General features: G+C 42.6%; 2 protein-coding genes and 1 pseudogene across 3 annotated transcripts; all 3 read left to right on the forward strand.

The window, feature by feature from the left end:
- Positions 1–26,091: 26,091 nt before the first annotated feature.
- Positions 26,092–178,892, forward strand: NTF4 (neurotrophin 4). The gene is made up of 2 exons (XM_089681800.1): positions 26,092–26,480; positions 174,800–178,892. The coding sequence occupies exon 2, from the start codon at positions 174,821–174,823 to the stop codon at positions 175,526–175,528; it is 708 nt and encodes a 235-aa protein (XP_089537926.1). The 5' UTR covers positions 26,092–26,480; positions 174,800–174,820; the 3' UTR covers positions 175,529–178,892.
- On the forward strand, positions 101,338–102,332 carry LOC149458715 (uncharacterized; annotated as a pseudogene).
- Positions 178,893–232,529: 53,637 nt separating the features above from the next.
- SAXO3 (stabilizer of axonemal microtubules 3) lies at positions 232,530–244,129 on the forward strand. 2 transcript variants are annotated; one of them, XM_089681798.1, is made up of 5 exons: positions 232,530–232,704; positions 238,744–238,944; positions 240,401–240,553; positions 241,292–241,419; positions 243,657–244,129. In XM_089681798.1, the coding sequence occupies exons 1-5, from the start codon at positions 232,609–232,611 to the stop codon at positions 244,063–244,065; spliced, it is 987 nt and encodes a 328-aa protein (XP_089537924.1). In that variant the 5' UTR covers positions 232,530–232,608; the 3' UTR covers positions 244,066–244,129. The 2 variants fall into 2 exon arrangements, with proteins under 2 accessions (XP_089537924.1, XP_089537925.1); XM_089681799.1 differs by lacking the exon at positions 240,401–240,553.
- Positions 244,130–255,522: the final 11,393 nt, after the last annotated feature.

Below are 255,522 nucleotides of genomic sequence, written 5' to 3' on the forward strand. Positions count from 1 at the left end.
GGTTCTCATCAATGTATTCCCTCAGTACTCCTGATTCTGCTTCGGACAAGGGAAAGATACGGCCGAAAGAGATTTCAGATCCGGGTAGGAGGTCTATGGGGCAGTCGTAGGAACGGTGCGGAGGGAGAACGTCAGCTCCTCGCTTACTAAAGACGTCTAAGAAGTCATGGTAGGCCGGGGGAATAACCTGGGAAAGATCGGTGTCACCATCCAAGCACCGGGGGACCACGGATCCTGTGACGTGGCAGTGGCTTAAACAGTAGGGTGAGCAAAATTGAACTGTTCCCTTTTCCCAGTCAATCTGGGGGTTATGGGCCCTAAGCCAAGGGAGGCCCAGAATGACTGGAAAAAGGGGGGATGCGATGGCATCCAAACGGAGGAACTCCTGGTGATGGTCTGCCATTGTGGTGAAAATGGGTGGTGTCTCCTGGTCCACCACCCCTGATTTTATACGAGACCCATCTGCCAAGAAGATGTTGAACCCCCTTTCTTTGGTCTGGAGAGGGATCTTTTGCCGGTGGGCAAAAGTCAGATCGATGAAGCAACTACAGGCTCCTGAGTCAACGATTGCGGTCACCGACAATGTTCCTCCGGGGAGCTGTAAAGACACAGGAATGGCCAGGTAACTCGACAGATCATCCCTTCCTGCGGGTAGAGAAAAAGAAACGGGCGTGGACTTACTCATTTTAGCAGGACAGGAGCGCACCTGATGACCAGCTTCCCCGCAGTACAGACATAGGTTCTGTGATAGTCTCCTTTGACGTTCCTCGACCGATAAGTGAGAACGGGCCAATCCCAGCTGCATGGGTTCCGGGTTGTCCCCTGTTTCCGTGCTTCGCGGATGGTTCCCTGGGGTTGGAGCTGTATCCCTGGAAGGAATCCATGCCACCCTTTGACCCTGACTGCTCCTTTCCAGCCGACGTTCCCTTAGTCTACGGTCGATTTGAATGGCCAACTCAATCAGTTTTTCCAGGGAGTCAGGTAGGCCTACTCGCGCTAGTTCGTCCTTGAGAGGCTCAGACAGCCCGATGCGGAACTGATGGCATAAGGCCGCATCGTTCCATCTGGTGTCGCCCATGCAACGCCTAAAATCGGACGCGTATTCTTCGGCTGTCCGGCGGCCCTGCCGCAGGGAGTATAGGGTCGCTTCAGCGGAAGCAGCTCGCTGAGGGTCGTCATACAAGACGGCCATGGCCCGAAAGAATTCGGTCACGGATTCAAGATGGGGGTCGTGCTTCTCCATCAGACGGTGAGCCCAATCCTGGGGCTCATCCTGAAGGAGGGAGACTATAAACCCCACCTTGACGGTCTCAGTGGTGAACGTGCGGGGTTGTAAGTCAAAGTATAGGGTGCAGGCGTTCCGGAAGGCCCGGAAGCGGCTCCGATCACCACGGAATCGTTCCGGCAGAGGAACGCGGGGTTCAGGAGCTGGGGATGTGGCAACCGCTCCGGATACCGGGTTAGCGGGAGGTCCTGCAGGTGGAGGACTCTGAGCAGGGGGAGTCAGGGGGGCTATTGACTCCATGCGGTCCTCCAGTCGGGCGCAGCGACTGTGGAAGTTCTGAAAAGCCTGGGTCAAGGTGGCCAGGTGCTGACAAATATCCTCTAGGGACGCCGGTCCACTTCCTGGCTCTGTCATGGCCGCAAGGTACTGTTATGATCCGCCAGGTGGTGCCTCAGGCTGCCAACTGACAGACCTACTCCGAGCGTGGGGTCTAAGCCCGGGCTGTGCTTTCACCAGAGCCCCTGATGGTGGGGATGGACTTGAAACAGTCCCGGACCAGGTCACGACCTCCGAGCAGGCCCGCCAGTGGCTGAGGAGGCCCTTGGGGACAGGTACCGGGAGAGCCAGATATGAAGAGGATGGCGGCCCCAGCAGGGTAGTAACGGATTGTGGGCCCGTGGGGATAAGCGGGGTACAGAATCGGTAGGCGAGAGTAGTCGGGTCACACGCAGGGTCAGCAGGGAAGTCAAATCGTAGAATGGTCAGGGTAATCCGGGTCAAACGCAGGAGCAGGCAGAATAGTCAGAACAATCCGGGTCAAAACGCAGGAACAGGCAGAGTAGTCAGGACAATCCGGGTCAAACGCAGGAGCAGGCAGAATAGTCAGGGTCAATCAGGGTCACAGGATAGTAGCAGGAACTCAGGATCACAGAAGACCTTGCGGCAATCTGTGACAGTGCAGGGCATCTTTAAATAGTGCGCCCTGCACTGTCATTGGCCGACTAGGACGCGCCCCCGGCTGTCATTGGACGCCTGAGGCGCGCCCGCGGCTCCTACTGCGCATGCGCGGCGTCCTGTCATCTGCGGCTCGCCGGGACCTAGTGCCCGTGTCCCGGCGCGAGCCGCCGCCACTGCGCATGCGCGAGGGACGGAGCCGCGATCGCGGACCCTGGAGCCGTGGTCCCTGACAATAGGATATTTCAGAGCAAATACTGAGTGAATCAGAAGATGGATGACATATTCAGTGAAGGTAGGAAATAAGCAAAAAGGACATGTAAAGAAGGTTTTGACCAGAGTTCTGCTTTAATTCAACAAGCTGAAGTTAGAAGCTGATTGGCTACCATGCACAGCTGCACCAGATTTGTATTGCATCAGTTTTAGTAAATCTCCCCCTATGAGTTACCAGTTCACTGCCCTATTTCAGATGTTGCCTGGTTCTGCCATTTGATAACATCAAGCATAGAAATGACTCATGCAATATAGTATTTGTAAGCATGAACACCCCTTTTGACTTCATGATACATTACTTTAGTGCAACATGAGGAAGTGACAAGCTTCTCTGAGTCATTTTCCAGGCTGAGCATCCCATGGACCTGGTAACAGCATATTTACAGTCATGGCCGAAATTGTTGGCACCCTTGATATTTTTCCTGAAAATCAAGTATTTCACACAAAAAAGGTATTGCATTAACACATGTTTTGCTATACACATGTTTATTCCCTTTGTATGTATTGGAACAAATATAAAACAGAGGCAGAAAAGCAAATATGACATAATGTCACACAAAACCCCAAAAATGGGCTGGACAAAAGTATTGGCACCCTTAACTTAATATTTGGTTGCACACCCTTTGGAAAACATAACTGAAATCAGTCGCTTCCTATAACCATCAATAAGCTTCTGACACCTCTCACCCGGAATTTTGGACCACTCTTCCTTTGCAAACAGCTCCAGGTCTCTCTTATTGGAAGGACACCTTTTCCCAACAGCAATTTTAAGATCTCTCCACAGGTGTTCAATGGGATTTAGATCTGGGCTCATTGCTGGCCACTTCAGAACTCTCCAGCGCTTCTTTGCCATCCATTTCTGAGTGCTTTTTGACGTATGTTTGGGGTCATTGTCCTGCTGGAAGACCCAGGATCTTGGACGCAAACCCAGCTTTCTGACACTGGGCCCTACAGTGCGACCCAAAATCCTTTGGTAATCCTCAGATTTCATGATGCCTTGCACACAGTCAAGGCACCCAGTGCCAGAGGCAGCAAAACAACCCCAAAACATCATTGAACCTCCACCATATTTTACCGTAGGTACTGTGTTTTGTTCTTTGTAGGCCTCATTCCGTTTTCGGTAAACAGTAGAATGATGTGCTTTACCGAAAAGCTCTATCTTGGTCTCATCTGTCCACAAGACGTTTTCCCAGAAGGCTTTTGGCTTACTCAAGTACATTTTGGCAAACTGTAGTCTTGCTTTTTTATGTCTCTGTGTCAGCAGTGGGGTCCTCCTGGGTCTCCTGCCATAGCGTTTCATTTCATTTAAATGTCGACGGATAGTTCGCGCTGACACTGATGCTCCCTGAGCCTGCAGGACAGCTTGAATGTCTTTGGAACATGTTTGGGGCTGCTTATCCACCATCCGGACTATTCTGCGTTGCAATCTTTCATCAATTTTCCTCATCCGTCCACGACCAGGGAGATTAGCTACAGTGCCATGGGTTGCAAACTTCTTGATAATGTTGCGCACTGTGGACAAAGGCAAATCTAGTTCTCTGGAGATGGACTTGTAACCTTGAGATTGTTGATATTTTGCCACAATTTTGGTTCTCAGGTCCTCAGACAGTTCTCGTCTCCTCTTTCTGTTGTCCATGCTTAGTGTGGCACAGACAGACACACAATGCAAAGGTTAAGTGAACGTCTCTCCTTTTTATCTGCTTTCAGGTGTGATTTCTATATTGCCCACACCTGTTACTTGCCCCAGGTGAGTTTACAGGAGCATCACATGCTTGTAACATTCTTATTTATCCGCAGTTGTGAAAGGGTGCCAATACTTTTGTCCAGCCCATTTTTGGAGGTTTGTGTGACATTATGTCGAATTTGCTTTCTTTCCTCCCTTTTTTTGTTTTGTCCCAATACACACAAAGGGAATAAACATGTGTATAGCAAAACATGTGTTAATGCAATACGTTTCGTGAGAAATACATGATTTCCTGGAGAAATATCAAGGGTGCCAACAATTTCGGCCATGACTGTATGAGGCTTAATACTGGTCAATGGCTTTAGAGGGCAGAAGTATGTGCAGGCAAATCGGCCCACGTTCAGGCATCTGTGCTGGTCAGTGCATCCCTAAATCATGAACTACTGCTTGCACTGGAAAACCATTTTGCTTATGGAACGGAGCAAGAAGGTGGACTGCAGCCACATATAAGGCAAGCTTATCAGGTGAAAAACAAAAGTGATTGGACATGGTATTTTAAAGATTCTAATAGTTATATCGTTCCCAAACTGCAGTTTGTGAGGATGCCTCTCTTATATGGACCTTGCCTAGGTGGTGTGGGTTCACCCAAGGTGCAGAGTCTAAATAATAGCTGGTCTTCATCAGAGCTTCTGTTGGTGGAGATGGGCTGGAAACCCTAACGGTTCCTGGTTGTCATTGCTGCAAACTGGCACCAGGTAGCTGCTTTCATTAGCACCCCACCAAGGGGTTACTGAAACAGAATTGTGTAGAAAACTGTTCATAATGCAGAAGTTGGGTCCAGGCAGAGGTCGTGACAGGTGGCAAACGTGAGAGTAGGCAGGTGCAGGCAGGCAGCAGGTAAGAGAGTCATCAGGTCCAGGCAGGAGTCATGGCAGCCAGCAGGTAAGAGAGTCATCAGGTCCAGGCAGTAGTAATGGCAGGCAGCAGGCAAGAGAGTCATCAGGTCCAGGTTGGAGTCATGGCAGGCAGCAGGTAAGAGAGTCATTAGGTCCAGGCAGTAGTCATGGCAGGCAGCAGGCAAGAGAGTCATCAGGTCCAGGCTGGAGTCATGGCAGGCAGCAGGCAAAAGAGTCAAATTATGCAGTCCAGAGACCGTGCCCCCTTAAATTAGTGGTTGGTGTCTGTGTCCCCTTACATTGATGGTCTGGGCAGGCAGCAGACAAGAGAGTAGGCAAGTCAATCTGGGTTGACAACAAACAGGAAACTGGCAGGTAAATATTATAACTCTTAGCTCTGCAGTAAGACACATGACTTCCATTTCAAGGAATGGAGCTTTAATGCCCTTGTGGTCAAAGGACACGTGCCCTGCTGGGAACTCTGGAACTCCTGAGGCAGTGGATGTCCTGGTAATCCTGGAAATCCCAGCAGGGGTGATGTAAACAATCCTAGAAGACCTGGCAGGTATCATGCAATGAACTATGAAAGAACCAGAGAGATCCTGCCAGTACTGTAACAGCTCCATTGACATTACGAAAAATAAGGTATCCCCTTAGGGAAAATGTATTATGAAAAAGGGCTTACAGTTAGCAGTCTGCAGGGTTCACATTTCAGAACATTGTTTTGGCCAGTGCAGTTAGATAGATAACTGAATGAGACAGTCAGGAAAGATGACTGAGCTCACATGGATGTCATTGAGGGATTTTGGCACCTGGTAACGTTAAGCTGAGGAACTAATGGTAAAGCCATATGGCGGCCCTGACAGTGATGAAGTGTCCGTGTGCTGAAGTCACCTCTCACAGGCCTGTAACAGAGGCGTCAGCTTTGTATGACCTCTGAACATATCAGGCAGCACCAGCTACCAACAAAAATAAACTGCGCAACACTCCAAAAAATCCTGTATCAAAATGAATTGAGGCCAGCTCTCTCCTCAGTGTTGAATTTTTCAATCAAATCAAAACTTGTGTGATGCTTCTTAGCTAACCATAGATCTTTAGAGAATACATAAAACAATCGCATAAGCTCCTGTTCCTTGTTCTGCACTGTGTCTCTGTGTGAGGGCGGCCATCTTGTAGAGGCAAGGCTTTGCTTCCTTGTGTCAGAACTGCCCCTGAAGACTGTTGATCTCATAGCTCATCAAGGATTATTCAGAAATCAGCAAAATACGTTCACAAGGCCCAGATCCACAGAATGCAATTAGAAAAAGCATTCAAGAGGCACTGGGACTTTGATGTGAGTTTATACAAAGTAGTGAGAGGGTAAAAACATTCGGAGAGCTCACTGGCTCAGGTTAGGCTGCTCACAACAGACAAGGCTGCCCTCCTGTGGATACCCCAGCAGGTCACCAGAAAAAACATGCATACATGGAAGGAGCACCAGACCAAAAGATTCCAAATTCATTTATTGGTATTGTGCTAAAAAAGGAAAAGGAACTACCCCTTCATCAGGACTACAACAAAAATCAAGCAAAAATCATGAGTCTAACAATCATAGATCATCATGGATAACATAAACAACAAAGGACAAAGGGTGAAAATGCCTAGTGCATTAGCTATGACACTTTGTTTAGGGTGAAAGATCAAAATATACTGAAAAACCTATAAAAATGATAGTGTATTACAAACTCAGAGTCAGATGTCAACCCCTGAACCTTGAATGACGTATACAGTTGACGCGTTTCAGGGAACAGGCCCCCTTCCTCAGAGCAGTGTGATCCTCTTACCTCTGTCCCCTCCTCCTCCCCTCCCCCCTTTTTTTGAAAGGGGTTGGTATTATGCCAGGTCATTTGGATTTAAAGAGGGAGAGGAGAGAGTCATACCAGCTCTAGCTCTGAGGAAGGAGGCCCGACCCCTGAAACGTGTCAAATGTATATGTCGTCCATTCCAGCCTACAGGGTTCGAGGGTTGGCATCTCGTTCCAAGTTTGTGCTATCATTTTTGTGGGTTTGTGAGTATATTTTAATCTTTCACCCTAAATAAAGTGCCATAGCTAATGCACTAGGCCTTTGCGCCCTTTCTCCTTTATAAGTTATGCAGTTAAAAAGAATCTCAGATCTGAAGAGGGCTGCAATGCTGCTATCATCCAGTCTGGGTTGCACAGTAGCCAGAATAATTTAGGAGCTCTGTGGCTGGTTTCTTCATAGTTTTTTTAGCGCCAAGGTGTCAAGTTTTCATTGTCTTCAATCATGGATAACATGCATATTCATATGTGTGCATATAAATGCATCCAAAATTACATATACACATACAGTACAAGTATATGGATGATTTTATCTGTCACATTTATATTTACATTTTGTCATGTTGTGTTGTAGCCCTGATGAAGGGGAAGTTCCTTTGACCCCCGAAATTAGTTGGATATATTTTAGCAAAATACCAATAAATTAATTTGGACTCTTTCATCTTTTGGTCATATTTACACAGTTAGTCTGGCTGAAAAAAGACAAAAGTCCATCCAATTCAACCATTAAAAAAAAAAGTTATAATCCTATACCCTGCAGGGGAAAAAAAATCCTTCCTGATCCCCCGAGAGGCAATCTGATATGCCCTCGATCAACTTTACCTATAAATGTTAGTATCCAGTTATATTCTGTATATCTAAGAAAGAATCCACTGAGCTGGCCAGAACCATCTCTTGAGGGAGTCTATTCCACATTTTCACAGCTCTTACTGTGAAGAAACCTTTCCGTGTTTGGAGATTAAATTGCTTTTCCTCCAGACGTAAAGAGTGCCCCCTTATCCTCTGTGATGACCTCAGGGTGAATAGCTATACACTGAGTTCACTATATGAACCACTGATGTATTTATACATGTTGATCATATCCCCCTTAATCTCCTCTTCTCAAGAGAGAATAAATTCAGTTCCTCTAATCTTTCCTCATAGCTGAGCTCCTCCATGCCTCGTATCAGTTTGGTTGCCCTTCTCTGTACTTTCTCCAGTTCCCCAATGTTCTTTTTGTGAATTGGTGCCCAAAACTTAACTGCATATTCCAGATGAGGTCTTACTAATGATTTATACAGGGGTACAGTAATCTGGTGCACCTTTCATGTATGCATTCTCCAGACAAACACACTCAACAGTGTAGGGCACCCACGGCTGCTGTGAGAAACCATGGGGCCCATACAGAGCCCCCCAAAAAACCTAGTTTACTATGCTTTGGTTATGAATGAACAGTGGGTGATTGGTACCGAGCACCCATTGTGTTCATCCAGGAAAGAAAGGGGCTGGTAAAATGTGACATATTTACCAGACCCTTCCCCTACTCTCCATCCTGAAGGATCCTATTGTGTGCTTGCAGTTGCTGGTAGGAAGGAGAGGAGGATAGCAGGCAGCACTGCAGGGGGTGGGGGCACACAGGGGGCCTGAGCACCATAGGGAAATGTATGGTGCACAGGGAGGGTGATAAGATGAGACAGGGGGCAATTACTAGAACCAATCCTCTGTATGGCTCTCTCTGCAGTAGCTGAAAGCCAGTGGGAGAGAGAGGAGAAGAAGCCAGCTTTCACCCTGCCGATCACCCTCCCTGCCCACATGCAATTCACCCAACTGCCTGGGCCCCCCTGCTGGCCTGGGCCCCATACAGGAGGACTGGTGATACCCCTTTTTCTACGGCCCTGAGGGCACCCCTGGAAGTGTGGCAAAATGAGGTGGAGTTTGGTCAGTAGTGGCACCTGTGGAAACTGTTTAATTAGCTGGCAGCTGATGGTTGGCTTCTTGTGGATGTCCATTGGTAATGGGTCCTCCACTCGTCACCCAGAGGACCTATATTAGAGAAAAGATCTGTGACATTGCACGGACAGTAGATTCAACATCAACAAGATCACCCCACCCTCTCTCCTTTTGTTGTGGCTTATATTACATAGTTTCAATCTCTTCATCAAAGAAAGGGGCAGTTTATTTCATTTCTCTTCATTCAATTGGCTATCTGAAGCTGTAGTGGCTGAGCTACGCTCGTGTTTAAACTAATAGCACTTGTACAATTATATATAATCAGCGTTATGTTGGGTTGGGCCAGGAGGTGCATACTTTTCACTACCAGGAGGCATAGACATGGCTGGACTCCAGGCAGCACTGGTTGAACATCAGATTAGTATGGTACACTTTATGTCAGCTCTCTAGTCCTGCTCTTAGCTTGGTTTGTATACATCACTTATAGCGTGTTTCTTTTTTTACATATAAACCTGCTGAGGTATTGGGGTTGTCTTTGTCTGTTTTATAGTTGTGATCTAGCTGGGAACTCTTACGGTCTTTTTTTTTTTTTTTTTTTTAAACAATGAGATTAAGAAACAATTCACACTGTATATACTATATAAAGTTCATGTGTCTGTCATTACCCAGAATCCTCCACTGTAGTAACTTATACTGAGATTTATCAAGCAAGGTACTGACAGAATGAGGCCCATTTCTGGTGGAAGTTAGTCTGCCCCTCATTTAGGAATATACTTTTGGCAGGCTTTTGCTGTATTTGCAGCCTCTGCCATCATGTTCAGACAGCTGCGACTATTATATACAGATCTGCGGCAGGTTTTCTTAGGGCACAGAAATAAGAAGGTACCAGGAGCATGTTTAATCATGGAGCACTGCTACTTGTAAACAGCAGAGGGAGGAATGGATGAACCAAGCTGAGAGTTCATAGTAAATATGTCTCATGGCTTGCATTGTTTCCAGTCAACCCACATAGAAGAAAAATATATTTGAAATATATTTTAAAAATCTTCTTCCCAAATATATTGACATATGTTTGAAATACTACAAATTTGGTCATATACAATATACTTAAAAATAATGAAATACATTTATGAGCAAACTGTTGGCGCTATATAAACCCTGTATAACAATACAAAAAAAATTATATATATATATATATATATATATTATACTGCATGTTGTTATGAATTTTTTACATAGTACAAAATATATGAAAAACATTTTTTTAAATATATTTTTTTTAAATATATTCTTCAGATTTTTTTTAACATATAAAAAAGCCATTGTAACATATATTTTTACATATATGTGTAAATGCATTCCAAAATTGTAGAATACATAAACTATTTTTAAAGACATACAGTATATGTGAAAATGTATTTTTAAATATATTTTTAATATATTTTGTAATAAAAACACATTTTAACATGATATATATATATATATATAGATAGATTTATTGAAATATATTTGAACTATATTGAATACGACCAAAATTGTAGTATTTCAAATATATTTGGGAAGAATATTTTTAAAATATTTTTAAAATATATTTTACTTCCATGTGGGAACCTCCTTTGCAAAAAAATCTTTTTTTGACATCAAGTTTCCTACCTGTCACTCTCATCCTACTTCTTCACCATATAGTGACACTCTGAGCCTAGATTCACACATATGCGTTTTAAAATCGGTTAATTTTTCAGTGGAATTACGGCATGCGATTTTGTTTAAATTGCAAAGCGTTTTCAATGCAAATTTACAGCTACATTTTGAATCTGCATAGATTTTTCAATCTCTCTCATCTTACTATGCAAAACCACATATGAATCGCATTGCTATGTAAGGAATCAACTCCAATTATCACTACACTCTTTGGGCTGCAAATTCACAATGCATCGCACCAAACTTGCACGGGACCCTTTTGACAAACACTGCCAAAACAGCATCGCATATACAGTATGGATCGCATGTATGTGAACCAACTCCATAGGAACACTTGTCATCTCTCCTGTCATGCAAATATCTGCCCTTGAAAAGCATCACAAATCACATATGTGTGAACCAGGGCTTAGTCAGCATTAGCAAACACCTAGCAAAATCAGACATTCGTAAAGATGAACTCCGGGAAATTACCTTTTTTTTTTTAAAACTTACATTGGTACAGCTTGGTTACATCTGATTTTTCATCTCTAACATCCAGAGGGACACCGGGATGCAGAAATTCACTGTAGTAGCCTGTGCTATATAAGTCAGCTGCTCAGGCAAATTTTTGTCTATATACTGAATACAGGGGGTTGAATGCTCAACATCTTTCAGCACCATTCAAACTTCTTGTATTATTTCAGTAATACAAAGTTTTCTCTGATTGGATGAGACAGAGAACGTGATATCATCTGCTCCTCCTCTCCACCTCGTCCAATCAGAAGATTCCTTGTATTCACTGAAAAAAATACAAGACATTCTCTGAATGACATAGCTGCTGATCTAGTGACCCCTTGTGTTCAGTATGCAGATGACAAGTGGCTCAAGTAGCACCTGGAAGAGACCAGCACTGACGCAATGCAGCGTGGACTACTACAGTGAATTTCTGCATCCCCAGCAGCCCTCCAAATGAGAGATATAAGGATTTAGATGTAAACTATCTGAACCAATGGCACTTGTTTATGAATTTGGAGTTCAGCTTTAAGGTATATGTTACTTGAGCAGTACATCAATAAAACATTTAACATGTCAATGGTAAAAGAAATTTCCAGTATTTTTCAATCTGCAGTTTTCATTAAAATAATACTTGGAAATCAGAGTATTTTATTTAAAAAATTAAACTTATTTTAGTTTAGGCAGGATGTTTGTGTTAGCCAGAGGCTTGCTAGAAGCCTGGGATGAGTCAGCCTGGGAGTGAGGCAGTGAGGTTACCTCAGGCAAGCTGGGAGGCTCTACAGGTCAGGGCTTCTGGAGCCCTCCCACCCTTCTATAAACTTCTGGAACTTTATAGAAGAGGGGAAGAGGAGGGGAGGAGGCCTGGATTTGCATGTTTGAGGGAACCTGGCCAATCCCCAGGGAGGAGGCCTGGTATGGTGGCTAGAACAGCCCTTAAACATGGGAGAGCCTGAACAGTAGTCGTCCGATGGAAGGAAGGTGCTGCTGTGTGGATCCTGGGAGGAGGCCCCAGCAGAGGGGGCCTATCGACAGGCTGAAGCTTGAGAAAAGAATCTCCACTGTCCCACTGTCTGCTAGGAAGGACAACCTGTCAGCAGGGAAGGATTCAGCCCAGTGTACGGCCTGAAAGCAGCTGCAACCATTTATGTTACAGGACGGGACAGTGTGAGTACTTCTACACCCCCTGGGCCAAAGAAGGGAGAGGGTGGTCAGGTATAATACCCAACTAGTTCTCACTGGGACTACTTCACTGTAGATCTTGGAATCCCTTGCCCAGGGATACCCTCAGGACAGCCGGGTGGATGAGTAGATTTTCATCTGGGGTCTGAGGAGGTACACCAAAGGGGACTCAGTGCTCCTTACCAAGACTGTCACTCTTTGCTGTGAATTTGTCCTCAACGTTGTACAGTTCCTTGGGCTTCCCATATACCTCTAGACCCTATCCAATTTTGACCAGTTCATCAGAAAGTCCAAGAATTTTGGGACAGTCGAAGAATTTTGAACATTGTTGCATAGGGGTTTATTTACTAAAAATGGGGAGAGTAAAATCTAGTGCAACTCTGCATAGAAAATAATCGGCTTCCAGGTTTTTATTGCCAAGGTCCAGGTTTTTATTGCCAAAGCCTAATTAAACAAGCTGAAGTTAAAAGCTGATTGGCTACCATGCACAGCAGCACCAGCCTCTGAGTGCACCAGTTTTAGAAAATATGCCCCACAGTGTCTACTTCCCACAGGATGTGGGTCACTTTGCATCTAGCAGAGTGACAGCCGGATGCTGTGTGCTGGAACACATTGCACTCTTGCTCCGTCACTTTCACCAATGATTTTTATGATTATTTTCCTATCTCTGGTACCAAGAATTTGTGGTTTATTTTCTCTCACTATCCAGCTGAATCTAACTATCCAGGGTTAATTTTATCCCACTGACACCAGGGATTTGGGGTTTATTTCATATTGCAGCCAACAATTACCACTTATTTTATCCTACTGGCACCAACAATGGGGTTTATTTGTTGCCACTAACGCCAAGGATGGCCACTTTTTTATCCCAAGGACATCAATGATGTCCACTTCTTTTATTCTGCGGACTCCAAGGATGCGCACTTCTTTTATTCTGCTGACTCCAAGGATGCGCACTTCTTTTATTCTGCTGACTCCGAGGATGCGCACTTCTTTTATTCTGCGGACTCCAAGGATGCGCACTTCTTTTATTCTGCTGACTCCGAGGATGCGCACTTCTTTTATTCTGCGGACTCCAAGGATGCGCACTTCTTTTATTCTGCGGACTCCAAGGATGTGCACTTTTTTTATTCTGCTGACTCCGAGGATGCGCACTTCTTTTATTCTGCGGACTTCAAGGATGTGCACTTCTTTTATTCTGCTGACTCCGAGGATGCGCACTTCTTTTATTCTGCTGACTCCAAGGATGTGCACTTCATTTATTCTGCGGACTCCGAGGATGCGCACTTCTTTTATTCTGCTGACTCCAAGGATGCGCACCTCTTTTATTCTGCTGACTCCAAGGATGTGCACTTCTTTTATTCTGCTGACTCCACGGATGTGCATTTTTTTTATTCTGCGGACTCCAAGGATGTGCACTTCTTTTATTCTGCGGACTCCAAGGATGTGCACTTTTTTTATTCTGCGGACTCCAAGGATGTGCACTTCTTTTATTCTGCGGACTCCAAGGATGTGCACTTCTTTTATTCTGCTGACTCCAAGGAGTGGTGCTTTTCCACCTATTTTATACCACTGACACCAACAATGGGGCTTATTTTATACCACTGATACCAAGAAATATTATTTACTTTATCACACTGATACCAAAGATTCACTTTTTGACTCACAGTTATTTTATCCCACTGACATGAAGAATTGGTACTTATTTTAATACCCCACCAACACTAAGCACTGGCACTTTTTTCCCACTGATTCTGAAGATTGGGCTTATTTTCTCCCACTTGTATCAATGATGAGATTTATTTTATCCCACTAACACCAAATTTGGGACACATTTTCACCAGCAACATGGATTATATTTCTGTTGACACTAATGGGGTAATTTTTACTTCCACTAACATCAGTGACCAGACTTGTTTTATTCCACTTTCTTTTCATCGATGCCATACAATATCCCAAATGCTGTGAAGTTCCCTCCACTTCATTGGCCACACTCACATTTGGCCATGTCACCACGTGTCTTTTGGCAGCTGTGTACTTGCATTGCTATTTATTACAAAGACCATAATTACTTGTGGTCATTAAACAGCAAAACTATGTTACGCATAATTAGGAATTTGGCCATTTAGTATGGCCCTTAAGGTAGGATTAAACTGTCCACTCAATTCAGCCAATTTTAGAGTTGATTACAGTATCTTCATGGATACATTACACCCACAACAGACATCCTGGCACCAGGTAGATCTTGGCACAGTGCAGGAATAAGTGGTAATAGAAAACTGACCCCCAACCTTAACCTGACCCTTAGGGTGCATATCCACCCCCAAATTTGTGAGTAGAGGAGCATTAAGGCAATGTATTCATTTTAAATGGACTGTCAATGTGCCTTAATGCATGAAAAAATTGCATTTGTATTATTTATGGCAGCACAGTGAACCACAACATATGTAAATAATGCACAGAAATATGTGAATCCAACCTAAACTCCAATCCCTACATGAGCACCTGACCAGTACTAAGTGATGCAGGTCAGTACTAAGCAAGGCAGATTTCAGAGGTCAGTGCTAGGTACTATAGAGTTCAGAGGTCACTGCTAGGTAATGTAGAGTTCAGAGGTCAGTGCTAAGTGAGGCAGAGTTCAGAGGTCAGTCAGTGCTAAGTGATGTAGAGTTCAGAGGTCAGTGCTAAGTGATGTAGAGTTCATAGGTCAGTACTAAGTGATGTAGAGTTCAGAGGTCAGTGCTAAGTGAGGCAGCGTTCAGAGGTCAGTGCTAAGTGAGGCAGAGTTCAGAAGTCAGTGCTAAGTGATGTAGAGTTCAGAGGTCAGTGCTAAGTGATGTAGAGCTCAGAGGTCATTGCTAAGTGATATAGAGTTCAGAGGTCAGTGCTAAGTGAGGCAGAGTTCAGAGGTCAGTCAGTGCTAAGTGATGTAGAGTTCAGAGGTCAGTGCTAAGTGATGTAGAGTTCAGAGGTCAGTGCTAAGTGAGGCAGCGTTCAGAGGTCAGTGCTAAGTGAGGCAGAGTTCAGAGATCAGTGCTAAGTGATGTAGAGGTCAAAGGTCAGTGCTAAGTGAGGCAGAGTTCAGAGGTCAGTGCTAAGTGAGGCAGAGTTCTGAGGTCAGTGCTAAGTGATGTAGACTTCAGAGGTCAGTGCTAAGTGATGTAGAGTTCAGAGGTCAGCGCTAAGTGAGGCAGAGTTCAGAGGTCAGTGCTAAGTGATGTAGAGCTCAGAGGTCATTGCTAAGTGATATAGAGTTCAGAGGTCAGTGCTAAGTGATGTGGAGTTCAGAGGTCAGTGTTAACTGAGGCAGAGTTCAGAGGTCAGTGCTAAGTAATGTAGAGTTCTGAGGTCAGTGCTAAGTGAGGCAGAGTTCAGAGGTCAGTGCTAAGTGATGTAGATTTCAGAGGTCAGTGCTAAGTGATGTAGAGTTCAGAGGTCATTGCTAAGTGAGGCAGAGTTCAGAGGTCAGTGCTAAGTGATGTGGAGTTCAGAGGTCAGTGCTAAGTGAGGCAGAGTTCAGAGGTCAGTGCTAAGTGATGTAAAGTTCAGAGGTCAGTGCTAAGTGATGTAGAGTTCATAGGTCAGTGCTAAGTGATGTAGAGTTCAGAGGTCAGTGCTAAGTGATGTTGAGTTCAGAGGTCAGTGCTAAGCGATGTTGAGTTCAGAGGTCAGTGCTAAGCGATGTAGAGTTCAGAAGTCATTGCTAAGTGAGGCAGAGTTCAGAGGTCAGTGCTAAGTGATGTAGAGTTCAGAGGTCAGTGATAAGTGATGTAGAGTTCAGAGGTCAGTGCTAAGTGAGGCAGAGTTCAGAGGTCAGTGCTAAGTGATGTAGAGTTCAGAGATCAGTGCTAAGTGATGTAGAGGTCAAAGGTCAGTGCTAAGTGAGGCAGAGTTCAGAGGTCAGTGCTAAGTGAGGCAGAGTTCTGAGGTCAGTGCTAAGTGATGTAGACTTCAGAGGTCAGTGCTAAGTGATGTAGAGTTCAGAGGTCAGCGCTAAGTGAGGCAGAGTTCAGAGGTCAGTGCTAAGTGATGTAGAGCTCAGAGGTCATTGCTAAGTGATATAGAGTTCAGAGGTCAGTGCTAAGTGAGGCAGAGTTCAGAGGTCAGTCAGTGCTAAGTGATGTAGAGTTCAGAGGTCAGTGCTAAGTGATGTAGAGTTCATAGTTCAGTGCTAAGTGATGTAGAGTTCAGAGGTCAGTGCTAAGTGAGGCAGCGTTCAGAGGTCAGTGCTAAGTGAGGCAGAGTTCAGAGATCAGTGCTAAGTGATGTAGAGGTCAAAGGTCAGTGCTAAGTGAGGCAGAGTTCTGAGGTCAGTGCTAAGTGATGTAGAGTTCAGAGGTCAGTGTTAACTGAGGCAGAGTTCAGAGGTCAGTGCTAAGTAATGTAGAGTTCTGAGGTCAGTGCTAAGTGATGTAGAGTTCAGAGGTCAGTGCTAAGTAAGGCAGAGTTCAGAGGTCAGTGCTAAGTGATGTAGATTTCAGAGGTCAGTGCTAAGTGATGTAGAGTTCAGAGGTCATTGCTAAGTGAGGCAGAGTTCAGAGGTCAGTGCTAAGTGATGTGGAGTTCAGAGGTCAGTGCTAAGTGAGGCAGAGTTCAGAGGTCAGTGCTAAGTGATGTAAAGTTCAGAGGTCAGTGCTAAGTGATGTAGAGTTCATAGGTCAGTGCTAAGTGATGTAGAGTTCAGAGGTCAGTGCTAAGCGATGTTGAGTTCAGAGGTCAGTGCTAAGCGATGTTGAGTTCAGAGGTCAGTGCTAAGCGATGTAGAGTTCAGAGGTCATTGCTAAGTGAGGCAGAGTTCAGAGGTCAGTGCTAAGTGATGTAGAGTTCAGAGGTCAGTGATAAGTGATGTAGAGTTCAGAGGTCAGTGCTAAGTGAGGCAGAGTTCAGAGGTCAGTGCTAAGTGATGTAGAGTTAATAGGTCAGTGCTAAGTGATGTAGAGTTCAAAGGTCAGTGCTAAGTGAGGCAGAAATTAAGGGTCAGTAGTGACACAGAGTGCAGTAGTAAGTGACCCTCTATCTAAACTCTGTACTGCTTGCAATGTCTTCTCTTCCTCCCTGGACTCTTCACAGTACTCGGGGCACTGAAGCGCTGACTCTCATCCCTCTTATCCAATTGCTTGGCGCAGTAGGTGGAGCTAAATTACAACTACGCAGTCTTGCTGACTGGAGCAGGGAATAGGAGTAGGGGAGAAGAGCTGAAGCTGTAGTACACTGAGTACTGTGAAGAGTCCCAGGCACAAGAGTACGCTAACCCTCTTTCTGTGTCTCCCCTGCAGCTGTGTTTGTTACAGGCAGCTACAGAGGAAATGTTGTTTGTTTATGCCAGGGAGGGGGCTGGTAAAGGACAGCACAGGAAGTAGGGGGCAGAGCTATGATTGGCTTGTATCCCGGCTCCCACTGCCACGGTGCCCCTTAGCATCCACCCCCTCACTGTATAAAGCCAATCATTGTCATTCACAGCCCAGCCTCCCTACTCCCTGTGCCAGTCTTTACTACCGGCTCCTTTTCCCACAATAATCAAACATTGTTTCTTCTGTATCTGCCTGTGACAAGCACAGCTGCAGAGGAGAAAATCTAATTAGTGGAGCCAAGTGCTGGAATGGCTCTGCGATTCAGCATGGATTGGCAGGACAGCGTACTTAATTCAAATCTCTTATGGTTCAGCCCAATCCAGGGCAGTTGAGAGGAATTTACACGGGGTGAGTAGGGTGTGACCAGGCCTGTGTCCTGTACGCATGCCTATAACTGCATCCTATCAGATGCAGTCATGAGGTGGGGGCACTTTTGTGTGCTTACTCTCACGCCTACTCTGTGTGTCCATTTACACACAGAGCGTGGCTCGGCCCCACCCTCTGCTCTCTCCTCACTAGCTGTGAGTGACAGCAACAGGAGCCCCATCTCTGAGCCAATGAGGAGGGAGAGAGCGGAGAGTTCTCTCTGAGCTCTTGCGCGCATCGCTAGATTGAGATTGGGCTCAGGTGAGTATGGGGGGGGGGGGGGAAAGGGTGCTGAGGGGAGCTGCATATAGAAGGTTTTTTACCTTAATCAGATAAAGTTTTCTTAATGTACTAATATCTGCAGATGCCTGCAGGTTACATTCAGGTAACTAGTGTATTATTGTCCAGAATGGAATTACCTTTTGAATGACTACAGATGTGGTAGGATTCAGATGACTATATTACCCAGGAGATGGAATGCACCTAAGTCACCTTCTATTATAGGTGTGTTAGGTCTTAAATGCTAGTGATTAATTGATACATGTTTTTTATTCTTGTTGTAACATGATCAGCTCAGGAGTTATGATAGTATCAGGACCTGGATCACCTGCTGGTGGCACTGTGCTTCCCAGAGCAGAAAGTTGTAGTTCAGGTGTCCACCAGCAGGTGTCTCCAAGCAGCCAGCAGATCCCAGTAATCAGTTTCCACCCAATATTGGCTGCTGAGAGGGTATTTAGGCCCTCCCCTATTAGTGGAAAAAAGAAAAGAAAAATAGGAAAAAGTGCTACCACCCATCCAAATCAGCATTAGCAGAGCTCACAGGTAACCGATATGCAGTCCCACAGCTTTATCAATTATCCATAGAAGTGATCCGCACCACAGTTGTTGCTCTTTAAAATCTTGTTTTATTATAGAACCCACAGTGTACAAATTACAATACAATAAGTTGATGCATTTCAGCCTACACAGCTTTAGTCATAACTAATCATACTAAATGAAACCACAAAATAAATAATGGCAAATACACTGGCTCCACCCATCAATCATCTCATTGAGACAGCTGATATGATATTCACAGAGCCTATGCATAAGCCACCATTACCAACAAACATACTTCTAAACACAAAAAGAAATATGAATAAAAATAAATCAATAATAAAATAATAGAATGTATGACTAAATACTGTATGTTTGTACCCAAAGCGGGAAGATGCAAAAAATGTATACATATATATATATATATATATATATATATATATATATATATATATATACATACACACACAGTATAATATATATGTACAAAGAAAGTTATAGGCAGAGAGGAGGGGAATTCAGTGTAAATGTTGATCTAAATCCCATCTCAGGTTTAACTCTTGAGGGGCTCTCGTTCTCAACTTGAACATCCACCATGCCTCCTTTCCCAAAAGTCTTCTCTCTCTGTCACCTCCCCTTGGCAAATAAGATAGCCTTCTATTCCAGTGAACCTGAAAGAAGAGAGCTCACCATGGTTACAATCTCTAAAGTGATACATTAAAAACATGTTTAACATTTCAATTGAGTCACAATAGTGTCCAATCCTAGCTCTTAGTGTTCGTGTGTTACAGCCAACATACTGCAAGTTACATGAGATTCAAGTGATCACGTAGAACATACTACACCAGTTACTGCAGAAGAGAAAGATTTGCCTGACATAGGAGGACGGCAGTATCTGCAGGTCTTCACATTGCAGGGATAACTACCCGGATATGATAGCCAGGTGGACTAGCATTTTCTGGAAGAGGAAAAAAAGGCTGGTTGACAAAAAATTGTCTAGGGTGGGTGCTTGTCGACTAGAGAAACGACAATTAATTGATTCATGTTCTTATTCTTGATGTAACATTATCAGCTCAGGAGTTATGATACTGTCAGGACCTGGATCACCTGCTGGTAGCACTGTGCTTCCGAGAGTGGAAGGTTGTAGTTCAGGTATCTAGCAGGAGGTGTTTCCCAGCAGCCAGCACATCCCAGTAATCAGTTTCCACCTAATGGTGGTACTGGGAGGGTATTTAGGTCCACAACTACTAGTGCCCATCACACTCTAGTGATTTTCTGCTGCTAGATTCTGTTTGCCATTGATCCTGATCTTGCTCCTGCCCAGTACCCTGCTGCCATGTACCTCCTCACCCTTGTTCCTGATCCCACTTTTGTTTTCCTCTTCTCATTGCCTGCACCTCCAGTTTTCTCCTGCTTTTCTGTGTTCCCCATTTTGTATATATTGTATAGTTAGAGGTTAGTTAGGCTTTCTGTTTGTTAGGTTGATTTTTTTTTTTAACAGAGGAGTTAGGTTTATTAGTTATGTATTCTATCACTGGGTTTCTGGTCATTTATATTTTATGTTTGCTGTGTGCTGGTGTTTGGATGGATTTTGGTTTACTTTAAATAAATCTTGCTTAAAGCATACACTGTTTTCTACAGGATAAACTATTTTATGATAGGTTCATAAACCTGCCTAATAGGTTGTCAGGTTGGATAGCAGATATCAGTTAATGTACGAGGTGGTATCAAAGAGTTTCCAGACTAGTTTTATAACACACCAACAGATGGCAGCACAAGGCTGCAAGCACAGGGAGCACCGACATTCATAACTCAGTGTGCCAAAAGACATTGTCCTGTGTACATTGGGAGCTGTGAAACTGGTGCTATTCTAATCACGTACGTTACCATGTCTGCTATTTCATCATGGACAGCAAGTTAGAACAAAGAGAAATGTGAAATTCTGCGTACAACTTGGCAAATCTGCCACAGTAATGCTTGACATGATTCGGCAAGTTTACAGCAATGCTGCAATGAGCCATTCAAAGTGTTTTGAGTGGCATGCATGCTTCAAGAGCAGAAGAATATCACTGGAAGATGACAAGAGATCAGGAAGACCTTCAACAGGCTCAACCCCTGAAAATGTTAAAATGTCGAAACCATTCGGCAACTTGTGCATGATGATCATCGGAGAACATTCCACAACATTGCTGCAATTGTCGGAGTGCCATATGGAACAGTCCAGGCAATCCTCATGTGTGATTTGAACATGTGCCATGTTGCTGCCAAGTTGGTCCTTAGGCTGCAATGATTTCACTTCTGCACCCAGCGTACTCACCAGATTTGCTTCCCGTGGACTTCACCCTCTACCCAATGATGAAGATCCAGCTCAAAGGTCACCGTTTTGACAACATTGCGGAGATCCAGTGGGAATAACAAAAGGTGCTTGACACGCTTCGAAAAGAAGACTTCCAGGACACATTACAGAAAAGGCAAGAATGGTTGGCGCGCTGTATTGATGTGCAACGGGACTGTTTTGAAGGTAATAGTGTGTAAAGTTAGGTTCACACTAATGCGGTGCGGTACATCGCATGTGATTCACACAGGAACCACACCACATTCCTGTTCAAAACACATGTGATTTGTGTGAGGTGCGATTGGAGCCATACATTTTTTATGGCTCAAATCACACCAGACCCGCACCAAAAAAGGTGCAGAACCCTATTTTGGGTCCACACTAGAATCGGATCGCATGGGTATTCACACCTATGCGATCTGATTCCGCACATCACACCGCCTTTTGCAGACCAATTTTGGTTTGTTTTTAACTTAACATACACACCGCATCAGTTCACATGAACGGGGTGTGATTCTGATGTGGTGTAGAATTCGCACAGAAAACGCTGCAAATTCCATATTGCATCAGTGTGGACCCAGGCTAAAGGTAGATAAATAAAGTACTTTCTTGTAAACAGAGCAAGTCTCGAAACTTTTTGATACCACCTTGTAATTACTTAAGCCTGTTTTCCACACCCTTTCCAAATCCAATAAAAGTGGATCTGTTTGTTTTTAACTCTGTATAACTTGTATAAACAGAATGTGATGGGATATGCCATAAGTCTCATTAGCAGATCTTTTTTCACTATTCTAATAACATTTCTGCAGCATTGTCAGTGGCAATTCCTGAGCTTACCTAAAAATCTTCTGAAGTGAAATGTTTATTCAAGTTAGAAGTTGTCTATTGGAATAGAATTCAAAATGTTTTTGGCTGGGTGCATGATGTTACTACAGACAAAAGATTTGAATTTAAACAGAATAAGAATACAACTGCAGTTCTGAGTGTTTTGGTGATCATCACACAGTTTCTCTTGCCCTAGTCCCCCAGCTCTGCTGATCCTCTGCCACTCAGTTCTCTCTTTCTGATACCCACTCACCTTCCCATGTTGCACATGACATGTGCAGTCTGCTAGTTGCTCCACTCCAGTCCAGACCCTGCTCACCTTCCTTCTGCTCCACGCTGCAAACCTCATAGTTACATAGTTAGTCTGGCTGAAAAAAGACAAAAGTCCATCTAGTTCAAATATTAAAAAAAAAAAAGTTATAATGCTACACCTACAGTTGATCCAGAGGAAGACAAACAAAAAACAGCAACACATGATCCAATTTGCTCCTGCAGGGGAACAAATTCCTTCCTGATCCCCCGAGAGGCAATTGGATATTCCCTGGATCAACTTTACCTATAAATGTTAGTATCCAGTTATATTCTGTGTATTCAAGAAAGAATCCAGGCCTTTTTTAAAGCAATCCACCGAGCTGGCCAAAACCAACTCCTGAGGGAGTCTATTCCACATTTTCACAGCTCTCACTATGAAGAAACCTTTCCGTGTTTGGAGATTAAATTGCTTTTCCTCCAGACGTAAAGAGTGCCCCCTTGTCCTCTGTGATGACCTCAGGATGAATAGCTCTACACTGAGTTCACTATATGAACCACTGATGTATTTATACATGTTGATCATATCCCCCCTTATGTATTATACATGTTGATCATATCCCCCCTTATGTATTATACATGGAGATCATATCCCCCCTTAATCTCCTCTTCTCAAGAGAGAATAAATTCAGTTCCTCTAATCTTTCCTCATAGCTGATCTCCTCCATGCCTCTTATCAGTTTGGTTGCCCTTCTCTGTACTTTCTCCAGTTCCTCAATGTTCTTTTTGTGAATTGGTGCCCAAAACTGAACTGCATATTCCAGATGAGGTCTTACTAATGATTTGTACAGGGGTAAAATAATATCTCTCTCTCTGGAGTCTATACCTCTTTTAATACAAGAGAGGATTTTGCTCGCTTTAGAAACTGCAGCTTGGCATTGCATTCCATTATTAAGCTTGTGATCTACCAGAACCCCCAGATCTTTCTCCACCATTGATGTCTGCACCAGATACTTTCAGAATATATACACATGAACTGGAAGTGACTGCTGATGACTTTCCAGCTTGTTTGTGTATTTCCCAATCCATCCTTGCATACCTTGCAATACCTTCAAAGCAAAGTGAAGCTAATGCTGAATAAAAGCTCCTCAGAAGCTGCAGGTGCTGTTAGCGAGCCTTGTCATAGACTTCTGTGGAGGCTTTGGAGATGCTTTGAAGCACCAAGAAAGCAACATGAGGTATCATTTTAAAAGCAAAACAAACACAACAGTGTGAACAGGACTGTAAAGAAACCATTTTAACTGAGAGGTGCTTGGATTGGCATTCAGAGTGCTTTAAAAAGCATATCAAATACCACATGTTGAAGCAAGTGTAAACAAGTTAATTTTTTTTACAGGCTTTTAAGGTTTGAATGACTTTTATTTTTAGGTTTTGTTTAGCATGTTTTTCAGGCACTCCTATTAGGATCTTTTGGGGCCAAAATGCATGACTGTCCCAAAAAAAGCTCATGTACTTTTTTGAATGATGAGTTTCAAGAGTCACTATGTAAAGGTGTGAAGGGGCACATTGAATATAAGGAAAATTCTGTTGTTGAGTGTTGAAGTCCTTCAGGTAAAGTGTCAGATCACTCAGGTGTGAACAGGACCATAAAAGCCCAACTATGGGAAATAGATCAAATCTACCCTTGCAGTGGGACCCACTCTGCACTGCAAGGGATACAACGATTTTTATGTCTAGGAGTAGAGGATATATCTGTATTACATTTCCTCTCTTTCATTCTGGGAGGCTCTGGTGCTCTACTCCTCATCCTGGAGGCCTGCTTTGTGAGCGGTCCCTAGGTGTCATCATGTAGATTGTAGGGCTGTTATCCCTTAATAGAGGCAGGCATGTAACAGTGGTCAGGAGAATGTTAAAGAGGAGGCTTTTTATGGGGTTGATGGAATAGGTGAATGGACCCTGCCAGAGTGAGGCTTAAGGTTCACACTATTGCAAAACACGCTGCTGTTTAAAAATGCATGGGGCTGCCATTCTTACTTAATGGCAAGCCCACACATCTGAAACTACAGCACGGAAATCGCAGGGAAATCACAGGGTATAATAGCACCATGCGATTTCCCAGCTGCTGCAGTTTCCAAAATAGTGCATGCACTTTTTTTTGTGGGAAATGCAGGCATGGCAGCCCATTCATATGAATGGGCTGCTGTGCCATTGCAAACATGGGGTGCAAACCACCATTGTGTGGACCAGGCTTAATACTTTATTTATGCACCCTTAGCCCTGGTTCACTTCAGGTGCGACATAAGATTTACAAATCGCACCTGAAGTCGCATCTAATGTATTTCTATGGCACTGTCTTAATCAGTACGATTTAAAGTAGCGTGATTTCAAAAATAGTTCCTGCGCTACTTTTTTCCGATTTCATTGCAACTTGCATTGACTCCTGTTAACTGATGTTGCAAGCCACAGTGAAATCAGGAGGTACAAATCACACTGATCTGCAACTTTGAAATTGCGTTACTTCAAGTACAGTGATTTCAAAGTTTCATTCAGTGAGAACCAGAGCTTAAAACTAAACTGGCCAAACACTATATAATGTAATTATACAATCTCTGTAAACCCTCTTCTAACATTAGCCCTGGATCACACTGAATGCAACTTTGAAATCGCACTACTTCACTTGACGTAACATGATTTCAAAGCTGCAGATCAGTGCGATTCGTACCTCTGATTTCACTGTGGCTTGTGACTTCATTTAACAGGAGTCAATGCAAGTTGCAATGAAATCAGAAAAAAGTAGCGCAGGAAATATTTTTGAAATTGCGCTACTTCAAATTGTACTGATTAAGACAGTGCCATAGAAATACATTAGATGCAAATTCAGGTGCGATGTAAGCCCTCGTTCACATCAAGCCCGACTTTGAAATCGTGCGACTTACAGTGAAGTCACATGATTTCAAAGTCGGGGGACATGCCGATTTCAAGTGCGATTTGCAAGACATCTGACACAGATGTCTATGCAAATCGCACGAAAGTGCGGATCCGAACAAGCCGGAACTGCACCGATTTGACCACTGTAATTGTGGACAATAGGGTGTGACTTGGCATACGATTTGCAAGTCGCCTGGCATGCAAATTGCATGCCTAATCGCACCCGATGTGACTGGGGGCTAAATCTTATGTTGCACTGGCTTGAACCAGAGCTTAATAAAACTATGTAACCTGAGAAGAAATCTAAACAATCCAATTGGTGTCAAATCAGGCAGGTCCCTGTACTGTGTAGTTGGTAGTAGATCTATAGGAAATTGTACAATCGGATTGTTGAGTGTATGGTCAGCCTTAGCATTTAGCCCTTACACCCTGGTCACACCGATCCCAACTGAAATCGCATGATTTGGATGACATGCCGAGGTGCGATTTGCAAGACATCTGCCACAGATGTCTATGCAAATCGCACCAAAAGTAGTGCATATACTACTTTAGAAATCTGTACGGCTCCAACCAAGTCAGAACCGCACTGATATAACCGCTGTAATTGCAGACAATAGGGCCGACTTGCCATGCGATTTGCAAGTCATATGGAATGCAAATCGCATGCCAGTCGCACCCAGCGTGACCAGGGACTTACAGTGCAGTGGGGACATACAAGGGTATTTTTTGTTTTGTTTTGCCCCGGGTTGGGATTTAAAGTCACACGTTTAGAAGTGGTAAGACGCAATGTCAGAAAGCGAGGACAGCAAAATCCTCCATGCTGTACAGGAAGGAGCACCTTGTAGATGATTTGTAAAACTACAAAAAAGACAATAAACTGGGCTGGTGAGAAAGAGGAAGCCTCTCCTCCCCTCCGATCCCCAGCACAGCCTGACCTGGAACTCCCAGGCAGGACTGCACACAAGTCCCAGGCAGGGACCTCTGAGCTGAGCTAGACCCACCCAGGTATTTTGCCCACTGGCCTGGGTGTTATTATCAGGGTGAAATTATCTCCAGAAAGGGGAGTGGAGAGGCAGACACGTCATCAGAAGACAATCTGTGTGTGTGAGTGAGTGGAGTGTGTCTCTGCCTCCTGCTGGGACCTCTCCTGTGTGTGGAGCAGAAGGCTCAGTCCCTGGGAGGGAGGGAGCTCAGTGCTGGGACCTCTCCTGGAGGAGATCGGCAAGAATGACTGCTCTGTCCTGCCTGCCCACACCACCTCTGCCTGCACGGATTGTCAGCAAGGTGTCCTGAGAGGGAGAGAGAGAGGTCACCCCACCGGCCCTGATCTGTCCCATCTCATCCCTGGATTACCAGAAAGAGAAGCCACTGAGATCTCCTCTCCGATCACATGTGTGCTGGAGGACCCGACTGTCTACTCTCTGCTGGAGCAAGGTAAGAAGTGAGAGCTCTGCAAACTTGGTCTACACTTCAGTGGTTCAGAAATAACAACTATGTGTATAACAAACAATAAATATGTGTATAACAAATAATAAATATGTGTATAATAAACAATAAATAAGTATGTGTATAACAAATAATATGGGAATAACAATAAATATGTGTATAACAAATAATACAAAAGTATGTGTATAACAATTAGTATGTGTATAACAAACAATAAATATGTGTATAACAAATAATATGGGAATAACAATAAGTATATGTATAACAAATAATACAAAAGTATGTGTATAACAAACAATAAATATAACAAATAATATGGGAATAACAAATAATAAATATGTGGATAACAAATAATAAAAAAGTATGTGCATAACAAACAATAAATATAACAAATAATATAGGTATAACAAGTATGTGTATAACAAATAATATGGGTATATAAATAATAAATATGTGTATAACAAATAATAAATAGCTATGTGTATAACAAATAATAAGCATGAGTATAACAAATAATGAATAAGTATGTGTATAACAAATAATACATATGTGTATAACAAACAGTAAAAAAGTATGTATATAACAATGATAAATATATGTCTTAGTAATATGTTGTTTATAACAAATACATGTAACAAATACATATGTGTATAATATATAATACTTATGTGCATGATAAATAGATACGCGTATGATAATAAATACATATGTGTACAATAAATACATATGTGTATAATAAATAATTCTGTGTATAATAAATACATACATGCATAGCAGAGGAATTCCAGCATTCTGGATCTGATCTCCATCCTCCCATCTCTTCTTCCATGCCTGTTCTTCATTCTGAGTGGCTGCCTGGCATTTTGGTGGCCATCCAGTGACTTTACTTGTTGTTCAGTTTTGTACAGATGAAAACTTGTCACTTGATATACACTGAAATGCTTTGGTTGTGAATTTGATTGCGTTTTGATTGATCCTATTATGAATCTGCGTGGTGGAAAAAGAGATGTTGTCAAAAAGTTCATATGTTCCAACTATCAGTCGAAAATCAATTTCCTTGTATGTGGCATCTTGATCAATTAGGTTGTTGACTATAGTTATTCCTATCAGGAGATATCAATTAGAAGAGAAAATTGATCATTTATTGAAGTGAGTATGGCCATCATTAGACTGATGACACTTGCTAGAAGTTCTTGTATCGATTATGCCCTATTTTGTTACAGCATTTTGTTAGCCAGTGATTTTCAATGGGACCACTAATTGTATTATGGTTGATACTGAACGATCAAGATTCATCAGCATTTTGGCTCATTGTCAAAATTGGCAGCTACAGTAGCTCCTAAAAGTTTTCTATGAAAAATTTGTAGAAATGTTTAGCACAACCCAATGATGTAGAAAATTGCCAGCGACTCCAACACTAGTTACAAATTGCTGGTAATCACTGAAGTTAGCAATTTGTAGCAACAATTTATTGTATGTGAAAAAATTGCCCGTGTGTCATCAGCCATAGGCGCATAGTGACATGTTTGGTTATAGGGACATTGAGGTGTATTGGTTAGAGGATAAAAAATCGGCAGGATCATATTTATTTTCCAGCATACGGAGAAGAGTCTTGGAGTGTAAATGATGAGATAGGATTGGGAGAAGAGAAAGTAGTGGCGTTCGATCTAGGAAATACTTCCATGGATTTTCAAAGAATGAAGGATTTGTTATACTCCATAAATTGCAGGTGATTGAGTAAAAAGTATTTGACAGTGACTGTGCAAATCTGTGTTTGATAAAAACGAGAGATCTAGTTTTTCAGATCCTTTGTGATTCTGGTGATTTTCCCAATCAGTAGTGGAATCTCACTCCTTCCGCTGCAGGAGAAGGTGTCCGAGTCCACTTGTTGCATTCTCCTTAATGTAAAAGGCAGAGTGACTCCTTCCTAATGGCTGCAGCAGGTGGTGGTAGGTCCAGTGAAGTCAGGTGCTGAGTCCCTGAGAGACCTAAGCAGTGGGTGATCTGACCTCCCATCATGTGATCCTTAACTGCTCGTTGGCAGTAGATGAGCTTAACAAAGTGTGCAATCAACATACATTTCTGGATGTAATGTACTGCTATTTTGAAGGACCTCTTCAATAGTAAAATGACAAAATACAGTACTTTTTTTCCAAAAAAAAGTGGAAGCAAAATAGTGAGATTGGGCCCTTCTGAACTCAGTAAATGTTATGTTCAAGCATTTGCCTGCTGTAGACATTGTGTCATAACATATCCCAGTAAATAAGTCCTCAATTTGAATATCTGCCACAAAGACTGAGAACAATTTTTAATTGCCCCTTTCTACGTTTTTTTTTTTTAAACTGTAACAAAATCGGCACTGCTTCTTGTAGCAAATTATTCCAGAATGGTTTTCCTTTCCATAGATACGCCTTATTACATTAGTATAGAGTCTTCTTAACTTCATTCCACTGTTTTCATAAGCTAAGCGGCTGAACAGAAAAAAAAATGACTTTGAAATGATTTTACCATTACGTACATTAATGTACTCTGTACAAAAACAGAGTCTATCCCCTTATTTATGTTGTACTTCTTTTCTGGATTGTAAGAAATGCAAAGGATTAGACGAAAGAGAAATAAATGGAAGTGCTATGAACGTCACAGCAGCTTTGGAAAGGATATGCTAAACATTTGTTTTATCTGAACTCTATTTGAAAAAAATACCCTGTTATATATCACATAGGGGAATGTACGGAAATGAAAGAGATTTACTGGTTATGAGCCGGTTGATATTCTTCTGCCTTGTAAAACCCAAGACAAATGTCTCGTGGTGTCAGAAATATCCTGCCCATTGCCTATATGGCTTACTGTGTTATGTAAACAGAGTTGTAGGAGAGGTTATATGAGGCAAAGCAGAGAACATCGAACTGCTCCAGCACTTCTATGTGAAGCATCTGACAATGGTTCCCGCATGTTTGATTTAATAGGACAATGTATTGGAGAAGAGAGTTCATAAAACATGTTGACAGGAGAATGACAGGACCTTCACTTGGTGGTTTTTCCATAGATATAATTGTTGATGACAGGCTAAGCCAAAGGAAGCATGTGGTTTTGTAGACACCAGGCAGGAACTTGAATTTGTCGAATTGTCATTCAATTTGCTTATGATAAGGTCAGCTCCCTCTGTTAGAAAAGGAGTCTGTTGTAGAAAATTGTCCCTATTCTGTAAGAATTTCTTTTTTCATTTGGATAGAGTACAGAAGGGTTAGACACATTGCGGGTTTTTCTTTAAACACCAGGACACACTAGTGATTGTGCTGATGATGACTACCTGATGGATGTTGCTGGCTGAAATACTGCAGTATTTCCATTGCTAGTGAGGAAGTAATAGAGCATCACATTCCTGGTGCAGCCAGTAAGAGACCTCATAGGAGAATGTAAGTTGAATTTTATCACTTCTGATGCTGAGTCACTAGTGTGATATAGGATGAAGGATTTGTAAAAATGGTAATCGTAAAGTTTTTGTACTTCACCATGGGTTCTATCTACAGAACCCAAATAGATTGGTAGATTGCCATGCTTGCTCAAATCCCAGTGTTCAATAGGGTGAACTGAGAAATTACTTTTTGGGGTTTTTTTCTTTTTTTTTCTTTTTATCTTGACAATCCTGGGGTTACAATTTAAAAGACTGCAGAACTCCGGTTTGCACTATTTATACCTAAAATGAACATATAAGATTCCCAGTTTGTGTATAATCAGTCTGGCCTTTTTGTGCCTATAAGGGCTATCCACAAATGCAGATTACACACAGGCATGGCTAGCCATTTCTCTGTGTGTATCACAAATGTTTTATGAAGCAAACACTTCTCTTCCAGCATGGTAAGCTCTGTCTATTGCTTTCACCTGCACTTGCACTAGACTGAGAGACCCAGGGATTGTGAGATATGTCGTTTCTTCACAGAAAGTGTCAGTTCTCAGACTACAGACAGAGGTCATGCAATAACCTGTGCAGTGCCATGCTGCATGCCTCATGTTTCAAACAAACTGAAATTTCTGATGTTGGAATGTGAACATTTACGCTATTATAGACTTGTACGTACAGACCAACAATTAACACCATGAAACTACATGTCTACTGCATGAATATGAAGTTATTCTGACCAATGGAATACATTTATGCTCATAGGATTGCATTTAGGAGCATTTGAGTGCGTAAATTATGCTGGTGAACTCCTCTTTAAACACAGCTTTGGTGCTTTTTTTGACTCTTAAGGGCTCATGTACACTGTAGCTGATAAACTGATGTGAAGGAGCTGTTCAGCATTTTTTTCAGCAGCCCCTGAATTCTTCCTAATGTTTTCCTATGTGTCCAAACATCGTCGTTTACAGTCGTTTAAAGGTAGTTGAGTTTACAGTCATTTTTTTGAATGCACCAAACTTGCGTTCAGGAGTAAAATTTACCAGCGTTTCAAACGCCAAACGCTTTTAAACGTGTGTAAATGCTTGAAACACGGTTAACCGCGTTTAGAAGCATTTGCGTTTAGAAGCATTTTTTAACTGTTCCATGTCCAGATGCTGTCCAGAGCCTTTTTCCATCATCAGAAATGCATGCAAAGCGTTTTCCATGTATTCAAATGGACCTAGTACACCAGCGCAGTCCATTCCAGGTTTCGTGTGAAGGAAAAAATGGTAGAATGTGCTGCATTATGCTCATGATGGGATCCATAGTGAATACAACCAGAAAAGACAGGTCATCTCAACACATACTGCTCTCTCTGCTTCTGCTCTCTCTATTCCTCTCAGCTTGAGGTGATTGTAGCCGTATTAGTTCAGTTGCGACAGGAACAATTGAGTACTGTCCGTGATACTTTTTTATTTGCACTAACATACAATTTTGAGGACAAGCTTTTGCGGAATGTCCCCTTCTTCAGGTCTAAGCAGTACTCCCTGAAGAAAGGGACATTCCCTGAAAGCTTGTCCTCAAAATTGTATGTTAGTGCAAATAAAAAAAGTATCACGGACAGTACTCATTTGTTTCTATTCCTCTCAAAATGTCTAAAGTAGTTAATGTTTTACTGTTTTTCAGTGCATTGTGGGCATTTGGGAAGGTCTCCTGAGGTTATCTTTTAAAAACACACATAAACTCGCATAAACGTGGTATGCAAACATGGCTAAACTGACGTTTTTTTAACCTACGTTTTCCAGCAGTCAGTTTCCATCGTTCAGAAGAGTTTTACAAACGCCCCGTGTATATGAGCCCTAATACTTCTTCTAAAACAGTGATCTAAATGCCTGTAAAAGCAGTAGTTTTTATGCCTCTGCGCATGAGGCCTAATTTAAATAGCATAGAACATTTACATTTAGTATTTATTAATGTGTCCTGCTTAGCAAGTCGTAACCTGGAAAAGTCAACTCCCATCCTGCAGCAGGAGCTCCCTATGTTGTGGTGTATACAATGGTGGTTTCATTCAGCATACTGTAATGGAGGAGTGGGCACAGACACACCGTTTTTGGGGTGTCAGTTACTGGATGGCAAAAACTTCTCTATCTCTCTTTGTAAAAAAAATTATTAAAAGTTATTTGTATTCAGTGGTGACATCAGATCTTTGTAAAACCTTCATCATGCATTTCTGGAAGACAGGAGCCGTTTTTTTGTAATATGTCAGAGATCAGTCTTGCATAATAGTGATTATACAAAGTATTCCAGCTTAGAAGTACACTTTGGCTATTTCATGTTCTTTCATTCATAAAACCATGTGGAGATTCCAACAAGGGTGTGTGATTAGACTGCAGCAAGACGTCCTCTGTTCATTTTTCATGCCAGCTGTTTTGCATTTGGGAAAGCCGAGAGTGATCTCGCAGGTTATTGGGCAGGCTGGTTTACAGCAGAGGCTGGGATCTGTAACAACATGATGAATCAGAGACTTGATACATTCCGGAGCTTTTCTACCCCTCCAGTAGTCTCTAGACTAGTAAAATTCAGTCTGTCTTTCAGCACCCCGAAGCAATGAGTAAAATCAGTGAATTGATAATGTTATCCATGTGCTCAAATCAGAAGGCTAGTGAATCTCAAAGATGGAAATTTAAGGTCCCTTTGACAGTCAAGTTGAGTCTCTGATCTGTTGCGGTTGAAGCAGATGCAGGGGATTTCAGTTCTTTTATACCCTTTTGTGTAGGGGGTTTGCTGCCCCATTGGTTTCAGTGAACTTTGCAGGCTGTGTTGGGAAACATCACTCATTTTCCAGCAGTGCAACAAAACTCAACAAGAATCTTTCCATTGTATTCTATAGGGCTTGTTGCAGCTGCTTGGGGCATCTGGTGGATTTTTTATGCCCATGAATGCAGCTGCATGTTATTTTACCACTTAAGGATCGCCCGCCCGCAATGTACCGCGGACGGGCAGCCCGTACAGGCACAGCAACACACCTGTACGCTGCTGGCCTCTTCTGGGTACAGGGAGCGCATGTGTGTCTCCGCCCGACAACTCCCACTATGATTGTACACAACAGGAGTTTGTCAGCAGGTCCCTGCCAATGATTCATGGCCCTGCTGATCAGCTGTGTCCAGTCACAGCCCAGAGCCCTGTGTTGACAATCAACACAGGGCTCTGTACAGAGGGAACGATTTTTTTGTTTCTTCTCCCTGCAAAGCATGTTTGCTTTTTGTATTTAACACCACTATAAGTTAACATGGTAACTGGAAAGGATGGTACTTATGCCATGGCAAAAATTATACCCCATTTCACATTCAGCAGGCAGTACCACCACCAAGCGTGATCCATTCAAGAAAATGGGGCCAGGCTGCCACTGTGTGAAATGCACATGGTTGAAGCACAGTGCTGCAGGCTTTTGAGAGTTAAAACAGGTATGCAGGAGGCTACATATTGCCTCCCAGCTGCTTATCAACTGCCCCCTGAAAAGCGGTCCACTGCAGATCACATTTCAAAAGGCAGCGCAAGTGTCAATGAGCCCTTAGTGTCATTGTTTCATTTCAACCACAAAATGGTTTGTGAAGGATCTCTCAGGATCTGGTGTCAACAGTTGGATGGAGGTAGATAGTCAACAGGCAGATAAATGTCATGATGAAGACTAAAGTTGCTCAGCGGGTATTGTAGTTCATGTCCACTAGATCAGTTTAAATGCAAGAAGCAGTGAGGATGTGCAAGTATACAACAAACAATTACAACCAGACAAGTTTACTTTTTTGCCAGTTTGGAGAAGTTAAAAATAGATGATTGATTAGCATCGCTTACTGCTTTTTGCCAGTTTGATGATTCATAATTTGGACCACCAGTAATCAAGCACTGTAATAGGGTCATGATATTTCAGTTTTAGATAGATACTGATGGAATCTAGTGTTGAGTTCTCTGCACCTGAGTTCACCAGTTCCATCCACACAGTGAGCGCACCCTTAAGGGTGTTAAGTTCTTAAGCTGGCCATACACGGTTAGAAATTTGTTAGAACATTTTTGTGAAGATTTAGAAAAAACATTTGTCAGAACATTCTTTCTTGCTTGCATTGAGTCAACTACTGTTGTTTGAAATCCCTTCAAATTTCATGTAGATCTGTGGTTTGATTGGAATCCTAGACCTATTAAACAGGTGTATTTACAATATGTATGATTTTTTTCAAACGAAAACCACGTTCACAGTTATATTTTAATTCATTTGAAATAAAATGTCCATCCTGCACCTTTGAAATTTCTTGTCACTACAGTTGAAAACACATAATGATTTGACCCCACTAACCATTAGAAAATTTGAATGAACATTCTGTAGATAAAAAATTGTAATTGACATTCTACTGGTGTATGGCCAATTTGACTTTTTACAGATGGTTCTCTGCTGCTTTTGCTAGTATGGAGACCAGGGTGTGCTGTTTGTGTACTGTCCCTCTTATTTTAAGATCTGCAAAGTTTCTAGTGTGTAGATTCTGGTTAGCCAGGACAAGAGTAAAGACTGCAACTGGGATATATAACAACTACAAATTACTGTAACGTTACAGACCACGTGACCTAAAGTTGCCTGCATGTATTGCTATGTGTGGGTATTGCCCAATGATCTTGTTGCACTTGGCCAAGAGATTTGGTAATATGGTCTCTTCTTATTTATGATGTCCTTCCTTTTTGCTTGTTACTGTTGCTTGTGTAAACTTGTCTTCCAGGATTGCTCCCTGTTAAAGTGATTGTAAAGTTAAATGTTTTTTAAATAACAGTTATACTTACCTGTGGTATTGCACAGAGCGTCCCCGATCCTCCCCTTCTTGGGTCCTCTGCCGGCGCTCTCAGCTTTTCTTCTTCTCCACGTGCCACCAATGGCAGCTGTTTTCTATGGTGGCACACGTGCGGGCTCAATCCCAAGCCTGGTTGTGTGAGTCCCCACCCCCCGTTCCCTCCTCTCTGGATTTGATTGACAGCAGCAGAAGCCAATTGCTCCCACCGCTGCCTCCATGTCCAGTGCGGAGAGAGAGAGTAAGTGCTGTCCTGCACAGTGCTGGATCGAGATCGGGCTCATATAAGTATTTAGGTGGGGCTAAAGGGAACTGAGCAGGGCTTGAAAAAGCCGCTCGCCCGTTCGCCAAATGCGAGGAGAAATTCTTGTGTGGCGACCAGCGAGCACAGATGATGGATGGAGCGGCTGCACCTGCGCTCCAAGCCTCATTGTCAAGCCGGTTTCCAACTTCCGGTTTCCGGATTCTTCGGCACCGCCATTACACTGGCAGCGCCGCTGAGGGGACAGGTGCAGGAGAGGTCCGCTCTCCGCTGAGAGGAGACACCCTCTCCACCGCCATGGGGGACTCGAGGAGAGGTCCACTCTTCCCCCCCATGGGGGACACGAGGAGAGGCCTGCTCTCCACCGCCTTGGGGGATCACTGTAGAGAAACCACTGCACTGCCCTCACACAGATCTCAGTGGCCTTAGTATACTGCAGTATGCCTCTGAGCATAGGGCTACAAAATAAACTGTAAGACACTTGTTATTTACTGTTCCAAAACACATTAATTTTCTTTGTATATGTTTCTGCTAAAATACGACTGGACTTGAAAAACTGCAATAATAACTGAAAATATGTGCTCACTAACAAAAATCATATCGTCATATTAAAAAGTCTCTTTTTAAAGATGCAGGAGATAAACAAAAAAATACAAAATGTTCACCACAGGTTTAAAGCTGTAAAACCTAATATTTTGATTGCATCCTATTGCTATTAAGCTATTGCTGCTATGTTTACATTGACATAATAAAGCTATGTTATAATTACAGTTTTTTATATTTTGAACTCTTTATTCTAAAGAAAAATGTAATTTCATAAGCTTTAAGGGGGCGTGGTTGGGGGCAGGACTGGTGGCGGGGTTGGGGGGGACTGTCTGGGGGGGGGGCGGGTGACGGGACGGGGGTGAGGTTGGAGGCAGACCTGGGCATGGTTGGGTGGGGCAACTGGTGGAGAGTAAGGTTTGTGCCTGGCTAGTAGGTCTAAACTTTTAAGCCCTGCCTTAAAGTGTCACTAAACCCACATCATAAAAAACTATCAGTCAATGCTGTATTACCTGCTGTTCTTACTCACTCAGTCACTATGGAATTTGTTTACTGTATTCTGCAAAAAACTTGGTTGATCCTGCTAGTCTCTATCTCCCCCTTCTGTCCAAGTCCCCAATGTAGTTGGAGATTTTGCAGAGCAGAGTTGATAGCTCTGCACATGCTCAGTTTGCAATGAGTGAGCATTTCCTCCCTATTACATCAGAGTAGTCCATGTGACTGTAGTGTCACAGATGTGGGCGTATACACAGTGGTAAATGACAGCCCACTTCCTCCCTCCTCCTCCATGCCCACAACCAGCTAAACAGAATGGGGGTGGGATATTACATGTAGATTGATGGAGGCTTCAACTCCCTCTTATTCTAAGATTCAAGCTGGAGGGACATGACACAGCCTATGACTGGCAGAAATCCGAACATGTGACCAGCAGCAGAGGACTAGAATCTTCTCCTGCTTATGTTGCCCTGCAGACAGGCTGGGAAAGAGCTGGGTCATGTGATAGCTGTATATCGCTTAAGAAAAAGGTACTTAGATTTTTTTAAAATTAAAACAATTACAGTGCCATCATTCATATACAGCAATAGAATGGACAATGAAAATAAATGACGTGTTTAGTATCACTTTAATGCAGAGAATGCATTTAGGTAAAAAAAAAAAAACTTACGCCTCTACATCCAGTTTAAAGTACATGGCATTTACTGTATGTGTGTCGGATGACTCCTCTCCACTGGGACTTGACATTCACGCATTTGCTGACGCTGTGTTGTGGTTGGCTGCCTGCTTTTGACAGGTTTTCCCAAAAATAAAGTGATCAACTGCATTTGTTTGAACATTGCAGTCAACAGAGTATCGATTTTACAGACATCTGCACTCCCAATCTCCCTGGGATTGCACAGCTGTCAAAAGGAGGAAGCCAATGACAAGGCAGGATTTGTGGTTGCACAGTCACTGCAGAGTCTCAGGCAGGAGCACTTATGACAATACCCATCAAATGTCTTGTTTTAAAGATTAACTTTGGGGAAAATTCACTTTAGCTCCTTTGGAAGACATGTCCTTTTATCCTCTTTAATTTTGTTTTAGGTATTTGTCAATTTGGTCCCAAGTACTTCAAACTTATACTGAATTTTCTAAGTTTTTCTTTTTTTGGGAGTTCATGAAGCAGTAGCCTGTAAAAACCATTAGTGCGGATGTATTTTTACTTTGCACTGCAAACACTAGGAGTAAACTGGTGCTTAACTTAATATAAATCTCACAGCTTTTGATGGTTAAGAGGTTATAAGGCTTTCTTTAGAAGCTGTCGCATGGGAGATCTCAGCACATGGCTGTCCTTTGTAGCCGACCATCTGTTTTTGTTTTCGTTTTCCTTTCTTTCATAGGTTTCTTGTATGTTTGTCTTGAGCTTATTCTGCTTTGTTTTTTTAATGGCTCATTTGCTATTGGGATGACTGAGTATTTTATTGCTAACAGGAGTTGGCTTGCAATGGCTTCCACCTCCTGGCTGCTGTTTGAGAGTTGAGTTTAAACTGTGGTGTGAGTGAAGCATTTTTATTTTAAAATTAAGTATAACTTACGAAAAAGCAATTTTAACTTCCTCTTTAGCAGACACCCTTCCATTGCTCCCCCTTGTTGCTCCTATGCAGACGCTGAAAATCTGAAAGTCAGTATTTGCATATGGCTAGGGATGATTCCCACATGACAGTGTTTGGAAAAAGGAATTGGCCACTAAGAGCTCCATTGTGAGAGATGGGGGACTTCATAACGTGTTGGATGGTTATTTTTAGAGTGTTATGATGAAAGCACTGTTGAGGTACTTTGGGATAAGAGGGCGCTTGCTATACAGTACTGCTGTTTTCTGTTATATTCTAATGGGTTTGTTGCTTTGATCCCTTGTAGAGCACACCAAGACCCCAGAAGCCCAGTTCTCTCTAAAATCCAGAATACTTGCCTGCTGTCCTGGTTATTGGCTGTGGCATGCACCTTACAATCTTTGGGTTTGTAATGCTGCCTTCAAAATGATAGACTAGTTAAAGCTGCTTGTATGCATTCTCTAACCTCTTGCAGAATCCTGGAAATAGAGGGAAATTTAGCTTCTGAATTTAAATTTGGAACCACCTCCTATAGGTCATTGAATCCACATATCATACTTCTCGACTTATAGTGAAGTTCAAATGTGTCAAGAATGAGCAAAGGTAAACCAGAACTTAAGATCTGGAGTCTACGGAGGACTTTAAGTGTGTAACTTTTGCAAGCTATTTTCTTTTCATTCTTTTAGGGCTTATTTGCATTTGTGAGCATGTTAATGCATGAGTGTTATGTTGCATGTTAACGTATTGCATTAGGCAGTCCATTTTCTTAAATTGATACTAAAGGTTCACATTTTCATTTCAAATAACAAGACTTTTATAATTATCTGCTCTGTGCAATGGTTTTGCAAACTGTAACCCCAATCCTGTTCTTCTCAGGTCCCCTGCTGGTGCTTCTTGCTCATCCCCTCTGCTGCTTTTTCTGGGGGCATAGGTCACACAGATCTTAGCTTGGCCCCGCCCCCAGCTCTCTCCTCACTGGCTATGTTTGACAGTAGTGGGAGCCAATGGCTCCCACTGCTGTGTCTCAGCCAATGAGGAGGGAGAGACCCAGGAGAGCCACTGCTCTCGTGCACATCACTGGATTAAGATCAGGCTCAGATAAGTATTGTGTGTGGGGGGGCTGAGGGGGGAAACTATACACTGAGCATTTTTTACTTTCATACATAGCCTTTAGTACCTTCAGCCTTCAGAACCTTTTTAAATGCTCTGCGTTATGCTCCAAAATGCTCAAATGGGATGCATATACCATTTTTAGCAGTGTAGCGCAACACAGTGCACTCCACCATGATTTGTGGTGCGGTGCAATACAGGTGCATTACAGAAAATATAAAGTGTACTATTCAAAATGAAGTCCAAAGGCATAACTTTAAGCATATCAGACCATGCCACTGCCCTGGAGCCCAGAAGCAAAGGGGGCCCATAACAGGCTACACAGAGATTTATGGAAGTAGTAATAGCATTTGGCAAATACATTTCAATGAATGAATGTATAAAGTTTTGGAACCTTCATACAAATGCTATAAACCAAATAGTGTTCTTTATTGCCAAGGAAAATGCCTTCCAAATGAGGATTAGAAAGCACCATCACATAGTTATATTACAAGTGAAGTCTGTAGATTTCAGTAGAGAACTGTGGTTTTGGATGAATAATGAACTGATTTAAATTTTAACTTGCAAGTATATTACTTGCAAATGGCCTAGGATTCTGTGGCCAACTGAGAACATCTTTAATTTGGCATGGCAATGAAATGATCAGCAAATTGAATATCTGTGTTTACTTCTTCACTCACTGTGAGAAGGGAAAAGTTAAATATTACCTGCCTTACCCATCCTCAAATGGTGTAAAGTAGGCTATTAGATGATATAAAATAAACAACCCAGACTAATCAAGTAAGAAAAGGCTTAAAGTCTATATGTACAAGTAACCCTAGATCTCCTTTATCTATAGATTGTGTTACTGAAAGACTTGGGTTGAGATGCCATGTTACCTGATCTGCCCTACAATCTTTTTTCTTCTCCTTTTTGTCGGCATTTCTCTGATTTTTCGCAAACTCAGGTCTTACAGTCTCCAACATCAAAGGACGAAAGAGCGTAAAGTGCCTTCTCCTTCTCCCTCGCTACATAGTAAACTATTTTGCTCCCGTCTTTATCCCCCTCTTGCCCCCCTTGTGTTTGAATAGCAGTAGGAAAGTCGATCTCACTCCTGTTACAGCATTATTAAGTTTTCATGTGAAAGATGAAACGCCCTCTATTTTACTCTTTGGTGATAGCAGAATAGGCAAGAGAAAGAAAAGAGATAGAGGGGGGGAAAATCTCTATTCATCCCGCACTCCAGTTTGATGTCGGTGTAGCAGCCTGCAGGTACACTGCTATAAGGCTTATATTTAATTCCTAACTGTACGTGACCAGCTCTCTGCTCTTATTGCCTGTAGCTCAGTGTTTGAAGATACTTTTCTTGCTTCATGTTTTGAAGAGGTCTTCAAACTACGGAATCAACCAAAGAGAATTCCATTTGTCATTCAACCTATCTGGTGGGATGCATCTACATGGTGACCTGTGGACCAGGAAGACAAGAGAGCCTTCCTAGAGATCAGGAACATTACAATACAAGGTACTGTCCCAATGAAGACTAAGGTTTATTGAATAAGACCATGGATGCATTTTGAGCATTTAACTTTCTTCTAAATTGCTGATCATTTATAGCCAACCTAGAATCCCTACAGCCAAATAGTCATGGAATTAAGAAGCCATTTTAAAACATTTTTAGCCTTTTTTTATTCTTCCATAAACATTTGTATCCTGGTTGCCTATTGCTGTCTTCTGGCAAATCTATCCATATTATTAATAACTAAATTTACCCAGATCTAATATTTAATTTATGTGTGGACACCAGTGGCCGAGGACTCCAGAGTATCTTGTAGCAGACATGAAGTGAGTTTTGGTTCTCCAAATATATTTGCCACAAAATAAAATAAAGTGAGGATTTGGTCCTCAGTGATTCCAAAATTGGCCAAAGAGGATGGGTGTTCCTAGGGGTCTATATTGCAATCATGGTGCTCAATAAATTAATGAAACTGGTAAACAAGACAAAAACTGGCATCCCTCTAAAACTGAAATATCTTCTCCTTTAAATTCTTAATGCTTGCAGTTTAAAAAAACCCCCAAAAGACAGGGCTGTATCTTGAACATTTTCTGCTATTGTGTACTTGTTTTTTTTCTGAGATGATTTTATAAGGGGCAAGGTGTGTGGGTGTAAAATCACAAAGCTTTTTAACTAGAGATATGCATTTGAAAAAAATGATGGCACAATTTAATGTGTGCTTTTTATAAATGTTTCCTATTGTTTATGCAGTACACTGTTTTTGCATTTGTCCAGTTTGTAACGTATTGTGTTTCCAAGGGCAGCCACAGTGTGTTTATTGCAAACATAAAGGCTCATGTATTTGCATGCCTTCTGCTGTTTTAGAAGTAACTTGTTTAACATCTATTAATTTGTTCACCTGTTCTTTTCAATAGAGACAAAGAATTCTCTGCATGGAGGTGCAGAGCAGTGGCTCAGTTTGTTCTCCTTACGTAACATCCACTAGAGTTTAGTACATAAAGAGTTGCTTCTTGTATATTGCCTTTTTTTTTTGGAATTTTGCTATCCACCTGCTAGAGTTTCAGACCGTTTTTTTGAGACGTTTTACTGGGGCCATCGCACTCTGGAAATTACACTAGCCTGGGCTATTCAAACCACACATACAGTATGATAAAGCAAAGATTGTTTTCAGTGAAGACAACAAAGGAAAATATAGATCCAGTTATTTAGACAGCTTATTTAATATGCATATTTCCTCTCTTCCTGTTGATATTCAACTTATTCAGTCCCATTGGTCAGTAAAGCCAACCACTACCTTAATATATCATTAAGTAGGCTCAGAAGAGACAATCAAACTAAATCTGTACAAGATTACATCAAGATTTATGTATAGCTTCACCTTCCTAAATCACTCAATGTACTGCCATGACGTGGTTTCTCACCAAAGGTTTACGGTATTTTATCATATGGTTGCTTTGAGTTTCCAAGCTTTTTGATGGGTTTACTTTAAACGCCACCTATTAATAAAATTCACACTTGAGTTAACTCATAGGGTCTGTTTTATATGTGTTTTGTTGGAATATTTGATAGGCAGCACATTCAAGATGCTATTTGCACTTACTATGGCCTCAAAGGATTATTACACATATCTTGTCCTGAGAGCCTTTTTCAAACTAATAACGTGGAGTTAGTAAAGATTACTTCAAAATAATTATCCTGCAAATATACCTTTCTTAAATAAACAGTATGGTAGTTACATATCTAATTTGTTCACCTGATGTTTGTCATGGTTCACTGAGATATGTAGTCCACTAGTCGCATTCTCTTATACTGCTGATGCTCAAAGGGCATATGTGTGAGCAGATTGTCGAGTTTTTTTTCCTCCTTGAGTGAGGGTTGAAGTTTGATTTTTATTCTAGCCACTTTCATCATATTCTACAGCCTCAAAACTCTCCTAGGTCCATTTTTAGCTATCTTGGCAGTCCTTTCTACCTGGAGGAATCAACCACCTTAACTAGGTTTTCCTTGTGGATTATGGACATTTATAAACCAGTATATGTCTGCTTCCTGAGATTGTACAGCTGCTAAAAAACAAAAAATTGTTGTGCTTTTTAGTTACTGATCAGTGAATTCTCAATCAGTGAGTAAGTGAATGATTCGGGACATTTCTTGTTATGTAAAGGAAAGGTTTAAACTTCAGCAGCCAGTTCTAATACTGTAGATAATAACAGCAGTAGTGGTCTTAGTACGTAATACATGGGTGTATATACAACATAGTATAAATTGAAATTACTTTTGAATTATTTTTCGGCATGAATTATATGTAATTTGTGTATCAATAGTTTTTTTTTTTGATATGTTGAAAAGTTTACTGACTTGTACCTTAAAAAGGAGTTCTAAGATTGATGTATGTTTTTTTATTTAGAGGATAATGGTATGTTCCAAAAATAACTGGGCCAAGATTAGGCAGATAGATTGTGAGATGTTGTGCTTTGTTATTTGAACATAAGTTATCAGCCTGATATTTCACTGACTATATGGCCCATTCACATGATTTGCATTGGGATGTGCTGGCAAACCTTTACTAGCGCAGTCCCAACACTAAGGCAAGGCAGATCGCCTTGTTTTCTGTGTGGTGTACACTAAGCAAAAGTACTGAAAGCATCACACTGCCTTTTTTCTGCTACCTCCACATTCATTTCCATGGAGAGCTGAACACATGGAGACCTCAAGTTGTCCTGCGAAGTAAGGCTGTCCCCATAGAAATGCATGGTCCCACAGTGTCCATATGCAGGATGAAGAAGGTCCAGTGGAGATAATTTCAGAAGAAAGGCAAGAAAGGGAAGCACAGAAAATGTTGCTTAAATGGGGACAGAGATAAATATTGAACTGGGTGTGCTGCACACTGAAGGGTGGGCATCCCTATAGGACAATTTGGATAAAGGGTACATTATCCTTTAAGTATCCACTATTGAGTTTGTATATTATCTTACAGCAAACCTTCAAGCTTCAACATTATTACATTCTTAGTCTCTCTCCTCTAAATTACGGAAAGCTGAACTATCCAGCCTCTTGAGCGTTTTGTTTCCCATACCTATTCTGTTTACTGTGTGCAGGCTGGGAAGTTTTTCCTTTTCTGCTTTCAGATGGTAAATTTCAGCCTTTGTTACAATGAAAGGAGCTGCAAGGAGATGACAGTGAGGCATCATGAAAGCATTCTACACAGTGGGAGCATTGCATTTCTGGGACTAGGTGTCCCCATTTCTACAAGGCACAAATGCTTGGAGATGCCTGGTCCACACAGGCGCCTGATTCACTGGGGAACTCTACTGCAGGTGCCAAGTTTGTTTAGTCCAAAGCCCTTGTTATCTTCTCTTTTTAACTGATGGAGGCTGGGTTACAGCATTTCATTTATCAGTGTGTCTTTTAGTTGAGGAACGCCTGATCGCTGTGCAAATTGAACCGTAAGGAATTTTATCTAAGGTAAAAGTGGTATTACCTAGTCTATTCGCGTACAAGCCTAACAAATACCGCCTCATGATTAAAACATGTTCGTCCTCTAGCAAGCAGATAAAACAATAGGAACACAAAGAACAGACAAACCTTTTCCATTTTCTTGACCAGGATTCAGCTGTGTGCCTTTGAGACACTGATGATGGCAATCTTATAATCTCAAATTTGTTTGGATAATAAAAACATTAGTTTTGAATTTCATGTTGCTAACATCCATTAATAAGCATTAATATGTCCTTCTGAGGATGTCTGCTGTACGTACACAATCCTGTTTTCTAATCAGTCGCACAGACAACCCTCAGGGGCAAAGTTGGTTGACTATCATCTGATATCTGTGAGTGGCAACAGATGGTTAGATGTATACATAGGCAACAGATGGTTAGATGTATACATATTCTTTACATGTATCTAAAGGCCAAACTTTTTTTACGTTTTTGCTGGTGTGGTAGGAGGTTATATCCCCTATCATTTTTTTATTGCTGTGTACCCAATGGGGGAAACTACTCTATTCCTGTGCCGAAACTGAAAGTGACGGGGAACCAAAAATTTGAGTTGCCACCACAACTTTTAGTCAGAGCTCTCTAATAATTAACATGTTTATAGAATACCACCTGATGTATCTATTGGCCAAGGTATGGATGCAAGTGCACAATTGGTGATTGCTTCACTCCCTATGTAAGCTACTGTTGTCACTTTTGAGTGCACATGAAAATGATTTGTGCATTATCCCCAATCCCCAGCACATAATGATTGTACCAATTACATCAGCATGCACATATGCTTGGAAATGTATTTACATTATCCAGGAGCCATTATTGTTATCATCAGACTGAGAGAAACAGTTTACAATGGTCTTGTAATAGACGAAGGTCATTTTTGTTTCCATAACAGCAAATTTTTGGGTTTTGCAGAGTTCATTTGCAGGGAAATGCTGACTATCTCCCTAGGTCATATAACCAAGAACATTGGGGTCCACTTTCTATTCTAATTTGTGGATGGTGTCAGCTGGGATGCACTCCCAGCCCGCTCCTTCTGTCATGCTGCATCTTTTTAGATGTGTCTGAATCTTCAGTATGGTTTCCCTTCACATGGACCTGTCAGGAGTGCCTTGTAGGATGCCAGCTCAGGTGCATGCCTGCCAGTTCTAAGCTGGAAGGTGACTGAATTGAAATAGGCTAAAACAATACAAAATAGTAAGATGTTCGGACACTGGTGGTCCTTGTTCATTGACAAATAAAGTAGTTTAGTAGTTGGAAAAGGAAAGCTGACATTTGCATGTGATTCAAATCCTATATCTTTAGATCTACTGATCCTTAAGAAATGTAGTTTTCACTGAACGTAACCAACCACGTGTTTCTTTTTTTTTTGTTTTTTTTATTGCCTTAGTGTAGTTAAGGCCCAGTCAGCTCAGACTCCAATCTCAAACTAACAGGAACCAAGGGACATATACTTCTATTCACAACTGAAATTGCTATACGAATGTCCTATAATTCTTCAGGTGCATTGCCTTCCTAGGTCTTGCATCTTGCCTGGCTTGGACTGAATACATAGCTTCCTAATTGCTTTCTTTTGTTTTTTTTTTAAATCTGTTATAGTATTGCAAAATCACGGTTTACTATAGAAAACACCAAGATATTTATAAAAGAACGTGTTGTAAACAAAAAAATATGATTGAATATATTTTAACTTACAGATCACAATAAATGTCTTGTGGGAGCTGTTAAGATGCTGCAGTGCAATATGCATTCTGAGTATTCAAAAAATAAGACTTCTGAAAGCTGCATTTTTATCAGGTACCAGAATATCAGAGTTTGGATTGTGACTAGCCAGGAGGAAATGAGTTTTAAAGTGTAATAGCTTCAAGAAAAAAATATTTATATACAGTATATGCGCATTTGCTATTGAGGTATTCAGCAGATCTGAGCGCTGCATTTTGCATGAATTCATCCTAAATGGATCACTGTGAAAGGTTCGGCATTGTATCTTTGGTGTTAAGATGCATGCTGCTGTATGTATGTTGTGAAGACGATTTCCTGAAAAATATACATTTCATTCACATGTTTATCTGCGTTTTACTTTGAATAAGCACCTATCAGCCTGCCCTTTGCATTCCCCTAGGAAATTGGTCTTTTATGTGGTCTTTATGTTGCATAGTGTCTGCCAGAGTATGTTTTTTTATTTTTTACTATTGGACACCATCGTGGCTTAATGCAGTATTAAACCCCAAAAAAATAAAACCTAATCTCCCTAGCGGTATGATTATTTCTGATTTTTGGTGCTGAAAGCGGTACCATTATTTTGCATGGTAATATGTAGTTTTTTTATTGTAGGCCTGTATTTTTTAGGAATAACTCACTGAAATCTGTCCGAACAAGAGTCTAGTAAACACTCCGGATATGATAAAACTTGAAACACAAAATCATAAATTATAATTTAATAAATAATCATAAAAAATAATAATGTAATAATACATTTAATTCAATAATATAATCAAACCAAAAACACTGAAATTTGAAATATAGCGCCAAGTTCGCACATCACTGAGCAAAAGTCGCAAAATCGTTTTCAGTGTCTGATGCCGAATTTCCCCATGAATCATTATCACTCAATTCTGCAAGTGGTTCTGATTTACTATCGCTGTTCTCTAGCCGGTCCAAAACCGCTTTTGACCTAAAAGGACGCTTTTTGGACGCCATGGACTTTTCTAAGTTTCCAGGCAGAAAGAACAGTCAAAATGCAGGCAGGGCACAGGACAAAGCACCAGGGACAAAATGTATGTGAAATGCTTTGAAACAGCAATGTTTTGCTATGTAATATTCGTTTACAAAAAAATGACAGTTTTTAACATTTTTAAATTTGCCGCCGGTTCCGGCCCCCGTACGTCCCGACGTCACAGGGACCGAAACACGGAAGCCGGATGCTGGCATCGGCTGGAGGAGACGGCCGGGGACGCTGCAGGAGGGATATCGCGGGAGCGAAGGACAAGGTAAGTGCTGCAGGGAATCCCTGACCAACGCCGCATGGTGAGCCCGAGTGTAGCTCGGGGTTACCGCTTTTGGTACTGAAATTTCACCCCGAGCTACACTCGGGAATACCGCCAGGGAGGTTAATATGTCGCAACATACCAATTCTTAAATGTGCTGGCTGTATTATTTTCCTTTCCTTTTTTAGGCTTTCTTTATTTTCAACTCATGATACAGTCAGTAATTCTGTTATTGTTTTAATTCTTTATACAAACCAAGCTGCCCAGCAAAAGTCACAGGGTTGAGACAAACCATTAACATTGACACGGTTTGTCCAAAGGTGTTTCTGTTGTTCCTCCATCCAGAATGGAGACACCCTTATTGCCAGTACACACAAAATGAAAATCAGACAAATATGTCCGTAAAAGGAATGATCGTGCGATTATCTGTAGTGCATCTCTATCGTGCTTTTGACAGCCGATTCTGACTGTCGGATGAAAAAAAACAAAGGTTCAAGATGTAAAATTATACTTGCTCATTAACATAACGTCCGATTTTCATTCAATGTGTACAGTAATTGCATGGAAATAATTAAATAGAAAATACTGCACATGAGAAGCAAAAAACAACCCATAAAAAGTCAACAAAAATAAAAATTGCACACAAGAAAGAACTTTCATTTTCTGGATCATTAAAGAGCTACAAACAGTGAACAGTAGCATATTTTTTCCGTGATAAAAAGCTGCATTTGCCTTTGTTATTTGAGAATTTTTGTCCAAGTTAATATCATTCTTGGTTACATCATGAGACGCACCTTTGTGGAAAATCAGATGAATGCAGCCACCAGGTTTACGGATTGGTAAGCTGCAATATATTACTCTTCTTTTTTTTGGTGGTGGGGGGAATACTGGTTTAATATACAGTATATAGCAGCCCAGCTTTCACTCTATTTGTAGAAGAAGCAAGAGTCCTCACAGCAGTTAAAATTTCAAACTCTATGTAGTGTTTCCAACAACAATTGAAGAGTCAGCTTTTGATCAAACAATTTAGGCAGTATTTTCACAAGTAAAAAAACAAAACAAAACAACAAAAAATGAATTTGTTTAGGAACACCTACTGTAGACTGTTAAACTGCCTCTCTAATATGAGAATGGACTTCTGTCCAAATCACAAAACAATAGATTTACAAGGCTGCCAGCTAATTGAGCTCTCTCTCCAAGTATCTTCCACAAGTACCAAGAGACCTATGTGAACAGCCAGGATCAACTAAAAGGACAGTCACAGCGCTTGCATAACAGTTTTCAGGAAACCCAGTTTTGAACATACACACTTTTACTGCCAAACTGGTTTTCCAAGTGTGTCTCTCACAGTAATTAATATTTTCAGACATTACTTTATTGACTGGATGAAACAAGAGTGAGATTAATGTTCATACATTAATCAGGAAAATTGCAGGATCCCATAAAACTAGCCTTATCTCAGAGACATCAAAAAATTCCAACTGTCATTTGTCTCTTCCTCCCAACCATCCTTCCACCACAGGAAGAGGGAAAGAAAATTACTCGATTCCCCTATTACCACAGTCATTATTGACGGGGTAATTGCTCCTGCAGCACTACTGTATTCTGTCGGTGGGGAGCCTTCCCTGACAGCAGAACACAATGATCACTGCTGGTGGCTATGGCAGCTGGTAGCGTTTGCATGAAAAAAATCAGACAGGCTGGTTGTACTTAAGTCGCTTGATGGACCAACTTCAGTACAACCAGCCTGCTCATAAATGGATCGAATCTTAGCCGGTCCATGCTGAACCAGCCGAGATTCGATCCATCTATGGACGGCTTTAGAGATATAACAATTGACAATGATTATCTGTTTATGTACTTATGTCATGATGCTATAGCCCCTCTTTCAGTCCTCTTTTCATTTTAAGTTTCTTTCTGTCTTCTTAGCTGGGGTTTTGCTTTCATCCATCCTTGCTGTCCTAACCAATATAAAGACATTGTACAGTCCTAACCAATATAAAGAAATTGTACAGTCCTTTCAATATTTTTAGATAAACGTGTAAAACAGACCAGCTTGATGTAAAAAAGTGTTAAAATGTAAAACCCTTGTATAATGTTTAATTATATACTGTATGAGCATTTGTTCAGCCATGCCTGGTCATTACAGCCTCTGGTTCCTTCTTTCCAGTGTCACACAACAGTTTTGCATTACTGCTCCTTCTCATAAAGTTTATGAGTCAGCTGACTCATGGAAAACAATGCACTCCCTAAGGGACTAGCATTTAATCTCCCTTTAGTGATTAATCTAAAAAGCCTAGAATATGCAGAATATCCCCTGAATGCACTTTACCAGCACATGCCTTTTTTGATTCTTGCAGTGAACCACAGGACTACAAATATGCATGGATGAGGAATAGACATGTAAGCAGTTAGGCTTTGTTTTACTATTGCATTTCAGGTCAGATGATTAACCTGGTATTTGGACATAAGCTGGAGTTTTTAGTAACTATAAGGGCTAGATTACACTTGCTTTGATTTTAATGCACATTAAAGCGCCTGCTGCTTCCACATACTGTACATTTTTCATGCTTATGTGATGATTTTTGAAGCTTTATTGAAGCTTGGCAAATACCCTGTGTGTGTTGATTTTCTATTTGCTTTAAAGGGTCTCAGTAGTAACCCCAGTTTAGCAATATCCCCATTTAGCAGATCCCTAGCTCATCAGTACCCTCGTTCAACAGATCCTTCACTCAGTAGCACCCTTGTTTAGCAGATCCCCCACTCAGTAGTACCCCAGCTTTGCTTACACCCCAGTCTGTAGTACCCCCAGCTCTGCTGATTCTCTGGTTTGCTGATCCTCCTCTCTCTCTGGTCCCCCCAGTGACATCTGCTAGTTTCTCCATCTCCAGACCCCCAGCTTTGCTGGTTCTCCACCATTCAGTTCTCTCTCACTCCAGTCCCCACTGTGTGTAACATCTGCTAGTTTCTCACGCTCCGGTCCCCCAGCTCCGCTGTTTCTTCTCCACTCAGTTTTGTCTTTGTGGTCCCCACTCACCTTCCTGTTGCCAAACTTTCCCAAATTGTGCTATCTTCTAGTTGCTCTACTGGACTCCAGACCCCACTCACCTTCCTGTTGCTCCACGCTGCACACCCAATGTGATGGCTTCCATAATATATACACGTGAACCAGAAGTGACTGCTGATTACATCTTTCCAGTTTACTTGTTGGTTTCCCAGTGCATCCTGGGATATCTCATACCTCCAATACCTCCAAAACAAAGTAAAGCTAACTGAATAAATGCTACTCAAATGCTGCAGGTGCTGTTGGGGAGCATTGTCATAGACATCTATGGGGGCTTTGGAGATGCATTGAAGCACCAAGAAAGCGACATGGTGTATAATTTTTGAAGCAAAATAAACAGTGGGAACAGCACTGTAAGCTTACCATTTTATTTATATTACATCAACAATCTTGTCTCCAAATATCACCCAAACTGTCCTCTCCGCTCTTCACAAGACCTCCTGCTCTCTAGCCCCCTTGTCTCCTCCTCCCATGCTCATCTCCAGGACTTTTTCAGAGCTTCCCCCATCCTCTGGAACTCTCTATCTCAATTTATCGGACTATCGCCTACTCAGCTCACTTTTAGGCGATCTCTGAAAACCTATCTCTTCAAGGAAGCCTATCCTGCCCTCAGCTAATAATGGAATCTTCTACTCTTCCAACAAGTCCATCCCCCACAGTTACTACCTTTTGTACCACTAGCCCCTCCCTCCTAGATTGTAAGCTCCAAGGAGCAGGGCCCTTCTTTCCCTCTTGTATTAAACTGTATTGTTGCTCTATTGTCTCCCATTATATTGTAAAGCGCTGAGCAAACTGTTGGCGCTATATAAATCCTGTATAATAATAATAATAGTGAGAAGTGCTGTGATTGACATTCAGTGTGCTTTATAATGGCCTTCCAAATACAACATTATGAAGCCAATGTAAACAAGGAGTCAAAAGGCCATGATTTGCGAGTAAAAAAGTTGCTGTGCTAATTTTTTTATTGGTAAAAAATTATTGGATATTTTAGTAGTTTTTTAATCTAACCTTATAATGGTGTCTCACTCACTGATATTAACATGCACTTATTCAATTAATAAAAATTGGCACTTTTTGACATCTTAGATGAATATTTAAATTGAACACAAGTGCATATTTGACAAACTGCTAAAAAAAATCATAATATTCGTATTACATTGTCACAGAAGTTAAAATGCTTCATAAAATATAAAATTATTTTCAACACAAAAAAGAATTCACTTATGTAATAATGGGTTTTTTTTTCAGGTATGAGACTATTATGCATTTCACAGATTAGCATTCACATTTTCAGGCACAGTAACCCCAAAGTATATTTGTTTCCTTGAGATCTCCAATGTCTAAAAGGTGGTAGAGGAGGGTCCTTTACCACTCTATTGTTGTATGTGGTTCACCTACCTGGTGGAGGATTGTCCTCCCTTCACATTTAAACCCTTCTGCTCAACCACACAAGTCTATCTTTGGGTCAGGGACGGACTGACCATTCGAGCACTCAGGCACTGCCCGAGGGCCCGGGGCCAGTAAGGGGCCCCATGAGATGCCCCTTTCATAGGCTTTTTTGGGTGTGGTTTTTGAGTGTTGATGAGGACACAGGGGCCCCATGATTTCCTATTGCCCGGGGGCCCCATGAGTTGTCAGTCCGCCCCTGCTCTGCGTACATTGAAACGGGATGGTTGACAAGAGATATATGATGTTCTTTGACGTAATGGAAAGCAGTATACTTCCGGGTCACTGTGTCTAAAGAAGTGAGCATTGATCCTAGAAGTGAGCATTGATCCATGAAATGTGTAAAACACTCATATCTACCATTTGTATAAAACCTCCATCATTACATATGAGATTATGAATGATAGCTCTCACCAAAAACTGTAAAATAGTAGGGATTGGAGGATAACTATCCATTATGTGTGACTGTCAATTATATCCATGTCTAATCTTTCTGTGTTGCCAGTGATTTTAGATTTCATGCCAACTTTTTTACGTTTGTGATAATAAAATACGAATATTATACTTTTCTAGCAGTTTGTGAAATATGCATATGTGCTCAATTTTAATTTTGATCTAAGGTGTCTGAAAAAGTCTAAATTTCGATTCATTTGGTGAATTGCACACTCATTTTTTTTATTTGGAACTTGAGCTTTAGGTAATCTGTGCTTGTAGTGTAGTGAAAGGTTCTCCTGTCCATGTGTGGGTAGCCTAACATTATGATGAGGATGATGTTAGCCATCTGTTGAAATGTGAGGCTTTTCCCATATCCTTGTATATCTGAGAAGCTATGTACCAGCAAGATCCTGTCTCTGAATCCATAAGCTGCCTCTTGCTTAGCCTTGTATATTTACCTTCGGTAATGAGGTGTGATAGTATGAACACCGAGACTCCCTGATTTACCCAACCATGTAGGATTATGCTTTAAAGGCAATGCAAATAGTAAAGATATACAAAGTGTAGTAACCCATAGCAACTATAAATATTAGCTTGACTCATATGGCTATAGTAAATATGAAGCATATCTTTGTCTCTAACATAAATGGAAAACTGTTAGTAAAGCACAAGCACTCATAATTCAGGTTCTACAAACTACACAAAAAAACAGGCACAAATCAGCCTCCTTACAGAGCTTACGGAAGCTCTCCTCCCCTGGCCAGCCCCAACCGAGCCTCCCCAGCTACCCCCTACAGCCCGCAGCCAAGCCCCGCTGGCCAGTTTGGGAGCCCAGAGTCGGTGCAGTAGGCGCTGTCCAGCCTGACCCGTCCAATAAACAGAGAGTACCTGGAGCAGACGTTCAGCTTGGGATGGGGGTCAGGAGGAGGCAGAGAAGAGGGAGAGCGGTAGGGGGGCCGAGTTGCTGCACCATGGGCCTCCGGGTTGTACAAAGTTGCCGGACAGCCCCTGCTAATGAGGATATTCCATCATGTCTGGTCAGATTTGTGACTGCAGACACACCTGTCTATTTGTGAGAGGGTCAAGAAATAATGTCATGAATTGTCTAAAAGTGAACTTGTTTTGAAACATCTTTAAAGCAAACCTTTGTACAGCTACAATCTTCAAAATGCTTTGGCTGCTCCCCAGAGCCCACAAATGTTTCCAAACCATTTCTGGGTTTCCAGGAGAGACTGCAATGAAGATCCCTTTAACACCCCCTCTTTTAGAAAGGAAGCCTTGACTGCTGGAAGCATGGCATCACCGTGGGTGTTAACCTAACACAGGGATGTTAAGTGGCTCTGTTAGGATGGCGACAAAGACCTAAAGGGTGAAGCGGTGAAGCATGAACTCTAGAAAATGCCTATGCTGAGGCACGCTCCACTGATCTGAGGAGATTCAGCTTTCACAAGAGTTGCTCACCCACCCGCCTGTTGTGATGTTTTGTTACAGCTTTATTGGTGGTTTTGACCTTGCCAGCAATTGATGTTCCTTTAACCACTTGCCCTCCTGAGGATTTACCCCCCTTCCTGACCAGGGCATTTTTTGCGTTACGGCGCTTTAACTGATGATTGCGCGGTCATGTAATGCTGCACCCAAATTAAATTTACGTCTTTTTTTCCCACGAATTGAGCTTTCTTTCGGGGGTATTTGATCAGCTGTGCGTTTTTATTTTTTGCGCTATAAAAAAAAAGACTGCCAATTTTGAGAAAAAAACTATATTTTTGACTTTTACTATTAAACATGTCCAGTAAAAAAAATGTTGAAATCTAATTTCGTCATGAATTTAGGCCAAAATGTATTCTGCTACATGTCTTTGCTAAAACAAATTCCAATACGTGTAAATTAATTGGTTTACTTGAAAGTTAATTAATTGGTTTTAGAAAAGCGCCACACTCTCAAATTCTATACAGCAGCAACTCTATCTCCAAAAAATATTTTTGGGATAAATCAAATCAAACATAAGAGTGCACTAAAAAACATATAAAAAAAAGTATCCATAAATCAATATGTGAAAGTCCAATATATATAGTACTCGTGTGAAAAATATGTAACACCGAGAGCAATCCACCACCAAATAAATAGAATGCACTCACCAGAGCTAAGTGCTGATCAAATTATAGACCAGCCTTGGCGCTTTTGCTCTGGGAGCGAAGAAAACAGCAACCTCCAGACTTTAGGTGCAATATTCTGCAGTGATAAATTCCAGCTGGAAGACACCCCTCTGTAGTATAGGCAGGTAATAAGGAGGAACACTCTGCAGCCACTCTCCCATGAGTGGGCAATCACCACAGTTCCATGTACATCGGGACCACATTCAGAAATAAAGAAGAATATAATGGTGCAGCTTGTCTTTACAATATCTGTTTATTAAAAAGTTAAAAAGCCACTCACAAATAAGGTGTCTAGCCGACACCAGCATCGATCACATAGGCAGGAAAGAAAGCCGAAGCTCCGCTCAATTCAGCTGTCTCCCGACAATCGCAGGGAGCATCCTGATGTCAGCATCCGACTAGCCACGCCCTACGCGTTTCGTCACCACAACGTCCTCACGGGGTGGTACCACATGGTGACGAAACGCGTAGGGCGTGGCTAGTCGGATGCTGACATCAGGACGCTCCCTGCGATTGTCGGGAGACAGCTGAATTGAGCGGAGCTTCTGATTTATGAACACTTTTTAATATGTTTTTTAGCACACTCTTATGTTTGATTTGATTTACTTGAAAGTTATAGTGTTTACAAATGGCGGTATAGATACTGGAATTTTTAATTTTTTTTTTCTAGTAATGGCAGCGATCAGCGACTTATAGTGGGACTGCAGGTCTGCGGTGAACATTCGGACACTGGGGGGAACTGACTTGGTGTCACTGACATCCCCAGTGACACCAATACAGTGATCAGTGCTAAAAAAAAGCACTGACACTGTACTAATGGCACTGGGCAGGAAGGGGTTAACATGAGGAGCGCTCAAACGGTTAACTGTGTGCAGGAGTGTTTTACTTATATGTTGGGCTGTGTCAGTGTGCTTCACTGCAAGCACACTGCTTTGGATGGCTGTGCTGTGCACAGCCATCCAAAGCAGTGTGCCCGAGCTGACAGGAAGGAGAACTGTTAATAAACAAAACAGTCCTCCTCCCTGTTGGAGATGCTCAGTAATCACTGGGCGCCAGTGGGTAATAACCCGGCGGGACTCGGTGATTGACAGCTGCAGCCGCGAATGGCGGCACATGCCCCCTATCCGGAAATGCAAAATCACGTATATATACATGCTTTTGCGCACCCCTTTCCGCCCTGTAGCAGTATATCTGCTATAGGGTGGCAGGAAAACGGTTTATGGGTTATGCCTTCAAGTTAAATTTTGGGTCAGTCTAATGCCGGTCTGACGCTGATGGTAAGGACAGGCCTCTTAGATTATGTCAGTTTTTGGTTTACGTGTGCTCACAGTATAACTGTAGGTGCCATTGGTTATTTGTTATATTCAAAGTTCAATAAAGCTGTGGCCTTGCATGTTTGCTATCTTAATCGGCCGCTGTGTCTTTTTGGGAGGGCAATGTATTGGTTTATTAGTTGGACATGAATGAGCCTATATTTCTCAGCAGGCATGCTGGTCTGTCTGTGAATAATTGAGCTTTGCATTGCATTGCAGGTAGGGTTTGTGCTGTACCTGGTTTCAACTTTCTGGAAAGACCAAGTTTCCATAGGACCGATCATAGTCATTTATTGTAATTGTTGTCTGCAGTAGTGATGCGCTTGGGTTTGGTCCAAACCCCGAACGTAGCTGTCATTGCTGAGCCAATGAGCCACTGGCATGAGATCTTTCATTAGGTAAAAAAAACCTGCATGAAGTTATCTGTTGCCATACACATAACAATGTGATCAAAAAGTTCTTTACAGACAATATGATTGGATCTATGAATTATAATAAAGATATATATTGTATCATTGATCAATTTCTGTTTGGTCTGAACACAATATCCAATTGTAGGAAAGCAGATATTTTGACCGGATCGTTAAGTGTATAGCTCATCAAATGATCTTTTAAAAATTCCAATCATGTTTCAAATCAGACAGTAAATCTGTCAACAATACGGGTCTATATAAAATTGTTCCATGTATGGCCACCATTGGATAGAAGCTGACATTCTAGACTACCTATTAGTTTTGGGACAGTGATGTCACTTGCAGTGAAGCTGTGAAAAGATTCAGCTTTACTCCCCTGAAACACTGTAGTGTTCTGACGCGTTAAAACGTAAGTGTCGTAGTTTACCATAATAAAGTGTCTCTTCCCATCTCAGTGCTGCAGTGCATTGCATTTTGCAAAGTACAACATATCCGTCTTCTTTTGCATTTTAATATATTGGTGGGCTTATAGGTGTCAATAGCAATACATCAAAACATGCATTTTCATGAGCTGGCAACAGGAATCAAAAACTTCATCCACTTCAAGTTCTAAATTCCAAAACACATTAAAGACATATGTCAATGAACATCCAATCGCATTTCAACCAACAAAGGAAATGCATACTGACGCATGACAACACACCTACCTAATGGTTCAAAAGCATACACCTCTATGCACATTATTATTATTATACAGGATTTATATAGCGCCAACAGTTTTCTCAGCGCGTTACAACATAACGGGAGACAATACAGCAGCAATACAGTTCAATACAAGAGGGTTAGGAGGGCCTCATCCTTGGAGCTTACAATCTAAGAGACTGAAATGGGCTTGCAGTACCTGTTTACACCAGAACAAGGTGCAGAAAACTCCCGTTCTGTGTGTTTCCTCACCACATTCAAAACGCACTGCAGTTGCAATCTGCAGTTGCTGTCAATGTTTGGTTAACAACACCCAAAATGCAGGTCACAAATGCAGTGTGTTTGCCTGCACCAGATTGCTTGATATAGACGTACCATGCGATCTGTTTTCAGCACATTGTTTAAAGTAGTGCATCCACTACTTTTGTTGCAGTCCAGTGCAGTTTTCCCCATTCAAAATGAATGGGCTCAAAACGCACTGCATTACACCCCATGCAAATTGTACCAGAGTGCGCTGCAGTTTCCTGTTTGATTCCTGGTGTGAACCGGCTCTTTTTTAAAATTTGTTTATACGTAATTGCAGTGTTTTATTGCACAAATTGTCTTTAGTCATTTTGTTGGTTACAGGCTATAGATTGTGATTTATGCATAAAAGAAAGGTCACATCCATACTTGTAATTCTTTCTATAAAATGGCTTTGATTTAAGATGTTTTACATGTCTGCTTGCCTTACTTCCTTCACACTGTAAGATATGATAACAATGTTCATGTTAAGTAATGTGCTCTGCAGTATACTGTATGGCAGTAGTGGACAAATTTAAAGGAATACTTCAAACAAGTTTTTAGGGGTCTATCTCTGGCAAACAAATGTCCCTGGCAATGTTCCTTGGCAGGTGTCCTGGGTCCTGATGCTGAGACCATGCTCATTCTTCTTCTTCTATATGTAAATTGTGCAGCTGCTTGGTTCTATCCCCACCCGCTGGCCCACATGTCACTTGTTAGACCTGTAGAACTGAGCTGAGAAGGAGTTTCAGACCTCCCTTGTCTGTGTGCTACAGGTCCAGCTGATAGCAGGCAGAAATAGAAGTTGGCAGCTGCTCATTTACATACAGGAGAAAAAAACATGGGCGGTTGTGGCATCAGGTCTTGCACTCAAAAGAGAACAGCAGATGCAGTACAATGCCAACGTTCAGTGAGTACAATTTAAGAAGGGTCGGAGAAATTATGTTGGAGGTGGTCTTATCATGGGGGTGGGGTTGGTGCAGTATTGAGGTAAGGGATAATTTTTGCTTTTTTGCACTCATTACGTACTTTTGAACTGTGTATTTATTGCATTACACCTGCTTTCTGTGTGTTAATTACCCCTGTCCCTGGCACTCTTTGCATTACTTACTCCTGACCCTTGCACTTTGTGCCCTATGTAAGCTTGACCTAGGGCAGAGTAACTTCAAGTTTTATATTTTTGGGTGGAGCCTAGCACTGACGTCATCACGCCCGCTAGTGTTATACACGCTTGTTTACATTATTGTGCTCGTGAGCAGTAGTGTATTTAGATTTTATGCTGCCCTAGGCAACACAAAAATGTTGCACCCCTCTCCCCAATGAGAGAGTGAGAGAGTTCAATAAGTGTGTATGTATATATTATTCTCTCTCTCTCCCTCCCTCTCCTTTTCTTTCTCTCTCTCTCTTCCTCTCCCTTTCTCTTTCTCCACCCCCTCTCTCTCTTTATCCCTCTCTCTCTTCCTCCCTCTCTCTCTTTTTCCCCTCTCTCTTTCTCCCCCTCTCTTCCCTCTCTTTCTCCCTCTCTCTCTTTCTCCCTCTCTTTCTTCTCTCTCTTCCTCCCTCTCTCTCCCCCCTCTCTCTCTTTTTCCCCTCTCTTTTTCTCCCCTCTCTCTTCCCTCTCTCTCTTTCTCCCTCTCTCTCTCTCTTCCTCCCTCACTCTCTTCCCTCTCCTTCTCTCTCTTCCCTTTCTCTCTCCTTTCTCTTTCTCTTCCCTTACTCTCTCTCTCTTCCCTCTCCCCCCCTTCCTCAGATTGTATGGGACTGCACACACCTTCCTCCCCCCCTCTCCAAGGGCTGCTGATCTTCGGGCAACAGGAATGGGGGGGGGAGGTGTGTACAGTCCCATACGCTGCTCAAAATGTCCCTTCTTCTGGGGGGGGGGGCCCTAAAAATTGCCGCCCTATGCAAACGCCTTGCTCGCAATTTCAAAACTGGTCCATCAGATGTTCTCTGCAGTCTAAACCTGGCTATGCACACAAGCTTGCAAGCTAAATAAAAGAAATCTAACAGATTCTTCCATCCATTCTTAACAGCATACGTGGATGAATCTTTCCTGACAGCCACCCGCTTCTGTCAAAATACCTGAACAGTGTAAAAAAATTATACAAAAAAAGAATATGCGAACAGTGATGTCAAGGAGGATGTAAAAAAGGCGTTTGGTGGGTTTTTTTCTGCCTCTAAATTCCCCTCTATTTTAGCCTATGTGTCCATGCACACGTAGGTGTTTACAGGGCTATTAAAAGAGGAGCGTTTAGCAGCAAAAAAAACCAAAACATCACCAGCACATTCAGGAGGGGAGCATTTGAGCAGAAAAAATGCTCAAAGCGCCTAAACGCTAGGTGCAATTAGCACTTGAGCATTCATTCATTCCAATGGCTACAATAAATGAATATTCTGACGAATGGAATGAATGAACTCTAAAGTGCTTGACATGCCTAAATGCATTTGCAAACCACAGCTTTAGGCGTGTTTTTTAGGCTGCTTTTTCTACCCTTGGAGCAAAGGCGTCCAAAAAACAAGGCCTGTGTGCAAGAGGCATATGACTTCCGAGAGGCTGTAGTCCCACCCAGAAATCTTCAGAAAGCCACATTGAATTCAGTAATAAGAAAAATCTATGAGATTCAAATTTGGTAAATTTGCACAATTTCTGGCATAAACACATTTGCAGTGGTACCTGGATAGTTTATTAATAAAAGCTGCTTGAGTTTGCTTGTTGACTAGACTTTTGTTTTAAGATATACCATTCATTAAAATTCATTTCATTGAATCTGAAGACAACCTACAGTATTTGTATTGCCAAATCTCATTATTTTGAGTAAAAGTAGGTCTTTTTTGTTCTAGAATTAAAAACTGCTGTTCTCCAGATCTCAGTCTAGACGATCCAGGTTGCATGGTCTTTGCATGCCAATTACACTGTTCAACAGGTAAAAAGTTTTGGGCATAAAATTAGCTAATCTTACATAATTTTGGGGTGCTGAAAACGAAAATGACCCTAAAAAATGTTGATTGGCTCTAGTTTCCATGATATATTCACCCATCTAATGACGTAAGCCATTCAAAATTATGATGCAACTTCAGCTGCATATTGCGCAATTGATACTGGTGACCAATAGAAAAATGCATGTATACTGAGATGATGCAATATTAGCCTTTAATTGCATCACTTCACTGCATAAAAGCTGCAGTATCTGTAGCTGATTGTAGTTCGACAGCGTCTTTACATTTCGTTTTATGCTTATATAGGCTACTCAGTAATGCCTCGAACTTGTGTGAATAAAGCAGATAATTTCTGCTATATCTGCGGTGAAATAACTTTTATCTCACAAAAAAGGAGGATAACAGGAATGATTAAGAAAGCCTACAACTTGTATTTTGGCTGCAAGATAGGAGACCAGGACAAGAGCTGGGCACCACATATATGCTGCAATTCTTGTGGGACGGCACTGGAGCAATGGTTGAATGGAAAAAAGGCATCTATGCCTTTCGCTGTGCCAATGATTTGGAGAGAGCCAACAGATCATGTTAGTAATTGTTACTTTTGTATGGTGTCTCCAATTGTAAAAGGGCTAAATAAGAAGAAAAAGTTATCTGTGCACTATCCAAATATTCCATCGGCAATACGTCCAGTTCCTCATGGAGAGGGGCTACCAATTCCTAAAGCACCAGAATCCTTCGTGGTTGAGTCAAGTGAGGAAGAACCTGAAGCGTGTAGTCATGTGCAGTTGTAAGAGATAGCCCTTTCCTCGAATACAAGAGAAAAGCCAAGAGAAGCAAAACCGACACAAACTGAAGACAAAACTAGTGAGAATCCTAAGTATTAAAATGATTCAACTTAGCTTATGGCTATAATTTTTCTTGGTAATCCTATGCAATATATTATGCCATTTAGGCTTTGTTATGTAGTCAATATCACTTGCTTTATATTTGTGGAAAGACATCTATCTATATAATTATTGTGCATTATGTAGTCATTACGCCTATAGTAGAAAACTTTCCGTTTACAGAAAAACTAGAGCCAATTGACAAATTTCATTGTTATATTTGAACTCAGAATGTGAAATTCATTAAGAAATGGATCCTTTTGTTTCCAAAACTGGCAAAAAATAAAAATTTGTTGAACAGTGTTATTACTGCAGAGTCTATAGATTTAATTCAGCAGCATCTTAAGCGGATAAAAACGGCTCCCCCCTAGTACATCGATAAATGCAAACTATAAAAACTAACCATTATGTTGTAGTAGTTAGTCACATTCAACTCAACTTGTTCTGTAATATTGAAACTTTAAGGCCTCATGCACATAGACATCTAGAGTCTCAAAATGCTCAACCTTAAAATTCCTATTTCTTTCCTGCATCCCTGACACCGCAGGTGGGGTGTACAGCCAGCCATACAAGTGAATGGCTGTATTCTACCATACATATGTTAATGCTGATGCTCTTTGTAGCTTTGTTTCAATCTTCAGTGTTGTTTAATATATACCACTTAAATTGTTGGTTATGATACATTTTTAGCCAATTTGGGCTCCTTCACTACAGCCATTATAATAATTGAGTATTTAATGTTATTATCAACACAAGATAGCATGAAATAAGAGTTGTTAAATGAGATGTAGAGTACTTTGCGTGTATTTTATTTATTCAGTATGTCCGGGCTTAAAACTGTTTAATGATATTTTTAAATGTTTTAGTCTGGCATATTTGAATGGTTGCATACAAATATTTCCTATAGTATTTTTCTAGGCAACAGGTGGAGCTCTGGACTCAAGTCCTTTTTAGGTTTGCCAGGCTAATCATAATTGCTTTGCTGACAAAAAAACATGTTTATAAAGCTCAGTAGCTCAAGCTATGATTGTACACACAGCTGAAAGAAGCAGATATTGACTTACCCCCTTGGACATCCTTTCTAAGCATTTTACATCTTACTGAACTCTGTGCTGTCTCTCTTTTTTTTCTTGGAGAAACCAGTTAAGATGACAAAATCTATATATAACGGGTCAAACAGATTTGACCATAAACATTCACTAATCTGAATTGGCAAATCCAGCCATTCCCTATGAAGATGTACACTGCTGTTTTGTATAAAGGTGCCCATAGAGCACAATCTCTCCTATGGTCGTTTTAAGCTGGATTGGATGACTAAACAATTTGTATGGTGTACCTGCTGACAATGCTGGCCAAGGTGTTAATAACGTTGAAAAGGGTTGAAAAAACAAATTAGATAACTACTGTATTCCCCCTAATAAGCTAGCTACCTCCCCTGCTTTGTTCTATATGCCTAAATATGACCAGTTGCACAGCTGGAGAATGCTTATGGTGGCCTTTGGTCTACAATTTTCAGATTCACATATTTGCCAATATGTTCTTTAGCATTTTCCATCTGCAAAATTTGCCAGCCAACTTTATAAACAGAGAAATGCTACTAGCAAATGCAAAAGAAGCCAGGCAAGTGATTGTGCCTGTATTCACCCAGAGTCCATTGCTTAATGTCTTGCTGAGAAAGGATTGTTGGCAAGCACATCTGCTTGTCCTTGTATGAGTAAGGATCTCTAGGACCCCCTGTCCTAAATTTCTCCCTAACCAATTGACCAGAGGAAGCTGCGCACACTATGCAAACACTTGGAAATAGTTGGCCCCTGTTCGCCCACAGATTTTCAAAAGACATTCAGTTCTGGTTGTCAACCTGTAGAAAACCTGTACACAGCCCAGTTATAAATTGTGCTTCAATCCATAATGGCAGCTGCAACTTTTAGGTCTTGTATGACACCTCAAGATTTTACATAGATGGGCACATATGTATCTTTTCCAAGGAGAATGATCTATGAAACATCTGTCATTGAACATTGCCTGGATATGTTGGGGTTCTCTTCCAAACCTGCCTAACAGATGTACTGAAACAATTGTTCATCTTCCTTTATTCCCCATTCACACTAGGAGTGGAGCATAGGACAGCCCAGTTACTTGAATGGGCTGCCCTATGCACGATAAGTGCGCCAAAGAAGCTCGTGAACCAAATTTTAGCACTGAGGCCCATTTTGTCACTCAATAAGCGTGCCAAAATTGCACTGCTTTTGAGGTGTGATTAAGAAATAAGGGCACCGCAAGTGCATTGCTTGTTTTGTTGTATTTTTTAAAACACGGGCAGGAACGCGTGATTCTGCCCATGTTTTCAGAGCGATCAAGTGTGAATGCAGCCTTATGGGAGCAGGAATAACTTATGCCAGATCTTGAAGATTTTTCCCAGTTTGTCCAAAACCCTTTATATATTCCATTAATATTCACAATGATTGTGAGCACTTTTTATTGCTCATTTGTTAAAGCGTATTTAATATAAAACATAAAAATTTTATATATTGCAGCTTACCAGTCTTTAGATATAGTGGCTATATAGTTTGGATAGTTATCCATTTGCTAAGTGGTAGTAAAGTCTGTTTTTTTACTTAATAAGGCTTACCTTTAATAAGGCATATTTACATATTGTAAAGCGCTGAGAAAACTGTTGGCGCTATATAAATCCTGTATAATAATAATAAGGCTTACCTGTAGGTACTGTAAATATCTCCAAAACGTGCACTGTTTAGAAGATATTTACTTGTAAAGCAGCACCAGCTCATGAGCTGTGAAGGAACGGCATGCCTGTGCCGCTCCTTCAGAGCTGTGTGTCGTAAAAAGTTAGTCCCGTGAGCATGCGTGGCAGTGACGTCATTGCGGCTCGGCCATTCAAGCTGCTGGAGCCCATGAAGCCGGAAGGACTGGGTGAAGATGGAAGCCCTGTCAGCGGTGACATTGCACTGCTGGAGGGCTTCGTTTTAAGGTTTCACATAATGTTCTAGTATGCGATTCATACTAGCACATTATGACATTGCCTTGCAGGGGAAACGTTTCTTTTTTTAAAATTACAAGGTTTCCTACCATTTTAAACTACTAAACCAATCACCCTCCATGTAATGAAGATGACAAATGTAGACAAGTTCAAAGTCCAGCCTGGGTGGTAACCATGGCTCCTTCCAAAGATAGGATGGTGAAGTGAGCGGAGCCTCTTTAGAATAGGAAGTGTTATTTGCATAATCACTAGGTAAAAATAAAGGAAACTAACACCTAATCTAATGACTTGTAAGCTGCAATATATTGGAATTTTATGTTCTTGGGTTTAGATACACTTCATCTCCTACCAGTCTAGCTGGCACAATTGATGGTTAAACATATTACTGTCCAATAAGAACGTATAATAATCATTACACAGGAGTTCCTCTTTTGTAAATCAGGTGCAGAATGTTGAAAAACTGCACTTAGCTGACAAGATGCTACAGAGTGAATTGGGCGCCAATTTCTGATCTATCTCGCAAACAACATGGTACTTCATAAACAAGGGACTGCTTCTTCTGTACAGTCCGGCAACTTTCCAGAAGTGAATTTTTTTCCTGGAAAAATACAGATTTGGAAAAGCAGCTGGTAGATAAGGCTGTCTTAGTGAATCTAGCATATCAGGTATATTTTCTGTATTATCTGCGGCGGGGAACATTTTATATCTGTGTGCTTATCCTGTGCACCGAGCATTGAATACAGGCCTGATTCCGTCACTCTGCATCTGCTCTCATTTTCTTCTCTCTTACTTCATTTGTCTTCTGCCTTTTGTCTAGATTCCTCCATTCACCTCTCTGGCTTGTCTCCTTCCCACATACCTCTGCTGTTGTGTGCCAGAATGGTTCCTTATCATACTTTCCATGTGGACATCTGTATTATTCTGCTATTGAGCAGACTTTGCTCTTCCAGTTCATATGCAGTTTGTGTTATTGTGTGTTTTCTCTATTAAATTGTTTACATCACTGCATTTGTTTTTAAAGGTTTATTTTACTGAAATTAATTCACACTTCTGCCCCTTTATGTTTTTTTATATTGTGCTGTAAGTTGTTTCATGCAGTTAGCTTAGTTTAGAGTGGAAATTCAAGTATATGCAAAAATAAAGTAATAATAGCTAAAAAATACAATAAAGAAAATATTATTTTTACAATGGCAAAGACCCCCTTGACACCTTAAGGCCTCATGCACACTGAGCATTAAAAACACTTCTTTTAAAGGCATTTGGCATTTTTTTTTCTGCTTCTAAACATTTTTATATGTTAGCCTATGTGTTCGTGCACACATAGGTCTTTAGAGGTGGAAAATAACCCCACTGCCGGTATGTCCAGGAGCAGCAGCGTTTTGGCAGAAAATACACTTGACGCCTGAGAACGTGTGTATAAATTATTATTCTGACCAATTAAATGAATTAACACCCAAGTGCTGGATGCATTTGCACACGTCACGTATTTTCTCTGCCAAATCGCTGCTGCCAGGAGGAAAGGCATTTAGGAGAGCTGGGCAAAAGTCCTGCGTGCATGGGGTCTTATAAACGGCCGGACAGGAGCAGTGCAGGGGGGGTGGCCATTTATAAATGTCATTCTCGCTCCCTGCTTGTGCGCTCTCCCTGGGAGCTCACAGCACCGCGATCCGGTGCCCGCTGTGTCTGGAGGATCATTGTATGTAAAGTAACAATAGCAAAAAATACAATAAAGAAAATATTACTTTTACAATGGCAAAGAACCCCTTAACCCCTTAAGGCCTCATGCACACTGAGCATTAAAAACACTTCTTAAGCCAGAGAGAAGGAGAAATCATTGCTTTTACAGCCTTTATGGGTGTAAAAGTAATCAGTGTAAAAAAAAAATCTTCACCCCCCACAAGTAGTACAGTGTCACTATGGTGACACTGTATTGCTAGGGTGACAGTATGTAAAAAAAAACCCCATAAATAATAATATAAAAAAATAAAATAAAAATGTAAAAAACATTAGAAAAATTATTATTTTTGGTTATAAACCAATTTGGGTTATTTGTTTTTTACTAAAAAGATAATTGAATAAATGTTGGCCAAGATTTATGAAGAAAGATTATTTATTTGCAAAATTTTATAGGAAAAACGCAGATATAAGTCCTCCATATATAGAAAAATGGGAAAGAGAAAGGGATGAAACGATACATGTTTTGATAATAAGCTAAGGTTATAATGAGTATGTTTGTATAACTTGTTTGTCTGAAAAATTAATAAATATTTAAATTAAAAAAAATAAGAAAAACACTTTTTTTTCAACATTTTTGGACATTTTCATTTATATAGCAAAAAAAATAAAAATCCCAGTGGTAAATAAATACCACCAAAATAAAGTTGTATCTGCTTCAAAAAAATGCTAAAGAATTCATATGGGTACAGTGTTGCATGACCGCGCAATTGTCATTCAAAGTGTGATCACATCGAAAGCTGAAAATTGGCCTGAACAGGAAGGGGGAGAAAGTGTCCAGACTTGAAGTGGTAAGGTAGTAAGTCATTGAAGTGATGTTAATATTGAGGCTGGATAGATTGGACGACACTAGATTAAAAAACAGGAGTGGCAGCAGTTTCAGGAGTGACTGGGCCCCTACTGCAGAGGACCCCTGTTTTCCTCTACAGTCAGTCCTTCTACGCTTCTAACATCAGAGTATTGTCTGTCATCTAATCCAGGGAAGGTTTGTGAAGGTAAGTAGAGCTGAGTCAGATTGGAAAGCAGTAAAATCTCACTATGAATCACCTATACTTGATCATGTTAAAGGTGATACCATGTTAACAAGTAAGTGGGAAAGTCACATCACTTGAGTCCATGCAGTATCACTACCTGGCAGAACTCAGCTTCAAGTTTGTGACCAGCACAGTGAACCAGAATGAAAGACAGAAGCTCTTGTCTAACGGCTGGGTTCCTAATGAGCAAAGCTTAATATTCACGTTGGATTAAAGAGAACCTTTAAAAATCCCCACTAAATTCTGTTTCTTTTTAAGCTTTTTAAGATAATGTAACCCCTTTGCAATTTTAGAATCCTTTATGTTAATAAAGCTGACTTTTAACCCTTTGACTGCATAGAATGTGTCCTACATGTCTTGGCAATCAAAGGGTTACAACTACCTCAGAGCTTCAATAGACATAAGCTTGTTTTTACAACAGCAGCATCTAATCTTCAATTTTGAAGTAATCCGAGTGGCTATAAAGCCACCTGATCATGTCTACACTTCCTGTAATTTTAATAGACCCCTGGTGTCTCCATAAAGACAACCTTTGATGCCCTATGTACTATTATATCAGATACATATACATACAAACTGTGTTATCAAACTTGCTGCGTTATCTGACATTAGATTATACTACAATAAATACGGCATATCAGTGCTTCCTGGGCATTTTAGCTGAGCAGGGAATAAAAATCTTAGCTCTCATGATGCAATATGAGAGTACCATGTTTTATTCTGTGATCCAATTGATTAAAGATTTAGAGTTGCAGTGACATGATCCAAAAGTGTAAATAGTGTATATTTAAGGTGAACCTGTAACCAGGTGCTCACTAAAGTACTAACATATTCTGAACAAGCACTTTGAAAAAAAAAATCTTTATTCATTTCTGCATCTATAACAGGGGTCCTCAAACTTTTTAAACGGGGCCAGTTCACTGTCCCTCAGCCCGTTGGAGGGCCGGACTATAGTTTTAAAAAAAAAACTATGAACAAATGCGGACACAGTACAGGAGATGACCAGAGATTGCGGACACAGTACATGAGATGACCAGAGACTGCGGACACAGTACATGAGATGACCAGAGACTGCAGACACAGTACAGGAGATGACCAGAGACTGCGGACACAGTACAGGGAATGGCCAGAGACTGCGGACACAGTACAGGAGATAACCAGAGACTGCGGACACAGTACAGGGAATGACCAGAGACTGCGGACATAGTACAGGAGATGACCAGAGACTGCGGACATAGTACAGGAGATGACCAGAGACTGCGGACACAGTACAGGGAATGACCAGAGACTGCGGACATAGTACAGGAGATGACCAGAGACTTCGGACATACAACGGTGGCGGGAATACTGGGCTGGCCGCTCCATAAGATGCACAGACATTTCCCCCCAAGTGTGTCTTATGGGGCGAAATATATGGTAAATGCAGGACTCCTTGTTGGGTCAGATCTGTGTACAATGTAAAGAGAGAGGGGGGGGGAGAAAGAGGAGGGGGGAGAGAGAGAGGAGGGGGGGGGGAGGAGGGTGAGAGAGAGAGGAGCAAGGAGAGAGAGAGGGGGGGGGGAGAGAGAGGAGGGGGGAGAGAGAGAGAGGAAGGGGGGGAGAGAGAGAGGAAGGGGGGAGAGAGAGGAGGGGGGAGGGAGAGAGGGGGGAAAGAGAGAGGGAGGAGATCGATAATCTGTTGCACTTATCTAGGGTCTGTGGCCATGATACCCAACATGCAGCGATGGAGTCTCCTCTCTTGCTCCCCCTCTTCGTGGTCAGCTCTAGGCTCTGCCTAGATCAGATCAGAATAGATGGCCGCCTGGCTGCAGAGAGGCCAGGTGAGTCGTGCGGGTTCATAAGCCGAGCCCACCTTCCCCTGTTCTAGAATTGCTGATCCTGCCCTCCTGCCTCCCGCCCGAGCCCTGCCGAGCTCTCCTGACCTGCCAAATCCTAGTCCCTTGCTTCGCGGCAGATACGCCCCTGCCCAGGGGGCCGGATAAATGTCCTCGGCGGGCCGCATGTGACCCGCGGGCCGTAGTTTGAGGACCCCTGATCTATAACATTGTGGAGAAATTTGTTTTCAAATTTCACAGCACAGACAATGAAATCTTAGCTTTTTTTTCTATATAGAGCAGCCTGCCAGCCCTTTGATGTAAACACCCTACAGCTATTTCTATACTGTTAGAAACTGACTTAGGGGCCTTTTCATGCAGGTGGTCTGTCCATTTTTTGACCCATGATTACATGGATTTGACCCATGATTACATGGATTTGACCCATGATTACATGGATCAAAACAGATAGCAGTATATCTCTTCGGGTGGCTGAATATAAGCAGACTTGCGTCATATCTGCCCACCTCTGGATCTGTTCAGGTCCATCAGACCAAACAGAATACGTTTGTGTTCTGATCTGCTTTTACTAACTGGTCCAAGTAACCAGTGAAGGTTATATGATCCACTGTACATACAAGCATACAACAGAGGAATTATCTTAATGAGTTGGATAGAGCCCCTCGGGTGCGACCCACTGTAGATAGAACCCCTCAGTTGTTGTCCACTGTGGGGCCCACCATCATGCTTCTGCCAGCATAAGTGAGATCTTGCTGTCATTCTCAGTACATGTACTGGGAATGCCAAAGATCTTGCTACCTGTTCATTCCTGAAGTGGGTATGAACAGTACAGGGTCAACACAGATGATGATTGGCTATAGGAAAACTGGTCAGTTAATGATTTGGCGAAAAGTGACTTTATATTCAAAACCTGAGAGTTGCTGGATCTCAGCACGAGAGCCACAGAACAGATTAAATAATACATCAATTAAATAATATTTTCATTGAGACATTTACCCTGTTGTTCGTTGGCTTCAGATTACTTTTCTTCACATTTGTCCTAATTAATTACACACCAGTTAAAATTATATTTTTTTTTGGTTAAATTATAATTTTTTTTTAAATAAAGTCATATGTATTACTAATAGAATTGCTACACATGACTAAATTACTGTGATAATAATTAGAAAAAAGAGGCAGCAAGGTTCTGGTCTCCAAGGAATTTCCTGTAAGCTGTGATACTTGCCCTGCAGTGGGAAGATGCAGGTTAGAGCTTGTCCCTATATTAAGCCGCACATACCATATTACAGCCCTGGGACTCCCACCCTTCTCCGCATTGCCTCAAGCTTTGAAGGGTCCTATACTATTACTAAGAAGAGCATAATAGACTAAAGACGTTAGTGACTTAGTCTTATTATAAACAGCATAGTGACCTCACTGGCAGGGAAGAGGTTAACAGGTTCTTGTTTTTCACTAGTGACATGTTTTTTTTTAATCCATAAGCAAACTTTGATCTTTGATGGATCGTTTAAAGCAAAACTCTAGCCACACAGGGTGGATAAATTATTTTTTTTTAAATCGGATTTATTTTATTTAAATCAGATTTTTTTATTTTTATCAAATTTATTTTAATAAAATGCTTTTGGATTAAAAATCTATCTAAAGATAGTTTTCTATTTAAGATACATTAATAATTTAGTTTATTTTTATTATTAATTTTATATTAAAACGGAGCTTAGTTATGTAGCATGAGACTGTATGTTCTGCAATATTTACATTTTATGGTAAACTCATTCAGTGAATCCAAGCTCTGCAATCTGAGAAAACATGCAGTGCTTTGATTCATTCACACAATTTCACAGTAACCATGAGAAAAAACATGAAATAAAAGAATTTGAGTAGCTCTCCAGCTATGTGTGATTACCTATTAACCTAAAATCGGATCTGATATCGTTGTTTTACTAACCTGACAGCTTATTATTCCAGAAAGGAAACCTTCATTTGGTTTGCAAATATTAAAGATTCTAACTACCAGCAAGAATGAGTCGGATTCCTTACATTTAAAGAGCACCTGTCATTTAGATCCATCATGGCAGCGTCTGTTAGCGGGCATCCACTCCCCTGCTGCCGCCACGTCCCTCACCTTGTTGTGTCACTGCCGCATCACCAGCCGTCCCATTAAAGTGAATGGTCAGTGAGTCAACATCGGGTCAGAGGAGGAGCTGCTGCAGGACAGAGATGACAGTTGACAGTTGCTCTTTAAAAATTATGATTGAAATCGAGCCTTTTCACTAGAGATTTAAATTGTGATTTAAATCAACTTGATTTAAAACAAATCCGCTCTGCCACAGACATTTATAAGAATTCAAGAGGAAAAAAACTAAGGTATTAAATGATCACCTATGGTCATTTTACTGTAGAATTCATTGATTTGTACCTGCTGGATCATACTAGCAGTGTCTGCAGTATTGTACAGAGATTCTGTTGTCTACCCTCCCCTTCCTCTCACCTTACCCATTCATAAAATGCCTTATATTCTGTACACAGTTTAAAAGGCATTCTGTGATAGGACAAGGGGAGAGGAAGGGTGGATAAATGACAGGATCCCCTCAGTGTGTGAAAGCCACAGATCTTGTCCATTTACAGAGTGCCTTGTATTATTTTCACAGAATACAAGGCGTTTTGTAAATGAACAAAGGGAAAGAAAATGGAGGATAAATGACAGGATCCCATTGCTGTGTAAGAGATGCAAGTCTCATAATGCCGCATGTAGTAATTAGTGGAAGTTTTGCATTCCAAAAATACACATACATCTTAAAGGGGCAATTAGTTATAACCTGACAATTTGTATATATATGTGCAATTTGAGTGTTTTTAATCTTTTTTTTTAAATTTAAGCTTTTTTATGGTAATGCGTAATGATGGTCTTTCTATAACCTTTTTTGAGCCAAATTAGAAAAGGGGTGATCCCATAACTGCAAAACTTAGCTTTTGGAGGATTTGGAGGATACTGATGAACTTTTTTACTAGATGAACTTTGCACATCGAGAGATTCTTGACTGGGAAGAGTTTCCCACCACTATTACATTAATATTTTGTTTGCATATTTTTAGCTATATTTGATGCATTTATAATTGTTTATCAATAGATGTTTCCACCACTACTTTCCAGCAAATGTTTTTAAGTTTGCATAGTAACTGATTGGGAGTGTAGTCTCCCTGGCGGTATTCCTGAGTGTAGCTCGGGGTAAAGTTTCAGCACCGCAAGCGGTAACCCCGAGCTACACTCAAGCTTACCATGCGTTGCTGCTCCGGGATCTGTTCTTCTCTTACCTTGTCCTGCGCTCCCGTGATGTCCCTCCTGCAGTGTCCCCTGTAATGTCCTCCGGCAGATGCCGGCATCTGTCTTCTGGGTTCCGTCCCCTGCGACGTCGGGATGTACGGGGTGGAACGGCGGGAAATTTGAAAATGACAAAAAGTGACATTCACTAAAATTACATAGTATAACATTACTGTATCAAACCATTTCACATACATATTGTCCCTAGTGCTTTGTCCTGTCCCTTGCCTGCATTTTTACTGTTCTTTCTGCCTGGAAACTGAGAAATGTCCATGGCGTCCAAAAAGTGTCCCTTTAGGTCAAAATCGGTTTTATACCAGCTAGAGAACAGCGATAGTAAATTAGAACCACTTGCAGAATTGAGTGGTAATGATTCGTGGGGAAATTCGGCATCAGCCACTGAAAACGATTTTGCAACTTTGCTCAGTGATGTGCGAACTTGCGCTATATTTCAAATTTCAGTGTTTTTTGGTTTGATTATATTATTGAATTAAATGTATTATTATCATATTACTATTTTTTATGATTCTTTATTAAATTATAATTTATGATTTCATGTTTCAAATTTTAACATACCCGCGATACTAGACTCTTGTTCGGACAGATTTCAGTGAGTTATTCCTAAAAATCACAGGCCTACAATAAAAAAAATACATATTTCCATGCAAAAAAATGTACCGCTTTGAGCACAGAAATATGGACATAATCAGAACGCTAGGGAGGTTAATTTAAGAGGTTTTTACCATTATTCTATATTCATATAGTAGCGTGGTGATGACCTATTCACTCTCTTGTTCTAGACACCATACATGCATGCATGGGTAAACACCAATGCCAGAAGCAGCAATGGTTACACAGGTACAGGGGCATACAGCCATCCATTTCTATGGGCTGCTGTACATTCCACCGGCAACGTCCCAGTGGGGAACATGCAGTGTTCTTTAAGTTTGGCATATGTTATGTCTGAAAACATCCATGTTGAAACAGCAGGTCTGTACTTTGTGCTACACATACCAATGTCTGACCACCAGTCACTTAAAGAATATACCAATTAAAGTAGAATATAGCCAAAATAGGATCACCGGACAACCTTGGACCCATAAACTCCCAAATAGTAGCAATTGTATTTGCCTAGGCTGGAAAATCTGTGACTCTGAAATTCAGTGGCGGCCAGTCACATGGTCAACTAAGTAGCCATATAACTGCATGATCTCTGCTAATGGGGAACATCAGCAAATCTAAACTCCAAGCTTACCCCTCGGGAATTAGATAACAAAATACATTTTGCAGCATGATTTTCCACCATGAGATCTCAGAAGTTTTTTCTCCACTCAGATACTGATTTTTCTCCACTCTAAAGATACCATTTATGATAATAAAGACAAACTTGCAACCAAAATGTACTTCACCTTGAATATAGTGGTGAAATGTAACAGCTCCAGGCAGTTGTTTTGTTGCTGTCCCCTATGAGTCCAGAGCCGATTGATGGTGCGCTCCCTAGGGGCGGGTACTTGACACCCTGGGCTCATGGGAATGGGGTTGAATTTTACACTGTCCTAAAGACAATGAGAGCTGGACTGCAGAGAGAATTTTGTTTCCATGAGTGGAGTTGGGCGGCTTACAAGCGACTCTGTTGCCTCCTGAAATAAAAAAAAGTCCTGAAAAGAAGACTATTCAGAGAGCATTCTGACTTTACGACAGTTGCAGTGTTTTTTGTTTGTTGACCCATTTACCTTATTTCTTGGATTTTCTCTCTAATCAGTTATTTCCCTTGCATTAATTGCTACAGTACAGCGTATCTAATGCAAAACATTGGTTATTGTTTGATATCGAGTCAGTTCTGTGCTGTCCTGCCTTGTACTAACAAGGGAAACATTCCTGGAACTGAGGTTTAAAGGAGAACTCTAGGCAGATATAAAAACATGAATTAACGCAGCTCTATAATGTATGTTTTTAATGCAAGCTGTATAAGTACCTGAATATACCTGGTATCAGCATCTTGCAGTCCCTGTGTAGCAGGGCAGGTGTGTGAGAGGAAGATGCAGTACAAGAAGCCAATCAGACAAGAGACATGCTGATAGGAAAAAAGTAGACTGATAGAGAGATGAGCTGTTCTGTCCGTGCTGCTTCTTCACTATCCAATCACAGGCTGTGCCAGGTTCAGGACAGCCTGGGCTCAGAGGAAATGGGTTGAATGATGCTCACCATCAAGCTGAAGACATCTAGCAGCAGGAATAAAATTCTCTGGTGGAAATCTCTAGATTCAATGTAAATATTGCAGCAAAAGCTGTTTTTTTTTAAATTTTATCTTTTACTGGGGTAATCATTTTATTCTTACATTTGGCTGGAGTTCTACTTTAAATCCTTCGTATGTTTTCTGGGCTGAGAATTTTGCATGTTACCGCTTTATACATTTTGTGTCCTCTCTTGCAGGGAAATCTGGACTGTATGATAATGTTTTACTCTGAACTTTGTGGATTGTCTTGTTACTTAATACTGTGCCTGGAAAATTAGGCTCATTCTAAAAAAAGATTTTGTGTATAGTGTCACCCCTGAGGGCAATGCTCTTGTCCATCTTGGTGCACTTAAAAAATTAAAATAGACATTTCACTTTAAGGCAACAAATAAATCTTTGCATGGAAAACCGCAGGTTTAAAACACGCATTATTTTTAGATATAGTTACGGGGAAGGGATAGGAGTCCTTAGAAAGCCCAACCACTGCACGTTATAGAGAGCACAACTAAACTGCTGCTTGTAGTAGTTTGAGAGCTTACCCCTGACTGCATATGGTAGCACTCCCCAGGAAACACATGCCTACAAAACACTGATACGAAAATAGCACTTTCAGTTTCTAAAATTGTGCTTGACCCCATGCACTTCTGAACCTCACTATTGACGAGTGAAGCTGTTTATCGCAAGAATGGATCGTTAGTGGGACACAGGGGGGTTGATTTTCGAAAACTGGAGAGTGCTAAATCTGGTGCAGCTCTGCAAGGAAACCAATCAGCTTCTAACTTCAGCTTGTTCAATTAAGCTTTGACAATGAAACCTGGAAGCTGATTGGCTATCTTGCACATGTAAGCCGTGTACCGGGGTGGGCTCCTCAGGATACAGTGAAGTCACGAAAGGAAAGCAACCCCAACACCAGCTTTTGCCACAACAGAATTTTACTTAGATGTGGCAAATAAACACAACCACAAATGCTGGAAACATACAATAAATTTACATACACCCAGCCCAAAGGCTGAGACCCTTGTGCTGCACAGCACAGCGCCTTCTGATGGATGAAGGTAGAAAATAGATAATTTACTTACTGGCGGGCACAACTAAGCTGCCACACCTTACCCGTTATTACCCTAAAAGAGCAGGAATCAGTGTATGGGTGTATGGTATGGGCTAGCCTGCGGTGCAGCACAACAGCTTACAATCTTACACAAATCTACAGTATTCCCCCTCCCATAACTGGTCCTGTAGCACGTGCCTGAGTATTCCTTCTGAGCAAAACGCCAGTCTGGCTTGAGTTTGTAGGATTTTATCAGCTCTCCAATGTGAAATGTCACTTTAAGTTGTGGAGTCCTTCCAATGATCAGGAACAACACTTGTGGCCTGACACAAACAGAGACCCTAACTAACTAACTATAGGCCTGGACTCAGTCTCAAGGCGCCAACACTGAAATGAGGTGCGTGCACGATCTTACCGACCGGGTCTGCTTTGTATCCGCTGGTGACTCTGAACAGAACAAATGTCTCTCCAACAAGCATGCGGTCTCGCCGTATATGTTGTTTAGTTCCTCTGCTCTCATCAGCATTCCTCGCAGCAATCTCATCAGCATTCCTGGCAGCAATCTCATCAGCTTCCTGGAAGCAATCTCATCAGCTTCACTTAGGTGCAGCTCTGGTTACGGAGGGATGCTTTCACACCTAGATGTCATCAGATTCTCAGCTCACAGGGCCCCTTATTCACCATGCTCCAAAAACATGGCTGCTCTCTCTGTGTGAAAAACTCCACCTCTTCATGAATATAGAAATATCTATGCAGTCTGAGGCTGTGTTAGAAAAACAGTGACATCTTGTGGCTAAACTGCAGAATGTCAGTCAAAACATTTAATTTACTCCACACAAGCAGTATTCAAACAATGAGAGCTGTTTCCCCATCTCACACACTGCTGCACCAGATTTTGCACTCTCTAGTTTTTGTAAATCAACCTCAGTGAGTTTAGGCACTGAAGCTGCTAATTGTATATTAGAGCCTTCAAGGCTTTGGGGCATCCAGGGTAGCTGGGAGCTTTGGGACATCCATGGTATATCTCTATAAAGGTACCGGTATTATATGGCTACCTGCACTCTTGGACTCTAGGCCAGTGTTTCTCAACCTTTTTTCAATCAAGACACCTTTTAAAATTCTGCATAATCTCCAGGCCGTTCCAAAATGTACATTCCAAAATGCAAGGAAATAAACGAATAGTTTTACATAATGCAGCAACATCTACACATTTATTTATTACAGGTACTTATATAGCACCGTCAATTTACGCAGTGCTTTACATATTCAGTGGATATAAAAAGTCTACACACCCCTGTTAAAATGTCAGGTTTCTCTGATGTAAAAAAAATTAGACAAAGATAAATAATTTCAGAACTTTTTCCACCTTTATTGTGACCTATAAACTGTACAACTCAATTGAAAAACAAACTGAAATCTTTCAGGGGGGGGAGTAAACACAAAAAACTAAAATAATGTGGTTGCATAAGTGTGCACACCCTCTTATGACTGGGGATGTAGCTGTGTTCAGAATTAAGCAATCACATTCAAAATCATGGTAAAAAGGAGTCAGTACACACCTGCCATCATTTAAAGTGCCTCTGATTAACCCCAAATAAAGTTCAGCTGTTCTAGTAGGTCTTTCCTGACATTTTCTTAGTCGCATCCTACAGCAAAAGCCATGATCCGCAGAGAGCTTCCAAAGCATCAGAGGGATCTCATTGTTTAAAGGTATCAGTCAAGAGAAGGGTACACAATAATTTCCAAGGCATTATATATACCATGGAACACAGTGAAGACAGTCATCATCAAGTGGATAAAATATGGTGCAATAGTGACATTACCAAGAACTGGACGTCCCTCCAAAATTGATGAAAAGACGAGAAGAAAACTGGTCTGGGAGGCTGCCAAGAGGCCTACAGCAACATTAAAGGAGCTGCAGGAATATCTGGCAAGTACTGCTGTGTGGTACATGTGACAACAATCTCCCGTATTCTTCATATGTCTGGGCTATGGGGTAGAGTGGCAAGATGTAAGCCTTTTCTTACGAAGAAAAACATCCAAGCCTGGCTAAATTTTGCAAAAACACATCTGAAATTCCCCAAAAGCATGTGGGAAAATGGGTTATGGTCTGATGAAACCAATGTTGCACTTTTTAGCCATAATTCCAAAAGATATGTTTGGTGCAAAAACAACATTGCACATCACCAAAAGAACACCATACCTACAGTGAAGCATGGTGGTGGCAGCATCATGCTTTGGGCTGTTTTTCTTCAGCTGGAACTGGGGCCTTAGTCAAGGTAGAGGAAACTATGAACAGTTATGGGCAGCACAGTGGCTAAATGGTTAGTACTTCCGCCTGGCAGCGCTAGGGTCTTTGGTTTGAATCCCAACCAAGGCACCACCTGCGTGGAGTTTGCATGTTCTCCCTGTGCCTATGTGGGTTTCTTCCGGGTACTCTGGTTTTCTCCCACACTCCAAACACATGCTGGTAGGTTAATTGGATCCTGTCTAAACCGGCCCTAGTATGTGCATGTATGAATGTTTGTTAGGGACCTTAGATTGTACATCCCTTAAGGGTTAGGGTCTGATGTGAATGTACAATAGAGATGTGAATGTACAATAGATATGTAAAGCGCTGTGTAAATTGACAGCGCTATAGAAGTACCTGAAATAATAGTTCCAAATACCAGTCAATATTGGCACAAAACCTTCAGGCTTCTAGAAAGCTGAACATGAAGAGGAACTTCTTTCAGCATGACAAAGACTCAAAGCATACATCCAAATCAACAAAGAAATGGCTTCACCAGAAGAAGATGAAAGTTTTAGAATGGCCCAGCCACAGCCCAGACCTGAATCCCATCGAAAATCTGTGGGGTGATCTGAAGAGGACTGTGCACAGGAGATGCTCTCGCAATCTAACAGATTTGGAGTGTTTTTGCAAGGAAGAGTGGGCAAATATTGCCAAGTCAAGATGTGCCATGCTAATAGACTCATACCCATACCTCATACTCATACTCATATACCTCTTCTTGCCTAGTGACATAAAGTGTTGAATTAAGAGGGTCAGTATTATATCCAGGCAAGAAACGTGCAGAATGAGAAGGCAGCAATGGGGTTTCCATGTTTCTTCCAGGAATGGTTTCTTTCAAGGTAACAGTCCTTCTAGCAATTAGAAATCAAAAGTCAATCAGTGTAGTTTAGGGTGTGATTGCCATCATCCTTATTTAAATAAAAAGATCATTTTTTCTTACATTTTTGTGGGATTTTTAGGGCAACCTTGAATCATATACAAAAGAGTCACTTGTTAAAAGTTTCACCTTTTTATTATAGCAAAAAATAGTTTTTGTTGTAACACATTAAAGTGCACCATAAAATAGTACATACTTGGCCAATATCAAGAACAATAGTTTATAGTAAATACTTTGTTATAAACTATTGTTCTTGATATTGGTCAAGTATCACTATTTTTTTGACGCACTTTAACCCCTTTGTGCCGGCGCCTCCCGACCCTTTAAGAGTTTCAGAAGGGTCCCAATCGCAAGGGGAGAGCAGGACCTTTCCATGAGTCGCGGACATATGTGCTGGGAGTGCGCAGGGAGCGTGCTCTCAGCACATTTGTATTTTCTAATGGCATGCAAATACGCAGCCGCTTGGCGTCAAGGCCCAGACGCCAAGAGGCCGAATATTTGTGTGTGCTCGGCGTCTAGGAGTTAACGTGTTACGACAAAAACTATTTTTTGCCAAAATAAAATGGTGAATCTTTTAACAAGTGACTCTTTTGTATACGATTCAAGGTTGCCTTAAAAATCCCACAAAAATGTAAGAAAAAATTCTCTTAGCAATTGGAAATCAGGTTTAATTTTGCCTCTGTACATATTATCCTTGCTTAGCATTAACGGGAAATCCAGCATGGAGAAAAAGATTGCAATCACTCATCATTTGGACAACAGTTTGGCTAGGTTGAAAGCCTTTTCCCAAAATATTGCTTAATAATAAGAATAATAATAGCTTTTATTTCAATTATAAAAGTTTTCAGCAGATCCTGAGGCTACTGGGTGCTCAGTTGAGACTCTCCATTGCGCGTTTGTGTTCAATACTTGTTTCTGCAAAAGTAATTTGAGATGGCTGATCCAGAGGGAGGTCTGCATGGAAATGATAGCCTTGAGAGCTAATGATAAATGGCCATAATTACGGTACAATTCATCAGTCAGTTTGAGTTGTATAACCTGAAATAATAAGCGGGCCAAGAATTGATATGCCAAATGTTAAGCAAAGCAGAAGCACATAAAAGTTTTGTAGTACGCATTCTCCACACCGCACCTAGTATGGTTTAAACTAGGGCTTTGTACCTCGTGATATACCGGAGTAATAAAAAGTGGCAGCTGTTTTTAAGATGTGTATAGAACAAAGTGTATCTAACATTACAATGTCTGTTCCTTAGACAAGTTATGTTCTAAGTCTATTTAAGTCTGAGATGAAAAAAGGATTTATTTGTTCTAGCTTTGTTAAAAAAAACACCCTTGTGTAGGCTTTGCATATATCAAGGGTTTTTAGCAAACTTTATTTCAGGTTCGTCCCTGCTTCTGTTATAAATAAATTACATTGATACTTTATCAGAATTAGAAAGGATGATGATGTAGAGAAGATAAGGGCAGTTCAGAGCTCATCAATCATTGTACCAAACCAGCCTCATGTCTGTTTCCTTTATTGATCTTTCATCTGCCTAACACAGACAGGGAGAGGATGCTTCTATGTTGGGAATCCAGAGTTTGTTAGCCAACAGATTCCTGCGCAGTGATGACAACTATTTTTAAGCTGTTACTCGGCTGGATAGAATTTTTGACTAAGGACACTTTCACAAGGCGGCCAGGGGCAGTAAAAACAGACAGTTGAGCTGAGGTCCACCGTGGGTCACCAACGCCAACTTTAATTCTAACCGCACAGTCAGGCAGTGCTGTACTCAAGCCGTGACCATGATGCTTTGGGACTGTTGCAGTTTTAACTTAACCTGCAGAATTTGACTGGCAGCACCACCTATCAAATTTGCCTCAATGAGAGCATTGGGAGTCACATATTTGGCTTGCTATTGTGGTGCATTGTTTTAAATACAAAAGCTGCACTAGGAGTAAACGTAAAAAAATAATCTATATTGCTTTTATCCGATGCTATACTACCTTTTTAAATGGTGGTAAGCACTGCTCCTGTAAATACTATATCACAGCTTGGTTTAACCCTGTAAATTCCAGGCAAACACTGTATGTTTGAATCCATGCACTAATTCCTGCCCACTTGTCAGATTTTGAAATGTGACTGTGTCCATGCAGGCGCTGCGTCTCCATCCACTTCTATGAGCTACCTGCACACATTTCCATGGTGGTTTCACAGGCAGCAGACAGTGGCTCTGATTTCCCCTCTGAATGAGCCCTTACATGAATATACATGCGTTCATCTACAACACCAATTCCAAAAAAGTTGGGATGCTGCGTAAAATCTACATAAAAACAATGCAATCATTTGCAAGTCTCATAAACCAATATTTTATTCATAATAGAAAATAGAAAACATATCAATGTTTAAACTTAGAAAATGTACCATTTTGAGAAACAAATAAAAGAGTTTTGAAATTAATAGCAGCAACAGGTCTCAATTAAACCAACACAAAACAGACTGGAACGTGAATGCAAATTTGTCTTGATTTATTAAACTTATCTGACTGTTTAGCTCGTAAATGCTTCTGTCTAGTGTACAGCTCTACATAGAAAACCATAGGATGCATTTAGATCCATATAAGAATGTTTGCTTTGCAGATCTGATTGGTTCATTTTTAATGCCAGAGTGCACAAGGCCTAAAGATCATCAAAGATCACACTTTGAAGTCAGTTTGAGTCCGTATCTAAAAGATTAGAAACACCTGCTGTATATTTACATAAAAAAGATGGCAAGCTAACAAGATCTGCTCTTATAGTAAAAATCTAGGATTTCAATGCCTGTGTTGTGAACTTTGAAAATTAGTTCCCACACAGTGCTTATAAATGCAGGGATGAATAAGGATTTGTTTTAAAGTAATTTTACTGCCTCTTCAAACTAAGCAGATTCTTTAGTGTGCATGATCTGGACTTCAAATAGAATGTAAATAGACCCTCACTTTACGTAGTAGCTGGAAATGTAAAAGAGAGCATAAAGAGATTTACAATAAAATTGTAAATGTGTGTTACTTGCTTAAAATGTGTGTCTAAAAAATACACTACAAACAAAAATAGCTTTCAGTATAATATAAAAAATAGATTTCATGGTAGTTTTATGTAACCAACATTTCTATGTAGTAATTTTCTGTGCAGTCATAAGTTCACACAACCATTGTCAGTAGCTATTCTATCATCATGTTGAGCCCTCCAACCTCCACCTCTCCCAAGATCAGCAGGAGAAGGGTTGGAAGCCTGGAAGAGGGTGAAAAAAGCTGAAATGCAATTTGTAATAACCTCTTCTCTGCTGCTGATATTGGTAGCAGTGGAGAAGAGAGTGTACATCATGATGATGGAGCAGACATTGGGTGCAGCTGTGTGACTGTACAGCAACCAGCTTCAATAATAAAGTTGGTTTCTGGATAAAACCACTGGGTATTATAACTAGAGATGAGCGAATCGAACATGACGAAGTGGAATTCGTTCTGAAGATTTGGAAAAATTCTATTCGCGACGAATCCGAAGATTAGCAAACTTCGGATGCACGAATCGAATTTTCCCAAAAATGGCGGCGACATGTGTGGCGACGGAGAAAATGGACAGAGAAGATGGGGCGGGGATCTCTGGGAAGGCGCGCAGACAAGGCGCGCTGACCCATAATGCATTCATGACATGTGATCGCATTAGCCAATCAGCAGCCAGCCAGCACTGTGTAATGGTGGAGCTATAAATCGCGGCCATCTTAGAATTCTCCATTAGCCTCCGGTCATTCAAGAGAGACAGACCTGTGTGTATTAAGGGACAGAGTTAGGGCCACAGAGACTTTAGGGCCACAGAATCGTTACTCAGGGACACAGAATCGTTACTCAGGGACACAGAATCGTTACTCAGGGACACAGAATCGTTACTTAGGGCCACAGCTATCAAAGAATCGAAAATTTAAAGTGACATACACCCTTTTTTTTTTTGGTGGCTGTCGTGCACAGTTGGTGCTGCAGTTTGCCGATTGTGCAAAATAAACTGACTTTCTGCTTCACAACCACTATTGTACGTTCAAAGAGTTAAATCCATTTACACGCCGGCTGGCGGTAATATTTTTTGGGTGATTAGTGCATTCCAGTGACACAAACGTACAGTTTCCAGCCAACGGCAAGCTGCAATTGACCGATTGTGTACAATAAACTGACTTTCTGCTTCACAACCACTATTGTACGTTCAAAGAGTTAGATCCATTTACACGCCGGGTGGCGGTAATATTTTTTGGGTGATTAGTGCATTCCAGTGACATAAACGTACAGTTTCCAGCCAACGGCAAGCTGCAATTGACCGATTGTGCTAAATAAACTGACTTTCTGCTTCACAACCACTATTGTACGTTCAAAGAGTTAAATCCATTTACACGCCGGCTGGCGGTAATATTTTTTGGGTGATTAATGCATTCCAGTGACAGAAACGTACAGTTTCCAGCCAACGGCAAGCTGCAATTGACCGATTGTGCTAAATAAACTGACTTTCTGCTTCACAACCACTATTGTACGTTCAAAGAGTTAAATCCATATACACGCCGGGTGGCGGTAATATTTTTTGGGTGATTAGTGCATTCCAGTGACATAAACGTACAGTTTCCAGCCAACGGCAAGCTGCAATTGACCGATTGTGCTAAATAAACTGACTTTCTGCTTCACAACCACTATTGTACGTTCAAAGAGTTAAATCCATTTACACGCCGGCTGGCGGTAATATTTTTTGGGTGATTAGTGCATTCCAGTGACACAAACGTACAGTTTCCATCCAACGGCAAGCTGCAATTGACCGATTGTGTACAATAAACTGACTTTCTGCTTCACAACCACTATTGTACGTTCAAAGAGTTAGATCCATTTACACGCCGGGTGGCGTTAATATTTTTTGGGTGATTAGTGCATTCCAGTGACATAAACGTACAGTTTCCAGCCAACGGCACGCTGCAATTGACCGATTGTGCTAAATAAACTGACTTTCTGCTTCACAACCACTATTGTACGTTCAAAGAGTTAGATCCATTTACACGCCGGCTGGCGGTAATATTTTTTGGGTGATTAGTGCATTCCAGTGACAGAAACGTACAGTGTCCAGCCAACGGCAAGCTGCAATTGACCGATTGTGTACAATAAACTGACTTTCTGCTTCACAACCACTATTGTACGTTCAAAGAGTTAGATCCATTTACACGCCGGGTGGCGGTAATATTTTTTGGGTGATTAGTGCATTCCAGTGACCTAAACGTACAGTTTCCAGCCAACGGCAAGCTGCAATTGACCGATTGTGCTAAATAAACTGACTTTCTGCTTCACAACCACTATTGTACGTTCAAAGAGTTAAATCCATATACACGCCGGGTGGCGGTAATATTTTTTGGGTGATTAGTGCATTCCAGTGACATAAACGTACAGTTTCCAGCCAACGGCAAGCTGCAATTGACCGATTGTGCTAAATAAACTGACTTTCTGCTTCACAACCACTATTGTACGTTCAAAGAGTTAGATCCATTTACACGCCGGGTGGCGGTAATATTTTTTGGGTGATTAGTGCATTCCAGTGACATAAACGTACAGTTTCCAGCCAACGGCAAGCTGCAATTGACCGATTGTGCTAAATAAACTGACTTTCTGCTTCACAACCACTATTGTACGTTCAAAGAGTTAAATCCATATACACGCCGGGTGGCGGTAATATTTTTTGGGTGATTAGTGCATTCCAGTGACCTAAACGTACAGTTTCCAGCCAATGGCAAGCTGCAATTGACCGATTGTGCTAAATAAACTGACTTTCTGCTTCACAACCACTATTGTACGTTCAAAGAGTTAAATCCATATACACGCCGGGTGGCGGTAATATTTTTTGGGTGATTAGTGCATTCCAGTGACAGAAACGTACAGTTTCCAGCCAACGGCAAGCTGCAATTGACCGATTGTGCTAAATAAACTGACTTTCTGCTTCACAACCACTATTGTACGTTCAAAGAGTTAAATCCATTTACACGCCGGCTGGCGGTAATATGTTTTGGGTGATTAGTGCATTCCAGTGACAGAAACGTACAGTTTCCAGCCAACGGCAAGCTGCAATTGACCGATTGTGTACAATAAACTGACTTTCTGCTTCACAACCACTATTGTACGTTCAAAGAGTTAAATCCATTTACACGCCGGGTGGCGGTAATATTTTTTGGGTGATTAGTGCATTCCAGTGACCTAAACGTACAGTTTCCAGCCAACGGCAAGCTGCAATTGACCGATTGTGCTAAATAAACTGACTTTCTGCTTCACAACCACTATTGTACGTTCAAAGAGTTAAATCCATATACACGCCGGGTGGCGGTAATATTTTTTGGGTGATTAGTGCATTCCAGTGACATAAACGTACAGTTTCCAGCCAACGGCAAGCTGCAATTGACCGATTGTGTACAATAAACTGACTTTCTGCTTCACAACCACTATTGTACGTTCAAAGAGTTAAATCCATTTACACGCCGGCTGGCGGTAATATTTTTTGGGTGATTAGTGCATTCCAGTGACCTAAACGTACAGTTTCCAGCCAACGGCAAGCTGCAATTGACCGATTGTGTACAATAAACTGACTTTCTGCTTCACAACCACTATTGTACGTTCAAAGAGTTAAATCCATATACACGCCGGGTGGCGGTAATATTTTTTGGGTGATTAGTGCATTCCAGTGACATAAACGTACAGTTTACAGCCAACGGCAAGCTGCAATTGACCGATTGTGCTAAATAAACTGACTTTCTGCTTCACAACCACTATTGTACGTTCAAAGAGTTAAATCCGGTTTTATTTTTGGGGTGCTTATTGAATTAAAGAGTATGTCAGACAACACGCAGAGGAGTGGCAGAAGAGGCAATGTTTCAGGAGCGAGCAGACGTGGCAGCAGAGGAAGGGGTCGAGGCAGCACTAGTCGCAGCCAGAGGCCAGTGCTCCCGGTGTCATCCAGCGGTCATGTCTCCACCGACAACCCTGCCGTCATCGATTGGTTGACTCGGTCGTCTTCCTCTTCCCAGGTCACCTCTGACACCTACAGCCAACGGTCGGTGGGTACGTCAGACACAACCGTTAGTTGGCATGGCCCGGGAGCAAGCCCACTGAAATCACGTGTCCTCGACCTGCCCCTGTCCTTTGGTGTTCCCTCACCAAGCGAAGTATCGCATGCTGTGGGCTCAGCCCCACTGTACAGTGAGGAAGAGCTAACAGAGGGCGGTCAGGAACGGGGGGAGACATCCGCCTCTTCAGCAGCCAGGCGAAGAAGTACTGGCGAGGAGAGTGGCTCGGTAGCCGGTCTAGAGACAGGTCTGTCTCCTGACCCACACGCAGCCGAGGGGGCTAGTAGTGACGCGGAGACCCTAATTGATGATGATGAGGCTGATCGCACTTGGCAGCCTCGTCGTCATCAGGCTATTGCTTCCGCATCATCAGGAGAAGAGGGTGCCAGCTTGCCAGCGAGCAAAACAGTCGGTGGGTTGCCCAGGAGGCAGCAGGGTCGCAGCAGTGTCAGTGGAGCCAAACGGCCACGGAGTAGAGCACCAGCTCCACTGCAGCCTACCACCATGGCCAGTAGTGGTGCCGGTGTGCACGGAGGAAGTAGCAGTCAGCCAGTGAGGAGTAGCGGGGGCAAAGTTTCCTACTCGGCGGTGTGGCAATTTTTCGTCAAGCCGCCCGAGGAAGTAAACGTAGCCGTATGTCGACTATGTGGCCAGAAAGTCAAGCGTGGCCAGGGGGCCAATGTTGGGACTACAGCGTTGCGTCAGCATATGCAGCGTCGCCATTCGGTGGCCTGGGAAAACCGTGATAAAGATACGGCGGTTCTGCCTGCCCCAGCCCCCGCTCCATCACCCGCTCCGTTACTTGCTCCGTCACCCGACGTCAATCGCCCTCTATCAGCCAGTCAAGGCTCCAACACCTCTGCTGAGGGGAGTTGTCGCTCGTTGGCATCTTCCGCTCGTTCAGATGCTCCTTCTCCTGCTACTCCTCTTCACGGATTCCGTCAGCAGTCTTTCTTGGAATCCGTTTCCAAGAGACAACAGTTTGCGAGCACGCACCCGACGGTGCAGAAGCTGAACGTCCTCCTGTCCAAGTTGCTGGTGCTGCAGTCCCTCCCTTTCCAAGTGGTGGACTCAGCACCTTTCCGAGAAATGATGGCTTGTGCCGAGCCGCGGTGGAGAGTGCCAAGCCGGCATTTCTTCTCCAAAAAGGCAGTGCCAGCCCTGCATTCACATGTAGAAGAGATGGTGGGCCAGTCTTTGAGCATGTCGGTCTCTGCCAAAGTGCACGGCAGCGCCGACGTGTGGAGCTGTAACTACGGTCAGGGACAGTACATGTCATTTACGGCCCACTGGGTGAACGTGGTGCCGGCACAGCCGCACCAGCAACTTGGACAGGTCACGCCGCTTTTTCCTCCACGTTTGCACGTCCTTGGTCCAGCAAAGATGTCCGCCTCTACCACCTCTTCTTCCGCCGTGTCCTCAGCCGCCACCCCCGTGCCAAGTCCCATTACCCGACCGGCATATCACATGTGCAGGGCGCAACGGTGTCACGCTGTGCTGCACCTGGTATGCCTTGGCGAACGTAGTCACACAGGGGAGGAACTTCTGAGTGTAATGAACAGAGAAATCGACAGATGGCTGTCTCCGCGCAAACTGAAAATCGGAACCATGTTGACCAACAACGGAAAGAACATGGTGTCTGCTCTGCGTCAAGGAAGGTTGTGCCATGCGCCATGCATTGCTCACGTGTTCAATCTGGTTGTCAAGCGGTTCCTAAAATTCACCATCCCACTGCAAGACATCCTTAAAATGTCACGTAAACTTTGCATGCATTTCAGCCATTCCTACACCGCAAAGCACACCCTCCTTGAGCTGCAGCGGCAGAACGGAATTCCACAGCATCGCCTGATCTGCGACGTTGCAACAAGGTGGAATTCAACCCTACATATGTTAGACCGCCTTTACGAACAGCGAAAGGCCATCACCGATTTCCTGATGTTACAAGCGGATAAAGGTACTCCCCTGTGTAACTTAGATGTCAGCCATTGGCAGCTCATGCGTGACACCTGCCGCTTGCTCAGTCCCTTTGAGGAGGCCACGCTATTTGTGAGTCGGCAGGACTATGGGATGAACGACGTCATTCCTCTGTTGCACGTCCTGGAACAAATGCTGTTAACAATGGCTGGTCAGGGTGCGGTAGGGCGCACAGATCTCAACGCCACATGACCCCTGTGGGGGCAGGACAGGAAAAAGAGGAGGAGGTAGAGGAGGACATTGGTGCTCAGGAATTATTGAGTGAAATGGGTGGTTTTTCCACTCAGCGGACAGGAGTGGAGGAGCAGGAGCATCTGGTAGAGGAGGAGGAGGAGACAGAGGACCCAGACGCACCGTGGCAGTATGCTGTGGAGATGGAGGCAGGGAGTCCCTCGCATTCCTTGGCACAAATGGCTCATAGCATGCTCGGTTGCTTGCGTAGCGACAGCCGAATAATAACCATCAGACAGAGGGATGACTTTTGGCTGTCCACCTTGTTGGACCCTCGCTACCGTTCAAAAATGGTGGCCTTTTTCACACCTGCTGAGAGGGAGGCCAAAATAAAGTACTATAAAAACCACCTATGTAGTCAGTTGGTCTCTGCCTTTCTGCGCCAACGTCCATCCTCAGACACTGTGGGCCCTGTGCGCTCGCGTTCCGCTGCCATGGCAGCAGGGGAGGGGTGGGGTGGTAGGAGCAGTGGCAGCTCCACCAGCAGCGGCTGCCTCAGTCTGCAGTCGATGATGAGTAGCTTTCTTCACCAGCGCAGTGAGGAAACTACTAACCAGCCGCAGCAGCAGCAGCATCAGGTGGACCTGGAGCAGGACCTCAAACAACAGGCTTGGGCCTACTTGGACAGCACCCTGCCAACCGAGGTAGACAATCCCCTTGACTACTGGGCAACGAAACTTGACCTTTGGCCCCAACTAGCTGAATTTGCCCTTGAAAGGCTGTCATGCCCGGCCAGTAGCGTGGCATCGGAGCGCGTGTTTAGTGCGGCAGGAGGTATTGTAACTCCGCGGAGGACACGACTGTCCACCCAAAGTGTGGAGAGACTCACGTTTGTGAAAATGAATCAGGCGTGGATTAGTCTGGATTTCAAACCACCAGTTCCTGACACAACTGACTAAATCCGCCATGAATCATGCCCCAAACATGTTATTAGGGACAAATGGAAGACCTCCACCTGATCCGTACATTTGTATATATATTTTATTGAGAGGCTGCTGGTCGGCCGACTCATGTTTTGCACATTTTTAATGACTTATACTCTGCAGGTCGGGCCCCTCATGAATTGGGGTTTTTAAATTATTTATACTTCGCTGGACGACTGTCACATGAATTGAACCTTTTTAATGACTTATACTCTGCTGGTCGGGCCCCTCATGAATTGGTGTTTTTAAATTATTTATACGTCGCTGGACGACTGTCACATGAATTTAAACTTTTTAATTATTTATAGTCGACCAGTTCCAGACCGATGGAATAGCAATTTTTTAAAATATTTATTTGACACGTGTTGTCCATCTCATCAATGAGGTGGACTGTTTATTTATTGGCCACGGTTTGGCCCCCTCCTGTTTCTTACATTGTTAACTTGTTGTATCGGTCACGGTTTGGCCACATGTTTGGTTGTCTTGTTAAGATTTTCTGTAATGTACACAGTTACGCTTGACTTGTCGACTTTCCACAATCTACTAAGGTATAGCATCGCATCAAAGTTTTTTTTTTTTTTTTTTGGTCTAAACCATTTCTTATAATGTCAATTTGTAGGATACGCCGCTGTAAGGCGACCTACTTTTTTGTCACTGTGTAGACATCTATTTATAGGCCGATGTTTGGCCAGAAAGATATATTTAGTAATAACCTAGCCGTTCAAGCCGCTCACTGAACACCTCGGGAATTGCTTTGTATATCTGTCGCCTTAGGGGCCGCTGTCTGGCGACATAATTTTTTGTCACTGTGTAGACATCTATTTATAGGCCGATGTTTGGCCACAAAAATATATTTAGTAATAACCTAGCCGTTCAGGCGGCTCCCTGAACACCTCGGGAATTGCTTTGTATATCTGTCGCCTTAGAGGCCGCTGTCTGAACAGCTCATGAATTGCTTTCTATATGTGTCGCCTTTGAGGCCGCTGGCTGGACAGCTGATGAATTGATTTGTATATATGTACTTATTGTCCGCTGTCCGGACAGCTCATGAATTACTTTTTATATATAGCCTTCCAAACCACTCTCAGAATAAGTCATGATATTCATGCTGTGTATAGCCTTATAGGCCAATGGTCAATCAAGTCATGATTGTTATAGTGTGTATAGCCTTATAGGCCGCTGTCTTTACAACTTTATAATTCCATGCAGTATATAGCCCTATCGGCCACTTTCTGGCATCCATTTGCTGTAGCCCCCATCACCACACTGTGCCACGGGCCCCTGTACCGCCTTCTCATACTGCTGCCAGATCCATCCTCTGCCATGTGCGTCTTTGTCGTCTGCTCACGCTGCTGGGTTCCAGTTTTAAACCTAGGCCTGTGTATGGCTTCCGAATACTGCTGCCTCCACCGCCACCCTGCGCCATGTGCCTCTGTTGTCTGCTCACGCTGCTGACAGCTTCCGCTTTTTAACCTAGGCCTGTGTATGGCTTCCGAAAACTGCTGCCTCCACCGCCACCCTGCGCCATGTGCCTCTGTCGTCTGCTCACGCTGCTGACGGCTTCCGCTTTTTAAACTAGTCCTGTGTATGTCTTCCGAATACTGCTGCCTCCACCGCCACCCTGCGCCATGTGCCACTTTCGGGTCTCCTCACACTGCTGCCAGGTCCATACTGATTCATGGCCCCCTGTACCGGCTCCTCATGAACGTGGTTCAGCGGGTTTGCATCACTTAACGGCAAATCGTTGACAAATGCTGGGACGTTCAGTGTTGTGCGCATTAAGCCAGACACCAAAGGGCAGCACAGACCTGTTATTACTCACTCAAGCATGGCTGAACAAAACCAGTCTCTACCACAAATTGGACCCAGACCTGCCCAGGGTCTCGTAACTAGATTGCACGGAGGAGTAGAGTCCGTTATCGGAATTAAATAGACAAAACGCCACACCAAAAAGAGTTTCCATTTCCAACACTTATTCCAGAAAGAGGAACAACCCGTTTCATATACGGCCCGTAGACGTTTCACGTCTGCCACATTCAGTCGATTTAAGACGCAAGCTCCACTTCCTGTGGTCTCTGACCGTCGATATACCTTTAGGTGTCAGCTTTGAAGCTATATTCCCTCCGGAGCACTGACACTGGTGCCCTTCCGTCAACATGCCTTTAAGTTTCAGTTTTCAACCATATTCCCCACAGAAGCCAAACTCTTGGGTATCCCAGAAGCTGCTCAGCGGGTCAGGGCAATAAAGCTCCCAATTCGCAGGTTGTTCCGTCTTATGGATGGAAGTACGACGGTATATGATCTTCTTCGCACCCACGGCATTACCTCATAAAATTTCTGCATTGCATCTGCAATCACAACGCTGACTTCCCGGATCGCCACTCAGCCATTGGACTCTTGATAGTCGTCTCCCCACACTGCTGCTGGGGGGACTTTTTAACCTAGGCCTGTGTATGGCCTTCAATTGAAGCTGCTTCCGCTCCGCCACTCTGCCATTGGACTCTTGATAGTCGTCTCCCCACGCTGCTGCTGGGGGGACTTTTTAACCTAGGCCTGTGTATGGCCTTCAATTGAAGCTGCTTCCGCTCCGCCACTCTGCCATTGGACTCTTGATAGTCGTCTCCCCACGCTGCTGCTGGGGGGACTTTTTAACATAGGCCTCTGTATGGCCTTTAATTGAAGCTGCTTACGCTCCGCCACTCTGCCATGGGCCTCTTGGGTATCCCAGAAGCTGCTCAGCGGGTCAGGGCAATAAAGCTCCCAATTCGCAGGTTGTTCCATCTTATGGATGGAAGTACGACGGTATATGATCTTCTTCGCACCCACGGCATCACCTCATAGAATCTCTGCATTGCATCTGCAATCACAACGCTGACTTCCCGGATCGCCACTCAGCCATTGGACTCTTGATAGTCGTCTCCCCACACTGCTGCTGGGGGGACTTTTTAACCTAGGCCTGTGTATGGCCTTCAATTGAAGCTGCTTCCGCTCCGCCACTCTGCCATTGGACTCTTGATAGTCGTCTCCCCACGCTGCTGCTGGGGGGACTTTTTAACCTAGGCCTGTGTATGGCCTTCAATTGAAGCTGCTTCTGCTCCGCCACTCTGCCATTGGACTCTTGATAGTCGTCTCCCCACACTGCTGCTGGGGGGACTTTTTAACATAGGCCTCTGTATGGCCTTCAATTTAAGCTGCTTACGCTTCGCCACTCTGCCATGGGCCCCTGTACCGCCTCCTCTTGCTGCTGCCAGGTCCAGAGTGTGTCATGGGTCCCTGTACGGCCTCCCATTGCTGCTGACTTCATCACCAGACTCTGCCATGTGCCACTTTCAGGTCTCCTTACACTGTTGGTGGGTTCCATTTTGTGATAGGGTGCTATATGGCCTTCCATTGCTGCTGCCTCCACCGCCACCCTGCGCCATGTGCCTCTGTTGTCTGCTCACGCTGCTGACGGCTTCCGCTTTTTAACCGAGGCCTGTGTTTGGCTTCCGAATACTGCTGCATCCACCGCCACCCTGCGCCATGTGTCTCTGTCGTCTGCTCACGCTGCTGACGGCTTCCGCTTTTTAACCTAGGTCTGTGTATGGCTTCAGAATAATGCTGCCTACACCGCCACCCTGCGCCATGTGCCTCTGTCGTCTGCTCACGCTGCTGCCAGGTCCATACTGATTCATGGCCCCCTGTACCGGCTCCTCATGAACGTGGTTCAGCGGGTTTGCATCACTTAACGGCAAATCGTTGACAAACGCTGGGACGTTCAGTGTTGTGCGCATTAAGCCAGACACCAAAGGGCAGCACAGACCTGTTATTACTCGCTCAAGCATGGCTGAACAAAACCAGTCTCTACCACAAATTGGACCCAGACCTGCCCAGGGTCTCGTAAGTAGATTGCACGGAGGAGTAGAGTTCGTTATTGGAATTAACTGTGAGGGACTGTGTATGGCCTTCAATTGAAGCTGCTTCTGCTCCGCCACTCTGCCATTGGACTCTTGATAGTCGTCTCCCCACGCTGCTGCTGGGGGGACTTTTTAACATAGGCCTCTGTATGGCCTTCAATTTTAGCTGCTTACGCTCCGCCACTCTGCCATGGGCCCCTGTACCGCCTCCTCATGCTGCTGCCAGGCCCGTAATCTGCCATGGGCCCCCGTACCGACTCCTCATGCTGCTGCCAGGCCCTTAATCTGTCATGGGCCCCTGTACCGCCTCCTCATGCTGCTGCCAGGTCCAGAGTGTGTCATGGGTCCCTGTACGGCCTCCTATTGCTGCTGTCTCCATCGCCACACTCTGCCATGTGCCACTTTCAGGTCTCCTCACACTGCTGGTGGGTTCTATTTTGTCATAGGGTGCTGTATGGCCTCCCATTGCTGCTGTCTCCATCGCCACACTCTGCCATGTGCCACTTTCAGGTCTTCTCACACTGCTGGTGGGTTCCATTTTGTCATAGGGTGCTGTATGGCCTCCCATTGCTGCTGCCTCCACCGCCACACTGTGGCTCCACACTCTGGTTTTGGCCCCGTGACTGCCCAAATGAGTGAAGTGTGCGGTGATTCTAAGATCGACGGCACTCATCTGCATGTCATACTGACTGACAGTATTATTTCTCTTCCCCAGCAGACTCCAAGGGCATTTAAATTAAAGGTACAGTGTTCTGCACTAATATAAAGGCTCTCTGAAGCCTAGAAACACCCTTTTTATAAGTTAAATTCGCAGCGAATATATTCGGCTCGAAGCGAATTTATTCGGCGAATTCGGCGAATCAGCCGAACCGAATTTTTGAATAATTCGCTCATCTCTAATTATAACCATGGATTGTGGTTCTGTTTTGCTATGAAGAGGGCATGAATGCTGAAATACTAATATATACTAATATACTCTACCCAACGTTTGCTTTTGTTTGGACACGGTAAAATGTTAGGGATATCCATAAACATTGAATAAAAAATTCTCATGATCTAGCGTAAAATGTCCAGAATGAGCAACCATTTTATCTCCAACCCACTGTTCTGAATGGACAGGAATAACACCTTATGTAACTATTATTATCCACCTCTGCTGTCTGTCCTCCTCCCTTGATGTCCTACTGTGTACTTCTTTTACTTGATGGTGGTCTCATCTCGCCTTCACACTAACTACATTATTAAAGCCTAACAAAAACTTTATTCTTGTTTTGGATAAAGTGAAAAAATATTACAACTTATTATCAGGATTATTGTTGTCTCAGGACCTGCTATGGACTTTTCTTATCACTTCCGGTTTAGTCATCAGTACAGTAAGTAAGGGAAGTCACTAACAAGGATTCAGAAAGCAGTTATAGACCTTTTTATATAGGGAAGGGTTAGAACCCTTACCAGTTGTCTCATGACCTTTTTTTGGCTGTGTAACAAAAGAAAAGCAAAAAAAAACCCTTGACCACTATATTTCAAATAAAAGCAAAGTTGTGGCTGGAGTGGAAAATGTGAGCACTGTTTTGCGCAACACAAGGAAAGAAGTTCACTCGGCCCTTACTATATAGAACATCTGTAATGAGAGCGACAACCTTTCTCTTTTTAGTTTTCAGATGAAGCATGAGATAGTACATCTTCCTTAACACTTAGGAAGACAAATCCTTATTTAATAACATGCTTTTTACCTGCTCCTATAGGTGTCTGGTGCCCTCAAGCTTGATTTAAGTGGTTTATTAGAGCAGAAAGAAGCAGTAAATAGAAAACAAGATAAAAGGCCACAAGTACCTCACAGGCAGGCATGACCTAAATAAGAGCAAGAATGACCTACGTAGACAGACACATAATTACTAAAGAGGGAAAGCAAGCAAACAGTCCAGTCAAGATTGCCCAGCCAAATTTATACACAATAAAGCTTTCCGGTAACCTGCACATTTCTAGAAAGTGTCATTCTAGAAGCAGGGCATTGACACTTGTTAGTGATATTTGTTGCCTATATGTTTCATTATGCTTGTACAGGCCTCTGAATGAGGGAGTCTTCAGTTGCACTTTGGAAACTGTGATCTCTGAAAACCTATCTCTTCAGGGAAGCCTATCCTGCCCTCAGCTAATAATGGAATCTTCTATTCCTCCTACCAGTCCAACCCCCACAGTTATTACCTTTTGTACCAACAAACCCTCCCTCTTAGATTGTAAGCTCCAAGGAGCAGGGCCCTCCTAACCCACTTGTATAGAACTGTATTGTTGCTGTATTGTCTCCCGTTAAATTGTAAAGCACTGCACTAACTGTTGGCGCCATATAAATCCTGTATAATAATAATAATAACTAGTGAATGTGAATCAATCGAAATCCACTTCAGAAGAAAGTTTTTTCTTGCATTGTAGTTTAGTTTAATTTATTTGTTGTTATGGTACTTCAGGTTGACACCATTTAGTTGTGTGATTTTCACTTTGTGATTTTTGGCATTATGGTGTCACCAGTGTAGGATATGGAGAATGCTGTCTAGAAAAAAGGAACCTGAAAGTTCAGGTCACGGTATAGTTCAAGCTATCCAAGGGTTCTTGGTGGGACTCAAAGCCCTTCCCCACTCCATAGCCTGTTTTTTTACAGTATTTCAAAGGCTTAATTACACATACTGCTATGACCTGTGTTTTTCCACACTGAAACAATGCAGGCCACTGCTCGGGCACATAGAAAATAATTGCTTTCTATGTACTCCAATTGCACAGCAATGCTAGTATTATGTGTAGTGCGTTATAGAAAAATGTAGACATGCTGGGCAGAGACCTAAATGGAGTATGCAAAAAAGAAACAAAAACAAAAAGGGAAACAGTGTGCTTCATAGCAAAACACAAGTCACTGCTGTTATGTTGTGGACACCAGCTTCATGGACCTTTTTTAAGTGGTTGTAAAGGCTCAAGGTTTTTTTACCTTCATGTATTCTATGCATGAAGGTACAAAAACCCTCTGAAAAAGATAAATATTCAGTGAGCTGCAGTTGTGTGGACGAAAATGCCTTGTTGATGTCAGAGGTCAGAAGAGAATGTGCATTCAACTTTAGCTGCGACATTCAGATGGTAGGGTCAGAAGTTGGTGTAAACAACATGAAAATAGCCTGCCTTGATTCAACGGTTCAGGCAGGTGGGGTGGTGTACATTTGTTGTAAGAGAGGGTGGTTCCTTTAGATTGAGGAGGGAGGGAGTTAAAAGGCCCAAGGAATAACTGTACTTACTCTGAAAGTACACAGATCCTTTAAGAGATTCAGACTGTATGTTAAAGTAAACCTAACACATAGCAGGGTAAAGTGAGTACATGTTGAAAACAATGCATAAGCATAGGTTGTATATGTCTGTACAAATTAATCAGAATCAAAATCATAAATAAATAGATGTTAAGGAGGAACTTTACTCTGACTTCAAAAAATTAAAAGTCAGCTAACTACAAATACCCAAGAGATATGTACCTTTCAGTCCAGTGCGGTCTTTCCCAGTCTTCCATTTTCCGTTGCTGCCATCTTGTATTTGGATGCCAGCTGTGACTTCCTGAGGTTTTACAGCCGCCTCCCCACTGCACATGCATGAGGCATGCCAACGTTGTGGGACTGGTCCTTCACCCTCCTGGGACATGTAACATGTCCTACAAGGCTGTTTACAGAGAAGAGGGTTGCCCAAATGGACGTCATTCTCACCTAGGCGAGAATTTAGGAACTGGGAGCAGGTAACTGTCAAAAAAAAGGTATCCACTACCTGAAAAAAAAAATAACATTGCAAATGTGTTAAAGGAAGAGGAGGATGAGTGGTACATTCACTTTTGAGTCCTTCTCTCCTTGGTGAGAATTTAGGAACTGGGAACAGGTACCTGTCAAAAAAAGGTACAAATGTGTTAAAGGCAGAGGAGGATGAGTGGCATATTCACTTTTGAGTGATTCTTACCTAGACAAGAATTTAGGAACTGGGAGCAGGTACCTGTTAAAAAAAAACTATCCACTACCTGAAAAAAAAAAACAATACAAATGTGTTAAAGGCAGAGGAGGAGGAAGAGGAGGATGAGTGGTACATTCACTCTTGAGCTTTTAATTGTTGCCAAATCTACATAAACCAACAACAAAACGGTACTTTAATAAAATTAGCAAACCATTAAACCCAGAAATTTTATTAGGGCATAACCAAGCATTCAATCATGTGGTTAAACGCAACATTACCAGTAAAGTATACATTTTAGGACCAAAATGTCCATCCACATTGCAGGAGACATTTTTCTTTTTGTCTCAGGCAGGGAAGAAAGAAGCTTGCATCCCCGGTTAGAGTACTTTCAGCAAGGTGATACAGTATATCAAGACCAAAATGCCAGCAAAAATGACAATGGGAAAAGAGGTCCAACAGCCCCATGTAGCCATATATTTAGATACTGGGGCCCTCCAGTGTTTTTTATATAATCAATCAGCCTTATATCTTCCAGCTGTGCCTTTCTTGACAACCCATCTGAAAAAATTGTCAGTCATCCATAACCTACATTATTCTATACCAAGAAAATCTTAGTTTTGGCATAACCATCAGACCATCATCAACTCTACTATCTCTACTTGTAATTCCCAACTGTCCCACCTTTTAAGGGTTTGCTGCTTCTTTGAAAGCAAATTCCTTTCTGCCTCTTTCCTCCTTAATTGTCCCTCCTTAGGTTTGTTCTTTTGGACCTCTATGGACCAATGCTATTTAACCACTAAGAATTTTGTTTTGTTTTTTTACAATGTATTTTATTTATTGCATTTAACATTTTCATTCAGTGTAACAGATCATTTTGGGCCATTTACTCTTCATGGTTAGTATAATTCAGGATTTATCCTAAACATACATACTTTGGACTAAAAGCCACCTCTCATTCTTATTTCAGAAAACGTTATGTCTTTACTCCTGTTCTTCTGACCCAGGCAAGGGAAGAGTTTAGATTGAATAATGTGGTTAAATTGAGAGCTTAAAAGTTGAGCTATTTGTTTAGGAACTAATCAGGTATCCAGTTTCATGTTCTAGCATGGGTCGTTAAAAAAATCACAACTCCAATCTAATTGGTTGCAGATATTGTATTGTATACATGGAATCGCATTAAAATTGTCCTATTTTGTAGCAACTTTTTTATACAAATATTTGCCATAGAAACAAACCTGACAATAACAACAGATATTAAAATTAATGCTTCAAATGACTTTTTTAAAGATTTTATTAAGTTTTGTTTACGTATACAGTAAAAAAACCATCAGTGTAAATAATCTTATAGGATGAAGAGGCATTCATTTTTTTAAAACAAGAAACCTAAAGGGGAAACAAGACTCCTTAGTAAAGGTTTAGGCCCCTTTAACACGGGTGGACCGACCGGGTCCACCTGTTTTCAGGCAAACCTGATCGGGCCATCCGTTATCCTCTATGGGGAGGAGGATCTAAATGGACATGTATCTGTTTACACCTGCCTGCATCTGATTCGCTAAAAACAGATGGATGAGGGATCTATTCCCCATTCGTTTATTGGATTAGATGACAGTCAGATGGAAACAGATAAGTATTCCACCGCCTCATAGAGAACAGCGGGCTGTGTCTGTGTCCGCTCTGCACAAGCAGAGCAGACACAGACCTGTCATCTGCTTGCTCAGTAGGGATCACCAGAGAGATACCCCTTCTGAGCAGGCGGCTCCGCTTGGCGTAGTTGGCCCATGTGAAAGAGCCCTTACAGTACTGCTGTCTTTACAGTATCTGGTTGAAATATGTATAGTCTATCCATGTTTATTGTTTTTGGGGGTTTTTTTGGCTGGTGGTGGACTTTTGATTTCCAAGCAAATCATATCGGTAGGCTGATTAACTTCAGATTATATTGGCCAGAGAGGGTGTGTGTATGCAAATATGGTAAGGGCATTAGACTGTAAGTTATCTGTATCAAAGACTGCTGAAATAAAATCATTTTCCAATAAACACAGCAAGCTGCAGCATATTTGTCTGTGAGAAGTCCTGCATTTGAAATGTCTGTGTACATTCATACACATTGGAAGGTTCTCTGTAGACTTTCTAAAGTGTTTTTGAAGTTCCCTTGTAGGGAGGGTTTTGATTGATCTAAACACCTTGTGACAGTTTAATCATACACAGTGGACAGCACACTTCCTTTCTGTTTGATTAAAACACATTCCACGAGTTAAGGAGGGAAAGCACTTTCTGCACTTTTCATGCATCTTGCTTTCTTTTTACTATGAAGAAATCCATGTTTTCTTTCAAAATCTGAAAATTTCTTTAGTTAATCTGCTAATTTTTTGACTGCTTTTATATTACTAAAACTTTTGTAGTTTAGTTTACAGTTATCTGTTAATGATAAATTTGCAATGGTTTATATGGGTTATTTCTTTGTTATTTTACTTTTTCAATATCAAAGGAATTTTTCAGCTTCACCGCTTGGACTTCCATCAATTTGTTATTTATTCATGCGTCAGCCCTGAGCCTACTATAGCACTCAGCTTTATTTGTTATTTTTCCATGCTATGGACAATAAAGTATTTACATATTCTCAATAAGTAGTAAAGCAGAAATACTAGTATTTCTGTTTCTTCTGACAAGTAGTAAAACAGCTTTAAAACTAACCATCTCTGACCTTTCTAACAGCACGTAGTGTAAACTAATTCATTCTCAAACATCACAACAAAGACACTGAAGTGGGGGTACAGTTAGTTTAGCTTAGAAACGCCTGCCGTATGTTAGAGAGTTGAAAGCACAACATACTTTGTGTTCATAAATATTTATTATTAGTCATTAAAGGGGAACTAGGCCCTCCTATCCTTTTCAGCCAAGGAAGCTGCCATCTTAGCCTCTGTTTTACCTTCAGCTGCCATGGTGCTGCACAGGTATGACAGCAGCCTCTTAATGGTTTGACAGTTTGGTTGACAGCATGGGCTAATGTGACAGTTATAATTTTTGGCATGCCTGGAATGTACTTGTTTTTTGAAACCGTTAAATTGATGGGTTTTGTTCTATGTAAACTTTCAAAAAATATTTTTAATAACTGATTAAATTGCAATTTGTAATTTTATGTGTGCATGTTTTCTTTTCAAAAGATTATTCTGTTTCAAGGTAGTAGCTAAAAAACACTTATCTTTTTGTGGTTGCCTTTGATATTCCTGGTCTGAAATTCTTTTCCTTGCTTTGGCCATTACTACCTATAGTAAGGATAATAAGAGAGGTTAAATGGCAGTCTTTGAGGTAAAGCAACTGCATGGCATAGTGAAGACTAACACAGAACAAGAAAACTGTCAAAATCTGAGAGAAGCTGTGTGACAGTGCGAGGCTCTGTCACTGTGGAAATGGGTTTGACAAGGACACAGGACTCTCAAAAAGTCAGTTTGAGAGGCTCCAGCAAATGTTCTGAAAGCAGAGAAAGCTATGTTTTAAGCTTTCCCTGGAATTGGTAAAGTCTGGATCAGGGCTGTAAGCTTGAAGACTCCAAAGAGTATTGGGTGGGACAGATTCTTCAGTCTTGTGTTCAGGTTTTTTAGAAGTTCTGCAGGGTGTGTGTCTGTCCAGGTGCACACACTTGTTATAAGGCAGATCTGAGCATAGCTCAAAAGTGGTGGAGGTGGAGGTGGAATAGCAGTAGCTATTGCTGCAAGCCTGAAGACAGAGCCCTGTCAGGAGAGCTGGAAGCTCTTGGTAGAGACTACAACCCTTGTGAGGGGGATTCTGAGCCCAGGGACTGGAAAAGTCTGACCAGCTACAAGAGTCTGGGAGACCAATAGAGGGTCTGGGAGGCTGAGGAGGAAGCTGCAGAGGCCAGTGAGTCCAAGAGGCTGGAGGAAGCAAGCTGAGGTACAGGGAAAACTCTGTCAAGAGGCCATGTGGGGCCTAAACAGCAAGGAGCTGTCACCTAGGCTGAGAGGGCCTGAATAGCCAGTGCAGAGGTACTTCTAACCAGAGAGCCAGGTGGCTAGGCATTTTCATTGTGTATTATTTTGAGTGAAGTTGAAACCCCCTTCATGGGATACCTTGTGTTGAAAGGACTTTTCAGTTACTGTTTAATAAAAGTGGACTACCAGGCCCTTAATTTTAGTTCCTGTCTGGCGTGAACTCACTAAAAATTGCATTTACCGCTGAGCTAAGCATCTCCCATATCACAAGTGGTGGAGGATGCGGGTCTCTGCTCCAGCAGTGAGTTTGACAAGGAACTGTTAGTGGGTGTGTGTGGAAGTGCAGCCAGGCATTGAGCATTCTGTGCAGGTGGTGCACATGTAAGAAGTTTGGGGTTTTTTTTATAGCTGTGAGCTGTATAACTGTGTGACTGCAATAATGGGCGATCAAAAAACAAGAAGTTCACATTAAACCAAGTTAAAGGGAAAGTGCGGGCTGTTGTCCAGTGTCCCTTGACCCTGGCTGTAGAGCAGGAAGTTGAGATAGCGCATCCAACTTCATACAGCCAATGCTGCCTACTGAGGAGGTTGAATACTGCCTGACAGAGTATGAAAGAGTTGCAAAATGGAGAGCCTGGCCTAGAGACAGGTGGCCAAAGTTGCTGCTCCAGAAACACTCCAGAAAGGGAAGTTAATCACCCTTAGCAACAGGAGACGTATCACCAGGAGGCCAAAGCATCAGTGAAGCAACAGCTCAGGAGAGCATGAGTAAGCATGAGGAATGCAGAATTGTGGATTATGTCCGCTTATGTGAAGTGGTCGGACCAGAAAAGGAGGGCACAACTGCCAGTATCCTGTATGAAGTGTAGCCGATTGTCTATGGAGTGTGAGTCTGCTGTTACCCCAAGCAAAAAGGATCCTGTGTTGTCTGCAGGAGGTGCCAGTGAGTCAAGAAAGGCTGCAGTGTCACCCTGTGATTGCATGGGGAGTCAGCCTATGGAGACATCACGGATGAGAGACATCGCACTCAAGTGAAGGCTATGACACCTGCTATAGGAACTGGTAAGACTGTTTCAGTTTGTGGGACTGATCCCAATAAAGCGGAAGTGTGTCCAGTCGGGAGATATGCAGTACAAATGGACATGGTCTCACTGCAGTGGGCTACCCGGAGTAGTGGAGAGGCACAGGGTGAAGCCCTACTGGCAGCAGAATTATAGACTAAAAAGGACATGGGAACTCTGTATGTGCCTGGTGAAATCCAGCAGAGGGCTGGGAGAGCTGTACTAAGGGAGACTAAAGCAATCCATTTACCATGTTCCCTAGTGAAAGAGACAGGTGCTGCAGAGTTGCCCAGGGAAACCTCCCTCTAGCCCACGGGGTTAGAGCGGAGGGTTTCTCGGGTCAGCTGTAGAGCTGTCCAATTTGGCAAGAGTGCCCATTAAAGACAGAGGGTGCTGTGAGGAGCAGCTCACAGGCTCTGGTGGGGAAAGGGGGATTGCACCACACAGTGAGAATGTTTGGGCGCAGCCCAACAACTGTTAGTATAACCCAGTTGGTAAATGGTTAAGTAAGCTTGTCAAAGCCAAAAATTAAAAACCAGATGTGTCGGTAGCATCACCAGAGAAGTTTGGTCAAACGCATGTATGGCTACCTGCTTTGGTTGATGATACATTATCTCAGTGTGATGTATATTAACAGTGTCAAGTGTGCTGTTGTGGCTAATGAATCCCAGGTTCCTGAAGTGCCACCTACAGCAGATGATGTGGTGCTATGGAGCACCCATGAAGGAAACCCCAAGGAACGGGTTGGTTGGTGCAAGGAAGTACTTGCAATACTAAACCAAGTAACTATGAGTTACAATGCTATGATGGGTAAGAAAGGGGTGGACATTGCACCTGCTATGCCCAATGAAGGGATCGCAAAGCGACCAGTGGTTGAGAGCAAATTGGCCCCTGCAATGGTTGATTCCCTCCAGTCTGAAGGACTGGTTAAAGATGCATGCATGGCAGTTGTGTTGTCCACAGTACAACAGCTAAAGAAGAGCGAGGGCAAAGGTGTCAGTAGAGGGCAAAGGTGTCAGTATAACAGGTTGCGACCTGCAGTGGCTCACCGATGCTGAGACTGAGGGGAAAAGTCTGAGACATACATCTGATAGCGCTCCGGGGGGAGCAGGCTGTGATAGTGGAGGTCTTTTCAAGTGTCTCTCAAGCCTTAATAAATGAGCCTCTTCATGTCGCTAGTAGGGGAGGGGTCCCTAAAATCCTCTGTTTAGAAATGGAGTGTGTAGAGTTAACAGATACCCTAATGGAAATGTTGGAGTTGATCAGAACATGTTTTCTGTACACCTGGGTGTCTCCACCGCAGACAGACAAACTGGTACTGCATAGTACCAATCAGTGGAGTCAAGTATTACAGGTGCTACTAAGCAATGTTAATCTAAGTTGGGTCTGGTTACTACAATGTTGGTTAATTGTGTGTAAAGTGGTCTTACAGTTCCCTGCGAGAGTGCTTCCAGCGACTGTTCTGTGCGGAAGGCGCTCAAGAGAATTGTTTGAGAAAGCAGAAATGACAGACATGTTAGAGGTTTCTCTGTTTGATGGTGTGATGGCGAGAATTCCTGCTGACGCGGTCTGAGGAGCGGCTGAGCAGTGGTTGGTACATGGCATGTATACTGTCTCACCCGCTAGACCTCATGAGAAGGAAGGGTCCAAAACAGATGCAGCAGTAGCAGAGCTGCTTTCTGTCACTCGCAAAAAGGTACAGGTTAAGGTACCCGGAGACACTGTGGGGGAAAGCACTGATGGTATTGGAAGTTGTGACCTCAAAATTTATGATATGTTACTGATTGGTACTTTTAACAATGGTTGGGTTGCTGTGGGTAACCAGAGAAAGGCTGTTGAACCTGGAAGACCTATGGTGAAGGGTAAAACAGGTACCAGGGAGGGCAGAGTTCCCCAAGGCAAGGAAATTAAGCCCAGGGACCCCAAGAGAAGAGGAAGAAGTCTGAGAATAAGGAACTGTAGGACCCCATTGAGATTCAGGGTAGGGCATGCCTGGAAGCACACTTGAAAAAAGGGTTGGGCCTACGTGGCTGATGGCCAGCACAGAGGTGTCCCAACTGCAATGGCAGCGCAGGTGTTCTGCCCTCCAGATCGAAACAAACAGTGTGAGGCTCTGTCACTGTGGAAATGGGTTTGAAAAGGACACAGGACTCAACAGTCAGTTTGAGAGGCTCCAGGAAATGTTTTGCGAGCAGACAAAGCTATGTTTTAAGCCTTCCCTGGATTTGGTAAGTCTGGATCGGGGCTGTAAGCTTGAAGGCTCCAAAGAGTATTGGGTGGGATGGAGTCTTCAGTCTTGTGTCCAAGTTTTTTAGAAGTTCTGCAGGGTGTGTGTGTGTCCAGGAGCACACACTCGTTATAAGGCAGATCTGAGCATAGCTCAAAAGTGGTGGAGGTGGAAAAGCAGTTGCTATTGCTGCAAGCCTGAAGACAGAGCTCTGTCTGTGGTGGAGACTACAGCCCTTGTGAGGGGGGTTTTGGGCCCAAGGACTGAAAAAGTCTGACCAGCTACAAGAGTCTGGGAGACCGTGAGGGTCTGGGTGGCTGAGGAAGCTGCTGAGGCACGTGAGTCCAAGGGGCTGGAGGGAATTCGTGAGTCTCTAGAGGAAGCAAGCTGAGGTACAGGGAAAACTCTGTAAAGAGGCCACGTGGGGCCTGAATAGCAAAGAGCTGTCACCTAGGCTGAGAGAGCCTTAATAGCCAGTGGTCTGGGAAACCAAGCCAAGCAGAGGTACTGCTAACCAAAGAGCCAGGTGGCTTGGCATTTTCATTGTGTTATTTTTAGTGAAGTTGAAACCCCCTGCGTGGGAAACCTTGTATTGAAAGGACTTTTCAGTTACTGTTTAATAAAAGTGGGCTACCAGGCCCTTAATTTTAGTTCCTGTCTGGCGTGAACTCACTAAAAAACACATCTACCGCTGAGCTAAGCATCTCCGATATCACAAGCTATTACACTTCATCAATATATACTGCAGATCTCATAGCAACTGTTGTCTGTATTTTTCTATGCTTTCAAGCAATGTCTTTGTCTCAAGCTTTTCCCCATTATTTATTGGAAGGTATTGTCCTAGAGAAAAGATTGCTATGAACAGCTCTGCCGTGTCTTACAAATGACTTATTCCAACCCTTGACCTTATCCAGAAGGTATTTCACCACTTCATCACCTTGTGAGGTTTCTGACATTTTTCAAGACTTGTTTTCTGATTAATTCTGCATTGTGGAGCCCTGTTTTTTCTCAGAAAAGCATGTTACATGTTACAGGAGAAGTATTTATGCAATGTGAGTGCAGAGTGTGAGGTGTACGATACTGGGTGTAAGCTAGTCTCCAGACTAACCTGAGAATTTGCCATGTAAATTGACACAAAGGAAACAGCCTAACTGCATCATATCTGCCCTTTTTATCCAGACTATGTTTTTTGCCCCAAACCTCAGTGACTTGTCACTCCCCGTGGAACCTGTATGGAGTCACTTCTAAATACATTTAAACTGAACCTGTACTAGCTGTAAAGTTGTTAAAGTGATTCCAAAGGTTAGTTTTTGTTTTTTTTGTTAATAACAAACATGTCATAATAACCTGCTCTGTGGAATGGTTTACATAGAGCAGCCCCAATCCCCTTCTTGGGTCCCCCACCAGTGCTCCTGGCTCCTTTCCCTTGAACAGTGCCCCCAATAGTAAACCGCTTGCTATGGGGGCACTGGTGCTTTTTGTGTCCATAAGACACCAATGGCTCCCGCTGCTGTCTCAGCCAATGAGGAGAGGTAGTTCAGCACAACCAAGGCTCCTGTGCACAATGCTGGGCCAAGAGAGAGCTCAGGTGAGTATAAGGGGAGCAGCACACAAAGTTTTTTACCTTCATGCATAGAATTCATGAAGGTAAAAAACCTTCAGTCTTTAAAGCCACTTTAAGTTGGCTAAGTAGTGAATAAGAAGCACTTATATACATATGCACATACTGTACTGCTTGCTTACACCTGTGCTACCCTAGGAGCCCCTGAACCTGGCACAATCTATTTGTCAGTGGCAATTCTTAAGGCTGCTATACACCCCTCAAATTTTGACCAATTTGAGCCGTGGTTGACCATGTCATTCAAGCATTATTTTTTTTATCACTGATCTAAATGCATCCCATTGTTTTTAATTCATCCATTTTTGGTGTATTCCTGTGCTGTTCTAGCCCAATAGATTTAATCTTGGGCATTTGGAGCTGGGAGTGCGAGAGCATAAGTAAATGATGGGCTGCACCAGATTGGATTTTGATCATAGTGGTGAATATGTTTGTTTGAAGTCTGCACAAGGAGTTAACAAGAAAATTGGACTGTGCGCTTATTCAAATGGACATCGTGTTTCAGTTACATATTACTTTGTAGCTTTCAAATAAGTGGGATAGAGACATTTCACATTTATAAACACTTTTTGGAGGATAGTTATTTACTTATGAACACAGTTTTATTGTGGTGTAGCGATATATACAATAAAGATTAGCCTTATATTTATGGTCGTATGACAGGAGACTGCAAAGAAAACCCATCGGTGGTCTGACTGGCAGAGGCACCCCTTATAACTTGGCTAAAGATAGGTCGAAGTCATCTGGTTTAATGAGCACCATTTTTTTTTATTTCACAAAAAAAATGTGTTTTGTAGTTTTTAAATTGACACTTTTTCAGTTCGGTGTGATAACACTGGTATCCGTGGGTACAAGTTCTATAGGGTTCATAGGATAATAGAACTATTCAAAAAATAAGATGGGGTCAAATACAATGCAATAAAGGATGATGATGTCACAAGTGTGGAGAAATGAATAAATATGTAAATTGTATGAAAGTCAAAATATACCTTTAAAAAAAATCTTAAAACGGAGCTCCAGTCTCCTGTAAAAAAATAAAAGCAGCTACAAAAACTGTAGCTGCTGACTTTTAAAATACAGCCACTCGCCTGTCTCATGATCCAGCAGTGTCCTCACCGGCTGTCCTCTGTCCCCGCTACCGGCATCTTAAGTGTGGGCACCCGGCTGTGACAGAGGTATACCGCTCAGGCAAACAATCCAGATCAATCCACAACAGGTGCAGGCTCTGGCTCGCCACCACACACGATGCAACAGGAAGAAGGGTCAGCCGTACGCTGGAGGATTGATAAATATAGTGTATTTTTATTGATCCATAGGACACACAAAACACCAAGACATGAATATAGGACCTGTTAACGCATTTCACACGATCTCGTTGTTAATCATAACAAAAAAAACAACAAAAGTGCTGTCTTATATAGGTATTTAGTTAATAAAGAACACCTGTCCTAATCAGCACTCCTGAATCCTGAGGATACGCCTACTAATACATTGTAACAAAACATATAAAACCATTGTATCAAAAACAATACAATGGTTTTATGTTTTGTTACAATGTATTAGTAGGTGTATCCTCAGGATTCAGGAGTGCTGATTTGGACAGGTGTTCTTTATTAACTAATACCTATGTAAGACAGCACTTTTGTTTTTTATTTGGTATGATTAACCTCCCTGGTGGTATTCCCGAGTGTAGCTCAGGGTTAATTATCAGTGCCAAAAGCGGTAACCCCGAGCTACACTCGGGAATACTGTGCAGCATTGCTTTGGGATTCCCTCGATCACTTACCTTGTCCTGCGCTCCCATGATGTGTCCCCTGCAGCGTCCCCGGCCGATGCCGGCATCAGTCTTCAGGGTTCCGGTCCCTGCGAGCATCGGGACGTACGGGGGACAGAACCGGCGGGAAATTTAAAATGTTAAAAAGTGACATTCACTCAATACACTAAAATCACATAGTAAAACATTACTGTTTCAAACCATTTCACATACATTTTGTCCCTAGTGCTTTGTCCTGTGCCCTGCCTGCATTTTTACTGTTCTTTCTGCCTGGAAACTGAGAAGTCCATGGCGTCGAAAAAGCGTCCTTTTATATCAAAAGCGGTTTTAGACCAGCTAGAATACAGCAATAGTAAATCAGAACCACTTGCAGAATTGAGTGATAATGATTCGTGGGGAAATTCATCATCAGACACTGAAAACGAATTTGCGACTGAGCTCAGTGATGTGCGAACTTGGCGCTATATTTCAAATTTCAGTGTTTTTGGTTTGATTATATTATTGAATTAAATGTATTATTATATTATTTTTTATGATTATTTATTATATTAATTTATGATTTCGTGTTTCAAATTTGATCCTACCCGGGATGTTTACTAGACTCTTGTTCGGACAGATTTCAGTGAGTAATTCCTAAAAAAAATTACAGGCCTACAATAAAAAAAGAACATATTTCCATGCAAGAAAAGTACCGCGATCAGCACAGAAATATTGACACAATCAGACCGTTAGGGAGGTTAAACAGGAGATTTTGTGAAACACGTTAACAGGTTCTGTATTCATGTCCTGGTGTTTCCTGTGTCCTATGGATCAATAAATATACACTATATTCATCAATCCTCTGGTGTGCGGTTGACCCTTCTTCCTGTTGCACCCGGCTGTGACAGCATCTGGCTTCACAGCCGGGTGCCCATTGGGTATGTGTTAGCAGCACTGCACATAGTGAATGGTCCCGCAGTCTTCTGGGACCTGTCACGTGTTCTTTGGTATCGGCAGAGAAAGATCCTTGGGAAGGACTTCTATCACTACAGTATGAGTCTGTTTGCACATCCCTGATTGGTGCTGTGCCTGTCACATGACTAAAAAAAAGAACAATTCAAATTAAATTATAAATATAAAAAAACTGTTCTTTAGCTCCCTATAAATCTTTATTGAACGTCAAATGTGTATTTTTTGTTTTGTGCATTAATATGGTGTAGGCAAAGTCGAACGTGATTGACACTAGCTTTTATTTTGTTGAAACAGCATCTGCATCTAGGGCTCCTTATTTTCCTTTACAGGTAATAGCAATTACATTTGATATATTTAATAAAGAATTATATTAAAAATAAGCTTTTTGGGAGTATCTTAGTGAATGTAATCAATCAGCATACTATATCCTACCTCCATAGTGTTTAGCAATATTAAGACATGGAAGAGGAAAGAGGAAGAAGTGTTTTTTACCACTGTGTATATGGCAACATGTGTGACTCTATAATCATGTGGGCTGCACTGAAAAAGGGGGAAATGATGAGGAACTGAAATTGAGCATGCTTAGTAGATGACAACCACTGATCTACACAATCCCAGGCTGCAATGGGGACACAGAGAAGATGGGAGGGACAGCTGAAGGCAGGATCAACCAAGTATATTTAACGCTTTATGTGTATGCATACTCTGTTATGTAGCTTGTAATGAGAGTTTTTCATACTCTGGTTTTAATGACGCTTTAACTGCAATGAAGGAAATATTATATAAAATATGGGTCATCCAAAAGAATGGTAACACGAATTATAGGAATGATTTGATTTATTTAGCTGTACAGTATACAGAGCGCTTAGTGGACATCAGTAAAATGAATATCAGCCTGAATGGGACTGGTATCTATTCCTGGCCACTAGGTGGGGTGTCTGCCGAGGAGTAGCATTGTATTCAAATATTCAAACTGATCCCCAATATTGGGAAAAGGCAACATCAAAGGTGCCAAAAGGGGAAAAAAGTAATTTTTCTGAAATTAAGACAAAGAAGTAAATAATCCTCATAGGTTATCGGTGCAATGCAGTGATTCCATCCAGTCTAGCTAGAATGCTAGGCGTAGGGTGGGAAGCTGCCATCGCCTAAGAACCCCATAGAAGACCCAGAATCGGGATCCCTTTGGCATCGACAGCAACCACCTGCTTCCTGCATGCATCATATCCCCCTGAGGATGCCACATGATCCTGTGGCGCAACGGGTAGGGGTAGGGCTTGATGTCGTCACGACACTCGCAATATACCAATCCACCAACAGTGTCATTGCAGATGTGTGGAGGGTATCTTTGTTTGCCTGTCTATGAGCATTGCTGGATATTTATGCACAATATATTTGGTGCACTATTTTGTTTTATATTTTTTCACCATGTATGCTGAGTGGAGGAGGAGAGATTAAGGAGAGTGGTGATCTGTGGAGGAAGATTCCTTTGCCAGGATACACCGGCCATTATATGTCCAATTCAAGGGACACATGCGTTCTGGTGTAGGATTAAATTGCATGAAGAGATGAAACATGAAATGTATTCAAGTTGAAAAAAATCACTATTTAGAGACTTTTTTTTTTTGTTTCATGACGCATATTCACTATTTCAGTCGATGTACATTTACACTATTTTTTTGTTTTATTAATATGTGTTTAACCCGTTCCCGCCCGACGTATAGCCAGATGCCGGGCAAGCAGCCTGTCCCTCCGGTTGGACGCCATATGGCATCTTTCAGGCATGCGCAGTTTGCCTCCCTGCAGAGCCGCGTAGCGGTGCGACCTGTCGCCGGCCGTGTACCTTGGACACGGCCGATGACAGATCTGTGTACCGGCCCCGTTGCCAGTACCATTTGACCTGTTGTGACCAATCACAGCAGGTCACATGACAGTTGTATACAATGAATGGCTTCCTTGTGTGTGGCTAGCTGTGAATGGTCAGAGCGATCATATGCACAGGCTGGGGCAATAACAGCCCAGCTGTGTCATGTGATTAGCTGTGGCCAAATCACAGTTAAACACAAAAAAAAACCCCTGAATGAATCGATTTCATTCAGGTAAATGCTTGCTTATAGCAAAGTAATTCTTTGCTATAAGCAAACTGTGTAAAATAAAAAAAAATACTGATCACTTCCCCAAAGTAGTACAATGTTACTATGGTAACATTATACTACTTTGGTCATGGTGAAATGTGAAAAATATCTTTAAAAGTAAGAGAAAAAAAATGTAATAAAAAAAAAAATTATCAATTTTTTTTTTTCATACTGTCACCAGTCAGTGTCCCTGATCACCGTCATGCCAGTTATATGATGATGCTGTACTGCACTGGTGATAGTATGTAAAAAAAAAATTGTGAAAATCATTTTTTTTATTTCTTAATTTCTGAAAAATTATGATAAAAAAATTACAACTTCAAAAAACTTACCATGCCTCTTATGAAGTACTGTCTACTTTGCAAAAAGGGGTCATTTGGGGGATACCTGTACTGTTCTGACATTCTTGGACCTCAAGAAATTAGATTGGCTGTCAGTACTTCAGGATTGATCAATTTTCAGATATATCCCATAGTTTGTGAACTCTATAACTTTCCTACAGACTAAATAATACATCCTAATTTGAGTTATTTTCACCAAAGACAGCAGAATACATTTTGGCCTAAATTTATGAAGAACAATTATTTATTTGTAAACTTTTATAACAGAAACAAAGAAAAACGTGTGTTTTTTTTCTAAATTTTTGGTCTTTTTTTGTTAATTTAGCAAAGAATAAAAACCCCAGCGGTAATTAAATACCACCAAAAGGAAGCTCTAGTTGTGTGAAGAAAATGATAAAATTTTAGTTTGGGTACAGTGTTGCATGACCGCGCAATTGTCATTCAAAGTGTGAAACCTGAAAACTGGCCTGGGCAGGAAGGGGGTAAAAGTGCTTGGTATGGAAGTGTAAGGAAGCATGGCACTTTTATCATTTGAAGCTGTTAGGAGCGTTTTAGTAGTGCTTAGCATTGTTTAAGAGTATTTAGCTTTTTTCCTGCTGGAAAAACGCTCCAAAAAACTCTACAAAAGCAATTTGTTTTCTGCTCCTAGATGCTGAAGCTCAAAAAATGCTAATAGCCTAAAGTAGTGTGCATGAACACACAGGATAACACTATTTAGTTTCTAGGAGCAGAAAAAAATATGCTTCCATTAGCTTAAAAATTGCTAGTGTGCATGGTGCCTTAACCTCCCTGGCGGTATGATTATTTCAGATTTTTGGTGCTGAAAGCGGTACCATTTTTTTGCATGGAAATATGTATTTTTTTTATTGTAGGCTGTAATTTTTAGGAAAAACTCACTGAAATCTGTCCGAACAAGAGTCTAGTAAATATCCCGGGTATGATAAAATTTGAAACACAAAATCATAAATTATAATTTAATAAATAATCATAAAAATAATATAAAAATAATAAAAAATTTAATTCAATAATATAATCAAACCAAAAACACTGAAATGTGAAATAGAGCGCCAAGTTCGCACATTGCTGAGCTCAGTCGCAAAATCGTTTTCAGTGTCTGATGACAAATTTCCCCCACGAATCATTATCACTCAATTCTGCAAGTGGTTCTGATTTACTATCGCTGTTCTCTAGCTGATCTAAACCGCTTTTGACCTAAAGGGACACTTTTTGGACGCCGTGGACATTTCTCAGTTTCCAGGCAGAAAGAACAGACAAAATGCAGGCAGGGCGCAGGACAAAGCACTAGGGACAATATGTATGTGAAATTGGTTGAGACAGCAATGTTTTACTATGTAAAATGTAAAAAAAAAAAAAAGACATTTTTTAAAATTTTTAAATTTCCCGCCGCCAGCAGCGGCGGCGGCGCCCGTACGTCCCGACGTCACAGGGACAGGACACAGAAGCCGGATGCCGGCATCGGCCGAAGGAGATGGCCGGGGACGCTGCAGGGGACACATCGTGGGAGCGCAGGGTAAGGTAAGTGAAGAACACTTGCCGGAGCAGTGCCGCAGGGTAAGCCCGAGTGTAGCTCGGGGTTACCGCTTTTGGTACTGAAATGTTACCCCGAGCTACACTCGGGAATACCGCCAAGGAGGTTAACGTGGTTGTAAACCTCAGACATGAAATATGAACAAAGCATATCCTTCTATAGTGTGTAATTTTCTCAATCCAGAGCACTAAGTGTGATTTCTGCCTCCTGCCTTTTTCCTCTAGTATGTGTATGAGTAACTTCTGACAAGTTTTCCTGACACCAAGAGTAAAAAAGGGGACAGGGCAGGGACCTCCAGCACACAGCCTGTGATTGACAGCCTAAGTTCTGTTCCTGTATGTTGTGTGAAAGGGTATGTCACTTACCCCAAATTAGCTCTCATAGCTCTTTTCACTCAGATCTGTGGAATGTAACTTCAGCTCCCCCCCCCTCCTCTTCCTGAAAGCTCACACAAGCATTATAAATTTTGCACTTTGGCTGTAGAGGAGAAGGGGCTGTAGCAGATAAACTGCTTATATAGGAGGATTTGTTTCATCTCTGTGTATCACCTGAAGCCAGTCACTTCACTGGGTATATGTAAGGGTTTGCAACCATTTAAAAAATATGGAAACGTTTCTGATTACCTTTTTTTACTTGTTTTAATTTCTGAAAAAATCCTACATAGAATTCCCTTTCTATGTAGTGTTATTCGGGGGCTTTTGGAGTTATGTTTACTGTAAAATACCCTGTTTGTATTGTGCAACCTTAGCAAATGGCGTGCACTGTGCTCCCTGTGCCTCCTGGGATATGCATGTCACATATACTAGAAGACATAGAGGTTGATTTACTAAAGGCAAATAGACTGTGCACTTTACAAAGTGCAGTTTCTCCAGAGCTTGGTAAATGAGCAGAAGCTCTGCTGACTTTCATCATCCAATCATGTGTAAGAAAAAAATGCTGTTTTATTTATTTATTTATTTTCCTTGCATGTGATTGGGTATTCTTTGCAAAGTGAAACTTCCGCTCATTTACTAAGCTCATGAGCAACTGCACTTTGCAGAGTGCAAGGTCTATTTGCCTTTAGTAAATGAACCCCATAGTCCTTCATTGATAAAGGTGGGGGGTGGTTGACCTAGCGGTGCATCATGTAGAGGCCTGCTGGCTGAACCCAGAAGAGCCGGCAGCCTTCCAATGACATCACAGAAAAACATGGCGGCATGGGACCCAAACAGCGGCTACTAAGAGGAGAATCTCAGCATGACAACGCTGGATCCACTGAAAACAATATTATTATTATACAGGATTTATATAGCGCCAACAGTTTGCTCAGCGCTTTACAATATAACGGGAGACAATACAGCAACAATACAGTTCAATACAAGAGGGATAGGGGGGCCTGATCCTTGGAGCTTACAATCTAGGAGACAGGAGACATTCAGGTAAAATGTTTCTGGGTGGGTGAGTATCCAAATTGTGGAGAACCCACAGGAGGTAAGCAGGGGTTAAAAATGGCAAGGAGGGAGGTCAAGACCTGCTTTAAGTATGTGGAAGGTACTAAAGGGTGCAAAACATGGCTACCTGAAGGAACCTGCAGTAGACATAGCAGGAAGTGAATGTTTTCGGTTGAGTGTGTGTCCCTTCCATAGGAGTCTAGCCAGCCTTGCACGTTACTTCTACATTCCTATACAACAGTGGTTCTCATGCTTCCTAATGCCGCGACCCTTTAATACAGTTCCTCATGTTGTGGTGACCCCCAACCATAAAATTATTTACCCAGTAATTATTATTCATGAAGTGTCGTTTTACCTCCAATACTGCTGCTTTCAGCACAGTAGCTGCTTTCAGCACAATAGCTGCTTTTAACAGAGTAGCTGCTTTCAACACAGTAGCTGCTCTTTACACATCAGAAATATGTGTTTTCCGATGGTCTTAGGCGACCCCTGTGAAAGGGTCGTTCGACCCCCAAAGGGGTCGCGACCCACAGGTTGAGAACCACTGCTATACAAGGATGGAAGCAAAATCCTTTTCCTGCAGGGCAAAGGAACTAGAAGACCTGGGATGGTGTCCCTTTCAAAGCTTGTGTGTATGAAGAGTTAGGAATAGTCACATCCCTAATTTTCTGGTGGCTGCCAGAATACCCAAACAGTGGCTGCATCTAATTGGAGACAGCCACTGTTCGGTCAACCATTTTCCAACTGGCTTCTCCGACTTTTCAGTAGGCAGGAGGGTGCTGACAGGGCCACCAGCAAAGCATTTCAATTCAAAAGGAACCGGCCGGCTTTAGGCTGCCTGAACCCCCCCTGAGGTGCTGCAGTCTACAGTTACAGCTATACATGAAAAGCTGCCTACATTTCAGATCCCTGCAGAACTTGCCTATGTGGTTTTACATGCTTTGCATACCAACATGTGCATACCAGGCATACGAAGAAAACTCTGAAATTTGTTTACCTCTGTGGGAGATCTGCACTCATGAAATTATTAATCAAGCTTTAAGAGCAATCCTGACCTCATAGAGATCCTGGATTATTCGTCTCTTTAGGCTCCATGCACACGGGGCGTTTAAAGGACGCTGGTAACATTAGCTGTGTAAAGTCACATTAAAAACGTGTGGTTTTTTTGTGTTTTTGTATTAGCGGTTTTGAATTTTTTGGGTTTTTTTTACCAAAAAAAAACCAATTTTATAGTCAAAAATATGCCCAAAAACGCTGGTTTGCCACAATTTAGCACGTTTTGTTGTGTTTTTCAGCATTAGAGTGTTTTTACAGCTAAAAAGCTAGTTCTGGAGTTTTTCTTCCAGCCAAAAAACGTTGATTACAGTCTGTCTGCATGGACACATAGGATAACATGCTGGGGAGTTTACTGGCTGTAGAAAAAAATGTCAAAAGCCAAAAACAGCCGCTGTAAAAACATCCAGTGTGCATGAGGACTAACCCTTTTTGATGCCTCATACCCCCTTCATTATTTATTGATGGGATGAATGCAACTCTCACCCAGTGACATTGTAAAATGTTATCAATAAACTAATTGTCATTTTGATTTTGTAATCTTTGTCCTGCAAGTGCACACGATTCTAAATCTTGATGATTTTGTTGTTTGTGTTAATTTCACACCATTACATTTAAGTAGAGGTTTGAAGATTTTATTGTCTTTTATACACTAATATCAATTTTAGTGTAAACTTCAAGCTGAGATACAGACAGTAATAAAAGACACAAATTAAAAGCCCAAGTCCAGGCATATAAAAATTTCACCTTACAGTGCAGCCCCCATCCTACAAGGGTTAACTACTTGTGAAGTCTAGGGGGTTACAGTGCAGGTTGTATTGCTGACCTGCCCCCCCCCCCCCCCACTCCAGACTGCTCTGGCTGACGCTCCGGTCTGTGGCCGCAGTCCTGACAACTTTAACCTGTATTGTACGTTGAGAAGACTGGAGTGTGACCACAATTAGAGGCAGCTATGGGGGGCCCTTTAGCAGCACTGGAGTGAGGAATAAGGTGTTTGCCTGATTCTTGTACCCAGGGGCGGACTGACCATTTGGAAACTCGGGTCAGTAGGGGGCCCCATGAGATGCCCCTGGTACCTTTTTCATAGGCTTTTTTGAGTTTGGGCAAGGACACAGGGGCCCCATGATCCCCTGTTGCCCAGGGGCCCCATGAGTTGTCAGTCCACCCCTGCTTGTACCCCAAAACATAGCAAGCATTTAACCCCTCCAGTGCAGGAGGCCTTGCTGCAAAGGTATATTCCTTTATATTCCTGGGCTTGAATGTAATTCTGTCTTTATTGATACATAATTAATTGTATTTTTAAATGCAAGTGGTGTGTGCTATCTGATTTTGACCTGATGTCAGCCAAATGCAGTTGCTGTACAGCAGAGCTCAGACTTGGGGAAGAAGAAACAACACAAGGAGCCAATTAGTTGTGCCGCAGTGCAATGAGCAAGCTGTTAGAGAGATGAGCTCTTTTTTTTCTGCTTTCACCCGGTACACACCAGTACTCAGTACTGACAGCTCTTGCACACACAGGTCCTGGCTAGGGGGTTCATGCCAGTCAGGGACTGTGGTGGTATTTGCTCCTTTTAGTTAAGTTGTCCCTTTTTAGATCCTCTATCAGCACAAGCTGTAAGTGTTAGGCCAGTGGTTCTTAACCTTGTTGGAGGTACTGACCCCCACCAGTTTCATATGCGCATTCACCGAACCCTTCTTAATTGGAAAAATAAAATATGATTTTTCAAATTCAAAACATAGGTATATATTTAGGTATATATTTATACATAGGTGCACAAAATGAACAAAACCATTAAGAACAAAGAACAAAACCATTAAAACATGATTTTCACACAAAAACAAAAACATAATAATGAATATTTACTGCACGAATCATATGAGTCAGGTGTGGGTCTTCACCTCCGCCGAACCCGCTAGACTGACTCACCGAACCCCTGGGGTTCGATCGAACCCAGGTTAAGAACCACTGTGTTAGGCTATGTTCACACTAGCTTTGTAGGCAGGCATTTGCAGGCGTTTGAGGGGAGTTTTCAACATTCCTCAAAATGCCTATGAAAATTATACACATGGCAGCACACAGTGCTGTTCACACTGAAGCCTTACCGTTGTGTCAGAATTGGCACCTCATGTCAAGTCAAGAGGAGTTGAAGCTTTTCAACACCTTTCTTTCAAGTCTGTGGTGACGCTCCCCAAACACCTGGCAGGCCTTTGTGGGGCATTTGCGAGACGTTTGCAAGGCATTAATACCATTAACTTCATTATAGGCATTTGTGGTGTGGTTTTAACGCTTGGAAAATGCCTATCAAAACACCTAAAAAATGCGCATAGGGTGTTTGGGGAGCATTTGAGGAGTGTTAAAAACGCTTCCCAAACACCTGTCTAATGCCTGTCAAACGCTATAGGGGCGTTTGCGAAGAGTTAGAAATTAGTCAAGTGTGAACGAGGCTCAGTTCACACTAGCGTTGAAAGCCAGCATTTGAGGGGTGTTAATGCTCCTCAAACGCCTATGAAAATGATACACATGGTAACACTCAGTGCTGTTCACACTGAAGTGTTAGCTTTGCATCACATCAAAATTGACGCCTCTTGTCCAGTCAGCAGGAGTTCAAGCCTTTCAACGCCTCCCATTCACGTCTATGGTGACGCTCCTCAAATGCCTAGCAGGTGTTTGCAGGGCGTTAATAACATCAAGCTCATTATAGGCATTTGTGGTGTGGTGTTAATGCTTGTAAAACGCCTCAAAACTGTGCATAGGGCATTTGGGGAGCGTTTTTAACACTTGTAAAGCACCCATACAAAGCTCATTAAACGCCTGCTTGTCTAACCCTATAGGGGCATTGGGAAGACGTCAAGTCTGAACAGGCCCTTAGTCTGCCCTGGCTCTTTGTTTACATGTGACAGCAGCAAGGCTGAAATCTCTCCAGAAACGGAAAAAGAATGACAGCAATCCACAGGAGAGTATAGTAATTAGAAATATCTATGTAGGTATACAGGTGATGAACAATAGAAAAATGAAATGTTTACTCATATCTGAGCACCTGTACAGGGTGATATAGGAGCTTGCAGAGAATATAGCTCTATGCAGGAAAGATCGCACTGTTTGCTCAGGGTGATCCAGGGGGTTCTACCCTATCCAGTCTGCAGATCTTGGCATGGTGTAAAAAAAAATGTGTTTAACCCCCAACAAAACTGGGAAGTGGTGTTAGCAGAGGCGCCCGTCGGTAAAGGATGTGCTTGGAAGCTGTATCTTCAGAAATGACAGTGCCTTGAAAGAGTATTATTATTATTATACAGCATTTATATAGCGCCAACAGTTTGCTCAGCGCTTTACAATATAACAGGAGACAATACAGCAACAATACAGATCAATACAAGAGCGTTAGGAGGGCCCTGCTCCTTGGAGCTTACAATCTAGGAGAATACATACCCCTTGAAATTTTCCACATTTTGTCATGTTACAACCAAAAACGTAAATGTATTTTATTGGGATTTTATGCAATAGACCAACACAAAGTGGCACATAATTATGAAGTGGAAGGAAAATGATAAATGGTTTTCAAAATATTTTACAAATATCTGAAAAATGTGGCATGCATTTGTATTCAGCCCTCCTGAGTCAATACTTTGTAGAACCACCTTTTGCTGCAATTACAGCTGCAAGTCTTTTTGGGGATGTCTGTACCAGCTTTGCACATCTAGAGAGTAAACTTTTTGCCCATTCTTCTTTGTAAAATAGCTCAAGCTTGGATGGACAGCGTCTATGAACAGCAATTTTCAAGTCTTGCCACAGATTCTCAATCGGATTTAGGTCTGCACTTTGACTGGGCCATTCTAACACATGAATATGCTTTGATCTAAACCATTCCATTGTAGCTCTATGTTTAGGGTCATTGTTCTGCTGGAAGGTGAACCTCTGCCCCAGTCTCAAGCAGACTCCAACAGGTTTTCTTCTAAGATTGCCCTGTATTTGGCTCCATCCATCTTCCCATCAACTCTGACCAGCTTCCCTGTCCCTGCTGAAGAAAAGCATCCCCACAGCATGATGCTGCCACCACCATGTTTCACGGTGGCGATGGTGTGTTCAGGGTGATGTGCAGTGTTAGTTTTCTGACACATGTAGCGTTTTGCTTTTAGGCTCAAAAGTTAAATTTTGGTCTCATCTGACCAGAGTACCTTCTTCCACATGTTTTCTGTGTCTCCCACATGGCTTCTCACGAACTGCAAATGGGACTTCTTATGGCTTTATTTCAACAATGGCTTTCTTCTTGCCACTCTTCCATAAAGGCCAGATTTGTGAAGTTAATGGTTGTCTTGTGGACAGATTGTCCCACCTGAGCTGTGGATCTCGGCAGCTCCTCCAGAGTTACCATGGGCCTCTTGGCTGCTTCTCTGATTAATGCTCTCCTTGCCCGGCCTGTCAGTTTAGGTAGAAGGCCAAGTCTTGGTAGGTTTGCAGTTGTGCCATACTCTTTCCATTTTCGGATGATGATTGAACAGTGCTCCGTGAGTTTGGATTTTTTTTAATAACCTAACCCTGCGTAAACTTCTCAACTGTATCCCTGACCTGTCTGGTGTGTTCCTTGGGCTTCATGATGCTGTTTGTTCACTAATGTTCTCCAGAAAACCTCTGAGGCTTCACAGAACAGCTGTATTTATACTGATATTAAATTACACACAGGTGGACTCGATTTACAAATTAAGGTGACTTCTGAAGGCAATTGGTTCCACTAGATTTTAGTTAGGGGTATCAGCGTAAAGGGAGTTGAATATAAATGCACACCACCCTTTTCAGATATTTATTTGTAAAAAATTTTGAAAACCATTCATCATTTTCCTTTCACTTCACAATTATGTGCCACTTTGTGTTAGTCTATCACATAAGATTCCAATAAAATACATGTTATGTTTTTGGTTGTAACATGACAAAATGTGGAAAATTTCAAGGGGTATGACAACTTTTTCAAGGCACTGTAGATGTTTTTTGATCATGGATCACACATAACACTGTCAGTGTGTTTTATGGCACAGAGATGGCCACGTCTTCAGGAAGGTGAAAGACTTTTAAGCAGCAGTGCCTCAAATCTCCCTCAGTTCAGGCTGTCAGTGTGTCATTCAATATGCTATGCTGTACATTTTGTATCCTGTACCACCTCATTCTCTACACCTTGTTGTATGATATATTCCACACCGCTTCATTCTGTGTACTGTGGTGTACATTCCCTATTCTGCAGCATCATTACAGGTCTAGCAGCTCTAGTGTGCATGTGTGTCTCTGTGTGCCAGAATTTGGGTGTCAGATGCTTGAACAGGGCTACAAGTTCAGTGCTTGCCATGGGCTCTATTTACCATAGACCCACCCCTGAGTGGGGTAGCTTGGGTGTAATAAAGCATATTTCTCTGCAGTTGGGTCATGGGAGTAATCTCACAGCCATGGTTCTTAGCAGGGTTTTTATCATTCCGGCTTCCAACCAAGCTCATTCAGGTCCCGGAGAGTGATAGACCCTCGGCCTCTCACACTCTGAAGATCAAATCTGTCTCCACCGCTCAGTAATTTGGTGTGAAAAAAGGGAAGGCAACTGTGCCAGTGGCTAATTCTTATTCCTGACTCCCGATTGCTGTAGTGAAGAATACAGACAAACACTATAGCTTTGTTGACTATCCTTACCCCCACTGGTGGGGAGATTGTGCATGTGTATATTAGCTTAGGATGGGTCTATTGTTGCTGCATCAGGGATTTGTTATGTTGCGGGGGGTAGTTTATTTTACCAGGTGGTCTATTGATGCTGCTGGGGGATTTATTGTTGCTGTTGTGGGATTTATTATTGCTGCTAAGGGATTTATTGATGCTACTATAGGAGGATGTAATGATGCTGTCACAGAATGTTTTGTTGCTTCTGGCAGATACACTGATTCTTCTCAGGGGATGTTTTGATGCTGCTGGAGGGGATGTATTAATGATGCCACGGGAATTATTGTTGCTTTTGGGGGACTTATTGTTGCTGCTGGCACATTTATTGATTCTACTGGGGGGATGTATTGATGCTGTTGGAGGAGATGTATTGATGTTGTTGGAGGGGATGTATTGATGCTGTTGGAGGGGATGTATTGATGCTGCTGGAGGGGATGTATTGATGCTGCTGGAGGGGATGTATTGATGCTGCTGGAGGGGATGTATTGATGCTGCTGGAGGGGATGTATTGATGCTGTTGGAGGAGATGTATTGATGCTGTTGGAGGGGATGTATTGATGCTGTTGGAGGGGATGTATTGATGCTGCTGAAGGGGGTGTATTCATGCTGCTGGAGGGGAAGTATTGATGCTCATGTAGGGGATGTATTGATGCTGCCATGGGATTTATCATTGCTTTTGGGGGACTTATTGTTCCTTCTGGCAGGATTATTGATGCTGCTGCGGGATTGTTTGTTGCAAGTGATAGAATTATTGTTACTGCTGGGGGATTTATTTATTATGTATGGCTCAATCTGATGCGTTTTATTATTTTTTGTCTTTTTGGTGTTATGAAAATGACACCTGCATTTAAGTTGAAAACCAACTATTTTGTAACACCTCCAAAAATTAGGCTATAACTTCCTATAAATATTCTTAATTTACTCAGTGTACATAATGCTTGCAGAAATCCCATTTACTACTTGATTAACTCACTATTTTCCCAAAGTTTTGCACAGAATTTGTGATAGAGTTTTAGACATACCCTGCAATGGGAGTTTCTTTATGGGAGAGATACCAAAAATGAGACCCTAGGACTAAAGAATAAACTGATGCAGAAGCTGTTTCTTTTCCTTATGAAAACACTGAGTGATCAGATGTTGCAGCAAAGGCAGATCACCCAACATAGTGTTCAGTTTGAGGAGGGGCAAGGAAAAAGCTGTAAAGTTTGCTAAAACTCTTGCAAAGTATATAGTTCATCTGAAAACAATTATTTATTTATGGCCCATTGATGGAGGCAAGAATAGTAAATAATTATACACAATAGTATTATACTGCTGCCTTTAGAAGGACATTGGCTAAACAAACTGGCATTCAGCCAGCCCATGGTGTAACTCCGCCTCCAACTGTCATGCCTACATTTTTTGGTAGTGTTCTAGGAGGCTGGAGTCTTTTTCTTCAGCTCTGCTGAGGAAATCCCTATATGTATTTTTCCTTTCTCTTCTATCAACACAATTTTCCATTGATACATTTTTCTGTTCATTTAAAATTTCTGAAATGCTAGTCTTCAGCAGGAGTCTGGAGTGGCTAATCCTTGGTGCTGCCTTGGAGGCCATATCCAAACCCCGCTGGATTGAGGTTTTCTGGTCCTGCATGTAATGTGACCCTTGAATACTGGACTATGCTTATGGTGCTTCCCAGACATCTTTGTACACTGTTAGAAGCAGAGTGTTTTGCAGATCCAGAGTCGTGGCTCATCTGCTGGTGTCTCTGAAGCCTCATTTGTCACTATGCCTAGGGAAGTGGTGAAGAATCCCGGTAAGCTGTCTTAAAACCCAACCCTGGTCTTATAGCATTTCTAAATAGTTTTTGTACTCCCCACAATTCCAAAATCCTTTGATAGCTCCAAAAACATTATCATTTTATATTTGACATTATCACTGCACCGGACAATTCATAGCTATTTATGTAAGGCTGGAGAAGGGTTTGTGTAGCTGCACCATATACAGTCAGGTCCTTAAATATTGGGACATGGACACAATTCTAATATTTTTGGCTCTATACACCACCACAATGGATTTGAAATGAAACAAGCAAGATGTGCTTTAACTGCAGACTGTCAGCTTTAATTTGAGGGTATGTACATCCAAATCAGGTGAACGGTGTAGGAATTACAACAGTTTGCATATGTGACTCCCACTTGTTAAGGGACCAAAAGTAATGGGACAGAATAATAATCATAAATCAAACTTTCACTTTTTAATACTTGGTTGCAAATCCTTTGCAGTCAAATACAGCCTGAAGTCTGGGACGCATAGACATCACCAGACGCTGGGTTTCATCCCTGGTGATGCTCTGCCAGGCCTCTACTGCAACTGTCTTCAGTTCCTGCTTGTTCTTGGGGCATTTTCCCTTCAGTTTTGTCTTCAGCAAGTGAAATGCATGCTCAATCGGATTCAGGTCAGGTGATTGACTTGGCCATTGCATAACATTCCACTTCTTTCCCTTAAAAAACTCTTTGGTTGCTTTTGCAGTATGCTTTGGGTCATTGTCCATCTGCACTGTGAAGCGGCGTCCAATGAGTTCTGAAGCATTTGGCTGAATATGAGCAGATAATATTGCCCGAAACACTTCAGAATTCATCCTGCTGCTTTTGTCAGCAGTCACATCATCAAGAAATACAAGAGAACCAGTTCCATTGGCAGCCATACATGCCCACGCCATGACACTACCACCACCATGCTTCACTGATGAGGTGGTATGCTTAGGATCATGAGCAGTTCCTTTCCTTCTCCATACTCTTCTCTTCCCATCACTCTGGTACAAGTTGATCTTGGTCTCATCTGTCCATAGGATGTTGTTCCAGAACTGTGAAGGCTTCTTTAGATGTCGTTTGGCAAACTCTAATCTGGCCTTCCTGTTTTTGAGGCTCACCAATGGTTTCCATCTTGTGGTGAACCCTCTGTATTCACTCTGGTGAAGTCTTCTCTTGATTGATGACTTTGACACACATACACCTACCTCCTGGAGAGTGTTCCTGATCTGGCCAACTGTTGTGAAGGGTGTTTTCTTCACCAGGGAAAGAATTCTTCGGTCATTCACCACAGTTGTTTTCCGTGGTCTTCTGGGTCTTTTGGTGTTGCTGAGCTCACCGGTGCGTTCCTTCTTTTTAAGAATGTTCCAAACAGTTGTTTTGGCCACACCTAATGTTTTTGCTATCTGTCTGATGGGTTTGTTTTGTTTTTTCAGCCTAATGATGGCTTGCTTCACTGATAGTGACAGCTCTTTGGATCTCATCTTGAGAGTTGACAGCAACAGATTCCAAATGCAAATAGCACACTTGAAATGAACTCTGGACCTTTTATCTGCTCATTGTAATTGGGCTAATGAGGGAATAACACACACCTGGCCATGGAACAGCTGAGAAGCCAATTGTCCCATTACTTTTGGTCCCTTAACAGGTGGGAGGCACATATGCAAACTGTTGTAATTCCTACACCGTTCACCTGATTTGGATGTAAATACCCTCAAATTAAAGCTGACAGTCTGCAGTTAAAGCACATCTTGTTCATTTCATTTCAAATCCATTGTGGTGGTGTATGGAGCCAAAAATGTTAGAATTGTGTCGATGTCCCAATATTTATGGACCTGACTGTAATTACCTCCTGATGTCTGCAACTGCAAGTCCTATGATACCCAGAAACCTCTCATCTTCTGAACTGGTGGCTAGGTTGTTGTCTTGATTTCCTGCTAGTGTTCTTATGCCAGGTTTCTAAGGAAGCCTACACAGGACTAGGGGCGGACTGACAACTCATGGGGTCCCCGGGCAATAGGGGATCATGGGGCCCCTGTGTCCTTGCCCAAACTCAAAAAAGCTTATGAAAAAGGTACCAGGGGCATCTCATGGGGCCCCCTACTGACCTCGGGCCCTGGGGCAGTGCCCAAGTTTCCAAATGGTCAGTCTGCCCCTGCACAGGACAATAAAAAGAGGTTGTGTTCCTTCAAGTGATGAAAATGCAACGCTGACCTTTCCTTTTTCAGTTTTTGATATAATAATTCCATGGATATGGCTGAAAGTACAAGTACCAGCATGCCTTATTTAGTTTCTTGCAATGCATGTCTGATCACACCATTGGTAATATAAGGGAATATGGGTTATTGCTATGGAGGACACAGAGATATCATTCTGCTCTAGTGAGAACCCTTGGAATGCATTGCATGTGTCAATCTTTTTAGATCTAAGTAAACTTCTGCACCTATTTGAAACAAAGTGGTGATGTCTGCACCTGGGTAAGCTTTTCCCATATGTATCTCTTTGTGATAAATGACATATTTAATATGAATCCCACCACGGAGGTCATGCTTTTTGTAACACTATCACTCTGTATTTTAAGGTCATGCACCCGGGTGGTGTTTATTTCCCTCCAGGTACATGCCTTTTACCTTTCATCAAGGCTTCAGCCCTGTGCTCGTGTTTCAAGAAAAATTTTATATGTGAAATTCAAGAAACTATGAAGCAGAACTGTTTGTTAGGATCAACGCTTATTATATTGAGATTCAACCCTGGTTTATAACAACATGACACTAAAAGGTTTACTCAGATTAAAGTAAAGCTTTCATTTTGCAAATACTATTTGCCTGGCTGTCATGCTGACATGCTGAGTTCACGATTTTGAGATAATGACTTTTGAAGAAAGCCCACTGTAACTTTTGGCTTTCAGAAAAATGATAGTTGTCCAAAGATTTTACAGTTCAGCAGTAGGGCAATTCTGGAAAGATACAAGCTGAGAAGTTATATTGCCTGCTACCACATTGCTATTGGTCCATCTTCTTTGAAAGTACTCTGGTGAGAGTAGTCATCACTTTCTCTATATCTTATTGGCGTCAGCAATGCAAGATTCTCACCAGAATTCCTTGCATTGCTACTAATAGCAAATTAAAAAAAAAACCAAAGGCATCACTCACAGTTCGCAATTTAGGATCATTTGCTATTCTGACTGCGATCCCAAGTCTTGTGGCAATCACAGCACAACGCACCATGTGCATTTGGGTGCCATTATCCTTCACTATTACCCCAAATGCAATGTGATCAGGGTTGCCATGTGTCCCTGAATTTACAGAGAGTTTGTGAAAATAGTCTGATTTTCAAATTATCCATAAATGGCCATTACGGACAGCAACTGCCTGTTAAAAAATATGGCCATGGGCCAGCTTCGGAACTGTGCATGCACAGTTCTGAAGCTGGATGGGCTCAGGGGGGCTGTTGGGGGCATGGTGATGTCATGGTACTGCTTGGTACCTTTTTTGAATCACAGCAGGACTGAAGGGGGAGCCAGGATTCTGGAGAGCCACCTGCTATCCGGACTGTGTAACTGGAGGACTCTGGAGAAGAGGACAAACAGAGGTGGTGATGAAGAGCCAATGGCGCTGAGCTGCATACACAAGACCTTGTCTAACTGCCTTGATGCACCCAAGCGAGCAATGGAGGAGGTCATGTCTGTGACAGCTTCCAGTCAGCCAGGCCACACAATGTCTGTGGTGGGGGGAGAGTCACTGACGTAAGGGGGGAGTGAGGTTCCTTCGTATATCACTAACCCCCCCCCTTACCTAATTGTATTCACTCTGCAGAAGGTGGTCTGTTGTCAGCAGAGCCCCCACCACATCCTGGATTTCCACCTCAGAGTTCCCCTTTACTTCAGAGTCTGCAGGATTCCCTCTTACTCAGTAAACATTTGTTTCTGTTGGTAAATTTTGTGTTTAAGAAAATTTCACTTCCGGAGGTTGGCAACCTTAGATGCAAATCTGCTGCCATTGTCATGCTATAGGATTGCACAGCAATTGCCTTCACAAATCACATGAGGTTGTCGCCCAAAAAAGGAGCAGGAGTTTCAAGTAGATGGGGCTGTCCTAAGCAACATGCAGAATCACATGAAAATCACAGCGTGAGAACCGTTCGATAATGTGAACGACGCTTTAGTCTTGCTCTTGTTTGCTGCATTCTGCATTATGAAATAAGTAAAAAAATTTAGAAAGGAAAGACTCCCTCTTGATAGTTATGGCTGAAAGTGTAACAGCTAATAGGGCTTATTCAAATCAGAGTAGTTTGTTGTGGCGCATTTAATGCACACGTTATCACACATTAATGTGCTCTGCATTAAGCAGTCCAATTTTTTAATGCAACACGATAGAACACCAATCACTCCTGCACCAGGTTTTACTCATGTACCATAATGCAGTATAATTCCAGTATATTAACCTACATTACAATGTACTGCAATGCAGCTGTGTTGGGAAGAAGCGTTGGAGTTCCATTCACAGAAAAAGTTAGCACAGCATACATATACATGTAAATGTGTGTTATCACAGCAGGATGGTGTGAATGGGACTTTACAGAAAAGATCCTCTTCCACACAAAGAACCAGTTTTCCTCCAATCCCATAGAGTACCCACATGTCTTTTACAGTGACCTGAAACTGATTAACGTCTACCAAACTTATTATATGGACCACTTATGTACCATATTCTCTAATAATTGCCTCTTCTGAAATAAATTCAGCTAGGTTAATTTTTCCTTATATGAGCACCCCTACTGTCCCTGTTTTTTAGTTTCCATTTTCTGCACTCTTTTTAGTGGCTGGGAATGATTTTATCATGTCTAGTGATGGGTTTCTGTGTGTTCCACTTTGGTTACAGTAGACTTACTACTACTTGTTTCTGTAAGGGTAAAAATTAGTTTTTTCACCTAGTATCTCAGGCTGTACTGTTACGGCAGAGAGCAGGTGCCCCATCGTGGTGAAGTCATGAGACTAATGATCCTACAGGGAAGTAGCAGTTGAGATGAAATCTGCCCATCTCTAGATATATGGAAGTCTTGGTGACAGACAGCTGTTGCTGAGCATGCTTGGTGACAGTTGACTAACATCCTGGAAAGAAATGTTTACTCACAAAATTTCGTAATTTAATTTCTAAAAAGCGTTTATCCTTGGAAGTGTTAATTTTACTTTCCTTGGGGTCAAAGCAGAAATTCCTGCTGTCATCGTCAGCCTGATGTGAAGGTGCTCTCTAATGTCACGGACCATTAAAGACACCACAGTCATTGACATCAGCTGACAGCATGGAGTATGGCCCCTTACACCAGGAGGTATTGTCAGAAATTACACAGTCTGTCAAAGGTTCTTCTTGTGTTCACAGCAAACTGAAAGGCATTTGATTCCTCCTGAAAAATATCCTGAAACGAAAATACCAACAGAATGAGTGAGCTTTGTTGGTAATTGTCTGCTGATATTTCATCAACTCTTTCTAAAAGTAATTACAGTTTTTTGAAGTTTATTATCAGTAGGAAGAAAGGAAATGTTAAATACTTTTATATTATAGTCTGATTTCCTTTTGGAAGATAAACGACTTTCCCATTAACTTTCTGTCCCTGTGGAGCTCAAACAAGCTCTTGGCCCTGGAAAGTAGCCTGGCAAAGTCTCTTGGCGCAGATGCCGAGTTCCAGCCGTGTTAGCTTTGTGAACAGAGATTTTAAGCACTATAATGGGATATGATTACAAATAAAATATGTGCCCAGTAATAATGATTCTAGTTTTGTGTTTTACACAATGAAACAAACACTTTCAAAATCGCTTTGGAGTGATTTATGAAGATGTTCCAAACGGAATCAGTTTCAAGTATCTTTCTTCAAGGGGTTTTTGAATAAACCTGTTGAACTAGAAGCGAACTACAAAAAGTGAGCTGGTTTTCAAAAGTTGGGAATACAATTGACAAATCTTTTAAAAATTCTAAGTGGCAGACTGGGACAAAATCATTTTGAGAATTGGGCTGTTTGCTCAAGGCATTTTCCAGTAGAACTTGTTGGAGGGATTGTGAATGATGGTGGAATCTCAAAATGCAAATCTAATGGAATTGGCAAACCTTGAACAAACAGGCTGATTCACAAAATGGAAGAGAATTAAATAAAAACTCTAAACTAACTACCGTATTTAAAACTTTTAGAAGTGGGCTTCCTTGTAAAATGTAAATGTAGGAGCAGAAATCAAGTGCAATCAAGGAATTGATGGAAACAGCCATTTGTGACAAATCAAAACAGGAAATATCAGTCAGAATACTTTTCCTTCATGTTTGAATATTTCTCTCTGCATATGATGTTTTTTTAACCTTGTTTCTTTTTTTTCATTGAACCCTTTCATGACCAGAGGTCATTGAACTCTTTCGTGACCTAGATGCCCTAGCCAAATTTAACAGTGTCAGCATGCATTGGTTAAGGTAGCTCTATGATTAATTTGCACACCTAAATAGTGTTTATATATTTGTAAGGACATTTAAGGCTTTTATTTGACATACTATTTTAATAAAAACTCTGCTCCGTGTTTTTATGTATTTTTTTAAATGCACAAAAATATTTTAAAAAATATTTCTCATCCATTGAGGAAAATGGAAATCCCTAAAAGAAAAGTATGGACTAAAAACATTTATACTCACCTAGGTGAATGCAGCATCGATCCAATGCTGCATCTGTTCCCTGCCTGCAGTGAGTACTGAGTGATCAAACAGCGATGATTGCTCAGTTCTCCCCCTCCGCCCAGTCATCAGTTCTCTGCTCTGCCCCTCCAGTGCTCACTGAAGCATTAGGCTGTGGAGGTGGCGGGAGGGCTGGCTCAGGCTCTCAGCAGATTGCTGATTGGCTAAGACAGCTGCCGGTCCAGGCTTCTGGATGGATCCCGACCATATGGATCTGCATATTTTCAGAACTTGGACAGTCTGAGTGACATCCTGTTGGCTAAAAATGGGTCACATGTGTGTAGAACGAACTGAGGAGGAGAGGGGACAGTGGCAAACAAAAAAGCAGATGAGTTTTGGATATCTCTGCCATGACAATGCCAGGTCAGAATGCAGTTCCTTGTTCTTATCATTGGGTTATTTAGCAATTGTTTGCTGTGTTGTCCACCCCTCAGTTCTACTACTTCCAGATATCCCAAAGGATTCCTGTGTCCCTCAGTAATTGAGAGACAATATTGAATTTTTCTACTAACCATAATGAGTCCATTGTGTGACACAAATTCCACACAGGTTTTTGGCTATAGCTCTTATTACTGCTTGCTATAAAGCTGACACATGCTTGTAGTAGGAGGGGCTGGCCCACAGTATTTTTTTTTTTTGCCATGTGGATTCCCCTTGGATCCCCTTTAATAAGTATATTAGAGGTTAAAGCTGAACTCCACCCTAAAAAGGAAGTTCAGCTTTATTTAATCCTCCCCACTTCCTCTAATATTTTTGGAACTTTTTGTGGGTGGGGTAGCGGGTACCTATTTAGAGCAGTTACCAGCTCCAAATTCTGCTCCGACCGCCTAGGTGATTATTGCGGAAGCTCGACTACCTTCTGGGACACATCACAGGTCCCAGGAGGCTGCGGGTCCATTCACAAAGCGCAGTGCAACTCATGCATGCGCAGTGGGAAGCAAGCTTTGAAGCCGCAGGGAGTCACAGCTGGATTCCCACATCCAAGATGGTGGTGCCGGGGACCCGAAGACTGGTGAAGAACCGACTTGGGTAAGTACTTTTAATTTTTTTTTTTTTTAACTGGCTAAAGAACCTCCTTGACAACAGGACATCCTATCTGTGTTAACCTACAACACCCATAATCCTAAGAGATACAGACAACTAGAACAAGCAAGCCAGAAACCATACAATACATACTTTGGCTTGCAGCCATCAAAGACTTTCTGTAAATCCCCAGCAGCAGCTTCAAATGATTACATGGAAAAAAAAGTGTGATTTTTTTTTTTTTTTTTTTACTTTTTATTCAGCAATGCAAATCTCAAACATACTGTAAATATCTAATCAATCATTCTGCTGTCACCAATCATCTACAGCACGCATCTGCTGCTCTGCTGATACCAGTATTCATTCAAGCTCAATGGAAAAAAAGATTAGAGTTTCTGAGCGTTGATGTCATGAAGTGGCAGCTTTTGATTCTCCTTACATAGGCCACTGGCCAATAAGTTGGTAATGCAGAGATTCAGTACTTCAGCCTTGAGAGCAGGTCAGCAACATCTGGCTATGCAACAATCTGCCATGACTTGGCCCGCAGCCTTTCATGAATTATTGGATGTAGAATTGAGTCCAGAGCCAGTATTACAAGATCTTCATATTCCATATGTGGAAATGTGCTGTGAGCTTGCTTAATGATCACGTGCAGGAAGAATATTGATCCCCATGTCTAACTTTTCTTTGTGTGTTTATGGAAAGGTATTATTCCTACCAAGATTATTTGATTACCCATATAAAACATTTGCAGCTGGGTTAACGGATCAGTGCTTAATAACTGAGGGCTTCTGATTGGTTTACCTGCAATACATACATTATATTGCCAAAAGTATTGGGACCCCTGCCCTTACACGCACATGAACTTTGATGGCATCCCAGTCTTAGTCCGTAGGATTCAATATTGAGTTGGCCCACTCTTTGCAGCTATAATGACTTCAACTCTTCTGGGAAGGCTGTCCACAAGGTTTAGGAGTGTGTCTATGGGAATGTTTGACCATTCTTCCAGAAGCGCATTTGTGAGGTCAGGCACTGATGTCGGATGAAAAGGCCTGGCTCGCAGTCTCTGCTCTAATTCATCCCAAAGGTGTTCTATCGGGTTGAGGCCAGGACTCTGTGCAGGCCAGTCAAATTCCTCCACCCCAAACTCGCTCACCATGTCTTTATGGACCTTGCTTTGTGCACTGGTGCGCAGGCATGTTGGAGCTGGAAGGGGCCATCCCCAAACTGTTCCCACAAAGTTAGGAACATTAAATTGTCCAAAGTGTCTTGGTATGCTAATGCCTTAAGAGTTCCCTTCACTGGAACTAAGAGGCCAAGCCCAACCCCTGAAAAACAAGCCCACACCATTATTCCCCCTCCACCAAACTTTACACTTGACACAATGCAGTCAAGCAAGTACCGTTCTCCTGGCAACCACAAAACCCAGACATTTCCATTGAATTGCCAGACAGTGAAGCATGATTCGTCACGCCAGACAACACCACTTCACTGCTCTAGAGTCCAGTGGTGGTGTGCTTTACACCACTGCATCCAACACTTTGTATTACAGTTGACGATGTAAGGCTTGGATGCAGCTGCTCGGCCATGGAAACCCATTCCATGAAGCTCAATGCACTGTTTTTGTGCTAATCTGAGGGCCACCTGAAGTTTGGAGGTCTTTACCTATTGGCTCGGCAGACAGTTGGTGACTTCTGCGCACTGTGCGTTTCAGCGTGCGCTGACCCCGCTTTGTCCTTTTACGTGGCCTACCACTTCATGGCTGAGTTGCTGTTGTTCCCAGCTGCTTCCACTTTGTTATAATACAACTAACATTTGACAGTTGATAGTAGCAAGGAAATTTCACAGATGAACTTATTGCACATGTAGCAATCTAGCACAGTACCATGCTTGAATTCACTGAGCTCCTGAGAGCAACCCATTCTTTCACAAATGTTTGTAGAAGCAGTTTGCATGCCTCAGTGCTGGATTTTATATACCTGTGGCCCGGGAGGTGATTGGAACACTTGAATACAATGATTTGGAGGGGTGTCCCAATACTTTTGGCAAAATAGTTTATGTAGGGTATAAATCACTAGGTGTGTAGTGTGAACTGCTGATGATTGGCCATGGATACCCATTAAAGAGGAGCCTCCCAAACTCCCATTAAATTAATCCATAATATGCCATTTACCTTTGAGGGACTTTTATCCATTAAAAACATACAAGGCCAGTGAATTCTACATTGGCTTTTTCTCCCCCAGTGCTCTGCTGTTGCATGTGCTGTCCCGTGTCAGGAGACAGCTGTCTTTTCCAGGATATTTCAGCCAGCCCCCTGATGATGCAGAGCCAAGTGAATGCTGGTGGTGTGTTGAAACCTCCTGGGATATGTGATGTCACTATCCCAGAAGACTGCAGGAATAGGCTTCACTTCATGGTGAAAATGGTGGCAGGGTTAGGTCAACCATAAAAAAAAAAGTTCAATAAAAATGTTATTTTAAAAAGGTGCACTTTTTCATGTTTGTGGAAGGGGACGATTTGGATGCTGGAAATGTTTTTCTCAAGTGAAAGTTCTCTCTAAGTAACATTGAGTAAAACCATATGTGAAAAAAATTACTGGATTCAGAGATATAAGCAGCTGAAGTTATCAGCAAATCTCAATTGTAAGCCCCTCTCACCTCTACAGCCTCCGTACTAATATCATAGGAAGCACCATTGACTAATAGTAAGGTTTGGGAGGGTGTGTGGCTAACCTCAGAATAGTAGAGCTTTAGTTACCTATTACTCTGTATCTATTGTTCATTTATGGCATGTTTTACTGATGGCAACCCCTTATTCATTTTTTTTTTCAACAAATGCTTTGTTTAAATTGCCCACGTTTGTGACTGGTTTACTTTAAAGTGGAAGTTCAGGCTATTACTAAGATTAAATCTGGCTCCACCCGCATTCTAAATCCAATTCTAACTACCATGTAAAAAAGAAGATGCTGTTCACAGAATGCTCCAGTATGATCACATGATCACCCCAGCAGGCGGCTTCCAGTTGGCTTAGTCAGTAATAGCCTGAACTTCTGGTTTAGAGATATGTTAAGAAGGGCATCAGCTAGTCATAGTATGTAGACCAGTGTTTCGCAACTTTTTTTCCGTTTTGGCACCCTTTAAACGTATGCAAAATCTTGCAGCACCCAAAGCTACAAAAACAGTCCCACTAGATTACAAAACCAGTACTGATCACTGCTGTCCTATCCAGAGTAAATCAATGTCTCCAGTCTTCCTGCGCACCTTGCTTCCTCTGCTATACATCATGCATTGAGATAAACTTGTTATGACAGCATAATTAACCTTGCAAGATTGAGCGTTCTAAACATTTCTTACCTTGAGGTTGACTACATTATAACTGTATTTCCAATTCAAGGTTTAAGGTAGTTAAGAGGAATGGTGTCTTATTTCCGTGTAACAAATTCTCAATAGAGGAAAGACGGGATCGTATGTCTTCTCTACAACTCTTTCAGATCCTCCTCACAGCTTTTCTGGCCTGCAAGTAAGCTGTCTTTCCTTTAAGATGATCTGGTCCCTATATCAAACACAGCTTCAGAGAATGCAGGGGTCAAAAGTATGTAACGGACAGAATGCAGGGGTTAGGAGTGTGTAACGTATACAGTGCAGGGGTCAGAAGTGTGTAATGTAGATAGTGCAGGGGTCTGAAGTAAAAGATATGTACAGAGTACAGGGGTCAGGAGTAAAAGTAACACACATCCCAGTGAACATAGTGCAGGGGTCAGGAGTGTATACCTCCTAGTTTGGTGCACAGCACCCCAAATAATTCCTTCCACCCTCTTTATTCATTCACCCACTTTGAGACATTTCAACAACACATATATACATGCACACATTCATATTTACATACATACAAAAAAACACATCTACTTACACACGCGTACACCCATATATCTACACTCATATACATTCATTCACATGCATATTACACATACGCACACATACATACACTGATGTGCATATGTACATACATACAGTACATATACACACGAGCCTACATCACATACATAGCTTTCTCACAAACCACAGATTAACTGTACCTGGCTGACCCAGGCATCTTCTCCACTTGGCCGACTTTCACTTTCAAATTCAGATTAGAAATAAACCTCCTAACAGTTAGCAGCCAATGTAAGGTTTGTGGTGGTGGAACCCAAACCGCCATGTGCAATGTGTTTACGCAGTACTGTATAGTAGAGGCTGGGAGGTAGGGCAGGTCAGAAGGCAGCCTCCCCCCACACCCTTGTGTATGGAGGTCTGGGCAGATAGCTATTGTAACAGGATGAGGCTCTGTCACTGTCAGAATATAAGGAAAATTGACGTAGGATTCACGTTTTAGGGTAAATGTGACTTCCCAGACCAGTGTTTCTGGACAGAGAAAGCTATGTATCTGGCTTTCACCGGATTCTGTAGTTCTGGATCGGAGAATTCAATCTTGTGTCCAGGTTTTGCTAGACTCCTACAACTTGGCTGAATACATTGGTGCACAGTGTCGTTATGTACTCAGGTCTGAGCAGAGCTCCCAGTTTGGAGACAGCTCCCAGTGAGAGGAGGGGGCAGAAGGTCCCATCAAGGGGTCAGAGGACCCAGCCAGAAGCCAAGCCAAGACAAAGGGTCTAGGAGTCAGGTCAGCTCCTATCAGCAGAATCCAAGTCCATAGACCAGAGGTGGAACGTGCAGCGGGGCACAGTGACTAAAGGCTAGAGAGCCAAGTATCCAAGAGAGCTGGACAACACAGTCTGAGAGAATGGTAAGAGGTACAGCATTGTACTGCAGTTGAAGCTGAGTGAGTTTATGAGCCAGGTGGCATGACATTGCATTCAGCTGAAGCTGGAAAAGATCCCCTGCATGGGAAAATTTGTGCTGGACGTTTGTTTTGCCTTCTACCATTTTTAAAAAAGTGGGCTATCAGGCCCTTAAAAATAGTTCCTGTCTGCCATGGACTCAGCCCTGGTTCCCACTATCCCGCAGGTTATGGGTGCAGCAATCGCACCTGTTCCCACAGTCGCATCCCTTTTCTCTTATGAGACGTGCGGGGGTGTTGTTTATTCTAAATGGCACCCCCCGTGCATCTCATCCTGCAGCACGATCACGGGTGTGGGAACCGCACGAGAAACCGCAAGGTCGAAAAGACCATGCGGTTCCCCTGCAGATGCGTTTTGGAAAAAGTGCCTACACCTTTTACTTACATGAAACGCAGGCACAGCAGCCCATGCAAATGAATGGGCAGCTGTGCCCACACAATGCGGGCCACACAGCCCACAGGCGTGACCAGTTAATCACAGGTGAAATGTTCTGCAGACATCTAGGAAAAAAATAATACATGCACACATTTTGTACCTGCAAAAAAATACACATTTATAATGTTTTTTTCTTAAAAGTGAACTTTTCCTTTAAAGGCACTCCCATTGAAGTCTATGGGGCCAAAAATGCCTGATAAAAAAAAAAAAGCTCATGTTCTTTTTAGAGCATAGAGCATTAGGCAACTGAGAGTACAAGTGTGAACAGGGACAGAAAGACTAGGATTCTGCATGTTGAGCGTAGTGAGGTGTAGGGAAACAAGCTGAAAAATGCACAAAAGTGAATGAGGCTTAAAGTGCAGCTGATATGAATGAAATGTTCCTATATTCTTATATGCTTTGTTTCTTCTTCAGATAATTTGTCATTTAAAGTGATGCTTTAAGTCTCTGTCAGCTACACTGTGAAATGGTTCCAAATGCATAAAAATCAATTATCTTTAAATCAAAGCTGTCATCTTTTTGTTTTTCTTCCCTGCAGTACAAACATGTTTCTTTGACAGGGGAAGTGTATCGCCTGTCAGTTTTGTGTCCTCCACCCAGAGTTCACACTTCCACCGCCATCATTTAATCTGGATAAAACGTATAACATAAACCTGTCACCTACACATTCTCACCAACACGAAGTTATTACCTTGTGTTATTATAGGCTATAATGCATTGATCTCCAGGCTGCATTTTATTACCATGGAATACAAAGCTGGCAATGCTACAAAGGAGGAAAAAAACAAGCTGACATTTTAAAGTATAATTTTTTGAAAATATTATGAAGGCTTTAGTGAGTGGTTAAATGTTGGCAATGTTAAAGATCTCTGCTAGGCACATCTAAATTGATAGCACAATAAAAGGATAAATGGACACATAAAAACACTGCAGCACTTACCGCTGAAGGGGCCGCTGAGAACGTACCTACGTCTCCCAATGTAGCACAGGCCCACGCACACTTCCAATTCAGGCTCAGTCTAGGGGCAGGGATGAATTATCGCACGGGCACTCCTGGGCATCCCCAGGTGCATGGGGGTCCCTGCCGTTCTCCCCTACCCCTCCACCCCCTCCATATGTGGACAGAGCAGGTGATCAGATCATGGGTGGGGGAAATAACTGGAACCAATCTTTTGTGGCTCTCACTGCAGCAGCTGAAAGCTGGCATCTCCTCCTCCCTCCCACCGCATTCAGCTTCTTCAGGGCGAGCCACAAAAGATCAGTTCTGGTTATTTTCCCCACCTACTGCACTGATCACTATCAGATTTCCCTATTTCAGTGTTTCTCAATCTTTTTTCAGTCAAGGCACCCTTTAAAATTATGGACAGTCCCAAGGCACCCTTTAAAATTATGGACAGTCCCAAGGCACCCCATTCTAAAATGTTAAAAACTATTCTAATAGCAGCAACATCCACACACATAGGACACCCAACATTAAAGGTGATTTATTCTTCCAAAGCAAATACACTTCTGCACACTGGTACTGACTAGTATTCTTGGGTTTCTCTTCTCCCTCAGCTTTTCTCCATTCTGAGCTAATGTGACCCCAGTGCTGACATAGAGTGGCAGGGGAGGGTCAAACTAGGATGTTGTGCAGGCAGCTGACATTCTCCTTATCAACTGATGATGTCATTGGTTGTCAGGACACCGTTGGCTAGAAGGTCGTAATGGTGCACAATGAAAACCTGTGTAACTAAAAGGCAGGCTTGATCCACCCGCTGGCTTGTATACACGTTTTGGCAATTTTTAGACATTTTGCCAAGGCACTCCTGAAGAAACCTTAAGGCACCCCAGGGTGCCTGGCCTGGGCACCCTGGTTGAGAAAGGCTGCCCTATTGCATGGGCTCCCCTGTGAGGAAATGTAAAAATCATTTTAAAAAATTGTAAAACTATGTCCCCTTGGGGCCGCTCGGACTGTGCTACCATTGACACTTGCCACCAGCCACGTTTTTTCAGAACAAAAAAAAACAAACATTTCACTGAAGAAGCAGTTCTGGGAAAAACGCATTGGAGGTAATTGATGTAATATCCATGTTTTCATCAACACTCAATGGACCAAATTGAGACCACTATAGACTTAGTGCCATATTTGTAGTGTTGGAATCGTATGATAATGATGATACCAATGTTGAGGGGTTGATGTTCAATATGAAATTATGTCTTAAAGCAGAGCTCCAGGCCCCCTCCCCCCAAATAATCGAGTCAGCAGTTACAAATACTGTAGCTGCTGACTTTTAATATAAGGATACTTACCTGTTCAGGCTTCCAGTGCTGTCCTTACCTGAGCCAATTCGTCGGGTGCAGGTTCCGACGTCAGGTGCAGGTGCCAGCATCTTCAATAAGGGTAACTGGATGTGAAGCCTTGAGGCTTCACAACTGGTTTCCAACTGCGCATGCGTGAAGCGTGCTGCGCTTTAATGGTCTCCTGGGACCTGTGATGCAGTGGCGCATCTGACCGGAAGTCAAAACCAGGTATCTGTCAAAACTAGGTACTTGCTCCCCCGTCCAACCCAGAAAGGGCCAAATGTGGCAGTGGAGGGAGGACAAATAAGCAGAACTACTTTTCTTGGGTGAAGTTTCGCTTTTGTATGGGTTACGCTTTTTAGATGAAGGGGTTGGTTACATCCCCTATTTGTTTTTAGAATTTTTATTGAATAAAAAAAGATTAATTATCTTTTAAGCTGTGTGTGATGCTTTTCTAAGAGACCACCCACCATAAAAATGCATTCTTTTAAATCCTGGGTTTCCCCTGATTTAGACATTTGCCCCCAGGGGCAGCAGCCCCAAGAGAATTGGAACCCTCCCTGGAGGGGATAGAGCACTCTGGCAAGGCTTTCTAAAAATTGTTATCCTCCCCAGCCACCTTCTGGGATGGACTGTAGCATGATAAATATTTACACTGATCATTTGAATCTTTCTGCCCTAACATCTGGGAACTTCTTTCAGATGCACATGGGAGGTATCAAACTCTCAGTTTGGGAAACCCTGAACAGACCAAAAAAGTAAATCGCTGCTCTACTCACTACAGTGAAGCCACAAACTAAATTTACCTAACAGCCTAACTAGTTAGGATACACCACATTAGCTCTTTGTAATGTATGCAGGAATACCAATTTTTCAGATATGTAGCATCTTACATTTGCCTTTCTTTCTTGTGCTTTGAGAGATGTCAACACTACTTTGTTGACATTCAGCTTTTCTCATTTACACTGTAACTGCAGACATGGACTAAGTTACCTGTTCTATCAAGATGTTTGATCCATCCATCCATCCATCCATCCATCCATGGTCTTCATTGTCACGGGCCATGAAGGATTTATTTACTGTATGGTAAATGTAGATCAAAAACTGTTACATGCCCCTGTATGCAAATATACCTACAGTGTAAGGCGCATAGTTAGTCTGGCTGAAAAAAGACAAATGTCCATCCAGTTCAACCATTAAAAAAAAAAAAAAGTTATAATCCTATACCCACAGTTGATCCAGAGGAAGGCAAAAAAACAGCAAAGCATGATCCAATTTGCTCCTGCAGGGAAAAAATTCCTTCCTGATCCCCCGAGAGGCAATCGGATATTCCCTGGATCAACTTTACCTATAAAGTTAGTATCCAGTTATATTCTGTGTATCATATCTTCAGACCAGGACAAAGAACAAGGAAGATATAGAAAATCTTCTAGATGGGAATTCTGCTTTAAAAAATTGGTTGTGTGGAAGTACATGTAATGGTGGAATGGCTGTATGAGCTAAACTCATGCAGGGCTGACTGCTTATGCTCCATGCACACTGCAGCTGATAAACTCATGTTTAGGAGCTTTTCTGTGTTTTTTTCCAGCAGCCCCTGAACTCTCCATAATGTTTTCCGATGTGTCCATGTACACTGTCGTTTACAGGAAGTTGTGTTTACAGTTGTTTTTTTGAACGCACCAAAGTTGCATTCAGGAGTAGATTTTATCAGCGTTTAAAACGCCAAATGCTTGTAAACGCAGCTAACCTCGTTTATAAGTGTTTGCGTTTGGAAAATTTTTTAACTTTTCCATTTCCAGATGCTGTCCAGAGCCTTTTTTTTCATCATGAAAAATGCATGCAAAACGTTTTCCCGGTACTCAGATGGACCTGGTACACCATAATTTGAGGTTTCGCATGAAAGAAAATATGTTGGACACTGCTGCAATAATTTCTGCACAGAAATGAGCTGGAACACATCCAAACACCACAAAAGAAAAGACAGCTAATCTCAACAAATACTGCTCTCTTCTTCTGCTCTCTCTATTTCTCTCAAAATGTCTGAAATAGTTATTTTTTACTGTTTTTCAGTGCATTCTGGTCATTTTGGAAGGTCTCCTGAGGTTATCTTTAAAAAACACAAACGCTCATAAACGCGGTATGCAAACACGGCTAAACAGACGTTTTTAACCTATGTTTTCCAGCAGTCAGTTTCCATCGTTCAGAAGTGTCCCGTGTACATGGAGCCTTAAAGCGTTTGCGTTTAAAAGCAGTTCCATATCCAGATGCTGTCCAGAGCCTTTTTTCATCATCAGAAATGCATGCAAAGCATTTTCCATGTATTCAAATGGCCCTAGTACACCAGCGCAGTCAGTTCCAGGTTTCGCATGAAGGAAAAAATGGTAGAACGTGCTGCATTATGCTCATGATGGGATCCTTAGTGAATACAACCAGAAAAGACAGGTCATCTCTACACATACTGCTCTCTCTGCTTCTGCTCTCTCTATTCCTCTCAAAATGTCTGAAATAGTTAATTACTATTTTTCAGTGCATTCTGGGCATTTGGGAAGGTCGCCTGAGGTTATTTTTTAAAAATGCTTCTAAACGCAAATGCTCATAAATGTGGTATGCAAACGTGGCTAAGCTGACATTTTTAAGCTACGTTTTCCAGCAGTCAGTTTCCATCATTCAGAAGAGTTTTCCAAATGCCCCGTGTACACAGTGTTGCCCCAAAAGACAGGTCCAAAATTGTACAGTGAGCTGAACATGCTTGGTAGACAGATTGATGGTGGCGATCAGGGATCTGTGGTGTGTCGGCCCAACATTGGATGATATATTTTGCTGTAGCTGCCTATTGTTTGCATTGTGCCCCAATTACCCCAACAACACAGGTGTTAGATTCTGTTCTACAACAGAGCCTAACACATTGTATTTGCCACATGTAAATATTTTGATCTCGCTGCGTAAGTAAATATTTGCACTGAATCAGCATGCTTTTTGAGGAACAGTCCTTGTTTTTCTCCTCCAGTTTGAAATCACCTGCTCTGACCATGGTTTAATAAGCATGAAAAACCTGGTTTGTTTGACAGCTTATAACTGTCTATTGTCCTGTGTGACTCAGTGTTGAATGTTATTCTGTCCTCAGTACGTCCTATTCATTGACTAGAGATCAGATCGGAGCAAGACCCTGTAGATTAGTATAGAGCAGGAAATCCGCCTTATGCTAGGCAGTACTCGGCTGTGCTCATGTCATTGAAGCACCTGCAAGGTAACTCCTGTCTATGTGAATTAGTTCAACAGCATCTGTCACTGAATAAGTAAAAGAGAATAAAGAAATCTCCCATTGTCTGACACTTGGCTATGATCTTTCAACAGATTTTGTTCCAAGGTTGTAAGGAGCATTTAATGCGTTGGGAGATGAAAAGAGAATTCTGTTTGCTCAGTTTACTGTTAGAGGTTTTTGCTGCCCCATGATAACAAGTGAATGAGAGGTGTGTAAATAGAGGTAAGGATCATTCAGACCAGAAAGCTTTTGCCTCGTACAAGTCTTTTAATGTAGAAGACGGCATGTAAACCCCAGGTCATCCGTGGTATACTGCAGTGGCTCCTGTGGCCCCTCAGTGCACTCTTGCCAGCCGCCTTAAAGTGTTACTAAACCCAGGACCCTGCATTCACTATATCTGGTCTCCCACAGTACACAGAACATGGAAAAGCAATTTTTTTAGTAAATATAAACTGCTAAATACCTTTTCTCATCAGCAGTTAGAGCAGTCTTGTGACTTCTATCAGTGTCCAGCTGAGCACTGGTTAAAGCTTGTAGGAGGAGTTCTCATTCTCCCTTGATTGTCCTGTGAGGCTGTAGGACCCCTGACTCTCTGTCTGGCCAGCGCTGATTGGCCCTGTGCTGATCACATGCAATCTCCCAAGAAAAAAACCCATCTAGCAATACACACCAAATTGAGCATGTGCACTTGCCCCCCAAGGTTATCTTCTATCAGCAGATGGATTGGGGACAGTAGAAGGGGAGGATCAGAAAAGACATGCATCCTTTTTACACAATGCAGAGGATTAACCCCTTAGTTCCACAGTGAGTATAACAAGCATGCTTTACTGCATATACAGATTGCTTTTTCTGTTGTGGGTTTAGTAACACTTCAGGCTGGCCAATACAATTGCAAAAAGGAAAAGGAAGAAAGAGCCTCTAAGTGCAGACTCATAGTAAAATGTATTCATAATAAAGTAGGCAGCTCATGTATAGAAAGTATGGAAAGAGCTCATCAGTAGAAAACACCACTAGGAGATCGCCGAATGTGGGGTAGAACTCAGTGATTACTGCTAGCGAATATAATAGCTGCTAGCAATAATGACATGCAAAATCCAACAGGCTGGTTGTACCCAAGTTGATCGATCAACTGGGCTACAATTACCATTACCATTACACCACCCCCAGCTTGAACCATTGATACAAGGCAGGATGGATCCATGCTTTCATGTTGTTTACGCCAAATTCTGACCCTACCATCTGAATTTCACAGCAACCAGTCTGCCCGTTCTCCTCTGACATCAACATGGCATTTTCGTCCACACAACTGCCGCTCACTGGATATTTTCTGTTTTCTGACCTCTGACATCAACAAGGCATTTTCGTCCACACAACTGCCGCTCACTGGATATTTTCTGTTTTCTGACCTCTGACATCAACAAGGCATTTTCGTCCACACAACTGCCGCTCACTAGATATTTTCTCTTTTTCGGACCATTCTCTGTAAAACCAAGAGACAGTTGTGAGTGAAAATCCCAGTAGATCAGCAGTTTTTTAAATACTCAGACCGTCCGTCTGGCACTAACAACCATGCCACATTCAAAGTCACTTAAATCCCCTTTCTTCCCCATTCTGATGCTTATTTGGAACTTCAGCAAGTCATCTTCACTACGTTTTGGATGCCTAAATGTATTGAGTTTCTGCCATGTGATTGGCTGTTTAGCAATTTGTGTTGCCAAGCAATTGAACAGGTGTATCTAATAAAGTGGCCAGTGAGTGTATTATATTTTTGTTAATATATACAGTGAATGTCATCACACAGCTTTATATCCCTTAAAGTGGTACTAAAGGTTTGGCTTTAAAAAAAAATAAATAAAGTGGTTTTGCCTCAATCCTCTTCTTTTCAGGTCCCCCGCCGGTGCTCCTGGCTCCTCTCCCTTGACCAGTGCCCCCAATAGCAAGCCGCTTGCGATGGGGGCACTGGGGTGTACTCGTTCTTGAGCTCGGCACTCTGCATTCATAAGACACATAGAACTGTGCCCCCCCCCCCGCTCTCTTCTCATTGGCTTGCTGGCTGCAATTGACAGCAGTGAAAGCCAATGGCTTCTGCTGCTGGTTCAGCCAATGAGGAAAGGGAGTCCTGGGACAGCCAAGACTTTTGTGGACATCATTGGACCGAGAGGAGGCTCAGGTAAGTATTAGGGGGGCTGCTGCACACAGAAGGTTTTTTACCTTCATGCATGAAGGTAAAAAACCTTCTGCCTTTACAGCCACTTTAATGCATTCAGAGCAGTGAAGTATTATTTCTGACTAATTGCTGCGGGATAAGGCATTGGGGGTCATTTACTAAAACTGCATGGTGTAAAATCTGGTGCAGTTCTGCATAGAAACCAATCAGCTTCCAGGTTTTATTGTCAAGGCTTAATGGAACAAGCTGATTGGCTGCCATGCACAGCTGGACCAGATTCTGAGCGTTCCAGTTTTAGTAAATCTCTCCCTTTTGTGTATATTGATCTTTTACTCTGTAAAGATTTTGGTAATTTTCTTAATGTTTGCAAGATTCTAAAATGATCTTTCATACAATATTTTCATCATCCTTATTTACCAAATATTTAATTTGGGATGTATCCATAGTATACTGAAAAAGATTTACCAAGCATGTTCCCTGCATATTTGTAGTGGCCTCTTATTTAGCAAGAGATATGTGATGCATTTTGTGTGTGTTTGTGACTGATGTGCCTGCAATGCTAGACAGCCAGATGTGATACTTGTACAAAGGTCAGAAACAGGTAGGCAAGGATTTGAGGTAGTTAACAATTTCTTGGAGACACATGTAATATTGCCACGGTGCACCTGTTTGATCAAGCTGAAATCACATTGTACATCTGTTTTATTGCTGCTGATTTGGCTTGCCCTGCTTTGTTGCAATATTTAAACATCTCCTCCAAATATTTTATTGAACGCTTTTTAAATGGAAAGACCGACAGTAGCTGCTAACTTCTTTACTGTCTCCTAGAATACATGGCGCTTCTTAAAAGATATAGACAGGTAAGGGTTGTATCTCCTGAGATCATTCAGGTATGAATGTGTCTTAAACAACAAATTAAATTCTTGCCTGTTCACAGCATAGTAGTAAAATTCAGCAGAGGTGGTGGATTACTGACTAAAATGCATCAACTGCTGGCAGCATGTGGTAAATATTTATATGTGATAATTTGTAACTGTAAAGAAATTAAAAATTAACCTCAAAGAGTGTGTAAAGAGAATACATACTAAACACCGTACATTACTTTTAAATAGTTTTTGGAACTGGTGTATGAAGGCTGCTGGAATGTTTACCACTTCCACATAAGTGAAACAATCAGTCATGGACAATTGCCTTTCTAACGTAATTTAATCAAAACAAGCCTACATATCCTTGTAATGTAGTGTTGAAGTATCATGTGCATGTCCCACCAGTCATGGCTTTTAGATTTACAGTTAACATGTGCTTCTCTAGGCAACACTTACAGCCTTACTCTGTAAAATATCTTTCAGTTATGTGAAATATGATTGACTAATACAGGTTATTGCACTTAAAGCAAATCTTTCAGGTTTATCACCATGCTTAAACACACCACATTTTTTTTTTTTTAAATGTATCTCATTTTATTTTGAGCTATATTGATTTTAACAAATTATGTTTTTAATTGTGTGTTTTATCTATATTGATATTGTGCTTATGTGCCTATAAAGTCCATGTTGAATATATTCCCCCAAAAAATTTGACTTTGGGACGTGGCACGGTTTACAACTTGGTGTGACCACAAAGCCACCCGGTGGTTGCCAACTTTCCAATATATGGTATCTCTGTATCAGGGTTCCCAACTAAATTTTATTTTCAAGACAGCAACTTGAAAAATTGTAGTTCAAGGATTTTACAGACTCACCACCATAGCTGCCTAAGGGTTCAGATACACCGGTGTAATTAAAATATTCATATCTATGCTGGATCTTGTCAGAAACATCTGGCATACAAAAGCATGAAATGGCTAATATGCTACTTGCGTTTATGCACTTTTAGCCAGATATACATCCATAAAGCGTGTAGAAGCATATAATTCTTCATGCACTCCATTTCATCCATTGTGGTTTAGTTTACTTGCATATACATTTACATGCGTTTTTGCATGTTTAACCGCTTTCCCGCCATCCTATAGCAGAAATACTGCTACACGGCAAAAGGGCTGCGCAAAATCAAGTGTGTGTGTATATATACATGATTTTTGCATTTACTGGCAGGTGTGCGTCACCCTACCCGGGCCACCATTGGCAGCCTCAGCTGTCGATCACCGGGTCCTGGCCTGTGATTCCTCAATGGCACCAGGCAATCGCCGAGTTTCACTGACAGGGCAGAGATCTGTATGTAAGCAATACAGATCTCTCCCCTGTCAGCTCCTTCACATTGCTTTGCAGTGCTCTACATAGCAAAGCCATAAAAAGCAATGTACTGCCACAATGAAACACACACACAGCACGCAGTAAAACAGCACACAGTTAACCCTTTGATCACCCCAGATGTTAACCACTTCCTGCCAAGTGTCATTAGTACAGTGTCAGTGCTTTTTATTAGGACTGATCACTGTATTGGTGTTGCTGGGGATGTCAGTGGCAGTTAGTCAGTATCCCCCCCCCCCCCCAGTATCAGAATACCCTCCGCAGTCCCTCTATAAGTCGCTGATCGTCACCATTACTAGCATAAAAAAAAAAAAGCCAATATCTATACCGCCATTTGTAGGCGCTATAACGTTCACGTAAACTAATTAATTTACACGTATTTGGATTTTTTTTTAGCAAAGACATTTGATTTTTACTTTTTTTTTACTGGACATGTTTAATAGCAAAAAGTCAAAAAAATTTTTTTTCTCAAAATTGTTGGTCTTTTTATGTTTATAGCGCAAAAATTAAAAACCGCAGAGGCAATAAAATACCACCTACTAAATCCTCTGGAGGGCAAGTGGTTAAAAGTACATAGGCATAAAATACGCATCCTGAATATAGGATTATGGCATTTGTACTGTTGAATGCTGCTTTAAAGTGTTTAACACCGCTATATACATGAACACATTGGCTATAGTAAATTGCGGATTGCGAATTGAGTGGATGCATTGGGGTTGATTTATTAAAGGCAAATACACTTCACTTTTGCAATGGAAATTTTCCCCAAAGCTTAGTGAAGGAGGTGAAGCTCTGCTGACTTTGATCATCCAGTCTCGTGCCAGCAAAAAATGCTGTTTTTTTTTTTCTTTAATTTTCTTTGCACGTGATTGGGTATTATTTGCAAAGTGACATTTCACCTAATTCACTAAGCTCTGGGGAACATTCCCTTGCAAAGTAAAACTTGCAAAAAGTATAGCCTATTGGCCTTTAGACCCCGATGTGTCCAAACAAAGTAAACCTGTGGGTGGATCAATAGACAAAGAAGTGGCAAGATATATCTTTTGTAGTGCAAAATTTGAATTGCTCTAGGTGACTGTGGTCAGGCAGTTTTTCATCATTTCCCTCAATCTAGCACTTCTAGGCAATGACAAGGCAAATGGCTTAAACAAAAGAAACCTGCTGGGTTTTTCTCACACACATGGTTTAGGTTAATGATGTATCATACTAAACATGAAAAAGAAGTGAGCCAGTGCTACAACAAAGCATAATTATATCAAGATCCTAGCTTCCTGCTGGTCCATGCTTTCTCCAGGCATACACACCCTGCAAGAGATCACAAACATAAGTGATTAGTTAACCTGTTTTCTGCCAACTCAAACTTTGCAAAGCTCATAAAGATTACAAAGATACAGCTATGAATGAATTTAATTTTTATTATTAATTTGTATTTCTATAACGCTTTTCTTCCCGGGCACCCAAAAGCAGCCATCTTGAGAACACACAGGGGTAGATTTACTAAAACTGGTGCACTCAGAATCTGGTGCAGTTGTGCATGGTAGCCAATCAGCTTCTAACTTGAACTTCTGTTCAATTAAGAGGGAGCTCCAGTCTCCTGTGAAAAAAATAAGTCAGCAGCTACAAAAACTATAGCTGCTGACTTTTAAAAATCAGACACTTATCTGTCCCTCAATCCAGCGTTGTACTCAGTGCAGCCGGGTTCACCAACCGTTCTCTGTCCCCAGCAGCATCTTAAGTGTGGGCATCCGGGTGTGACAGCTTGCTGCTTCACAGCCGGGTGCCTATTGCGCATGCGCAAGCATTGCTGCGCATTGTAAATGATCCCAAAGTCTTCTGTGACCTGTCACGTGTCCCAGAAGACTGCGGGGGGGGAGAGCTTCCGCTTCTGATCGCGTAGGCCAGGGGTCTCCAAACTATGGCCCTCCAGCTGTTAAAGTTCTACAAGTCCCATCATGCCTCTGGGAGTCTTGCCTGTGGCTGTCAGAGTCTTGCAAGGCCTCATGGGACCTGCAGTTCCACAACACCTGGAGGGCCATAGTTTGAAGACCCCCTGGAGGCAGTCGGAGCGTAAATGGGAGCGTGTACCTTTCAAAATTGGGTGCCCGCTGCTCCGGTTCCCAAAAAGTGCCAATCCTGGAAGCGAAGCTGATTGGTTTATATTCAGAGATGCACCAGATTTTGCACACTCCAGTTTTGGTAAATAACCCCTAAAATTGAGCATACCAGCATGTCTTTGGAGTGTGGAAGAAACTTATGCAAGTACAGGAAGAAAATGCAAACTCTTTACAGTGTCCTGGTTGAAATTCAAACCAATGACCCCAGTGCTGCAAGGCAGGTAGTCTAACCACTAAGCCACACTGCAAATAAGGTCTTCCAAAAAACTGTACCTTCATTATTGCTGTCTGTGTCTCCATTTTCTGTGATCACGGGATGCAAATAAGGGAGATTCTTCCCACATGGGACACGGGCAGCAGAAAAACCTGACAGATGTTCTAACCCTGTATGGCAGCCTTCCAACATACAGGACTTGTTTAGGTGTATTCCCGGTTAGGTAGGGTTAAGTAGTACATGTACAATTCTAAATATGAGTTGCCATGGTGCTGATGACACTGTGGAATGATGTCTTGTTTATAGATACTATACTATGAGGGAATGCTTGGTTCATTTGCCATTAAGGTACTTCACTGAAAGCCAATTGGTTGTTATGAGTTAAATGGTACGCTGGATTTTTTATATCAGTCTGGCTTAAGGCAACCAGATTCTGAGTTCTTAGGTAACCAGTCTGTAGTTCGTTTATTGTACTTGAATGGTTTTTGGATACTAGTTGTTAGTCCTGTGGATATACGTTTATGATTGCCCTGCCTATCTGTAAAAGGGAAACTATGGTTCCAATTTTATTTAAAAGAAAACTGCAAAATGCTGAAACCCACAGCAACCAATCATATTTTAGTTTACTGTGGCATGGTCAGTTAGATATTTTTTATCCTGATTGATCGTTAGGGGTGATTCATTCCATACATTATTGTTGCTTTTAGAGCTGCTTTCTTGTATAAGCCAGATGATGCTGACATCTCAAGAGCGTGCACAGTGACAGAATGTGAGAGGTCCTTGCATGCTCGAACATAAAATAAACTTACGGAGTAAGCAAATAGTTAACATTCACAGCAAGAGCCGAGCAAATGACAGACAGACCGGCCTGACTTAGAAGGACTGAGCCATGATGGGTACGACAGCTCACACTCAGCTCGCTGTGCCAGTAAAAACAGCTGGAGGCCCAGCTAGAAGAGGAGCCTGTCCCCGGAGGCAGCCGCTCCATGTCAGTGAGGCAGCAGCTGGGTGGCATGGCCCTTATCAGCCATATCAACGTTAGAATAGAGATGGGCGGGTTCCGATGTGCTCTTCTGTCCCCGTGTGAGGATTAACCTGAGCCGGAGGTGAAATTACAGAAGTCTATTTGATCTGTGCCGGAGGAACGTGCTCAGTTTCTTGGCTGGAGACCAAGCTGGTGTGGATGAAAGCAATGTGATCTCTTCCGAGTCTGTGAGCAAGCGTGTATCGGTTTCTTAATATCACAGGAGGGAGGATAATGTGAAACATACATGCTGTTTTCACCAAGTCTGATGGACTCCAGAGACCTTCGGAAACCACATCCGAAACATTTGTACGTACAGCCACGTGCCTCTTTTCCACACAGTGTAAATATTTCTTTGTAGAACTCCACCGTTAAAGTAATCTTAGGTCTAACTTAAGTCAGAATATAGTTTTAAAATCAAGAGCTGTTGGTTATTTATTATAGCAAACACTTTTTTTGCCTCCTTGAAGGCCAAGATCCAGCACAGACTTTTGCAGTGCCACCCTTTGTCTTTACGTCATGTTGCTTGGCAATGTATACAGAGGGGTATAGCTTTAGGCCATTATGGGGGAGGATTTTCATTTCAGGGTTTGACCGGGTTTAGACCCTTTTTAACTGTAATATTCCGTATCACGAAGACGTCTTTTACTGCATGTGTGAAAGAGAGAAATAGGCATGGAGGCCTATGAAAATAAGTATTTTCAGAGAGGCTGGTCAATTTTCTAAAACTATAACAGGATTAGTTCCTATTTAATTGTTTTGTAATAAATGCAGCTCTGATTAACCAAAAGTAGATCTCACCAGTAAGTTTAAATTTGCTTCTTTTGACCTTTGTCTCCAACTCTTTCCTTTGTTGTTGAAAAACAGAAACTCGAGATTTCACCCATTAAGGTGCTTAAGCAAAATTTGCTTGAAGAAAAGGTATAATTTGGGTATGGATATATTAGGATAGTTTATTGTTTTCACTTAGTGCTCTTTGTATTTGTGTTTTCCTTTAGTATGTTTGTTGTTTTGCAGTGCTGCTTTACAAAACCACAAAAAAAACACCCTATAATTGATTTTTGGGAAAGTTACAACCCCACACTGTCCTTTAACCCTCACCCCATTTTACCTAATCACTGGATTAAAAAAAAAACCTAGCAGCGCCTTTTACTTAAATTAGTGGTCCCAAATCATGCTAGGTCCAAAGTCTCTTATCTCACTTCAGAGTGGTCCTTAATTGGGTGCCCACATGCAGCCTGGATGATGTGGACATTTCCCATTGGCTGTCCAGGGGCAGGATCCTCTCTGGTTCTAGAGCAGTGGTTCCCAACCTCAGTTCTCAAGTATCCTCTACAGGCCGTGTTTTGGAAATTTCCCTGTGACAAATTATCTGTCATTAATACCAAGGCATTTACATTGATTTAAAGCACTTGTGCAAGGTGAAGGAAATCCAGAAAGCATTACCTGCCTGTGCTACAGTAGTAGGAGGGACTAATGTATCCCTTACTCAGATCTGGCAAAAATCTGCTGCAAAAAAGGTTTGATGTAATCACTCAAGAAAATTTCCGTTTCAACTCCTCCCATATTTATCATTCCTGCCTATAATTTTCTGGCGGCCCCACAGCAACATATGCCCAGTCCTAATGCAATTTGTTTTACATATTTTCGTATGTGCACCTTTTTAGACTTTTTAGTTGTAATTTAGTTTTAATTGTTTTTCCTTGTAAAACACTGTCCCAAATCAGGGCCATCAAAGAAGTGTAAACGGAGATCTAGAGGTGCTGCCACATGGAGGTGGTAGATGGCTAGCCTATGTAATGTGACCTCTTCCTGTTCTTTTCACACCTCCTCCTCCCCTTCTGCCTTCACCTCTTCTTCCTCACTATCAATCTCCTCTGAGTTCTACTCTTCCTATTCCTCCTCTTCCTATTACTATGTGATTATCGTTTGAGGAGAGGTTCTGGGGAGCTGGGGTTATTACATGGGGGGAAAAAAGTACTTACCGAATCACACACGATGAACAACTGGTGAAAGTCCCCTTCCTCCCAGTTTATGGCCTGGGTGGTCCCACATTTATTTTATTTGTATTTTTCCCATCAGGCTGTTCCTGCCCTGGTAAAACAAACACAGGCATGGACAACAATGCAAACTGGGTAAAAATAATGGCAGCTGAGAAAGGGGACCACTTTTTTATTTTTATTTTTTCTTCATAAGGCCATTCCTGCCCTGGTCAAGTAAACATGCGCCAGGGTGACAAGGCTTTATCTAAAAGGATCATATCCATGGACTAATTTAAGTTGACAAATGACAGGTCCCAGAAGACTATGGGACCATTCACAATGAAGCCGCAAGCTGTCACAGCCGGGTGCCCGCATTTAAGGTGCTGGTGCTGAGGAAAGAGGAAGGCCGGTGAACCCAGCTGGTGTAAACACACCGCTGGATTGTAGGACAGGTGAGTGGCTGTTTTTTAAATGTCATCAGCTACAGCTCTTGTAGCTGCTGACTTTTATTTTTTTTCACGTGAAACTAGAGCTCCGCTTTATGCAGATTGTTAAACCCCAAATAATAGAATAAAAGTAGCTAAGGTGTTGACAGTTGAAAAGCTAGCTATTAATTAGTTGTTGTGGACAGATATTGGTCCTTAAAAAATGTTTTGGGTTTACAGATCTGTGTACCACAGCACTGCAAGAATTCAAATATAGTTTGTTCAAGTAGATGTACACTCAACCACTAAAATCCCGTGAAAGCTTTAACATGATTATATCACTTGGAAAGCCTGTTTTTATTTTAACCCCTTAGTGCCTGAACTTCCCGGGCCTTGAAGAGGTTTTTGACACCGGGAGGCAGGGTTTAGGGTCATGTGACCGCCATGATTGACTGTCACAGCGGTCACATGATCAGAAAGCTCCCAATCTCTACTTTCCATGAGGTTTTAAATGTGCTGGAAAAACGCAGGGTGCACGGCCTTGGAATGTGTTTATTAAAGGCTCAGCCGCCAAAAAGCCACATTTGTGTGTACTGTCGGCGCCAAGGAGTTAACAACTGTTGATACTGGTCCTTGTTTGGGCACTTTGTGTTATAGAGTGACAAAGCTTTACTCCAGTCTCCCACAAGCTGTCTGGAAATCACCCAGTTACATGCTCTCCCAAAAAACTGTAAACCTTGGCATATTACACTGTTGTCATTGTTTAAAGAAGACCTTCCATGAAAATGGAAGGTCCGCTGTATGGAAAGTCTCCTACACTCAAAGGCAGTTTGACTTTGGGAGGTGGAGGGCTTTAAATGTTTTCATGAATGGTCCACTTAAAAAAAAGAAAAAAAAAAAGATTGTAAAATAATTGCAGCTAGCAGCAAATAGAAAAATTTCTCTGTGAAAAAGCACAAGTACCCTGTTGTCATTGTAGTGTATGTGGACAGGGGCAGGCTGTAAAAATAAAAGTATAGAAAAAACCTCTACTGCCTCCCCCCCCCCCCCTATATGTACCTTTTTATGGCGCCTGCATGCCTTTAACTTGCACGATTATGTGGAATAATGTGATTTTTCAGCTCCTAGTGACCACTTTTCTACTTAGCATGTCATGGTGGGATAAAACAGAACCATGAATAACATATAATATATTTGAACGTTGTACAGCCACTCTGTTTTGTTGTTGTTCAGCATGATGGTTTGGAGTGTGTGGATACAGAAAAGGCTGTTAAAAACCGTGGGGCCCCATATAATCAACCTGACAGCCCCCCCCCCCCCAAAAAAAAAAAAAAAAAATAAAACCCCACAGTTTACTATGCTTCAGCTGTGAATGAACACAGTGAGTGATTTGTATTGATCGCTCATTGTGTCAGGAGGAAAGAAAGGGGCTGGTGAATGTGACATATTTACTGAACCCTTCCCCCACTCCCTATCCTGACAGATCCTATTGTGTGCTTGTAGCTGCCGGTGGTAAGGAGAGGAGGGAAGCCGGAAGCACTGTGGCGGTCACAAAGGGGGGTCTGGGCAGCAGGGGGAAACGTATGGTGCACAGGGAAGGTGAAGGGTATTGGGGGGTGGGGGATTACTAGAACCGAGGGGAGCAATTACTGGAACCGATCCCCTGTATTGCTCTCTCTGCAGCAACTGAAAGCCAATAGGAAGGAGAGGAGAGGAAGCCGGCTTTCAGCTGCTGCAGAGAGAGCCATACAGGGGATCGGTTGCAGTAATTGCTTCTCCCCTCTGCACTGATCACCCTCCCTGCCCACATCAGATTCACCTAGCTCCCTGGGCCCCCCGGCTGCCTTGGGCCGCATACAGGAGGACCAGTGGTACCCCCTTGTCCACGGCCCTGGATACAGACACCGAACCATTGAGAACATCAGTTACTAAAGGAAGTAAAGCTAACCATACATGATATAAACTCCAAACAGTTCCTGAGGAACCAGACAAAATTTGCTCAGGGGGTGTCCTGCTGGACCCACTCCCTTAGACAAAAGTTAATCATTGGATCGTCTTTTGGTGAAGGAGGCTGCTGGAAAAATTGCACCTTGACAGTGGCTGCATCCAATCATTTGCAGCCCCTGTAAAAGTATTGTGACAGCCGACAAAGCTGGCTGTCAGAACACAATAGCTGCAACGGGAGATCCACTCTTATCCACACTGTATAGATGAGGGAATCCGTTCCTTTTTTGGTTTTGTTTTGTGTTCAGTCATAAACTATCAGTGTATGGCCAACTTAATTAGATGTTGTTTATTTGTACTTAGTGAGGTTGGAGGTCAGGATCTCTGCTTTGATATCAAAGGCCATGATTGTGATATACAACTGGTAAAGTGTGGGGAGCGTTGGTCTCCAGATAAGGCACTTGAGTATCTGCAGAGGAACAGAGCTTTTTGAAGGTCTGGCACAGGAAGCGAAGGACAGCCTGCAAACAGTGAGAAATCTCTCTTGGCAGTCTAGATATTAAAAACTAGCAGCTATTTTTAAACAAGGTATCTGTTTTTTATTATGTGATTTTGCAGTGTTTATCTTGTAGTTGTCTTCAGTAAGGATTGAACCCAAAAATTGACATCATTGTCTTCAACACATATATAGGTATTTCCTTTTGAACTGCTGTGCTGCAGCCTTAGGGATATTCTTCAAATGAAAAGAAAAAACTGTAAAGATCTTTAAAAAGCATGCTAAGAACTTTGAGCTCCAGGACTGCAGGCTGTTGGTAAATGCCTGATGGTAAGATGACATGGGATATAGTTTAACTCCTCTAACGAAGAGTAACTGCGTATATTACATATGCATGCTTTGCTTCCTGCTGTGGAGTGTACAATGGTTGTGCCTTGCTGCTCCTCATCATAAGGAGTTGGCTGACACCAAAGATAGGGTATTAAAAATATATAGGATGAAACCAGCCTATATCCCTGCGCTCAAGAAATGGTGAAAATATTGGTATACGAAAATAAAATAAGTTATTAAACCAGTAATTATTTAAACTACCATGGATGGTGGATCACTGTATCTTAAAGAGACACTTAACACTGGAATAAATTGAACTTTTCACATTATTTTATTTTATATTTTTTTTGGTGGAAGTTTTTTTTCTTTCTTTTATCCTTTTTATATCAATTGGACATTGTGTTTTACATAGCGCTGTTTATGTGTACTTTTTTTAGTCACTGTTTAAAGATAGGGTGTTACCTACCTATTTGGTTATGCAATATGCATTGGACGATCCGTCTTACCTCTAGTGGCTAACTAATACATCACTTTTTTTATGCAGAAATAAGTATGGAAAAGAAAGGATTTAAAAATTTGGCACATACAAAATTATGCTAAGATTAAAGTGATTGTAAAACTTTATTTTTTTTAATAATATAACAACCGTGTCTATACTTACATGCTCTGTGCAATGGTTTTGCACATAGCAGCCCCGATCCTCCTCTTCTCTGGTCCCCCACACCGAGTGCCCGGGAGTGAGTTCCCATGAGTGACCCCACAGAAAGCCGAGTGGGGTCACTCATGCAGATTCACTCCCGAGCCACCTTGTCTATGTCCGTTAACATAGACAGTGCGACTCGGCCCTGCCGCCCTCTCCCTCACAGAATTTGAGAACAGCGGAAGCCAATGGCTCCTGCCACTATCAATCTGCATGGCCAAGAGAATGAATTAGGGTAAAAAAACAAACTTTAGGCTTTAGAACCACTTTAAAGTGTTACTAAACCCCGGACCCTGCATTCCCTATATCTGATCTCCCACAGTAGACACAACATGGAAGTGCAGTTATTTTAGTAAATATAAACTGCTAAATGCCTTTTCTCATCAGCATTTAGAGCAGTCTTGTGACTTCAGCAGATCACTGGTTAAAGCTTGTAGGAGGAGTTTTCTTTCTGCTTTAGGAGGATGTGAAACCCCTGACCCTCTATCTGGACAGTGCTGATTGGCGCTGTGCTGATCACATGCACTCTCCAAAGGAAAAAAAAAACCTCTAGCAATACACACCAAACTGAGCATGTGTATGTGACTATGAATTCAGTTTGTATGAGGTGGTCATTTCAACAAGGGGAGGGGCAGAGAAGAAAGGATCAAACAGCCTTTTTAAACAATGCACAGAATTAACCCCTTAGGTTCCACAGTGAGTATACAAAGCATGCTTTACTGCATATACAAACTCATTTTACTGTTGTGGGTTTAGTAATACTTTAACACTGCCAAAGTACACTATATGAGCACACTTCATTTTAACCACTTGCCCTCCAGAGGATTTACCCCCCTTCCTGACCAGTCCATTTTTTTGCGGTATGGCGCTGTGTTACTTTAATGGATAATTGCACCTTCATGCAATGATGCACCCAAATGAAATTTTAAGACTATGCAGAGCCACACAAACCAGTGTGCAGGAGCTGACAGGGGAGAGATCCGTATTGTTTACATACAGGTCTCTCCCCTGTCGGCAATACTCGGAGATCGCTGGGTCCCGGCAGGGAATAAGTGGCCGGGACCCAGTGATTGACAGCCAAGGCTGCAAATGGCGGTGTGAGTAGGGTTCATGTGTGCCCCCTACCCAGAACTGCAAAATCATGTATATATACATGATTTTGCACACCCGTGCCACCCTGTAGCAGTTAGCTGTAGCGGTTAAAGTGCACCTTGGCATTTGGTACAGTTACACTTGGTGGGCTCTGATGTCCTTCATTATACTGCTTACAAGTCAAACACTAACCTGTCACTGCTCAGCTGAGTCTTGGCTGTGTGGTCAGCATCTGCAAAATCTTTAGCATCATGTCCTGCCTCTCCTAAGCATGCCCTTCTCAACTTCCACCCAGGGGCAGACTGACAACTCATGGGGCCCCAGGGCAATAGGGGATCATGGGGCCCCTGTGTCCTTACCCACACTCAAAAAAGCCTATAAAAAAAGGTACCAGGGGCAATTCATGGGGCCCCCTGCTTCCACCTACAACAATGGAAAGTTTGTGCCTTGCTTGTACCCGTGGAGTAGAAAGTCCCCATTAGAATGAGTGGAAATTGCAGCAACATAATAGTAGCGATATGCCTCTATGGTCACCACAGGTTGTTACATACACACAACAAAGGTGCATGACTGTGTCTATTGAAGCCCATTACAGTCTGCAGTCATCAAAAATCTCAAGGAGCCCATGTGAAGAGACATTAGTGCTTTGACGGTTGGACTGCTTCTTTGAAGGCTTGGTGGGCCCATAGGTCACATTAGCATTTTGCCATCTCGCGCTTACTGGATCTTAATACAGAAGTGCAGCATATTTCCCTTTGGACCATATTAGACGTGGATGGTGCTATTCCCCACAGTGTATTTACTGTTTATTTCTATAGACACTAAAATTTCACTGGTCCTTCTTCAGTATAGTTTTCTTGAAATATTACAAGTGTTACTTGTATAGAGGAGCCTTTCTCAACCGGGGTGCCACCTAAGGTCCTCAGGGGTGCCACAGCATCCTGGTTGAAAAAAGTTGTCATATCCGACCTAAGTCCCGCTCTGCTCTGAAACATCAACACAGCAGGAGCTCAGTCGGCACAGTGCAGTAAGGACCAGTGGCAGGGGGAGGCGGCTTTCTAAATCCTGAGCTCTCCACCTCCCCCTACAGGACAGTACCTGGCCAGCACCACCCACAGCTGTGTGGATCGCAATGGAAGACCAGTCCTGCTCTGTAGCTCTAGTGAGAGGAAAGCAGGGAGCAGAAGGGATCAAAAGGGAGGGTGGGGGTTGGCATGCAGAGGTTAGCAGAAAGAGTGGAGTACAAAGGTGTGCCAACAGAGGGTACAGAGGTGATAAAAGAGGGGGTTTGGGGTACAGAGGTGAACAGAAATAGAGGTTTGGGGTACAGAGGTGAACAGAAATCGAGGTTTGGGGTACAGAGGTGAGAGAGAAAAAAGGGGGTTTGGGGTACAGAGGTGAACAGAAATAGAGGTTTGGGGTACAGAGGTGATTAAAAAGGGGGTTTGGGGTACAGAGGTGAACAGAAATAGAGGTTTGGGGTACAGAGGTGATTAAAGAGGGGATTTGGGGTACAGAGGTGAACAGAAATATAGGTTTGGGGTACAGAGGTGAGAAAAAAGGGGGTTTGGGGTACAGAGGTGAAGAGAAATAGAGGTTTGGGGTACAGAGGTGATAAAAGAGGGGGTTTGTGGTACAGAGGTGAACAGAAATAGAGGTTTGGGGTACAGAGGTGAGCAGAGAGGGAGGCTGTGGTATGCCTTTCTGGTGCAAACTGGCCCTAGTCCCCAGCCCTTTTTTTTTTTAAATCACACCACACAGAAAACGCACTGCATTTGTTATTGCACAGGGGTACCATTAAGATTTAATGACCCACCTGTGTGTCTGCTAAAGAGCAGTGCATTTGTGTGCATGTCAGGAATGCATGTGTACCCCAACACGCAGTAATGTGAAACAAGCCTTAACTGGGGTGCCACGGGCCAATTATTTGCAAGGGCGCCCTGACTGGAAAATGGTTGAGAAACCCTGGTATAGAGTGGAGGTCTGGCCAGTGCTGGGGGCACAGAGCTTCACAGGTAAAGAATATGCATACATCCTTGCTTGTGCAGTCAGCTTGGCCCTGGTCCACACTGATGCAACTTGTCATACGTTTTGACCATTCAAATCACATGAGAAATCGCATCCAATGATCAGCAATGGAACTGTTCTATTTGGTGCAACTCCGACTTCATCAAAGCCACACCGATTTAAAAAGTAGCTACTGTACTACTTTTGCTAGGGGTGCACCGAAATTTCGGTGGCCGAAACGTTTCAGCTGAAAACACCCCTTCTGGCTGTTGGCCAAAATGGAAAAACTCCACCGATACAGGTGCCAAAAAACCCCGCCCTTCGCCGTCCGCCCGCCAGTTCTCAGCCTTACCTGAGAAACCATCGATCCTGGCTCTGGGCATAGAGATGAGTGAAGGAAAGGTGGCCGCCACTCCTCTCTATGCCCTTTGAGGACTGGAGCGATGTCACTTCCCGTTTTTTTTTTTTTTTTTTTTTAAAGCACCAGATCAATGCTTTTTTTTAATCTAACGCTTTACATTGTAGAGGAGAGATGTGGGGTCTTATTGACTCCATATCTCTCCATAAAGAGAACCTGTCACTAAGTATTTCTATCACAAGGGATGCATGCATTCCTTGTGATAGGAATGAAAGTGATTAAAACATTTTTAAAGGAACAGTCCAAAAAAAAAAACAACAACAAAAACAGTAATAAAAAAAAAGTTTAACCACTTGCCTACCAGGCACTTATACCCCCTTCTTGCCCAGGCCAATTTCCAGCTTTCAGCGCTGTCACACTTTGAATGACAATTGCGCGGTCATGCAACACTGTACCCATATGAAATTTTTATCATTTTTTTGAGACAGACAGAGCTTTCTTTTGGTGGTATTTAATCACCTCTGGGATTTTTATTTTTTCCTAAACAAACCAAAAACCACAGAAAATTTAAAGTTTTTTCTTAGTTTTTGTTATGCAATTTTGTAAATAAGTGAATTTTCTCCTTCACTGATGTGTGCTAATGAGGCTGCAGTGATGGGCACTGATAGGCTGCACTGATGGACACTGATAGGTGGCACTGATGGGCACTGATGAGGAGGCACTGGTAGGTTGCACTGATGAGCATTGACAGGCATCACTGATGGGCACTGAAAGGCAGCACTGATACATGACACTGATGGGCAGCACTGATAGGCGGCACTGACTGGCACTGATAGGCCGCACTGATAGGTGGCACTGATTGGCGGCACTGATAGGTGGCACTGATTGGCATTGATAGGTGGCCCTGACTGGCAGTGATGGGTGACATTGAAAGGCAGCTCAGATGGGCACTGATATGTGGCATTGATGTGCACTGATATGTGGCATTGATGTGGCACTGATGGGCACTGGCACGAGGCACTGATGAGCACTAAAGAAAGGCACTGATGGACACTGACAGGTGGCACTTCTGGAGCCACACTGATCATCAGGGCACACTGATCATCAGTGCCCTGATGATCAGTGTACATGTCCCCTCCGCAGAAAGCCGATTACCGGCTCTCCTCTCTTCTCGAGCTGTCAGCGTGACAGCTCAAGAGGAGAGAAATGCCGATAACTGGCATTTCCGTGTTTACATGTGATCAGCTGTGATTGGACACAGCTGATCACATGACCGAGCCGACCTCTTCGGCTCTTTCCGTGATCCGCTGTGTCCGAGGGACACAGCACACCGGCGATCGCCGCGCTGCGTGCTCCCTGAGCCGCGCATGCGCGGTGAGAATATCAGAACGAGAAACCACCTTGCACCCGTCATTGTACTATATGGCGGGCGGAAGGTGGTTAAAGTGCCCCCGTCCACCCACGTGGTGAACGCATACGTAGGCCATGCCCACATGTGTAAATGGTGTTCAAATCACACACGTGAGGCAACACCACGAACGTCAGAGCAAGAGCAATAATTCTCGCACTAGACCTCCTCTGTAACTTTACACTGCTAACCTGTAGACATTTTTAAAGCATCACCCATGGAGATTTGTAAGTACCGCAGTTTCACGCCATTCCACGAGCGTGCACAATTTTAAAGCGTGACATGTTGGGTATCTATTTACTCGCCGTAACATCCTCTTTCATATTTTACATATTTTACAAAGAAATTGGGGTATATATATTTTTTTGTTTTAATCGGAGTATTTTTTCCAAAAAATATATACTCATTTTTAAAAACTGCATTTCGGTTTTCGGACAAGTGCATTTTGGATTTTTGGTTTCAGTTTTGGCACCAGAATTTTCATTTTGTTGCACCATTAACTTTTGCTGATTTACAGGTGCGACTTCTACAGATGTCTTCAAGTTGCACCCAAAGTCGCATTGACATGTGACTTTGGAATCTTCGACTTCAAAGGAAGTCGCATGATTTCTAATTCACATGCAGTGTGAACGGGGGCGTACTCATTTTTTCTGCTACTTATTTTCTGCAGCAACTTGGGTAGAGAGTAATGCACTCCTGAAAAATAACATTTCTAAGTTTAGCTGCTGTGTACATTTCAAGATTTGTGTCATTTCTATTTATAATGTCTGCATTGATGTTCTCCCTATTGCTCTTCTTTGTAGTCACAACCCACTAACCAAGCTGCTAAACTATTTGGAGGGTAGTTGTTCTCCACACCAGGGGCGGACTGACCATTTGGAAACTCGAGCACTGCCCGAGGGCCCGGGGTCAGTAGGGGGCCCCATGAGATGCCCCTGGTACCTTTTTCATAGGCTTTTTTGGGCAAGGACACAGGGGCCCCATGATCCCCTATTGCCCGGGGGCCCCATGAGTCCACCCCTGCCCCACACTCTTATGTGACTGGGGAAGAACACTTTTCATTCAAGTCTCTGCTGATATATGCTCATCACTTTCCTGGTAAAGGAAAATTGACCGTGCATCAGTACTAGTTTATAAGACCGGTCTGTCAGATTAGAAACTATAGACTGTTTGCAGCCTCTAATTATATAAAACACCCATAATGTTGTTCTTTCTTTCTACTTTGCAGCGATACACAATGATTGTGCTTTACTACTCACAATACAAGCATATGAGTGCCAACTCCTTGAAAACAATGCACTCCCTATGAGGCTGACATCTCAGCAGTTGTTAGATAGAGAGACTGAATGAGAGTCAGATACAGAGTTCTCTTTTGTGGTTCTTCTACAAAACTTGTATATTTAATATAGAAAAATATAGAAGCACAAGCTCTTACAATTTAAAAGTCACATGAAAATTACTTTAAGGGAAACACTGGTATAATACCATGGAATATGTGCTTACTACAAACACACTACACTTTATACTCGAAGGTTTAATGAACACTGGCTTACAAAGGCTCCATTCACATCTGAGCGTAGCTTTTTTGCGCAAAATTTATGCGATTTTCTTTTTTTTTTTTTGCATGTTTCCATACAGCGTTTTTAGCTGTTTTTGAGCTTTGGTGTTTTTTTTTGTTAGCCAATAGAGAAAAATATCATCTGTTGCATCACTTGTTGCTAAGTTTTTTTAGTTTTACCGTCAGCTTTTAGGTTTTTTATTATTATTCATTTATTATTATTTTGTTTTTTGTTAGGGTAAGAGGTTAGAGTTAAGCTTAGTTTAGGGTTAGATTTAAGGGTTAGGGTTTGGGTTGGGGTTAGTATTTTATTAAATTAAAAAAAATTTTTTTACAGTATTTTATTTAATATTCTTATTATTTATTCATTTAGAGTACTTTATTATTTTCTTCTTATTTTTTTGTTAGGGTTAGGATGGTAATAATAATAAAAAATAAACACCTAAACCCGAACAAAAAATACATTATTAATAATACATGTAAAATAAATACACAAATAAATAAAATAATCATAAATAAATACTTGTAATAATTAATTATAATTAACCCATAACCTTAACCCCGTAAAACCTAAAGAAGTAATAAAATAATACCAATTTTTTTTATTATTATTGTATTTAGTATTGTATTTTTTGTTCAGTGTTTTTTTATTATTATTATTATTACTATTGTTATTAATAATAATAATTTATTAAGGTTAGAGGTTATTTATTTATTATTATTTTTATTTCAGGTACTTGTAGAACGCCGTCAATTTATGCAGTGCTTTACATATATATTGTACATTCACATCAGTCCCTAAGCCTCAAGGGGCATACAATCTAAAGTCCCCAACTCACACTCATACATATACATACTAGGCGGAAGTGCTAACCATTTAGCCACTGTGCTGCTTATCATTTTTTATTTGTGTATTTATTGTATTTATTTTACATTTATTTATTCATGTATTACTATTTGTTTAATTTTTCATTTGAGCAGAAAATCACACAAAACGTGCGATAGCGCGCAAAAACGCTTCAAGCGCACGTTTCTATTCTTTTTTATGGGAATAAAAGCGTGCCAAAAATGTGCAAATCTGCCCAATTTGAGCTGCAAAAGTAGCTCCAAAACTTTTTTGAGCTTCAGGCATTCTGCTTCAAGCGACTTGGAGTGGAGATGTGAACCATCTCCATAGAGTAATATTGATTTTTGCCCTGAGCGTTTTGGAGCTTAGAGCTTTGCACTACAAAACGCTCAGGTGTGAATAGGGCCAAAAAACACCAGTGCTCTTGGCAGTAAAAAAATTGCTAATTTTGAGCTTTTTTTTTTTGTGCCAGTGTTTAGGGGTCTTTAGTGTTTTTTTTTCTGCCAGAAAAACACTCTCAAAAGTGCAAAACAGAAGGGTTTTTTTCTGCCTCTAAACGCTGGGATTAAAAAAAAATACCTCTAGACTACTTAATGTGTATGGACACATAGGATAACATTAGTTGCTTTTACAGGCAAAATGCTAAACTCCTCTAAGAGCAGCTTTTTTTTTTTTTTTTTTAAGTCAGTGTGCATGGAACCTTAATCTTCAGTGCAGTACCTAAGTAGAATTCCCTCTGCTGAAATCAGACCAGTAAAAGATGGATTCTGATATCTTGCTGTGGATTACTACATTATAACTTTCAGCCATACACTTTCAAAGGGGGATGCAGGAAATCTCCCTCTTCGTGACATTGTATTTTGCCAGTGGCACCCTCTGATGTCAGAATGCGCTGATCAGCGGCTGCAGCCAATCGACCGAACCCTACTGAACTAGCTGAATTTCTAGCAGTGTAAGGCCAGTTTAAAGGAGAAACATAAAAAAAATTACACACATACATTTTTACTGCCATGCTGCAGCAACAAGTGATGCTGCAAGCTGTCCCCTGCCAGCTCTAAGCCCAAAAACTAAGTGATTGCATGACTGCTGATCGCTCAGTTCTCTGGTCTGCTCTTAGCAGAAATCATTGACTGTCAGTCACCACTCTGTGCTCTGCCCCTCCACTGCTCATTGGAGCACCGGGTAGGAGAGGGGGTGGGAGTGTCTGGCTCAGGCTTTCATCGGGTCACTGAGAGGCTGAGCCAGCTGCCTGTGTATTGTCCAGATACATACAGATTCTGGAGAAGCTCTGTGACTTCTGGGTCACAGGATAGCATAAGGAAGTGCACTCCTGTGACCCACATGTGAAGTATGGCCAAAAGAGCTTTGACCATACTTCCCTTCTACAGCTAGACAAAGAACTATATTTGCAATGCTAGGATTGTCGGTTCGAATCCCAACCTCAGCACTATCTGCCTGGAGTCTGCATGTTCTCCCTGTGCCTGTGTGGGTTTCCCCTGGGTACTCTGGTTTCCTCTCACACTTCGAAGACATGCTTGTAGGTTAATTGGCTCCCGTCTAAATTGGCCCTAGTATGTGTATGAATGTGAGTTAGGGACCTTAGATTGTAGGCTCCCAGAAGGCAAGAACTGATGTGAATGTATAATAAATATGTAAAGTGCTGTGTAAATTGATGGTGCTATATAAGTAGCTTTAATAAATAAAATAAAAATAAATATCGAATAAGGATGTTCATATTTCTGCAGCTACAGCAGTCCAGCGTATTGAACATCTAGGTCAGAGGACTGTTCTGCAATGAGCTGATTGTGCACATGTAGTAGTCACATGGTACCAACTGATTAAACATTGCTGGTGTAGCTTGGACCCCTTGTGTACAAACCAGATGATTGTGGTGTTTTCTTTGATTATAGGACCAGTCCAGCTCCTGTTTTATTAAATCAGTTTAGAAGAAACCTAGGAGAACAAAAAATATTCTAAGGAATGCAGTAATGATTGTTGTGTATTCCTTGGTATCCTGGCTAGTGAGTTGGACACCCCTGTAGCTAACCAGTGGGATATTTCTTTACTCACCTCTAGTAGACTGAGCAGTGTTTGCAATCCTGAGCCATGTGTAGCACATTGTTAAAGCAGAACTTCGGGCAAAAACTTCTTTACATGTCCTTGTTGCTGATTTCCTACTTTCACTGCATATGTCATCCATCTTCTGGTTCACTCAAGAGTTGCTCTGAAATATCCTGTTCATTTTCAAATCAAACCGTTAATTCTCTTCTGTTTCCTGTTTGTAAGACCAGTGGCTGCTATGCCTCCTATGCCCCCAGCCACTGATCTTGGCACATCCCATCTGTAGTTCTTTCTCCAGGAAGCAGTGATGTAATTCAGCCCCACTTGCAGTGGTGGGTGGACCAGGACTCTCAGACACATTCAACATGTACAGGCCTAGTGTACTCGCCCACATTCACTACAATTCAGTGTGGATGATGGGAACTGTAGACTCCTTTTACTGCAGAGAGAGAGAGGAGAGGATATGATGTAATCCCGGATGTTACACCTCCTCCTTGGCAGAGCAGATGCTGTTATCATTTTGAATTAGAGATGAGGTCATGAAAATTCAGTTAGACTTTTGTCCTAAATGGTAAGGATTTTCAAACTTTAATTAACTGTTTAGTGTTTTGTGTAAGGTGGTATACTAATGGGTAATTTTATTTGCCTATCTTGTAGTTCTACTTTAGATCTGTAGTATTTATTTTTAATAAAAGAAACCTAGTAGTGTTTTTTATGAATTTTTTAAAAATTTTATACCAAACATTTTTTGTAAAATAACAAACATGTCTATACTTACCTACTGTGTGTAGTGGTTTTTGCACAGAGCAGCCCAGATCCTTCTCTTCTCTGGGTGCCCCCACAGAAAGCAGCTTGCTATGGGGGCACCCGCTGCGGTGTGTCCATTCACACATAGAGCTGTGACTTGGCCCCGCCCCTCTCTCCTCATTGGCAAAGACCCGGGACAGCCGAGGCTGTCATTCACACCTTCAGCCTTTACAACCACTCTGACACTTGGTGTTAACATGTTTAACTAAATTTTTTCCCTTAACTGCATATAAAGAAATGACGGGCGCAAGGCGGTTCTCTCGTTCTGGGAGAACGTCATATGACGTACTCCCACTCTAACCGCGCGTACGTGCCCACGGATGATCGCTGGTTCGCAGTGTCCCTGGGACACAGCGGATCACCGATCAACGGAAAGAACCGAATACGTTGGCCCTGTCATGTGATCTGCTGTGTCCAATCACAGCTGATCGCATGTAAATAAGGAAATGCCAGTTATTGGCATTTCCTTATTTATATAAGGAGAGGAGAGCTGGTAATCGGCATTGCTCACAGGGGACATGTACACTGATCATCAGGGCATTGATGATCAGTGTGCCCTGATGATCAGTGTAGCCCCATCAATGCCACCTGTCACTGCCCATCAATGCCACCTGTCACTGCCCATCAATGCCACCTGTCAGTGCCACATATCAGTGCCCATCTGAGCTGCCTTTCAGTGCCACCTATCAGTGCCGCCTAACAGTGCTAGTCAGTGCCACCTAACAGTGGCAGTCAGTGCCCATCAGTGATGTCTGTCAATGCCCATCAGTGCCGCCTATCAGTGCCCATCAGTGCAGCAAACTAAGAAAACTTTTTTTTTTTTCAAAATTTTCAGTTTTTGGTTTGTTTAGCAAAAAATAAAAAAACCCAGAGGTGATTAAATACCACCAAAAGAAAGCTCTATCTGTCTCAAAAAATTATAAAAATGTCATGGGTACAGTGTTGTATGACTGCGCAAATATTCAAAGTGCGACAGCGCTGACAGCTGAAAATTGTCCTGGGCAGGAAGGGGGTGTAGTAATCGCCCTGTATGCAAGTGGTTAATGTGGTTGTAAACCCTTACCTATACCCAGTGAAGTGACTAGACTCAGGTGATACACAGAGATGAAACAAAGCCATGCACATAAATGTGAAGGTTTGAAGGGGCTCTTAAACAGCAAGAAAGCTCAGACAATAAATTATTCTTGATGATCTGAGATTGACTTAGCAGCATTCCCAGTCTTAGAAAATGAGACATTTCCAGTAGGTTTTATTTAAAGATCTAAGCCCTCTACCATTAGTAAGTTTTTCTTTGGTCTGAGTTTTCCTTTAGGAGACCGAGAAGCTCACCCTTATGTACATATGAAAAAGTGAAAAGAAAATATTACTATTATTGTTTGGCCTGTTGCCAGAAAAGGAGTTTCTAGACAAGCCTCAATTCCCACTTGTTAGGCTTTCCCCATCTGTGTTTTGGGATTAAGAGGTTTACAGAGTTCTACTAGTGAGCAGCACAGCAGGTCGAGACCCAGCGGCTCCAGTCAAGTATGGATTTGACTTAATTGTTGTGTAAGAAAGCAAACTATTTCAGGAAGAAGAGAGCTGCAAGGGAAGCCCAACTTCATAAAGAATGTGACAAGTGAACATGCTAAAAGCAGGACATAATTTCTGTCCTATTTGATGATTGTTAGTTTTGAAAATGTCACAATTTACTGCTTCCGAGAAAGCCATTGAGCAGTACACAGGTGGACACAATGTTGTAATTGGTGTCTCCAGTTAAATGAGAAGATTGTGCTAATGTCTGCTTCAGATGTCTAAATTCCAGGCACTTTCTACTGCAGTGCACAAATCTAACTGTTCACCTTTCCATTGTAATAGACCACTGTACACCACAGTCCCGGCTGTTCCTTTGGCTATGGGCAGTAATCTCCTTACAGGTTTGTTAAGCCAGCCATGCATAAATTGACATTCAGTTGGTCCAGCAGGGACCGGCCAATGTGCATCAATTGACTTAGGTACAACCAGTCTAATGGATTTTTTTTACATGCGTTTACTTCCGGCGGCTATAGCCCTGCACCCCCTACCAACAGAACACAGTAGCCCTGAGGGAGACATTCCCCCATCAACTTTGACTGTGTTGATTGGGAAATTTAGCAATTTTCAAATCATCTGTGGGCTGCCTTGTCAAGGGTCAAGTTCCTAGCACGATGAAGATCCAAACTCTTTCCTCTAGAGCAGCCATTCTCAACCAGAGTAGTATGGAACCCTCCAGAGGTTTTAAGGATTTATTGAGCAGTGGTTAACTGATATCACATTTGATGATGCCTACATAGTTCCAGGGCCAACACCACAAAACCAGCTGCATGACACCAATGTTCTTTTTGGTCTGTAAGGGTGGAATTTTGAGAACCATGAATTTGTTTTAGTAAGGGTTTCCTGAGACCTGAAATTTTTATTAATGTTTCCTCTAGGCTAATATAAGGCAAGAAACTCTGCTAGAGCAATCTTTCTAAACCTTTTCACCCCAAAGGCCTGTTCATACTGAATGCGTTGCAGTAACATGCAATAAAATGGGTGCTTCACCACGCATTAACACAATGTATGGAAATACATGAATCACAATGTAATTCATTTTGAATTCCACAACAAAACAGCTAACCCAATGCATCACAAATCACTTGGCTGATTTGGCCTTTGACTATTCTTTGCAATGATATCAAGATGGCCCACTATTTATCCCACTGATGCCAATGATGGGGTCCTGTTTCTGCAACTGGTCATAATGGTGGGGCATTAGTTCATCCCCTGACACCAATGATAGGGCAATATTCCTTCCAATGACAACAATGATGAGCTACTATTCCCTCTCTCACTTTCCATCTCACTATTCCATCTCCCACTTTCCATTTCAATATTCCATCTCAAATCATTGATGAGCACAAATCTTTCTGCAGAAACAGAATTGTTTTCACCCTTTCTCATTCTTCATTGCACTCCCATGCACCATATCTCCTGCAGAATCTTTGCAGCCACTCTCTGTCTACATGCAATTCAAGTGTCGGCTGCATGACCTTTCTCAGGATGGGAATCCTGATGTGACAACAGTGGGCATTGCCTGCAGTTGTTTTAAAATAGCCAATTTTAGTCTCCATTGGAAAGCCGAGTAATAGTGACAGTGCAGGAGAGCAGTTGGGAGAGAGGGAATAGTTTTGTCACTCTATAGTAGGAAGAGCCTAAACAAGGACCTTCATACCAGGATTGCTAGAGCTGCATATTTTAAAATATTAATTTTGTTAATGTTTAATCGCAAATCAGATTTTAGTGATTGGGTGGACATATATTTTAGGGAAAACCTGTACTGAGAGGATAATAGAACCTACTGTTAATGACTTCATTCTGATAATTCTCACTGCCGGATGTTCATGGCTTCAGTACTATGAGCCACTGCCCTAGAACAAGCAAACATATCTAGAAGGTTAACGTGTATGTCAAGCCGAAACATGTTTGTTTTGGATAGTCTAATGGTGCCCCAGATAGTAGTACAATTCTGACAGAACTTTCAGTGCTTCCCCACTCTGTCCAACTGAATAGAAAAACATTTTGTCTTGACAAACCTATTTTAGTTACTAAGGGTCCATGCACACTAGACAGCTGAAAAAATGCCAGAACCTCGGACAGATAAGCAGCATAAAAAAAGCTCACAGTGGGATTGCACAAGGGTTGTCGTATTGCACAAGGGTTGTCGTATTGCACAAGGGTTGTCGTATTGCACAAGGGTTGTCGTATTGCACAAGGGTTGTCGTATTGCACAAGGGTTGTCGTATTGCACAAGGGTTTACGCGTGTTTATGAGCATTTGCTTTTATAAGCCTTTTTTCCAAAACATCCCCCTTTGCTCATTTTTCACTATATTCAGTGAACACTTGAAAATGCCAAATGCTCCACGCTCCTCATTGATGGGTGTTTAGCTGCATTTATGTGTCTAGAATTTTTTTCTGCCCAAAAGCTCCCCTCAAAAATGCACTTGTGATGTTTTTTTTTTTCAGTCTGAAAACACTCCTCTGCGAATATGCCATATAAAAAAACACCAAAAGCCTGTATAAGCAGCATTTTTTGGCCCAGCATGAGGCCTAAATCAGATTTATTTATTTTTTATTCAAGTGTACACAAAGACACATCCTGATATGCAGGACAGGAAGGTGAAAGAGAAGACAATGTAAAACTCATAATATTGGTATCTTTTATTACTATATACAGAACACAATACATAGTAGTATCAAAGCCATAAGAGAAAGGACCGTGCAATTCCGTTTTTAGGCTTGGAGGGGAAACATCAGCCCTATCCAGGGGGACCAGACAGAGTTAAATTTATGCATAAGAAATAGGTATGTTTTTAACCGCTTCCTGACTGCCCTATAGCAGAAGTACTGCTACAGGGTGCAGGGCTGCGCAAAATCGCATATATTTACGTGATTTTGCATTTCCGGGTAGGGGACGTGTGCACACCATCCTACCCACGCCAACGGATGGCATACACCCACGGGTCCTTAAAGAATTGAGCTCTGTCATTTCAAAGCCATTGTTTCTAATTTTTTGGGACTCTTTAATGACTGGCATAGTACCACTGGATTGGTGTAAGGCCAATGTGGTGTCAATATTTAAAAAGGGGTCAAAATCTTTACCAATTAATCATAGACCTTTTAGTTTAACTTCTATAGTTGGGAAGTTTAATAAAAGTCCACATAGATGAGTTCTTGCTGGAAAAAAATATTTTAAGATTTTAAGACACAAGTTGTCAAACAAATATGATTTCTTTTTATGAGGCGAGCAAAACCTTGGACAGAGGGGTGGGGGTGGACGTGGTATACTTGGACAGAGGGGTGGCGGTGGACGTGGTATACTTGGGCAGAGGGGTGGCGGTGGATATGGTATACTTGGGCAGAGGGGTGGTGGTGGACGTGGTATACTTGGATTTTGCAAAAGCGCTTGACACAGTTCCCCACACACGGCTAATGTGTAAGGTAAAGTCTACAGGCTTGGAAAAATCTGTATGTAAATGGATAGAAAACTGGCCTAAAAGATTGTATTCAGAGAGTAGTGGTTAATGATTCATACTCTGAATGGTCTAGGGTTGTCAGTGGTGTACCCCAAGGTTCAGTGATGGGACCCTTACTTTTTAATATATTTATAAACTATATAGGGTCTGTGATTAAAAATACCATTTCAGTCTTTGCTGATGACACCAAGCTGTGCAGTGGAATAACGTCATTACAGGATGTCTCCAATTTACAAGCTGACCTCAATGCTCTGTTTAATTGGGCAAGTATGTGGCAAATGAGGTTTAATGTTGATAAATGTAAGGTTATGCACTTGGGGGATAAGAATACGCATGCATCATACATACTGGGGGTAGTACAACTGGGGGAACCAATGGTGGAGAAGGATCTGAGGGTTCTGGTAGATCACAAGCTTAATAATGGCATGCAATGCCAAGGTGTGGCTTCTAAAGCGAGCAAAATCCTCTCTTGTAGGGAGATATATTTTACCTCTGTACAAATCATTAGTAATACCTCATCTGGAATATGCAGTTCAGTTTTGGGCACCAATTCACAAAAAGAACATTGGGGAACTGGAGAAAGCACAGAGAAGGGCAACCAAACTGATATGGAGGAGATCAGCTATGAGGAAAGATTAGAGGAACTGAATTTATTCTCTCTTGAGAAGAGGAGATTAAGGGGGGATATGATCAACATGTATAAATACATCAGTGGTTCATATAGTGAACTTGTGTAGAGCTATTCACCCTGAGGTCATCACAGAGGACAGGGGGGCACTCTTTACGTCTGGAGGAAAAATGTAATCTCCAAACACGGAAAGGTTTCTTCACAGTGAGAGCTGTGAAAATGTGGAGTAGACTCCCTCAAGAATTGGTTCTAGCCAGCTCAGTGGATTGCTTTAAAAAGTCCTGGATTATTTCCTAGATGCACAGAATATAACTGGATACCAACATTTTATAGGTAACATTGATCCAGGGAATATCCGACTGCCTCTCGGGGGATCAGGAAGGAATTTGTTTCCCTGCAGGAGCAAACTGGATCATGCATTGCTGGGTTATATTGCCTTCCTCTGGATCAACTGGGTATTGGATTATAACTTTTTTTTTTTAAGTGGTTGAACTGAATAAACTTTTGTCTTTTTTCAGCCAGACTAACTATATAAATCATCACTTTATAAATCATCCTGACATTAAAATTGGAATCTATTCAGAGCCTGTTCCAGCTGAGTGACATCAGCCTACAACGGACTTTAGCCTACTGTTGGCTGAATATGGGTTACAGAAGTGCAGAACGTAGTGCTTTGGCCCTACTTTCCTTTAAGATAAGTGTTGGCTTGATATACACGTTAAACTACATATGTGTACCTTGTCAGTGATTTCAAAAGTACTGAAGACAATGAATTAGTTTTTTCAAAAGGACAACAGTGTTAACCTTTATACATCCTCGGTACAAACAAATTTTCCTTTAAAAGACTAGAGTTCCCCTTTAACCACTTGCAGACTGCCCGCCCGCAATGTACTTCGGCCTGTACAGGCACAGCAACTTACCTGGCCTCCTACGACTACAGGGCATGCTCGCGCCCCTGCCTACTCATGCTGTGATTGTACATGGCAGGGACTTGCTGAACAGCTGTGTCCAATCACATCCCAGAGCTCTGTGTTGACAATCCACACAGGGCTCTGTACAGAGGAAATTATCTGTTTCCTCTCAGCAAAGAAAAGAGTAGCACATAATACACACATTACACTTGTTAGGTACACACTTAACCCCTTGATTACCCCGCTATGTTAACCTCTTCCCAGCTAGTGTCATTAGTACAGTGACAGTGTATAGAATTATTAGTGTCAGTCATTTCCCACCCAGTGTCAATTAGCATCAGATTACCCGCTGCACTATCACAGTCCCACTAATCACTGCCATTAGTATGATAAAAAAAATTTAAAGATTCCAGTATATATACCATTGTTTGTAGACTCTAAAACTTTCACGCAAACCAATCAATATAAACTTATTTGGATTTTTGTGTTTACCAAAGGCATGTAGCAGAATAAATTATGGCATCAATTTAAGAAATATGATATATATATTTTCTAGTTTTACTGGATGTTTTATAGCAGAAAGTTTTATTTGGGGGGAGGGGGGGGTGTTCAAAATTTTAGTTCTTTTTTTCGTTTATATCAGTGGTGTCCAAATACCACCAAAGTTAAGCTCTATTTGTGTGAAAAAAATAAATTGTATTTGGGTACAGTGATGTATGACCGCGCAATTATTAGTTAAAGTAGCAAAAAAAAAGGCCTGGTCATGAAAGGGGTAAAACCTTCTGGAGCTGAAGTGGTTAATGATAGAATGACTGTGTGGGCGTTCCTGTTAAACTTTCTCCCTTCCTATAATTTGAAGCATTTTTGGTTAATTGAAGTGTGTACTGAACTGTGCAAGATTCTGATTAGAGAATGCTGCTTTAACAGTAACGGATTACAGAGACTTTGTGGCTAATAAATCCAGGTAAAGCACAGAACGAATCTGTTTAACACTGTAATAGGCCACAAGAACTGAAAAATTCATATTTGCTTTTAAGGAATTGAAGCAGCAATCATAACGGGCTCAGCCATCTTGCCACTGAAACAGCTTCCAGAATGTCAGGTGGTTTTTACCATTGGGGAGAGGGGTGTAGTGTGATGGATCTGGTGAGGTTCCTAACTGTATAGTAGTGGTGACTGGGATGGGAAGGGGGGGTGCCCTCATAAAATGTTGCATGTGGCTTTATTCCACTGAAGGCCAAGCCCTGTATGTATAGCAATGATACATTTTTTTATTTAACTGAAGTCTACTTAAAGGAGAAGTACAGCCAAAGCTGTTTTGCAGTTCGTTCTGCACTCCTGTGACCCGTTTTCAGCTGACAGCAGGCTGAAGCCCGCTGTTGGCTGATGTCACTCAGCCGGTCCAGGCTGGGGAAAGATCCTGACTTTAAAGTCGGGATCCACCACAGAGTCTGGAGTGGCACCTGGATCAGCCTCTCAGCGATCTGCTGAGAGCCTGAGCCACCTGCTCCCTCCCCATCCACAGCCCAGCGCTCCAGTGAGCGCAAAGGGGGGCAGAGCAGACCAACAGCAGTGGCGAGAGCTCAGCAATTATTATTATTATTATACAGGATTTATATTGCGCCAACAGTTTGCTCAGTGCTTTACAATATAAAGGGAGACAATACAGCAACAATACAGTTCAATACAAGAGGGTTAGGAGGGCCCTGCTCCTTGGAGCTTACAATCTAAGAGGGAGGGACAGTAATCACACTTAAAGCCGGTGGGGGACAGATGCAGCATCAGAGCGATGCTGCAACCACCTGAGTATAAATTAGAAAAAAAAACATCCCATACTTCTTTTAAACAGGAACTTTAACCCCTGTGTGTACTTTTTTTTTTTTATATTCCCCATGCACCTCTTGCTATGGGTGTCCATACTTGCCTTGCCTTGGTGCCATCTGTTGCCACAGGTTGGGTCTCGGGCTGCCATCTTCCCTTCCTGCATCATTGGGAGCCAGCTATCTCCTCCAGCTTCTTGCAGCTGATACGGCGCAAGGTTCACCCTCCATATGTGACCGGAATATCCCAGGAATCTGCAGGAACAGGGGCACATCATTCTCCCCTAGAAGGAATGGAGGCATGTATCGGCTCAGACTAGATTAGTAATGAAAGATGTACTTTAAAAAAAATAGGTTTTCTAAATTTCAGAGGGGTGAAAATACAGTGGGGCAAAGTAGTTTTTCAGAGTGAAGGTTCACTTTAAGATGTATTTCTGCCTATGTTGTTATTAAGGCATCATTTTCCAGAAGAGGTGAGTGAACAACTCCATATCTACGTGGTTGCACTGAAGACATCTGCTGGAAACGTACTGGAATTACATGTGGCTTATAGAGCAGCTAGTCACTGATTACGGCATCCAACCAGTAATTGGCTGTAATTTCTCCTCTAGCATTCCAGGAGGTCGCCAGCAGATTTCATCAGAAATAAATAAGAATTCCAGCTAATTTATTTTATTTTAATAACAAAGTTACTGAAAGTGATATCTATTAAGGAGTGTTAAATAATAATTAAATTCCAGTTGTGTTTCCCCCTCAATGAAGCCTTTAATCCTTACTATTTATAATTGTATTTTCTGCTCTGCAAACCATCTGCAAGCAGATGGACAGATGTGAGCTGAGGGTATGTGGTCAATATGTGTTTCTAAAGCTTGCTAATTAGTACAGTCCAGAATGTACTATTACCCTAAAGCAGCACATTTGCAGATGCAAGATTTTCCCACAGTCTGTCTAGGGAATGACAGCATTAATAGTTGGCATTTAGGAAGATGTAACACAGATCACATAATTTAAAATGCACATATATTATATGTATAGTTGCTCTATTACCTATGTTCTACCGATGATAAACCTTTTTTGTAAAGGCAGAATTGATAAAAGGCTAATGCTGGGTATAACAATATGGAGTAAGTTATGCCACCGTTCTGACCACCTCAGGTAGCTGTTTATGCTGGATGAAATGGACATCAAAATGGGACTTTGGTACCTTTTTTTTTGCATCAATACACTGAGTGTAGGAAATCATGCTCAAAGGGTGGGACCATGATGTCTCAGGCTTTCCAGGTTGAATGATGTTGAGAGTTCTTTCACCTTGAAGACTGACAACATCTTGTAGTAAAGAAGAGATACTGCAGTAGACAACTTTTGTTTGCAGTTAAGTATTGCTGCCAAAGCTGCTGAAAACATAAAACCTCCAGGCTGCATTTCCAAAGATTTAGCCTAAAGTTGAGCTTTAAAGAAAGGGAAGTTAGAGATAACAGACCATATTTTTCTCATCCCTGGCCTACTCTAACCGATATATATAGTTCCTTGCCCTTAAGGGACCTTTTTCAGTCAGTTGGACCTACTAACAGGTTCGCAGGATAGATGACATGGCAAGAAGACTGTTTTTACCATCCATTGTACTCCCTTACTACCACATTGAAACTAACACAAGACTAAGGTCCTTCCTGCACCCACATTGTAGTTCTTGCACCTGGCCATTGGCATGAAGTGTTGAATTGTAGAAGGCCACCATACCCATATGGTTTTCCTCTGGCCTGTATTGGGTGACCAGTTGGCAGGACAGCACTTTAACGTAAGTACAGGGTCTCAACTGCCTTCCATCCAGCAATAGTCCACTTTAACAGAACATTATATTGCTTTGATAAAGGAATAATGAGGGATCAGCCTATGATTCAAACCATCTAGTGGCAAACTGATTGTATCCAAATCGATCAACTTAGGTACAACCAGCATGTTGGATTTTTACATGCAATTATCGCCCAGCTGGAAGAACACAATAGCTCTGCAGGAGGGATTTCCCCATCAGCACTGACTGTGCTTGCAGGAATCATATCATCTATGGCCTGCCTTATTCTATTATGTTACTGCAAGCAGTATAGACAGTGCCACTTGCACCTCAGCTGTGTATTTATAATTACATTCTGTAAAACATAATGGAGGAGATTTACTAAAACTAGAGCACTCAGAAACTGGTGCAGTTGTGCATGGTAGCCAATCAGCTTCTAACTTCAACTTGTTCAGTTAAGCTTCAATAATAAAACCTGGAAGCTGATTGGATGCTATGCAGAGCTGCACCAGATTTTGCACTCACCATTTTTTGTAAATGTCATCCAATGTTTACTTCATATTCTTTTTTCCTTCTTTTTTTTTTAAACATTTTATTGGCAGATAAAGATGAAAAATATGAATTTCTACCTTTTGTGACATTAGAACTGAAATAAACAGTAAGATGCTTTATCTACGGTATAGGGTGCTTTAATTTTTGTTTGCCTGAATGTAGTTATTTTATGTTTTAGAAATGTATCTTTATCCAAATCTAATATGTTACTTTAGAAGAAAAGCTACCACACCCACTAGTTTCCTAGGCTTCTTAGAGAATGAAGTAAAAATGTGTGGCTTCCATAGCCTTACAAAAGGTATACGAAAGCAGTGAGTGATTCAGTCCACTAATAACAGAAATGTCCATTTTCAATATGCTAAATGTTCAAAAAAGGAGCTTGTTTTTAGACATGCATTCTGACTGTCTTTTTTGCTCTCTTTCAGTTGTTTGAGGTGGATTAAGTAATGCTCCTCCGCCTTAATGTCATGGTGATCTCATACCTTTGTGCCATCAACGCTGCCCCTTTCCAAAACCAGAACACCGATCGGGATTATGGCCCCAACAATTCCTCCTTCACATCAGACCAATTGCAGGAACCCTATAACTCCACTGATGGACTCCATGAAGGGATCTTCCCAGACTTGGCAACTACATATCCTGACATGACGAGTAAAGAATGGAACCTTTATTCATCAAGAGTGGCTCTGTCTAGTCAGGAGCCCTCTGGACCTCCCCTTTTGTTCTTGGCAGAAGAGAACATTGCACACTCAGAGCCAGCAAATAGGACTTCTCGAGTAAAACGGGCACAGGGCTCCGATTCCATTAGCCTTTCAAGAAGGGGAGAACAGTCAGTGTGTGATAGCATAAATGTCTGGGTTACTGATAAAAAACAGGCAGTAGATATTCGGGGGAAGACTGTTACCATCTTGTCTGAAATTCAGACACTCACAGGACCCTTAAAGCAATACTTTTTTGAGACCAAATGCAACCCTCAAGGCAGCACAACCAATGGTTGCCGAGGGGTGGACAAAAGACAATGGATATCAGAGTGTAAACCAAAACAGTCATATGTACGAGCACTAACTGTGTTGGACAAGATGGTGGGCTGGCGCTGGATCCGGATTGATACAGCTTGTGTCTGCACCCTGTTGAGCAGGAGTGGAAGGACGTAGAATTAGAGAGGGCAGAGGATATTCGGCCCCTTGGTTTACTGTGGTTAGGAGAAGCTGATGGATTTAATGTTGTTTTTCTTTAAGCTGTTTACAGTAAGGCCTTACAGCCTGCAACACACATTCCTGGAGTCACGCCACAAACCCAGCGTCTTAGAGGATGGAAAAGTCACCAACAGCTGCCATCAGGAGTCATTTAACTTTACCATGTTGGGAAGGAGCACAAAACTAGAGACAGGCATACTGCATTACCCGGACCGTGCAGGACAAAAGTGTCACCTCTCAGTGCTTTCTAAATTTAGTGCCTTTTCATTTTGAATTTGCACAGTAGACTGTTAGTGTGAATTTCATGGCAAGTTCCAGAGGCCGGGGAGGATTAGCATCTGTCTCACCAACAGCCTGTGTGCTCCTTTTACCTATTCAATCTCAGCATCTGATCTACTTGTCTGCTAAGGACATTGTCACTAGGTATTGACGCTTGAAATAAAAGACTTGTTTGCCTTTGGTCATTAACTGTGCAGAGTGGAGCTGCTAGAAAATGTGTTTATTTTTCCTGCCGCCCAAGCAGTCCACGTCGTAAGCTATTATAAAATGGTTATTCTATTTGTAAATTTTATATATCTATAAATATATAAATATATGTGTATATATATTGAGAAATATAACTTATTGTCATTTTGTTTTTATGGACTGCATGTTACATCCTCTTCTGTCTCTTCTTTCTGCCTAAAGAGCAGCTCCATCCAAAATTTGCTATTTCTGTAATAGGTCCATTTACATGAACAGGGCACAGAAATACTGTATCATGGTCCCAGTGAATATATGAAGAACAATCAAACCAGTGACAATAGTAGCTCAGTTTAAAAGCCATGTCCGAAAAGGGGACAAGGAGGGTGTGTTTTCACGATGAAGACCCAAGAAGGGATATAATCCTGCTCTACATACCCAAAACTGAAAGATTTTGATGGAGTTGCTTTTTAACTGTATTCTCCACTTTGAGAAGACATGGTAATTGCTTTTTAAAGGCCCTTTTTTAATGTTTATTAAATATAATGCTTTTCTTTTTTGGCATATTCCTGAATATTTTGCCACAGTTGGTTGTTCAGGCTAAATAATCTATTTCCTTTGTGAGCTATGACTTGGCTCTTCTATTCTTAGTACAAGCAGTTTTGTGTTGCATCCTGTGTTAACAATAATGAATGTGGCTTTTAAGTAAACTGGTGAGCGTACAAAATAGCAAAAGATGGCTACAAACGAAAGTAAACTATATTCAAAAACATTGCAAAACAGCTCATACAGGGTAAAGCATTAAAACCTTATTCATCTTGAACTGCTTTTATTTTTTTAGATAAGAGAGTAGAAAGGTTAAAACCTCTGTTGGGTTTTTATTGCAGTCTGTGTCTCTATAGGGTAGATTTCCATTAATTTCTGTGTGTCAGGATGTCACTAAATAGGAAGTGAGAGGAAATATTCTCAATGGAAACACAGACAAGAAAGCACCTGTTCTTACTCTTCTCCACAACATGATATACTTACCTGCTCTGTGCAATGGAATTTCACAGAGCAGACACAAACCTGTTCTTCTTGGATCCTCCACTAGCACTCCTGGCTCCTCCTCTTCTGAGTGTGCCCCCATAGCATTGTGCTTTCTATGGGGGACACGCCTGCGCTCTTGACCACGAGCCATGCTGCCTGTGTCCATAGACACAGACAGTGTGGCTCGGCCTAGCCCCCTCGCCCCTTTTCACAGGATTTGAGAGACAGCAGCGGAAGCTAATGGCTCCCACTGCCTCAGCAAAGCCTGTGAGACCAGGAGGTGAGAGGAGAGCCGCTACAGATGGGAACAGCATTGGATTGAGTGAGGACTCAAAGTATAAGGGGGGTGGGGGGTGATACTGCTACCTAAACATTTTTTACGTGAATGTAGCAAATGCAGATAAAAATTGTTTAGGCTTTATAACCACTTTATCAGCTCAAGGGACATTACATATATTTAATATGTGTCTCTTGTGCTGATTCTTATTAGTTTAGGATACATTTTCATCTTTCCTAACCTCCCCCACCCCAACCACGGAAAACAAAGTGTACCTGCGCTACAGGTTACGTTAGTAGAGGAATGACACTAGTACACATAGGCCGCATTCACACTTGTGTGACATGTTGGATTTTTTTTACTGCGTTTTTTGGCGAATAGGGCAACTGAATGGGCTGCCCTACATGCTACAAATGTTCCAAAGTACTTTTTTTTTTTTTTTTTTGACAATGAGTCAATGCATTTTGTGATGTGCGTTTTTGCGCATTTTGTCACATGGAAAACAGAACAAAATGCATAACTCCTACTCACATTTGGGGTGCCATTAAGAGTTAATGGTACCTCAAGCTGGATACATGTTTTTCACACGCGTGTTACTAGAACACCAAGGTATGAATGGGTCCTTATAGGTGCCTACATGTTGACTGTTGTGGGAATGGGGAGCACCATAGGAACAGAACTCAATATTTGCATAATAAAGGGCCTTGGTGATCCTGACAATAACAAAAAGTACATACAGCCACTTTCAGATGAATGCAGTTGTGTGCTGGTATGGTTTACTTCATTCACCTTTAGTACAGGTTCACTTTACAGTTTATTTTTTTATAGTTATGGTTCCATATCAAGTATCAAATCATTCCTTCCACTCATTTTTTTCTTCAGTACTTCCTTACTTTTACTTATACATTTCACTGGTTACTATTCCCTATTAATATTGGTCAGTAATGGAAATCACAATATGAAGATTGCTTATAGTGCAGAGCTGAGTGTCCCTTGGCCAGCAGTCAGAATGTATCTTTGATCACCATGTACTGATGTCTGGTTTCTAGGGGTTATTGCACCTTGCACACCATCATTGCTCTGTGAATTGCCTCACTAAAGAAGGCCATATATTGTCTTTAAATAGTCTGTTAAAAAAGCATTCTTAAATATAACTGTTTGGAAAATGATGCTTGGATTTATTGTTACACATGGTCACATGCCCCTACATTGTCACCTATGTCCAGCGTCATTGTTGTGTCTAAAAAAAAAATGTAATCTGTTTTTAATGGACCACTCAATCAGGAACAGTTACATTCTGGACTGGGCAGCTATGTATGTAAAATACCTACACCTGTGCAGGAACTGAAATATTTGGCATTTGTGTAACTTTGTTGAGCAGTCCATTGCTCTTTGTTAGCTGCCATATTGGGTACAACAAGGAACCAAAATACCAGCTGTAAGTGAGAACATATAACTTCCTGCTTTATCTTCATGTGAAATATTATCTGTTCTGATAACCTCCAGGAACAATTCCATGTTTATACATCATGAATAAAATTTCTTTTACCTAAACCTGTTTGTGGAAATGATGTAATTTATGTTTAGCAGGCTATATCCAGTCTATCAAGCAGCAGACAACACAACAGGGTCCCCAGAATGGATCTCCATGAACAGGAATGGCATATATATATATATATATATATATATATATATATATATATATATATATATATAGCAGCTTTAGGTTTTTTTTTTAGTCTTTTTCCTTCTTCATTTTCACCTGGTGATCTGGTCAGTTAAACTTTCTGTCTTAGAGTGTCCCCACTCTGGATAGAGGAGACACCATAGGAAAGCAGCATTGTGAATCTGGTGAGAGGGTAGCATTAGGTGAATGAAGTACGAAGATCGCTGGCACCACAGTAAATTGCAGTAAACATCTTTATTCAAACAATGGTGTCAAGAGCACAGAACGTCAACGCGTTTCAGCCAAGATGGCTTGATGAGTCATGAGTAAGGCCATCTTGGCTGAAAAGTGTTGCTTGAGTCATGAGTAAGGCCGCCTTGTCTGAAAGATCTTGACTGTTCTGTGCTGTACACTCCATTGTTTGAATAAAGCAGATGTTTTACTGCAATTTACCATGGTGGCAGAGATCTTCATGCTTCTTTGCAGTCCACAGTCTGTGCCAGAGCACCAGTATCCAGCAGCGGATGATCAAATTAGTGAATAATAAGCACTGCAATTTTGTCTATATTAGTCTTAGATGAACAAGCAGATTTAATTGGGCTTGACAAACAAATTAAGAAAGAACTCCGCTGCTGCAAACTGCGAGGAGGCGGGCTCTTGTCTCCTCTGCAGTAAAATACACCTACCTGTCTGCTCACTGTCCCTGTGTGCCGGATGACTGACTCCTGTGCATGTACAAAAGGGACTTCATTCCACACCGTCAAATAAATATGGCCTAAGCAGGGGCAGACTGAGAACTCAATAGGGGATCATGGGGCCCCTTTGTCCTTGCCCAAATTCAAAAAAGCCTATGAAAAAAGGTACCAGGGGCATCTCATGGGGCCCCCTACTGACCCCGGGCCCTCGGGCAGTGCCCGAGTTTCCAAATGGTCAGTCCACCCCTGGGCCTAAGACTGCCAGCCAGCAAAAAGATATAAAGAATAAAAATAAAACTTCACACTCAGTGTACATATTCAGGAACTGTAGCCCTCTAAATTCAAGATAATAAATTATAAGTGAAAAAATAGGCGTGCGGTCTGTAAAAAGTGGATGTAGAACCAAATATCAAATTACCCTTTCAAAAGATTCATCATCATCATCATCATTATTATTATTATTATACAGGACTTATATAGCGCCAACAGTTTGCTCAGCGCTTTACAATATAAAGGGAGACAATACAGCTACAATATAACAAAAACAGGAGGGCCCTACTTATAAGAGCTTACAATCTAATAGTGTGGGGCAAGCAGTACAAAAGGTTATAACTGTGTGGGATGAGCTGATATAAGTGATAAATGTCTATTCGGAGGCGTGATAAGCTTCCCTGAAGAGATGAGTTTTCAGGGATCGCCTAAAGCGGGGGTCAGCAACCAGTAGATCTCGGCCAGATGTCTGTTAGATCACAGTCAGGACTTGCTGACACACCATCCCAGAACATCAAACAGAGTGCAATGCAGGGGATTACTTGTAAAGTTGGGGCTGTACTAGGGAGCAATAGCTGTATAAGCCAATGTCTCCTCTGTAGTGCTGGCTCTTACTCCCTGTCATGGCCGGTGGGTGTAGCACCTGTCAAGCATGACCCATTCAAGTGTATGAGGCCGCTCTGCAAGTGCCCTGCAACCTTGTGCAGAACAGCAAACAAGGGGTTAAACAGGCAGTGGTGTGTTGCTTTCTCACCAACTGATTTAACCCCTTGGACCCCACAGAAGCATACACTTGCAGGGTGCTTGTGATTGGGAGGCGGTAGTACCCAGCAATAGCAACAGTTTAATTCCTGTTGTGACATGTGAACATCTTGGCTTCTGTCTCAGCAGCTAAAGAGGGTAATGATTGGGGGGAAGTAAAACTGCGACTCATCCACAGGGTTTTACCACCACCCAACTTTGCGTGTGAACAAGTCTTAGCGGTGCCACTGTCGGATAATACTAAGGGCTAATTCATGAGTGGAGCAGGCACAAAACGATCCAAGTGTGTTTGACAGGTGGTGAGGAGGCGATATGTTGCCTCCTCACCACCTGATTTAAACTCATGATTGCCATTTAATGCGTACGATCGTGACACGGTAGTACGGCAATTAGTATTTTGAATTTAATTTGTTGGGCAATCGGAAGCCAGTGGAGGGTTTGGCAGAGAGGGATGGCAGACACTGAGCGGTTGGAAAGGTAGATCATGCTGGAAGCAGCGTTCATGATAGACTGAAGAGGGAATAGCCTACAGAGAGGTAGGCCTATGAGAAGGGAGTTGCAATAGTCAAGGTGAGAGATAACAAGGGAATGATCGAGTAGCTTGGTGGTTTCATTGGTTAAAAAGGGGCGAATTTTAGAGATGTTACAGAGGTGAAGTCTACAAGCTTTTGACATTGATTGGATTTGGGGCCAAAAGGATAGGTCAGAGTCTAGGATTACACCTAGTACCCTGGCTTGAGAGGAGGGACTGATAGTTGTATTATTGATCTTGATAGAAAATAAAATGTAGGAGTGCACGAGGGGGAGAGAATATTATCAGCTCGGTTTTAGAGAGATTTAGTTTAAGGAAGTGGTGCGACATCCATGCCGATATGTCAGTAAGTTAGTAATGCGAGAGAAGACTGAAGGAATGAGATGAGGTGTAGAGAAATAGATTTGGATGTCGTCGGCATAGAGGTGGTATTTGAAGCCATGGGAGGTTATCAGGTGACCAAGAGAGGAGGCGTAGATAGAGAAGAGAAGGGGCCCAAGAACAGAGACTTGGGGGACCACTACAGAAAGAGGAAGTGGAGAGGAGGAGACAGAGTTATAGGTAACACTGTAGGAGTGCTATGACAGGTAGGAGGAGAACCAGAATAGAGCTGAATCTCGGAGACCAAAGCAGTGGATTTTATTGAGAAGGAGCAGGCTGTCAACAGTATCAAAGGACGCAGAGACATCTAATAGTAAGAGTATGGAGTAGTGGCCATTGGTTTTAGCAGTTAGTAAATAGTGCGTTTTAGTAGGGCAGTGTCTGTGGAGTGCTGCAAGTGAAAGCCAGACTATAGAGGGTCAAAAAGGTTGTTTCAGTGAGGTAGGAGCTAAGACAGTTGTAGACTAAGCATTCTACAAGTCTAGAGGTGAATGGAAGCAAGGAGATGGGTCTTAAGTTGTTCAGGTTGGTGGGGTCAAGTGAGAGCTTTTTAAGTATGGGAGTGATCTGTGCATGCTTTACTGCCAGTTAAAATCAAAGTTTATTGGTAAAACTAGGTACTTACAATTTGTGATAAATAATAAAGCATACTATATCAGAATGATTCTTTACAAATGACCTGCGCTCAATTGTAAAACGGTCCAGTGTAATAATTGATAGTCCACGTCAAACAATGTGCTGGAAAAATATCCATTCAATGATGTGACACTTCAGTGCTCCTACACCACCAAATGCACAGGCTTTTTACCGAGAGATTTCCTCTAAATTTAGGAGGTTCCCAGTGTATGCAAAAAATTAAAGGAACACTTTGAAAACACTATCAGATTTCAATGGGGAAAAATATCATGCTATATATCTATACTGATATGGACTGGGCAATGTGTTAGGAACGTAAGGATGCCCCATCGTTTGGTGGAAATGAAAATTATTAACCTACAGAGGACTGAATTCAAAGACACCCCGAAAATCAAAGTGAAAAAATTATGCATCAGGCTAGTCCATTTTGCTGAAATTTCATTGCAGCAACGCAAAATGGTGGTCTGCAGTTTGTATGGCCCCCACGTATGCATGCCTGTCAACATCGGGGCATGCTCCTAAAGAGACGACGGATGGTGTCCTGGGGTATTTCCTCCCAGATCTGGACCAGGACATCACTGAGCTCCTGGACAGTCTGAAGTGCAACCTGGCAACCTCAGATGGACCGAAACAGGATATCCCAGAATTGTTCTATTGAATTTAGGTCAGGCGAGCATGGGTTCTATTCAATATTATCAATTCCTTCATCCTCCAGGAACTGCCTGCATACTCATGCCACATGAGGCCGGGCATTGTAGTGCACCAGGAGGAACCCAGGACCCACTGCACCAGAGTAGGGTCTGACAATGGGTCCAAATATTTCATCCCGATACCTAATGGCAGTCAGGGTGCCATTGACTAGCCTGTAGAGGTCTGTGCGTCCCTCCATAGATATGCCTCCCTAGACCATCACTGACCCACCACCAAAATGGTCATGCTGAATGATGTTACAGGCAGCATAACGTTTTCCATGGCTTCTCCAGACCCTCTCACCTCTGTCACATGTGCTCAGGGTGAACCTGCTCTCATCTGTGAAAATCACAGGGAGCCAGTGGCAGCCCTGCCAATTCTGGTGTTGAATGGCAATTGCCAATCGAGCTTTATGGTGCCGGGCACTGAGCACAGAGCCCACTAGAGGTCGTCGGGCCCTCAGGCCACCCTCATGAAGTCTGTTTCTGATTGTTTGGTCAGAGACATTCACATCAGTGGCCTGCTGGAGGTCATTTTGTAGGGCTCTGGCTGTGCTCATCCTGTTCCTCCTTGCACAAAGGAGCAGATACCGGATCTGCTGATGGGTTAAGGACCTTGTACAGCCCTGTCCAGCTCTCCTAGAGTAACTGCCTGTCTCCTGGAATCTCCTCCATGCCTTTGAGACTGTGCTGGGAGACACAGCAAACCTTCTGGCAATAACACGTATTGATGTGCCATCCTGGAGGAGTTGGACTGCCTGTGCAACCCCTGTAGGGTCCAGGTATCGCCCCATGATACCAGTAGTGACACTGACCCTAGCCAAATGTAAAATTAGTGTAAAACAGTCAGAAAAGATGTGTAGGGGAAAAATTGACAGTGGCCTCCACCTCTTAAACCATTCCTGTTTTGAGGGATCGTCTCATTGTTGCCCATGTAGTGCACCTATTGTGAATTTCATTAACACCAAAGCAGCTGAAACTGATTAACAACCCCCTCTGCTACTTAACTGGCCAGATCAATATCCCATGAGTTTAGCGTATTTTTCGCTCCATAAGATGCACCTGACCATAAGATGCACCTAGGTTTTAGAGGCAGAAAACAGGAAAAAAAATATTCTGAACCAATGGACTGCGGACATAGCACAGGAGATGACCAGAGACTGCGGACATAGTACAGGAGATGACCAGAGACTGCGGACATAGTACAGGAGATGACCAGAGACTGTGGACAGTACAGGAGATGACTGCTGACCTTTGGGAAGGGGGGGGAGCAGGTACCTGAGTTTGACAGGTACCTGCTCTTACTTCCGTGGAGTTGTTCTTTGGTTAGTGTCCGCTCTGCAGTGGGACCTTACCTGTTCCTCTATCCAGCAGCGCGCTGTCTTCCCGGCTTCTGTAGTGTGGGCGCTCGGCTTGACAGCCGGGTGCCCAGTGCGCATGAGCGGTTGTCAAGCCGAGCGCCCACGCTACAGAAGCCGGGAAGACAGCGCGACGCTGGATAGAGGAACAGGTAAGGTCCCGCTGCAGAGCTGAGCAGCCGGCCCGTTATTCTGACATGGCGGTGGTGGAAATACCGGGCCGGCTGCTCCATATTCGCTCCATAGGACGCACTGACATTTTCCCCCCTTTTTTTGGGGGAAAAAAGTGCGTCTTATGGAGCGAAAAATACGGTAATTGACTTGATGCTATGGTCTGATTAAAAAGTATTCCTTTAATTTTTTTGAGCAGTGTATATATCAAAGCTCCCCAGTACACAGCATCTGCACTGTTCCAAGAAAAGCCCTTAATGGTCCACAAATCCAGGCTCAAATCAACCAACATGTAGAGAGAACAGACACAAGTCGCATTATGTGATACTGCCAAATAAAATCAAAGCTTATTAGTAAAACTAGGTACTTACAATAAAGGAATAAGAGACAGGCAGTGAAAACAGTGAAAAGTAATAATAAAGATGGTGCTGCACTGTCCAGTACCTTATCATACCGTATAGTACATGTGCTTATAAACTGTCATCCAATCACAAAAATAGTATAGACTTAAAATATCGCCGTGCTCAATCTGGTGCGCTAGGCTGTCCATGTGTGTGTGTTCACATACAGTATGTGTATTTTATAAATCATAGGGTTCGATTTTCTAAAGCTGGAGAGTGCAAAATCTGGTGCAGCTGTGCATGGTAGCCAATCAGCTTCTAACTTCAGCTTGTTCAGTTAAGCTTTGACAAAAAAATGGAAGCTGATTGGTTTCTTTGCAGAACTTAACCAGATTTTGCACTCTCTAGTTCTAGTGAATCAACTATCATTTTCAGGTACTTATTCCATCAGAAGTACCTGGTTGATCCTGCCAGCCACCTTTCTTCCTTGTTCTAAACTGACCACATAAAGCACAGAAGCTGATCTATGCTAAGGCGACCATACATGGATCAAAACTCAGCCGGACTGACCGAATTTTGATCTGTGTATTAGCAGGCTGGTTGTACAGAAGTCAATCGGTAGACCAGCCTGTCAGATTTTTCCTAAACCATCAGTGCTGCCAGATATAGCCAGCAGCACTGATCTGTGTATTCTCATGGCAGGGAAGCCTCCCACTGGCAGAATATAAAAACGCAGCAGGAGTGATTTCCCCATCCATCGATTGTGTGGATTTGGGAATCGGGCCATTTTTTTCCTTTCAACCCACTGGTTGAAAGAAAAAAATGATTAATGTGTGGCCTAGTGTGGTCAGTTTTCATCCTTTGGCTGGCCATTTAGAGGTACAGGACACTGTGCAGACAAACAACAGGCCTGTATTGGATAGTTTCTTCAGCTCCCAACCAATCACATCCAACCTTTGTCACACACCCCATCCCCCCAATCCTAGCCTGCCTCGTGAACTCGCTCCCTGCATAAGACCAACCTGCATCTTGTTCCAGGCCAAACAGACTATAAAATACAGGCACATTGTGTGTCTGCACAGTGTCCTGTAATCCAACCTCCATTATCAGGAAGATTCATGGTCACATGACAGAACTTTTTAACCTTGTAAAAAAGATAAGAAAGATCATTTTTTTAAACTAAACAACAGCAGTTATGGTGCCTGCATAGGTATAACTGTAGTAGAAAGTGTCAGCACAGCCATCAAAAGCCGTGTGCTTACAGTAAAGCACACATAGTAAAACACACCCAGCACACAGTTAACCCTTTGATCGCCCCTCATGTTAACTCCTTCCTGCCCAGTGCCCTTAGTACAGTGCCATTGTTTTTTTTTTTAGCACTGATCACTGTATTGGTATTGGTGTCACTGGGGATGTCAGTGACACCAAGTTAGTTCCCCCCAGTGTCAGAATGCCTGCCGCAGTCCCGCTATAAGTCGCTGATCACCACCATTACTAGTACAAAAAAAACCCCAAATCCTAGTAAATGCAATAACTTTCAATTAATTTACATGTATTGGGATTTTTTTAGCAAAGACGTAGCAGAATAGATTTTGGCCTAAATTTATGCCGAAATATGATTTTTGTAATTTATTTACTGAACATGTTTAATAACAAAAAGTCCAAAATATTGTTTTTTTTCTCAAAATTGTCAGGTTTTTTTTTATAGCGCAAAAAAATAAAAACACACAGGCGATCAAATACCACCAAAAGAATGCTCTATTTGTGGGAAAAAAAGGACGTAAATTTCATTTTTCTGCATCGTTGCATGACAGCGCAATTGTCAGTCACAGTAACGCAGTGCCATAACGCTAAAAATGGCCTGGTCAGAAAGGGGGGTAAATCCTCAGGAGGACAAGTGGTTAATATCACTTTAATGTTTCCTCTTGGAGCAAATTAACAGACAACTTTAGGCAAGCAGTAGATAAACTTTATGTAGAATTTAGGAGACAAGTGGACATTTTCAGGAACCAGGGTAGAAGTGCATCCTTTGACAACAACAAAAAAAACATGTTTATAAAGCATCACCCGAAGTATTTGATTTATATCAGACTCCCGGCTTCTGAAATCTGCACTCTGATGGCAGCCATCATGCATTCAGGTTACAAGGTTCTTTTTCCAGCACTTTGCAGGTGATCTACAGATGTAATGCTTTTTTTTACCAGATTATGGTGGACTATTGTGCCTTGCAGGTTGAATATGCTGGGAGCTGCAGTGATCCCCTTTCAGGAGTGGTGAATGTAGCTGTCGCCAGGTGACTTCCATTCTTTACTGGTATTGGTTCACTTTATTGGCTTCATGCACACGTGCTTATAAGCATTTTTTCTGCCTTGTTTAGGCGGAAAAGGCTTTTGAGTGGAAATGCATTCTACTGGTCACAATATGAATTTACATTTCTGCAGATATGCACGTTTAGACATTTTGTCTGCTCAGGACCGGATCTAGCCTATCTCTTCTGGGGGTGCAGTAAAAAAATGTCAGGAGGCATAATGCCTGTGTGGGAGTCACTGAGAGTCTGCCACAAAGTGTCACGACCTGGGAAACACTAGTATGTATCAGGCTGACACAGAACCTGTCCTCCTTATATCAGATGTCCCTATCTGAGTCCCTCTTTAAATCAGGAGTCCTCATCAGAGGCCTCCTTTACATTGAGTTCCCATCAGCTTGCCCCCCTACATCAGGTGTCCCCACGAGAGTGACTCCATCAGAGTTCCTCCGTACATCAACTGTCCCCAACAGACTGCCCCCTTACATCAGGGTCCCTATCAGAGTGCCCCCCTTATATCAGGGGTCCCCAACAGAGTACCCTCTTACATCAGGTGTCCCCATAAGAGTGCCCCCTTGTCCCATCAGAGTGCCCCCTTGTCCCATCAGAGTGCCCCCTTGACCCATCAGAGTGCCCCCTTACATCAGGGTCCCTATCAGAGTGCCCCCTTATATCAGGGGTCCCCAACAGAGTACCCCCTTACATCAGGTGTCCCCATAGGAGTGCCCCCTTGTCCCATCAGAGTGCCCCCTTACATCAGTTGTCCTCATCAGAATGCCCCCGTACATCAGGTGTCCCTATCAGAGTGGCCTTTTACATCAAGTGTCCCATCAGAGTGCCCCCTTATATCAAGTGTCCTATCAGAGTCCCCATCAGAGTGCCCCTTTACATCAGGTGTCCCATCAGAGTGGCCCTTTACATCAAGTGTCCCATCAGAGTGCCCCCTTATATCAAGTGCCCTATCAGAGTCCCCATCAGAGTGCCCCTTTACATCAGGTTTCCCCATTAGAGTGGCCCTTTACATCAAGTGTCCCATCAGAGTGCCCCCTTACATCAAGTGTCCTATCAGAGTCCCCATCAGAGTTCCCCTTTACATCAGGTGTCCTATCAGAGTCCCCATCAGAGTGCCCCCTTACATCAGGTGTCCCCATCAGAGTGCTCCCCTTATGTGGATTGTGCCCATCTGAGTGCCTCCTTTTATCAACTGTGTGCATCAGACTGACTCATGGTTTAGTAGATGCATTTTCAGCTGAAATCTGGGTGGGCACGGCCCACCCAGCACCCCCCAGATCCGGCCCTTTTCTTCCCAGAACGTGCCTTTGGTGAGTTTTCTTTTTGCCTGTAAAGGCTCTCCTTCAAATACGCCTGTAAGAGCCTATGTATGCATGGCCATGGCACAGGCTAACATAGAAATGCCCCTACTGCTATTAAAAAAATTGTATAAGCTAAGTTTTTTAAGCTCTATGTGCAAGAGGCCATTTGCATGGAGTACAGGGTCTTTTTTTCATATGTATTATTGTCTGCCTATTATCACACCATTCATTGTTTTCATTACTTCCTTATACTCATACACTTCATTGGTTCCTTTTACTTATTAATATTGGTCAGAAAGGAAATCACAAAACAAGGACAGTGGCTTACGAAAGCCAAAAGCAGGCAAGGTCTGCTTAATACACCAGCGCTCCCTCTGCAATCAGACTTCTCTTCATTAAAGTTTAGGGCGCTTTCACACGCACGAGCCAATCCCATCAGTTTTTCAGGTGGACCTGATTGAAAGGGTAATGTATTCCTATGGATCAGCAGGTATAAACAGGCTCCATTTACACTTGCCTACCTCCATCTCTGATCAGGCACACTAAAATAAATAGAAGGGGGACTGCGTCCTCTTCTATTTGGGCTACAATATCAGAAGCAGCCGGGTGTAAATGGACAGCGAAGATCGTTTACTCCCAGCCGCCCATAGAGCAGAGTCTGTGTCCAATAAAACTGAGCGGACACGGGCCTGTCATCTGCCTCGTTCTGCTCCAATTAATGACTTCCCGACCGCCGTATGGCAGAACTACTGCTACAGGGCGGCAGGGCTGCGCAAAATCATGTATATATAGGTGATTTTGTATTTACGGGTAGGGGGCACACGAGCACGCGGCTACAGTTGTCGATCACTGGGTCCCGGCCGGAGATTCCCCGCTGGCACCTGGCGATCGCCAAAGAACACTGACAGAGGAGAGGTCTGTTACATAGTTAGTCTGGTTGAAAAAAGACAAAAGTCCATCCAGTTCATCCATTTAAAAAAAAAAAAAGTTATAATCCTACACCCACAGTTGATCCAGAGGAAGGCAAAAAATCCAGCAAAGCATGATCCAATTTGCTCCTGCAGGGAAAAAAATGTATGTGAACAATACAGATCTCTCCCGTCAGCACCAGCATGCTGCCTTGTATTGCTCTACATAGCATAGTAGAGCAAAACAAAGCAGCAAAGCACACACAGACAACACAGTAAAACAGCACACAGTTAACCCTTTAATCACCCTAGATGTTAACCCCTTCCTGCCTAGCATCATTAGTACAGTGTCAGAGCTTTTTATTAGCACTGATCACTGTACTAGTGTCAGTGGGATGTCAGTGGCAGTTAGTCAGCTCCTTCCCCCCCCTCCCCCCCCCAGTGTCAGAATGCCCACTGCTATAAGTTACTGATCACTGCCATTACTGGTATAAAAAAAATAAATTCCAGTATATTATACCATTTGTAGACGCTATAACTTTCACGTAAACCAATTAATTTACGTATATTGGGATTTATTTGCAGCAGACATGTAGCAGAATACATTTTGGCCTTAATATATGATGAAATTTGATTATTTAAATTTTTTGCTGGATATGTTTTATAGCAAAAAGTCAAAAATACTGTTTCCGAATGAGGAAAGAACAAACAGAGGGCGCACAGGCCTAGTGCATTACCATAAAAAATGTTTAATAAAAAATAAAGTAGGTGTTGTACTCACAAATGACAATGTAGTCAAGGCACATCATAAAAGAACAGCTGGGTCAACACCGCGCTGAGTAACAGTCCGCAATAGGGAGTGTAGACATCCAATAGGCTGGCGCGTTTCGAGGACTTTCCTCTTCCTCAGAGCCCTGAGGGCTTGACTACATTGTCGTTTGTGAGTACAACATCTACTTTATTTTTTATGGTAATGCACTAGGCCTGTGCGCCCTCTGTTTGTTCTTTCCTCATTCAGTATAATTGGATTCTCCCGGTTTTTTTGAGGGCAGCAAGGTGTGCATATTCCAGGACATTCTTAATGTGGTTGTAGCCTGCATCGAGTCCATCCCCAAGTGCAGGAGCATTTGTGTATGCTGATCAAATATACCACCAAAAGAAAGTTTCATTTGTTCGAAAAAAAGGACATAAATTTCATTTGGGTGCAGCGTTGCATGACCACGCAATTGCACAGCTGCACCAGATTTTGCACTCTCCAGTTTTAGTAAAACAACCCCAAAGTCTGCTGTGCAAAAACCTCATCAAATATCATGAAAAGACCCTCCAGCACATCGCAGGAGTGCCTTTTCCCAGGGTTCAGCATGCTCAGCAATCCCTGGGTTCTCGGAGGATGGGGGCATCACCTTTGCCTAAGCACCAGGGGTAATTATCTTTTCTAACTCTTTTCCCTGCAGGTTTTTTTTTGTTGTTGTTACTTTAATGACGTGATTTATTAATAGGGTGGAAAAGCTTGCTTTTAAGTGCAGAGTGTAGCATTCTATAGCAACCTTTTAGAATTCATTTTTGACCACTATGTACCAAGTCAAGTTTTTTGGGGTTATTGAACATTGCACACCATACTTTTTCTGTGAATTGCCATATTATAAAATAATGTCTTATTATAAATCTTCCTAAAATGTTCTGTATAGAAGCATTCTTCCATATATCTGTTCAGAAGAGATCCTTGGAATTGTCGTTGCACAGAATGGTTTAGTGTTATGTCCATTGTCACTGTTGTGTATGAAAAAAAAGTTTTAGCTGTGTCTTAAAGGAACAGTCTCTGATGTGCAGCCCTTTGCTTGCTTTCATACAGCCCTTGGGGCATTATTTCCCCCACTTTCAGGCGTAATTTCTGCCACTGACACCAATAATGGGGCACTATTCCTGCCAGTGACACCAATGATTGGGCACTTTTTCTGCCATTGACACTGACCATGGGGCGCTATTCCTCCCACTAAAAATGCAGCGCCAATCATTCCTAATGACACCCCCACACATTGGAAACCACAGTGCATTTTCCTGTGCTGGTAAACGTATACTCACCTGCCACTTTATTAGGTACACCTATTCAATTGCTTGGTAACTCAATTCATTTAGGCATGTAGACGCATTGAAGATGACTTGCTGAAGTTCAAACCGAGAATCAGAATTGGGAAGAAAGGGGATGTAAGTGACTTTGAACGAGACGTGGTTGTTGGTGCCAGACAGGCTGGTCTGAGTATTTTGAAAACTGCTGATCTACTGGGATTTTCACACACAACAATCTCTAGGGTTTACAGAGAATGGTCCGAAAAAGAGAAAATATCCAGTGAGCGGCAGTTGTGTGGATGAAAATGTCTTGTTGAGGTCAGAGGTGAATGGGCAGACTGGTTCAGCTGTAATATTCAGATGGTAGGATCAGAATTTGGCATAAACAACATGAAAGCATGGATCCATCCTGCCTTGTATCAACGGTTCAGGCTGGTGATGGTGTAATGGTGCGGGGGATATTTTTGTGGCACTAGCAAGGTGTACCTAATAAAGTGGCCGGTGAGTGTATAGCACCATGCGGTTTTCCTGCGGCTGTGATATTAGAAAAGGTTCAGGGTTCTTTTCCTGCATTTCCCGTAGATACAGAGACCATGCAAAAGGGAAAACTCAGCCGCAGGGAAACCAACATGGTGTGAACGTAGCCTTAAGATAATGTTAATAAAATGATTGAGTCACCTTATAGAGTTAGTCATCAGCTAGGTCAGTAGTACCCTATACTTCCATCTTTACCTTTATTTTGTGTATAAAAATAAAATTGTGCACCAGCTTATAAGAAGACAAAGCTGCATGCACAAATAAAAGAAAACAACCATGTAAGAAAAACGTACTGCAAACATTTTCTGAAGTTTTCTGAACTTTTAGATAGCACTGCACATTTTTCTCATATTATTTACATTTATTTTAACCATTGGTTCACCTTCTCCAGTAACCAATATGGCTGTTTATTATAAGGACCTTCTTCTTATCTATTTACTGATACAACTGTGAAAAAGTATAAAATATAAGATAACTCTTGCTCTGTATATTGTATATCATTATTGTGGAGCCAGTCTTTAGATTTGCACACATCTTCAACACTGCACATTGACACCTGGCCATTCATAAACCTGGTTCAGTAGTGTCACCTCTCTACCTTTTACCTCCTCACTGAACAAGGAATCAGCATACATACCACTGTTCAGTGAGACTTCCATGCAGGGGCGGACTGACAACTCATGGGGCCTCCGGGCAATAGGGGATGATGGGTCCTTTGTGTCCTTGCCCAAACTCAAAAAAGCCTATGAAAAAGGTACCAGGGGCATCTCATGGGGCCCCCTACTGACCCTGGGCCCTCGGGCAGTGCCCGAGTTTCCAAATGGTCAGTCTGCCCCTGCTCCCATGAAGCCATTGTCAGGATCCCTGCAGGGCTTGGGGCAGCTGTGATGTCAGCCTGACTGCGGGCTTGGCTGAATTATACCTTATATGAAATTTTAGTAATATTATATTCAGGAGCGGACTGAGAACTCAAGGGGCCCCGGGCAATAGGGGATCATGGGGCCCCTGTGTCCTTGCCCAAACTAAAAAAAGCCTATGAAAATGGTACATGGGGCATCGCATGGGACCCCCTACTGACCCCGGGCCCTCGGGCAGTGCCCAAGTTTCCAAATGGTCAGTCCGCCCCTGATTATATTATATTAGTATATTAATATATTATTCACCTAATACAGCAAAAAGTCCTCAGACAAATCTTGCCACGAATGACAGGTGAAAAGACATATGCTTGAAATCGATCATGATTTGTATGATCTGCTGATGCTGTGTGTATCTTTGAATACAATGAAGGGCGCTTCCAGCGGTTAGTCATATACTACAGAATTTGATCAGTATTGCCCAACTAATACACATTTTATAGTTACCAAATCCGTAACCTTCCACTGTTCAGACTATTGTAAAAGAGACCCTTGGCTGCTACAGAATGATCTTTTGTGCGGATCTGGCAACAATTGGGAGGGGGTGTGGGAAGAGCCACAAAAAGGAAAGACAGGTAGTGAGTAGGGAACCATCTATTGGGTGTTCACTGCAACGACACCTGTTTTTGTTATTTCCCTTCAAGAAGAACAAGAAGTGTTCCTTAAAATAAAGATTTCCCATTTTCCGCTGCAGTTCCAGTTTAGCTTCCAGAAGAATACCAGAGAAGGCCTCCATTCTCCCTTTGATACACATATGCCTGTAAAGTTCTTTCATTGTTAAAGTCGTATACATAGCTAGATCACATTTCAATGTATTCAATGTGATTGTAGGTAGCTATAAGAAATGTATTCATTGTATGCATATGTGAGAGACGTGTACAAACATATTGTAATTTCAGTTTATGTGATTGTATTGCAGTTTTACAGAACTATTCACAGAAGTAAATTCAGTTTTGTAATGAAACACAACACTGCTCCTGTCAGTTTTGTTAGCTAGCTGACGGCTAACCGTTAGTAGGATAGCATAATAAAAAGGCAGTAAAAAGGCATTTGTATAGAGGCGAAGATATAGGAGCTTCACAGTATGAAGGTATCTGTATACAGGCAAAGATAGAGAAGCTTCACAGTAAAAAAGCAAAAGGAGCTTCAGTGAAAGAATCCACACGAAAACTGTACTTAGGACTGTACTCCATTTTAATTCATACATCATGGATCCAGATAGGAGTGTAGACATTCTGCATCAAACTTCAGAGGTCAGGTCTCACATGTTTGGCTCCAGATATTCAGTGCATTTCAGGAGATCATCATCCAGATCTGCAAGCCTCAGAGCAAGAGCAAAGGCAGAGGCAGCGCACATTTAGCAGATATTCATTTTACCTACTCCCTCAAGGGTTGGTTCTGGCCAGCTCAGTGGGTTGCTTTAAAAAAGGCCTGGATTCTTTCTTAGATACACAGAATGTAGCTGGATACTAACATTTATAGGTAAGGTTGATCCAGGGAATATCTGATTGACTCTTGGGGGATCAGGAAGGAATTTGTTTCCCTGCAGGAGCAAATTGGATCACGCTTTGCTGGGTTTTTTGGCTTCCTCTGGATCAACTGTGGGTGTAGGATTATAAAAAAATTTTTTCTATGGTTGAACTGGATGGACTTTTGTCTTTTTTCAGCCAGACTAAATATGTAACTATGTACAGGTAAGCTTTATTATAAGCTTTCCTGTAGGTAAAAATAATATATGAGAGTTTACAACCACTTTGACTTTGCTGCTCAGGCTTTTCCAAGAAGCAACACCCTCTGCTGGATAAAGCATATAAAAAGGGAAACTGTATCTATGTAAGTGGTCCTATTTGCTCTCACGTGGGAAAAGAGGGAGAGCGCTGCTGAGGATTTAATTGCCCTTTACTATCCTTACCACCCCTTGTGGGAGCTCAGCCAGGGTTCCAGGGATATGAACTTGTGCTGCTGAAATGGACTTGGAATTAAATACTTTCTTGCCCTATACCCTATATAATTAAGATATTACAATTTCATGGGACAGAAGGTAGGACCAGGGGCAGGGGCGGACTGACAACTCATGGGACCCCCGGGGATCATGGGGCCCCTGTGTCCTTGCCCAAACTCAAAAAAGCCTATGTAAAAGTATCGGGCATCTTATGGGGCCCCCTACTGACCCCGGGCCCTCGGGCAGTGCCCAAGTTTCCAAATGGTCAGTCTACCCCTGACCAGGGGTATTACTAAACAGCAGAAACAACCAATGGGTGCTTAGAAGGGCATGTACAGGAAAGTGTATGGAAGATGTTGCTGAGAACTGTTCATCTGTTTTATTTAATTCCTTCAATAAAGAATTTTGTTGTTAAGTCAATCTGTCTGGTCTGAAGTCACTAAAGGGGTACATGCATGGCATTTCAGAGAACAGGGCTTCCAGGGATATGAACTTGTGCTGCTGAAATGGACTTGGATTTAAATAATATACCTTATATAATTAAGATATGACAATGTCATGGGGCAGAAGGTAGGGCCAGGGGTATTACTAAAGAACAGAAACAACCAATGGGCACTTAGAAGGGCATGTACAGGAATGTGTATGGAAAATGTTGCTGAGAACTGTTCATCGGTTTTATTTAATTCCTTCAGTAAAGAACTTTGTTGTTAAGTCAATCTGTCTGGTCTGAAGTCACTAAAGGGGCACATGCATGGTATTTCAGAGAACAGGGCTTAGAAGGGAGATGAAGAAAATCAATGCAGAGTAATGTTGGGTGCTTAAGCAGCTGGCCAGCGGGAGTCTTGGTGACACAGCATAGGTGACAGAGGGTCCTGGTAGAGAGGGGGTTTGTGAGCTTGGCCCCTTCCCTAGTGGTCAGTGCCCCTCATACAGGGGTTGATATCACTGTACAGGGTATCCCATGTACTTAGGTGTACCAGAGGTGTCACAGAAGAAGTAAGAGAAAGGGGCGTTGGGAAAGGAGAAGTCTCATATTGTCACTGGGAATGAGGCGACATGTTGGGCTGTGCTGGTGGAGTGGGTACAGGCTCAATGTCATCCACACAAAAGTGCTACATCCATTGGGAAAAGTTGCAGAACACTTAATGTTAGGTGTGCGCAATAAGGAAATGACACACACAAAGGGTTAACTGTACCTTATGCTTCCTTCTAAGTCAGATTGCTGCCTTAACAATGATTTCATATGTCGGTAGATGCAAGCATTAGCAAGCATTACTGGCAAGTCTCGCCATTGGGCAGGTTAAGCCCCACCCACAGCTATGACATAGGAGGTTTTATGATGTCAATAAACCTTAACAGGAGAGTGGAGAGTGATGTTGATATTAACCCCTTGACGCCAACGTCACACAAATATGTGGCCTCATGGAACTGGGCTTTTTTCTGTGGGGCCGCATATTTGCATACCTGTCTTTGTGCTGGGAGCAGTACAGAGACCGCGGTGTCACTGAGAGCCCGGGTCCCGTTCTAATGATTGGGACCCGGGACTCCCGATTCCAGGTCATATGATCGCTGTGATAGTCTCTGATTGACTATCACAGTGATCAGTCACTGTACAGCCCGGCCCCCTTGCTTTTTTCTCTCTCTATGAATGGAGAAGAAAGATACATTGTATCTCTCTAACTCCTGGCATAGAGAGAAAAAAAAATGTTTGTAAAAAAAAAAAAAGAAGATAAATAAATAAATATTACAAAATAAAATAAAAATAAAGAAAAATACCTAGATCAAGGTTTGATCTAGTTCAGTGCCAGGGTTAGTGTTTGGGTCAAGGTCAGGGTCAAAGGTCAAGATTTAAACAAAATTGGTATCAGTGTCAGTTAGTGTTAATGTCAGTGTCAGTGTGGTTAAGGTAAAAAAAAAAAAAGACAAAAACAAAATGCGCGCTATTGTTTCTGGGCTGTACCAACAAACAAATAACATACACATATATGGTATCACTGCGATCGTCAAGAGCTGGAGAATTTATTTTGGGTTGTTCTTTGGTGGTAGGTTATGGTCGTAACAAGAAATACACAGCTAAATAAAAAAAATGATTTTTTTTTTTACTATTTTGGGCCAGTTTTCCTTTGATAATAAAAAAAATCAGGCGCTATCCATTACCATTTACCACCAAATGAAAGACCAATTTGTCCTGAGAAAATCAAGGTATAATCCACCTGGATGTACAAAGTAGTTGTGATGACATGTACGGTTTTACTAACACATGTCAACGTTGCAGAATTGTGCTTAGGCATTTAGATTTGTTTTACCCTTAGGCGTGAAGGGGTTAAAAAAGGATGCCTTTTCCAAGCCAAACATTTGAGTTGTTGTGCTGTTGGCAGTGGCACTAGAAGTTGCATTTTATTGAGTGCTACCAATACAGCCCATAAGAACTGGTACCCAGATCAGGATAGAAAGTTAGTGCCTGATATACCAAGAATGCTGGCTGGGCTGCAGAGCAATAATATAAAGTAAGGATTAGAATAATGGATAAGAATCACATCAGGTAGAAAAAAATGAGTTTGACTTGTCATTTAATGAAGAAAGTGTTCAGCTCTTCTATGCTGAATGTCAGGTACAGAACAGGAGCTGAGTGCTTACTCTGTACCCATAACCCAACATTTACTTCAGTGGAGGTACTGATTTGACAACTTTTACTATCTTTTATACATCTTAATTGAAAATGCAAATTGCTATTTTACAAGAAGCATAAAAAATACAGCACCTACCAAATGTTGAAGGTAAAAACCTATTAGAATGCAATTTACTAGGTGCTGAAAACTATATTTTCAAGTACCAACATATACTCTGGTGCCAATAAAACACAACAGCCCCTAGGCATGTAACACCTTAGAAGATTGTTCCACCATTAGCTGTTTAATAGCTTAGCAAAATGAAGCCGAAAGGTAGTGCATTGAGGGTAAATATGTAAACAAGATTTTATATGGCGTAGAAGTCGTCTTGTTGTTCAGAACTTGCTGCCGACATTCCAAGAAATATTTCCAATGAATTATGGAGCAAAGATTAACAAGAAAGACAGACCTGGAGTTTTTTCTGTCTTGGAACAGTTGAGTGTCTGCATACTTTCTGTAGCTGTAACTAAACCTTTTTCACATTTCATTTACCAAGAGGCTGTTAACTGCTGTTTTAGGGATTTTTTTAATTGTTGCAGTCATTGTGTGTGGTCGTACAGTCACCGAATTTTGCTACCAATATTAGAACAGTGTGTAGCTGAGGACCAGGGGCGGACTGACCATTTGGGAACTCGGGCACTGCCTGAGGGCCCTTGGTCAGTAGGGGGCCCAATGAGATGCCCCTGGTACCTTTTTAATAGGCTTTTTTGGGTGTGGTTTGAGTGTTGGCAAGGACACAGGGGCCCCATGATCCCCTATTGCCCGGGGGCCCCATGAGTTGTCAGTCCGCCCCTGCTGAGGACATTAGGTAAATTTAGTTTTGGCTCCTTCTGTAATCAGGGGAGAAGTGATTGTTTGTTCTGGCCTGATCAGGGTCTCAGGCTGGGAGATGAATTGCTTCCCCTGCCTCTGAAAGATGTTTCCAGAACTTAGAGAGGGAGAATTCAAATAACCAGCTTGAATATTTATCGGGTTCCAGCCAATTCCTGGAGAGGTGTGTCCAGTAGGGGGGATGGAATGGAGATAAATATTCTGAGACACTGGAGAGCAGGGTCCCTCCTGGAGCCCTCCTCCCTCCAGGAAGCCTATAGAGATGCAGGGCTGCTGTCAAACAGCACATGGACCATGCAGCTATTCTAGAAAGCCTCAGAAGCTCCAAGAGTAAATGGACTTCACTCAGAAACTGACCTCAGAACCACAGTCCTGAAACACGGTCCTGAGAGGCACCATCTCATTCACTTGGTTGGAAGCCGGTAGCTGTCCTGGGGACTTGTGAGTAATGACTCTTTAGCGATTACTCCACCCACATCCCAATCCCAGTGGTTTCCCCAGAGTAATGGAAAGAGGCTGACAGACGCCGACGGGAATTTTCCCTTTTGGAGGCTCCTGGCTTCATGCTTCCCAACTGCTGTTGCTTGGTCCACGCTTCCTGTTTTTTGCATGCATCTACCTTTCCACCTCTGAGCTCCACTCCACCAACCTTCATGCAAGAGTGGATATTTTGTTTGTACATTTGCTACATCTTATTAATCTTGGGCCCTGGTTACTTTGTGTTTTCCTTAGGCTCCCTGCACACTGGCTTAAAAATCGCTGCTTCTTTAGTAGTTTTGTGTATTGCCTGTAGAAGCAGCTCAGTGTTATCCTATGTGTCCATGCACATTAGGACGATTAGAGGCATGTTTTAAGCTTAACGTTTATAGACAGGAAAAAACCCCTTCTAGTTTGAGTTTCTGATTGGAGCATTCTGGTAATAAAAAAAATGCTAAACTCTCCTAAACTTACCTACACTGTGTACAAAAACGCTCTATATTTGTGTTTTTTCTGCCAAGGGAACTGGCATTTTTTAAAGCCATGGAGCCTTACAATCTCAATGGAGGTTTCCGTCCAAGAACAAGCCATCATGTATGACACCATATCAGTGCCTGGTTCTATAAGTTGGCTTACTAAGCAGAGATGGCTGAAGAGCACGGTGAGTTGGATGCCATGAAGCTGGTGTTAAAAATATCAATCAGAAGCAGAATACAACCGTGTTAAAATGATTGTCCTTAAGTGTGCACCAGTCTGATGAAGGACAGCATTCAGCACTGTCTGATCAAGTCATCCTTGGTCTAACCTTACCTGGATGTCTTCTGGTACCTGTGGCAGTCTTTTCATAGACACTAAGGGCTTTGACCTTCCCAATAACATGGATGCAGGGGCATTCTACCCTTCAAGTGCATCAAAGCAGGGACCATCACAACAGCACTGCAGTAAAAAACACTCCTTATACAGGCATCCAGCATGTTTTTTTTATGCCTTTAAACTCAGTTCAGTGTTAGCCTAGGTGGCCATACACAGGTTGCTTAGATCTGTATATTACAAGCACCGTTTAGAGGCACAAAACAAATTATTATACAGGATTTATATAGCGCCAACAGTTTGCTCAGTGCTTTACAATATAAAGGGAGACAATACAGCAACAATACAGTTCAATACAAGAGGGATAGGAGGGCCCTGATCCTTGGAGCTTACAATCTTAGAGCTCATGTACACTGCAGCTGATAAACTGACATTCAGGAGCTGTTCAGCGTTTTTTTCAGCGGCCCCTGAACTCTCCCTAATGTTTTCCTATGTGTCCATATACACATAGTCGTTTATAGGCAGTTGAGTTTACAGTCGTTTTTTTGAACGCAGAAAAGCTGTGTTCAGGAGTAGATTTTACAAGCATTTCAAACACTAAACGCATGTAAACACGGCTAACCGTGTTTATAAGCGTTTGCAAAATTTTTTTAACTCTTCCATTTCCAGATGCTGTGCAGAGCATTTTTTCATCATGAAAAATGCATACAAAGTGTTTTCCTGATACTCAAATGTACCTGATACACCATACTTTGATGTTTCACATGAAAGAAAATATGTTAGACACTGCTGCAATAATTTCTGCACAGAAATGAGCTGGAACACATCCAAACAAATACTGCTCTCTCTGCTTCTGTTCTCTCTATTTCTCTCAAAATGTATGAAACAGATAATTTTTTACTGTTTTTCAGTGCATTTTGGAAGGTCTCCTGAAGTTATCTTTAAAAAACACTTCTAAATGCAAACGCTTATAAACATATGCAAACACGGCTGAACAGACGTTTTTTAACCTACGTTTTCCAGCGGTCAGTTTCCATTGTTCAGAAGTGTCCCGTGTACATGGAGCCTAAGAGGGAGGGGCTAGTGGTACAAATGCCCCAATGCTGTGTGCAGAGGGGACTTTAGGTGTGTAATCTATGTGTGAACACCCCTAAACGCATATAAACACATGCACTTATGGGGCAAAAATGTATTCTAGTGACTAGAATACACAAATATTCTAGCCAATAGAATGACTTCACGTTCAAACACTTTTAGATGCTACATGCCTGTAAATGCACACAAATGTGAGTGAAAAATGAGAGACTGGAGGAATTACTTTCTGCCAACGTCTGGCAGCTTTTTGGAGCTTTTAATTCTTATATCCATGTACATGAGGCCCTAAGTAGTGGGGACAATCAGGATGAATGCACCAATCCAAAGCAGATATAAAAGTAGACAGTGAAAGAGAGTCATCTAGTGGCTGCACTGTATAATTACATTGAATAGCTGGTATAGGTGTGTCACATTCACCCAGAATTATTCACCCATAAATAATTCTGTTTAACATTTTCACATCATAAATCTGTTACTCCATAATGTAGTTTTAACATCTTTACCCCAGTGATTTGCCAGCAATTCATGCCTTTAGCTGTGTAACTCAAACAACTAACACATGGCCACATGGTACCGTGAGGATTGGAATATGTTAGAGTGGAGATGCTCTCTTCAATGAAATCTCCTAGTCCTCATCTTCCTCTGCAGAGTCCCTGGGGGATATTTACTAAAACTGAAACCTGGGGCAGGTCTGCATAGAAACCAATCAGCTCCCAGGTTTTATTTCAAAGCTTAAAGGATAAGTTTACCTTTGGGAACATGGAACATATTCTCATAGCCACAGCCGCCGCCCGCTGCCCCCTTCCCCCCCGTGACAGATAGTACGGGGAGAAGTGTTTCCCCATTCTATCTGTGTCAAATTTGAAAACAGTGCGGCCGTGCGGGGCTCCGCCCACACAGACAAGTGATTAATTCAAGGACTTCCGTGAATGAATGAACTGCAAGTCCCGACAGCCTTAGCGGCTGTGGGCTTGTAGTTTTCAATGAACTACATTGGTACTGTGGAGCGTCATGGTAGATCATTGAAGCTTCCTGTCAGAATATCTGCTTGACCATACATCCCGTACGGCAGGGGTAGGCAACCTTAAAGAGGAGAAGAACTACCTGAACAACATGGCAGAAGTCACACACTTGATTTACACCTCTAATTGGCATACTACCATGTCACAATCACGAGCATTGCACAGCAATCAGGTTTAAAACAGGTGATGAGGAGGCAACATATCGCCTCCTTGCCCCCTGTCGAACGCACTGGGATCGCTTTGCAGAGGAGCAGCAGTGCCTACTGCACCTGTGAATGAGCCCTTAGTTGTAATCAGCAGCGGCACCCTAGGGGCTTGTTCACATGTAAAGTTGGGGGTGGTAAGACCTTGCAGTTGAATCACGGATTTACCACCCCCCAATCCCTACCCCCTTTAGCTGCTGAGGCAGCAGCCAAAGGTGTAGACATGACGCAGCAGGAATTACACCCTCTGTTGATTTTGTTAGGTGCTATCGCCTGTCAATGGAGACCCATTCAAGTAAATAGACAATTCTGCAAGTGCCCTGCAAATGCATGCTTCTGTGGGGTCCAAGGGCTTAAAGCAGGTGGTGAGAAAGCAACACACTGCTGCCTGCTTACCCCTTGCTTGCTGTACTGCACAAGGTTGAAGGGCACTTGCAGAGTAGCCTCATTCACTTGAATGGGTCATGCTTGGCTGGTGCTACACCCACCAACCATGACAGGGTGCAGGAACCAGCACTACAGATTAGACCTTACCTATGCGGCTCTTGTTCCCTACTACAGTTCCAACTTTACAAGTAGTCCCTCTGCATTGCACTCTGTTGGATGCTCTGGGATGGCATGTCAGCAAGCCCTGACTGAGATCTACCAGTCACCAGGCCAGTAGATCTTACTAGTAGATCACGATCTACTGGTTGCTGTCCCCTGCCGTACAGCAGACCTGCATGGCATCTGCGATCTACTGATCACTGGTGCAATGCTTTCCAGGCTCCTGCAGACAAAAATAATAAATGCACATTTTTTTACCTGCAAAAAAATGTGCATTTATTATTTTTGTCAAAAGGTTGAACTTATCCTTTAATTGAACATGCTGAAGTTAGAAGCTGATTGGTTACCATGCACAACTGCACCAGAGTCTGTGTGCTCCAGTTTTAGTAAATCTCCTCCATAGTGTGATAAAAATGGGGATGACTAAACATCAAACCATGTTCTTAGAAACAATCTGCCTTATAACATATCATGACACCACTGTGTCTGGATTGAGATGTTTTGCACAATTGTGAAAAAAAGCTAAGGTATGTTTATTTGAACCGAGGAAGACACTTTGATGAGTGGTGAACAGTCTTCAGCATTACAGAGCAAGTCTAGTTAAATGTGACAAACTATTACCAGCTATGCCATGACTTGGAGAAGAGGGATCAGATCTCCCCCACTGAACTATTTTGTTCTGACAGGAGGACTGCCCATTTGCCACAACACTGATCAGTGCTCACAGCCATTGGCTACAAGCACTGCTCAGATGTTTTCCAGTATGCCCGTTTGATAAATGCCAGTTTGTAGATCGACTTCTGTCAGACAGGCCAGTGCACACATGGGCCAAATGTCAGCTATTTTCTTTTGAACCAGCCAATACTGGCCAACATTCAGCCCGTGTGTAACATCCTTTATTTTCACTGCATTAGTGGATTACCATTCAGGACCTGTGCAGCTTTTTGGCACCTTTTTTAAGCTAAAAGAGTACTTTTCTATCAGCATTGAAATGGACATAAAGTAATGATATCAATGCTGACCAAGACATACACCAACTGTATGTAGGACAGGCCTTGAAATTTCCACTCCCTGCTCGCATTTGGCGAGTGGAAAAAATGTGGGGGGAGAGTGTGTGCTGACACCCACCCTGAGGAGTGCACAGTTCCCATTCTCTCGCTATCTCCCACCACCACCACCTCCCCTGCCTGCAGCCTGGTGAGAGTCATGTGTGCTGGGTGGGCGGGGCCTCCTCTCGAGCTTCATTTAAAAATCCTGGAGGCAGACCTGGGCAAGGTTGGGGGGGGACAACTGGTCGAGAGTAAGGTTTGTCCCTAGCTAGTAGGTCTAGACTCGAAATTTTAAGCCCTGATGTAGTACATATTCAGTAAAACATTAGATAAAACAAAGTCTCTGCAATAAAGCATACACAGAATATTACATATACAACTGACAAGTTATCAAATTGCTGAGGACAAATGAAATGATGGACCCAACAGAATGTTTGCAGGAATAAGTGCAAAATACTAAAGCAAAGCCCATATAATTACAGTATAATTGGTTTAGAAACTATAAAAACCTAAACTAAAAGTATTGTGTGCCATCTCAAATATAGGGATGTTTGGGACTTCATAGTACCCTTATATATAACAGATCGGACCTATAGGCATAAGAGCTCCAGTTAAAAACAACTAGAAAATTCTCTCTGCCACATACCCCGGATTTTCTGATTTTTTTTTCCAGCAACCTTCATGGTCAAAGATCAGTTTCTTATACTTAGATTCAGGAGGACACAGCAGGCATAGCTAAATGTCTGAATAAAGGAAAATCCTGTGCAGTGAATGGTGTATGTGGATATACAGGCTGCTAGCTCTTAACACAAATTAGTGTGATGTATGAAAATAGATTAATGCTGCTCTGCCAATGCTGCACTTATTTGTGATGTGGAAACCAACCAAGGTTTCTGTATTGGTGTGCTACAGTACACCTCCCCAAAGTGATACAAGAGAAGTGCTGCGTGGACAATCCTGCCTCCAACTGGAGTAACCGCTATTGTGTATCAGTGATTGATGTGCCATGGTGCACCTCCCCCCACTTCAAAAAGTAAAACTTGAAAAATCAAAACAAAACATCAAACTAAAAATAAAATAAAGTAGAGAAAAATAATTAAAAATGTGTCAGTGATTGATGTGCTACAATACACCTCCCCCTAAAAAGAGGCTTTCATACAGATCTCTGTGCATCCAGAATGTCTATAAAGATATTATATCAATGTCCATTTGTTTAAACCAGTTCATTCCTTATTGCCAAATGCGTGGTATTCCCATGCTACAAAACACCTTCCACATCCATAACGAAGATGATGGTGAATTGGTGATATGCGTGTTACCAAATTACATAACATTCAAGTGATAATGCCGTGATGACACTCGTGCTTCCCCTCCAAAACCACACTCACACAATAAATTGACCTCCTAAATATAGGTAGGTCAAAAGTGCTTCTTAGGTGAGATCTTCCTACTCCACAGCCTTCCACAATTACGCAACGTGTTTCACCATCATGACGTCATCAGGAACGACATTTTAAAAAAATGACATGGGGGTTCCCCTCAAAATCCATACCAGACCCTTATCCGAGCATGCAGCCTGGCAGGTCAGGAAAGTGGGGGATGAGTGAGCACTCCCCCTTCCTGAACCATAGGGAGGAGGAGCATGGTTTTCGGGTCATGTGACCGCTGTGATTCGCCGTCACAGCGGTCACATGATTGGGAAAGGTCCCGATCAAAAGAGGAGATCGAGACCTTTCCGTGAGTACCGGACATCAGAAAAGTGGGGGATGAGCGAGCACTCCCCCTTCCTGAACCATACCAGGCCACATTCCCTCAACATGGGGGGTACTTTGGGGCAGAGGGAGCTCCCCCCCTGAAGCACCTTGTCCCCATGTTGATGGGGACAAGGGCCTCTTCCCCACAACCGTGGCCAGTGGCTGTGGGGGTCTGCGGGCAGGGGGCTTATCTGGAATCCCCCTTTAACCCCTTGGCACCGGCGCCTCCTGGCCCTTTAAGGGTTTCAGAAGTCGGGAGGAGGAGCAGGGTTTTAGGGTCATGTGACCACTGTGATTCGCCATCACAGCGGTCACATGATTGGGAAAGGTCCCGATCAAAAGAGGAGATCGGGACCTTTCCGTGAGTACCGGACATGTGTGCTGGGTTCGAGCAGGGCACGCGCTCTCAGCACATGTTTTTCTTAATTGCCCAGATAGGCCCAGATGCCAGGGGCAGCACATTTGTGTGCGGCCAGTGGGAGGAGGTTAAAAACAAAAATTTAAGAAATGTCCCCCGAAGTAGATCCAACGTCAACCACGATGTCTGCCGCCACTGCCGACTTGAAAAAAGAAAAAAAAACACTTTTCATGCTGGCTCCCATTGTCTGACAGCTCTGCTGAGATTGCAGTTATTAAATACTTTGATGATGTCACAAGGGGGCAGGGTCACCCCTGTCCCCTTGTGAAATCATCATGAGCTTTGATTGGCCAAAGCATTGCATCTGACATGTGGTCAGCTGCAGGGGCGGACTGACAATTCATGGGGCCTCCGGGCAATAGGGAATCATGGGGCCCCTGTGTCCTTGCCCAAACTCAAAAAAGCCTATGAAAAGGGTACCAGGGGCATCTCATGGTACCCCATACTGACCCCGGGCCCTCGAGCAGTGCCGAGTTTCCAAATGGTCAGTCCGCCCCTGGTCAACCTGCATTAATTTGGACAATTACAATGCACTGTCAGGCCTCAGTGCATTGTGGGGTGTGGTGGGTGAATAGCCCGCTGAATGCCCTTACAGTTCATGTGTTCGCCAAACATAGGAATGGCCAATGTTCGAGTCGAACTTATGTTTGACTCGAACATCAAGCCCAACATTAGTAAGTTTAAATTTTACGAGGATGTCCATTGGCACTTTTGATGAGCTTCTCAAACAACTGTGACCCAGACTCTCCCGCATGAACACCAACATGAGATGATTGCGTCACCTGAAGAACATCTCTTGGTAGCTTCTGCATCTTCCTGTTCCCATGATACAACTTCCACCACTGTGTTATTAAAAGCGAGGGAGGGCTGTGCTCTGACTCGTTCCTGTAGGGCTCTCTTAACGGGGCAAACCTTCATTTCCCCACAACATGGTCCTGCAGCAACTTACCTGGAGCACATATGTCAGCAAAACCCTGTACACCCTATCCCTACATCCAGTCTGTTCTAGTCTTCTAGTAGCCCCATCACCACTTGGCCAGTATCATCCTTTAGCAAGTTAATGGCCAGCTCCGCAGTCAGATGGGTAGGGACCTGATACAGGTGGGCAGCACTCTTCAGTTTCTCCTCCCATTCTGATGATGTTTGACCCATTAAACTTAGACACTAAGACCAAGGCTGCTCCTAAAGGTGCCATAGTGGCCCCTGCTCCTCCTACCTCGCCCCAGCTGCAAAAAGGGGCATATCCTACCCATTAAACTTAGACACTAAGACCAAGGCTGCTCCTAAAGGTGCCATAGTGGCCCCTGCTCCTCCTACCTCGCCCCAGCTGCAAAAAGGGGCATATCCTGCCAAATGTGTGCAGGATGCAGTGTAGTGTGGCACAGCTGAGATTACAGAGGTCAAGTAATATAAACTTTGTATTGTAAAAGTTCCAGCAAGGTTCAAACAGGACCAGCGGGTGAGCACAGCTGCCCAGAGCCACTTATGAGATGCACAGCAAAGATACAGTAGCTTCAATGATGTGGACAGGTTCTGCAATGAGGGGCAGTAATGTGCCCTGGCCAGTCCTATCCAAGTGGAAGGCTTTATTAATGAGATAGCATAGTCCCTGCACTTGCCCTACTGCTCCAAAACCTTTCCCTACTACTGGTCCTGTCCCTAGCAGATGGGAGCTCTGTACCTACACTACCCACTCCCACAAAGTGCACCAATCCCAGGGGTCATGGACTTAAATTATCTCTGCCCTACCTCAGATTGATGTGGAGATCACATGGTGTCAGAGCCTGGAATCGAACCTGGGCCTTCTGCAGTGAGAGACAGCGTTTCTTCTCACTGAGCCACCTGGAATGCTGGACAGCTCCCTTGACAATTCTTTGGATGATCCTGCCTTTGCCCTGTTTTGTCTTGAACCTTGAACTCCTTGCTCTTCCCATGAACTTCCTATAAAAGCCATGTCTCTGCACTTCCTGGTTGCCAGATTATTGTGCCTTACCAGCCAATATCCCGCTTACTGTTCCTGCTGCTGTCTTCATCTACGTTACCGACCTTTGGCTTGCTACTGACTACGATTCTGCCTCATCCTATCTACTACCATTGGTGACCGACCCTTGGCTTGTGACTGACTCCGCTTCTGTTTGATCCCTGAACTGTTTGATCCGCTTTTGGTTTCCAGCCTACTCATACTGGTGGGGTGATCCTGAGATCTGCGACCTGGCATTCACACGCATGAAACTTATGGGGGCAGAGCCTAATGCTGTTAGTTGGAATGAGCTTGCATTGATCCTGGGTTTGTCTGTTTACATAGTTAGTCTGGCTGAAAAAAAGACAAAAGTCGATCCAGTTCAACCATAAAAAAAAAAAGTTATCACCCACAGTTAATCCAGAGGAAGGCAAAAAAAACGACAAAGCATGAACCAATTAGCTCCTGCTGGGAAACAAAATCCTTCCTGATCCCCCAAGAGGCAATCGGATATTCCCTGGATCAACTTTATCTATAAATGTTAGTATCCAGTTATATTCTGTGTATCTAGGAAAGAATCCAGGCTTCTTTTAAAGCATTTTAAAGTGTTTGGAGATATTTCTTTTCCTCTGGACGTAAAGCGTGCCCCCTTGTCCTCTGTGATGACCTCAGGGTGAATAGCTCTACATAGAGTTCACTATATGAACCACTGATGCATTTATACATGTTGATCATATCCCCCCTTAATCTCCTCTTCTCAAGAGAGAATAAATTCAGTTCCTCTAATCTTTCCTCATAGTGGAACTCCTCCATACCTCTTATCAGTTTGGTTGCCCTTCTCTGTACTTTCTCCATGTTCTTTTTGTGAATTGATGCCCAAAACTGAACTGCATATTCCAGATGAGGTATTACTAATTATTTGTACCGGGGTAAAATGATATATGTCTCTTTGGAGTATGTACTTAAGTTCTTTATTCTTTCTCTCTTCTTTTTCTCTTTACTTTATACGATTGTACTTTCTGACATGCACATTTCAGTTGTGCCTTGTTTCTGTTTTTATATAGTTTTTCAAGCTGTAATGCTACTTTACAGTCTATTTCTTGTAAAATAAAATCGTTTGCAAACAAAAAAAGGGATCAACAATAAAAAAAAAATGAAGGGGACAGTGTAAAAATAATTTAAAAAATAAAAATAACTTGGGAAAAAAAAAAGTACCCTCACCCCACCCCCCTTATGCATGCATCTGAGTTTGTGAGCGTTGACCCTGTGCCAGTGGCTAGGCTCCCAAAAAGTCTCACACATGTGGTACCCCCACACTCGGTAGAAGTAGCAGAACGTATTTTGGGGTGTAACTCCACATATACCCATGGCTTGTGCAAGAAATATATCATTTAAATGACAACTTTTGTGTAAAAAGAAAAACCGTTTTTGTCATTCTCCAGAAACTTATGGAAAAAAAAAAAAAAATCTTCCATGGACTCAATATGCCTCTCAGCAGATAGCTTATGGTGTCTACTTTCCATAAAGGGGTCATTTGGGGGTGTTTGTACTGCCCAGGCATTTTAGCACCTCAAGAAATGTAATAAGCAGTCAGAAAGTAAAACCTGTGTAAATTCTGATGTCTATACCATAGTTTGTCGATGCTCTAACCTTCACACAAAGCAATCAATATACACTTATTGGGATTTTTTTGTAACCAAACACATGTAGCAGAATACATTTTGGCCTAAACGTATGAGAAAATGTTGTTTTTTGAAAAAAAAAAAAATTTTTTTTTCTCCAAATTTTGTTGTTTATAGCGCCAATAGTAAAAAGCACACAGGTGAAGGAATACCGCCAAAAGAAAGCTCTGTTTGCGTGAAAAAAAGGACATAAATTTCAGTTACCCCCCCCCTCATTATGGACCCATATTTCCATTGTGGCCCATTGGTTGATGCTTTGGTCTCGCTATAGACTTAGATTAAATCTGGTCTCCTCTATCTCTCCGGGTACAGCTTTTTTTGGTGACCCGGATTTTATTGCGACATTTTCATCTCCGCAGGCGTTTCGTTGGTGGTACGATAGATCCTTCATTAGGTTATCTGATTTTCAAAGAGGAGGATCTTATATCATCTTTGAGGTGTTGCGCGCACACTTTGATATCCCACTTCGTGAATATCATCATTATCCACAGATCAGACATTTTTTTAGTTCACATTTTGGCCTTATACCTTCACCTCCGATTTTTGTTTTTCGAACGTATTAGCCATGACTCTCCTAGGGGCAAGGGTCTTATTTCAGAGGTGTGTCGTCAGCTGTCGGCTAGTTCTTCTCCCGCGCCCCCTCTCTACAGACAAAAATGGGACGCTGACATTAGTATCACCTTTTGGGATGAGGATTGGGATTCCATGGTGGATAACATATGTAAGAGCTCCAGATCCCATTGGGTCCGCGACACAACCCCCAAGGTATTAACCAGATGGTATTATACCCCTTCCAGACGCCACGTCTTGTATCCGAACACGTCTAAGCTATGTTTTCGTTGGCTGAGGCATTGCAGGTACTCTGGTGCATACATTTGGGACTTGTCTGGGCCTCTCTTTGGTGTGGCGTAGGATCTCGGAGGTGGCTTCTGCCATGGCGGGGGTTTCCGGTCCATCTGACTGTGCAGTCCTGCCTATTTGGGATCCCAGATCTCGGGAGTTCAGATTGAGGTTAGGAGGCTAATTCAGGCCATTTTTTTATATCCACCCTATGGGCTATTGCCCTACACTGGAAGTCCCTCACAATGCCATTGGCTTCTGTTCTGCCTAGGATTGATGCTGTGATGCTCACGGAGAGAATTCATTACACTTTACTGGACAACATGAACTTATTTGATAGAAAATGGGCAATTTGGAGGACTCCTAGGCATTTGCTACATGATTGAGAAACCCCCATGTTTGGATTGATTGAGTTACTCTGTCAGTAGCTGAATAATTCTGCCTACCTTTCTATTTCTATTGCTCATGTACTTCAGTTCTTTCCTGTCTTTCTCTCTTGACTTTATCCGATTGTACTTTGTGACATGCACATTTGAGTTGTGCCTTGTTTGTGTTTGTATATAGTGTTTCAAGCTGCAATGCTACTTTCCAGGCTATTTCTTGCAAAATCCAATGGTTTGTAGCGGCAAAAAAGTGCTGAAGAATGTGAAAAAAGTGAATGTTAAAAAAGCCAAGGCAATGCGTGTGAAATCCAGAGCCATGCAGAGAGAGGAAGGATTGGGGCTGTTAAGCAGTGAATTGAAAGCTGCCTACGGGGCTTGAGCGTGCCGTTCCAGAATGGGGCCTTGAGCGCTAGCAGGCGGCAGTGGGAAGTGACAGAGGTGTGCCTGGAAGCTTTGTGCGCGTCTTCTCCGGGGGGAAGGCAGCGCGGCAATGGCAAGCTATGTATTGACCTGAAGCAAGTGCACATGTGCCGCTTTAGGGCCCGACCAGTCCGTCCCCGGAGCGGCGCATGCCAAGTCACAGTGGGAGGCTATCATCTCATGTCATTATGTAGCGCACTGTGGCCCACAGGAAAAAACAAAGGTCAGTTTCACCCCACAGAGCCCTTGGCAGAGGCCTGTGGTCTAGTGGTTAGGGAGGAGGACTGCGAAGCACATCGTCGCAGGTTCCAGACCCCCCTCTGCCCGAAATACACTTTTCATTCACATTTCGCTCAATTATTCTTTTCCTTCCCGCCATTCATTTCAAGACTTTTTTCACACGCTTTTAACATTCCTTTTCTCACAATTTACCTATTCGCAAAGCCTTTCATGGGCCCAGGAGAACATTCCAAGGGGAGCATGGGGGAAACAAGCGCCTTATCTTCCACAACACAGGGAGTGCGCTTTCTTATTAACTCATTACTTCCCATTCAACTTACACACTGTGCAGCTTGCGCTTTTATGCTTTCTTTTCATTCTTTTTGCACATTCTGGGTTAACCACTTGCCCAAAAGACCATTTACCCCCCACCCCTTGATGACCAGGCCTCTTGCTGCTACTCGGTGCTGCACTAATTCTACGGATAACTGCACGCTCATGCAGGGCTGTACCCAAAAGAAATTTACCCCCTTTTTTTCACACAGATAGAGCTTTCTTTCCGTGGGATTTCATCACCTGTGCGCTTTTTATTTTTTGCGCTGTAAACAAAAAAAGACCGCAAATTTTGAAGAAAAACAATATTTTTTACTTTCGGCGATAAAAAAATATGTAGTAAACTCAAAGTCAGTTATACATTTAGGCCAAAATGTACTCTGCTACATGTTTTTGGTCCAAAAAATCCTAATAAGTGTATATTAATCAGTTGCCGCCCGGCCTATGGCAGGATGGCGGCCGGACGAGCAGCTCCTTCCTCCTGCTGCGACCAATCGCCAATCTCGGTCTCACCAATCTGACTGTGCAGTCCTGCCTATTTGGGATCCCAGATCTCGGGAGTTCAGATTGAGGTTATTTGATAGAAAATGGGCAATTTGGAGGAATCCTAGGCATTTGCTACATGATTGAGAAACCCCCATGTTTGGATTGATTGAGTTACTCTGTCAGTAGCTGAATAATTCTGCCTACCTTTCTATTTCTATTGCTCATGTACTTCAGTTCTTTCCTGTCTTTCTCTCTTGACTTTATCCGATTGTACTTTGTGACATGCACATTTGAGTTGTGCCTTGTTTGTGTTTGTATATAGTGTTTCAAGCTGCAATGCTACTTTCCAGGCTATTTCTTGCAAAATCCAATGGTTTGTAGCGGCAAAAAAGTGCTGAAGAATGTGAAAAAAGTGAATGTTAAAAAAGCCAAGGCAATGCGTGTGAAATCCAGAGCCATGCAGAGAGAGGAAGGATTGGGGCTGTTAAGCAGTGAATTGAAAGCTGCCTACGGGGCTTGAGCGTGCCGTTCCAGAATGGAGCCTTGAGCGCTAGCAGGCGGCAGTGGGAAGTGACAGAGGTGTGCCTGGAAGCTTTGTGCGCGTCTTCTCCGGGGGGAAGGCAGCGCGGCAATGGCAAGCTATGTATTGACCTGAAGCAAGTGCACATGTGCCGCTTTAAGGTCCGACCAGTCCGTCCCCGGAGCGGCGCATGCCAAGTCACAGTGGGAGGCTATCATCTCATGTCATTATGTAGCGCACCGTGGCCCACAGGAAAAAACAAAGGTCAGTTTCACCCCACAGAGCCCTTGGCAGAGGCCTGTGGTCTAGTGGTTAGGGAGGAGGACTGCGAAGCACATCGTCGCAGGTTCCAGACCCCCCTCTGCCCGAAATACACTTTTCATTCACATTTCGCTCAATTATTCTTTTCCTTCCCGCCATTCATTTCAAGACTTTTTTCACACGCTTTTAACATTCCTTTTCTCACAATTTACCTATTCGCAAAGCCTTTCATGGGCCCAGGAGAACATTCCAAGGGGAGCATGGGGGAAACAAGCGCCTTATCTTCCACAACACAGGGAGTGCGCTTTCTTATTAACTCATTACTTCCCATTCAACTTACACACTGTGCAGCTTGCGCTTTTATGCTTTCTTTTCATTCTTTTTGCACATTCTGGGTTAACCACTTGCCCAAAAGACCATTTACCCCCCCCCCCCCACCCCTTGATGACCAGGCCTCTTGCTGCTACTCGGTGCTGCACTAATTCTACGGATAACTGCACGCTCATGCAGGGCTGTACCCAAAAGAAATTTACCCCCTTTTTTTCACACAGATAGAGCTTTCTTTCCGTGGGATTTCATCACCTGTGCGCTTTTTATTTTTTGCGCTGTAAACAAAAAAAGACCGCAAATTTTGAAGAAAAACAATATTTTTTACTTTCGGCGATAAAAAAATATATAGTAAACTCAAAGTCAGTTATACATTTAGGCCAAAATGTACTCTGCTACATGTTTTTGGTTCAAAAAATCCTAATAAGTGTATATTAATCAGTTGCCGCCCGGCCTATGGCAAGATGGCAGCCGGACGAGCAGCTCCTTCCTCCTGCTGCGACCAATCGCCAATCTCGGTCTCACCAATCTGACTGTGCAGTCCTGCCTATTTGGGATCCCAGATCTCGGGAGTTCAGATTGAGGTTATTTGATAGAAAATGGGCAATTTGGAGGACTCCTAGGCATTTGCTACATGATTGAGAAACCCCCATGTTTGGATTGATTGAGTTACTCTGTCAGTAGCTGAATAATTCTGCCTACCTTTCTATTTCTATTGCTCATGTACTTCAGTTCTTTCCTGTCTTTCTCTCTTGACTTTATCCGATTGTACTTTGTGACATGCACATTTGAGTTGTGCCTTGTTTGTGTTTGTATATAGTGTTTCAAGCTGCAATGCTACTTTCCAGGCTATTTCTTGCAAAATCCAATGGTTTGTAGCGGCAAAAAAGTGCTGAAGAATGTGAAAAAAGTGAATGTTAAAAAAGCCAAGGCAATGCGTGTGAAATCCAGAGCCATGCAGAGAGAGGAAGGATTGGGGCTGTTTAGCAGTGAATTGAAAGCTGCCTACGGGGCTTGAGCGTGCCGTTCCAGAATGGGGCCTTGAGCGCTAGCAGGCGGCAGTGTGAAGTGACAGAGGTGTGCCTGGAAGCTTTGTGCGCGTCTTCTCCGGGGGGAAGGCAGCGCGGCAATGGCAAGCTATGTATTGACCCGAAGCAAGTGCACATGTGCCGCTTTAAGGCCCGACCAGTCCGTCCCCGAAGCGGCGCATGCGAAGTCACAGTGGGAGGCTATCATTTCATGACATCATGTAGCGCACCGTGGCCCACAGGAAAAAACAAAGGTCAGTTTCACCCCACAGGGCCCTTGGCAGATGCCTCTGGTCTAGTGGTTAGGGAGGAGGTCTGCGAAGCACATCGTTGCAGGTTCCAGACCCCCCTCTGCCCGAAATACACTTTTCATTCACATTTCGCTCAATTATTCTTTTCCTTCCCGCCATTCATTTCAAGACTTTTTTCACACGCTTTTAACATTCCTTTTCTCACAATTTACCTATTCGCAAAGCCTTTCATGGGCCCAGGAGAACATTCCAAGGGGAGCATGGGGGAAAGAAGCGCCTTATCTTCCACAACACAGGGAGTGCGCTTTCTTATTAACTCATTACTTCCCATTCAACTTACACACTGTGCAGCTTGCGCTTTTATGCTTTCTTTTCATTCTTTTTGCACATTCTGGGTTAACCACTTGCCCAAAAGACCATTTACCCCCCCCCCCTTCCTGATGACCAGGCCTCTTGCTGCTACTCGGTGCTGCACTAATTCTACGGATAACTGCACGCTCATGCAGGGCTGTACCCAAAAGAAATTTACCCCCTTTTTTTCACACAGATAGAGCTTTCTTTCCGTGGGATTTCATCACCTGTGCGCTTTTTATTTTTTGCGCTGTAAACAAAAAAAGACCGCAAATTTTGAAGAAAAACAATATTTTTTACTTTCAGCGATAAAAAAATATATAGTAAACTCAAAGTCAGTTATACATTTAGGCCAAAATGTACTCTGCTACATGTTTTTGGTCCAAAAAATCCTAATAAGTGTATATTAATCAGTTGCCGCCCGGCCTATGGCAAGATGGCGGCCGGACGAGCAGCTCCTTCCTCCGGGTGGACACCACATGGCGTCCTTTCAGGCGCGCGCAGGGCGCCTGCCCGCAGGGCCGTTCTGTGGCGCGACCTGTCACCGGCCGCGTACCTCGGACACGGCCGATGACAGATCTGTGTACCGGCCCCGTTTCCAGTACCATGTGACCTGCTGCGACCAATCGCCAATCTCGGTCTCACCAAATTCTGCCTTTACTACCTGTCGACCCGTTTCGCACAATTATCACAACGGGCGACCATTAATTCTCAGATCCCGTGGATCAGATTTGAATCTCAGTCTATACGTCCCGTTCTATTTACCAGGCATATTGTGCTCCAAACCCCCCCCCCCTCTCATTATGGACCCATATTTCCATTGTGGCCCATTGGTTGATGCTTTGGTCTCGCTATAGACTTAGATTAAATCTGGTCTCCTCTATCTCTCCGGGTACAGCTTTTTTTGGTGACCCGGATTTTATTGCGACTTTTTCATCTCCGCAGGCGTTTCGTTGGTGGTACGATAGATCCTTCATTAGGTTATCTGATTTTCAAAGAGGAGGATCTTATATCACCTTTGAGGTGTTACGCGCACACTTTGATATCCCACTTCGTGAATATCATCATTATCCACAGATCAGACATTTTTTTAGTTCACATTTTGGCCTTATACCTTCACCTCCGATTTTGTTTTTCGAACGTATTAGCCGTGACTCTCCTAGGGGCAAGGGTTCCTTTTCAGAGGAGTGTCGTCAGCTGTCGCTTAGTTCTTCTCCCGTGCCCCCTCTCTACAGACAAAAATGGGACGCTGACATTAGTATCACCTTTTGGGATGAGGATTGGGATTACATGGTGGATAACATATGTAAGAGCTCCAGATCCCTTTGGGTCCGCGAGACAGCCCTCAAGGTATTAAACAGAAGGTATTATACCCCTTCCAGACGCCACCTTTCTGCTTTCTTTTCATTGTTTTTGCATTATGTGGGTTAACCACTTGCCCGCTAGACCATTTACCCCCCCCCCCCTCAAGGTCAATTATACATTTAGGCCAAAATGTACTCTGCTACATGTTTTTGGTCCAAAAAATCCTAATAAGTGTATATTAATCAGTTGCCGCCCTACGGGCTATTGCCCTACACTGGAAGTCCCTCACAGTGCCATCGGCTTCTGTTCTACATAGGATTGATGCTGTGATGCTCACGGAGAGAATTCATTACCCTTTACTGGACAACATGCACTTATTTGATAGAAAATGGGAAATTTGGAGGACTCCTAGGCATGTGCTACAGGATTGAGAAACCCCCATGTTTGGATTGATTGAGTTACTCTGTCAGTAGCTGAATAACTCTGTATACTTTGCTATTTCTATTGCTCATATACCTCTTTTAATACAAGAGAGGATTTTGCTCTCTTTAGAAACCGCAGCTTGGCTTTGCATGCCATTATTAACCCCTTCACTCTGGATCTTTCCCTCGTGAAGAAGAGTTCCTGCGCTTGGAGGTGGGTGGGACGGGGCGGGGCTTAGTGTCATGTGGCCACCATGACGTCACGGCCAGTCACATGTTCGGGAAAGGTCCTAATCGAAAGAACGGATCAGGACCTTTCCGTGAGTACCGCACATGTGTGCTGGGAGCGTGCAGAGCGCGCGCTCTCAGCACATATGTTTTTTGTTACATGAACGCAAATGTGCGGCCGCTCAGCATCTAGGCGTAAAGGGGTTAAGCTTGTGATCTACCAGAACTCCCAGATCCTTCTCCACCATTGTTTGAACTGGAAAAGTCGAGCTGTTGGTGATTTTGTATGTGCTTTTTGAAGTGGGAAAAATACATATGTTTAATGGAGGAAGCTGAGTACCACTTTAACAAAAAAATATATCTGAGGGGAAGCAAGAGCCAAATAATTACACAATCTCCCCCAACAATCATTTCTGTAAATGTAACATGCCGTATACTGGACAGGAGCACTAACAATCATACCACAGTACCTGTTAGAACTGTAGCCAATGAAAACACAATAATGACATTTCATATATTCAAAAGTAATGGGCTGAACACCCCCCTGTTCGGTTTGCGGTCGAACATTTGAACCTACAATATGTTTGACCACGAACTTCGAACACGAGCAATTTACTGAGTGGTATCTTACTGCATCTGAGTATGTGGTAAGATACCGCTCAGCTACTAAAATACTGCATGAGTTATATGATTGTTATGTGATATTTTAGTAGGGAAACATTCATTTTTGTTTCAGTTGTCAGAAGGGTTCCCTGCTGACAGCTGAATGGAAAAAGGATTGCCGGCATTGCCCGACAAATTAATTATTTTTTATTTTAATGACATGGGGTCCCCCCTCCCATCCATTCCAAGCCCTTCGGGTCTGGAATGGATTTTGTGGGGAACCTCAACACCAAATTTTTTATTAAAAAGGCGTGGGGACCCCCCCAAAATCCATACCAGACCCTTATCCGAGCATGCATCCCAGCAGGTCAGAAAAGGGGGGAGACGAGCAAGTGCTCCTCCTAAACCATACCAGGCCACATGACCTCAACATGTGGGGGTGCATTGATGGGGACAAGGGCTTCTTCCCTACATCCCTGGGTTGTGGTTGTGGGGGTCTGCAAGCAGGTGGCTTATCAGAATCTGGAAGCCCCCTTTAACAAGGGGCCCCCCCTCCATGTGAATGAGTATGTGGTACATGGTACCACTGCCCATTCACACAAAAAAGTGTAGTGTAAAAAAGTCAGGAGACAGTCTTTGACCAGTCCTTTATTAAAAATAAAAATTTAAAAAATGTTCCCCGCAGCAGATCCAACATCAATCACGATGCCTGCTGCTAGCCAAAAAAAGAAAAAAAATCCACTCTACTCACGACGCTGGCTCCCTCCATCTGACAGCTGCACAGCGATAAGGGCTTGTTCACACTTGACTTCTTCCCAAACGCCCCTATAGCATTTGACAGGGGTTAGAAAGGCTTCAATTTTGCCGTAACGTTATTGCTTCAGTGTGAACACCACTGTGTGCTGCCATGTGTATTATTTTCATAGGCGTTTGAGGAGCGTTAAAACGCCCCTCAAATGCCTTTAAAACGCCTGGTTACAAAGCTAGTGTGAACTGAGCCTAACAGTTCTTAAATACTGTCATGACTGTCATGATGTCATCTTGTGCTGTGATTGGCCAAAGCATTGCACCTGACAGTCAGGTGCATTGTTTTGGCCAATCACAATGCAGTGTCAGCCCGCCGATTGCCCGTATCGTTCGTGTGTTCAGCGAACACACGCACCATCAATGTTCGAGTCCAACTTAGTATCGACTGGAACATTCAGCCCAACACTAATATTTAATGCACAACAAGCGAAGTATAAAGGGAAGTACCAGAGACCTACAAGAAAGGGAAGGCTAAAGCCTGACAGGTAGATGACACTCAGATAGGGAAGATAGGGGGCTCCATTCACAAAAGCATCTTGCATGCAGTATTTAGGTGCCCGCATGCAATCCAGAAATTGTCAAAACACTATACCATTTTGTGGTATGTACCTCATGAAAAGCCATGAAACTCAATTCACAGAAGGAATTAAATGCATGTGGTAATTAAGTAGTTGTCCAGGCATGCGCTATTTAAGAAATGTAAAACTATAATAGCCCATTTTGAGAAGTTTTTGCCTTTTTGGATCAGTTCTCTCAACAATAATGCATAGAAACCGAAATATGGAAATCACTGGGGTTTATTTACTAAAAAAATGATTTTTTTTCGTTTTGGACAGAGTGGAGGTGGATTAGAACTGTCAGGTTTTTATTGTTGTCTGTGCCTCAGTTAGATTCACCATCTCTGTTTGTCCTGTTGACTATTATCATTGAAAGTGAAAGTAAAAGAAATCCCAAATTTTGGACGGGCCCCAGATACGTAATAGAGGGGACATCTTCCAATGGGGACACAGATGGCAAAAATAAGTGAAAAAAAATGGCAGGTTATATCCCTCCCTTATTCTATCCAAAATTGAAAAAAAAACAAAGAATACCCAATCATATGCGAGGGGAAAAAACAGCATTTTTGCTTGTACATGATTGAATGATGGAAGTCAGCACAGCTCCCCCTCATTTTCTAAGCTCTGGAACAACTTAATTTGCAAAGTGCTCACTCTATGTGCCTTTAGTAAACCCACCCCATTACATGCAGTAAATCCACCCCATTACATGCAGTAAATCCACCCCATTACATGCAGTAAATCCACCCCATTATATGCAGTAAAATATATTTATTTTCTCCAGTCATTTTGTCAGATTTTTAGAGATTTTTTTGTGTATATACAAGCATATACATCATTTGCTGCAAAAAAACTCCCAGTCACTCCAAACATAAAACAATGTAAATGCAGATCACAATGGTCTAAGCCCTTGATAGAACATACACTGCTCAAAAAAATTAAAGGTACGCTTCAGAAAAACATCAAATCTCAATGGGGAAAAATATTGTGCTGGATATCTGTACTGATATGGACTGGGTAATGTGTTAGGAACGTAAGGATGACCCATCACTCGATGGAAATGAAAATGATCAACCTACAGAGAACTGAATTCAAAGACACCCCGGAAATCAAAGTGAAAAAATGATGCAGCAGGCTAGTCCATTTTGCTGAAATTTTATTGCAGCAACTCAAAATGGTACTCAGTAGTTTATATGGCCCCCATGTGCTTGTATGCATGCCTGACAAAATCGGGGCATGCTCCTAATGAGACGACGGATGGTGTCCTGGGGTATTTCCTCCCAGATCTGGACCAGGGCATCACTGATCTCCTGGACAGTCTGAGGTGCAACCTGATGGCATTGGATGGATTGAAACATGATATCCCTGAGGTGTTCTATTGGATTTTGGTCAGACAAGCATGGGGGCCATTCAATGGTATCAATTCATTCATCCTCCAGGAACTGCCTGCATACTCTCCCCACATGAGGCTGGGCATTGTCGTGCACCAGGAGGAACCCAGAAACTACTGCACCAGTGTAAGGTCTGACAATGGGTCCAAGGATTTCATCCTGATATGTAATGGTAGTCAGGATGCCATTGTCTAGCCTGTAGAGGTCTGTGTGTCCCTCCATGGATATGCCTCCCCAGACCATCACTGACCCACCACCAAAACAGTCATGCTGAATGATGTTACAGGCAGCATAATGTTTTCCACGGCTTCTCCAGACCCTTTCATATCTGTCACATGTGCTCAGAGTGAACCTCTCTCATCTGTGAAAAGCACAGGGCACCAGTGGCAGACCTACTAATTCTTGTGTTCAATGGCAAATGCCAATTGAGCTCTATGGTGCTGGCCAGTGAGCACAGGGCCCACTAGAGAATGTTGGGCCCTCAGGCCACCCTCATGAAGTCTGTTTCTGATTGTTTGGTCAGAGACATTCACACCAGTGGCCTGCTGAAGGTAATTTTGTAGGGCTCTGGCAGTGCTCATCCTTTTCCTCTCTGCACAAAGGAGCAGATACCAGTCCTGCTGATGGGTTAAGGACCTTCTACGGCCCTGTCCAGCTCTCCTAGAGTAACTGCCTGTCTCCTGCAATCTCCTCCATGCCCTTGAGACTGTGCTGGGAGACACAGTAAACCTTATGGCAATGGCACGTATTGATGTGCCATCCTGGATTAGTTGGACTGCCTGTGCAACCTCTGTAGGGTCCAGGTATCGCCTCATGCTACCAGTAGTGACACTGACCCTAGCCAAATGCAAAACTAGTGAAAAACAGTCAAAAAAGATGAGTAGGGAAAAAAACATCAGTGGCCTCCACCTGTAAAACCATTCCTGTTTTGGGGGTCTTCTCATTGTTGCCCATCTAGTGCACCTGTTGTTAATTTCATTAACACCAAAGCAGCTGAAACTGATTAACAATCCCCTCTGCTACTCAACTGTCCAGATCAATATCCGAGAAGTTTAATTTACTTGATGCTATACTCTGATTAAAAAGTGTTCCTTACATTTTTTTGAGCAGTGTATATGTCATATGTAGTGGGAACACTTTACTTTTTCACAATTATTTTCAGAGATATCTTCCCACTGACATCATTGATCTTTTTTAGCTATCTATAAGGGGGTAAGTCTTCCCAATGACCACCAGTGTAAGCAGCATTCCTCCCACTGACCATCACACTAATGTATCATAGTTCCCAGAAACTGGAAAGTTATTTAAAGGGTTCCTCTGTGTTTAAAAGGTTGAGAAATGCTTCTTAAAAGTGTAACTAAAGGCAAAAAATTCATTTTGAATAGATTAATGAAGAGATATAACCCCTGTCAGTTTTGTTTTTTTTTTGCCGTCTGTGTCCCCATTGGAAGATGTCCCATCTTTTACTTTTCTTGGAACAACTCAAAATTTGGGATTTGCTTTTCAATTTACTTTCAATGATAATGATAAACAGGACAAATAGAAAGGGTGAATCTCCCTAATGGGGACAGACAGCAGTAAAAACCTAACAGCTCTCCACACTATCCAAAACAAAAAAAAGTTCTTCCTTTAGTTATACTTTAAGTAAATACAAAATATCTTTATAAATATCAAATACTAAATGAAAATAGTATCAAAAATCACACACATATATAAACACCCTTCTTCAACTAACAAAAAAGACATTGTATTTTTTATTGGTGGAAGAAGGGTATTAATATATGTGTGTGATTTGTTATACTATTTTCATTCAATATTTTACATAAAGTTATTTCGTATTTAGTTGTTTTTTTGATACACCACATGTATCCTGTGAAAGCAGCTTCCCTTTGACTGGTACTCTAGTCACATAATCTTCTTTTGTATTAACGGCTTCCCGTCTGCCCTATAGCAGATATACTGCTACAAGGTGGCCTGGGTGCACGAAATCACACACACATACATACAGTCAGGTCCATAAATATTGGGACATCAACACAATTATAACATTTTTGGCTCTATACACCACCACAATGGATTTAAAATAAAACGAACAAGATGTGCTTTAACTGCAGACTGTCAGCTTTAATTTAAGGGTATTTACAGCCAAATCAGGTGACCGGTGTAGGAATTACAACAGTTTGCATATGTGCCTCCCACTTATTAAGGGACCAAAAGTAATGGGACAATTGGCTTCTCAGCTGTTCCATGGGCAGGTGTGTGTTATTCCCTCATTATCCCAATTACAATGAGCAGATAAAAGGTCCAGAGTTCATTTCAAGTGTGCTATTTGCATTTGGAATCTGTTGCTGTCAACTCTCAAGATGAGATCCAAAGAGCTGTCACTATCAGTGAAGCAAGCCATCATTAGGCTGAAAAAAACAAAACAAACCCATCAGAGAGATAGCAAAAACATTAGGCGTGGCCAAAACAACTGTTTGGAACATTCTTAAAAAGTAGGAAAGCACCGGTGAGCTCAGCAACACCAAAAGACCTGGAAGACCACGGAAAACAACTGTGGTGGATGACCGAAGAATTATTTTTCCCTGGTGAAGAAAACACCCTTCACAACAGCTGGCCAGATCAAGAACACTCTCCAGGAGGTAGGTGTATGTGTGTCAAAGTCAACAATCAAGAGAAGACTTCACCAGAGTGAATACAGAGGGTTCACCACAAGATGTAAACCATTGGTGAGCCTCAAAAACAGGAAGGCCAGATTAGAGTTTGCCAAACGACATCTAAAAAAGCCTTCACAGTTCTGGAACAACATCCTATGGACAGATGAGACCAAGATCAACTTGTACCAGAGTGATGGGAAGAGAAGAGTATGGAGAAGGAAAGGAACTGCTCATGATCCTAAGCATACCACCTCATCAGTGAAGCATGGTGGTGGTAGTGTCATGGCGTTGGCATGTATGGCTGCCAATGGAACTGGTTCTCTTGTATTTATTGATGATGTGACTGCTGACAAAAGCAGCAGGATGAATTCTGAAGTGTTTTGGGCAATATTATCTGCTCATATTCAGCCAAATGCTTCAGAACGCATTGGACACCGCTTCACAGTGCAGATGGACAATGACCCAAAGCATACTGCAAAAGCAACCAAAGAGTTTTTTAAGGGAAAGAAGTGGAATGTTATGCAATGGCCAAGTCAATCACCTGACCTGAATCCGATTGAGCATGCATTTCACTTGCTGAAGACAAAACTGAAGGGAAAATGCCCCAAGAACAAGCAGGAACTGAAGACAGTTGCAGTAGAGGCCTGGCAGAGCATAACCAGGGATGAAACCCAGCGTCTGGTGATGTCTATGCGTTCCAGACTTCAGGCTGTAATTGACTGCAAAGGATTTGCAACCAAGTATTAAAAAGTGAAAGTTTGATTTTATGATTATTATTCTATCCCATTACTTTTGGTCCCTTAACAAGTGGGAGGCACATATGCAAACTGTTGTAATTCCTACACCGTTCACCTGATTTGGATGTAAATACCCTCAAATTAAAGCTGACAGTCTGCAGTTAAAGCACATCTTGTTAATTTCATTTCAAATTTATTGTGGTGGTGTATAGAGCCAAAAATGTTAGAATTGTGTTGATGTCCCAATATTTATGGACCTGACTGTATATATATATATATCACACACACATACATATATATATATATATATATATATATATATATATATATGTAATTTTGCATTTTCAGGGTAGACAATTTTGAGAAAAAAAACAATATTTTTGACTTTTTGCTATTAAACATGTCCAGTAAAACAATTTAAAAAATCATATTTTGTCATAAATGTAGGCCAAAATGTATTCTGCTGCATGTCTTTGCTATAAAAAAAATCCCCATACATGTAAATTAATTGGTTTACGTAAAAGTTATACTGTTTACAAATGGAGGTATATATACCGGAATTTTTTTTTATTTTTTATACTTGTAAAGGTACCGATCAGTGACATATAGTGGGACTTCAGCGGGCATTCTGACATGGGGGGAACTGACTTGGTGTCACTGACATCCCCAGTGATGCCAATACAGTGATCAGTGCTAATAAAAAGCACTGATACTGTACTAATGGCACTGGGCAGGAAGGGGTTAACATGTGGGACGATCAAAGGGTTAACTGTGTGCTGTTTTACTGTGTGTGCTGTGCGTGTGTGTTTCACTGTAAGCACACTGCTATTCAGAGCCATACAAAGCAGTGTGCAGGAGCTTGACAGGGGAGAGATCTGTATTGTTTACATACAGGTCTCTCCCCTGTTGGAAATCCTCGGCGATCACTAGGTGCTGCTGGGGAATCACTGGCTGGGACTCGGTGATTGACAGCCGAGGCTGCGAATGGCGGCACGTGTAGGGCCCAGTAGCAGTATTTCTGCTATAGGAAGGCGTGGAAGCGGTTAATTACCTCCCTCACTCCTCTTCCAAAGAGCCATTAAAAAAAAAAAAATGGCCCATGTGCTGCTGCCAGTCTTTTCCAGGCATTTGGGAGCTGGCAGATACTGGTGGGCTTCAGGTTGATGGGCACTATAGTGTCCCATGCCATTTGTGTCCTGGGGGAAACGTGCTGTTCATGCGCGGCAAACTTGCAGCATAGTAACACACTGCCTCCTCCTGGGATAACTATGACCTAGCAATCCCAGGAGGCAGTGGGTCCCAACCTAGGCCAGGACTTCAGCAGTGCTGTCTTCCACTTAAAAATCAACAAAACAATCAAAATTAGAATACATTATTTTGCATTTGAGTAAGAGGAAGGGAGGGAAGGACAAACGAATAAATTATTTTGGTGAGTTAAAATGTGTGCAAACCCTCACTTTGTAAAAAAAAAAAAAATAGTAGTTTAACTACTTGGCGCCGGCCGCACGCAAATGTGTGGCCTCCCGGCGCCTGGGCCTTGACGCCAAGCGGCCACACAATTAAGAAAAAACATGTGCTGAGAGTGCGCACCCTGCGCGCTCCCAGCACACATGTCCGGTACTCATGGAAAAGTCCCGATCTCCTCTTGCGATCCCATCCCGCCTCCCGGCTTCTGAAACCCTTAAAGGGCCAACGGGTTAAACAACAATTCTAAATGCTTTATTTTTTGTAAGTGATCACATAACCTCTGTTCTCAGGGGCTTAGACCGATGAGAGTGGAGACTGCAGGGGGGGGCGTGTCAGCGGGAGGCAGAGAAACAGCAGAACAATGATCTGCCCAGTGAAGAGCTGTGCTAGGTGGCATGGCAGCATAAGTCTTGGCCATTGGACGACAGGCAGGCTGTGCTCCTGGCACAGCCAGAAAACTCACCATTCTGGGAAGGATGTGCTTCTATGCCCAGCGTGGTCAGTTTGAAATAGTTAAGCAGAGGGACTGGCAGGAACACCAGAAATTTCACACAAAGGGAGCAATACAAAGAGAAAAGGATACTTTTTAATACATGATACAAGTGAAACATATCAGGAATGTGAAATATTAGAGTAACAAACACTTTAAGTTGTGCTTTTACAGTAATCATAGCCCTCTATTGGAATGCAATTAATTTAAAACAAATGGGTGATAGAGGTGACAATCCTATCAGGCCACTTTTCTAGTGTTTTGTTTCATGGCCATAACAAATCAAATTGACATTAATCCCTTTACTGCCACCGCTGTGAATACTACTGCAGTGTCTTTGGGGGGCTTTACACACACTCATGGTGGCTGCAGCCGCTGGGAGTGCATGTAAATCTGACAAGCCGTCAGATCAGCTGTAAGATGGAGGCAATCATATTGTTTTCACACATTCTGGTAACCCTTGGTCCCCCACCCCTGCACGCGTCCATTGTCAGACCTTGGATCAGCATGGTGGGTGCTGCAGTGTAGAGGGGAGGGAAATCAGCGAATGTTCATTCGCTGATCTCCACTTCCTGTTAATGCCCGAGAGTGATGTATAAAACAATACTTCAGAGTCCTGATGTCACTTTCCCCAGCCAGAATAACTGGAGCACAATCTGCATTGCATTAGTGTCAGTACAGGGCAGGTGAGACATCAGAGGTCTAAAAGACCCATGATGTCTCACTGACCACTTGCCCTCCAGAAGATTGATAATTGCGCAATCATGCAACACTGCAGAAATGAAATTTATATCATTTCACACAAATAGAGCTTTCTTTTGATGGTATTTGACCACCATTGGGTTTTGTTATTTTTTATTATATAAACGAAAAAAGACCAAAAAAAATATTTTTTTACATTCTGCTATAAATCATATTCAATAAAAATGTAAAAAAATCTAATTTTTGTATGAATTTAGGCCAAAATGTATTCTGCTACATATCTTTGGTAAAAAAAAAATCCCAATAAGTGTATATTATTTGGTTTGCATTAGAGTTAAAACGTCTACAAACTATGGGATATTTACTGGAATGTATTATAATTTTTTTTTATAATAGTAATGGTGGCGATCAGTGACTTATAGCAGGCAATCTGATACTAGCTCATGCTGGCTAGGGGGGTACACTAACTGACTAAGTGACACTGACATCAATAGTGACACTAATTCAGTGATCAGTGTTAATACCAGGGCTTTTTTGGGGGGAAACACAGGGGAACGCAGTTCTAGCGCCTCCAGCACTGAATGCATGTATTGGCAAAGGCGCTGGGATGTGCTGGAGGATTTATTGATACTGGCTGCTGGAGGATCTGTTGTTTCTGGAGGGGATTTATTGTTGCTGAAGGGGACCTATTTTTGTGCTGGGGTCTATTAATGCTGTCGGGAATCTATTGTTGCTGGAGATTGGGCTTATGCTGCTTGTGGGTGGGGTCAATCCTTGCAGGGATGGATTTACTGTTGAGGGAGGGGTCTATTTTTGCTGGCTGCTTGAGGGTCTATTGGCTGGCTCTTGGGAGTCTATTGTTGCTGGTATGAATCTATTGTCGCTTGGGGGACCTTTGCTTTTTTTGGGGGGGGGGCTATTGTTGCTAGTTACAGGGGATCTATTTTACTACTTTTATTGTTATCATTAACAAATTCCATAAAAATTTCTTAGCACCACAAAACACAAAATGATACTTGGTTATGTATTCTCTAAAAGGGGCAGTACTGGGAGGTGGGAAGAGGTTGGAACCAAGGAACAGTGCTTGGAGGTGATTAGGGGGCGGAGAAAAGGGGGGTTTAGAAGGAGAGAGTTCCTGCACCTAGTCTCTGAGAAAAAAAGCCCTGGATTATACTTTACACTGTCAATGTACTAATGACACTGACTGGCAAGGGGTTAACATCTAGGGGTGATCAAGGGGTTAACTGTGTGCCTAACAATGTGTAATGTGTGTAAATGTGCTGCTTTTACTAAGAGATCTTGTTTTTTTTTTTCTCTGCTGTGCAGGGAATAAAAAAGCAGCAACATCGCCTGTCAGCGTACAGAGTTCTCTTCTGTGAATCACAGAGTTGATCAGCAGGTCTCAGTGATCAATCACTGACCAGGACTCACTGATCGGCTTGGGCTGTAACAAATCCCACCACAGCTGGGGCAGTGGGCACGCAGGCACTGCTCCCTACCTGACACCTCTGGTCATGTACTAGATACATGATCCAGCGCAGAGCGGTCCCCCTGCCACAGTAAATGTGCAGTGGGGCAGTTGGCAAGAGTTTAAGGAAAGTCTGTCATGAAATCTAGAATCACACAGCGGACTTTTTGTCCCCTTTGTAATGAAAAAAAAAATAAATAAATAACATTACACTCAAACACTTAAAATCTCCCTCAACATAATATTCGAGCCCCCCCACCCCCACATACACAACCATATGAATGTAAATGCATGTTACATATCGCTGCACACGCCAGAGTGGGACCAATAATTCTAGGCCCAATAGTCACCTTTAACTCTAAACTGATGTCTTGTAGGGACTATTAAAGCATCGCCTATGGAAAATATAGGGGAACTGAAATGTATCACCTTTTCATGGGTGCGCGCAATTTTAAGGTTGTCATGTTGGGTATCTGTTTACTCCGCATAACCTCATATTTTCTATTTTACCAAAATTAGTAATATATTGAGCTTGTGTGCTATAAAATTCAGTGTATTTAGTGTATTTTTTACAGAAATTTTGCATTTCACAAACCGTTGTGCTAATTGTGGGTGACATGAAAAATTGGAACTACCACCATTCTCTTTTCTAGTGTGTCTGCTTTCAGAAAATATATAATATTGGGTTATACAATTATCAGGTCTAAAATGAACTGCAACGCCAAGTTCACATGTGTGCAGCCATGTGGGCTGTGATTTGCGCAGGCACGAGAACCCATTAATTTGAATGGACTCCCATGCCCTGGGACACGCAGGGAAGAAGTTCCTGCATTACTTGGGAAATTGCGCTTCTTCACGGGAACCGAGGTTCCCAGTACGGTTGCAATTTCTAGTGTGGGCGGCATGCCATTACAATTAATGGCACCTGCCTGCGGGTCCTGCATTCCTCTGTGTGGGTGGTGCGGCTGCAGGTATTTGTGCGGGTCCCGCATTCCTCTGTGTGGCTGGTGCGTCTCCAGGTATCTGTGCGAGTCCCGCATTCCTCTGTGTGGGTTTTGCGGCTGCAGGTATCTGTGCGAGTCCCGCATTCCTCTGTGTGGGTGGTGCGGCTGCAGGTATCTGTGCGAGTCCCGCATTCCTCTGTGTGGGTGGTGCGGCTGCAGGTATCTGTGCGAGTCCCGCATTCCTCTGTGTGGGTGGTGCGGCTGCAGGTATCTGTGCGGGTCTCCCATTCCTCTGTGTGGGTGGTGCAGCTGCAGGTATGCGGGTCTCCCATTCCTCTGTGTGGGTGGTGCGGCTGCAGGTATCTGTGCGAGTTTCGCATTCCTCTGTGTGGGTGGTGCGGCTGCAGGTATCTGTGCGAGTCCCGCATTCCTCTGTGTGGGTGGTGCGGCTGCAGGTATCTGTGCGAGTCCCGCATTCCTCTGTGTGGGTGGTGCGGCTGCAGGTATCTGTGCGGGTCTCCCATTCCTCTGTGTGGGTGGTGCAGCTGCAGGTATGCGGGTCCCGCATTCCTCTGTGTGGGTGATGCGGCTGCAGGCATTTGTGCGGGTCTCCCATTCCTCTGTGTGGGTGGTGCGGCTGCAGGTATTTGTGTGGGTCCTGCATTCCTCTGTGTGGGTGATGCGGCTGCAGGTATTTGTGCGGGTCTCCCATTCCTCTGTGTGGGTGGTGCGGCTGCAGGTATTTGTGCGGGTCTCCCATTCCTCTGTGTGGGTGATGCGGCTGCAGGTATTTGTGCGGGTCTCCCATTCCTCTGTGTGGGTGGTGCGGCTGCAGGTATTTGTGCGGGTCTCCCATTCCTCTGTGTGGGTGGTGCGGCTGCAGGTATTTGTGCGGGTCCCATATTCCTCTGTGCGGGTGGTGCAGCTGCAGGTATTTGTGCGAGTCCCACATTCCTCTGTGTGGGTGGTGCGGCTGCAGGTATTTGTGCGGGTCCCGCATTCCTCTGTGTGGGTGGTGCGGCTGCAGGTATTTGTGCGGGTCCCGCATTCCTCTGTGTGGGTGGTGCGGCTGCAGGTATTTGTGCGGGTCCCGCATTCCTCTGTGTGGGTGGTGCGGCTGCAGGTATTTGTGCGGGTCCCGCATTCCTCTGTCTGGGTGGTGCGGCTGCAGGTATTTTTGTGGTTCTCACAGAAGCAACACCCGCACAGATGTGAACCAAGCCTAAGGCTAGGTTCACATATGTGACTCCCATGTCCTGGGACATGCAGAGAAGAAGTTCCTGCACTACTTGGGAAATCGTAGCCCACATAGGAACCTCGGTTCCCAGTACGGTTGCAATTTATAGTGTGGGCGTCATGCCATTAAAATTAATGGCACCCACCTGCGGGTCCCACATTCCTCTGTGTGGGTGGTGCAGCTGCAGGTATTTGTGGGAGTCCTGCATTCCTCTGTGTGGGTGGTGCGGCTGCAGGTTTTTGTGGGGGTCCCGCATTCCTCTGTGTGGGTGGTGCGGCTGCAGGTTTTTGTGGGGGTCCCGCATTCCTCTGTGTGGGTGGTGTGGCTGCAGGTATTTATGCGAGTCCCGCATTCCTCTGTGTGGGTGGTGCGGCTGCAGGTATCTGTGCGAGTCCCGCATTCCTCTGTGTGGGTGGTGCGGCTGCAGGTATCTGTGCGGGTCTCCCATTCCTCTGTGTGGGTGGTGCAGCTGCAGGTATGCGGGTCTCCCATTCCTCTGTGTGGGTGGTGCGGCTGCAGGTATCTGTGCGAGTTTCGCATTCCTCTGTGTGGGTGGTGCGGCTGCAGGTATCTGTGCGAGTCCCGCATTCCTCTGTGTGGGTGGTGCGGCTGCAGGTATCTGTGCGAGTCCCGCATTCCTCTGTGTGGGTGGTGCGGCTGCAGGTATCTGTGCGGGTCTCCCATTCCTCTGTGTGGGTGGTGCAGCTGCAGGTATGCGGGTCCCGCATTCCTCTGTGTGGGTGATGCGGCTGCAGGCATTTGTGCGGGTCTCCCATTCCTCTGTGTGGGTGGTGCGGCTGCAGGTATTTGTGTGGGTCCTGCATTCCTCTGTGTGGGTGATGCGGCTGCAGGTATTTGTGCGGGTCTCCCATTCCTCTGTGTGGGTGGTGCGGCTGCAGGTATTTGTGCGGGTCTCCCATTCCTCTGTGTGGGTGATGCGGCTGCAGGTATTTGTGCGGGTCTCCCATTCCTCTGTGTGGGTGGTGCGGCTGCAGGTATTTGTGCGGGTCTCCCATTCCTCTGTGTGGGTGGTGCGGCTGCAGGTATTTGTGCGGGTCCCATATTCCTCTGTGCGGGTGGTGCAGCTGCAGGTATTTGTGCGAGTCCCACATTCCTCTGTGTGGGTGGTGCGGCTGCAGGTATTTGTGCGGGTCCCGCATTCCTCTGTGTGGGTGGTGCGGCTGCAGGTATTTGTGCGGGTCCCGCATTCCTCTGTGTGGGTGGTGCGGCTGCAGGTATTTGTGCGGGTCCCGCATTCCTCTGTGTGGGTGGTGCGGCTGCAGGTATTTGTGCGGGTCCCGCATTCCTCTGTCTGGGTGGTGCGGCTGCAGGTATTTTTGTGGTTCTCACAGAAGCAACACCCGCACAGATGTGAACCAAGCCTAAGGCTAGGTTCACATATGTGACTCCCATGTCCTGGGACATGCAGAGAAGAAGTTCCTGCACTACTTGGGAAATCGTAGCCCACATAGGAACCTCGGTTCCCAGTACGGTTGCAATTTATAGTGTGGGCGTCATGCCATTAAAATTAATGGCACCCACCTGCGGGTCCCACATTCCTCTGTGTGGGTGGTGCAGCTGCAGGTATTTGTGGGAGTCCTGCATTCCTCTGTGTGGGTGGTGCGGCTGCAGGTTTTTGTGGGGGTCCCGCATTCCTCTGTGTGGGTGGTGCGGCTGCAGGTTTTTGTGGGGGTCCCGCATTCCTCTGTGTGGGTGGTGTGGCTGCAGGTATTTATGCGAGTCCCGCATTCCTCTGTGTGGGTGGTGCGGCTGCAGGTATCTGTGCGAGTCCCGCATTCCTCTGTGTGGGTGGTGCGGCTGCAGGTATTTGTGCGGGTCCCTCAGCAGCACCACCCACACAGATGTGAACCAAGCCTAAGCCTAGGTTCACACCTATGCAGGTTGCGTTTGAGCCGTTTCTGCACTGCATTTTTGATGCTTTTTTATGTGTTTTGCGTTTTCTTTTTTTCTATCATTTTTCTTGTTGCTAAGCACATTTAAAACGTATCAAAAACATGGCAAAAACACAGCAAAAATGCAGCAAAAACACACTACATGCTTTTCTGCAGCATTTCCATTGAAGTCTATAGAACCAAAAAACGCAACTTTTTGTGTTAAAAAAAGTCCCTGACCCTTTCCAAAAAACGGCACCAGATGAAAACGCGGAGATGTGAACCAGTCCCATAGGAAATCATGTGAAATGGACTGTACTGTGTTTCTGCAAAACGCAAAAAGCTGCAGAAAACGCTTAGGTGTAAATGTGTGCAAAAAAACACAAAACAGCTCTGGTAGTAAAAAGAGGGATCAATGGGGTCCTTAGCAACATGGCAGCACATGGCAATCTGTCCAAATTAGTCATGGGGGAGGGGTGGTGTCACCGGGTACTTAGCCCGGCTGGTGTCACCGGGTACTTAGCTCGGGTGGTGTCACCGGGTACTTAGCCTGGGTGGTGTCACCGGGTACTTACCGGGTATTATCAATATGAAGTCATTCTTTTCTGTTACTGATTGTCACAGAGAGGAACAAATAATAAAAATAGTAAAAATACAATGTTTGTTATATATTGCTCCTGTGACTGTCCTCCAGCTGTGGAACCACAAGACCCAGCATGCCTTATCAGGATAACCTGGAAGGTGACATCTACACATCCTCAGATCACCATAGTGCTGGGTGTATCCATGCCGATCATTGTGCACACTGAGGAAGGCGTGTCCTGTCTCCATGACAACAGGAAAACAAAACATTCCACACCAACCCATTCTCCCCATACAGCCATTGCACACAGTGCTGGACAGGTTTTATTTCTCCTTCGTCTTCTTTTAATGTTGTCACCATGGGGCTGGAGAGGAGACAGGACTGGCATCTGACTAGTACTGGCATTGGGCACGATTATAAGGCTCAGGTTCCCTTCCCCCCTCCACATATCAAGGTAATGTAAAGACACCCAATCATATCACAGGTACAGTATATGTTTGTATATAAAGCAGGTATATATTTATAAAGGGTATTGATCATCATTGCACAGCCCTATTGCAGATATATGGGGGTACACTGCAGTCCTAATGGCACCCCCCAGCATCTTCATGCCTTTTTATAACATTTTTAAAAAGGATCAAACTCTTCTTTTGCGAATTTCTCATGTATAGGGCAACCAATGGGTGTCAAGGGGAAACACATGAAACTGTGCTTGCGCTCTTTCATGTCTGCATAGGTGTGAACAGTGCCGTATCATAGCTTCCAGGACGGCTACAAACCCGTACAGTGGAAATGTATACGTATCCTAGATTGTAAGCTCTGATGAGCCGGGCCCTCTGTTTCCTCTTGTACCAAATTGTATTGTAACTGTAATGTCTGCACTTATTTTCCAAACTGTTACATAGTTAGGCTCCATGTACACTGGACACTTCTGAACGATGGAAACTGATTGCTGGAAAACATAGGTTAAAAATCGTCTGTTTAGCCGCATTTGCATACCGCGTTTATAAGCATTTATTAGCGTTTTTTAACCACTTGAGCTCCTGAGGATTTACCCCCCCCTTAATGACCAGGCCTCTTTTTGCTGTTTGGCGCTGCACTAATTCAAATGATAATTGCGCGGTCATGCAATGCTGTACCCAAACAAAATTTACGTCCTTTTTTTCACACAAATAGAGCTTTCTTTTGATGGTATTTTATCACCTGTGCGCTTTTTATTTTTTGCGCTATAAACAAAAAAAACATGAAAATGTTGAAAAAAAAACAATATTTTCTACTTTCAGCTATAAAAAATATATCGTAAACTCAAAGTTAGTCATAAATTTAAGCCAAAATGTATTCTGCTACATGTTTTTGGTAAAAAAAAATCCCAATAAGTGTATATTGATTGCTTGTGTGAAAGTTCTAGAGTCTACAAACTATGGTATAGATACTGTAATTTATGCCTTTTTTTGCTATACAGCGCTGCACTAATTAAATCTGGGAGGGGCGCTAACACTATCGGAAGTCGCCAGCGACACTGATAGTAAAAATCGTTTCACTAATCAGTGACACTGGTGACAGGGCAGTGAAGGGGTTAACTGGGGGGGGGGGAGATTAAGGGGTTAAATGGGATTACTGGTGTACTAGCGGGCAAACTGGCGCTATCTGGGAGGGGCGCTAACACTATTGGAAGTCGCCAGTGACACTGATACAGTGATCAGTAAAAATTGGTTCACTGATCAGTAACACTGGTGACAGGGCAGTGAAGGGGTTAACTGAGGGGGGGGGGCGATCAAGGGGTTAAACGGGATTACTGGTGTACTGGCGGGCAATCTGGCGCTGCCTGGGAGGGGCGCTAACACTATCGGAAGTCGCCAGCGACACTGATACAGTGATCAGTAAAAATCGGTTCACTGATCAGTGACACTGGTGACAGGACAGTGAAGGGGTTAACTGGGAGGGGGCGATCAGGGGGGTTAAATGTGTCCTAGAGTGTTCTAACTGTGGGTATGTGCTGTTTTACTCACTGTTTGTATGTCTTCTTCTCTGTCTGGAACGGAATGTGTCCAGGCAGAGAAGAATGACATCATATCCTGTCCTGTGTAAATGTCAACACAGGACAGGATAGGACAGGGACCGATCATCTGATTTCAGCCAGACATCACTGGCTGAAATCGAATGATTGATCCCTCCGGGATCAAATGGTGTCACCCGCGGGTCGGCGGGAGCGCGCGCGCGCCCCGTCGGTGAAAACGTCGGGAGCGCGGAGCCCGTTTTAAAACGTGCTTTTGCGCCCCAGTGCCACCCTGCACACGTATATATGCAGTGGCAGGGCGGCAAGTGGTTAAAGATAACCTCAGGAGACCTTCCAAAATGCCCAGAATGCACTGAAAAACAGTCAAAAATTTACTATATCAGACAGAGAAATAGAGAAAGCAGAAGCAGAGAGAGCAGTATTTGTTGAGATTAGCTGTCTTTTTTTTTGTGGTGTTTGGATGTGTTCCAGCTCATTTCTGTGCAGAAATTACAGACGTTTAAAAGCATTTGGCATATAAAACGCTGATAAACTCTGTAAATGACTGTAAATGACATAGTGTACATGGGCACATAGGAAAACACTAGGGTGAGTTCAGGGGCTGCTGAAAAAAATGCAGAAAAGCTCCTTTACGTGAGTTTATCAGCTGCAGTGTGTATGGAGCCTTAGGGATCATGTACACTGCAGCTGATAAACTCACGTTTAGGAGCTGTTCAGTGTTTTTTTCAGCAGCCCCTAAACTCACCCTAATGTTTTCCTATGTGCCATGTACACTATGTCATTTACAGACATTTACAGGCATTTGAGTTTACAGTCATTTTTTTAATGCAGAAAACTTGCGTTCAGCAGTCAATTTTATCAGCGTTTCAAACACTAAATGCTTGTAAAAGCAGCTAAACGCAGCAAATCACATTTATCAGTGTTTGCGTTTGAAATTTTTTATTTAACTCTTCCAGTTCCCAATGCTGTCCAGAGCCTTTTTTCATCATGAAAAATGCATGCAAATCGTTTTCAGGGTACTCAGATGGAGAAAACACTGAACACAGGATGTTCCTACCAAGCTTGTCACAGATTGTAATGACCAATTCACACCTCAGACCTCTCCCACACTTGGAAACAAAAGATATGTTAATGACCATTCACACCTCAAATCCCTCATGAAGAGCCCCTGCCAGGTGGCATTAATGACTCACTTCACTGGACACTTTTCCCACCCTTGGAAACAAAAGAAATGTTAATGAGCAACTCACACCTAATTATTTCAACACATACTGCTATCTCTGCTTCTACTCTCTGTATATCTCTGAAACAGTCTGAAATAGTTAATAATTCGCCACTTTTCAGTGTATGCTGGGCATTTGGGAGGTTCTCCTGTGCGTATCTTTAAAAAACGCTTCTAAACACAAACACACATAAACGTGCATAAACACGTTATGCAAACGCGGCTAAACAGACACTTTTTTTAACCTACATTTTCAAGCAGTCAATTTCCATCGTTCAGAAGTGTCCCGTGTATACGGGGCCTAAGTCTGGCTGAAAAAAGACAAAAGTCCATCCAGTTCAACCATTAAAAAAAAAGTTATAATCCTGTACCCTCAGTTGATTTGGCGTTATGTAAATCCTGTATAATAATAATAATAATAATAATAATCTCAAAAAAATTATCCAGAAAAACTTTACAAATCATCAGTTTGTTTGATTTTTTATTACTATCCACATTTCTTATTCATATGAACTGATTACGTTGTTTTATTATTTATGTCTACATTTATTATTATTATGTTTATTATGATAATAAACTTCTTGCGGCTATACACGCTTCAGTTAATGACTGATTTCTGCTCCGATTGATCTCTTGTAATAGGAATAATCAGTCTATAGTTGTGATAGAAGTGAATTTCGATAATTAGGATACAATCGTAATTTACGATTGTAAATTATCAAGCACATATCTCATGTAATCCCATAATCTGACCGGCCAAAATGCTATCATATTAAAAAAAACAAAGTATCTCAGTAACTGCTGATCAATGCAAAATGGTAGAACATTTTCTTCCTTGGCTGATCAACTCAGCTTGACCAAATTTGATCTACACCTAAAGTCTAAATTGATCAGAAGGGAAGTTATGACTTTCCGATCTCTACCTGGTCCAATCGTTTTGTTAGACTTACACATCGATCGGATAATAAAATTGAAGTGTGTAGGGCTGCCCCTAGACGGATCAGTAATTCACGTCTGTGACATACACTGTGTGGTCCCGCTTTGATTCCATGGACACAAAGCAGAGGGACTGACAGGAACACCAGGGATTTTCACACAAAGGTACACATGTAATACACACATGGTACAGCAGGCATATATCAGGGATATGAAATGTTGGGTTGTTGGGTTTACATTCTTTAAGATCTGGCAATGTGAGGCTCTCCAATGGGGTGAATGTTATAATGTCAAACCAAATTAAGATATAACTAAAGAACATATTTTCTATTATTTTTTCTTTACAGATAGCATTTTGAAGGGTTTTAGAACCCCTGTCGCGTTCTAATCACTGTCTGTTTCCAATAGGGAAAGAGATAGCAAAAAATAACTATTAACCATTCCCTATTCTATTCAAAAGTATAAGAATGCAATACTTTAAAGACCTATCCATACCTTTTTGTGTGCATTTACATGGTTTTTGTTTTTTTTTTGCATGATGCTGGGTTTTGTTTTTATGTATTGCATTTATTCTAAATAAGCAAGTAACATGCAGAAAGTGTACCTGCACTATAGCACACAATGTAGAAAGCATTCACATCTGTGCACTGTGGTGTGCTATATTTTATTTGTATTTTTTACAGGTACGTATATAGCACCATCAATTTACACAGCACTTTACATATATTTTATACATTCACATCAGTCCCTACCCTCAAGGAGCTTACAGTCTAAGGTTCCTAAATCATCAGGACCAATGTAACTATGTAAAATATACCATACCTGGAATTCTTCTTTATGTTATATTTTACTAAATAATAGGGCAGCAATGGCAGCCTCCATGCCTCTTACAGCTCAGGGCTCCTTTAAAGAGAGTCTAAAGGTTCATTTTTGTTTTTTTGTAAAATAACAAACATGTCTATACTTACCTGCTCTGTGCAGTGGCTTTGCACAGAGCAGCCTGGATCCTCCTCTTCTCGGGTCCCCCCCAGCCTCACCTGGCTCCTGTCTGTCGGGTGCCCCCAAAGTAAGCAGCTTGCTATGGGGGTACCTGCTGTTTCATGTGTCCATTCACACACAGAGCTGTGGCTTGGCCCGGCCCTGCCTCCTCTCCCTCCTCATTGGCTGTCTGGCTGTGATTAACAGCAGCAGGAGCCAATGGCTCCTGCTCGCTGTCTCAGCCAATGAGGAGGCAGAGATCCAGTACAGCCGAGGCTGTCATTCACATCGCTGGATTGCTGAGGCTCAGGTAAGTAATGAGGAGGTTGGGGGATCTGCTGCACACAGAAGGTTTTTACCTTCATGCATAGAATACATGAAGGTAAAAAACCTTCAGCCTTTACAACCACTTTAAATAAATAATAGAATTAGTGCAAAACAGATTGACATACAATCATGTCAGTACTATATTACAGCTTACCAGTCCTTAGAGATGATGACTGCATTTGTTTTATTTTTCCAGGTAAGTACATTTTCTGAAAGTACAAAACAATTAATGCTCAACCTTATACCAAACCGGTGTCCTGTATACTGAACTAAAATATCAAACCCAGTTATATTCTGTGAATTACAAAACTTCTACCCTCTAGATCAGTCCTTTTCATCCTTTTTATCTTAGCGGAACCCTTGAAATAATTTTAGGTCTTGGGGAAACTCTGTTAAAACCAATTAATTGGGCGCCAGTGGGAAAAAACCCTAACCTTGGTGGTCAATGGAAAGAACACCCCCCCCCTCCATTCCATACAGTGGAGGTCAAAAGGCCACCCTTGCAGACAGCTAAAAAGACTATTGGTGCCCTGCTGCTTGCTTTGCCAAGTAGCATTGGCCCCAGAACTACAGCTACAGTATACAGGCACCATCAAATGGGAAGTCAATCAGCTCAATGAATCCCTAAAAACCTCTGGAGGAACTCTAGGATTCCATGGAACCCTAATTGAGAATGGAGAGGAGTTGTGGTCTAACTAAGGAGAGCATCCTAAAGTGAGAAAGCTACTACTCTATACATACAGTACAGTGACTGAGCATTGTCACCTTAGAACAGGGAATGTGTCACTGACAGGTGGAAATAAAGCAGAAAAACCTAAAATTAATAAAATAACTGGTAAGCTGCAATAAATTCCATTTTTTTTTTTTTTTTGATACACTTGATGGGGGAATAAGTGATGCTGAGATGACGAGATATTAGAACAGCTTGGACAGAAGAAACTTTTTCTATTTTTATGTCTTTTTTTCATTAATGCTACCTAATAAAATATGTTGTACTTTGTCTATCGTTTCAGTCAACCATCTTCGAGCCACTGCCAGTCACATTACAACAAATCAGTGAAGTAAATGCCTTCGATGAACTGCTGAATACATATGAGACAACCACTGGCAGCACACATAACAGGAAATATCCCGGGGGCCCGTTTTCACAGCCCAGTCACCCTCTCCCTTCTCCCCATTGGAAGGTCCATTACAACAAGGACTTATGGGACAAGGTGAGGAACAGCAGTCGTGTTACTAAGTATCCATCTGTCACAATGGCTGACAAAGCTGTATTGTTTTGAGGGCTTGTAGAAACATGTTTTTCTATGTTTTAATGAATCAATTTATATTTCTACTTGGAGTTTCAAAGTGGTTTATCTACTGCTAAGGCAGCCATCATGATCTCACTAAGTAGAATTACGCACACTAGGGAAGTTTTACATAAATCACAATTATTCTGTGAGCATGTCTTCGGAGTGTGTGAGAAAACTGAACTACCTGCTGGAAGCACAAGCAAGCACAGGGAAAACATTCAAACTCCATGCAGATGAGGTCTCTAATTAAGGACTGCAGTGCTGCAAGGCAGAAGTGCTAACCACTAAACCACTGTACTGGTTTGGATATATATGTAAATTTTACCAAGTTCCGATTTGCTCTGGCTCTGCTAAGAATGTGTTAAATTCTGGATTGATCTTGGAAGAGCCATACCCCATGGCATCATTAAGGCCAGGCATTCAGAAATAATGTTGTATTTTAGCAGGGTAGCTTTTACTTAGTTGGCAGTATCAATTGGAATGCCCCGTCTTCAGATTACAGCCAGCTGGTTCAACCATTGTTGGACAACAAGGGAACATTAGCCTTTCTACGGCCCACAATTATATTCCAAGAAGCTGTGCTTAGAGTGGTTGTAATGCAATAAGAATTTATCAGCTACTATATTGGTAGCTGAGTTGTTCTTAGTGGGGAATGTCAAGAGAACATCAAGGGCCCATTTAACGTAACATGTTACCTCTGCAATAACCCAAAGGTGTCCTTGTGCCATAAGGATTTTCAACATGTTCAGGACTACATTGATCCACTCCTACTGTTGCCCTTAAAGCTAAAGTTTAGATATGCACGTTTTTTAAAAAATGGATCAATGTAAGTGTGCATGTGTCATACCTGGAAGATCCCCATGGAAGCTGGAAATGAATTTATTAGACACTACAGTGATCTCCACTAGCTTCTTGGTCCTGTGCCAAGCACAGGATGCCTTAAAGCAGCATATGTCAGCACACAAACAAGAGCAAAAACATGTGATGGGACCTTTAAACTTCAATAAAGTACTTGTGAAGCTCACTTTTTAAATAAACTGCCATTGTTGACCTCTACTTCTTATTATATTAGCGACCTAACTGCCACGCTGATGCATTGTATTCAGTACTATTATATTGTTGTTTCGAGACTTTCATTTGCTGGATGCTTGTTCTAAGTTAGTGACACTAAAGCACAAAAGCCAGAGACAGCCAGGTAGCTAACATGTTCAGTGGGAGACCAAGAGTACCAGTTCCCATATTCCTCAAATGACAGGTGTACTTTAAAGAGCAATTATGACAAGTTATACGGATCATTAAGGTTTTAATGCATGTACCAGGGGCTTTTCTTCTAGTAGAGCACCTTGCCTATCATTATTTTAAATCTATCTTGCAGTTGAAGTCAAGAACATGGAGGACTCCAGAAAAGTCTTGCAGTGAGATGAAAGCACAGTTTCAGGGCCATTCAGCTCAGCCAACCTACAGCACATTCCACTCAGGACCACAGCCCTTCCCACTGGAGAATCATCTGAACAAGGGACCATCTCAGGTTATTATTACACTGCCCTGCATAATTAATACCCACAACACATAAGGATTACATTGCATGACTACAGCCCAAAGATCATGTCACCAATGTTCAGACTATGCAATGGGCAGAGTGTTTAGATCTATTGATTAAGATGCTGTTATTTGTATAGTTCTTGGAAGTATAAAAAGTACCATATCTCAATCTCCTCCTGTCCCAGAGAGCAAGGAAAAGTGAATAGAAATCTTCTGCTATTTTTGTCTTTTCTATTTGTGTCAGACTACAACTTATCCCTTATCATAAGGTTTCTATACTCTCTGCTTCTCATTAAAGATGAGCTTGGGTGTACATCCTCCTAACTCATTTCTATCTGAATAATAAAATCATGCTTTTGGAATTCTGAAGAGGCCCAAGCTCCACTATACTCCTCTTGCACCTTTCCTACAGTCTTGGCAGCAACATCTAGAGCCCATCATGAGCTGTGAACAATTGATATCAATGCTGAGCTATCTTACTAAGAATGACGCTCAGGTTATTACATCAGATCACCCAACACAATTTCACAGACCATTAATGGTCCATGGAGGACCAGCAAAAAGAGAACAGTTGTATTTAAGTTTATACTGTATGTTACATTGTTTTTTAGGAAATAAAAAAATGACAAGGGGGGTTTAAACTCGGAAGCAAAATATTTTTTCTCTTTATAATGTGAATACACTTGTCAATATTTAGGCGTGTGCTAAAATATGTGTGTTTCAGTCAATAGTGGCAACTACAGAAAATAAGGGTTTGTCCGGAGAATCATACTACATCAGAGATGGTGGAGTCTTGAGTTTGAATGACATATATGCTTCCACTACCATGCGAGATTTCCGAGCATTTACAGCGTGAGTATAATGTTTATGTCCTGCTTTTATAGTACTGGCAGTTAGGAGTAAAATTTGCGATGCTCTCTGTAGAAATTATTTTAGTTAGTTCATATGGTTGTCATTTTGCAAATTATCACATAACATTTAAAATCAACGTGACCTGGCCTTACAAGCATCTTGTAAGTAAAAGGGATGCAGTACTTGCAGTATGTATTTTCAGATTGATCTCTGTCCTTTTGGAGCCCCACAGTTAGGCTGTACACATGGCCTTAACGCCTCTCTCCATCCTGAAATTAAGCCCCGCCCTCTTCTAGTGATAAGCACCACCTTCTATCATTCAGTTGTCAAATACCAGAGCCGATGTGACAACTGACACAAGTATATGCAGGGATCATTGTACACAATGCACTTTTAAGGCCAAGGCCAGATTCCATTTTTTTTTGCTGTCTATAGCCATATGGTACTATATTACTTTTGTTTTGAGTCAAATTTCTTTTTTTTTTATAAAATTAAGTTTTTTAATTTTTATGTTTCAATAGAACATACACGCACACATGCACACACAAACTTTGCTTTGCAAAGACATATCTGATACACAATAAAGATGTCTCAGAGCACTGATCCTACCTCCCTAAAATTCCAGTCCTAAAACAAATCCCCCAACTACCCTTCGAGCACAAATAACCGCCCCCCCCAAATCCCTCCACCTAGCACAACCTACCTCCCAAATGACCTTTCCAAGCACAAATCCACTCCCTGCCTAAATCACCCCTCCTAGCACAAATCTTGCCCCGAATTCCCCTTCCTAGCACACATTCCCCCAATCCTCTCTCATAGCACAATTCTCCCCTCCCCACCATCCCTCCTCCTAGCATAAATTAAATTCCTCAAATCCCGTTTCCCAGTACAAATCTTATTTCCCCAAATCCCCCCTTATCTTTGTACAAATCACCCCACTCTTTCATAGCACAATTCCTCCCATCCCTCCTAGCACAAAATCTCTCATCCCAAGCACAAATGTTGTCCCCAGTACAAGTCCCCCCTCCCTCCCTTAAACTTGTAGGTGGGACCTTGCTAAAAGTAGTGACAGCAGCAGAGAGGAGATCAGATCCAGGAGAAAGTGCCAGCCCCCTTTCCCCTTGTCCCGGCCCTCGTGTGAACATTATGGAAGTGCCTGATGGACAAGTTCAACCCCAACATCAGGGACTCTAGTGAAGCCCAAGAACTTTCAGAGCCTGCCCTTAGACAAGAATCTTTATCCATCCTGGTGAATAAACTGCCATCCTAGCCTTCAGTACTTAAATTCTTAACTCCAATCTGGAATCCCTGGCAATAGTGTTTTGCCAACTATTTTGGAAATACTCAATAAGTGTAATAGTAATCATATAGAAAATGCAGTAAGCCTTAGCAGCCACTTTTCATATTTGTGCTCCAGACTAACAGTAGAGAGCAGTCTGGGTTTAAAAAAAATGTTCTTTAAAGTCAATAAACATGGACTATTTTTAATCCTTATGCTGCTAGCATTCGTAAGTGGATAGGAAAGTATATCATATTTACTTGTTTTAAACTTTTTTTTAACTTTTCTACAGTTTCTTCCTGGTTTCCATGCCTAGGCAAATAATGCGTACATCCAAGGAGTCTTCAGGAGGGGAGGGAGGGTTCTCAGCTTAGCTAATGCCTGAGCTAAGGGAAAATAGATTCCAGGAAGTAAATACTACATGAATCATCTGCCCTTACTTAGGATGGCCACTGCCAAAAATGCCAGGGGGTGTTTTTCAAAATGATTTCCCAGCAAAATAAGGCATGGAGATATGGATGGATGGGTGAGTTTGCTCTGAATATTAACAATGAATTAAATAGAATTTTTGGTTTGTGGTGCTCAGATGCAGATGCATTATTTGAATTAAAGATAGTCAGCCTGGGGACACCCATACTAGCTCACTGGTACTATCAGAGAAGCCAGTCCTCCCGACAAGTACCAGAACTGAGAGATTTTCATGCCAGGCTTGAATGAGCAGAAATCTGATATTGGTATAAACTAAGGTATTTCACTTCTACCAATGGTAACCAATGGGGTATAATTCTAAGCATACAAATTGGAGTTTCTAAAGCCACCATATAACATAAAAATTAGCCTCTAGGAAGTGAGCATTATAATTGCTTGAAAACAGGTTTTGCTATTTTGAATGAAGGACTGTTTAGGTAACCTGTATTGCTGGGTTGTATAGACAATCATTATGTATTTAACTTTCTAGGAAAGAACTACAGGGTTATCCCAAGAAAGATATCCTGACATACTGGCAGGCAGAGGACTACCCTAAGGTCTGGGGGCATGGATTGAAAGAGAACCCCTTACCCAAGGAGGCTCAACCAACTCTTCGTCGTCCACCTCCCATGCGTGACAGCATGCAGTTCCCAACTGCCACAAAATTGCCACGGATTCCACCTCGTGCAAGATCTGTCCCTCACCGCGGACTTAAGACCCTGGTCCAGGAAAGCTATCAGTGGCCTCTTGATGCCAAGAGGTCACATGATGTTTATTTCCCACTAGAATGCCCCTGGACCATGCCACACACAGGACCTCTACCAGAGATCATGTCTGTGCCCAAGATGTATGAAACAGAATATGAAACATATGGCAGTAAGCAACCAGTTTCTGTGTGACTTCAGGTGCTATTAAAGAATAATTTCTAACATAGTCAAGCAATAAAGATTACTTGTTAATGGAGCATGTCTTATAATATTTTGACTGCAATATTGTACAGAATGTTTCCTAAATAAATATAGAGATAAGGTGGATTTCCAAGAAAAATGCAAATCCTCTCTTTGATTGGGACCACTGTTAAAATATGGAGGAATTTCCCAGTTCTTTGGGAACAATATTGGAACCTCTTTGCGCTGTTGCTTGTGGTAATTTATGAGTGACAGTCCAGTTAAAGAATTACACTTTTTTCCATTGGCCATACCACAATTTTAGATTTCACCCTCAGCAATCTTTCCCCAGAAAACAAGAGAGCTGCACAATACGTCATTTGTGTTACTGCAAGGAAAGGTATATATGTGTGTGTATACATATACTAAATATATATTATACAATACAGATATACATTATAATACTTAACCCAAACTCTGTATTTCAGTGATGGACTGAATCACTACTGTCGTTTTTTTCTGTACCTTGGTGTGATTTCCCAGCTGGAGCTCCTAATCTGCTCATCTCAAAATTTCACAATGTGATATATTCTACATAATGTAAAATAAAGGACTACAAGTGTCTGGATCTGCAAATTCAGGAGCACGTCTTGTGGTAGAATTCTAACTACTGGCACCTCGAATCAATTTTGGAATGAAGTGACCCTTTAAATTTTCGTATTTGCATATTACTGTAATGTCTATAAATAGTTATTGTATTCCAAAACATTGTTCATTTTAGCATTTCTAGCTTTAACCTTAGGAAGGTTGAAGTATTAGGTCTTACCATGACATATTTAGCTGCATCAAGAACTTCTCTGGTTACAAACGCCCACACAGGCAGCCACTTCACTTCTAGGAACTCAGGATACAGGAAGAATCAAGGACATGAAAGACACCAAATCATGATATCCTTTCAGCACAGATGAGTTATTATCACATAATTTATTAAATTCTATATCTATATTTTTTATTTATTTATTTTTAGGTGAGGTTAGCTTTAAGGAAAAGTATAAAACATTTTGGTTAGAAAAACACACATTCAGTTATTTGTATCACTTATCTCATAGTTATTATTATTATACAGTATTTATAAAGTGCCAATAGTTCGCTCAGCGCTGTACATTACAAAGGGGGACAGAACATGTGACTGAACAACAACAATACAATGCAAAACATGAGGGGATCGAGGGCCCTGCTCTTTCGAGCTTACAATCTAGGAGGGAGGGTATGGTGGCACAGGAGGAGATATCTGTGGGGGATGGGGTGGTACGAAGAGTGGAGGAGGTTGGCAAGTTAGCAGGGGGTGGGGTAGGCTTCCCTGAAGAGGTGGGTTTTCAGGGTGCGCCTAAAGGAGAGGAGAGTAGGTGATAATCTGATGGGTTGGGGCAGGGAGTTCCAGAGGATGGGTGACACCCTGGAGAAGTTCTGGAGGCGGGCATGGGAGGAGGAGACCAGGGAACTAGAGAGAAGGAGGTCTTGTGAGGAGCGGAGTGTGCGTGCTGGGTGGTGCTGGGAGGTCAGTGATGTAGTTCGGGGCAGTATGGTGGACGGCTTTGTACGTCAGTGTTAGGACTTTGAATTTGATCCATTGCGCAATCGGAAGCCAGTGGCTGGATTGGCAGAGGGGGGTGGCGGAAATGGAGCTGTTGGAAAGGTGAATGAGTCTGGCAGCCGTATTCAGGATCGACTGAAGCGGGGATAGCCAGCGGCGAGGCAGGCCAATAAGGAGGGAGTTGCAGTAATCGAGTCGTGATATGATGAGAGAGTGGATGAGCTGTTTAGTGGTTTCTGGGGTTAGGAACGTGCGTATTTTGGCGATGTTGCGGAGGTGGAGTCTGCGCGAGCTTGTTAAAGATTGGACTTGGGGCTGGAAGGATAGGTTGAAGTCCAGAATGACACCAAGTACTCTGGCCTGCGGGGCGGGTTTGATGGTGGCGTTGTTGGATGTGACGGAGAAGTCAATGGGGGGTGGTGTCCGGGCTGGGGGGAAGACAAGAAACTTGGTTTTGGAGAGGTTCAGTTTAAGGAAGTGGAGCGACATCCAGTCTGATATGTCGCTCAGTAGGTGTGTGATTCGGGCGGAGACTGAGGTGGTGAGGTGGGGGGTTAAGAGATAGATTTGTGTGTCGTCGGCATATAGATGGTAGTTGAAGCCATGAGAGTGTATGAGTTGGCCAACGGACGAGGTGTAGATGGAGAAGAGAAGGGGCTGAGGATGGAGCTTTGAGGGACCCCAACAGAGAGGGGGAGTGAGGGGGAGGTGGTAGCATTATAGGTAACGCTGAAAGAGCGTTGAGACAGGTAGGATGAGAGCCAGGAGAGAGCAGAATCTCTGAGTCCAAGGGAGTGTAGTTTTTTGAGGAGGAGGGGGTGGTCGACTGTGTCGAAGGCCGCAGAGAGGTCAAGGAGTAGGAGCACTGAATAGTGGCCATTAGCTGTGGCGGTTAGCAGGTCGTTGAAGAGTTTAAGTAAGGCAGTTTCGGTGGAGTGTAGTTATTTTTGATGTTTCTTGATTTGAATGACCATACCTCCTGTAAGGGTGCTGATTGGAAGATGGTACAACATTTTAAAAAGACACCTAAACAAGTCATAATTGAAGCTACCGCACCCCTACATAACTTGTTTACTAGCTTTCAGTAGCCAACCCTTTATCATTCTAAAGATATGGAAGTATTCTTGTAACATGGCATAGCATTTACAGTAGAATGTCGCATTGTTATGTCACTCTGGTATCATGGAATAACATGGAAAACAAGGCACTTTGTTGCCTCTGTACTCTGGCAGAACCTCTGTTTATATGAAGCTGCTCTACTTCTGGTAATATGAGGTTTTAGGGTGCCACAGGGTAATCTAAGGACAGTAATTCTAGGGCTGGATTGAGGCCAAGGTACAGAAAAACTGAAATAAAGGATGCAAATTATGATGTATGACTCTGGCATCTAGCTGTAAATATACAGCCACCCAAAACTCCAAACAGGTAGTTTTATGCAGTTAGAAATATGACTTATTTGATCTTTTTTTAGCTTTCAAAATTTTGAGAACATTACTTATAATATACACTATTACTTATACTTTTATTCCAAAACATTGTTCATTTTAGCTTTTCTAGCTTTAACCTTATACTATTCTATTAATATACACATTACTTATAATATACACGATGTATACTATAATATACACTATATTGCCAAAAGTATTGGGACCCCTGCCTTTACAATCACATGAACTTTAACGGAATCCCAGTCTTAGTCCATAAGGTTCAATATTGAGTTGGCCCACCCTTTGCAGCTATAACAGCTTCAACTCTTCTGGGAAGGCTGTCCACAAGGTTTAGAGAGTGTGTCTATGGCAATGTTTGACCATTCTTCCAGAAGACCTGGCTCGCAGTCTCCGCTCTAAATCATCCCAAAGGTGTTCTGTCGGGTTGAGGTCAGGACTCTATGCAGGCCAGTCAAGTTCCTCCACTCCAATCTCGCTCATCCATGTCTTTATGGACCTTGCTTTGTGCACTGGTGCGTAGTCATGTTGGAACAGGAATGGGCCATCTCCAAACTGTTCCCACAAAGTTGGGAGCATGAAATTGTCCAAAATGTCTTGGTATGCTGACACCTTAAGAGTTCCCTTCACTGGAACTAAGAGGCCAAGCCCGACCCCTGAAAACAACCCCACACAATAATCCCCCTTCACCAAACTTTACACTTGGCACAATGCAGTCTAGCAAATACTGTTCTCCTGGCAACCACCAAACCCAGACATGTCCATTGGATTGCCAGACAGAGGAGCGTGATTTGTCATTCCAGAGAACACGTCTCCACTGCTCTAGAGTCTAGTGGCGGCATGCTTTACACCACTGCATCCAACACTATGCATTGCACTTGGTGATGCAAGGCATGGATGCAGCTGCTTGGCCATGGAAACCCATTCTATGAAGCTCCCTACGCACTGTTGTACTAATCTGAAGGCCACATAAAGTTTGGAGGTCTTTAGCTATTGACTCTGCAGACAGTTGGTGACTTCTGTGCACTGTGTGCTTCAGCATGCATTGACCTCGCTCTGTCATTTTGCGTGGCCTGCCACTTTGTGGCTGAGTTGCTGTTGTTCCCAGTTGCTTCCACTTTGTTATAATACCACTAACAGTTGACCATGGAATATTTAGTTGCAAGGAAATTTCACAGATGGACTTATTGCACAGGTGGCAACCTATCACGCTACCACACTTGAATTCACTGAGCTCCTGAGAGCGACCCATTCTTTCACAAATGTTTGTAGAAGCAGTCTGCATGCCTAGGTGCTTGATTTTATACACCTGCGCGATTGCCGCATTTTTACTTGTTTTTACTGCGTTTTTGACGCATTTTTTACTGCATTTTGCATTTTCCCGCAGTCAAAACGTTTCTATCATGTGGAGGGGTGGGCCTGCTGGATATTCGCTTCTATTATAGAGCAGCTCACCTCGCATGTCTGGCTGACTGGCACTGTCATGGGGCTGCCAAGCATTGGGTGGCCATGGAGTTGGAGGACTGTGGGGGCACAGTCCTGAGTTGGCCGTGGCTGTGATGTCCCTTACCCCCAGACCTAGTCACACACCCAACTTTTGGTGCCACTCTTCTAGTTACCCGAGAAGCATTCCGCAACACATTAATGTCTCTGGCGCCTTCCCCTCTGGTTCCCATTTGAGGTAACCCTGACTTTCCTCCAGGACAAGAGGACCTTCAATTTGCTTGTCTCACAACTACTGGCTACTCCCACTTAGTGGACTTTCTCACTCCCAATGGGGTTCTTTCTGCCAATGATTTTACTCGACTGGTGGATCCCCCATTGAGTTGCTGGAGAGGTCTGTAGCTCCACTCCTATGTTCCCTATTGGTCACTTCAGATATTTCTTGAAAGTTGACTGCCTTTGAAGCTCTTTGTCGCAAGGGAGAACCTATTCGCCATAGCCTCTTCACCATCTACTCTTTTCTTATTCACCCGAAATCTGATTTTGTTGCTCGTTTCCTATCTAAATGGGAATCCAACCTGGGCATCACCTTTACCTTGTCACAACAAGAAAAGATCTTGCACTTTGCCCATAAGTACTCTTTGGCCACCATAGTACAGGAGACCAATTATAAGCTCCTCACGCATTGGTACCGGGTGCCATCTAAACTTCACCGTATTTCGTCGCAGTTTCCTGATGTGTGTTGGCGCTGTGGAGCCAATGGAGGCACTATCCTCCATGTCTTCTGGCAGTACCCAAAGCTTCAGCCCTTCTGGCGTGGGGTGACTGACATTATCAAACATCTTACTGCTGTGGACCTGCATGATGATCCGGTGGGCTGTCTGTTGCATCTTTCAGGGAGATCCATCAAAAAATATAAGGCTTCTCTCACTATTTAGCTGCTTAACGTGGCCATGGCTTGTATCTCTATACGGTGGAAAGACAACCACCCTCCTACCCTTTCATTGTGGTTCTCAAAGGTGAACGAGCTTAGGGACATGGAGGATCTCACGGCCACCCTGTATAAATAAGGAGGAGATATTTCGGGACACCTGGCGATCTTAGAAATACTTTGTATTTACAGATGCATATTTGACCAAATTTACTCACCCTCACTGAATGTCTCACCTATACCTGCTTTGATATCTCATCCTGGGAGGGGATACAACTTCCTAGAGCTCTTGCTCAGTTTCTCCCATATCTTGCCCCTTCTTTCCCTCTCTTCTCTCCTTTTTCACTTAACTTTTTCTACGCTGTTCTAACTTTACTTTTCTTTTTTACTCTTTGTTCCAGTTTTTACGGTATCCTATTGCGGGGTTTCCCCGCCTCCCTCCATCTCACACTCTCCCCCCATTTTACTATGTTTTTCCGATATTGGCATGGCAATGCTAGGTCAGATTGCTTTTCTCTATGTTATCTTTCACATATTTGTAATCATACAGTTGGTCTGTGCTCTTTGTGCTTTTGGCATACTCCTCCTTTCCTTAGGATGTTATTTCAATGATTATCCAGTTAATTGTTCTGGTCCTATTTTGCTGCCATTACTGTGCTGTTTCATTTGCCCATGATACCTTATTCTCACATACAAACTTTATGAACCCCTAAAGATTCTATGTGGCTATTTCAAACTTGGTTTAGTTGTTTGCACCGATTTTCTCTGTATTCTGGTGCATTTTTGCCTGGTTCTCTGTTATTGTATGTTAATTTCACAAATAAAGAATTTAAAAAAAAATGTTCCTATCCTGAACGCGATTCTTTTGCATTCAGGAGAGGTCAGTTTAACCTCACCTAAACGAGGCAGCTCTTAAACTCTGCTAAAAGCATATGTGTACATGGACACAGGCTTTTATGGAGTTGAGTTTAGGAGCTTTGACAAAAAAATGCCAAAAGCTCATGAGCTCGAGTTTAGCAGCTGCTCGTGTACATCAAGCCTTAGACTTTGGTCACACCAATCCGACTTTGAAAGTCAGATGTCAGTATGACTTCAGGTGCGACTTGCAAGACACCTGCGACTTTCAGGACACAGATGTCTATGCAAGTTGCACCTGAACTTGAAAAAAGTAGCGCATGCATTATTTTCAAAATCGGTGTGACTCCGACGAAGTCGGAATCGCACCTATGTGACCGCTTCAGTTGCGGACAATAGGGTGCAATTTGTCATGCAATTTGAAATGATCAAATCACATGACAAGTCGTACCAGTATGAGTGGGCATTTAGTGACTGAGGGTAAAACAATTGTTAATGCGTCAACACAATTTTGCAACCTTAATATGTTAGTAATACCGTACATATCATTGCAACATTGTGCATCCAGATGGATTATACATTGTTTTTTTTAGGACAATTTGGGCTTTCTTTTGGTGGTAAATGGTAACAGATATCTCCTGATTTTTTTTAATTATCAAAGTAAAACCAGCCCAAAATAGTAAAAAAAAAATATTTTTTTAAAATTTAGCTGCATATTTCCTGCTACTACCATAACCTACCACCAAAGAAGATCCCAAAATAATTTCTCCTGTTCCTGATGATTGCAGCGATACCACATACAGTATGTGTATATTATTTGTGTGTACCTATAGTAGGGTCTAGAAACAATAGTGCGCATTTTGCTTTTTAGTCCTACCTAAAAAAAACTCACACCGACACTAACTGACACTGATACTAACCTAAAAAATATGCTTTAAAAAATTAGCACTTCTGCCTGGCAGTACTACGGTCGTTGGTTCGAATCCCAACCACGACACCACCTACCTGGAGTTTGCATTTTCTCCCTGTGCCTGTGTGGGTTTCCTCGGGTACTCTGGTTTCCTCCCACACTCCAAAGACATGCTGGTAGGTGAATTAGATCCTTTCTAAATTGTCCCTAATATTTGTATGTATGAATGTGAGTTAGGGACCTTAGATTGCACACTCCTTGAGGGTTAGGGACTGATATGAATGTACAATATTTGTAAAGAGCTGCGTAAATACAATAAGTGCAATATATATGTGAAGCACTGCGTAAATACAATAAGTACAATATACTGTATATGTAAAGCACTGCGTAAATACAATAAGTACAATATATATGTAAAGCACTGCGTAAATACAATAAGTACAATATATATGTAAAGCACTGCGTACATACAATAAGTACAATATATATGTAAAGCACTGCGTACATACAATAAGTACAATATATATGTAAAGCGCTACACAAGTACCTGTAATAATAATAATAATAATAAAAAATCCTACCCAAAAAACTCTGAACCATGACTTTTGACCCTGACCTTGACACAAACACTAAACCTGGCTCCGATCTACATCAAACCCGATCTAGTTATTTTTTTATATATTTGTTTACACACATTTGTTTGTTTGCACATATCCCTGCAAGGAGAGAGAGATGCATCAATCAATGAATCTCTTAATTCAAAGAGAAAATAAACACAGGAGTGGGCTGCACAGTGACTGATCCCACTATGAAAGCCAATCAGAACCTATCACTGCTATCAGATGACACAGAAATAGGAGTCTCAGGTCCCAATCATTAGTACGGGACCTAGGGCTCCCAGTAAGAGCCCAGTCTGTGCTGGTAACGCACTGTGCAGAATTCTCCCAGACAGATATGCATACAGTATATGCGGCCCCAGGGGAAAAAAACAGTCTAGTAAAGCTGCATATATGCGTACTGTCGGCAGGAAGGGGTAAAACTGCATTTTGTTTTGCAGTTTTGCTGTAGTAGCGTGCATACATCATACAGATATGTCTCCTCACTGGCAGGTTCCGGGCATCCCCAGATATGGTATTTCAGGAAATGTTGCATTTTAATGTTGTACTTTAACCACTTAAAAGGGGAAGTTCCACTTTAAGGACTGCTCCCCCACTCCTCATTAAGGACTGGCACCTTTGGGGGGTGGGGGGGGGAGTGGGTACCCAAATTTGACAGGTACCCGCTCCCACTTTTGGTCCGATCGCCTAGGCGATCGGAAGCAGAAGGTGTCCTCCCTCCCTCTCTCTCTGTAGTCTTTTGGTTGGGACACGTGACAGGTCCCAGAAGACTACAGGACCATTCATAAAGCGCAGCGCTACTAGCGCATGCGCAGTGGGTACCCGGCTGTGAAGCCGCAACCTATCACAGCTGGGTGCCTAACAATGTTTACTGTGTGTTGTATGTGCTGCTTTTATTAAGTGATGTACCTGTTTTTACTCCCTGCTTTGCAGAGAAAAAAAACTGACACATCACTACTGCCTGTAGGGAGCCCTGTCATTTGCTCAGCCAATCAGCAAGTCCCAGCCATAAATCATTGGCTGGGAACCACTGATCTGCTTGTGTTGCAGGGCTAATGACAGCTTGGGTTTCTAGTGTACACACATATGCGAGCAAACCCGGAAGAAAGCCCCGACGTACAGGAACAATACAGCTCCTGAATGAGCCGCCCGCCCCAGTTTATGTACTGCGTCAAGCCAGCAAGTGGTCAGGCATTATGGCATCATTTTTAAAACATTTTATGCTTTGATATATGCTACCCACAGTGGTACCCAACCCCACTCATGGCATTTATTTGATAATCATTTGCATATGAATCTAGAAAATGGTCATTACCCTTTTTAACATTCAGCTCCCATTGACTTTATTGGGGTTTGGATTTAGCACCCCAACTTTATTAGTGATCGTTGAACCCACCCTGAACTAAATTCATGTATGTTCAGCTCATCACTAGCTGTAAGTTCCAATGACTAATAACCTTTCCCCAGGAAAACAAAGTAGAGAAACCGAGAGGGAGGAAAAGGGAAATATGTGGTATGTACCAGAAATTGCGAAAATGTGAAGTAGACTCCTTCAGGAACTACAGTATTTCTGTCCAGCTCAGTAGATTGTTTTAAAATAGAAATGGGTGTAATTCTAAATCCAAAAAATATAACTGGTTATTAACTGGTAATAACATCAGATATTGTTGATCCAAGGAAAATCCAATTGCGTTTGGGGGGATCAGGAAGGAATTAATTTTACCCTTGCAGGAGCAAATTGGACCATGCTTTATTGGGGGGGGGGGGGTGTTGTCTTCCTCTGGATCAACTGTCTGTTTAGGATGGGATGTATGAAGGGTTTCTATTTTTTTTATTTTTTTCTGTGTAACTATGAAATGCATAAAAAGAAAAAGAGTAGCTAATAGTTCCAAATATAAACCTTTCCACATGAATAGATTTACTGGGTTGTATAAAAGTGATACATGAGAAGATGATCAGCTAATGTGTTTCCTTAATATCAGATTAGGACACATTGGTCCTTTCAGGATTAATACACTTATTCAATTCATGATTCAGAAGATCTTTCAAGCATCAAATGGTGATGATTCATTAATCTGTTCCGGAGGAGGTCAACTGATAAGGTCTATGTAGCCTTCAAACCTCCATCAGAACACCCATTGGCATATGAGGGTGGGGCTAAGCTTGAACATTTAAATGAACAGTTCATTGGACACATGAACAGTCTCACCCAGGATAGTGGCACCATCATTTACCACCCATGATCTCTACATTAAGGTAAGTCTACACTACATATCTCGTTCAGGCTGCTTCTCAAGGATAAGGTCAACTGAAGTTATTTGAGTTTCCAGTAGATTTTGGAGCTCAAGTCCTCCACAAGATCCTTTATTCTCTCAATGAGTTCACTGGAGAACCTACAGGCTTCAGTTCTCAGCTTCAGTAAAGAGGTCTTACAAGATGGCTCGCCTCTCAGTAGCATGGTAGGACATTGCTTTGACAGAGAGATATAAAAAGTCAGTGGACAACAGAAACCACCCATTACAGAAATATCAGTTTTGGGTGGAATAACACTTTGGCGTGTTATAGTCCAACGCTGTCATTTTTTAAATAGCATCAGAACAAACCATTACATGAACATTGTTTTATTTAAATTAATGTCATTTTTAAAGTTACGACAGGCTAATTGCATACTATTAGATTTCCAGAGAGATCCAAAAGGTGCCAGGGTGCTTCATTATATAACTTCTGAATTAAGTTACCAAAGGCTCCGCCCCCTCCTACCTCAATGTTGGTCAATTAGGCTGCAAATCATAGCCATTGACAATTGTTGAAGAATGCCTGGGGGGCCTGAACAGGGGTGGACTGACCATTTGGAAAGTCGGGCACTGCCCGAGGGCCCGGGGTCAGTAGGGGGCCCCATGAGATGCCCCTGGTACCTTTTTCATAGGCTTTTTTTAGTTTGGGCAAGGACACAGGGGCCCCATGATCCCCTATTGCCCGGGGGCCCCATTAGTTGTCAGTCTGCCCCTGGGCCTGAACATTACTCCAGGGGCTGAATGTTTGGGACTTCTGGTGAGCTCTGGATGCCATGTAATTATACAGTGTGCACAGACCTCTATAGGTGCCTGCATTCATTTCCTGCTGTCAAATTACAACTGAGTTGCTATGTTTCATTCTACATTACATTGAACCCTGAATGGCTGTTAGGATCCTTGCACTATGCTCATCATCATTGCTTATGTTACTGCACAGGGGTGGACTGACCATTTGGAAACTCGGGCGCTGCCCAAGGTCAGTAGGGGGCCCCCTGAGATGCCCCTGGTACCTTTTTCATAGGCTTTTTTGAGTTTGGGCAAGGACACAGGGGCACCATGATCCCCTATTGCCTGGAGGCCCCATGAGTTGTCAGTCCGCCCCTGTTACTGCATGACTTTTTTTTTTCTAGATACCCATCCAAAAACCTTCAGTTTTGTTTATGCACAGATGTAAACCTATATATGCCATTCTTCTGTCTAGGATAAACAGCTGCGTGTCTTTTAAACCCCATAAAGTATCTTTGAGGGCCCATTAACACTATTTAATTTGGGATTTGTTGGCTAGTGTTACATGCAGTACTTTTTCAGTGTAGTCTGACACTGCTGTGTGAATAGAACTTAATGAAATTTCAATAAAGTTCTAGGGGACAAAAAAAAGTA

Source organism: Staurois parvus, unplaced genomic scaffold (genome assembly GCF_062004578.1).
Source record: "Staurois parvus isolate SC_StPar_1 unplaced genomic scaffold, SC_StPar_1.0 ptg000279l, whole genome shotgun sequence".
In the NCBI taxonomy this organism is placed as follows: domain Eukaryota; kingdom Metazoa; phylum Chordata; class Amphibia; order Anura; family Ranidae; genus Staurois; species Staurois parvus.

Coding starts and splice junctions, on each gene's coding strand:
- NTF4 (XM_089681800.1), top strand. CDS start 174,821: ATGCTCCTCCGCCTTAATGTCATGGTGATCTCATACCTTTGTGCCATC.
- SAXO3 (XM_089681798.1), top strand. CDS start 232,609: ATGGGGCTGGAGAGGAGACAGGACTGGCATCTGACTAGTACTGGCATT. Junction 238,945..240,400: donor ACAAGGACTTATGGGACAAG/GTGAGGAACAGC, acceptor TCTATCTTGCAG/TTGAAGTCAAGAACATGGAG. Junction 241,420..243,656: donor GATTTCCGAGCATTTACAGC/GTGAGTATAATG, acceptor TTAACTTTCTAG/GAAAGAACTACAGGGTTATC.